At 41.1% G+C, this 288,358-nt stretch overlaps 5 protein-coding genes, 1 non-coding gene and 3 pseudogenes across 13 annotated transcripts; 5 read left to right on the top strand and 4 right to left on the bottom strand.

Moving 5' to 3' along the window:
• The first annotated feature begins 81,769 nt into the window (after positions 1 to 81,769).
• On the top strand, positions 81,770 to 84,298 carry LOC118729722 (annotated as a pseudogene).
• An 8,934-nt stretch (positions 84,299 to 93,232) lies between these two features.
• LOC118729721 lies at positions 93,233 to 108,383 on the bottom strand (annotated as a pseudogene).
• Positions 108,384 to 143,053: 34,670 nt separating this feature from the next.
• FUT10 (fucosyltransferase 10) lies at positions 143,054 to 211,781 on the bottom strand. 2 transcript variants are annotated; one of them, XM_045588887.1, is made up of 5 exons: positions 211,592 to 211,781; positions 203,937 to 204,289; positions 195,607 to 195,901; positions 151,534 to 152,369; positions 143,054 to 143,606 (listed from the first exon to the last, which is right to left on the bottom strand). In XM_045588887.1, exons 2-5 carry the CDS (start codon positions 204,015 to 204,017, stop codon positions 143,382 to 143,384), a joined length of 1,437 nt encoding a protein of 478 aa, XP_045444843.1. In that variant the 5' UTR covers positions 204,018 to 204,289; positions 211,592 to 211,781; the 3' UTR covers positions 143,054 to 143,381. The 2 variants fall into 2 exon arrangements, with proteins under 2 accessions (XP_045444843.1, XP_045444844.1); XM_045588888.1 differs by lacking the exon at positions 211,592 to 211,781 and adding an exon at positions 211,385 to 211,553.
• On the top strand, positions 198,679 to 200,647 carry LOC118728317 (annotated as a pseudogene).
• LOC118729720 (coiled-coil domain-containing protein 83-like) lies at positions 205,148 to 205,687 on the top strand (the record flags this gene model as incomplete). The annotated part of the gene is made up of 1 exon (XM_036457145.2): positions 205,148 to 205,687. A coding segment is annotated over exon 1 (498 nt), but the record flags the coding sequence as incomplete, so codon positions are not given.
• Positions 211,782 to 215,311: 3,530 nt separating the features above from the next.
• Positions 215,312 to 224,968, top strand: MAK16 (MAK16 homolog). 2 transcript variants are annotated; one of them, XM_036454721.2, is made up of 10 exons: positions 215,312 to 215,435; positions 217,902 to 217,951; positions 218,040 to 218,149; positions 218,243 to 218,307; positions 218,697 to 218,848; positions 220,129 to 220,183; positions 222,299 to 222,373; positions 222,957 to 223,070; positions 223,708 to 223,773; positions 223,925 to 224,968. In XM_036454721.2, exons 1-10 carry the CDS (start codon positions 215,421 to 215,423, stop codon positions 224,117 to 224,119), a joined length of 897 nt encoding a protein of 298 aa, XP_036310614.1. In that variant the 5' UTR covers positions 215,312 to 215,420; the 3' UTR covers positions 224,120 to 224,968. The 2 variants fall into 2 exon arrangements, with proteins under 2 accessions (XP_036310614.1, XP_036310613.1); XM_036454720.2 differs by lacking the exon at positions 215,312 to 215,435 and having other exon boundaries at positions 217,878 to 217,951.
• Positions 222,628 to 235,513, bottom strand: TTI2 (TELO2 interacting protein 2). 3 transcript variants are annotated; one of them, XR_006743009.1, is made up of 8 exons: positions 234,500 to 235,510; positions 232,307 to 232,493; positions 231,382 to 231,474; positions 229,312 to 229,499; positions 229,091 to 229,234; positions 226,572 to 226,734; positions 224,514 to 224,680; positions 222,628 to 223,038 (listed from the first exon to the last, which is right to left on the bottom strand). XR_006743009.1 is itself a non-coding variant. In XM_036454715.2 (7 exons), exons 1-7 carry the CDS (start codon positions 235,144 to 235,146, stop codon positions 224,576 to 224,578), a joined length of 1,527 nt encoding a protein of 508 aa, XP_036310608.1. In that variant the 5' UTR covers positions 235,147 to 235,510; the 3' UTR covers positions 224,507 to 224,575. The 3 variants fall into 3 exon arrangements, 2 of the variants coding, with proteins under 2 accessions (XP_036310608.1, XP_036310610.1); XM_036454715.2 differs by lacking the exon at positions 222,628 to 223,038 and having other exon boundaries at positions 224,507 to 224,680; XM_036454717.2 differs by lacking the exons at positions 222,628 to 223,038; positions 224,514 to 224,680 and adding an exon at positions 226,093 to 226,149 and having other exon boundaries at positions 234,500 to 235,513.
• Positions 235,514 to 235,852: 339 nt separating this feature from the next.
• On the top strand, positions 235,853 to 235,955 carry LOC118731109. The gene has a single exon (XR_004991802.1). It is a non-coding gene; the product is annotated as a small nucleolar RNA U13 (small nucleolar RNA).
• Positions 235,956 to 258,842: 22,887 nt separating this feature from the next.
• On the bottom strand, positions 258,843 to 272,021 carry RNF122 (ring finger protein 122). 4 transcript variants are annotated; one of them, XM_036454724.2, is made up of 7 exons: positions 271,622 to 272,021; positions 266,354 to 266,510; positions 261,970 to 262,015; positions 261,594 to 261,635; positions 260,891 to 260,977; positions 260,591 to 260,673; positions 258,843 to 260,086 (listed from the first exon to the last, which is right to left on the bottom strand). In XM_036454724.2, exons 1-7 carry the CDS (start codon positions 271,644 to 271,646, stop codon positions 259,972 to 259,974), a joined length of 555 nt encoding a protein of 184 aa, XP_036310617.1. In that variant the 5' UTR covers positions 271,647 to 272,021; the 3' UTR covers positions 258,843 to 259,971. The 4 variants fall into 4 exon arrangements, with proteins under 4 accessions (XP_036310617.1, XP_036310620.1, XP_036310621.1 ...); XM_036454727.2 differs by lacking the exon at positions 260,891 to 260,977 and having other exon boundaries at positions 258,846 to 260,086; positions 260,591 to 260,670; positions 271,622 to 272,018; XM_036454726.2 differs by lacking the exon at positions 260,891 to 260,977 and having other exon boundaries at positions 258,854 to 260,086; positions 271,622 to 272,014.
• Positions 272,022 to 288,358: the final 16,337 nt, after the last annotated feature.

The following is a 288,358-nucleotide window of genomic DNA, read 5'->3' as shown; positions in this document are numbered from 1 at the left end:
TAAAATTATCTTGTACATTTTAAAACTATATATTGTACTTTGAGTAAATTTTAATACACTGAAAGTACATAAAAGGTATACATGACTATAAAATTGATGTATATGTACATTACCCCTTTTGATCTTTAACTTAACTTAGTGTGAAATTATTGTATCAATATTTATCACAGGCTAGTCAAACTCGAATAATTCAGTCATTAGTGGTAATGTTCTTAAGCATTTAATAATATAGATGTCTATGAATTTCATTAAGAAAATATAATAGAAAAGTATATTTTACTAATTTCCTTAATTTAGGAAGCATTCTTGCAAATAAATTGAGAAAAACATAAAAATAGAGATATCAGAAAAACATGCATTTTATAGAAAAAAATAGTTTAAAATATAGAAAGTTTTTCATCTGTGTTAAAAGTGTGTGGTATATAGAATAAAACATTTTATGTCACCTATGAAATTTAAAAAATCTGTTTGACTGGACACCATGTTGATTAGGAATTCCTCTCTTTCACTTTTAGTAGGGGTATAATTGGTAAAAATTTATATGGATGATAATTTGATGACATCAAAATTAAACATGCTCATATTCTCTGGCCTAGAAATTTAAAAATTTATGCAACAGGTACACTTGGACATTTCAAAAGATATGTATACATGGATATTTACTGCAGCAAAACTATAGCAAAGATCTTAAAGAATTCTGACTGCCATTAAGGGACTGGTTAAATAAGTAACATACACTTGTATAAAAAATAATATTCAGCAGTTAAAAAGAATGTAGAGGCTGGCCTGTGTCAGTGGTTGAGCATCAATCTAGGAACCAGAAGGTCGCATTTCGATTCCCATTCAGTGCACATGCCTGAGTTGCTGGCTCAATCTCCAGTAGGGGACATAGAGGAGGCAGCTGATCAATTCACTCTCATCATTGATGTTTCTATGTCTCCCTCTCCCTTCCTCTCTGAATTAATATATATTAATTAATGAAATATGGTATAAAGATATCACTAATATTCTATTTAGTAATATATATTTTCTATATTATAGGATATACTAGAGGCCCAGTGCATGAATTCATGCATGGGTGGGATCCCTCAGTGTGGCCTGCAGAGATCAGGCCCCAACTCACATCCCAACCTTGCAGCTCCAGCTCAAAGCCTCACAGCCCACCATGCACCCCACCTTGGCCTGGCACCTCCCTCTCACCTGCTCCACCATCCCACCTGGAGGCAATCAATTGGGGCCAGGCCCCCCGCTTGGTTCCCTCAGTGCCTGGGAGCTGCCCCCCACTGCCACTGCTGGTCATCATCTGCAGGGCAATCAGCGAGGCGATTGGACCCCCACTCACACCTTTCTTGACCTGGCACTGCCCGCTCACCTCCTCCACCATTCCACTTGGTCCCATTCTCATTGGGGCCAATCAAGGCCTGACACACTGATGCCTGCCATGTTCTGCCACAAGCCTTATGGTCAGCACATGACATAGCAAGTGGTCAAACTTCTGGTCAAACTCCCAGTTGCACTCTTAGTCAAATGACCGCCCGAGAGGGCAGTTTGCATATTAGGCTTTTATTTTATAGGATATACATAGAATCATTAGAAAAAAAAAAAAAAAAAAAAAGCACTCATTGTGTAAATGTATATGCATGAATGCTTGAAAGATTTTAGGAGAGACACAGAAAAATCTGTTGATGGTGACTACTTTCCTGAGTTTGGGCTTAAAGGGAGAAGATTACTATATACCTCTTAGTTTTATTTGACTTTTCACCATATGCTGTAATATTTTAATAATAATGGCACTAATATGTACCTTCACTAGTAACATTTTTTAAATCCTTTAAATGGCAAAAACAAAAAATAAAGAAAGGGACATCTAAATTTTGAGACACAGGTTTCAAATGAGGGTCCAATTAGAAGGACATTAGTAGGATTCTCCTGTGTTATTTTTTAGTGTTTGGGTTTTGTGTGTGTGTGTGTGTGTGTGTGTGTTTGTGTATGTTTTTTTTTTTTTATCAATGATTACTCCAAAATATTTCTGTTCAATAGTTTCAAAGTGCTAAAGTTCTAACATAATTATTTTTTTCCTTTAATCTTAGAGAAAGTGTAATATGGAATGCTATATGAAATTTATGGGTGGTATAATATGGCAGGGTTTTAAATTTTTTATAGTATTTTATTGGTCAAGTTTCCTCTGTAATTCTTTGGAAAACTGACAGCAATTAATATTAACCCTTTGCCAAAAATGCCAGTGAATGCCAGCCACATCTATGGAGTAATTCAAAAGTTTATCTTCCAGCTTTCCTTATACTCTAAACCAGATCAGATTGTTATCTAATAACTGAAGGCCTGGTGCATGAAATTTGTGCATGGGTCGGAGGGGGGGGGGTCCCTTAGCCTGGCCTGCACCCTCCTACAATCCAGGACCCCTAAAGAAATGTCCGACCACCTGTTTAGGCCCAATCCAAACTGGTAGTCGGACATCCCTCTTGCAATCTGGGACCACTGGCTCCTAACCACTCTCCTGCCTGCCTGATAGCCCCTAACTGTTCACCCCTAACTGCCTCTGCCTTGGCCCCCGCCACCACAGCTTCATCCAGAAGGATGTCCAGAATGACATCTGGAAGGTCATTCAGCTGACCCATCTAATTAGCATATTACATTTTTATTATTATAGATAAGTCCAAACACTGTTTGTTAATCTTATGCCAATATGCTGAATATTCCTGAAACAAATGCTGTTTTCTTCATGAACTTTTCTAATTGAACTTTTTGAAAAATCACCTTTTCAAACCACACTTTATTAATAGATTGCAACCAATTCTCTTTCCTTAATATACAATTCTATCTAAACTGCTTCTACCTGAAAGTAAGAATTGTGTGCCTGTTTCTTTTATTAGAAATATTAATCTTTCTGATAAGAATTGAGTTCTCCTACATAGTGTTAAAAGCCACTTTCAATGAGTTTAATTTAAAATCTATTAGCTAAAACCATGTTTGCTGGCAGCTAACATTTTCTCAAAAAGAAGATAATCTCTTATTTAATTACTTGGAAAAATGGTTCTTCACACACATTCTAATTGGAATTTTAATAACAGTTAACTGACAATTCACCCTAGGAAAACAGATCCAATTTCAGTAATAATTATCAAAGACTAAGAAACATTGAAAACAGGTTTGTAATCCAATATGTGCTCTGAGTTTCATCTTTTCTTTATTAAGGTGGCCCAGTATCTTTGGTGAGAGAAATATCGATCAATGGCAGGCAACCAGAAAAAGAAAAGAAGCATAAATTAATGGTCCAATGAACTTAAACTTGGGTTTGCATATCAGCTCTAATACATACTAACCATTTTACCTGGTGCCATATCTGTAAATTATAATGATAATTTCCTACAGGACTACATGGGCAGATGCTATAATATGCGAGCTTAGTTCACATTATTGGTAAGAGTAAAAAGACCATTTTGGTATGTAAGAAAAAACACAAAAGTATTACATTTGGTGATTGGGATTTATTGTGAGATAAAACAGAAAAATCATCTCAGCAACTATGTAGTAACTCTTTGGAGAATAAGATTGGGCTATATATAAAAACTCATGTACAACCAGCATAACAATCCCAGTCCTTGGCATTCCTTTTTTGTTGTTAGTTATGCTTTCCAAGAGAGAAGATCTGAACTGCTCAATTTGTTACTATCCAATATGGAGCAAGATTTTGGTGCAAAATTCTTGCCAAGCAACACCTTTATTTTCTTTTTAAGTATGAGCACTGATCCCTGGCTCAGTTCAAAACCAGGGAATGAGGGATTCAAAACCAGAGTCACTGATGGGTCCTCACACACACTATCCCATGGCCATCTTAGGCAGAAAGAGAAGACGAGTGTCCCTTTCCCCAAAAGGATGTGGGCATGGCCAGAACATAAACCTTCATGGAAATATCTCTAGTACAAAAGTCCAACTGGCAAAATTACAGATTAATTACAAAGTTTGTAGGAAATTACTATCATAGTTTACTTGAATCCCCACTTGCTGCACAGTGGCCTCAAACTCTCTCTAGAAAGTAAGCTGGGGCAACCATAGGCTCAGCTTGTCTGTTCAACCACTGTTAGGGACCAGTGCCTTGTGCTGCCTGATGTCCAATGTCTGAATAGCATGTTTCAAAAAATTTACCTTCTTTTTTTAGTTGTTTCCGTCAAGTGGATAAATCTGGTCCCTATTAGACTATGTTGCCCAAAAGCAGAAGTCAGCCCAGTATATTTGATGAAAATGTTTTTGAAAATATAAAATCTCAGAAGGATGAGTTGAGGGGCTGATGCCTGAATGGATATAGAAATTCTCAAAGCAGGTTAAATTTTAGATAAATTGGTATGAGACAAATTGGTTTGAGGCAAAATAGTCTGTTTCTAAGACTTTGTTTAAGCTATCATTTTTCTATCTGCAAGTGTTAGTAGCATTCCAGGAAGCAGTCAAGAGCTAACTAGAACTTTAGTCAGACCTTGAAAAATAGCAGCCCACCCCCATAGTTGACTGCGTGTTGCAATTTTCCAGGCTCTCTCACACAAGGTCCAAGAAAGATGAATTGTAGGTGTCAGTTAGATGGCAAGCCTCCTAGAATCTTTCATGTACCAATGAAAAGACAGGACAGAAAGGAGAGTGTAACTAATAATCCTAAGAAATTCAATGAAGTCATAGAATTCCATTCAGGTAAAAGCTTCTATAAACTGGGACTATAATCAACTTCAGAGACACAAACCTAGACTACCTCCATCTCCACAGAAGAGTCTAAGAAAATTCTACTGACATTTGGTTTCTGGAGGCAAAGTGCTCAGAATCGCCTAGCAGAGTTTCTACAAGTACCCCCAGATCACAGAGCCACTGCCTGCCTGGACAAACAGGAGTCACAGCATCCACTCAGCCACTACTATTGCAATACGTACCCAAGAATGTCTCTATCAGACCCTGCTCTACCAGCTGCAGATATGATTACAACCAAGACATTCCTCACATGTTTTTCTCTTCTTCCCAAACCCATGGGGCCAGTGGGCCTGCCAAGCCTGCCTGATAAGACTAATTCTTAGTTTACTGAGGAATAGTCCTATGTATGTTATTTGGGAATTTTTGAGAGTCTTGTTTCAAATAAACTAAAAGCTACCAAGAGTATAGGTATTAAGTAACCCACAACCTCCCACCATTCTCTCCACAACCTGTTTTGAGCAGCCAATGTAGAAACATTTAGTAGCTATCACTAGACAGCTGCCCACCAACTGTAAACATTCCAGGATGACCACTGGTGAGGGTAGTCCTCCAGAGGTGGTTTGCCACCCTCTGTCATCTACTGTGTTCTTCACCCGTCCCACATCTTCCCGCTACTCTCAAGGAAACTATCCACAATGTGTCCCTCTATTTTTTTTTTTTTATCTCTCGCTCTAAATAGAAAACTATCAATTTTTTTTTCATTTTCATTTGATTCAAATTACAACTTTGATGTTTTTAATAACTTAGTAGAGCAAATATAATTTCACTTACCATATTTTCCGGCATATAAGACGACCCCCTAATTTTACAGTTAAAACATAGGTTTAGGCCTATATTCGCTGTATAAGACTACCCCCCACTTCCGAGGCAACACCAGTTCTTTTTTTAATAGACCGCCTCTCTGACTCTGGCCAATCCAAACAGGCTTTTTATGCATGAAAATTATACATGTTCTGTACCCGAAGCTACACTGTGTTCTAGTAAAATGCCTGCTAGGGCGATGGTATAGTGCCATCCTCGATTTCCAAGTGAGGTGCTTTCTATCCGTCCTCTTTTCTCTGTTCCCTCTGCTGAGACCGGAATTCAGACCACTGAAAAAGCCCGGTTGACTTTTTTTCATTTCAAAAGTCGTCTTATATGCTGGAAAATACGGTACATTTTGGGTTAACTTTGAGTTTACTTAGATGGCTCCTGTACCCCGAGTCCATGGGAAACCCTATCTTAAAGGGTTTCAAAGCTGTGATTCACAAATGAGCCTTTGTAAGTCAGCTTCTCGCAAGGTGAGGATGTTCTGTGTCTATACAATCCTCCTGACACATTTCCCATGTGCTTTCCCCTGTGTGTCTCATAAATATGGGGGAAGGGAATGGGGGGACAGATGCAGTGTGCTCAGGTCAAGAAGGGAATAAATGGACATACGTGGAAGAAAGAACACTTGGTCAAGGAGCCTTTCACATTTAAATCTTAAAACGTGGAGCAAAATAATTCAGAGAGCCTATGAATGAATGATCTCCTTTGATGACACAAACTATATACTGTCTAAGGCTTTAGGAGTGAAGAGCTCTAGGAAGATCTCTAGGTGAGAGGAATTGTAATTTAAATAAATTTATTTCATTGTAATTAAATGAATTGTAATTTAAATAAACCCTGAGTTTCTCATATGAGTTTATTTTTCCCTCTTGAGCTCTGCTTTTTCATACTGTAGTCGCGAGATACTTATGGCCATTTAAATGAAATTTAAACGTATTATTTAGTTCCTCAGTCACACTGGTCACATTCCAGATGTTCAGATAGCCTGAGCTGAGTGGCTACCATATTGGAGAGCGCAACTACAGAACATTTCCACCGCTGGCCACAGCTCTGTTGGATAGCACTGCTGGAATTCTTGTTCAATTGCCAACTTTCATGGGTCCACCAATTGCCAAAACATGGACAGAAATACTTTTACTTAACAGAGACAAGAAAATTATGCCAAGTAAAGGTCATTTAATACCAAAACAAAACAAAATGATATTATTCAAGACAGTAACAAAGGAATAAAGATAGTCTCATTCAAGATAGAGATTTCTAATATTTCAATTTAAAAAAAAGAAGAAAGTGGTACCACATCAGAGATCCAGGCTTCCTTTCCCACCCGAAGGGTGAGTCTCATATCTTCCTGAGCCCCTCAGAACTAATTTACACCAGAAATTTTGTTCTGACTCTTACATAAGCACAAAAGGTTAATTTCTTATGACCTCTGCGTTCTTCCTCAAATATCACAGGCAACTGACAAAAAAGCCTTACAAGTCAGTTTCAAGTTTATCTATTGATAGTGCATGACCTCATCCCCAGTTTTATCTGACTCTTATCAACTGACATTGTTAAAGCTTTGGAATAGTGATTCTTAATTCTGTTTCAGCTTCTGTGCAACTAAGGAACAGCACAAGCCTTATGGTTAAAAAAAGAAGAAGAAAAAAAAGAATCTTTACAAAGATGACTTTTCAAACCAGAGGGGTGGGACCACCAAAATCTCTATAAATAAAGCTGTTGAATACTAGTATTTTAAAATTTCATCCAAGTAATCCTGATAGGTCGCTCTAGAAGGAAAACCACCCATCCTCAGTGGTTACTAAGTTTTGCACAATAAAACTTTGGCAAGTTCAACTATTCCTATCATTCCTAGATTGTTAGTTTTTCTCTGGAGCATTTTTTAAGCATACTCATATACAAGTTCTGTATATCCTTGAAAATTTTGTGAGGTAGTTCTAAATTACTTATAGGAATAATAAGCATACCATGTAATTAGTGTAACTAGGATTTTTTACAAATAAAAATTAATCTCAGTATCATATGGAGATTAAATAATAAAACATCTTTCATACCTCACCTTCTGAATTCCCTACCTGCATTGAATTTACAACCTCCAGCACTCAGACACTATACTGAATGCCAGGTATGAGTCAATGGATACCAAAAGGTCAAATGAGATAAAAAGCTAACACAAGGTTTGAAGACACACTAGTGGTAGATGAGTATGACTTGGTCAATCTAAGATGAATTATATTGTTGTATGTGTTGTATGTGTTTTTTACAAAAGAATCAGCTGTGATGAAAACATTATCTTATGAAAGAGGACATGGGTATCAATAAGAGGGGGTATTACAATATGTTATAAACTAATATCATTAATAATGTGCTGCTCTTTATTGTTTTATATATGTAGTTGAAGGAACACACATAGATATATTCACACCCTTTGAGGTTCGCTATAAACAAGAAGGTAATAAATCTTGACACCACCTTTTTTCCACATATTAATTAATGGGAATTAATGAGAAGAATGTCACACTTAAAAATTTAATATGTCTCAAAGCGGGGAAGAAAATCCATTTCAAAGCTGCCTGGGCATTTAGCTACCTCATGGTGACAACTGGAGGACATGGATCTATGTCTTGCAGATCAATGAAACAGCTCTAAAGCCCCTTATCTTGTCATCATCTAGAAATAGGAAACGAGGGCAGAGAATCTTTTGCATGATAATATGAAGCACTGTTTCAAAGTGGAGAAAGTAAATAGGGGTTGTGTATATAGAATATGGTGTGCTCAGAAATTGTCTCTTCCTTATTTTGGAGGAAGGCTGAATTGTTTCTAAAAAGTATTGTTTGTCTTTGGGAAATGTGTATGATTACACACTGCATGATTCCATTCACATAACATTCTCAAAATAAAATTGTGATGGAGATTGGATCAATAGTGGCCAGGATTAGTTCTGAGAAGAGTGTGAGTGCAAAGTGGAAGCCTAAGGCAGTTTCTCTGGGGCAATGGAAGTTTGGTATCCCAATTGTGATGATGGTTGCACAAATCTACACGTGAGATCAAATTTTATATATTTTAAAAAGTGCATATAAGAACTGGTGAAATACAAATAAGGTCTGTAGTTTAACTAATACTTGGCATCAGTGCCCTGGTTTTGGTAATTATACAGTGTTTTGTAAGTTATCATTTGGAAGAAGCTGGATGCAGGGTATACAGGAAATTTATTTTTCACTTTTGTAACTTCTATGTAAGTCTAAAATTATTTCAAAAATAATTTAATTGTTAAAAAAAAAAAACACCTAAACAGAATATATAGAAATTTCTTGCATATCCTTGAAAAATTTTTTAGTTCTAAATTACATAAAATTTTTAAAAATTAACCAAGAGGATGTTGGGTCACTATACACAACACTGCAGCTTCCAACATTCCACAAATACTGATGCCTCCCACTGCCAAAGGCACCACTGCCATGACTGCCTCCACAGACCTTTAACTGCCTCCACAGATTCCCGGAAAAGCCCTAAGTAGTTCCTACATCTTCACAGAAGTATCTTCTATTATTATATCTGATGGACAGTGTCTATGGTGTGTGACACAGCCCTAGCTGCAAAGGATGATGGGAATGTGATTATCTAGCACTTTCAACTTTCATAGTGAAAAGTATGAAAAAAAAGAGGTTCCCAAGAATGACAAATATCTACTGCAGATAATAAGTAGAAGCATGGCCTTTCTCAGACCAGTCTTCTACTAAGGCCAACAGAGCCAAATTCTTAGCCTCCTGAGAAGATGGTCCTGGAGTTCACGGTAGCCACTGATGCCAGTGGTCTTGGATAGAGCAGCAGGCAAGGCTCTTTCAATAGGGGTGGTTCATAAAATAAATATAATTTCTGTCCCAAATATATTTGAGAAGGTAGTTGATTTTTAAGGAGAACAAAGCTAAACACTTAGGTTGTTTGTGTATTGGGAATATGTACCAGATATGCTAAATAGGCAAGTTATTGTCTCACCCTGAATTAAATACAAACAGAATTTTCAGGTCTCTAGCACATAAAATCAGACTTAGTTCAACTATTTTTTTTTCTGCTTGCATAAGTGGTAACAGGTAGTCTCAGAAAACAATAAGAGATGAGATGGCCAGAAATTAAAATGTGAGGGAGAAAGAGAAGAAATAACTTAAGAGTTAATAAATAATAATTTATTACCCCTTAAGAAGAAATAATTTAAGGGGTAATAAATTATATTGGTAAGGGTATAATTGAGGTAAAATCATTAAAGGAATATTGTTTGATTTGCAAATACAAATGACCCATATGAAAATTATTCAAGCTTAATAGCATAGAAATGCAAATACAGAAGTTAAATCCCACTGAGTTTCATTAAAATCATGCACACTTTCAGTCAACTATCAATCCTTAATACAAATATGACCTCAGTGCAAATTCTCCAATGCTCAAGTATTATCATTGATAATGAATATATTGTCACTGGTCTTTCCAAAATAAACAACTTAAAGTGTTACTAATCCTAATTATTTTTTGCCAATAAGTGAACTTCATCAAAATGGAGACAAAATATTGCTGCCAAGTACTGTCAAAGAATTAATAGTATGACAACATTTGTTTCCTCCTTCTGAGACTAAAGATAGTACTTCATTGGGAAACTAAGGGGAATTTTGATATTCAGGGAAAACATGTTTCTATCCTGAGAACATAAACTTTCAAGTCAACATTCAAATTCACTCAATGTTATCATGATATCTAAATATATTTTATCTTTCATTTACAAATTTCCCAAGAATATTTGCCATAGGCATTTACTCTTTTAAATTCTATTAAAATGAAGTTCTGTTTGCCAATGGATCCCAAAGAGAAACCAATCATGCATTAAACTATAGAACAACCAGGCAATTTTAGAAGGACTTGCAAGATACTTTAATGACTTCTTATTTAATGTCCTACATGAGGATATTTCATCACCTCCTAAAAAGTATATCTAAAAATCATACAACCTTGTCATTTCTTAATTGAACTCTTTTGGGGGGAAATGTTTGCCAATTGTCACAAATATCAAGTTTCTGTGCTGCCCAAGTACAAAACTACAATAGGTTTTAATGAGAAGCTTGAAGTCTTACTGAGGGAAAGTTCATGGCTAAATAGAGGACAGGTGGATTAACAGAGGAAGAAGTTGGAATGGGAGTTTGAGATAAACCACACTCCGCAAGGCTTTCTGGCATCTCCCAGTAACCAGAGTATTGGGTGATGGAATTAAACAACTAATTCAATGAATAAGCTGCTTTCACTGGAAGGGAACCAGGTACCTAAAACTCCAAATCTTCAAGCCCAGAAGCAAAAACCTCACTTGGCCCTAATGCAGGAAGTGAAAGAACATGGTAACAAGATGCTCCAAAAATATCTCTAGATCCCAAGCCCAAGAGAGTTTCTCAGGTATTCATACAGATGTAGCTAGAAATATTCAGTCAGCAGTTTGGGCTTCTGGGAGCAAGTTCCATTCTCAAACAGAGGTAAAGAGGAGGGCATGGGGATTCACTAGCCAGTAGAGCTTACTTAGGTTTAAGCTTCAGATCCAGTCCCAGTGATGAACTGTATTGGAAACCAATATAATAATTTGGTCTGAATATGAAAATTCACTAAGGAAAGCAGACTTGAGTGAAGAAAAGAGATGAATTGTGGGGTGGGTACACAGAGGCTTGCCCAAAGTATGTCAGGTATAACAGTCTAGGTTTTAATATGTCATCATGACTGATTTTAGTTGCTAGTAAAAATGGGGAAAAAATGGGATTTGGTAGTATTGTTCTAGTAATTCATAGTAATTATACATGCATTTACAAATACAGGGGTGGGCAAAAGTAGGTTTACAGTTGTTTGTATGGAAAAAGGCATGCAGGTTACATAGATAGATGATAGATCGATAGATCGATAGATCGATAGATAGATAGATAGATAGATAGATAGGTGGCTAATTTGCAAATTGTCCCCACAGGAGTTCGACCGGGAGACCAGGAGTTCAATTGCTCACTATGACATGCACTGACCACCAGGGGGCAGTGAGGTATGAAGGAAGGCCCGGACAGCTGGCAGCCCTGGCCATTGGCTGGCAACCAGAAGGCCCTGATCTGTCCTGACTGCCAGCTAAGTCTGGGGACCCTACCCATGCACAAATATTGTGCACCAGGCCTCTAGTAATTTTTATGATAGCTTTATAAACTAAAAAAGGGTCACTATTCGTCTATAAACCTACTTTCGCCCACTCCTGTATAAAACAACTTAAAAATGGGAATAAATATTCCACAGTTCTACAATACAAAGGTAAGACAAACACCATTAATCTTTGGTATGTATTCTTTTAGTATACTTAATATCTTGTACACAAATATATACATATACCATTATTGAAAAAATAAGGAAATCTAAAATATACTCTTTATCAAAAGAATCACATTATTGTGATTTCTCTTTTAGCTATCTCCCTTGCCAGAAAAGTAGGGAAAATATGCTACTTACCACCATATTCCTACTATCTACTACAATATTGTACATAGGAAGATAGGCCTTAATTGATAATGCATACAACTATGGTTTTTTGTAAATGTTGCCAAATTATTCCAATTTATAAACCCACAAGCAATTATGAGAGGTTCATTTCCCTTCATTCTTCACAAAACTGCATCTTATCACTTCTTAAGAATTTGTGCCATTATGACAGAATTAATTTCTTGCATTTTCTATATTTGCATTTCTAAGCTATTAAGCTTGAATGATTTTCATATGGGTCATTTGTATTTGCTAAACAAACACTACCCCTTCAATGACTTTGCCTCAATTCGGCTTCACTAATATTATTTATTGCCGCTTAGAAAAATTGAGTTAATAGGTGTTTTTTGTCTCTTTGTCAGCATCCCCCAAGAATGATGACACTTTAGATAGTACCACCTCTTTTTTGTTTTTCATTTAGTTCAATGCTCATGCATATTATACATTTAACCTGTGTATTGAGCAGGTAATTCTTTCTTTGAGTAAATAATATCAGAATGAATGATAACAGAGCTTAAAGAAGCATCCTGGGTAGGAAAATAATTGTCCTCATGACAGACAGCAATGGATTCAACTCCTGACTTCTCTATTTATTCACTGAGTGGCTTTAAAAGACAACTCCTGTGAGCTTCAAGTTCTTCATTTACGAGAAATAATGCCAATTTGTCTTGCATGGTTGCTACAAAGCTCAAATGATATAAAACATGTAAAAGCACTATATAAATACAGGTTACCATTACTCTTGCAACTACTGTTTTTGAGGATAAATATTACATCCATCACCTGTTTTGAGGCAAATTGGCAAAGACAGCCTCCTTGTCAAGGTTAAAAATAAAACACGAGAGAGACATGGTGCTGCTCAGGAGCGCTTACATGGCTATGAAGTTTGCACTTTCCAGGGAGCTAATAAAACTAAATAAGAATTTATTCCACTGACACCTTAATGTCATTCTTAGTTGTAATCCAATTTGCTCTACTTGTCTTCCCATAGAAGGAAATTTGTACTGCAAAGAGAAGCACTTGCTCTCAGGGGTTATTTGAGCATGGCTAACATGAAAAGGAAGCTTAGAGCTGAGGAAAGTACTAGAAAGGAATCCTAAATGAGCTAAAACAATTGCAAGCCCAGGTTTCCTGCTTAAAATTTAAGAGAGAGAAAAAAAAAAAAAAACTTAAAAAAAATGTCTCTTGTACCGGGTCTTCCTCTATAGACTTTACACCATTCAGATAAGTGTTGCAAACAATGATTCTTACTGTGGCTTCCTGATCATGCAGGAAAGTCTCTACTATCTCAAACAGGAGTACAGAGCTCCTCAAAATATTTAAAAAAAAAAAAAGCAGATTGTGTTTACTTCATATCCACTTTAAAATAGTTAAGTGTATGTCTTACAATAGTTTTAGAGAGAATAAAAGAGTATTCTGTGGTACACATTCCTCCTTATTCAAGATGGGAAGAGGCACTGCAAAAAAAAAAAAAAAGTCCAGACCATTGTCAGGAGGGAACATCTAGCTCAGACTCTATAAATCAGTCACTTTAAATGTTTCAAAAAGCACGATGGAGATTTTATATTTATACTAGTGGCCCGGTGCACAAAATTCATGCACATTAAAAGGGAATTAATTAGAGGCAATACTTTAATATTGCTATTTGCCCTTTCTCTATAATAGAAGTGTCAGAGATGCAAGAAAGTAGTAAAATGTGTATGAAAACCTCCCTCCTTTCAGAGTCTGGGGTGCACCACGGGACTCAAAGTCAAGTCCCCGACCACCCATGCATGCCTCAAAATCACGTGAGACCCATACCCAGCCAACCCCACCCCCATCAATCCCCATGGGGGTTGGGGGGACCATAGCCTCAGATTTCTCGGCCCCAGTGTGAGGGCCTGAGGACGCAAGGACGAGAGGGAGTGAGGGCATGATGACCATTTGCATATTAGCTCTTTATTATATAGGATATCTTTAGGTTGCCCCCAACAATGTTAGCAGAAACTTATATCAGCTTAGTATTAGTGACCCCACTTTCATCAGAGGCTGTTTGGGAGGCATAGTTACTGTAAAAATGAATAGTCACTGTGTAATAAACAGACATTAAAATGAGTGAATAAATGACTCAAAAATAGTTTTTATTGGCTAAGGAGTTGGGAAAAACAATTGACCATTTACCTAATTTCATAGGTGAAGAAAATCAGGCACGACAGTACACAGTAAGTTAGTAGCCAGCCTGGGATGGAGACTTGGAACACCTGGCTCCTAGTCTCATGTTTTTCCCGCCAACCAAAAATTAGTGTTTGCATGGAATTGTAAAATGACTCTCTAAACAATAATAATAAATAGAAAAAATCCTCAGCCTTTATTTATATTTTCAACAGATAGCTATTGGGCCCCTACTCTGTGTGCTATGGTCAAGCTTGCCTTTGTTGGAGGATACAAAGGTGAGTGAGACAAATTTCCTGACCTCAAAGAATCTAAAACCCAAGGGAGATAATGCATTCCTATAAATAAGAGATGTAAAGAATAAAATGGAAGCTGCTGTCAAAGAGATAAAGATGATGAACTACATGGGGTTAACAAAGTATGAGATGTGCACTGTTTTGGTTTTAGGCCAAAAAGTATCTTAGCGTATTAAAAGGCATGCCCTATAGAAGTGCCCAACTATGCTCAACATTGGTCACTTTCCCCACCTCCGTCCCCCCTCCCCCCATGAATGCAAACTCCTCTCCTTTAGTCCTTTTCCTTCAATTTTTTATATAAAAATCTTGCATATCCTTAAATGAAGACTCAGATCAAATATCAGTTTACCTGTGTGCATGTCCTAATCATCTGTCACAAACCACCTCTAGAAACTGCTAGAAAATTAAGCATCCCCCACTACACTCATAACACTTTATTACATAAAGCCTGTTGCCAGCAGCCAGAAGGCTCCAATCGACCCTGATTGCCAGCCAGGCCTAGGGACCCTACCCATGCACAAATTTGTTCACTGGGCCTCTCGTCCTATCTAATAAAGAGGAAATATGCAAATTGACCATCACACATCACAAAGATGGTTGTGCCCATGGTTACAAGATGGTGGTGCCTGGTCCCTTCAGCCCACCAGAGTCCCCCAATCCTGGGGGGCAGCAGGCCTGAGATGGGTTCGGCCGCACCACTTGCCTGCTGCCAGAGTCCCCCAGTCCTTTCAGCCCCATTTGGGGGGCAACAGGTGCATGGACCCTCAGGTAGATCCAGCCACTCATGCACCTGCTGCCAGAATCTCCCAGTCCTTTTAGCCCCTCCATGAGGCTGGATGCTGTGTCAGTCTGTATGGGTGCAGGCACATGCAAGTGGGCAGGGACTTGACTCTGGGTCTCCTGGTGCAGGCGGTCTTGATGCTGTGTCCCCTTGGGCACCAGCCCAGACTCTGACAGCAGGGATTAGGGAGTCCTATCCCCCACAGAATCAGCCAGAATCAGCTGTTGGTCAGACAGCTGTCAGTGGCCTGACAGCCAGGACTCTCATTCACCTATATCTCAGATCCTGACAGCAGAGAGGTGAGAATGTGTCTAAAGAGCAACTATTGATACAACATAACTGCATCCAAAAGAAGCCAGCGTCATTTACAGAAAATGTCTAAAGACCAAGGTGCCTCTGAAAATGAAAGAAGGTGGTGTTGGTGACAGAATATATCTGAAAAGCTACTATTGGCAAAACGTAGCTCTGAAGTTGAAAGAAGCCAGCATCATCGACAGAAAATGTCTAAAGACCAAAGTGCCTCTGAAGTTGAAAGAAGATGGTGGTGATGACAGAATATGTCTAAACAACAAGTACTACCAATACTGGTAGGAGCTGCCTTCTCAGCAAAAATGGAGTACCTATATGAGGATGCAATTCTCAAACAGTTGTGGTAGATGATGTCACTATTAGATGTCAATTTTGCCTATTACTAAATTTCTCTGATAAAAAAAAAAAACACAGCTGATGGAGAATTTACTCGATGTTGTAGCAAAGGTAAAGTCTGTCCAAATGATATACATTTTCCAGAATCCCTGGCATATTTAAAAAGATTAATGACAAATGAAGATTCTCACAGTAAAAATTTCATGGAAAAATATTCGTTTCATAAATACTTCTTTTGCTTTTGCTTCCATGTGTGCAAATATTGCAGCACCATCAAGATATGGGCCATACTGTTTTAGAATACACCAAGTTTATCACCAAACTGGAACTTTATATCCTTTGGCTGGTGTTTCTCAGAAGTTTGCCCAACTCTATATTTTAGATATGGCCAAAGCAACAAGTAAAAAATTAGTAAAGCCAGAAAACCAGAGCTGCTCAGAAAGACTCATGATCAACATCAACAACCTCATGCATGAAATAAATTAATTAACAAAATCGTACAAGATGCTACATGAGGTAGAAAAGGAAGCCCAATCTGAAGCAGCAGCAAGAAGTATTGCTCCCACGGAAGTAACATTGGTGATTAAATACGATTGTAACAGTGACCCAGGTAGATATAATTCTCCCCATGTAACCAAAATTACTGTCATATTCAGAAATGAAGATGGAGAACCTTCTTTTGAAAGGGACTTGCTCATTCATTGTAAACCAGATACCAATAAGCCGAATGCCACTAAAATGAAACAAATCAGTATCCTGTTTCTTACATTAGATGCAATGACATTTCCTATTCTTTTTCCACATGGTGAAAAAGGCTGCATTAAGACTCAGAGACAACAGTGTAATCGACAATAATACTAGATGAAATATAAAGACATGAGTCACACAAATGCATTATTATGGATTTCATCTCTCTGTGTGGGACATGTTCAATCCTATTTTAAATGCAGAAAAATTAACTCAACAGTTTATTGTGAATTCATATTTTAAAAATGGAGGCCAATCAGATAAATTTCATTAAAGCAAACCAATCTAAATTAAGAGTTGAAAAATATAGTGGTTTGATGGATTACCTCAAATCTAGATCTGAAAATGACAATGTGCTGATTGGTACAATGATAATATTTCCATCATCTTTTGAGGGTAGACCCAGAAATATGCAGCAGCAATATCAGGATGTTATGGCAATTGTAACGAAGTATGGCAAGCCCGATTTATTCATAACCATGACATGCAACCCCAAATGGGTAGATATTACAAACAATTTACAATGCTGGCAAAAAGTTGAAAACAGACCTGACTTGCTAGCCAGAGTTTTTAATATTAAGCTGAATGCTTTTTTAAATGATATATGTAAATTCAATTTATTTGGCAAAATAATAGCTAAAATTCATGTCATTGAATTTTAGAAATGCAGACTGCCTCACGCTCGCATATTTGTTTTATTATTAGATAGTGAATCCAAATTACGAACAGAAGATGACATTGACCATATAGTTAAAGCAGAAATTCCAGACGAAGACCAGTATCCTCGACTTTTTCAAATTGTAAAATCAAATCTGGTACATGGACCATGTGGAGTACAAAATCCAAATAGTCTATGTATGTAAAATGGAAAATATTCAAAGTGATATCCAAAAGAATTTCAAAATTCGACCATTTGGAAATATTGATGGATATCCCAAATACAAATGAAGATCTGGTAGTAGCATTTCTATTGGAAATAAAGTTGTCAATAACACTTGGATTGTCCCTTATAATCCATATTTGTGAAGTTGAAGTCTGCGTATCAATTAAAAGTGTCAAATATTTATTTAAATACAACTATAAAGGAGCGATTGTGCAAATATTCAATTTTCTGGGGGAAAAAATATTATCAATCATGACAAAGTACAGGACTTCATTGATTCCAGTTATGTTTGGAGACTTCGCATTGTGAATGCATAACCAATCTCATGCAATCACAAGATTAGCTATTCATTTGCCAAATGATCAGAATTTGTATTTTCATACCCATGATTTTGCTGAAGTTATAGATAGGGCTAAAAGGCATAACTTGACTTTGATGGCTTGGTTCTTATTGAATAGAGAAGATCCAGACGCACATAATTATTATTATTGGGAGATTCCACAGCATTATGTGTTTAATAATTCTTTGTGGACACAACGCCGAAAGGGTGGAAATAAAGTATGAGGTAGTCTATTCACTATGAACTTTAGAGAACCAGAATGATATTACCTTAGACTTTTGCTTCTGTGTGTAAAAAGTGCGATAAGTTTTGATGATCTGCGAACTGTAGGAGGTATAATTTATGATACATTTCATGAAGCTGCTAAACACTGAGGATTATTACTTGACGACACTATCTGGAAAGATACGATTGATGATACAATCATTCTTAATATGCCCTAATAACTACGGCAACTTTTTGCATACATATGTGTGTTTGGATGTGCTGCTGCTGCAGACAAATTATGGGAAGAGAATAAATCTCATTTTATTGAAGATTTATGTTAGAAATTATGCCTAAAAGAAGGTGACTGTGTAAACTGTGAAATGCATGCCCTTAACAAAATTCAAAAGGACATTGCATGGAATGAAATGTTCACATTTCAAATTTCTCAACTATCCTTTATTAATGCATACAAATACATGTGATAAATCACATGAGCAACAACAGGCAGAGGTTTTAATAAAGTCTCTGAATAATGAACAGTTGGCAGCCTTTCAAACTATAACTTCAGTCATTGATGATCAGACTGTACACCCCAAATGCTTTTTTTTTTGGATGGTCCAGGTGGTAGTGGGAAAACATATCTGTATTAAGTTTTAATACATTATATTAGAGATCCTGGTGGTACAGTTTTACCCACAGCATCTACAGGAATTGCTGCAAACTTACTTAGTGGAAAAACCTTTCATTCCCAATTTAAATTACCAATTCCATTAAATGAAACTTTAATTTCTAGAGTTGATATAAAGAGTAAAGTTGCTAAAACCTTTAAAAAGGCCTAACTTCTTATTATTGGTTAATGTGCCATGGCATCCAGTCATGCTATAAACACCATAGACAGATTACTAAGAGAAATGAATTTGAATGTTGCATTTGGTGGAAAAGTTCTCCTTCTTAGAGGGAGTTTTTGACAATGTCTTAGTATTGTGCCTCATGCTATGCGATCGGCCATAGTACAAACTAGTTTAAAGTACTGTAATGTCTGGAGATTTTTCATAAAGTTGTCTCTCAAAACAAATATGAGATCAGAGGGTTATGCTTATAGTGAATGGTTAGTAAAACTTGGAGATGGCAAACTTGATAGCAGTTTTCATTTAGGAATGGATATTATTGAAATCGCCCATGAAATGATTTGTAACAGACATATCATTGAAGCTAGCTTTGGAAATAGTATATCTATAAATAATATTAAAAATATATCTAAAAGTGTGATTCTTTGTCCAAAAAATGAGCACATTCAAAAATTCCTTCATAATAAAATGAAGAAATTTTGGATATACTCGATGGAGATTTTCACACATATGTAAAATGATTTCATTGACTCAACAGATAATACTGAAAAGAAAAACTTTCCTATCGAATTTCTTAATAGTATTAGTCCTTTGGGAATGCCATGTCATAAATTAAAATTAAAAGTGGGTGCAATCATCATGCTATTGAGAAATCTTAATAGTAAATGTCTCTTTGTAATGGTATTAGATTTATTATCAAAAGATTACAACCTAACATAATCGAAGCTGAAGTATTAACAGGATCTGCAAAGGAGAGGTTGTTCTAATTCCAATAATTGATTTGTTTCCATCTGACACTGACCTCCCATTTAAATTAATTCAATGACAGTTTCCCGTGATGCTACCATTTGCAGTGACTATTAATAAATCACAAGGACAAGATCTAGACAGAATAGGAATATTCCTACCTGAATCCGTTTTTGCATATGGTCAGTTACATTTTGCTTTCTCTCAAGTTCAAAGAGTGTGTGACATTAAAGTTAAAGTTGTAAATACTTCATCACAAAGAAAATTAGTCAAGCATTCAAAGTGTTTTCACTCTTAATGTGATATACGGGAAGATATCAAAATAAGTTTAATCACTTTATCAGTCATTGTTTGCATCAATGTTGTTTTCATATCATGTTTTTGTTGTTTTTATATCATGTCTTTGTTGTTATATCATTTTGTTATTGTTTATTAATAAATTCATATATTATTTTCATATACATTTTACTCATTTCCTTTCATCTCTCACACTTTTATTATAGAGAAAGGGCAAATAGCAATATTAAAATATTTCCTCTAATTAATTCCCTTTTAATGTGCATGAATTCCATGCACTAGGCCACTAGTTATTACATAAAGCCTGATGCTATAGTTATGCATATATAAGTGCTTTGGTCCTGCCTGCCTTTCCGACTTTATATCTTAGATTCCTACCAAATTCTCTTTATGTTCAGCCCCAAATTAATAAATAACTTGAGATACATCCTATTTTCTTGCTTTTGTCCCTACTGTTCTTTCTTTCTGGAAAGCCTTTTGACTCTTTGTTTTCTCAGCATTATTTTCTCCACCAAACCCTTCTTAAGACCTTACTCAATTCCCCAATTCCCTTATCCTGTCAGATGGGGTATGACAGGAGGCAGAGTTGTCTGTAAGGTTACATGAGGGCTAGAGGCCCTGAGACAGATTTTCTCTTACCCTTGTCATCCTGAGTGAAGTACAGACAGGAGGTCATGTCCCACAAGTAAAGTTAGAAGTCAAAAATAAAGTGGAAAGTTGGGTGATCATTGCAAAGGCACATGGAGAGAGCAGAGCTAAGAAACCATGCTGAAGTGAATGATATCATAACCTTGTAAACCCAAGAGAAAGAATAGCACAGTGAGCAAATGACAAGCAGTGTGAGGTAATAGCTTGAAGAGCCTTTGGAAATAGCTCTCTGGTTTTCACTGTAAACAGTGTGTTTGATTGAGTTGGAGAACTAAATAATGTATGTTGTTTTTATGTCCTTCCTCCAGGATCTACATTAGGATAAAAATTGTATAGCAATCTTCAGGATTCTTGAGTTTCCCCAGAGATTCTTGAATTATAACATTCTTCTCAGTATTGGCTAACTTCTGTGGCAGGTATAGGAAAATACCTGAAAAGATGCGATTAATGCTGTGAACAGAAGAGGTGGGGCTTCCCTTGGGGGTGATTATACAGTAAATTGGAATAGGCAAATTTTGTGGCATTAAAGTAGGTGAGAAATGGGGTGTGGGTGACAAACAGAGGTTCTTCACAAAAATGGCTTTAAGCTATTGAATGAGAAATATTAGATGTTGACCTAAAATGTAGAGAGGTTTGGGGGAACCTGTCTCCAAATAAACAACTTGAATCACCTGGCATTGCTCTCGCATGAGTAACTAGGGAGAATTCTGCACTACTAAGTAATATGGGGAAGGTTCAAAATATTGATGACTCTGAGGAACAACCACTGTTTTTCACCAAAAGACATTTTCAGTTCACACCAGAACTCAACTAAAAATAGTGTATCTAAAAAACACAGTCTTCCAGCTCTACCAATGTCTCATGCTAATTGCTCCATCCACTTTCCCAATATCTTGTGATTTCCAAGTTAATCTATTACCAGGCAGATGCTTTGCACTATTTTTATAAACCTGACTGATTGGGTGCAGACATGCAAAACCTCAAATAATTCCCTCTAAAACAAAACTAGGTGCCACTAATGAAGACCAGGGGTTTGTGTTGTCTATGAAGATAAAAGATCACTTGGATGATCAGTCAAAGCTACAGGTTTGAGAGATTTTGACCTGGTACTCATGTCTATTGCCTGTGTCTTGTGTTGACAAATTAAAATGAGGTTTCTATGGAATTGATTCTATACCTACATTGAAAGCCATGAATGGGTGGGAATCTAAGGGACTGTCTACAAAATTTGTCCAGTTTTCCAGAGAAAGGACAGATTTGGGATGGAAGAACAGTGGTTCTCATAAAGGACATGGCCAAACATAGAGACAGGGCATCCCTCATCCAAATGATTTCTATGGTGGCTACATATTAGAATCACCTCGGGAGCTTTAAAGAATTCTAGTTTTTAAACTGCAACTCAGAACAATCAAAATAGAATCTCTTCAGAGACCCAAGCATCAATATATTTTCAAACTCTCTAGGTTAATTCTACCGTGCAACCAAAATTGAAGACCGCTGCTTTATCCATTTAGTGTGCAAAGCTGTGGAGCATGGCACTCTGCCAAGAAGGGGACATGAAGGTCAAAGCTAGAAAGCTAAGCCATGTTTGGTGGCCGATTCAAGGTACTTCTTCCAGAGTGGATGCCAAGTACATCTGGAAAAGAGTAAGCCCGGTATGAAGTATAGTAGAGTGGACAAATTCTCTTGGAGAATTTCCAAAACTGGAGTGTGTTGACATTGTGCCATCCTTGAGCACAACTGTCACAAAAGCATGGGTGGGTATGCCAGCAGAGAAACCACCAATTAGTCCCTCCTTCCTCTGACTTCCCGATACATCTCGTGTTTGCTCATTTATCCCGAGATCCATTACTTTATATTGGAATTGTTTACATGTCTGGCTTTTCCACTAGACCACAAGTTTATTTCTTGAACCAGAGACTTTTGTCTTGTTTATTTTTTTATTATATTTATTTACCTGCAATATTTCCCAGTTTAATAAATGTTTGTTGAATAAATAAACTTTATTTTGTGTATACTATTCACAGAGTTTTTGCATGCAATATTAGGAACTCTCTACTGTACCAATTACAAAATAAGAAGTTTGAAACTTTGATCAGGGGCACAAAGGAAATGACATAGCATTTCTATGGAGAGATCTAGAAAATTAAGTATAATTCTTTCCTTTAAATAGCTCAGCTCATATAAGGCAAACCCATGGCCTATATACTTTGATGCTATGCAAATCCAAAAGTTAAAGACCAGACAGGAAGGTATTTTACGGTAATTCCAATCTATGGCTTACAATTAATTTATATGGAAAAGTTGCATTATTTAAAATGCCTTTTAAAATTATCTGCCTAATGAAGTTAGCTATATAGTGTAAATGAGAATGAACAGAGAAATTATTCTAGTTTCAAATGCCTCAGCTATTTTCAAGTTGTATTGGTTTTCTGTCAAATAAAACTAATGTGTATTCATTTAAAAAAATGACCTGTTACTTGGTTACTGTTGTTAAATTCAACTACTTTAATAAAAGAGTTTGTGTGCGTAGCATAAAACTCTATTTCATCAGCTAAAATTCAGTCTGCTCATTCATTCACTCAGCATTTGTTGAGAATTCACCATAAGCCATGTCCTTACACCACCATACATATATTCAAATGAATAGTTACTACATTTTGCCATTCAGTTTGTTAGATAGGATTCAATAGAAAATTGGAAAACTAGACTTTGGTGGGACCTAATTCAATAATTAGTTCAGCCCTGGCTGGTTTGGCTCAGTGGATAGAGTGTCACCTGCAGACTGAAGGGTCCCAGGTTCGAATCCAATCAAGGGCATGTACCTTGGTTACTGGCGCATTCCCAGGAGTGGGTGTGCAGGAGGCAGCTGATGGATGTTTCTTTCTCGTAGATGTTTCTAACTCTCTGTCCCTCTCCCTTCCGCTCTGTAAAAATCAATAAAAAAAATATATTTTAAAAAATAATAATTAGTTCATTCAATCATTCATTCAACAAATATGTTCTGAGAAACCCCATGTACCATGCATTGTCTTACATAATATGGTTAATGCTATGGATATGATAGGTCTGACTCCTGCTTGAATGGCATTTACAGCTTAGTGAGGGGAGGAGACAGAAATGATGTAAACAACAACAAAAATCAATAAATGTAAACTGTGACAAGTGTAATGAAGGAAACAGACAGGTGTCCATGAAGTAATAAGAGGGACAGCTGAAACCGGTTTAGCTCAATGGATAGAGCATCGGCTTGGGGACTGAAGGGACCCGGGTTCGATTCCGGTCAAGGGCATGTACCTTGGTTGCGGGCATGTCCCCAGTAAGGGGTGTGCAAGAGGCAACTGATCGATGACTCTCTGTCATCGATGTTTCTAACTCTCTATCTCTCTCCCTTCCTCTCTGTACAAAATCAATAAAATATGTGTGTGTGTTTAAAAAAAAAAAAAAAAAAAAAAAAAGAAGGACATATACTTTAGAGTGAGTGGTCAGGAAAAATTGCTCTGCAGAAGTACCACTTACACTGTGACCTGAAAATAAAATGGAGCATGTAGGGGAGATGTAGATAGGGCAAGAATGGTTACTTCTGGGGGTTTAAACATGACCAGTCAATTCATCCCTAAGGATGATCAGAAAAAAAGATCTTGAGACTTATCTTGACTACGAATCAATATAAAAATCAGGAATCCAGGCCAGTTCAGGACTAGTTGTCATACAGAAATCAAGCCATAGATACTCTAAGGCAGGATGGGAAGCCAACTCCAGTTACAGATTCAGTGAGCGTTTACTTGATCAGACACTTAAAGCAATGACAAGTCTTTGGTCTTCCTCCAAAGACACCATCCCAGGATAGTCCCTTTTTTATCTAAAGAGACCAAATCTATTAATGCTTTAATAACCCCTATCCAAAGTCCTGTCCTCATCCACCCAGAGACCCTCAGAACCCAAGTTGGCCAGAAGCGTTACCTCCCCTCTGCAGATATGGAGCTCAGCTGGGGAATTTAAGTTCCCTGCACTCTAGGAAAAGCTGGTCTTTCAGTTTCATGGACTCCCTCATTGATCTTTCCTTGGAGCCCACCATTAATGTCTCCTTTGGCCCTCTAGCATCTTGGACACAGGTTCTGACAATAGGACAGTTGATACAGTCTTGTCAAACCAAAAGAACAAAAGTGAGTGCTGAAATTGCAAACACTAAAGCAACACAAATATGACAAGCCCACAGAATGGCATATCAAATACCTGCATATTTCAATAAAGGTTATTTTAAAGCATTTGGTACTAACAAATGGGTGACATTGGATGTATTTGTGTTAGGAGAAGGAGAAACTTAATGCATTCAAATACACAACTCTTGGCTTAACTAAGCACCAGAGCACATTTTCTCGTGCTATATTTAGGCAGTGGGTTTCCATATTTAAGGAGCTATGAATTATTGAGAAGCACTTTGCAAAAAGTTGGCAGCAATCCCTGAGCCACAGTCTGAATCAGATTTTTAAACTTCTAATATTTCTTCGGGGTAACTCGCTTTGAAAGGAATGCTCAAGAGAGATCAGAACAGTAAGTGGAGTGAGGATTCTGTAATTAAATAACCAAACCAAGTGAAATGGCAAAATTCAGAAGAAGGAATTTCAGACTAGAAGAGAGAAGACCTGCATTATTCTGATTTCAGCTTTACCACTTCAAAGCCATGAATTCTTGGATAGCATTAAGTCCCTGTGAATCTCATTTTTCTTATAAAGTGGGGAAATCAATGTGTGCTATTCTCTATTTGTCAGAATAATTATAAGAAATGAATGTGAGTGTATGTGTCTTCATGTGTACATAGAAACTGTGAAGCATCAAACATGTAAAAAGTAATAATAATGGGGATACTAAGAAAACACTGATGACATACATATTTTCTTCAATTTAACATCATACTTGCTTTCCAGGTGATTTTCAGATGAGTCCTCTGTACATGACATGTGCCTAAAACTAATTATTTCTCTTGTAAACTCTTTGCTGAATTAAAAAAAAAAAGCTTTTCTGGAAATCTTCCTTAATAGTTCATTTCTTAATCTGAATAAATCCATTTTTGTTCTAGATTGTGACTTGAAATGTTTTCTGCTACACCAAAGAACCTCCAACTTTTTGGCCAATCAAATTCTGTTCCTGTAGGTGTCCCTTTAGATTTCTGAACAACTTCTAGGAAGCAGATAGTCCTTCCCAACATAACAACTTCCTCCTGGTTCTACCACCAAGCAAGTCTTCCACTTGTCTCTTGTCCTCTATTTCCTAAGTTGGAAGTTACAGTAGATTTAAGCCACTCTGCCTCTCAGCCATTAGGGTTGGCAGGGAAGGTTCAAAAAAGCTCCCTTTATGGCTGCCTGCAAGTCTCCCTCACCAGATAACAAATGTGCTTTACAGCAAATCATTCTTTGCAAATGTCCTCTTCTTCAAAAACCTTCCTTCACCATTTTGGATTTCCAAACTAAATGAAGGGAATTTGATTGTTGAAGAACTGGTACTCACAACTTCGTTTTTTTTTTGTTTGTTTGTTTTGTTAAATTCTGCACATGTGTAATTGTCTTCCCTTCTCTTTTGTACCCAACTTTATCATGTTGGTGTCTCGTTCCAATATCTTATCATAGGTGGAAAGGACCATCCCAGGTTGACCCTTATTGGAGAAGGGTATAACATGATGAGCACTATGACTTTCACAGGTATACTCTTGCTCCATATTCATCTTTTTTTATCCTAAATGAGCACACAGATTGTGCTACTGAATTCTCAGTGTGAGCCTGGCTTTAAAGATCAGGAACTGTCACTATCCCAAGATCAGTCACATTCTCATATCCATCACAGAAGCAACTGTGTCTTTATGTCTGGCTGTCATGTCCTAAATATAAAACTATCTGACCAATTTGAAAGATGTTAAATAGGACTCAATTTTAAGAGTAGAATTTTAAAGAAAATGGGTATTCTTCCTTTATAAAATTCCCTTTTCCCTCTCCCTTCAAGTCTCTTCACTTATGCATTTCATCAATGCCACTTCTAAAATCAGCAAAATCTGGTCCACAAATAAAGTAATTCATCTAACCAACCCTCCAGATCTTCCTTCAAAATTACAGAAAATACAGGGGACTGAAGAACATGTTAAAGGAACCAATATAGATGCAATCAATAAAATCCAAGTGTGGAAAACTTTACAGGATAAAACACTGGGTTTCTTGAATAACAAAATAGCAAAGATAAAAGGGGAGAGATTCAGGTGAACTATTGGAGCAAAAGAGATTTTAAGAGATATATCAACCCATTGCAAGATATGCCATTTATTTCCCTGATTCAAAGAAAGAAACTGTAAAAACAGGTGAGAAAGTCAGAGAACTGTGAACATTACTTGATATTCGATAATATTAAGAAAATGATAATATTTTAAGGGTAGTAACATTTTCTGTTATTCTGTTTTTTCAAAGCATCATGTTCTTTAAAAATTAATGCTGGCCCTCAATGGTTTGGCTGAGTGGATAGAGCATTGGCCTGTGGACTAAAGGGTCCCCGGTTCAATTTCAATCAAGGGCATGTACCTTGATTGCGGGCACATCCCCAGTGTGCGTGTGTGTGGGGAGAGGAGGGGGGTGCAGGAGGCAGCTGATTGATGTTTCTCTCTCATCCATGTTTCTGACTCTCTATCCTTTTCCCTTCCTTTCTGTAAAAAATCAATAAAATATATATTTTTTTAAAAGATTAATGTTGATGTGCCTGTGGGTGGATGATATTTGACATTTGTTTCATAATAATACAGTGGTAGGTTAGAGAGAAAATAGAATTGTCCAATTTGATAATTTTTGAAGTTTGATCATGAGTCAAAAGAGTTTATTATATTATTCCTCATTTTTATAGACATTTAATTTTTTCCAAAATAAAATGTTTTTGAAAGACAGCTCCATAATTTGCTAACCAGATCATTGAATAACATTCAGCATTTCAACTGGCTGTGTTTATGTAATGTAGACCTGGTCGTAATAAGGTATTTTATTTATTTTTTCCTTTATTTACAAAGAGCATAAAAACAAAAAGTCCCAGATGGGTAATGCTAATGAAAGCTCCATACTATCTACATACCACAGTTACTTGCTTTGTGCTACACTACAAAGTGAGTGGAGAAAATGCATACATTGTCCTTTGATTTGAGCAGGGAAGGTGCCTTTCTTCTCTATAAGAGGGACTAAGAAAAATGCAGCACAATGATCCAACCTTGCTTTGAAGTGTGAAGCTTTGCTCTTGCTATTCAAGTGCCTGTGGGAAAGTGTGGTGAGTCCTACATGCTATGGAGAGACAGACTACAGCTAGAATTTTTTGAATGCCATCTGAGCAGCTAAAATAGAGCAAAGCCTGGGAAGCGATATGAAGAGGCTCCCAACAGTTTCTGTAGCATTTTAGGTCTTTGCAAAAATCTGATAGGTTGAAAATTTAGCATTGTTTGTTATCATTGTCAAGTATATAGGTATTTGTGACATTTTTTCCCATTTTACTTTTATGTTTGAATATCTATACTAATAAAAAGGTAATATGCTAATTAGATCCAGATGTCTGACTTCCTTCAGGACAAAGTCACGGTGGCAGAGGCCAAGGCAGAAGTAGTTAGAGATGATTAGGCTATCAGGGGAGCAGTTAGGGAGTGATCAGGCTGGCAAGCAGAGATGGTTAGGGGCGATCAGGTAGGTAAGCAGATAAGCAGTTAGGAGCCAGGGGTCCTGGATTGCAAGAGGGATGTCCAACTGCTAGTTTAGGCCAGGATCAGGCCTAAACCAGCAGTTGGGCATCCCTCAGGGGGTCCCAGATTTGAGAGGGTGCAGGCTGGGTTGAGGGAGATCCCCTCCCCTCTATGCTTGAATTGTGTGCACCGGGCCTCTAGTTTTAGTATAAAAATATATAAGGTTTTCTGAATTTGCTTTTACATGTAACTTGAGAAAGAGAACAGTAAATAAAATCAGTATAATTTTGTACTTGGGAATACGAGGACGGACTTTTACATGTATTGTGATTGACAATACCACAGAGATGCCTCTTTTTCTCACTCCTTTCATACCACCCACAGTTATCAGCTACTCTGCATGGGAGGGGGAAAAACAAAGGTGTAATCAGATGCATAAGTATCATGTCTTAAAATGCAAACACTGTTAGAGAGTAATGATATAAACTGGCACTCAACTCTTTGTGTAATAAGATGTATTCTTTCTGTGGTCTACTTCATTCATTCCAAACATGGGGACTCTTGACTCTTAAAGGATCACAGAGTCATTTTCCATAAATCTATATGTTCACTAAAAATTGCATATAGACTTCATAGTATGTTTCACTTATATATGTGCTACCATATTTCAACTATAGATAGTGTTGAAATAAGTAAAATATGAACTTGTTTAAAACCTAATGAAACCCAAAATGGTTGGTCATTATATATGTATTTTCTTAATCAATGAATTAATAAAAGTATGATACCCATCGTGAAGATATCAAATCATCTGGGAGGACTGAAGTTCCTTTTGTTGGTCAAATAATATTCCATGATGTGAGGTGCTACAATTTAGTCAACTATCAATATTTCCTTATTAATAAGCTTCTTCTTAGCTTTTGGCTACTACAAACATTCTGTGGCATATAACCTTACAAACAGGCACTTTTGTTTCTATGATGTAGAGTCCCAGAAGAAAATTTTCTAAGTTGAAGTACATTTTAGGTTTTAATAGATGTTGCTATGTTGCCTTCTAGAAAAGCTATAAAGCTTTTCAATTCCACAATGTACATGAGAAACTTTGTCCTTTATCCCCACCAGCAATAGGTCTTATAGCTCTTTTTAATGTTACCAATTCAGTAAATGTAAAATATTTTATTTGAATTTCCCTTACTACTCATGAAAATCAGCATCTTTTCATGTGTTTCTTGACCACTGGGTTTCTTTTTCTGTGAATGTTTTAAATTTTTGATTCAAATCCTTTTAGCTTTTTCTACTGTATTGTTTGTTTGTTTTTCTTGTCATTCTATAAGAAATCTATATATTACAGAAAATTTCCTCATAACTGATATTGTCCACTACCATTTTTCAAGTCCCTTTCCATCATACTCATCTTTTTTATTTTCTCCATAGCAATTACCACTATTATTTTGCTAGCTATTTCTTCACTGCCTCCTTCAATAGAATAAATGTTCCATGAAAACAAACTTTCTTCCTCTTCTCTACCTCCACAACTTATGACAGTGCAGAACACATTATAGGCCTTCGACAATATTTGAATAAATAAATAAATAAATAAATAAATAAATAAATAAATAGTGGACGAGTTATTATTCATATAGCATGTTTGAATCAAGATAATACTGATAAATGTCATAATTCTGGCAACCATATATCCCTCATTTTCTAGAACCATTTTGTTTTTCTGTTCCCTTAATACTTGTACTTGTCAGCCCGTATGTCTAGGGTTTGACTCATACGTATATGTATAAAGTATGTATAAACATATATGAGAAAATAATGAATAATTTTTGAGGGATGATGAGGAGTAAGAAAAAACACCAATAGTGAAAGAGGAGTTTTCCATAAAACAAGGAGAAAGATCCCCTGGCCAGTGTAGCTCAGTTGGTTGGGTGTCATCCTGTGCACTGAAAGGTTGCCAGTTCAATTCCTGGTCAAGGCACATACTTGGGTTGCAGCTCAATCTCTGGTAGGTGGCGTGCAGGAGGCATTGACTGATGTTCTGCTCTCACATCAATATTTCTCTCTCTTTCCTTCTCCCTTCTCTCCCCCCACAAAATAAAATCAATAAAAAAAAATTTTTTTTTAACAAGAAGAAGGCCCAAAGGCAGATAAAACAGCTTGATCCAAGACACAGAAGTAAGAAATCAAGAGGCATTTATGGATAAGCAACGTGGTATAATTTAATAATGTAATGTGAATTTGGAATAGAGAAAAGAATAAAATGAATTTTGAATAGAAAGATAGGTGGTGATTAGGTTGTAGAAAACTTACATGTTAAACTAAAGCATTTATGCATTTTCCTCTAGAAAATGTGGAGTCATCAAAACTTTTTCCGTAGCATAGTGACATAATCAAATTTATGATATAGGAAGAACATTTTGGTGGCAATGCCATGAATTAATTAGAAGGGGAAGTTTTATTAATAATGGTTCTTATAGTTCTAAAATAACTTGTGCCAAACTAGTCCAAGTATATTTTATGGACAGCATTTTTAATAGAAGTAGCAAAGTCAGCACACATTTCCCAAATCAGATGACAGAATACATGCTCTAAATTTTATCTATAAGCTTCTGCTACCCAAAAAGTTTATGCTAAAGAATAAAAATCATGAGTTGAATTAACTTTCTCAATAAAGTGGCTGATTAAATTGACTGAGTTATGTTCATTTTCTGCCAAACTATATCAGCCTCCTCTTTTAATCCAATATTTCTGAAATGCTTCTGAGGAACTTTGTGTGCCAGTGATGTGCTTGACTTATAGCCAAAAACAAATTTAAGATTAATTGGTTAGATTAATATTAGAAATATCATTACCAAGTCTTAGCCTGTCACCTTCCCTAGTTATGGTAAATGTATCTGCAAGTTAAAGTATGACTTTATTGGAACAAGAAAAAGGAGGTATTTTTCTTCTACTTTTGTTAGTTTAATAAATCTCAAAGAATACTATTTGGCATGAATTTTCCAATCTGAACTAGATATTGATCTACTAAAGTGGATAATTGGCACATCTCCCTTTGGACAGGTGTAGTTCTGTCTGCAACTATCATTGCATTCTCCTTGGATGATTAAAGAATGGCTCCTCTGACAAAGTGAGCCATACTTTATTGAGAGAATGTAGTACAGTTAAAAGGACATGACTTTGGAGTCATGGAGTCCTAAATTTAAATCCCTACTTACTAGTTGAACAATATTAATTCAATACATGGTTGAGAACCATTTTATATCAATTATTGGTCTAGAAACCAGAGATTGAAAACTCTACCAGTAAGAAGCCAGTAGTTTAGTAAGAGAGATAGAGAAGGAAATCAACATTGCTAAAATAGAGTTACTAGGAACAAGCAGGGCATGAACAAGAAGGTAATCAGAGAAGGTATCTAAATGAAAAGGTAACCCAAACCAAAGGAACATGAAGGACAAAAGTTTAAAGACATACCTAGGGATGTATATTTGTTCACCCTAAAACAGTAAAGTTTGGCTTATTTACATATAAACTTCTGTGAAAAAAACTTATCAGACTTCGCCACTTAATTCCCATCTCATAAGATAGGACCTGACACATACCTGGAACACCGTATTTGATGAAAAAAGATATGGTAAAAGATATGTTGGAAAGTAATAAGAAATAAAGCTAAAACACGTGCACAAGCGAGCGCGCACACACACACACACACACACACAGAGGATATCTTAAGGTTGGGTACAAACCATTTTCTGACTCCAAGACTAGATTTTCTGAGTTTTATTCTGATCTGATTATTTTCCAACCTTAACTAAGAATCCAATTAATCTGAATTCTGGATCAACTATTAAAAATGTAGACTCCGGTCTTCTTCTCATAACTGAATCCAAATCTCTAGGAAAGAATCCTGGAAATACTTATTTTACTACTATTCATGTGATTCTAGTTATTAAGAGTATGAGGAAATTGGGTGAGGCAAAAAAATATAAGAGCCTGAAACAAGACAATAGGACTAATAGAGAAAACTAGGTAAACACACACACACACACACACACACACACACATATATTAGGCTGACAGATCAGCCTAATTTGCATATAGGCTGATCTGTCAGGAACTAGTGGTCATTGGAGAATAATAACCAGAGAGGCATGTAAGTTTCTGACTTGGGTCCCTGGCTTATATTGTTATCAAGAAATACAGTAAAGAATGTCAGAAGAAAAACTGGAAGAGAAGAAAATGAATTTCAGACAAGTTAAATTTGAAGTGCTCATTGTAAAACCAGGGGTAAGGTCCAGAAAGTAAGGAAGAAATGGAACTGGATCTTAAGAGAAGGGTCTGAGCTTGAGTTATACAGCAGGAGATATCAGCATTTGAAAGATGTAATGTCTTAATCTGTTCAGAGTGTCTCAAAACAATCACGCCATGGAATTCTGTCATATGATGTGGCTCCAATGGTTCACTGGCAAATGTTTATCAACTGGCTCCACGGTGGGTAGGGATGGGAAGAATGTGTAGCAATCATCAAATTTTTATGTTGGCAAAACCCCCACCATGGCAGATTCCAAACTACCACACACATCACTGGACAGGATGTTGGGAAGAGATGTGCCCTTGGCTCTCACCAGCAGGAGAAGCTGTCTCCAGCACACCACTGCACCCTCCCCTTTTGCCCTCCAGACATGACTTACAATTTCCTTTGGGCCACTCTCCCTAATAAGTAATGAGTAAAAAATGTCCCATTGTAGCAATAAACACAATGCAATTTTAAAATATTTTCAGCTCAGTACATTCAAAGAAAGTAATTCCTTCCCAAACTCCCCATCTGTTCTTCACAACCCTCCCTAGGTTGCCACACTCTGCTCCATGCCAGCTGGCATTCCTGAACAGCAAGGTAAAATCATTCCGCACTGTCCAGATGTACCATAATTCAGTCCGACCTGGCTCCTCGTTAACCCTTTGGCCTCTGTACCTTCCAGCAAAGAAATTAGCTTAAATTGTCATTCTAGATCCTCTGCTTTGGGGCCCAAGCTCCAGGGTGGTTGGAGTCTCGAGCTAGACTGACAGTTTCGCACACCTGCCGCATTCACATTTGCATTTTTATTCTATTGAGAAAGTTTCACATTGTTTCTTTCCCTCCTACTATGCTATCTGTTAAAGAAGCCTTTTTAATCATTTCCTGAAGCATTGGGTAGGAGATTGGGATGAGACAAGGCTTGGTAATTGTCTCTGCTTCTAATTAGTTCACGCTTATACAAGGAGTGCAATTGGTGTTACCTGGCAGAACAGTCACAAAGTGATATCTTTCACAATCTCATATCAGACTGTCTTCACACTGTTCATCTTTAGGACACAGCTGACAAATTACCATGTGACCCTACCCTATGGTTTTCCCTTTACTTGGGTGCTTGTTGTATGATAGATTCTAATTTTCTCTCATTTCAAAGATGACATTTCTTCTCTTTAAATCTGACTTGCAGCATTTCTTTTGAGATATCAGCTGACAGACTAATTAATGATTCTTTTAAAGTGTCACTTATTTTCTCTAGCTCCTATAACTTTTTCACTTTGTCACTGTTTCGTTGGCATTATTATGATGCACCTCTGTGTGGTTTTCTTACTCTTAGTCTTGTTTGTGTTTCAAAGTATGTCTTGAACCTGTGGCTTGATTCTTCCATTAGTTTGGGGAAATTCTCAGCCATGATTTCTTCAAATTGCTTCTATCCCATTCTTTTCCTCCTCACATATGACTCTAATTATACTTATGTCAGGCTGTTTTACTGTCCCATGTATGGCTTTTTGAAATTTTCTGTTTCTTTCCTCTACACTTTAGCCTGGATGTTTCTTGTCTGACCTTTCTTCCAGTTTATTAACTCAATATTTAACCATATCTAGTCTGATATTAAACTCATCTATTAAGTCTTTAGCTTCTGTTACAGTAGTATTCCATTTTAAACTACCAGTATATTTTTATTGATTTTATTCTCTGCTGAAATTCTCCATTTCAAATTTGTCATCTATATTCTTGAGTGAATTAATCGGGTTCTTTTAATATCCATATCTTATAACTGTAATAACTGGATCAACTGTGTGTCTGTTTACATTATGTTTTTATTTTAGTCATCTCATGTTTTTCTAAATAATTTTTTATTTATCAAGGTATTACATATGTGTCCTTATTTCCCCCTTCTCCCTCCATCCCCCACTCATGCCTTCACCCCCTGGTGTCTGTGTCCATTGACTATGCTTATATGCATGCATACAAATCCTTTGGTTGATCTCTTCCCCTTACCCCCATTCTCCCCTACCTTCCCTCTGAGGTTTGACAGTATGATTGATGCTTCTCTGTCTCTGGACCTATTTTTGTTCATCAGTTTATTTTGTTCATAAATGAGTGAGATCATATGATATTTATCTTTCTCTGATTGACTTATTTCATTTAGCATAATGCTCTCCAGCTCTATCCATGCTGTTGAAATGGTAGGAGTTCCTTCCTTTTTACAGCAGTGTAGTATTCCATTGTGTAGGTGTACCACACTTTTTTAATCTGCTCATCTGCTGATTGGCAATTAGGCTGTTTCCAAATCTTAGCTATTGTAAATTGTGCTGCTATGAACATAGGGGTGCATATATCCTTTCTGATTGGTATTTCTGGTTTCTTGGGATATGTTCCTAGAAGTGGGATTACTGGTCAAATGGAAGTTCAATTTTTAACTTTTTGAGGAAACTCCATATTGTTCTCCACAGTGGCTGCACTAGTCTGCATTCCCACCAGCAGTGCATGAGGGTTCCTTTTTCTCTGCATCCTTGCCAGCACTTGTCAGTTGTTGATTTGTTGATGATAGCTATTCTGACACGTGTGAGGTGGTATCTCATTATTGTTTTGATTTGCATGTCTCAGATGATTAGTGACTTTGAGCATGTTTTCATGTCTCTTGGCCTTCTTTATGTCCTTTTTCAAAAAGTGTTTATTTAGGTCTGTTCCCCGTTTTTTGATTGGGTTGTTTATCTTCCTTTTGTTAAGTTGTATGAGTTCCCTGTAAATGTTGGAGATTAAACCCTTATCAGAGATAACATTGGCAAATATGCTCTCCCAGGCAGTGGTTTTCTTATTGTTTTGTTGATGGTTTCTTCTGCAGTGCAGAAGCTTTTTATTTTGATGTAGTCCCATTTGTTTATTTTCTCTTTAGTTTCCATTGCCCTAGGAGCTGTATTGGTGAAGATAATTGCTTCTGCATATGTCTGAGGTATCATTGTCTGTGGATTCTTCTAATATTCTTACAGTTTTCTGTCTTATGCTTAAATCCTTTATCTATTTTGAGTTTATTTTTGTGCATGGTGTAAGTTGGTGGTCTAGTTTCTTTCTTTCTTTCTTTCTTTCTTTCTTTCTTTTTTTCTTTCTTTTTTTTTTTTTGCACATATCTGTCCAATTTCCCCACCACCTTTATTGAAGAGACTGTCTTGCATCCATTGTATGTTCTGACTCCTTTGTCAAATATTAATTGAGCATAGTGGTTTGGGTCGATTTCTGGATTCTCTCTATTCTATTCCATTGGTCTATATGTCTGTTCTTGTGCCAGTACCAGGCTGTTTTGAGAACAGTGGCTGTAAAACAGCTTGATATCATATCTGGTATCGAGATCCCTCATATTTTGTTCTTCTTTCTTAGCATTGCTGCAGCTATTCGCGGTCTTTTTTTATTTCAGGTGAATTTTTGAAGGGTTCATTCTAGGTCTGTGATATATGCTATTGGTATTTTAAGGGGAGTGCATTGAATCTATAGATTGCTTTGGATAGTATGAACATTTTATTGAATGGACATTAGTATCTACATTTTGTTGAAAGGCTTTGAGTTATTTTTTTAAAATGTAGAGGTGGTAGAGGGTACTATCTTCTTTCAGAAAGGATTTATGTTAACTTTGAGCAAAAAGTTAAAGCAGGAGTCATTCATCTTAGTCAGATCAGGAACTGAAGCATTCAAGGCTGAATTTCAGTCTTTGAAATGTCTTATCTGCTGTGGGTTCGCTGTTACTCCTAGGTTGCAGACCTTCAGGAGTTTAACTGAAAGTTTGATATGTTTACAAGGGCCCTGAACTCTAAGTAGCATCTCCTTAGCATTATTAGACTGTAAAAAAATATCTGCTTAACTTCATGACCTCTCAATCTTTGACCTCTTATGAACAGACAAATGCTTTAGTGGGAAAAATCAGGGTATAATATTGAACTCAGTCTCCTGTGTTTCTCTTTACTCTATAATCTCAGATCACCAAATCTTCAAATCTTCATTATCTCTCAACTGTAATATGTGTCTCCTTGCTTGTGAGCTTGAGGGAAGCTCTAATCAGCTTCTTTGCCTTTTTGCCTACCACTCCCTACAGAGCTTTTTACCTTTTTACACCATGCAGTTATGAATCAACCAATGTGGGATAATGGCATAAAATTTTGAACTTACCCTCAGTAAATTCTTTCCTTCCTGAGATTTCAGCCACCCAAGTCCTGGATGCATGCAAGCTCTCTGATGCCTTCAAATTGAAGTTCTTCTGTTTTATCTGGGTTTTCTAGTTGTTCTTTGAAGAGGGGTTGTCAAAGAACAACTAGCTATTTTATCATAGCCAGCAGTAGAAGTTCAAGAAAGCACTTGCTCTTTCCTATGAACTGAAGTATAAGAGATGAATCCAAGGCTACATGAAGGCCTGTGGACTGAGCGACTAGTAGGACTGACTGTAATTTATAGATATGGGAAAGGCACATGGAAGGAAGAATTGGCAGGGGAATGTCAGAGGAAAATTTGATATGGCTGCTAAAAAAATAAAGAGAAGGTTCCAGTAAACATTTTCAAATATGAGTCTGGAATTCAGCGCAGAGGTACGGTCAGTCTGGAGATATAAATTTTGAAACCATAAGCATACGGATGGCACTTAAAACCAAAAGAGTAGGTGAGGTCACCAAACACAATATAGATAGAAAAGGAAAAGGGTCTAAAGAGTAAGTGGAAGCACATATAACATTTATGTATAATAGATGTCAGGGAAATGAGGAAAAATTAGCTAAGGAAAGTCAGAACTTGAAAGATTAAAGGAAACCTGGGTGAATGAGATGTCCTAAAATCCAAATGGAGCAGCTCTTCCCAGGAGAAGATAGTAAATTGTGCATTATATGCTACTGAAAGTCCAAATAAGGGGACTGAACGGGAACCACTGGGTTAGCAACAGAGAGTCACTGGTGATATTCTATCAATAAGAGTGATTTCAGTGAAGAAGTAGAAGTAAAATTATGACTCGAATGGGTTCAAAACAAAATGGAATGAGGATTTCTTTTTCGATCCCAAGTCAAGTTACATTAGAAAATTAGTTCCTAGTGCCAATTTTATTGAGGTTTCCAGAAAAATTTTCTATATAAAATTAATCTAATTTCTTGGAACCGATTGATATAAATCATGTATTTTCAAGTCACTAATTCTTTAAGCATAGCTTCTTTAATGTTATTTTCAAGATCAATCCTTGACTAAAGATCTTTTTTGCCCTAAAATAATTAATAATCATATATATGATGTAAAGTTTTTTTATTGCTCCACAATGAAGAAAAGAAGGTACCTACTAACATATATAGTGTAACAAATGCTTGTCCCATGAGGCTCTTCAATGGTTGCCTCTATTTTCTCAATGCTTACTTGCAACATTTCTGGCCTATTTCTGCTAAAATTCAAAAATCTATATATATAAAATCCCAATATGCAAGTAGACCAAACAGTGGAACAACCGAACAAAGTGCGCTGACCACCAGGGTGTGTGTGCAGAACATGGAAGGCATCAGCCACAGTGGGATAGTGGAGCAGGTGAGCAGGGGCGCCAAACCAAGGCAGGGTGCCGGTTGCTGTCATCAGGGCGAGTCTCTGTTGATTACTGAAATTTCTTTTTCCCCCGCATGTTGTGGTCCTGCCTAGAGCTTACACCTGCTGGTCATGCCGGCCCTGCTTGCAACCAGTGCCAGTGCTGGAACCATCACTCACATTCACTGCCTGTGCCCAGCACCAGACCTGATTACTCAGCACTGTCAGCAGTTTTGAGGGCAGCTGCCAGCCCCAATCATTGCCCCTGAGGGCTTCTCCACCTCCCCCTGCTCCTGAGGGGCATTTGGGGCAGCAGCCACTGTTTGCACCCACTGACAGTGCTGCCCCCAATCACTCTGTGCCATCAGCGGGTACAAACAAGGCCAGAGCTTCAGCAAGTTGGAGAGGTGGGAATGGGGCTGCAGGCAGACAGGGGACCGAAGGCCGTGGTAGGAGAAGCCAGATTGGGATGCGGAGGGTGGGCCAAGACCTGCCCCTGTGCCCACAGCAGCCTTGCAGCTCACAGTTCCTTTTAAGGTGAACAAATTCATGCACTAGGTCCCTAGTATCCCTATACTAAGACTAGCACGCCCTGAAAATACACACACACAAATGCACAGACACACATACACAAGCACACATACACCAATGATGAATAGCCACTTCTCAAGCTATTATATTTACTTTAAACCAACTTCAGAGTCCAGGCCCTCACAAAAAGAACTCTTATGAACCTCAAAAAGAGGGGCATTCTTGATACCCCACAATTTTTCCTTCTTCCTCTTCACAATATTTAAAATGCTGCATTAAGAGTGGTCCACTACTAAGATAAAAACTCCCAAATAACCACCAACATCAATCCTCCTTTTATACATGTGACTCAGTATTTTAATCCATTCAGGGTTTGAAGTTATGCTGGAGATTTGAGTGAGAAGCTGTGTTTGTGTCATCTCTAATAATAAAAAATGACATTTAAAGTGGTCACTCTGTATCATCACAGAATATGGTATGGTGAATTATTCAGGATATGCTATCTGTAAGAACAAACACCCCCAAAATCACAGTGACCAAATATTATCACAATGTTTTCTTGCTAATATAAATTTCAAGGTATAATTCATGGTCCTGAGAAGCTTTTCTACAAGAAGCACCTCAGGAATGCAGGATGCTTCCCCTCTTATGGCGTCAAGGTAGCCCTGACACCTTCATCCAGCAGATAAAAGAAAGAGAGATTGGAGTTGTGCACAGAGTTTTGTGGCCAGTACCATAAATAGCATGTATCACTCCTCCAACATATCACTGACCTAATGCCGGTCCCATTATTTTCATGTAACTTCAAGAGAAATGGAGAACTGCATTTGTTCTTGTGTGCTCAGGAAGAGGAAATATGATTCTCGAGAATTCATTCAGCCAGTCTCTCCCTTAGACTTCCTTCTGGCCATCAGATTTTCAGCTCACTCTTCCCCCTATATGCAAACTACACTCACTCCCTTACTAATGAGGACAACCCTAAGTCACAATCAATCATTACATCTAGCTCACATTCAGGATCTCCACACACTGTTCAGCCTTTCCATTAGGAATTGATATAGTTCCTTGTATTCAAATGACCTGTGAATTAAACGGTAAGCTTTCTGCCCCCCATCATCACATGTACAGCAAATACACCATGGTGGAACAGATGTATGATAACAGTAATAAATGCTCCCATTTATAAAAGGAACAAGTGAACAAAAGCATAAAAGGCAGTGGTCTACAGAAATACTGAAGTCCCTTTGGGTAGAAAATGTAAAGGACCCTAAAACAATGGCAGCAAAACATGTTTTGTAAGGTTTTACCAATGTTCTCCAAGAGGAATGACCAGTCCATCCTCCTCTGTGGTCTTGGCTCCACCCTCCATGAGTTCCATTTTGTCCACGTGTGAAGTGGGAGCAACAGAGCATGCCCTTTGGGACCCTTGCAAGTCAGCCTCATGCATAGTGGTCACGTGAAGTTTGAAGTGGTCAAAACTGTTTTTGTTTGTGTGTGTTTGTTTAGTTGTGGTTTATTTGAGAATAAAAATTCCTCCAAAACTTAGTAGGCTTTTGATCAATTTGCTCCTGGCCATTGTAGTGCCAGAAACCACATTGGAAGATCTTTCATAGACATAATTCTCAAATGCTTTTTATCTCTCTGCTTTCTTGCCACCATACTAATCTCTCTCAGTTTAATAATAGCTAACTTGAGGCTCTAATTTTAAATAGGAAATACCCTCTCCTTAAACTGATCTTTTTTGTAAATCATTTTATTCACACTTAAATGATTTGCTGGGCTATTAGTGCTTAACAGGTTTTTCTGTGTATTTTTTTTAATTTCCATTTCTATCTGTTTAGATTCTACAAACAGCTGACTTTTTTTAAAAGCTGACTTTTTCAACTCTGCAAAACTAAATTTTCTGATTCCCTTTATTCCCTCCCAAACAAGCCATTTCTTTCTTGAGCTTTTTCCTGGCCAACACAACCAATAAAAACCACACACCACTAGAGTTATGTTTCTTATTTCTTCCCTGAGAATTCAGTTTCAATAGGCACGTGTTCTACCTTCCAAGTGTTCACAGGAGGAAGTTTACCCAATGTCTTGCCACTGCATAACAAGATTAGCTTTTCTCCAGCTGCCAGTTTTTGTTTCTTTACTGACCATAGCCAATTGCTAAGCTAATAACATATATTTCAAATTTTCATTATGAAAGAACCCCACTTTAAAATATAAACATCTGTATCTGAATAGTCAATTGCTATAATAACCAGCCCCAAATCTTAAAGGCTTTATGCAATAAAAATATTTTTTCAGTCAAATTCAATGCAAATATTCCTAGTTTGGTGATTCTCTTGAGTGGTTCTCTAACAAAGTGTGAGTTAGTAAACTAAGTGATTCTACTTGTTGGTGTTGTCATTTTACAAGGTAATCCTAGAATAATCCAGTCAGCAGATGGGAGAGGTGAAAGGATTGTAACTCACATTATTTACAATCAGGCCCAGAACTGATATACATAAATTCTGTACACATTTATTTTTCTAGAATTCAATCACACAGCCCTAACCTAATGGCAAATTTTGGAATAGAGATTACCATCCAGTCTATAGAGTGACAAGGGAAGAAGACAAATGGCAAATACAAGAAGCACATTTATGTAAAGGGTAGCAGAAAAAAGAGCTGGCAGACACCCAACATTTGCCAGGCCTGGGGCCAAGAGCACAGAAACAAAGGCCCACATTCTACAGGTCTACTACTTAAAAGTTGTAAATTAAGCTAACACAATGTTAAATAAAATACACTTTATCCTCCTATCTTGAAAAATATATTAGCATCACATTCTGGAATGCCAGAATGAATTTAGAATTCTTAAGACTCAAAATTCCATGCCAGAATGCGGTGCCTTTGTGAGGAACCGGACCCTGGTGCCCACTTCCCTCCTTCTCCCACCCTGGATTCATTTTATACCATAAGGGGCCTCTCAAGCATACCGGTAGATATCTCAGTGTGCACATTTGACCTTTTCCACACCACCCAGCAAAGAGCCACTCCTGGGTCCATCAAGAGGATGATCCAGGGCAACAGGTATGTATTAAAAGGCAGCTTGTGCTGTTTGAAAGGAAATTCCTGGGTCCTGAGTATACAGAATATGGTCTAGGGCAATGGTTGGCAAACTTGTTAGTCAACAAAGCCAAATATCAACAGTACAATGATTTAAATTTCTTTTAAGAGCAAAAAACCAACTTCTGAGCGTGGGCCACAAAGTTTCAATCACACTGCATGTGCACGCCTGCACGTGGTATTTTTTGGAAGAGCCACACTCAAGCAGCCAAAGAGCCGCTCTCGAGCCACAATTTGCCAACCACTGATCTAGGGGAAGAGGAACGTGGATTCTGGCTGAGCACATCCGCTAGACCCCATAGGATCTTCACATTGTGGGCAAGGGCATAACCATAGGAAGCCCAGAGCAGGACTCTCTGAAGAATCTGACTGAAATCTATGAGTCTCCATCTAACCATAAAGGAGTAACGGATCAAATTTATTCTGCTGCTTCCACTATAAGACTTGAATTTCAAATAATGCTGAAGGAAGCTCTTCAGTCACAGGAAAATATCAGATGATAATTTAAAACTACACACAAAAAAATAAAGATTGCCAGAATAATAGATATGTGGGCAAATATAAGACAGATCTCATTTTTAATCCCTTTGAAATATAATTAACTATTTAAAGATATATCATAAAAACTCCAAACTACAAAAAGCTAGAGTGGCTACATTAACATCAGACAAAGATTTCAAAACAAAAGGCACTAGTTCACCCAAAGGACATAACAATCCTGAACTTTATGCTCCTAATAACAGAGTTTCAAAATGTGTAACACAAACTGGTAGAACTAAAAGAGGAAAATTAATAATACAACTGAAAAGGGAAATAGACTATCATAATTACAGTAGCAGATTGTGACACTCCTCTACCAGTAATTGATAAACAAAGATAGAAAATCAGCAATACTATAAAACACTTGAATAATTCTCTCAACCATCTTGACCTAGTTGACCTTTCTAAAACACTCCACACAGCAATAGAAAACACAGTCTTTTCCAGTGAACATGGAACATTTGCCAAAAAGGGATAAAAACCCATATGCTGGGTCATAAAACAGGTCTCAAAGGGATTAAAATGCTACAAAGTATGTTCTCCGAACATAACAGAATTAAACTAAAAACCACTGGCAAATAAATTAACTGGAAAATCCTCAAATAACAAAGAAATTAAGACAACATCTCTAAATAATGCATGAATCAAGAAAAAAATCAATGGTGAACATGCAATATAATACACAGATGATGTATTATAGAACTATACACCTGAAACCTATATAATTTTATTAATCAATTTCACTCCAATAAATTCAATAAAGAAGAAAAAAAGATAGGAAAAAGATGGGACGGGGGGAGGTAAACTTGTATTTATTTGCAAATGAAATGATTGTATACCTAAAAGCCCAAGAGAAAAAAAACACTATGCAAATAATAAAAATTCAGTGAAATGGCTGGACACAACACTAATGTATAGTAATTAATATATAAACAACTATTTAGGATATAAATAATGAGAAAACTTACTAAATTCTATTCTAACAACAGAAACAATAAAGATAACAAAAAATTCAAAATCAATGTGAAGGAAATAAACAAAACTTGAAAAAAAATAAAGGTATGCCATGTTTTTTTATTTTAAAAAAAACTTAGCATAATAGGAATGTGAAAATAAAGCCTTATATGTTTAAGACCACTAAAATGGACTTCTGTTACTGACAACCAAATAAAATTGATAAGAGGGGAAAAAAGAAATCACAAGAAAAATTTGAAAATATTTCAAACTGAATAAAAATGCAAATACATAAAAATTTATGAGATACAGCTAACTCAACACAGAGAATTTTTAGCATTAATTGTTGACATTAGAAAGAATGTGTCAGATCAATGATCTAAGATTCCATTTAAAAAACTAGAAAAAGATAGTTTAGTGAAACAAAAGTGAGGCCAGAAATAAGCCCATATATTTTTGGTCATCTGACTTTTGACAAAGTGCCAAGGTTAATTTATTTTGGAAAGGATAGACTTCTCACCAGATGGAGCTGGAACAATTGGATATCCATATATCATTAAAAAGAAGTTAACCATGATCCTGAACTCACACTGAAATGAATCATAGACCTTAATCTGAGACCTAAAATTAGAAAAATTCTAGGGAAAAAATGTGGAAGAAAATCTTTATCTCTAGAATGCTTAAGAAATCCTACAAATCAATAGAATAAAGAAAACCAATTTTTTAAAAGGGCAAAATATTTGAACAGATACATCATCAAAGAATGATGAATATGCACTTAAAGGATGCTCAACTTCACCAGACTAAGCATTACACACCCACCAGAATGTACCAAGTTAAAAAGACTGAGTACTGAATGCTGGCAAGATCTTGGGGAGATGGCAACTATAATCATAGATTTCTTGGAAATGTAAAATGGTACTATCACCTGGGAAATCAGGTTAGCTTTTTCTTTTAAGCTTCCACTCACCTTAAGATCCAAATATCCTACGTATAGATAGTTACTCCAGAAAAATAAAAGCATGTGTCCACACAAGGACTTGTATTCAAATTTTTATAGCAGTGTTATTCATTATAGCTCAAAACTGTATCAACACAAATGTCTGCCTGGTATTTGGATAATAACCATATACTACTCAGCTATAAAAAAGAACAAAATACTGATGTGGAATAGCATAGGTGAATCTCAAAACTGTCATGCTGAGTGATGGAAGGCAGGCACAAAAGACCATTTATACACAATGTTAGAAAAGACAAAACTGTAATATCAGAAGGAAGGTTCATGGTCGCCAAAGCCCAAAAGTAGGGGGACAAGATTGATTGCCAAGTGGCACAAGGACATTTTTAGGGTGATGGAAGTGTCCTCTTTCATGATTATGGTAGTGGTTACATAACTCTATGTCAGCCAAGCATATTATCAAGCTGTACTCTGATAAATAATGAATGCTATTTACATATAGTATATATCAATATACTTATTTTTTTAATGTGAAGTGGAGGATGCACTTGCATGCATCTAAGAGTAGGAGTTACAAAGAAAAACTTAATAAACAAAACTACAAAGTTATTATTTGTAAAGCCATCCAGATTAACAAGGAGCAAGACCCTGGTCAGTGTGTTAACAGAAGTCTAGGAATAACCACCACCATCTCCCACCACCAACATCTAACGTTTAATGAGGGTTTCTGCTCTATTCCTTTATAATACAACAGGTCAGGTACAGCCATGAGAAGAGAGAGGAGAGGCTCAGAAAAACAAAGGTTGATATACCATATTTTCTGGCGTATAAGACAACCCCCTAATTTTACAGTTAAAACATAGGTTTAGGTCTATATTCGCTGTATAAGACTACCCCCCACTTCCGAGGCAACACCAGTTCTTCTTTTAATAGACCACCTCTCTAACTCAGCCAATCCAAGCAGGCTTTTTATGCATGCAAATGATACATGTTCTGTACCCGAAGCTACACTGTGTTCTAGTAAAAAGCCTGCTCAGATTGGCCAGAGTCAGAGAGGCGGTCTATTAAAAAAAGAACTGGTGTTGCCTCGGAAGTGGGGGGGTAGTCTTATACAGCGAATATAGGCCAAACCTATGTTTTAACTGTAAAATTAGGGGGTCGTCTTATACGCCAGAAAATACGGTACTCACAAGTCCAAGAGACAGGAGACACAACACACTACCCGCCCCACGTGGACAAACACCAGGGAAGTCCGGAGGAAGAGTCAGGAGCGGGGAGCACTTGGGCATGGTTTTTATTGGGGTTTGTGCAGGAAGGACAAAGCAGGACAGGTAAACAGCTTCATGGTGGCTAGTTTAAATCATTTCAATGGCCTTTGGGCTAAAGGGGTGGAGTCTAGTTGCCGGGTTTGGGTAGAGGACTAGTGCCTCCTAGGGTGCAAAGTTCAGATAGAGAAGATAGCACTCTGGATTGGTTAGTTGACAGGTCCAGACATGATCCCAGCTGGGTCTTCAGGTCTAAGAACTGGCTACCTCAGGGAGGGGCAGCCTCCCCCCAGCCAGAGGAGTTCTTGTGTGTTTTTTAAGATGCTAAAATAGCATGATACGCAGACAATTTATATGTGCGTATGTATATGTATGTACATTTAAACCTACAATTTCCACTGAAACCAGTTTGGCTCAATGAATAGAGCATCAGCCTGTCAACTCATGGGTCCCAGGTTCGATTCCTGGCAAAGGCATGAACCTTGGTTGCAGGCACATCCCCAGTGGGGGGTGTGCAGGAGGCAGCTGGTCAATGTTCCTCTCTCATTGATGTTTCTAACTTTCTATCCCTTTCCCTTCCTCTCTGTAAAAAATCAAGAAAATATGTTTAAAAAATAATAATTTTTAAAAAATAAACATACAATTTCCTAGGTTCCACAAACACTTTTTTGAACTGACTTTTTTAAATTTATCTTTATTGTTGAAAGTATTACAGATGCCCCCTTTTTTTTCCCCATTGACCCCCTCCACCCTGCACCCTTCATCGCCCTCCCCTCAGGCCTTCGCTGCACTATTGTATGTTATGCGTGGGTTATGTATATTCATATACATTCTTTGTTTAATCTCTTCCCACCCCCCTACCTTCCCTCTGAGATTCCTTTGTCCCTTCTATGTTTCTATGTCTCTGGATCTATTTTGTTCATCAGTTTGTTTTGTTCATTAGATTCCACATATGAGTGAGGTCATGTGATACTTGTCTTTCTTTGGCTGGCTCATTTCACTTAGCATAATACTCTCGGGTCCCTCTGTGCTCTCTCAAAGGTTAGGAGACTTGATTCTGGATGGCAATCCTGGTAGTGAGTTAAGCTATCTAATACTGAATGCCAGAGGAAAACCAGAGTGGCCTATTGTTTTGTGCTAATCAGGTGCTCAGCTATTAGAAAGGTGCAATTGAAGCCAAATTGCTATAGATTGAAAGTGAATTGAAAGTAAAGAAGAAAAAAAAAGAATGTGTGTATAATACTCCTTTAAGATTGCTGTGATGAAAATGCATGATACAGAATTAGACCCAAAGGAAGATTTGATATTTTTAGGTTCTGGGGTTTATATAGTAAGGGAAATGAGCTGTGAAAAATACAGATATTGAAAATATGAGTAGTTTTGGAAATACAGAAAAAAGGAGAATTTAGATGAATTATTTGACCTCTTAGACCCTCACCTATTTCTTGATCTGTAAAAATAGTCATCATTATCCAAACTGCCAAAATTTTGGTGAGAATTTAGTGCAATGAAATGAAATATAGCACATTTATCACATATACTAGCATAAAGTATTGCTCAATAAATTATCGTTTTATTTCTTCTCCTTTCTTTTTCTTCTAATATCACACCATTACTCGTTCTCTGAAGTCCAAACCAGCTGCAAAATATAAACTTGCCATACTTCTTCACCTTTTCAGGTTTTTCTTTGAGTCATTTTCAAAGTAGCAGGGGGAGCTGAAGAACTTCAAGTAAGTTATTGAGAACCTGATAAATGTCAATGGCTACCTCCCAAGGCTGCCTAGGAAATGAAGCGTAGCAATAAATGTCCTGCTTTTTTGAGATGAAGAAGACAGGAAGAAACACTGAAATAAGAGAATGCATTAACCTCAAAGATAAACACTGAGTTTGTTTTTATCTCAGCTGTTTGCAGCATTAAACTACACAGGCCAAAGTATAGTAAGCATCCTTGATTGCCTTCCTTAAGTGACATTAGCCATGTAAATCAACGAGGCAAATTATCTATGTAGAATTTACTGAACTATACAAATAGGGATGAGAGTGAATATTGGATTTTTATTTTTTAAAATATCCTAGGGCAAAAGAAACAAAGGAAAACATAAATTATGGATGAAAAAGGGGCCACATGCTAACCTGACAAGCTCAGGGAAGGCCTGCATGGCAGTCTTGCAAATTCAAAGACCTAATGTAACCACAAAGGATGGTCTGAAATTAAAACTTTAACTAAAAGCAGTTATGGTGGGTAGTCAAGTCCTAGGATGGTATCTTCCCTGACAAAGATCAATCTTTATCTTAATTGAGCCTATTGTCTTTTTGCATCTATAATAACATCGTTGAACTGTCAGGGTAACTTGTAACTTCCCTTTTTCTGAATCCCTCAGGGCACAACCAAATGCCTTGGGCTCCAGAATTCTACCACACATCCCTTCATTGTTATTTTTATCCTGTTAATTGTAGACTGTTAACTATCTTAAAAATGGAACTGCTGTTTGACCACCCCCCCCCCCCCCCCGCCCAGTTCCCACTTTTGAGAATATATCCTAAAAACCCTAAAACACCAATCAGAAAGAATATATGCACCCTACGTTCATGCAGCAAAATTTACAATAGCTAAGATTTGGAAGCAACCCAAGTGCCCATCGATAGATGAATAGATAAAAAGCTGTGGGGCATTTACATAATGGAATACTATGCAGCTGTAAAAAAGAGGGATCTCTTACCCTTTTGGACAACATGAATGAACTTGGAGACTATTGTGCTAAGTGAAATAAGCCAATCAGAGAAAGACAAAATATCGCATGAGTTGCACTTATTTGTGGAATCTAATGAACAAAATGAACTGAGAAAAAAAAAAAAAAAAAAAAAGACCTGAAGCAAGGAGGCATGGAATAGACTAACATACCTCAACGAGGGGGTGAGGGTATGAGGAGAGATAAACCAAAGAATTTATATACTTATATGCATATCCATGGACAAGGACAATAGGATGGTGAAGACCTGGGCGTGAGGCTGGGAGCTGGTTGGAGGATGGTAAAGGGAGGTGGGGGGGGTGGGGGCAGGGGGGAGAATGGGAGATATCTATAATACTGTCAACAATAAATATATATGTAAATATAAAAATAAATTTTAAAAATTTAAACTACAATGACAGTTCTGGGGACATATAAAGGCAGGAAATGTCAAAGATAAAAATGTTAATTAGAACATTTGGTTTCTTATTAAAACAAGCTGCAATGTTGTCCCTTTTTGACATTTGGAAAGCTGAAATTCTTCTCTACAGTTTATCCTTGACTAATATACTCCTTCATTTTAAAAAATCAGTGAGAATAATATTTATTTTTTTAAAGTTCAAAAAGTATGCCCTCACTGGAGGGCAGGTAACATGGAATCAAACTTAGTCATTCCACCAAAGGTAAAAATCTGTAGAAATATTTGCTTAAAATCCTCTGGAGAATACTCTGTATCCCTCCAAGGTAATGAGCAGAGAGTCACTTCCTGGCGCTCTGTAGCACCTGTTAGCATACATGTAAGAAAGGGTACTAGAATTGCTTGAGTAAAAATGGGCTTCAATGCAGCACAGAAAGAATACATTTCAGAGGAATGGGTCTCTGCATGAAGTCATGCATCAGCAACATAGACTTACATGCTCCTCGCACATAGAAAGCACATATAAACCTGTGTATACATGTCTGTGTATATAATGTGTGCATAAGAATCTTTTGAAGATCTAGTTAAAATACAGATTTCTTGTTTCCCCCAACTCAGCCCCCCATTCTCCCAACTTTATTAATAAGTCTCATGTTGACTCCTGCAGGAGTAGCATTTTAAACTATCATCTCAATTGATTTTAAGCAGGAGGCCTGAAGACTATATTTGCAAAAACACTGTTATAGTGTGATTTTTAAGTTATTCACAAAGAGAAAAAAGAATGATGCTGTAATTAGTACCTTTATCTGAGCTGTTCTTACCTTCAGCAGAGTAAAATAACCTAAGTTATCTGATGTCTGGACTTCTGGGTCCATTCTGTAATTAGGTGCTTTCTCTATATAATTCATGCATTAATTTTCATTCACACTAAGAATAAAATTACTCATACAAGCATAGGTAGGCACCTTTGTAGTGTGCAACATATATAAAGATACCATCCATCAAGGCCTTGGATGTTAGGTCTCTTGACATGTTTCATCTCTAGTAGCCTGCATATCAACTCTATTATTCCACTCCCATGACCATACTTTACACAGCTGAGTTTCACCCAGAACTGCTGAATAGTTCATTTCCCTTCGCCTCATTAGAGTCTACCCACCTTTACTTTTCTTGTTCATTTTGTATTTCATCATCTTAACAATTTTCTTGATAGTGCAACTCCTTTCTTCATTATTGTTGTATCTTTCATTCCTAAAAAAAAAAACACAAACCCTAGAGCAATCCCACTGACCATTTTCCTGGAACTAGCAGAGGGATGTTCAGCTGTTAAAGAAACTTGAAAAGCAATCAGATGATTCCTACTCTAAATTCATGATTTACAAACTTCAGCCAGGTTCTCAAACTTCTCCGAAATCCTTGTTTAGTTTTATTAGTACACAGTCTGCCATTCTTACTGTAGCTACTTCCAATCTTTAACACTTTCTTCAAACTCATTGACCACTCATTCTGAAGAGAAAATTAATCTCCTATTTCATAGAGAACATAAAATATACCATTCAAGAACCCCTATACTTTCTGTCTCCAAACAACACAGTGCCTACACATGCTCCTGTTATAGTCAACAAAATATCCCTTTTCCTGTCTCCAGAGAATTCTACCATAGTTCTCTGAATCCCTTTTCCTTCTTGTTTCTCAAAGTATTATCTGTGTATTATCAAAGTATTATCTCAAAGTATTATCCCTCATCATATCACCTAGTTACAGAAAGCTTGACCAGGTACAGAAGCCTCAGTTCACTCCTGCTGGATCAGATTCTCTAGATTTTGGCATCAAATAAGCATCCATTCTGTATGTTTTCAGGTGATGCTTGTTCTCCCTCAGGTATGACAATGACTGACCTGCAGCCTCATCAGAGACCCACATTGTTTACTTCCCCTCATCCCTGGGTCTTAGGCTTCTCCCATCTATATTTAAATTTGCATAATTTTCTCATCAACTTAATTGTCTGGCCCTCACCCAGTTAGACTCTTTTTTCCCTTCTGCTTCATGGGCAAAATTTTTCTACTACACTTACTTTCTATATTTCTACACTGACATTCCCTAATCTTTTGATTTTAGAGAGGGAAAGAAGATAGAAACATCAATGATGAGAATCATTTATCGGCTGCACACCACCTCCTGGGGATCAAGCCCACAACTTGGACAGGTGCTCTTGCCCAGAATCAAGCTGGGACCCTTCAGACCGCAGGCTAAGGCTCTGTCCACTGAGCCAAACCAGCTAGGGCTGACACTCCCTTTTCAATCAACTGTCCTCACCACCACCATTCCCATCTACTTGAATGACTATGAAAATCTCCAATCACCTCATTGCTGAATCTAGGAAACATGTTTTTGGCCTTATTTGATATATTGGCAGCATTTAACTCAGGTGACCTCCTACCTTGACTTCCCTAACATTATCCAAGTTGTTCCTTCTCTGTCATGGTTCACTCCCATTCTCTGCCCAACTCTATTCTTACTCACTCCACTGCAATTTCCATACTTTTGTTCAAACTACCTCCATCTTTTGCCTCTGTACTATTATAACCTACTTCCCCTGTGAGCCATGCTTCAGCAGGAGATTTTTCAAACATAAAAATCATGTTCTCTTTAGTATTAAATACTTCCATTGCTCCCCACTGCCTTTAAAATACCATCCTGAATCTTAACCATGGACCATCAAACCCACATCAACTAGTCTCTGTTTGTTCTTCCCTCTTATCTCTCCCCACAAATCTTGTCCTACTGCCAGATGCCAACTTTGCTGAACTGCTTGCAGTTCCTCACACCCACCTTGTTTTCCTCCACTCTCTCCTCCCTCATCCTTTGCTCAGATGAGACCTACTCCTCCTCCGGTGTCACCTTAAACATCTTTTCTTCAGGGAAGCCATGCCAGTTTGGCTCAAAATAGGCCCAGATGACCTTCTAGCTTAGAAGTAGGATTTTATGGTTTTTCAGTTTATAAATTTGATAATTCACATTATTACATTTTAGCTAGAGCCTAAGGAATGCATTCCAGCCTTGGCTTTGGCTTCAACGTGTGGAACAAAATTTTTCCCATTTCAGGGGGGAAAATACTCAGCCATATGCGTCCAATAGATTGTCTCCATGCAAATGGATCTGGGCTGGATATCAGCCTGGATCCAGATGAGGACTTCTAGGCTCGATCCCATGTCACAACCAAAACAAAGGTAAAGTGACCCCTGGGATACCTAACAGGTCATCACAACTATTCTGGTATGTATGCAGGTAGCATACTCTAGCTGATAGAGACTATTGCCATAGAATAGCTCTGGTGTATTAAATAGGTATTAAAAAATAGTCCAGCTGCACATGAAGAGTCACTCGGGCTTGGGAGGGAGAGGTGAAGGGTCAAAGCCAAGGTTAAGCTCTGAATTAAGAACATGCTTAGCCCTCAAAAAATTTAAGACAAGAGGAGAGACAAATATTTTACCTAACACCAGAACCTAAAGTGAAAAGAACATATATTTTCTTCTTTGTTTTCTAACAAAATTCAGTAAGTGACTGGTCTCCAGTACAAGTGATGGTAACTCCAGTACAAGTGATGGTAACCTAGAAGCACTGGGCCTGCCTTTGTAAACAATATGAAGCTCATATTTTAATTCTGTGAAACTCAACTTCAGAGGCGAAGGTTTAGACAAGGGAAAGAAATGGTAAACTGGAGAATGTCAGTCAGCACAGGCAACAATAGTCCTACCCTGCTATTCTCCCCAAACACCCAGAGCTGGGGGGATCTGAGGGCACTGAGTTGCTGGACTTATTGTACAAGGAATCATACCACCAGTCACTTCTATAGCTGTCTGGACACTCAGCCATCTGCCCTCTGCATTAGACCCTTCAAATACTATTACTGCATCCTCCTTGGAGCATTGGCTCACTCATTCATTTATTCAATCATCAATCATTCAACAAATATTCTTTGAGACCAGGCACTGGAGACACTGTAATTAATAGTTCAGACAACATCCTTGTCCTCACTGAGCTAAGACTCTAGTTGGGGAAATAATACATAAACAAACAAATATAGATGCAAAATAATATAGGGAAGTGATACGGGGTTATAAAGGGGGAAAACCTAGGGGAAAAAATATATTCTGTTTCTGATAGAGTGGCTCAGAAGAGCCTTTTGAGAGTAAATGTGATCATTTTCATATGGTAATGCTATGTTTAAATTTTTGAGGAGCCGCCATAGTATTTTCCATAGCAGCTGCACCATTTTATATTATTGGATTTCTGTTTTTGAAGAATCACTCTGGCTGCTGAGTGGAAAATAGATTGTGGAGGGATAGGAATAGAATCAGGGAACCCAATTAGGGGGCTGTTGCAATGCGGCAGGCAGTCAGTGAAATGTTGATGATTATAGAGCTCTGCTGGCTGGGGGGTTAGAAAACTAGTGAAGGCACCAATCATGGGCTTGATGTAGACCACCAGGCTCTCAACAGGAACAGAGCAAGCCCCGGTGTGACGGGGAAAGAGGAGGTGGGAATAGATGATTCCATTCACACTCTGCTTAGTCAACAGTCTCTGTGGGAACACCGCCAAACGTGGCTGGAGGCTAAGTATGACAGATCCTGCATACAACATCTCACACACTCAAATATTCCACTAACGAGGGTGGGAAGCAAGGCAGGCCCCTCCTTTGGAAACCAACTCTCGGGGGAAGACATGAATCAAGGAGCCCCGAAAGGCACTACCATTCACTGATTTGGCTAGTCCCTTGGTCACTGAGTATGACTTCAGGGCCAGACTAAGGAATGCAGTTGGTTCTTTTTAAGAGAAAACTGCCACTTCTCATTTGTGTTTCGGCGCAGGGACTTGGAAGGATTTGGAGATCCAGGGAGCTGTGATTTCTCAACCTTGCCATTGTTTCTAACCATGTTCAGTTATTTTATTTTTGAGAAAAACCAGCACGCCTTGCACTCAGTAGATCTAAATAGTCATCAACATTCTTTTGTTAATAATGACATTTAATAAATGGCTTCTGTTTCACTCTTTTGGAATAGGATCCACAGATTCTTATGGGAACCTGAAGAGTTCCTGAACTTCTACAATGACAAGCATTTCATTTAAAGTTACTGGGCTGACCCACTTCGAATGAGAAAAGGTATGCATTTGTTTTAATTCAGAGATCTGTTTTAGAATAAGAGTACAATACAGGCAGCTAGAAAAGTTAAGCCTTGAAAAAATTGACTCGTCTAATTCCCTGCTACCCAATTAGCAGTTTTTCATTTGTGGAGTATGCACTTCCCACCGCTCCAGGAGAGCCTTTGAACCCCAAACCATAAAATCTTATTGCTGATTTTCTACTGAAATTCCCTCTCCAGCCGGATTATATACTAAACCAGAGGCTCAGATGAGAGACGGTGGACAGGGACCTCTCATGAAAAAAGTTAACAAAGTGTAGCTAAACAGCTAAAGTGATCATGGGAAAACTGGGAGGACTAGGAGATTTTTGGAAGCATTTCTTCACCAAAGTACTTGATTTTTTTTTTCATCATAAAATATTGCTTAACACATTCATATGTTTCTAGGTTTGTCCACATAGGGATACCAATAATCATTTGCATTTGAGTGTTTAGTTTATGAAATGATTTCCTTATGTAATATTTCATGTAAATGGAAAAGACTTCTATAAAGTACGAAGTTTAGGTTCCTTATTCAAGTCACATCCCCCCCCCTTTTTTTTTAATATATCTTATTGATTTTTACAGAGAGGAAGGGAGAGGAATAGAGAGAAACATCAATCAGCTGCCTCCTGCATACCCCCTTCCTGGGCATGTGCCCGCAACAAAAGTAGGTGCCCTTGACCGGAATCGAACCTGGGACCCTTGAGTCTGCAGGACAGCGCTCTATCCACTGAGCTAAGCTAGTTAGGGCAAGTCACACACCTCTTCATCTTAAATACTTTGGACAGCAAGTACCTCAGAAAACATTAGTGGAAATAATTTCATTACATTTTAGGTACATGGAAAGAAGGCTTTTCAATTAGGATGATACGTTTATTTAAAAAAGAATGAGGGTGTGTCTGTTGTCACTTGAGAATGTGGTGGCTGCTCATGCTCTGTGCCCTAAGGAAAGGCAGAGAACGTCATGGTTTATGCTTAAGCTCTGGGAGTGGTGGCCCTGGCTTCTGAACCCAGATCTGCCCGGACTTACCGTGTGACCACAGGGAAGCTCAATAACCTAAGCCTCAGTTTTACTAATATGGAATGTGGGGAAAGTAATAGTGTCCCCCCTCAGGGAGGCTCTGAGAGCTGAATGTAATGCTGCACATGAAGTCTGCCCAGCGAAACCAGTTTGGCTCAGTGGATAGAGTGTTGGCCTGCAAACTATAAGGTCCCAGGTTTGATTCTAGTCAAGGGCATGTACATTGGTTGTGGGCACATCCCCAGTAGGGGGTGTGCAAGAGGCAGCTGATCAATGATTCTCTCTCATTGATGTTTCTAACTCTCTATCCCTCTCTCTTCCTCTCTGTAAAAAAAATCAATAAAATATATATTAAAAACAAAAGTCTGCCCAGCGCCTGGCACACAGTAGGTACCCAGTGAGAAGTGGCCATTGCAATGGCTCTTGTTCTTACCTTCCCCCCACCCTGTCCCCAAAGAAAACTCGTAAAAGCCTGTAGGGTGGGAAGTCACACAGCCCTGATGGACCTACCAAGTTTGAGCTGAGGGAGTCCTCTCGTTGCTTAATAGGCATGAGCAGCTTAGCATTCGGAATAGGGCCATGGCAAGGAGACCAGCCACAACAAACTGGACAAATACAGAAAGGAGTTTCTTCTCTTCCTGGCCCTGAATGATTGTTGTTGGCAAATGCCCTTGGGGCTCAAAGATGATGGTTTGCCTGACTGTTTCTCTGTGGGTCACCACTAGTGAAGGACTCTTTAAGAAAGGATTTGCTTTTTTAGCCATTTGGTTGCCCAACCTATTTTTAGAACTCGAGCACTCTTTTAGTGCTTTTATTTCAATCACATTGCTATTCTAAAAGTACTGTATAACCCATAGTTTATCTTTAATTCTAATACTTTTAAAATCATTTTATTTTTAAACTTTTATATCCTTAGCTGTTCTGTATCTACTAGAGGTCTGATGCATGAAATTCATGCAAGGGGCTTGGCCCTTGAAGCTCTGGCTGACTGCCTCTTGACCCCAAGGCTCTTTTCCCCGCTGCCCCCACCACAGGTCCTTCTAGAAGGTCATTCCAGAAGGTCATCCTGTGTCCAGTCTAATTAGCATATTAGTTCTTTATTATATAGAATTGGTTGCATTAAAATAGAAGCTGGTCTTGGCCAGTGTGGCTCAGTTGGTTGGAGTGTCATCCCATAAACCAAAAGGTGGTAGGTTAGATTCCCCATCAGGGCACATACCCTGCTTGCAGGTTCAATCCCTAGTCAGGATTCATGTGAGAGGCAACCAATTGGTATTTCTCTCACATCGATGTTTCTTTCTCTCTCTTTTTCTCTCCCACCCCCCCCCATTCTTTCTCTAAGGTTAATTTAAAATAAATAAAATAAAATAAAAACTGTTTTCATGAATGCAGAAAATGTTGACTCAGTGGATAAATGTGAAGAAATTTGTAGTTTAAAATTATTAGCTAAAAAATACATGCTGGCATATGTAATTGAAAAATTTGTCTGGGAGTTGTCAAAAATTATTGAGTTGTACCTTTAAGAACAGTGAATGGGATCCCCTGGTGGGTGTGTCCTTATAACTTTAATATAGGTCCCAGTGCACAAAAATACTTTCTACCTCTTTATTTCTCAAATCTTCCTCAACCTCTTCCTCCACTCCAACAAATAGCTCTGAGAGATATTGACTGTACAGATACTACTAACTGTCCCCAAATCTGTTCTCAGAGCTTGGGATCACATTTCCTAGGCTGCCTTGCAATTTGATCACATTCCCCCATGGGTTGTAAGTGGATGTGATGTCTCCAGACCAGGCCTAAATGTTCCCTCGTTCTCTTTTGCCCTTCTGTGCAGAAATGGAGATATTCAGAGAAATCCTAGAAGTCACATGTTGAAGAGAGCAGAGTAGACCACTACATGGAAGAGTCTCATCCCACTGATCTGAACCTCAGCCTTGTACTGTGGGAGACAAATAAATAAACTAAATGTCTTTTAGTCACTAAGTGTACAGGGCCTTCTATTACTATAACCTAACGTACCTTAACTAATGAAAAAGATGATGTTACAGACTATGTCCTTTATCTATGCATTAGAGGCCCGATGCATGAAAATTCGTGCAAGAGTAGGCCTTCCTTCCCCTGGCTGCTGGTCAGCTTCCCTCTGGCACCTGGGAACCAGGCTGGCTTCCCTCTGGCCCCAGCTTGATCAGGAAGGAAGTCCAGAATGATGTATAATAATGACACTCCAATCGACTGAGCCACACTAGCCAAGATCAGCTTCTATTTTAGTGCAATGTCTAGTCTAATTAGCATATTAACCTTTTATTATTATAGATGGGTACATTCCAGCATCCCTCAGTCTTGTTCACCCATCGCTTCTGGCCAGGGCTTCCCCATGCTCTTCTTCTCACCCTGCACACCTGCAGGATACCAGCAGAAAGCTCGCCCTGTGACCCTCATTGGAACCACAAATAACCTCTGGGTAGCTGCTTCTAAAAAAGCACTTTGCATTGGCTATTTATGGGAAAGTGAGAGGCATCAGATTGGGGAGTGGAGATAAAAGGAATAAACAAGATAGAGGGAGGGGGGCAACAAGCTCCTTCTGTATTAGTCGGAACTAACCCAGATCTGCTCCCAACCCCACTTCTGTTCCATGAACGACATCTTGGCATCTTGTCCACATGCTCCACAGCATCCAATCTTGGCTTGCCCTGGAGTGATCTTTTCTTTTCTATCTCAGCCCACACAGCTGGGAGTGCTGCAGAAACAGAAGTCTGCCAAAAACAATAGCCTTCCTAAATGTTCCACATCAAGGGAATTGGTATATAAATTATCAACCGTCCAGCCAGCGGAGCATTATTCAATCATTAAACAAGAAAAACATGAAGCCTTTGTAACAACATGGAAATTGTCCCTGAAATAATGTTACTGAAGTTTTCCTCTCCTAAAAGCAAGTCATAAAATTACATCTGCAATATGGCAAAAACATTTTGAAAAATGTGCATATGGGAATAAAGCTGTGGATTAAACTTGGAGAGAGAAAAAAAAAGGTTAGAATAGTGGGATTCAATGAATTATTTGTTTAATTAAAGCTATTCTATGTCTAAATGGCAGGGGGAGAAAACAGCCTTTGCCATCCCTGCCTCATGACCTACAAAGTCCTCCCAGCCCTCCCTGCCCTCAGGGGAAATCACTCCAGTGAGAGCAGAGGGAAGCCTGGCAGAGCTCAGAGAAGCACCTGACTTCAGATGCCCGTGGTCTGCACTGATTCAAAGTCTGAGCACAAGTCCTACTGCTGCATCCATATGGCCTCGCTTTATTTTTAAGTCTTTTCAGATTCTAAACATCTTACACTCTGATGGTGATGTTGTCTCCCTTAGTAACTCCAACACCCAAACAGAAACAGCTCTACCTCCCCTCTCTTTTCATGGTCCCAGTTAATGTGACATTATTTTAGAGAGCTAGTGGAAAGGGCTATGTCCTTAGCTAATTGAAACTTGTTACTATAACTCTGTTGATAAAACTGATGAAGCGGGACTTGCATTCCTGTCACTGTGCAAGAAGGCATTTCTACCGGGGTCAGATTTTAGCTATTTCTGTCATCTTTTTGAAATGTGCATGGAGAATGCATATATAGATAGCAAGCACTACAAATAGGAGGCAAATTAATGCATGTTTGCACATATTCCTGACCACAAAATATTTCATATCTCAGAAAGTTTATCACTGCCCTCTCATCTCTATGCCAGCAGTTCTGTCTTCTCTGGTCAAGGAAAAATCAGTGTGCGTGTGTCATTTGTAGATCAGGCCCTTGTCCTGGCTTCTCTAATGCGAAATCTGTGAGGGGAACTCTCCTCCTGCCTCCAAGCTTTGCAGAATGCGAATTCAGACAAGGCCTTAGACAAAGGAGAGAAACCCCCACTGGGAGCATGCTAGGCACAAGACTAAGGAATGACAGCTGGACAAACTGCCGGGATTCTTGCTCTGGGGGATAAGGACTGAAAAAAAATGTGAGCAGCCACTGCATGAGATTAATGACATTTTCACAGGGAGTTCGGCCCTAAAACTCATTTCTCAGTTTAGCGGGGATAGGAACCAATCATGGGCAGCTGAGAGATGCAGGGAGCGTATTGTGAGGCAGTGCCCACAGGAACAAGACCTGTCCAATGCAGTCTTCCCTGTGGCCTGATGCTCAGACCCTGGGCAAGGCAGCCAGAGCTGGTCTCGGCCCTGGAAAACCACTTTCCCCCTTTCCCGATCTCCTTTCCCATTCTCAGCCCTCTCCTGTCATCTTGCTGCAGGTCAAACATGATTGTCCAATTTGCCACTCCCTTCTTTGTCTTCTGCAGCCTCTCTCTTCTTCCCCTACATTCACCACACTTTCCAGTGATTATCTACTAGTATGTGTTATGCTGGCTCTCACATTATGCTTTAAGGATTCCTCAAGACAATACTCTTTTAATAGGTCCTCCAGTAACATCTTTTCATTTGTCATTTTGTTATAATGAGATGCTGTAGGAACTTGATTCTTGTTTTTATCAAGTAGCCTGTGGTGAAACTGGTTTCATTATATATCATTTCACTTAAAGTGGTAGCATCTACCAAAAACCTTAACTGAGAATTTCGTGAACCTAAATCTGTATCAGCGATGGCTAGTAAGGTGCCTAGCAACTAGTAGGTGCTCAACAATATTTTGTTGTATCAGTATTGACTTTCTAACAAGGAAACTTTCTCTAGTGTGGAAAGCCCATGGCAGGAGAAAAGGGCTGTACTGTTCACCATTCTAATCCAGTCCCCTAGGAAAGCAAGTGCCCAATAAGGATGAATTTGGAATTATATGCATCTTTAAATGAGTCTTCCCAGAGATGCCTGACTCCTGCAACTTCTTCCTAGATGTTTCTCCAGCAATACCAGGTGAGAAATAGGAAGAACTATCAAGTTGTTCTCCACAAGAAATCATCTTAAGTCACCCTCTGCTACAGTCTTAACTCTATGTGGCATGCCGTGGAACTTGAGGAGTAAACACCAGACCTCATGGCGCTGTGGAGGTAGAAACACATCTAAGAGGCAATGAGAGAGATGAGTAGTTTCCAATATCTCTCACATCCCTCTGCAGGATGCCTGGCAGGGTGATCAAGGGAGTCCTCTCTGGCACCCACCTTGGCTGGTCTGGGACCTGTGAGCTGGGGGCAGCTCCTATGTTGAGCGTCTACCTCCTGGTGTTCAGTATGCATCATAGAGACTGGTTGTTCCACCATTCAGTCTATTTACATATTAGGCTTTTATTATATAGGATGCCACCCTAATAAATTTAAAAATATAAATAGAACCAGGCAGTTTCCAAAGCCTGTTTTTTAAAGTGTGTTTTTGGTTTTTGGTTTTTTGTTTTTGTTTTTGTTTTTGTTTTTTAGTTAAGAACTAAATTAAAATGCCATTAGTTATTTTTAATCAATGATTGAATTTATGGGAAGACTGTAAAATCCATTTCTACTAATTTTTCACTTATTGTGTGAAATGATATATACTTTTTGATCACTCCCATTATCCATGGATCTGAGAAAAACAGCTGGATGAAGAAGAGATCTCTAATTTCTCCCCTCCACCTTGTCATGACTGACATGATAAACATGAAGATGATTCATGAGTACTGGCAAATCTTTTAAAAAATTGTATCCTGACAATAAAATTATAAATGATCCCAGTAAGAAACAAAGAGAGGGCACAGCTAAAGATACTAATGTCCTTGAATAGTAAAGTCCCTAGAAACTCCAATTTCAGGAAGCATATGCAAAAGAGAAAGACTAGGGGAGGTAACACACAAAAAAAGAGAAAAGAAAGAGAAGAAATTGGGTTAAATATCTAAGAATGATATAAAATATCTAAACTCTCAAGTAAATTAGAAATGTCAAGAATGTTAAGAGAGCAAACACAGATTCTTTGTTCTATTGAAAGTAAACAGAATAATAAGCAATGGAGTTATCAGTTGCCTGGGCTGCTGATACAGTGTTAACAGATGACAGTGAGGCAGAAAGAAACTCAATTTGGATTTTGCATTGGTCTGCCTTGTCAGCAAGCATGATTTTTATTCTGAAAAGGGTAGAAAAAAAATATTGATAGATGAGTAAGGTATAACAAAGCAGCACCTGGCATCTCTGAAGTGGTTAGGTTTCCTGCCTGTAAAAGCATACATCGTGGTGTAGTCTTCTTCAAAAATGTACAGTACTTTGTGGAATTATAAAGACTGCATAAATGTGTTCCCACTTATCTAAAAAATGATACAAATGGAGCTTGTCATTTATGGAGCAGCGAGCTTGACATCAAATCCAGACAAGTTTCTGGGATAGAAGGTGACTAGGTTGAGTGTGAGCACATACAAGGGGACATGGAGAACACTAGGAGATGCCACGGGACCTGTCAAGAATAATCGTGCCAAACTGACTACATATCCTCTCTCTCTCTCTCTCTCTCTCTCTCTCTCTCTCTCTCTCTCTCTCTCTTTCTCTCTCTCTCTCTCGATGAAATAAATGTTTCAGATAAATCTGAATTTCAGGAAACTCACATTTTTATAGAAGGAATAAACTTCTTTAGTGAGACAGAGGGCAAACTCCCACTCAGTGGATGACCTATTCAAAAGAGTATAAATTAATGCATTTTGTCTGCATTGAGGGGATCTTCTCAGCAGTTTAATCAATAACAAAGGACACCACTTTGACCAGATGCATGGACTTTATGAAAAGGGGAAGGATACCTAATAGATTGAATGGCAGATTCGTAAAATTGTTTTAGGGGAAAAGTACCTGGAAGTCATGCTGCTTTTTGGAAACAAAACAAAACAAAAAACTAGTTTAACTATTTTACTTGGTAAGTTGAGCGCTATTAGATAGGTAGCATTGAATGTAAATATATTGGGGGGAGGGGATTAGTTAAGTCTTGAGAAAAGTTTAATTTATTCCGGGAATTGATAAGACAGCACATGGATTAATTTTAGAAGGGCAGTCTGGAGCACAGTCTGAAACGCATTGTATTGCACTGCTGAAAACAGGACAAGAAGCTCAAAATGGAGTAACTTATGCTAATCCCCACATCACTAAACTGAGAATTACAATTTCAGCTCTCCCAGAAGAGGAGTATTAAACCAACCAGGAATTACCTGACTAACACTAGTTAGGCAACCTGCCTGATAGGCTGCTGAAACTCCCTAAAGGAAAGTGATATAAGAACTTTTCTCTTGTTCCCACTCTCATCTATAATAATAAAAGCTTAATATGCTAGTTAGACCAGACAGCCGAACAACCTTCTGGACGTCCTTCCAGATAACCCCTTCCTGACAAAGCAGGACTGCGAGGGCCAAGGCAGCTGTCTGCTGCCAGAACCAAGGCAAGCCATTGTGGCTATGAGGGTTGAGCCCTTGCATGAATTTCTGCATTGGGCCTCTAGCCTGCCTATAAAAAGTCTTCCAACTCCCTAAGATCCATTCCAACCGCCAGATTGAATGCTGCCAGGTTCAAATAGATTTTTGCTCAAATTAACTCTTAAAAATTTTACTATGCCTCTATTTTATCTTTCAACAATATTTAATGTCAAGTTGCTTCAGTTTTGTTTGTTTGTTTGTTTTTTTACAATATCAAGCCATTCATTGCTATATCAAGCAATGCAAAGCAGAAAAGTTACACTGTCTCATTTCATTTATTTTTTACTGAATTTGTTGGACTGACATTTGTTCATAAAACTATACAGGTTTCAAGTGTACAACGTAATAAAACATCATCTGCATTGTGCACCTGCCACCCCAAGCAAAGCATCTTTCTATTCCCATGTCTGTCCCCCTTTGCCCACCTCCAACTACCCTCCCACCCTCTTTCCTCTGGCTATCACCACACTATTGTCTGTGTGTATGTGTTTTATATACCGTTTTTGTATTTTTTGTTTTTTGTTTGTTTGGGTTTTTCTTAATCTTTTCATCTTCTTTCACCCACACTCTCATTTTTGTTGCTTAAATACAAATAGAATGATTGACCTCCTCTCTCTCTCTCTCTCTCTCTCTCTCTCTCTGAGTTCTAGGAAACTGGAAAACCCCAACGACCATACATAATAAAAGGTAGACGTGTCTCCACTAGAGTCTGGGAACTGCCTTAGCGTGAGGTCTCCTGGGAAGACCTGGGTATTCCCAGTCCTCCATACCCAGGGGCTTTCCTCACATCCCTGACCTGTTTATAGAAACTAAACTGCTGTGCCCTTTCAGCTAATATCAATGTATCCCTTTGAAATTTCCACTCAGGGTCTGACATCAATCATTTACCAAGGTCCTAGGCGACTCTGTGATGTCATCATCAGGTATGCTCAAATACTGTCATGGGCATTGTGATTACAGGAACTGATTGATTTTTATTGTGCCTAGCTAGAAACAAACATTCCCCTCTTCTAGTCAATTCTAGAGGTAATGATTTTCTAAAATCTTCACCTGAGGACATGCTTTTCATTAATGAGAAAGGGAGGAGGAGGGAGAGGGAAAGAAACATCAATGTGAGAGAAACTTTGATGAGTTGCCTGCCTCCTATATGTGCCCTGACCAGGGATGGAACCTGCAACCTGGGTATGTGCCTGCCTGGGAATTGAACCTGTGACCCTTTGGTGTATGGGATGATGCTCTAACCAAGGTCAGAGGTAATGACTTTTTTTCCACCTTTGAATTTCACTGAATTCTAGTTGCTCAGTTCCACACTGGATCATTCTGAAAAGCTTTATTCACATAAGCAAAAGTGTGAAATATCTTGTTAGAGCTGTCTATTTATTACATGACCTTCAAATGACTTAGCTCAAAGGACAATAGACTGCCTACTAAAAAGCCACATGGATTACAAATTCTTGGAAAGCTAAGTTGGATGAGAGCAATAGCCTCCTGTCTCCTCCTGAAAAAAAAAAATCTTGGTAAACTGACACCATCTAAATTTTCCCAGCCAGCTATCTGAGTAAGCTTGTATTAATTAATTGGCTAGAATTGAGCCTATTTGAAATAGTATTTGCATTGTCACTTTTATTCATATATTTTCTGTTGACATGAGCATCTTAGGTTTTACCTTTTATTCTGTACTTCATCTACAATTGAAGTGTATAGCTCTGTGGGCATTAGTTATATTTTGGACCGAAATGAATCCTCATTCCTCATTAGATACTTTGCTCATTTTGGTAGTGTAAAGCCGTGCTCCTAAATCATTTCCCTAGCAGGTACCTCATTTCTGAAGGTTACTAGTCACAGACTCATGAGCAATACTGCCACCCTCAGGGCATGCTGGGAAGTGCCTTTCAATGTGAAAAACTTCAGTCGTAGGAGGCTGGGGGACCCATAAGACATTAATGAAACAATATTTGTTTGAGTTGCAAGCTGGGAGAGAAATGACCATGTTGTTGAGATGTCCCAACAATTATGAGAAGGATGTCTCAGTTGTTTTAGCAAAAGCTCAATGAAAGCGGGCATTTGATGAGAGCTCCCGGGGGTTTCCAGGAGAGTGGGATCAATGCATCCTCTCCAAATACTTGAGCAGCGACTCACTGAGGAAATGTCAGCTGATCACAGTTCACTCATTGTCCGGTACCCTCGCCTGGGATACATGCTCCACGGCGGAAGTCCCTTTTGTCCCAAGGTCACTTGGGATCCCTCACTCCCCCGGTATTCTTTTGTGGGTGAATGTCACCAGTGTTCTGATGACCACATGTTGGTTCTGTGATCAAAAGACATTTTTAACCCTCTCATTTGGGTTGCAAATTAATAGCAATTCAGAGAAGCCTAGAAGAAAAACCCTCTTTAGAGAAAAATCTTGATATTTAAAATCTGGAGGAAGGGCTCCTCCCTTTGATCTCTGAGCAGCTCAAGACTCCAACACCCAAAACTCAAAAGGCTCTTGAGCTGTAGAATGTCATCTCATCAGCAGAATGAGATGACATCCTTTTGGCGGATCGGGTCAGTTTCTGTATTGTCAGAGGCCCAGGCAGTGTCCAGGAAAGCAAGTTACCAGCAATGCCCCTATTCCCTCCTCTTATCACTACTATGGGAACTATGAAATGTTTGGGCAAGGCCAGCATTACCCACCAACAGCAGTTGGAACCTATCTACCAGGCTCCCCTAACATCCACCTTCAGTTCTGTGCTGACATTTTTTTAAATGTTTTTATTGATTTCAAAGAAGAAGGGAGAGGGAGAGAGATAAAAACATCAATGCGTAACTATCAACAGTGAATCTAAAAACCAAGGAAATTTTTAAAAAATCTGAGGAACAATATTAACTGTTGAATCAGAGGTATGGAAGGGGAGTGAACTGATGATTCTTGGGGAAAAGGGGAGAGGGGGATATGGGAAGAGACTGAACATAAACTGTGCACCTATGGATGAGGACAATGGAGGGTGGGGAAAGGGCAAAGGGTGGGGTAGGAAGGGGGGGGAAGGAACATCTGTAATAATATGAACAATAAAAATTTATTTAAGAAAAAAATAAAATAAAATAAAAAATTTTTAAAAAGTGATGAGGATAATCCAAGATGGCTGCTCGGGTAGGCAACTAGCCACAGCCGCACACAACAATTTCAACAAAATACAACTAAAATATAAAATGGACATTACCCAGAACTACAGGAAAGTCGACTGACTGGAAATTCTACAACAGGAAGCAAGGAGAAAACCAGAAGGAAGCGCGGAGGAGCTGTAAAAGCCCAAGGTACTGAGACTCGCGGAGCGCGCGGAGAGGACAGAGACGGAGAGAAGGGAGGCCAAGTGCCTGGCTGGCGGTCCCAAGCGGGAAGGAGAGAAAAGCTCCGACTGTGTTGGGCCCAGCTCCAACTGCTCTGAACCCCAATTCTAGGCCAGACCCCGGGGACCCAGGCTCATCCATAGGGAGCCGGGCTGTAAGGCGGGACTCCGGGGAAGCGGCGAAAGGAGGTCCCAGAGGCGCACACACTGCGCGCAGAGAAGGGCCGGCCGGCTGTGCCGCGGGATTGACCTGATGGGAAGGAGACAGGGGCTCCAGTCTGCTCTGAACGCCACCTCCAATCCCACTACCAACTGAACTGAACCCCAATACCAGACTCATTGGGGGAGAGCATAGACAGTTTGGCAGCAGGCGAAAATCGAGGGCACCTTTCTCTCAGAGGCGCTCACAACAAGTACTGAAGGACCCTGAGTCTCAGGAGTTGCATAGGGCGGGGCTGACGGAAGCCAAGGCTGTAGGCTCCACCCTGAAACCCCGCCCCATCAGGAAAGCTGCCTGCGAAAATGCCTAAACCAAATAGATCACAAACGAAAGAAATGGAGGACAAAAAGCGACTGGATATAGAGTTCAAAACCACACTTATAAGGTTGTTCAAGAATCTCCTAGAAAAGGCCGATAAAATAAACAAGACCTATGAGGATATGAAAAGGGATCAACTAGAAATAATAAGGGATCAACAAGAAATAAAGAATACATTGTCTGAAATAAAAAATATTTTATGGAGTCCTAAAAACAGAATGGAAGATCTCAAGAATCAAGTCAAAGATTTGGAACATAAAGAGCCAGAAGACACTCCTCCGCAGACGCAAGAAGGCCAGAGAATCCAGAAAGTTGAAGATAATGTAAGAAACCTCTGGGACAACTTCAAGCGAACCAACATCAGAATTATGGGGGTCCCAGAAGATGAGAGAGAGCAAGATATCGAAAACATACTGAAAGAAATAGTGACAGAAAACTTTCCCCACCTGGTGAAAGAATTAGACTTACAAGTCCAGGAAGCGCACAGAACTCCAAACAAAAGGAATCCAAAGAGGACCACACCAAGACAAATCATAATTAAGATTCCAAGAGCAAAAGACAAAGAGAGAATATTAAAAGAAGCAAGAGCAAAGAAGGTAGTTACCTATAAAGGAGCACCTATATGATTGTCAGCTGATTTCTCAACAGAAACCATGCAGGCCAGACGGGAATGGCAAGAAATATTCAAGGTGATGAATAGCAAGAACCTACAGCCAAAGATAATCTATCCAGCAAAGCTATCACTCAGATTCGAAGGTCAGATAAAGAGCTTCACTAATAAAAAAAAAGCTAAAGGAGTTCATCACCACCAAACCCGAATTATATGAATTGCTGAAGAGGGTTCTTTCAGAAGAGAAAGTAAATAAAGATAAAAATTATGAACAACAAATACGTAACTATCAACAAGTGAATCTAAAAACCAAGGAAAAAAAAAAAAAAAAAAAATCTGAGGAACAATATTAACTGTTGAATATAATAGAATCAGAGGTATGGAAGGGGAGTGAACTGTTTATTCTTGGGGAAAAGGGGAGAGGGGGATGTGGGAAGACACTGAACATAAACTGTGCACCTATGGATGAGGACAATGGGGGGTGGGGAAAGGGCAGAGGGTGGGGTAAGAAGGGGGGGGAAAGGAACATTTGTAATAATATGAACAATAAAAATTTATTTAAAAAAAAAAAGTGATGAGAGAGAACCATTGATCGGCTGCCTCCTGCATGCCCCACACTGAGAATCAAGCCCACCCTGACTGGGAATTTAACTGTGACCTCCGGGTTTATAAGTCAACACTCAACCTCTGAGCCACGCCAGCAGGGCTGTGCTGGAAATTTAACCAATAAACAGCTTTTATTTTTACCACTCAATTGAATGGTTCTCAAAGATTTTGTTTATCAAGCTGTAGTCAAATAATATGTCCTCCTTTTATACATTGAAAACTAATGGAAATTTCAAGCAAGTCTTCTGCTTTGATTGGCTCATTCGGCATTAGTATAGGTAAGTATATATTAATTTTTGGGGTGTGTGTTTTTTGTTTTTTGTCTTTGGTTTGAAAAACTGCTTTTATTGAGCCCAAGAAGTCCAAAATACCCAGACTACTAAAAGCCATCAAGTGTCATTTTTAGCTTGTCATGGAAGCTTATAAGAACCATTCTTGCAAGCAATGTCAGCATAAAAAAAGAAAACAGGAGGAATCCAAAGTCCTAATGTACTGAGAAAGGCATTTCCAAAAGCAGGGAAGGAAGGGAGCTATGGAAAGACTTGAAAAGAGAACAAAGAGAAAGAGAAGTAAAAGCAAACTTCACCTAGTAACACTTTCATTAAAGAACATTTCACACACAAATCCTTGTAATTTTGATATTTAGACATTCATGAACACATAAAACAGTGCCTGACACATAGCAAGTCCTCAATAAATGTTTACTGATGAATGGTGGTAAGTAGAGAGGAGAGTTACTTTTTAAATATAGTTTTACATTCTTTAAATTTGCTAGAAAAATGGTAAACTTCGCATTAAAAAGGGAAAAAAGAAAGAAAATAACATGGTGTTTAGTTATCAGGAGAACCTGGAATCTGATCAGCAGGGCATAGGATGATTTCCCAGGGCAGAGCCTCAGCCCCGTGCAGCAATGAGCCTGGGCATCCCAGCCAGATCATTGTTGTCTTTTATCATTTTTTTTAATCTTTGGAAATCGCTCATGTTCTCATGAAAAAGTATGCTGCAAAGCCATTAGAGAATAGAATATGATCAAATAATGCCAAATAATTAGCTTGAAATATGTCTGATATGACGTGCTAGCTGAGGAATTAAGTGTTATTCTGAAGAATTATAGCACACAGTAACGCTGAGAATTGCAAAACAAGATGACACAGTGGAGGAGAAAAAGTTTCTTTTTTTCTTTTATTACATTTGGCTCAGCATTTATATTAAAAGCCTGATGTGTTCACTTATTATCCTAATGATCACGCTGAATTATTCTGTGAAGCTTTGCATTTCAAATGTAACTGACCAAAACCAAGCCTCCTTCATTCAGTTATCTGTGTTCGGAATGACAAAGCTTCTCCTGCCTGCTGAGTGCAGAGCACAATACCGGACACACGGATGCTCTGCTCACGTGAGGTTGAAAGAAGTGATTACTTGTTAATTGACACCTGATTCAATGTGAGCAAATGAAATGTGCCCAGAAAACTGAGGCTTGATCTTACTTAAAATAAGGTATGTAAAAATGCAGCATAGGTGTTCATTTTTGTGTTTTTATTATTACAAAGCCAGCAGACAAATGATCATGATAGCAGTGGGGAACAGTATCAGAAAGGATAAACAATGAGGGCTAGATGGTAATTTGTTTCTCTTCAAAAGCTCTCATTCAGTCAATCAGCCAGTCAGTACATCATTCATTCACTCATAAAGTCACCAATATTGATGGCACACTACAGTGAGCTGGGTCCTAGGAGCAGAATGATAACCATCTAGTTATAAAGCTTTACCTTCTATGTCAGAGGTAAAGAGTCCAGCAGCCATAAAATAAAATTTAAAAAACGGATTTAGGGTAAGATTCACTTCTATAAATGAACTGGGGCCAGATATTCTTTCATGAACTCTCAATCTAGGACCAATGAGGCTTTCATCTATGAAAAATACTAGTAAGTTTCATTCCCCATAGGATACTAGATTTAAGGCACTGCTTAAACTCCATCTAGGCCTAAAAGACGAAAATAGCTACAAGGCCTGCAAGACTTCCTGAGGAGCTGACACTGACCCCCCACCCCCCACCCTAAACTCTTCTCTAATTGATCTGCACCAATTTCTGTTGATGCTCTATGACCACATGACCCGAGATGAGGCAAGCTGAGGCTGCCTTTGGAGTCAAGTGCCTTGGACTTTCCCAGATTGGCAAACTAGCCTTTCCTGCTATAGATTCACAGTTGCCATTGGCAACTCAAAAGCACTGCTCACCACTCAGTTTGTAGCTCTGGTTAACTCAGCTGCGCTGTGAATTTGCCCATGACTGTATCTGAGTTCTCCAATCCCCACATTTTATCAGATCAAGCTACTTAACAGAACTACAAGTTCAAGGTAATTGGCTTTCTGACTATGTCTTCTGCTGTGTCATGGGCTTTACATAGCTTCTTGTTTTATGCTATTCTGAGCTGTCATTGTTTCTTATTTTTGTCCTTTATCCTGCAAATAGAACACCCTTTCCCTTGCCTTCTCTTTTTGTGTATGGTGGAACTATATTTGACAATTTGGAGTGGTCCACAAACCTAGTATCTATATACCGAGGCACGTTGGAAGCATCTCAGATTTATAGGTGTCAGAGCAATATGAGGACAGAACTTCAGAAACAGCCTCTTCCCATTTATGGGGCTCAGGACGGAATTGGCTTTCATAGCGGAGATAGAGATCGACTTTTATAAGAAGATATCCCTCGATTTATGGTGCTAGGAAAAAAACGTACTGACTGAGGTGAAGACAAGGTCAGCATTCACACCAAAGAAATATGCCTGCGGGTACATATCTCTGTGGTAACTTTTCCATTCACAAATGAGGCTAGAATACCATAATTGTGGGTTTGGTTTCCTCTGGGCTATATTGAGCCCAAGGACTGAAGAACCAGGAGGAAGAGTGAAGGGAGGGGAAGGAAGGATGAGTTTCCACAGGTCCTCTATATTGAGGGTGGTGGTTAATAATATATGCCTATAGCTACCCATTGACTCAACAAAAATTTATAGCATCCACTTTGTGCCAGCGCCTATGTGAGGCTCCACAAAGAAACAGTGAATGAAACAGGCATGACTTCTTTTCTCATGAAGGTCTCAGCATAGTAAGAAAAAAAAAGTTGAACAAATTATAAATGGAATGTTTGTTATGAAAAAGGAAGTGTGGTTGGCTGCTATGGGGACATAGGATAATGGGTCCTGACCTAACTGGAAGGTGGAGATGGGATACAGCCTCACATGGATCTGAAAGTGCAACTAAGGTATGAAAAGTAACAGTTTAGAGAGGAAAAAGTGCGTTGAGTCTGGAAAAGATGGACTAAGACAAGATTATTATCTAATAAGAAATATAATTGAAATACTCTGAATCATTTTTCCACCCTTCCATTGGCTTCTTCATATTTGCTACTATCTTTTCAGGAACACATTGTCCTAGAGAACAATCTCTCTACCCAAAGTAACTATATGTGAACTAAAATAATTGCTTTCCCAAATTCTTCACCCTTCTTGTGTCCCGATAAGATGTCAATTAAAGTCCAGAAAAAAATGTGTATGAATATGTATGTACATGTATACATATATACACACACACACACAAAAAAAAAGAACAGGACAAGGCTGAAGTGACAAGAACCTAGCTCATCATATATGCCTGACACCTTACAACTCTGTCCCCTTCCTATGTTTATTTTTTTATCTGCCTCAGCATCCATCCTGACCTTTGCATCATTGTAAGGGAATGCTCCTGGTCTGAGGTTTCCATACTCAGGAGGAAGAAGGGTTTTCCTAAGTCAGGAAAACAAGTTTTAAAAAAGGAAAGAATAATGTAGAGAAATGGAAAAATTATGAAAAATAAGAGAAATGAAAAGGGATGAGACAAGCAGATATTAAAAGATTTGTTGCAGCTCTAGTCGGTTTGGCTCAGTGGATAGAGTGTTGGCCTGCAGACTCAAAGGTCACGGTTTCGATTCTGGTCAAGAGAATGTACCTTGGTTGTGGGGCACATACCCAATAGGGAGTGTGCAGAAGGCAGCTGATCGATGTTTCTAACTCTCTATTCCTCTTACTTCCTCTCTGTAAAAAATCAATAATATCTACATTTTTTAAAAAGATTTGATGGGTAAAACAGTATGGTATTTTCTCAAAAAAATAAAAATGGAACTGCCATTTGATCCAGGAATACCACTTCTAGGAATATATCCCAAGAAAATAAAACACCAATCAGAAAGGATATATGCACCCCTATGTTCATAGTAGTACAATTCACAATAGCTAATATTGGAAACAGCCTAAATGCCCATCAGCAGATGAAAGGATTAGAAAACTGTGGTACATCTACATAATTGAATACTATGCTGCTATTAAAAAAAGAAAGAATTCTTACCATTTGCAATAGCATGGATGGAATTGAAAAGCATTATGCTAAGTGAAATAAGACAGACAGTCAAAGATAAATACCACATGATCTCACTCATTTGTAGAATATAAAGAACATTATAAACTGTTGAACAAAAATAGATAGAGGCAAAGAAGCATCAAACAGACTATAAAACTACAGCAGGAAGGTAGGGGAGGGTTGAGGGGGCGGGTAAAAGATCAACCGAAGGACTTAAATGCATACATATAAGCACAACCAACAGATGCAAAACACTGCGGGGTTGGGGGAGGACAAGTGCCAGGAGAGGTAGAGGAGGCGGGGTGGGGGGGAGGTCAATGGGGAGGGAAAAAAAGAGACATGTGTACTATTATTTGTAATACCTTAAACAATAAAATTAAATTTAAAAAAAGATTTGATGGAGTTATGGCATGGTTCTGATACAAGAATAGATAGCCATCAATGGAATAAATATTAAAAAATTTAATATTTGCAACATAATTCAGTGAAGTAATGGAGGATAAAATAAAGTATAATGGTATACATATATAATACTACATCTAATACTTTAAACAATAAAGAATTAAAAATTATAATGTTATAAATTATTAGCAACTTGTGGGGAAATGTACAAACATAAAAAGCAGGTGGTACAGTGACTAAGACAGAAACATATATGGCCAGCATGTGTAGGATTAAATCCCAGTTCTACAACTTTATTTAGCTGTGTTATTTAATCTTGCAATTTATACAATCTCTTGGTGTCAAATTTTCCTTGTATATATTGTGGGAGTGATAATAATATTTACCTTAAGGTTTTTTATGAGGATTGAGTGGGTTACAACATGTAAAGCACTTAAACAGTTTCTAATATACAGTAAGCATTCAATATATGTTAGTTAATGTGATGGGGGAAATCATAATAAAAAAATCACTTTCAACATATTCATTCTACATTTGTTTCATTGTGCAACATGAATAGGGTTCTGAGCAATTAAAAAAAATGAATAATACATGTTCTTGTCTTTGGAGAGCAGAGCTTGCAACCTAATATCAGTTAGGAATGTGCCTGCTCATTCTTATCCTTCAAAGGTGAGTTTGGGGGCAGAATTGGAGTTGCCCAACATAATTGAACATATTGCAGACCTAACTTCTTGTTCAGGTGGCTGGAAATGCATCCTGCAATAAATTCATTTACTTCTTTCTATAGATGTTGTCATTTATCATTGCAATACTATTCTTATGGGAAAACAGATTATGAGTAGTATAATAACTATCACTGATAACAAACAAGACTATTTGCTTCTTGCTGTAAAGGAAATAAATCAGCCAAAAGTTGCATTTCCTGCTCTACCTCCAAGCCCCAAAAGAGAGTTATCTACTACTGGGAAGTATCTGCAATTTTTAAAATTTGACTGTCTCTCCCAAAATCAAGACAAATTACATCAACACTACTGAAAAATTTCCAAGTATTTCAGTCTCTGCAGAGAACATAGGATGTGTCCCAATGCCTAGCTTTGGGAAATTCATTACACGTGTGTGTATCAAAAACACTTTGAGAAGTCCTCCTTTAACTTTGAATCCCCTTCACCCTATGTTAGGACCCTTCATACAGTTACTTGACCAGACCAATTGTTCCCTTGGCATTACAGAGATAATTCTTCCCCTGTCCTCTAAATTGTGAAGGGAAATGAGTCTCTGAACTGCATCGTAGCCTGTCTTCTGAACATGCTTTTCCTTCGGGTCCATGCTCCTTCTCTTGAGGACTCAAAATTGTGACTTAGGGTAGCTGAGAGTCACTAGGCTAGTGGGGAAGTTTGCTTCTTGCCTAGTTTGTAATTCTCTGGACCTTGGCATCCTCGTAGTAAAAGGAGAGAGACTATTAGAACGCTTTTGAAAAGTCATTTCTAAATTTGGCACTCTAGGAAATGAACGTTCTGTACATTTTCATCCTTGACTTGCGCCTGAATCAATTATTAGTCCATGCTGGGGTTCTTGCTCCAGCCTTACAAAGGGTTCAGCATTCTGGAGAAAGGGGTGCACGTAGATGATTAAAGAGTCTTGAGACAAAAGATAATTTTGAAAGGTATTGGGGGGTCAGAGGAGCTTCAGCTAAAGGGAGCTAAAGACTCTCCTCCTAAACTCAGGACCCTGCTTTATTCAACATAATTTATCCTAAGGCAAGGTGGAGATAATACACTTTGAAGGGTAAGGGTACGGTATCAAAGAATATTGTCAGTTTGGGGAATAGTAGTCTACAGATGTTCAGGTGTTTGGCCAACAGGATGCAATAAAATGCCCTGAGCTGTCTGGCACTAAGTGATTATCCTATTCAGTACCGTTTAATGGATGTACCGCTTAACCATTTCCAACAGGTGAACTACATGTGGCTCACCCTTGTTGAACCGCCCAAGCTCCACCAACCTTTTGGTAAAACTCTTGTAATTATTACATGCTGGAATTGGTTCCCAGCAAGTCCAGTTACTTATTTTGGAAGCCTTAACCTCACCTGAGTCTGCTTGGTCTACTCTGAATTAATGTCTACCCAAGAATTCATCTCTTTGAGCTTCATCATGGTCCTAACATAATATTCCCTTGAGTCTCCATTCTGCATATTCTAATATCTCTTCACTATGAAATGAACAGCTGTAACCTAGACACTAAGCCATCATTCAGGATAACTGGTACCTTTCAGCTAATCACTTAGCAATAGTTTTAGGATTCTGTTTTCCCATTTGGGAATAAAGATATCAGCATTATTAATTTATAGGATTATTATGACTGGGTGCAGGGGATTGAATGAATTTTAAAAAGTGCTATACCAATGAAAATGAAATGGGGATATTACTGAAATTACTTTTTCCCTGAAAACTTAAAGATAACTATCAGGCATATGAGGATACCTTTAATATAATTATTATCACAGAATTAATAACATTAAATTCTTGTTGAGCTTAGCATTTAAAAACTTATTTTGTGCTTTGAGCATTGGATGTCTATAAACTCTATGGCCCGACATTGACTAAATGTGCCCTACTACTGTCCTACACCAATTTTCTGAGTGTCTGGCCACACTTGAAGAAAATTGCCTTCCACTTTTTAATGTAATTACAGTGCAATTACAAAGTGCATATAATTTTGGCTGACTGTGTAAATTAAATGTATCCATTTAAAAAAAAATTTTATTCATTTCTGATATGATGAGAAAGATTCTTTGATCAGCTCCCTCCTACACACCTCCTACTGGGGATCAAGCCCATGACTGGGGCTTGTGCCCTGACTGGAACTCAAACTGTGACCTCCTGGTTCATAGGTTAAAACTCAACTACTGAGCCACACTGGCTGGGCAACATATCATTTTTCATAACAGCAAACAAACTAAACAAAATGTGCCAAAAACATAGTATAATTTGGATTCAATGAAACATTAACTTTCTTTGGTGAACAGTCTCCTACTTTGTGAGGGGTCAATGAGTACCCCAGTTACAGGGGTAAGCCCAATCTCTACTTTCTATGTTAGTGATCAGTTCAGAAACCCAGGCCTACTTCAACCAGCATATGGAATTCTAATGGCCTGGGGGATTTGTTCAGGAATTTCTATGTCAAGCCAAAGAAATGGAAGAGCAAGATTGATAGGAATTGGGGTAAGATGTTCCTATACAAATAGAACCACTGGGAGAAGGCCTTGCTATACATCAATGAGAAGTCCAGAACTGCTACAGACATTTTCCCCTAGAGATAAACCCAACACCCAGAAGAGGGCCTTTCTGAGAAAATCAGAAAGTAATGAAACTGGACTTGTGACTAAAATACCTGTTGTCTGCTCTGTTTATCTCTTGAAGGTTTTGTTGTTGTTGTTGTTGTTGTTGTTGCTATTGTTACATAAAAAGATAAGTCCACTTTAACATTATAGTCATTTTGAGTTTGACTATTAATTGTAGCTGAAAGCATCAGAATAACATCATGTCCACAACACTGTTCTCTTCTCTTTCACCAAACAAATAATTCTTTCTAACTATGTCTTAGTTTCTCTCTCCCATCCATCCCCTAAATATGCTATGTTCCAGCATTTCGTTCTTGGACTTCTTTCTCTGTTCCTTTTCCTTAGCTTCAACTTTCACCTGTTACTTTCAAGAATCCAAAATCAATAACACCAGCCCAGACTTTTCTTCTGAGCTTAAGACATGGATTTTCAATTATTTCTTGTACATCTTCATGTGAAATGTTCCATCTTGGGTAATCTGAATATCTTTAACACTACATACAAACTGTTCCCCAAACACTTTTCATGTATTTCGTAGCCTAGTAATATGGCATCACCAAGACCTTATATCTGAAACCAGAATCTTTGTTTTCCTCCTTGGCTGCTCCTTATCTCATCCTAAACAGCAATCATAAGGTCCTGCCAGTTCTAATCTTGTAAATATATCCTCCTTTTTTGTAAGGCATAACCTCATTGGTCTAGTTTATGATCTCATCATTTTCATCTAAACCTACCTCCCTCCAGTCCATCTTCCAGTCCATTCTCCACAGTGCTACCAGCTATTCCTCCCAAATATAGACCACATGAAAGTGTAAAATGCAATTTCCTTGCTTAACATTATGAAATGTAAAATAAATTTACCTGTAAAATAAAGCTTATATAACTTAGCTGGCTCTATAAAGTCTTTGCCAACTATATCAGAGCTTACCTATTCAATCTTAACTTCAATTACTCCCTAAAGCCTATCCTTGGTATCCCTCCAAAAAAATTTAAACTTGTATGTTTCTATCCTATGCCTCTCTTTTCCCTATGCCTTGAATATTCTTCCCTTGTTTCTAAAGTTGGTGTATTCCTGCTCAACTTTCAAGGGATACAACAACCACCATTATAGAAAAACTTTTCTAACCATCCAGGCAAATTTTACTATTCCCTCATTTTTTATAACACTAGGAACATAACTACAGTATAATACAATGCAACACATGCTATAGTATATTAATTTTTATTAATAATGCTGCACTTCTCCTAAGGCTATGAATCAAGGCTTTTGGTTTTTAACTATTGAAGAGCTACTCTGCCATTTGACACATAATGGATGATCAAAAATTATTTTCAATTGAAAGAATAAAGGAAAAAAAAAGACAATCACAGGCTAAGTGGTTATGGAGTAACCACCCGGGATTCGGTGTCTTCATTTGTAAAATGAGACAATTTTTATGTTTCTTCCTGCTCTAAAAACATTCCATGGTTTTATGAAAACATTACAAGGAGTAACCCAGTGATTCTATCATAATATTAAATTTCACAAACTGCATTCTGGTCAATCAAATATAAATTCAAATACTGAAAAAATGTCTTTCTTTTTCTTAACTTCTTAACTTTTCTTAAAATGTGTTCTCCAGTTGTAGGATGAAATGTGTTAGTTCTGGAAAGAAGCCAATACTTGGCTCAGAGAAGAGTTAAAAGCCAATAGAGACATTATTTTTAATTCTATTAAAAGCATGTTGTAAATTTCCCATCAGTTATATCATAATTTCTCTCCATTAATCATTGAAGGACAAGTGTTTGCAGTTTGGTCTATTGCAGATAAAATCTGGGTAAAGAATGTGTCTTACTCTCTTCAAGCCTTGTCAATCTAAGACACACAAATACATAAACATGCAGGTGTACACACACATAAATATACACAAAAACATAACCGCCCAAATTATGCAGGGTTTGAAATTTAAAAGTTATTTGATGCCAGGGGAAAATAAAGATGGGTGAATATACATTTGCAGAACATTAGTGGTAAGGGATTCAAGTCATTGATGAGTGATGATCATAGGAACTAAAATGTGGGCGGGGGGGGGGGGGGGAATTTTATTCTTTTTGGCCAGGCAGAGGGATGGGTAGCATTGTCAGGCTGAAAAATCAAGATGTAGGTCTAATTCTATTTCTGCTATTAATATATTCTGTGACCTTGGTTTAGTCAATTATTCTCGAGGATCTATTCTTAGACCAGGTTAGCCATTGAAAATCTACCTATTAATACAGTGTGGTTCCTCCCAGAGTTAACCTTCACTTTTAATATTATTCTGTTGGTTTTCATGAAAGACCATTCAAGAAACAATAATTCTATTATTCTATTTCTAATGTTAGTATAAACCTGTAAATGATACAAGAAGGCACAAGATATTTATTTCCTTATTTTGAAAGTCCAGAATACCCAAAGTCTATTTTTTCTTTCTTTTTCTTCTTTACTTCTAATTATAACAATAACATAGTTTTATTATATGTATAATTCTGCAACTCAATGTTGTTTTAATATATGCCCCTCAAGTTTTCTTCTGGATAATTTTTTTTTATCCAATTGAAATAATATTAGCATTTTCCCCATAATTAGCAAAATTGCTTCATATTTGTCATCATTAATAGAGTCCAAATTAATATATAGTCGAAACAGTCATATCAGCTTCCATGGTGAGCATAATGCCATTTCCTCCTTTCTCCAGCCCTATTGCTACTGTAGACATCTTTTGTTGTGATTTCAACTTACAATTAAAATTAAACTAAATTAAAGCTCCTAATTGCAGCTATTATTCTATTCTTATTTTTTCTACTTTATGCACAGAGGTATCTTGAGAGAAATTATGAAAGGTTTTTATTTCTATTACAATCAACTTAAGTACATTATGTCTTTATACATAGTTTTCTTTTAATTTAAGTAAGTCATAAAGAAACAACCTGATCAATAAGAAATCACTAATAAAAATCATATATAATACTAGCAAAAGGATAATATGCAAATAGACTGAATGATGGTATGGCGGAGCAACTGAACAACAAAACAACTGGTCACCATTATGTGCACTGAACACCAGAGAGGGCATGCTTAGAAAATGGCGGGTGTTGAAGCAGGCCGCAGTTAGGAGCCAGTGGTCCCAAATTGCAAGAGGAATGTCCAGCTGACTGCCTGAGGGGTCCCAGATTGGAGAGGGTGCAAGCCAGGCTGAAGGACACTGCCCCCGCCCTCCTGCACAAATTTTGTGCACCAGGCCATTAGTAGATAATAAACGGAAAAGTGTTTGGGGAAATGAATAATCCCCAAAGGCAGCAATTTTAAGTCATTACCTGTCAGTTTATTTAAGACCAAAATGAGGATGGCTAGTCTTTGTGAAGCTTATAAAACTATCTAGGCATAAAGTAGGAAACTAGTGCTGACAGACTGAGTGGACTCTAGGCAACCAGAAAAGCACACAAATAGTAGGGTAGGCAAGAGGCCAAGAACCCAACACAGAATGCAGCTTTAGGTGGCTTATAATATAGCTGCCATATAGACTTATGTGAGGCCTCCAGAGAAGCCTTCAAGGTCATACCTCTTTTTGTGCCAAAATAATGTCAGAAAATTTACCTAAAGGTTGAAATTAAGGCAAAAAGGTGTGGCATGTCTTTCCAATATTATATGGGGGAAAAGGATACCCAAGAGTTGCCTTGGGGGATATATTTAGTTCATCTCATTTTTTAGTATAGATTAAAATTTCCAGACTATTACTTGATAGCTTTTGATTATTATTGGTTAGAAATGCAAATAATTTCTGTCTGGTAAGAAGAAATAATCTAAAAGGTTTATGGCTTGCTCAACATCAAATAGATTTATATTTAACTCTGCAATCTTACTCTAATATTTTCTTGTTAAGTTATGCATAAGCACCTTAATTATTTTTAAATACTCTTTAAGGTGGTCATAATATCTGACTCCTTCACTGACTCATGAGTTATTTAATAATTTCTTCCTACCCAATTCCATTTGGCTCAGATCTTCTCCCCAAAATATTCCTTGGAGTCCCCATGGATGCTTTTATTGTTTACTAATGGATCCCTTTGTCCCCTACCTTCATTGTCTGCCTGTGGACCTTGTTCTCAGCTATATAACTCTGCAGTTCACCTCTAGCCATCTCAGAACCAGCCTTCCCAAGCGACTGTTTATCTCCATCCCTATTTCTCCAAACATGCACATGGGTCTAACCTCTAACTCCCAAAAGTGAGCTGAGATGAGGTTGTCACATACCCCACAACAGGCTTTGACTGAAAGCTGAAGAAGGCATAAGGAAGAATTAGCTGGCCCACTTGTGCATGAGCACGCACACATGCGTGTACACACACACACACACACACACACACACACACACATCACTTACAGGACCACCTTCCACTTTCTTTTGCCCCCACCTCCCAAATGCCAACACTAGGCAACCAGCACCTCCCCTTAGGAGACCAGGTCCCACTTCCCCTCTTTCCAACTCAGAGACCCCACTATGAGCCAAGCGGTGGCCCTTCCTCAGAGTTCTGAGCTTCACCTCCAGGGGGCTCCTCCTTCAACAATTTAACTATTAACTATTCCAATCTCTTCTCATTATTCCCTGAGCTCTAGAGGGATAGGTATTTCTTTCTGCCGCAACCTCTGTGAACCCATTTTAGTCCACTCATTAGCAACATGTAGCCTAATTCATAATCTCTTAATTGAATTATCTTCTGCTTTGGTTCTGCTTCCTGACTGGACCCTGACTGATCCAGTGGCAGAGCTGAGGTTCCAACAAACACAGGTTGGCATCAGGGGACCTAGTCTCGCCACTAGGGAGAGTAAAGAAAAACACCAGTGAAAGCACAGCAAGTTCCCCCTTCCCTTGTCATCACAAACCAGCCTCCCCTCACACATAATCTCAGAGATGCTATTGTACTCCTGAGGAAGACAACCTTCAGCCTAATCACAGAGAGCCATTCAGCTTCTCCTTGTCTCCTTTCCAACTTAGGATCTGGGCTTTAACTTTGCAAAACCTACAGGGTGTTTTTCCAAAGCAATAGAACTGTTGGCCCCCAAAGGTGCAATCAAGTCTCCAGCTTTAACAACACAAGGAGCATTAACATTTTGAAAAGAAACCTGTTGTTTTTCTTAGGTTTCACATATCTCAGGGCCAAGTCCTTCGAGGAGCTCAAGGTCAAAGCATTTTTTTTTTCAAAAGCCTCTTCAAGGGAAACACACTTTTAAGCACAAGGTGTAAGGTAATAGGGACAACCTGAAATGAGGCTATAGGAACCAAGTCTCCACTTCTCCCCTCCCCAACCTCCCTCCCACCAAAGCAAACACTAGTGGTCATGGCCATTTTACCTGGAATATTTACTCGATTCATCAAAACTGCTTTGCCAGCAAATCACAGAAATGAAATTAATAATTCAAGCCAGTTTAAGAAAAAAAAATAGACTTGGTTATTTGAATTCAGTGGTGTATCACAGAAACCTCAGGTCAGATTTCAGTGGCCTTAGAGAAGAGGGAGAACTTAAAACTAGAAAGCATCCTGACCATTTTCCCCCTCCTGTGCTTTTCATGTCAGTTCTCTCTTCTCGCCTTCATTTGCTTTTCCAGCAACCTATGCTCTTACCTGGGTAAGCCTGCTGATGAGCAAGTCCCTGGAGACACTAACTCCCTCTCTGAGTCCCAGCTCAGAGCCCACGGCTGCTCCAACAAATTTCTTAGGAGTCAGTTCATGTGTTACAAAGTAGGGAACTGAGTCCTTCACCTGGGGAAACAGTGAACAGAGATGGAACAATCATTCGTTCAGTTCGATGGTTCTTCCTCCCCATAAGATTTCTACTCGATTTATTATAAATATCTCATTGCTTATCTATTATTCAACTTTATAGCAGATATTCATTCTCAGGGGAAAAAAATTCTTCATTAAATGCCATCAGCTGTCATTTCTGAATGCTTAAAAAAAATTAAATTTTAACTAATATTGCAGTCCTCAATACAACCACCTTGCTACCAAAATTAGAGGACAAAACAGAAAAGATAATAGAGGTGGAAAAATTTACTAAGGCATTTAGGTACCCTGAGGGCATAATAAACATAGAGATGGATTTATTATTATTATTATATGTACAATTGTATGGTCTGGACAAGTAGAAGACAATATGATTATAGTGTTTATCCCATCCCATAAGGAAAAGAGCTTTGGGTAAGGGGAGAGAGGTAAGGGGAATGATGTCTGTGACCTTCTTGAGAAGACCGCTAGAGGCTCTGAGCAAGAAGAGACCCATCCCCTGTGAGTTGTTCTTTGGGCCTCACCAAGGGCACAGACAGATGCTCCCTCCCCTGAGGGACCTTCGGGAGCAGGGAGCTTCTTTGGCCTCCACTCCTGAGAGTGTGCTCTTCATGCCAACTTCATTCATTCCCAACCTATGACTCTCCAACTTGCCTCTTAGACTCACATACCCCGGCGGGCACAGTCGGGCCCCGAGGGGAAGTGTTTCATCACAGGGGAGACCTGGTCTGCTCTGGTGAATCTATCCTGCTCCCACATCCAAGCCAGCCTCAGCAAGGAGAGCCGGCAGCCCCTCTCTGGGTGCGCATGCACGGTTTGGAACCATCTGCCCCAGCTCTTGTGCTATCCTATCTCAGGTCCTAACTCGGTTTTGTCTCATGACTCACTCACCTGTTTGTCCCTGGGTGAACACCTGAACTGGCTCGCTTCCTCTATGCTTCTCACGCCAAGGGCAGGGTCAGTGAGAAGCAATCGTGTCAGAAATGAAGATACAGAGACGAGGTAGACTGGGAGGGGCCCACATGTGCCTCTACCTGAGTCCTAGCCCAGTGATTCATTTTTGTTCCAAATCAGGGTCTCTCTGAGTTAATAACTAGAGAGCAGGCTCAGATATTTTACTACCAGGAAAAAACATGATAGGTAGAACATTAAGTATATGATATATATGTTATACACATCACAGACATATGTATGTATGTGTGTGTATGTGTGTGCATATGTTGGTATGTCTACTTTTTAAGAGCTCTGTAAAATTCTGGTGGTATGAACTGTTGCACCTCCACCCCCACCACTCCCAAGGGAAGAGCCATTTCTATCTATTTTTAAGTCAACAGTGCAGGATTATATATTAGTGAAAGCCTAGGCCTCACACCAAAAAAAACAAAAAAAGACAGAACGCTCAAATTATATAGTAATAATAACAACTTCCATTTGTGGTTTCTTACTGAACACCAGGCACTCTGCTGAGGGCCTTAATTCCTTCACTTACTCCTCACAACCCTAGGGGCTGGTTCTCTTGGTGTCTGTGTTTTCTAGGTGAGGAAATAAAAGTTTTAAAATCAAATTACTTGCAGGGTCACAGAGCTCGTAGAAGAGGGGTGGGGGGGAGGGGCATCCACTTTCTGTCTGTGCTCTCAGAAAGGATGCCTTTCTCCCTCCTCAGCTGGTCCCAAGTCTTACCCATCAAATGGGGGAGGGTGGCACATAAAATTAGTCCAACCACCAGCAAGCTGCCTATGAATGTCATCTCCCTGGCATCCTGAGGGTGGGCGTCAGCCTGCAGACTGAAGGGTTTCAGGTTCGATTCCAGTCAAGGGTATGTACCTTGGTTGCAGGCACATCCCTAGTAGGAGGTGTGCAGGAGGCAGCTGATCGATGGCTCTGCTGGCTTGTGGGTGGTGGCGTGCCTGTGCATGCTCAGAGAAGCCAGCCGGGTGATCATAGTGGAGTTACACTTGGCAGGGAGGGAGTCACCTGTGAGCCCCTAAGCCAGTCCCCGCCCACCCTCTGCCAGGCTACACTTGGCTGCTGGCCACACACCCTAAGAGGCCTGGGCAGGAGCAGGGGACAGGGCTATTAGCAAAAGATGGTGGGTTACTTGCAAACAGTAAAGCAAATACTAGACATATAAATATAGTAGAAAAGTCTTTTGGAGCAGCTGGTCAACCCCTAACTGTACTGGACAAGTTCTGATTGAAGGAATATTGACTAAGTTGTGCAGAAAAAAAAGCCCAACACGAGGCAGTTTTTCTTATTTAATGATATCCTTATATATGGCAATATTGTCATCCAGAAGAAAAAATATATAATAAACATCATATTAGTCCCCTGGAAATATGTCCCTATTGATTCAGTCAAAGATGAGGGAGACCTGGGGAGTGGATGACTTATCAAATTGTCAACTAAACTATTTGATAGCTGTCACTGCCACTGCCACTGAGAAATCAGGATGGGGGAATCACATAAATAAATGAGCTACTGATTTACTCTCCAAAAGTGGGAATACACCCAATAAGGAGCCTGCTGCTGTCTGGGTTCCTGACTCTGAGGCAACTATAAGTATGTGCTGTCAGAAGGCAAAATTCATACCTGGTCACCTCATCACCATTGCCACAAACGTGGTTTTGTTGTCCTTGGGCCCTTCTCTGAAGAGAGATTTATTTTTCCCAGCCAGGCCTCTAAGCCTGTGTGGATTTGTGACTTCTGCTATGGCCTGAGGACATGGCCACCTGCCAACCTACTAGCTCTGACTCCTGCTGTCAGTCATTGAAGTCTCCCTTAAATGATGTATCAGATGATGATGCCAATGGTGATAGCAGTGACTAAGGACATATGTTGAAATATTTCATTGGGTGTGACTATCTGAGAATTCGGCTTTGGGGGAATGGGAAATTCTGAGCTCTCTCTCATTTTTGCTCTAGTCATGAATTTGTCTGAGAAACTTTTAACCTATGTGCCTCAATATGTACTATAGAGGGGTGTGGGGGGAGAAGGCCTATTGCCTGTTGGGGTAGCTCGGTTGGTTAGAGTGTCATCTCAATATGTCAATGTCTCGAGCTCCATTCCAGGTCAGGGCACATCCATCAATCCATCAACCAATGAATGCATATGTAAATGGAACAACAAATCGATGTTTCGTGCGTGTTCTCTCTCTCTCTCTCTCTCTCTCTCTCTCTCTCTCTCTCTCTCTCTCTCTCTCATAAAAAAACCAATTAGAAAAAAAGAAAAAAGATCCTGCTGTTATTCCCCTCAACCCCACCACTGCCATCCCCCTATCCCAATTCTCTACTCTTCTGCAGGGATAGCCTATTGCAAATATAGCACATAAATTTTTGGTTTCTTAGTTTCGTTTAATTTTAGATTATTTTCTTGGCAGATTGGGAAAAGGTGTTCATTTAATAGGTCATATACTACATTGTTGTTTATTATATGTTCTCTTATATGGAAAAACTAAAAGCAAAGAATGAAGGAAAAAGTATAGTATGGCTAGTTGCTAATATTATTAAGCTTTTTTCTAACCATTCTATCTAATGGTTAAGATACCAATAACAAAAATACATGTACCAAGTGGTACCTTATCATAATTGCAGTGTTACATGAAATAAACACCATTCTCACTTTTTTAGTTTGTTTTAAAAATACACTTGGGTTCTTTAGGGTAATAAAATGGTTATGAATGGGTATAATTAGAAAATACTTATCATCTGATAGCTACAAATAACTAAATTTAGAAGTTATTCATATAAATATTTCTCCATAAAATAGTTATGATTACATTTTTACATTTTATATGTATCAAATTATAATTGTCAAATATAATTAATAGGAGATCATCATTAGAAATTTGGTTTGAAATTTATCCAATATAAAATTGTCATATTGCATTAGTTTCTATTTTTTAGTAAGATATTGGTAGGTAAATTCATCTGCTTTAACATTATTTCTAGAATGGAAAATCTTAGAAAATATTTAAAATACATTAAAATCCTATGGTAGAAAAATAAAATGAAATCCTATGATAGAGCACAGATCTATTTAGGGTAAAATCTGGAAGAAATAATATGCAAGCATACTCAAGACAAACCAATTAAGTATGACTAGACTTCTATGGAAGTATTATCTATTTCAGTGTGATACTCTCTTATAAATATGGTGTTATATTTTATAAAGTTTTGTAAAGTCCCAAACATTATTTCTGTTTCTGTAAAGCAACTGTGTGTTTAATCTGTTTCTGAAATCATTTTGCAATGTATGTAACCAGAGTAGCAATTGATCTTTCTAAATTGTGAACTTTACTGAGTCAGTCTAGATTGCTTTTGAGAAGTGGTCATTTTTCACTCTGCTTTGAGGCAGCCATTAGGTTGAAAGTATATTTATCACATAAAACTTGATGCATTTTGTACTACTCGCTTTATTTTATATGCTGCAAATACCTAGGGTCTTTCAAATAATAAAAAATTAGCCTAAATATTGCTTTAAATTCTAAATTCTTTTGTTCAAATCAGGATATATTGCATATGTTATGAGAGGTCTGACTCAGTAACTTGTGGAGAAAGATTTTTTGGTTTGGTCTGCTTTGGTTTAGTTTGGTATGGCTAACTTGCTGTGAGACTGTGAGAGCATCTGAGATATGTAGATCCTGCAGAAAATGTCAAAGAAAGGCACCATAAGTTTGTTGTTTCTTTGGTGTGTTTTTTTGTTTGTTTGTGGTTTTCTTTTGTTTTTAATATATTTTATTGATTTTTTACAGAGAGGATGGGAGAGGGATAGAGAGTTAGAAACCTCAATGAGAGTAAAACATCGATCCTGCCTTCTACACACTCCCTACTGAGATGTGCCCGCAACCAAGGTACATGCACTTGACCAGAATCGAACCTGGGACCCTTGAGTCCCCAGGCCAATGCTCTATCCACTGAGCCAAACCGGTTAGGGCAAGTTTGTTTGTTTTAATATCAGATGGACTCTTGTTTCCAAGCAATGTACTGTATAATCAACCTATCTGAAAAAGACCATGTAACCCGAGAGGAGACTTCCTGGTTCACAGGAGCCTAGCAGATTCAGGAACCAAGAAGAAATGTTCTGCAATAACATTTGCACTGTCAACCTCTTGACTTTTTTTTTTTTTTTACAATAAAAAAAATATATAAATAAATAAACATTAATCTAGGTAAATATGAACACGTGATAAAAGTGAACCCTCTCAAATGCTTAAGAACCAGATTCCTATCATGCCATCTAAAAGAGATTTATGCCAACACTGACTGTGGCCTGGGAGAAAAGCAGACACCGACTCAGAATTGCCAACTAATAATGAAGCTTCGTTACCTTTGGGGAGTATCCACCGTTACAGTTTTGAGCATATTCCCAGCATTGCTGTTTCCTGCTTGCCTATCTCACTGTGTTTGAATCATTACAGGAGAATAAATTCGTGACCTTCTAGATCTTTTAAAATTTCATTCAGAAACTCCTCAGTTTGGCTTTCTTACTAAATTCAAATATATTTTATCTCATTTATACGGTATTTTATTATTGTTTAATTATTATATCTATATTTGTTCCCATTCAAGTTCTTGGAATACTGTCTAAGAAGTATGCTCATATTTGTTAAGAGGATACAAAATAAAATTATTAAAGTATTCATCATTTTTGAACATTTTACCATAAAGGAATGATAGAGTACCCTCAATTTCCTTGCCTGTGAGAAATGGCCCTTCTGTTCATTTCCTTTGAGACTTAAAATGATGCAATATGTTACTTTTCCCTGGAAAATCATGAATGATAAAGAGCAAAGTGTGCCTGTGAGTGTACCTTCTCAGCCTATATGGTTCTATGAGGTTCTTTTATCAAAAAATTGCACTGATTGGAACACATTCGCCTGTGAAGAACTCATAAACAGAATGATTGCCCAACAATATTGAATCGCCAAAGGGTGAAAACGCGATTATATTCTGATCACAGAAAATAAGTAATGTCTCCTTTTCTATAACTGAATGGACACAAAATGGTTAAAATGTCATCAAACAGCTCTGCTCTTTCTTCTTTTATGAAAGCAAAATGAGAAAGATCAGAGGATAGCTTAGATTATGCCAGGAAGTAAAGATCGGCTGAAGGATTAAAGGAGAAAGAACCTCTGGAGAAAAAAATATTACATTAATGGGGAGGTCAAGAAAACAAGTACATGAACACACACAAAATCAAAATAATGTGTTTAAATCATAGAACAATCAACATGTATGCCCAGAAAAATGAAGGTAGCAAGTAGCTGTAACCTAAACAAATATAGACTATTGCGGCGGGGGGGGGGGGGGGGAGGGGATGACAATGAGCTGCATTTATATAGCATTTACCACTTCTTTCTATCTGCTTCTGAGCTCCAGTGCTGGGGCAGCAGCTCGAAAGGCACAGGGACATACGGGGAGAAACTGAATTGCCTGGCATCGGGGTGAGAGCTGAAGGGGCAGCTTTCTCCCAGACAGAAGTGCTGTCAGAGGCTCTTGTTTCCTTTCAGGTAGGGAGAGGGGTCTCCTCCCACTGAGCCTGCAGGCAGGCATCATATTATCAACCTGGTTAACACTCTCCACCCCACTCTGGTGACTCCCTGAGACCCTGCCCAACCCAACTTGCAGGCCCACCCAAGCCATTTCTGGTGGCTTTTCCATACAAACGGCCTGTCTTGGCTCATGGTTCAGACCGTCCTAAGATCTCTCAAAAGAGCAGCATCTGGCCCTGGTGTGCTGTGCCTCTTGCTAAGTGGCCCCAGGTCCAGGATTAGCGGCAGCCAGCCTCGTTTAGCAGCTCAGCCTCTCCCACCCAAAGCCCAGCACAATCCCAGCACTGGTTTGCACAGCTGAAACTAATGTGATATTGTACATCAACTGTAATTTAAAAATAAAAAGTTATTTTAAAACAAAGAAGTACAGACCTAGCCAGTGTGAAACTTATTTTAAAAACAAATAAATTTAAAAACTTATTTAAAACAAACTTATTCAAAAACTTATTTTAAAACAAAGCATCATTCCGTGCACCAAGAAGTGGCTGATTTAATTCCTGGTCAGGGCAGATACTCAGGGTACTGATTCAATTCCCAGTTGGGGCAGATGTGAGAGGCCACCAACCGATGTCTCTCTGTCACACATCAATATTTTACCCTCTTCTTCCTCTCTCTAAAACCAATTTTTAAAAAAGGAAGTACAAGTTGATTTTCAAAACAGTTATGAAGATGTAAAGTACAGCTCAGGAAGTATAGGCAAGAATATTGTAATAACTATGTATGGTGCCAGGTGGGTACTGGAAATATTGGGGGGGGGGGGGGAAGAGACACACACACAACACTTTGTGAAGTGTATCATTATCTAATCACTCTAACCTGAAATTAATACAAAATAATACTGAATTTAAACTGTAATTAAAGAAAAGAAAAAAAATAAAGAATGAATTCCAGAGGCTTAATAAAGTATAATAAGGTCAATAAGGAAAAAAAAGTGAGAGCCGAAACCGATTTGGCTCTGTGGATAGAGCATCTGCGGACTGAAGGGTCCCAGGTTCGATTCCTGTCAAGGGCATGTACCTTGGTTGCAGGCACATCCCCAGTGGGGGGTGTGCAAGAGACAGCTGATCGATGTTTCTCTCTCATCAATGTTTCTAACTCTCTATCCCTCTCTCTTCCTCTCTATAAAAAATCAATAATATATATATATGTATATATATATATATATATATATATATATATATATATATATATTTTTTTTTTTTTTTTTTTTTAAGTGAGACAAAGGAAGAAATTCCTGCACTTTATATGTATTAGTTTCTCAGGTCGGGGAGAAAGCCTTGAAATACAATTGATGTTGTAAGTGGGCTTTGTGTTACCTTCAAGATGGAAAATGCTTCACTCTGTCAGCACGGACTCTGGCCACTCCCCACATTATATCTAACTGAAGCTGATAAACACTCAAGGTATCTCCATGGTACTCAGTTCATGCGATTGTTTTTGACCCACCACTCTCTCCATACAAGTATTATAGAGAAATGGGCTTTTAACATTCTTGAATGTGTTACCTGAGGATTAACAGAGACAGAATAGAATAGAGAGATGTTCAAGATTGACTTTATCATATATCCTAGTAAGGTATTATTAGACCAAGTACTTTTTAAATCCCTAAAAGATTCCCCCGTGATCATTTTAGTTTTGTTGTCCCAAGGCCAAAGCAAAGTGGTCCATCCTATCACTAAACACTGTGAGCCCTGAGGAGGGTGATTAACAGTGGAGTCAGAGAAGCTATGTGTGCTTCAAAGATTCATCCGCATGCAGCACTAAGGCTGGGAAAGTAGTGACTTACACAATTAAAACTATACCGTCTGTTGGTATATCACATTATGGTTTATGAGAAACTTTCACATATTACATTGTTGTATTTTGTCTTGAAAACAACCCATGAAATGAGTAATAGATACACCATCAGCATTTCTAGAGTTAGTCAGTTGCAATGAGATAGTCATAGTAGCACTGAAGATACATAGCGTAGATAACTTTGAATTTTGCTGAGCTATATGTTTACACCATTTGTGCTATGGCAATATAATGTGGAAAAGAAGCTCTTAAAAATGGAGTGAATCTTACCAGTTGCTCAATACCTATATTCTGATGCAACTTCACTTTGTGGCTACTTGATGCCAAAAGGGGCTAATTCTGATCTGAAGAGTAATTTAAATGTTAATGACATGTAAATAGGGTGAAGGGTGGAAGGCAAGTTTGAGAAAAAGGGATTGCAGAGAGATATAAACAAAAACTTTAGGGGATAATGGATGTGTTCATTATCTTGATTGTGGTGGTGATGATTTCACAGGCAGATACATATCTCAGAACATAAAATTATACTCCATGTCAATTAAATATTAAAATATGCCCATTAAAAATTGTACTGTTCCAACTGATTAAAATTTGAGAAGTAAATAATACAACAGAACAGCATTTCCAAATCTGAGGACTTACGAAGGCTTCACGAAGCCTCCTGATCCTATGTCCAGGATTTGTTGTACTATCCATTTTCACAGATTGGGAAGTGAGGCTGCAAGAGGTTAGTGATCTGCCTAAGGGTGGGCATTAAATAGTGAAGCCAGGGCTTGAACCTAACACCTATTCTTAAGCCCCTATGCCACTGAGCTTACAGCACTAAAATGAACATTGCTCCGACAGTCCAGAAAGTCTGTTAGGAAGGATCAGGCTGATTCAGGGCAAGAAGTAGCCCTCAGTCAAATTGTAGAGTAATCAAAAGTTGATATCTAGGGTATATATAATCAGTCTACCTACACATTGTTCCTTCCTGGATCTAAACAACTTTAGTGCAGCCAGGTGGCTTTCCCAACCCTGTGCTGTGATGCTACACCTTGATCAACCCAGGTGTAACGTTTTATCTCTTCTTGATCTTTCTCTTTGCCTTATGGAACAATAGCTAATTTTATGAGAAACTCGCCTATCACCAAAGTTTAAATGATGAAAACAGACTTGCCTGTTCTTCCAAAGACATTTGTACTTTAGCAGAATGTGTAGACATGTAGTAACTAGCCCAAGTACATGGATTTTTTTTTCTTAATGGTGGAAATTTAAACCACTGGGTAAGTAATTTGGAAAGATTTGGGGTGTTTTGTTTTTTTCTATCATCAAATGAGGACCACTTATTCCATTTATAGGTAAGGGACCCAATGTATGAATGTCAAACTTTAAATCAAGTTACACCTAACTACATCCTCTCACTAGCTCTTATCTGAGAGCCAGTTTAAACTGAAAAAAAATAGCAAGTAATTGGCATGGAGTGGGTATTCAATTAATACCAGTTAAATTAAAATGTGGATTTCGGGGGAGGAGGGCGAATGGTCAGGAAATTATGCCTACCTTTGCATATCCTTCTCTCTAATTTGAATTCTTGATAAATCCCAGAAATGTAATGAATGCTTAAAAAATAGAATGTTCTTCTGATTTACCCCTTGATATATATATTAAGCCTTTGGAAGGCACAGTATAATGGACAGATCAAATCTAAGGTCACTAACTTGTTCCCAACTGGTAGGTACTCAATGCTGCTGATTAGCTAACAGTATTCCTGCTGTTGATTTAAAACAGATAACAAAGACAAAGCTTCAACTCTATAGAGATTAGCTTGTGTTTTTACTCTAGAAGAAGGAAAAGCAGATGTTTTCCTAAGCTGTTTTTTTGCACAGGTTGTGAGCCAGGCTGTCAGGGTGATGGGACTTAAAGTCCAGAAGGTTGTACTCCCAGATTTAGAACACAAGACTATAGGAACAGGTGTGAAAAGTCTAAAGAAATTGTTGCCCAAAGCATCCATTTTATTCATTTTAACAAAAATATTTTAAGAAAATCTTGAATATCAAGGTATGAGACATTTAATAATGCATTCATCTCCATAAATGTGCTAAAGCCTATACATTACAGAAGCCTGCTAATATTATTTCACTAAGTCCAAAAACTAAATGCAACTTGAGAATCACCCCTATTTTCTCTGAAGAGAATGAGCGTGGGTTTATCTGATAACAACCACTCTTCTGATATTATTTTATGTCTTATGCTCATAATCAAGCCCTCTGGAAATCATAATGGAGAAGTTCTGGTTTATCAGGTTTTCTGCCAAGAGAGGTAGACAGCGAGCAAATGCCCCATCCTCATCATTCTGTCATCATCATTTTTCACCCTGGCTCTCTTTTCTTTTTAAATTTTTTTCTCTTTTATTTAGAGACTATAGAGATTCCAAACTTGGAAATAAATTTTAATATGACAAACCTTTAGGCAGAACATTTGGAGAGCTTTTTCATTTCATACTGTGATCAGTTAAGGAGCTATTCATCTATTTCAATAATCCACTGGGCAACGCCAGGACACTAAATTCTGCAGAATGACATATTTTAAAGTCTCCAAATTCTGATATGGTTGTGCACCTCTCTCTCTCTCTCTCTCTCTCTCTCTCTCTCTCTCTCTCTCTCTCTCTCTCTCTCTCTTTCTCTCTCTCTCTCTCCCCTAAGCTACTTAAACATTTACTAGAAGTCTAATAAAAGAGATAAATTACATGCCTATTTTAATCATTGATGCCCAGCTCTAGCTCAGCTTTTGAAAATCTATCTCCTTCCTTCTCCTTTGCCAACTGCTCTACCTGGCCAGCATTTGACTCATTTCAAATAAGTAGAAGATAAATTTAACCCCATTAAACACACACACACACACACACACACACACACACACACACACACGACCAACAATAAATTATTGTCCTCAGAGGCTGCATATGGAATTCCTCACTGTCTAGAATACATTCACTTTCCCATCCTCACAGAAGATTATTCCAAACCTTCTCTTATCTACTGAAACCCACAAATCCACCATTATGCTCACTACCCTCCCTACCAGATGATATTACTCCCTACTTCACACAGAAGTGACCTTCCACAGCATATCTCCCACCTTCCCACCTATTAATAGATTGACTTCTCATGTTCCTATCTAAAAGCCTGTCCTCCACATGGGTACCAGATCCTATCCCTTCTGTCTCCTCCAGAACTTCACTCCTGAATTCTCTTTTCCATACCATCCATTTTCACTCTCTACTAGATCATCTCCATCAGCATGTTAACATGGAAGTCTTTCTCTCATCTCAGAAAAAAAGAAAAACTTTGTCTTCACTTGACTTCCCCCAGCAACTTAAACCTGAATCCTTTGCTCCCCTTTATAGCAAGTACCTTGGAAGAGTTATCTACAGTTTCTGTCATTCCTCTCTTCTCACTATCTGTTAAAACTATTCATCAGCATCCACCACCCCTCCACTCCACTCCACCAAAACTGTTTTTGGTGGGTTTTTTTTGTTTTGTTTTGTTTTTTTTGTTTTTGAGGGAGGAAGGGCTGCAAAAAGCTTTATTGTTCCATTTAGTCCAATGTATTGGAGAGGGCTCCATGGTGGTTAAAAGAATGGCTATTAGTTTCGGGAAAAGGCTCAGGTAAAAGCCAGAGACATCAGGGGGGTGCAGAGGGGCCTCTGCAAGGCCTCTGAGCTCCAAGGGCTCCTAGTCGTGCTTGAAGTGAGCCTTTCAAAGAGATACTCATGCAGCCCAGTCTGGGGGGTGGCCAGCCTGCAGATATTAGTCTGGGGGTTTCCCATCTTCTTGATCAGTTTCACCTCCTCAATCAGGAAGTGGTTCTCCAGGAAGTCACAGAGGTGAGGGTCTGCGGGTAGAAGCAGGGCCTGCAGCTCCAAAAGGGCCTGGTTCAGGTTCTTCTCAAGGCTAGGCGACTTCCATGGCATCTTCAGTTTTGCCACAGTCATCTTGAGAAGGCTTCTGCATATCCTAGAAGAGAATGCTGCCACCATGCTTGCTTTGCAGCTTTAAGAGATGCTCAGTGCCCTCCTGCTTCTTCTCCACCAACTCACAGAAGAAGTGGCCCACAACTTCCAGAGCCACATCATCACGGTCAAAATAGTAGCCCAGAGAGAGGTAGGTGTAGGAGGCCTACAGATACAGGTTGGCCAGGCAATTGACCGCAGGTCTACCTTGGAGAAATAATTCTGCAAATTTGGGAGCTCATGGTTGTTCAGCAATAAGGAGTTAAGGGAGAAAAAAAAACAAAAAACAAAAACAAACAATCAAACAAAAACAGTGTGTTGGCTGGTCCCAGAGGTGGCTCTGAAGGTGGTGACTGGATGAGACCCAGGAAAGTGGTTGGAGGCTGGAAGAAGGGGTGTCCCTGGGTCTGTTCTGTCCAAATACTGTTGAAGCAAGAGACATATCCAAGGCCTCCGAGTGCACTGCTCAAAACTGCTCTTATCTCAGCCACCAATGAGCTCCACATTATTAATCAATGGTCAGTTCTTAGTCCTGTTCTTACTTGACCTATTAGTGAAATTGTATTTAGTTTCTCACTGTTTCCTTCTTAAACTACTCTCTTCACTTGCCTATCAGGACATCACACTCTTTGTATTTTTCTTCTAGATCACCAGTGACTCATCTGTGTTCTTTGCTAGATTTTGCTCTTCTATGCAAGCCTTTAATGTTGGAACACCCCAGGGTTCAGTCCTTGTCCCTCCACTCTTACCTGTCTACCCTTGCTACCTTAATTATATCACTTAATGATATCACTTAATGAGTCTCATAGCTTTAAATACTGTCTATATTCCAATAGCTCTCAAATGTTTATTTTATAATAAATCCAGAACTCCCTTGCAAACACCAAGCTCATATATCCAACTGCCTACTCAGTAGTATGTCCCTTTAAATGTTTATATTCATGTCAAACTCAATTTAGCCGAAACTAAACTTGATATTCCCAGCACCCCTTCCTTGTCATGATCAATGGTAACTCCATCCTACCAATTTCTCAGGCCAGAAACCTTGGAATGATCTTTGACTTTAACCTTTCTCATTCAATACATCCAATATGTGAACAAATCCTTTTTGGTTCTAGATTTAAGATATATTCAAAATTAGCCACTTCTCACCACTTATACTCCTATCACCAAGTCACAAATAACAATCATTTCCTGTTTGGAGCATTGGAATAGCCTGCTAACAGGACCCCCAGTTTCCACACTTGGCTCTTGTCTACTTGCAATTCAGCATCCTGAGCATTCTTAGAAAGTAAGTCAAACCATGTCATTCATTTGCTAAAATCCTGTCATGACTCCTGTTTCTTTGGGGTAAAAGCCATAATCCTTGCAAAGACCTACAAACTACAACCTGATCTGACCCTTCAGCTGCATCCCCTACTTCCCTCCTGCTTCCTCATTCTGCTCTACATTCTAACCTCATTGTTCCTCAATCATTCTAGGCTTATAGCTTTTGCTCTAGCTGCTTCTTATGCCTGAATGCTCTTCTTCCAGCTCCTTCTTAGCTAACTCCCTCTCCTCCTTTATGGCTTTACACAAATCTCACCTTCTTGATGAGGCTCATCACACCATGTAAAATTGTGAGTTGTTTTTCTACCTAACAACACTCTCAATCCTTTACTTTACTTTCTTCTCCATAGCCCTTATCATTTTTAACAACTTTATACTTTACTTATTATGCTTCTTAATTATTGTCTACCTTCCTCAGCTAGAATGTAAATTCCATGACAGCAGAAATCTTTATCTTTTTTTTTTCATGAATGAATTCTAAATGCCAAGAACATTGTCTTGCATATAGCAGAAACTCAATGAATATTTGGTGAATGAATGAGTGTAAATGCACTTAGTGACATAAACAAATCTTGCTATCATATGATTATGTGGGAAATATGATCTTGTAACACAGATGGAGTCTGTTCCAAAACCAGCTAACCATAAGGAAGGCCAGGCAGAAAATTTTGCTACTAGACCCAATCTGTATTGGAGAGTGTCCAATCTAGCCAATCCAGTTGCCTATGGGTTGTAACTCAGCATGCTAATCATACAAACAAAGATGTGTAGAAACCAAATGTTGAAAGAAGACAGGTAGTAGAAGTCTTATGCAGATAGAAGACTGGAGGTAATTAGTAACAGATTTGGTAAGAGGCAGAGAGAAGCCAAGACCCAAGAATGTTAGCCTCAGATTCTGTCTTTCACTGGAATACTATGGTATTCTGAGTAAGTTTCCAGTTCTTCACAAAACTTTCTCGATCCTTATAATAAATCCCCAACAACTCAGGCAACCTGACTGCATCTTTGTTTCTTACAACCTAAAACTGCTAATTAATGGACAATTGTATTAACTTCCTAATACTGGCCTTGCTCTGTGTAAAATGCTGAAGCAACTCTCAACACCAAGAGGCAGGGAATCGAGGTGAGTAACTGTGAGCTCTGGAGCCAACCAGGCTGGGTTTGACTCCCAGCTCTGCCACTATCCAATTGTATGAGCTTCGTTAATTTACTTACTAGTCCCGTATCGGCAAACTGTGGTTTGCGAACCACGTGCAGCTCTTTGGCCCCTTGAGTGTGGCTCTTCCACAAAATACCAGTTTATTTTGAAGAAGTGGCATTAGAAGAAGTTTAAGTTTAAAACATTTGGCTCTCAAAAGAAATTTCAATCATTGTACTGTTGATATTTGGCTCTGTTCACCAATGAGTTTGCCGACCACTGACTTAGCCCTTTATGCCTTGGTTAAAAATGAAACTATATTAGTATATATTTTGAAATTTGTTGTGAGGATTGAAACTAGAAGGTACATGTAACATGCTTAAAACAGTGTTCATAATGCATTGGATGTTCAGTAAGTATTAGTTACTGTTATTATCTATAGAAGTGCTATCCAATGAAAAATTATATATATAATTTTAAAATTTTAGGGGTCATACTTAAAAACGGTACATGGAAATAGGTAAAGTTACTTTTAATAATATATTTTATTTACCCCAATATCGAAAATATTATTTCAACATATAATCAATATAAAAATAATTAATGAGATATTCTATACTTTTGTTTTTGTATGAATTCTCCAATGAGTGTTTTACACTTGCACTACATCTCAATCCAGACTGGACATATTATTAAGTGGTCCAGAGACACATGCAACTAGTAGCTACAACAGAGGAAACTCAGGAGAAGTACCGCTTTCTGTCTTTCTAGAACCTATATTCTAGGTGACACTAGCTGCTCATAATGCATGCCATTTTCTTTAAAGTTGAGGTAGAGGTCCCAATATTCAGCCCACCATGAGTGTCAGAAGGAGAAAATTAATGGGGAGTTTGAGTTGATAAAATCTTATACCTAATCTCTCTGAGGGAACCAGATTAATCCATCCTTCTCCTAAGACATCACCCATTTCTTCTTTCAGTGAGCACATTGATGCTGGCAATCTGCCATCATTCATTCTTCCCAAATGTTTCTTTCCTGCATTTGATTCATGTCTCAATTTATATATTGATTTCTATTTTCAGTCTCTTTCTCTTGCTTTTCTCATTACCATCATTTTCTGGAAATGACATATGGAATCAGATGACAGCTGGGTAAGGGAGAGGTCAGAAAAGAGAGCTAAAGGAACCATTTTGATGGTGGGAGTCTGAGAATTTATGTGTGGAGTGGTAGAAGGAGAGAAGATGAATCCTTCCTTTTTTTCCCCTATATCTTCAGTGCCCCTCCTTTATCCTGTTCTATGGCTTAAGTTGATAAGAATGTCAGAAACCCCGGGGCTAAATGTTTACCTTTTTTGTTTAGCTCATTATCTGCAGTGACTAGAATAATACTGGCACATAGTAAACACTGGTTAAATAGTTAGGGAAGGGAGGGCAAGATGAAAGACAGTTTCCTCTTGGTTTTCCTTTAATTCATTCTTCATTTCCTTTTTGTTAATGCTCAAACTCAATAATATAACCAGAAACACCATGCTTGATCTTGCCCCTGGCTTAAATCTTCTACCTTATTTGACTAATTTCTGCACCACCACCACCCTCCCCCCCAACACACACATACACACATGCACACACACACACTACATTCCAACCAAACTGCCTCTTTTTAATTCCTTGGACTAGCTGAGATCACCCTGCCTTGGAGTGATTGTTTTGCTGTTATCAAGGTCTGGATGCTCTTTAATGAATGTCTCATTATTTTTTAAGTTGAATATTAAACATTACTGATTAAAACAGGCCTTCTCTGATCCCTATTGCCATTCATTGTTCTTTATGAACAGCTATTGTTACCTTGTGTTGGATGCTCTCATTTTATAATTATATATTTATGGGTAACCTACTTATTAGCCTACATCCTCCATTGCCCAAACCCACCCAATAGTGAGCTCCATGAAGGACAGACACAATATCTATTTCATTCACCTCTGCATACCTAATACCTTGTATAGTGCCTGATACATATTAAATTCTCCTTCCATAAGAGCTGAATATATGAAACCATTGCATGACATACAAATGGTTTCTCTGAATTAACGTAATTTACTTTATCATTCCCTTTACCTTTCCATCTAAACCATTTTGAAAATGTGGGACACATTCTAAAGTGATGGCACCACTCTAGCAGGTTTTGCTCAGTGGATAGAGCATCAGCTTGAAAACTGAAAGGTCCCAGGTTTGATTCCGGTCAAGGGCACATGCCTGGGTTGTGGGCTCGATCCCCAGTAGGGGACTTGCAGGAGGCAGCCGATCCATGATTCTCTCTCTTCATGGATGTTTCTATCTCTCTTCCCCTCCCCTCTTCCTTTCTCTCTGAAATCAATAAAAAAATGTATTTTTTAAAATAAAATAAAAATAAAGCAATGGAAACTGGATGTCCTATTTGCCTGGGAAGAGCACCACTGCTGGAATTCCTCCAGCAAGAGTGATGGTTCAGCAAGACATAGTCTGCCTCTAGTATAATGCTTCACCATCTGTGGAGAAAATTTCCAGTGGCATGATTCAATCCCCAAAATGGAGCACCCTAAAGCCAAATAGACATTGTTCTGAGAAATTCATGTCTTTATTGATGAGAAATCTGCTTAAGTGAGAAACCGCTGAATCCTGAAGAAGGCACCACACGGGTATTCTAACAGAGAAGCAATGAAGATCAGGGCTTTACCACCCTTTTCTCCCGTCTTTGAAATGTTTTGTTCCTTAGCAACATAATCACTCATTTTTTCAACATCATTTACAATTTGCCAGTCACTCTGCTAAGTTCTTTACATGCATAACCTCATGTAATGCTCATAACAACCCTATGAAGTTGAGATTATAATTATATTGATTTTACAGACAAAGAAAAATGGTTAACTAGCCCATGAATATTCAGCCATTTAAACTGCAAGGCTAATATCTAAAAACAAGTCTAATAATCCCAGTGTTGATGGCTCTGTGCTTTTTGTCTAGCATTCTGGAATTTGTAATGACAGTTGGACGATGGCAGCTTGAATACAGATGGTGAGAACATCTCCTTCAGCCACAGGACTCACGCTGATCGTGAGAGGGTTGACGTAACTACTTGGGTGGTATTCAATGGATGCTGACAGTATGTTGTTGTCCCTCCCTTGAATGGGGCATATTTTCTGTTAGAGAACAGCAGGATTGAAAGCCACAAGAATCTGAGAGGCTATATAAGCCAAGTGGGTCCTCTGATCAAAATGTCTATGCTATTGTTGCAGGCAGATCTCAGTCTAGCAATTCTGACCCATGCTCCCCTACTGCAGCCCTTTTCAGAATATCCTCTTCCTGTTCAATTGTCCCTCTTTTCCTAGCCCAGTGACACTTCTATAGAAGGCCTAGTGGATAGCTGAAATGTTACCAAAGTAGATCAGAAATCAGTTCTCCTACAATAAAGCATCAGACAGCCCTAAACTTGTCAAAGCATGGAAGGGGTTTTATCCCAAAACTATACTTCTGTGACCACTTGAGAAATATTACTTGCATGTGAATCTAATGACTGGATCCTAGACTTGATCTAATTTCTACCTCTGACAAATAGAATCATAGAATTCTTGAGTTTGGTGGTCCCTAATTGATCCTTGTCATACTGCTGGCATGCAGAGAAGAAATCACAATATTCAGCACTGTTTGGGTCATGTGACTAATTTTAAGATACCTGATATGGGTTGAATTATATCTTCCTTCCCTTCCCCCCACCCCGAAATATGTTGACATCCTGGCCCCTAGTACCTATGAATGTGACCTTAGTTTTGCAGATAATCAAGTTAAGATGAGGTCATTAGGGTGAGCCCAAATCCAATATAATTGATGTTTTTATAACGAGGGGAAATGTGGACCCAGGAGTACCATGTGCAGATGAAGGCAGAGATTGGGGTGATACAGCTGCAAGCCAAACATCAAAGATGACCAGCGAAGTTTGTAGAAGTTTAGACAGAGGAATGGAACATGTTCTTTCTGTTTCATGAAGGAACCAACCCTGCCAACATCTTCACCTTGAACTTCTAGCATCCAGAACTGTGAAAAATACACTTCTATTGCTTAAGCGTCCCAATTTCTGGTACTTTGTGATCACAATAACAGCACACTAAGGCAATTTTAAAATTAATTTAAAATTAATTTGAGAGAGAGAGAGAAGAAGAAAGGAGGAGGAGGAGGAGGAGGAGGAAGAGGAGGAGGAGGAAGAGGAGGAGGAGGAGGAGGATGGGGAGAGAGAACGGGAAAGAGAGAGAGAGAAAGAGAGGGGTAACACTGAAAGTATAATATATGATGATCTAACCACTATGCTGTACATCTAAAACTAACATAAAATAATACTGAGTGTAAACTGTAATTTAAAAATAAGATTAGCTTTGGCTGGGTAATTTGGTTGGTTAGAGCATCGTCCCTATATGCCACAGTTGCACATGCAAGAATCAATCAATAAATACATAAATAAGTGGAACAACAAATCAATGCTTGTCTCTCTTTTCCTCTCTCACTCTCCTTCTCTAAAATCAATCAATCAGTCGAAACCAGTTTGGCTGAGTGGATAGAGCATCAGCCTGCAGACTGAAAGGTCCCAAGTTTGATCCCGGTCAAGGGCATGAACCTTGGTTGCGGGCACATCCCCAGTTGCGGGTACAGGAGGCATCTGATCGATGTTTCTCTCTCATCAATGTTTCTAGCTCTCTATTCTTCTCCCTTCCTCTCCGTAAAAAAATCAATAAAATATATTTAAAAAAATAAAATCAATCAATAATTTTTAAAGAAAATTAAAATACTTTTGGAGAGTGTATGTCCTCTCCTGCAATCTCTAAACATGGAAGGGAATAAGTAAGGGGTCTCCAGTACTGAAACACAATCCCCAAAAGATTGGCGGCACTCTTGGAGCAAGTCTTAAGATGGGAGACAAGGTTTGATTTTCCAGGAAAAATTAGTTCATTCAGACCACAAATGTTCAATCTTATGTTTCTGATATATTTTTGTAGTGTGTAGAATTTTGCCCCCTGCCAAAAAGACATATTTATGTTTTAACTCCCAGAACCTATGAACTTATTTTAAAATACAGTCTTTGTAGATATAATCAATTTAAGATGAAGTCATTCAGGATTAGGTTGTGCCCTTATCCAATGACAGCTGTTCTTCTTAAGAAGTGAGAAATTTGGACACAGAGACAGAAGACACATGACACAGGAGAAGGCAGAGAGAGATTGGAGTGATGTGTTTACAAACCAAGGAATGCCACGGATTGCCAACAACCACCAGAAGCTAGAAAGAAGCGAAGAATGATTCTCCTCAAGAGCATTTGGAGAGAACAGAAATATCCTATTTCACATCACCTGTCTTTATCTATAGCCTTCAGCCATGATGGGTTAGTTCTTACGAACAGTTACATGGGTTTTTATAGTCCAAATAAAGTTTCTCAAAATCTCTCCTGGCACCAAAGACTGCCAAAACTAGGAAAGTTTATAATTGTCTAGAGAGCTCCTTTTCCATTCAGATTGTTAGCTCCTCCATAATTGAAAACTTTCATTTAGAGTTCATTCTGTCCAGAGTCAGACCTTATATCAAATTCTCAGAAAGCTATTTCCATCCTTTTCCCTCCATCTCCCTACAGTTTCATAAAATTACTAGTTCAGAAATGATCATCTAACTCAATCCCTACCTGACAAGAACATTCACAGTCTCCCTTGGCAGGAGTCATCTGTGCTTTTAGGCAGTGAGACATACGTATCTCCCTGTCTCCCTGGGATCTCACTACCTCTGCTGCTGCTATCTCATCCATTCATACACGGAGTTAACTACTCTGTGTTAGGCATAATTCTAAGCCCTGGAAATAGAGTAGGAGGAAAATGTTCATTGAGTACTGCTGTGTGTATAATTTCTAATAAGTGAAGATCATAAGTAAGTAAACAAATAAAGCATGTCAGGTGTTGATAAAGACTACAGAGAAAAAATCAATGAGGAGATGGAGTAAAGCAAAGGTAAGGTGCAATTTTCAAAGGGTAATCAGGAAAAACGAGCATCTAGTTATTATAGTAAAATGCAACGACCAAGATCACTTGGTTGCACAAACTATTTGTTGTTCTGAATGGCAATAGGTTTTTCCTTTTGATTTTCTAGAAGGTATCATTCCCCAGTGCCCAAGATTCATTCCTTATGTCTCCTCTCCTTCAAATAGCTTTTTTTCCAACCTCTCCTCCTTAGTCATAATACTTCATTCTCTTTGGTGCTAATGATTGTGAGCATCCGGTGTCTCTGGTTCAGCTTCACTCTCTCTAAATATGGTTTCCAAGTGGGCTTCAACCAAGACATAATAAAATGGGTCCATCATCTCTGACATTCTCTATTCTGCATACTTTATATCTGATGGTGCAAACACAACTGTGCCCACTTTTTTTATATATAACCATACTGCACTGTTGACTCATACAGAACCTAGAGTCAGTAAAATTGCTAAGAAATGTTTGTCTCCCAACTCTTCAGTCCCATGCTCTTTTCACTTTGTGAAATCTCCTCCCTCTACATTCCAAGCTTTGGGGAAAATTACACTAGCGAGTGCAGCAACTGTGTAATCAGGACACACCACACATACTGACCTCTAGGTATCCTCTTCCGCTCCCTCTAACTCTGCCTACTTTATCCTAGAGATTTGATTAACACCATCCCAATCTGCAAAGCTTGAAAGTGCTGAGTTATCATCTGCCTATTTTTTTCCCATCTAATGTTTAAAAGGAAATCAATTGATGGCAGCTTATGTTTCTGTCCTCTGCTTCGCTTGCCAGAGATGAGCCCTGCAGTTTCTGAGTGAGAGCGGCTGTGTTCCTGCCCTGCAGACTCTCCAGCTGAGGCTGAGAAAATTCCTATTCTCTTCTCACTGCACTGCTCCTCCTCGTGAAAATTCAGCCATGTGGTATGAAGGATAAAATGTTCTTATACCCAATCCCAAGGAGTTTTTCTTTAATTATTATTTACCTTCCAAAATCAACAAGGACAAATAATCCAAAGAGGCCCTAAGAGAGAGTTTATTACTGCTGTCATGAGAGTTTAAGTCCACTAGTCACTGGCTATGGAATCTGGATAAGTTACTCAACTGCTCTGACTCCCTTTCCCCCTCCATGAAACAGATATATTAATAGTAGCTATGTCTAAGGCACATTGTAGTCACCAAATGAGTTCCATGTGGGAGGCACTTAGGGCAGTAACTGGCACGTAGTGAATGCCATGTAAGTATTAGCTTCCATTTGGGGTTAAAATTAAATTCATAGCTCACTCCCAATGACTGGGAGGCAGGTTATCTTCCCTGTGCTTTCCCCAGGAGAAACAGGGTGACATGACAGGCACTAGAGTCAGACAGACAAGGAATAGTATCTGAACTCAATTGTGTGACCTTGGCAATGTTATTTATTCTAGGTAAGCCTCGATGCTCTCATCTGTTAAACAAACACAACACGGTCTTCATGGAGCTGTTGTAGGACCCAGGTGAGTTCAATGTTCATAGTGCATTATAACATGCCTACGAAATTTATAGCTTTGGGTGCACAAAATACAGTGTGCGTACTTGGTTGGAGAAGATTGTGTATGTTTTTAATCTTCACCTGAGGATACTTTTTTATTTATTTATTTATTTATTTATTTATTTATTTATTTAGATAGATAGATAGATAGATATAGATATATAGATATAGATATAGTTAGATAGATATAGATATAGATATAGATATAGATTGATATATATACATATATATATATATATAGAGAGAGAGAGAGAGAGAGAGAGAGAGAGAGAGAGGGGAAAGAAACATTGATTAGTTGCCTCCCATTTATGCCCTGTCAGAGAACAAACCCACAACCTAAATATGTGCCCTGGGAATCAAACCCACAACCTTTTGGTATTCAGAACAGTGTTCTAACCAACTCAGCTACCGGGGTAGGGCCGATTATTTTTGAAGAAGAGAATCTCATCATCCTAATGCTACCAAGAGACCTCAGCTCCTTTTCTAACAAGGGACCGTTTCTCTTGCCCTGGATGTCCAAGTTTTATGAGACAAATGTTCTTTCCCTTCCAGCCTGTAAGCTTCCTGGAGCTCCATACTATGATATCCTTGCCCAAGATGACTCCCTTTACCAATAGCCCATCCATTATTTAAACCTTCTTCCCAATGATGGTGGGCTTAGGGGTTACCCTTTCTGATTTGTTAACTGTAAGTGCTTTTTGTGGAAGAGCATCAAGAGAGTGGGCACATCAGGCACTGAAACAGGATTTGCAAGAGTGGGAAGCATGATTCTTCATAGACAACACAGTCATGAAAATACATTGACTGTCTTAGAAAAAATAGCACTACACAAGTACAGCATCCTGTTTCTGACTGCATCAGTTTTTCTCTTGATGCTTTGATGATAACAGTCTGCAGCTATCCATGTAAAGTGGAAGGGCTAGAATCACTCCTTCTACATACCTCACTTTGTATATGAATCAACTTAGAAGGGCAGTGATTTGTCCATGTCATGAATGTAAGAAATGATGAACTCAGGTATAGAGCCCTGGTCCCAATTTGGGGTCTACTATTCTTCCCACTGCATCATACAACTTCATATTCCTGTTGATCTGTGGGATTTGATATCTTTACAACAGTGATGCAGATATTTTTCTTGTTTTATAAATTCAGGCCCTTATAGTACACTTAAAGAAGTTACATTGGGTGTGTAAAACAAAGGTCAAAATGCTTCTAGTAGTTTCTTGGGAAAGAAACTAGTCTTTCCCAAGAAATGCTTTTACTATCCTGTCTTTCTTGAATCACTCAAAATGAACATATGCCCTTGTTCATCTCATTTTCCAAGTAAACACCATCAGTCACCTTGAAACAGGTTACTTCCTGCTGATAAGAAGCCTTGATGAGGCTGTAAGCAGTCCGTTTTAACCACCTGGTCATTAATCCCTAGAAATGCCCTGCATCCAAATTCTTAATTGCTGAAACAAATGGTTTCCATGGGTGATTAAACATCGGAGCAAATCCGCAGCATTTGCTAATGGTTAGAGTAGTTCTTTCTGCCACTATGCCCTCGCTTCCTCCTTTCAATCCCAGTGGAGGCTGAATGGCAAGTCAAGAGAACAATGATGGTCACAAAGAAGAGTCCTGAGGGTGAGGGGACAGTGCTCTCATCCCCTCCTCAGATGTCATCCTGAAACAGCAGGTGAAGCAATGAAGTATGGACATGTAAGAAAGAAAGATCTTGTGGGGAAACACTTCAGTGAAGTCTCTGTCACGATTAAATGAGGGTCTCTGCTGAGCAGCTTTAACAGAGGGATACTTAAACATGATTTGGGGAACCATAGTTCTTGTAGAAATGGTCTCTTAGCAATCATGGTATACCCTCATCACCATTTAGGTCTGTCTTTCTTTACTGGTTCAATCAACTGTCTAGTTTTTCTGTAGTCTGTACCCTCCAATCTCCTCACTTCTACTCCCACAGTCACCATTCCTATGTTCCCTCAGGAGCAGCCAGTTTACACTGTGTGACTCTAGCCCCAGGTTGACTGGTCCAGCTGTGAACCCTGATCTGACCTAAGCCAATCAGAGCCCCTTCATACAATTTTTGGACTTGAAGCCAAATCTGAAAGCCAGTATCTTTTCATTGCCTAAAATATATGTGCTAAAGCTCAGAGCACTTCAGGACTATGTTTCCTGTCTTGCCTTCTGGGGGAAAAGAGACAGTCAATTTGGAGGGGGAAAAAATGAGAGAGAAACTGGGATTAATAAATGAAAAGGGAAGACAGAGATGGTTATGATGATCTTTATTGCTTGTTCCAGTTGCTTCTGGAGACTGCAACCCTGACCTTAGATGCTTGAGAGCCCCTGGCATCTGAAGAATAAGTTTCCTTTTTCCATTAAGCTAACTAGGAACCTGTCACTACAAAACAAAACAAAAATACAAACAAATATATTTGTTTCTTCCCTTTGATGGTGCCTTTATGATGGATCATTTAAGTCCAGGGCTTCTCCTTTAAAGCAACATATGTGTTACAGTTAGATAGAGAAGAGATTTTTAGTTTTCATGCAATGTTGGTTTTTCCAGATAGTGGAAAGGTGGATTATCTTTGCTGCCAAATGTCAAGAACACTCAGTTCTACGTGAAAGCATAGCCAGTGCTAATGGGCAGGTAATGTTAACAGTGCAGGCTTTTTCATCTTCTAGCTCCTGTCATCAACCTCCTACTTACTGTGTGATCTGGGTCATTATGGGGATCAGAGAGGTTCTCTATGAATGGATAACCTTTGACCTGAGCTTGAAAGGTTGCTTTGCCAACTATGAAGCTTCTGGCAATCATGAGGTCAGGAGAGATTTCTAAGATTCCCTATGCATGACTAGTTTCCGTCTTTTCTACTTTGCCTTGGTAAGCACAGAGCAATTGTGGCTACTACAGGGAAGCATCTCCTCCCTGAGGTGATAGCTATGGTCAGAAAGTGAAAGTAATATGGAACGTTCTAATGGGTCTTGAAAACTGCTTTATTGAAGCACAAATAAGGCATGTTTGTGAATATGAGAAAAGGTGACAAAGATTAAAGTACAATGAATTCCATTTTTTTCCACCATCCTCCACCACACACACTGCCTTATGTTCCTAGCTTGAGGGATTCATTATATTCTGTCCAATTCTCCAGTTGAAGGCAGTTTTTGAGCTAAGGTATGTATAGCTGCTCAGTGTCTTCTTCCTCCTCCCGTCACGCTGCCCTCAGCACCCAGAGCCCCAGACATGAGTTCCTAGTCAGTCCTCATTTCCCCTGGCAGGGCCTCAAGTATCTCCATTCTTTTACATATATATATATCTATTTATATACACAAACACACACACATATTATTAATTTTAGAGAGGAAGGGAGAAAGAGATATAGAAACATTAATGATGTGTCTGAGTTTCTATAAAAGAAATATGTGCGGCATTAAAGTGCTTATGCTTATTTTATTTCATTCTGTTTTGTATTTATTGAGGACCTTTCCTTCTGAAGTTTTAACTACTACACAGCATACTATTTCTCTCGATCCTTTAAAAGGGGGGAATTGAGTCATTCAGAATCTTGGGCACTCAGGCTAGGAAAAGACATGTATAGAAGCCCTACAATATCTAACATATTACCTTCACAAAGTGAAAGAAGAGTGGAGAGATTTTACGCATACATTTATGTATACAACCATATATGTATGTTGTATACAAATAGCAAACATTCTTATTTTTGGCCTCCTTGATCCTGACACTGAATGAAGAACTTTCAGACTTGCAGGCGGCATATATTACTCTTTAACAGCTGCACCTGGACTTGAGCTAGTAACCAGCATCTGGTGCTGAATTCCCACATGATTCATTCAACAGTTACTAAGGAGCCACTGTGTGCCAGACACTGTGATGAACTGTACAGTTTCCTCCTGTTCAGAGATTTGTGTTTTCCCACCCACTGCCTAGAAAGACTGTGTTAGGAAATGCTTAGGGTACTCAAAAACAGGGACTATATGTGTCATATATAAAGGATCATTACATCTTTATTTGTTGTAAGATTGACCAATGCTTTGATTGCTAACACATATCAAAAGGAAGCATCTGATATATTTTTTTGTATCTAGAGGTGGAATTATATCCCTCTTTCCATTAGATTCAACATCTTCACTTCTCAAAATGACAAGGGGAGAGTGTAACTCAAAGAGAAATAGATCAAAATAAGATCATGACCAATGATAATGAGACAACTTGCAAATGATTTCTTACTAGCCTAAAGTCATTTATTTGACTTTTAGTATTTGGCATACTACATTTAAATTTTTCAAATGTTTTTTAGTTGACCCAGTCTAAATTCTTCTAGAACATTAGGTTTTATAATGAACTAGAGGCCCAGTGCATGGCCTCAGCGTGGTTTGTGGGGATCAGGCTTAAACCAGCAGTCCAACATCCACTGAGGGTTGTAGTAGGGCACCAAGCAGCAGGCAGCCAGGGAGGAGCCCAAGCCCAGGCCAGGCACCACACCGCTCCCACTCATCCAGGCCCTGCTGCACCTACCACTGCCAATGCTCATTAGGCTTCCTGCTGCTCCGCTGTGGTCTCCAAGCTCCCATCCTAGGGCTGATACCAGCATACCCATGACCAAGAAGTGGCCGTGGGCTTGCACCCAGTAGTCCGGATGCCAGTCCCAATCTCTGTCCTGGTCCGGATGAGGTAGGGTCATGCAGGGGGAGAGTCTCACACCACCACAGCTGTGCTCACCAGCCACGAGACCAGCATCTAGTACCTGTTGGTCAGCTGAGCGATGTTCCCGCTGTGGGAGCACACTGACCACCCGGGTGTTGAGCATCTGCCTCCTGGCCATCAGTGTGCATCATAGCAAGTAGTCAAATTGTTGAATGGTCAAATGGTCACTTAGGCTTTTATATAGAGAGACTAGAGGCCCAATGCACAAAATTTGTGCAAAGGGCTCAGCCCTTGCAGCTGCAGTGGCTTGTCTCGGCCCTCACAGCCCCAGCTTTGTCCAGAAGGTTGTTCCACTGTCCAGTCTAATTAGCATATTATGCTTTTATAGGGAGAGATTGGTGAGTAGCCATCTGAACCTTTACTAGGCTAAAGAACAAAGTGCTCACTCATGTGGTTGGCAGTTGATGCTGGCTGTAGGCTAAGAACTCACCTGACATTTCAAACTAGTGGCTTCCTATAACATGACAGGTGGCTTTCAAAAGGGAGAATCAAACAAATAAGCATTTAAGAGGTCCAAGCAACAGCAACAAGGCTTCTAGGCTCAGAAATGTTATAGTATTGCTTCTTCTACTTCTTATTGGCCAAGAATGAGTCACAGCACCAGCCTAGATTCAAAACGAGATGCTGTTATATGTTTGGCATCAGCTGGAGTGCCTAGGGCTAGTGGATCATGTCCAAGATGGCTTCTTCACTCACATCTGGGATAATGATACCACCTGGTGTCTCTCTCTCTCTATCTTAGTCTCTTTCCCTCCATGGCATACCTTCACATGACTTTGCTTTTCAGAGCAGAGTAGTCTTACTTGGTCACTGAATTTCCCCAAAGAAGTTCTTTTTTTTCCTTTTTTAAATATTTTATTGATTTTGTTTGTTTGTTTGTTTGTTTGTTTTTACAAAGGGGAAGGGAGAAGAATAGAGAGTTAAAAACACTGATAAGAGAGAAACATCAATCAGCTGCCTCCTGCACACGCCCTACTGGGGAAGTGCCTGCAACCAAGACACATGCACTTGACCAGAATCAAACCTGGGACCCTTCAGGCTACAGTGCCGATGCTCTATCCACTGAGCCAAACCAGTCATGGCTCCCCAAATAAGTTCTTAAAAATTCTAGAATATCACTTCTGCCATGTTACATTATCAAGCCAAGTCACTAATACCAGCCCAAACTCAAAGGAAAGGAAATAGACTCTACTTCTCAATGCCTGTGAATGAGGAAAGGAACTGAAGGTGGCCATCTGGAGACAAGCTGCAAGTGTTCCTTACTACCTTTCAAAAACAAAGAGCTCTTCTGAAATTCTTCCACCACTCTACCACATCTCAGCCAAAAGGTCATTTCCTCAAAGTGGCTTTCCTTGATTGTCCTATGTGACACTGTTATTTATAATCTATACTAATAAGAGAGAAATATGTATATTGACAGTCACTTCATGGTGCCCATAGCCAATCAGGAATGAGTATGCAAATTAACCTGACAAAGATGGTGGCTGTCTTGTCCCCTGGCCGCTCAGAGGCCTCTGTGCAGCATGCCTCCTCAGGGCCTCTCTGCCACACTCCACACCTGTCAACCATCCTTGCAGCCTCCCAGTGGCTTATCCCCTGGCCTCAGAGGCAACCCTCTGGTGCCTGAGGTCATAGCTCCCAATGTCTGGTCTCTCCCTCTACCCCACCCCTGCTTTGCTACTCTGGTAAACAAAACCCTAGCGTTGGAGCAACCCCACAGGCAAGGAAGTGTGCAAAAGCTCACTTGGTGCACATTTAGCAAGCCCTAGGAGCCCCAGGCCAGCCAAGGGGTGATGGTGGTGGCCATGGCGGTAACAGCAGGCAGCTCACCTTTGTTTTGAATAGATAAAAGAGGCCACCTACACAGTAACCCAAATTATCAAATCTCCCTCCTCCTTATCTCACCAAATCAAGAGGAGAGGGGTGATGGGCATGGAGGGAGGGCAGGTGGGCAGGAGGCAGAATGTGGAAGAGGAAGAGGATGAGGAAGGGAGCCAGTTGCAACCCATGGTGAACCCCTGACTTTGACAGGAGGAAGGTTTTCATATACATTTTACTAATTTTCTTTCACCTCTGACTATTATAGAGAAAGGACAAATAGCAATATTAAATTATTTCCTCTAATTAAGCTCCTTTTAATGTGCACAAATTTTGTGCACCAGGTCACTAGTCCTTTTATTATATAATAAACTGATGATCTAGTAAGTAAAATATTCTCTGAGTTCCATGCACAGCTCTACCAAATTAACTGAACCTTAGAACACCTGATCTATAGCTAATCAGTTAGAAGCACAGGTGACAACCTGAACTTGCAATCACTCTGTCATAGGACAGGAAGTGCACCTTGAGGTCCCCTGTCAAGCCAATGGGGGTGGGGTAGGGCGTAGCCTCAGGTTCCTGCTGGTTGCTTGTGTAGGCTCCTTATGGGAACTTGGTCTCAGCTATGGGTGCAGCCATCTTTGTGACGGAGTGATGGGAGGTGGGGGAAGTCTCGGGGAACTGAGCCCTTAACTTTCAGGATCTGTACTGTGTCTGAGTAGATGATAGTGTCAAAATTGAGTTGAATTGTAGGACATCTATCTGGTGTCTGAGAATTGCTAGGCAGTGTGTGAAAACCACCTCCACCTACTCCCCCGACACACACAAATACATACACACACACACACACACACACACACACACACACACACACTGGAATTGAGTCTAGAGGCTCCTTTAGCCTAGAATACATTAGATACATTAGATACTCCTTCTGAATGCTCAAATAAAAAATGCACATACAGTAGCAATTGGCACTACTCTTTATTAAGATTACTCATTTAACTACGTGTCTGGCACCTTCACTAACTGCTGTTGAAAGCACCTGCATTGCTCACAACTGCATCCCCAATACCCAGCCTCAATAAATACTTGCCAACCATGGAGGCTGATTGTGTCTATAGTAAACCTTAATGAAACTATCTTTTGACTTCAAGAGTTAAGACTGAACTCATGGTCTTTGTCTCCCTCTTTGATTTTTTCTCCCTTTGACTTTTCCCCATACATACAGAAGCATGTTTTCAGGTTAATAACACTATCAAGTCCTGAGCCCTTTTTTTTTCAGCAGCAGCAGCAGCTCCTGTGGGCTTGAGTAGTAATTACCATGCACAAGACAGAGACAGGGTGGAGGCATAAGCTGCTCCTGAAAATGAATCTACCATAATGCACCAGCCAGGAGCTTAATGGGGAGCATGATCTTCAATTTGCTGAGTATAGCTCTACACTAGGAGCCCTGAGCTGGGCTTGTGACATGCCATATCTCAGAAGATTTCAGCTGCTGCTGCTACTGCTGCTGTTGCTACAGGGAAGGATTGATGACTCCAATAAGAGATTTGAACACAGTCGTCTTAAAAACCAGAAGGGTCATTGGGCTAATTAGGATGGAAGCCATGCGTATGTGTGTGCCATACATAATAATGTATGTATATTATATACATAGCATAGAAGGATAGAATATTTGAGGATAAAGCAAAAGCCAAAAGGACGAAGGCAACAGGCAATGTAATCCACTTAATGGGTCAAGGAGCTCAGATCTGAGCCGCAAATGCATCATTGGATAACGGTAATGAAAAAGACAGCAATCTATATCTACAAATAGCATTAAGGCAGATTTGGTTTAGAGGCCAAACTAAGTTGATGTGAAATTTATGAGACTGGCTGTCTCTCATAGATGCTTGATGGGGGTGGGGAGAGTGTGCATTGAATCCCTTGGTTTCTCCTTTGGACTTCAGTGAATTAGATTGTGTTTCCAAGGTGGGACTTCCAGAAGTGGGGCTTTGTTTTATTTAAATGACAGTTAATCATTCTGCCACACAAGCTTGACTTAATGCTGAGAATGGAGATTTTATAAGTGGGTGAGGAAGTAGTCCCTTTGGGCATTTCATTTCCCTGTGCAAACTGTGAGTCTCCTGCTCACAGGGTTGTGCATGCACATATACACATAAACACACACACACACACACACACACACACATGCATACTGAGTTAAAAGTTGCAGGTGCTTGAGCTGGAATTTGCAGTAAGGCATATGTCTGAATCATGACTCAGCAGCTAGCCCTAGGAAATATCTGTATCCTAATGTTTTTGAAAGTATGTTTTGTGTCTGTGAATCCCATTACATTATTCCTGTGCAAGCTACTATTGGAAAGGTACTTTATTTTCAACCCAAGTTCTAATACATCCTCTACAGTAATCACAGTACACTGCATTGCAAAATATACAGGATGCATTAAGCTTTTTCCTCCTTAGGATGCCTCTGTCAATATCAGGTAGCACTCACAAAGGGTAATGAAGTCTGTTTTCAACACAGCAGTGTTCCTGCAATTATCTGCTGATTGACCTTCACTTTGTGCTGTGCCTGCAAAGAAAGGGGACCCTGATATATTGTACAGAGCAGAGCTTGTCCCTGCAGCGTGGGATAGGAGTTTCACTCTAGAATTGCTCCTAATTCAAGGTACAGCAGACCAAACCAGAAGTTTAAGAATGGATTTGGCCAGAAAAAGAGAAGCATCAATCAGACCAGCAAACCTCAGAGGGAAGCAGGGGAGGGTGGGAGGAAGAAGGAGAGAACAACCAAAAGACTTGTATGCATGCATATAAGCATAACCAATGGTCACAAATACTAAGGGAGTGAGGGCATGAGCGGGGGGGGGGGGGGGGGGAGGGTATATGGGGCACTGGGGGGATAAGGACACATATGTAATACCTTAATCAATAAAGAAAAAAATTGAATTAAAAAAGAATGGATTTGGGGAAACAGTTTTTAAAAAGTCACCCCAAGATTTATTATAGATCTTCATCCATTTTATAAGAAATTTTATGAAAAGTGAAGTCACTTTATGGACTTATTCCACAAATCTAATCTAAGAATATGTTCCCTCATGAAGGAAATATGAATTCTACATAAGATGCAACTGCGTAGAGGAGTTCTCATCTTTTTTAAGGCTTCTTACTGTGCAGGTCTCTCTGCTTTGGTTAGGGTAGGTAACTGCAGTAACAAGTAGGTTCATGAGTATATGATTCAAGTAAAATTGGCATGTGTTTCTTGCTCACCTAACAGCCTGGGCTATTTCAAGTCATCAGGATTGGTGGTGATGGGAGGCATGCTCTGCCTTACACAGTTAAGCAGAGACCCAGGCTGAGGGAGGCTTTGTCAACAACATATGATAGTCCCCCTGGAGCTCTCTTTCTCAGTAAGCTGAAACATGGAAAACACCAGGTAAAAAGTTATATGGACTCTGTCCACATCACGTCTGCTCACACAAGTGTAGATAGAAATCAGCCAGCCACACCTGGCTGCCAGGGAGCCTGGAAGATGTCATCTAATTAGGTGCCCAGAAATAAGAGAATATGGGCCATGGTCAACAACTAGCCACTTCTGCCATACTTTCCTCCTCCCTGTTCTTCTTCTTTTTTTAAAAAATCTATTTTTATTGATTTCAGAGAGAAAGGGAGAGGCAGAGATAAACATCAATGAGAGAATCATCTATCAGCTGTCTCCTGCATGCCAGCCCCCCTCCCTCACTGGGGATCGAACTGAACCCTGGCATGTGCCCTAACTGGGAATCAAACCATGACCTCCTGGTTCATACGTTGATGCTCAACCACTGAGCCACACTGGCCAGGCTCCTTCCCGTCTTTTAGTGGTGGAGTTCCCAGCTTCACATGGTCTCTCTCAGTGTTATAAGATACTTCCAGGATACAAGGATTACCATTTATGGGATGCTCTCATATACAGCCAAAACTCACCTTCTAAATTCAAGATGGAGATTTTCGAAACTCCACTGATTATCAAGTGAGCACTTCAAATTTGACACACATGAAGCCAAATGTGTTATCTGTGCTCATCTATAAAACAGAGATGCTAATGGTATCTCTTCATAAGGTTGTGCCAAGAATTAAATGGCTTACTATGTGTAAGCCACTCAGAAAAATGCTGGTGCATAGTGGATGCTTAGTAAATGTTGGTTATTTTTATTATTTTTTTCTGCCTTCTTCTTTTCCCACAAATATTTTCCTTCTCATGTTTCATAACAGGATCACCTACTTAATACATCAAGCTGGAAATCATATTTGACTCCTTCTTACTCAGCTCTGACAATTATCCAGTCACTTTCAAATAACTCTCAGAGCTGGGCCTGACCTCCATTCCCTTTGTTATGTTCTGTCTCAGACACTTATTACTTCTCAACTGAACCTTTGCAAAACCCTGCTGAGACTCAGCCTTTCTGTTGTCTCTTCTTCCTCTAACTCTCTCCCCATAATGTTGTGAGAATAATGTATTTATTCTTCAAGGGATTTTTATTGTCTACAAGCATAAAGTCCACAATCCTTAAAGCTGAAAAGGTGGGTCATGCCAACCTGGGAAAGTCTTGCGTTCTAGCCTAGTTCCCACATTCTCCACCTCCCTTTCTCTGTTCCATCCACGCTCTTCACTCTCTGAGTCTTGTTGATTCTGGTCCTTGTATTTAGAAAGACCACCCTTTTTCCCCCTCATATTTCTCATCCCCAATTCAATTATCACCTCATCAAAATAGCAGTCCACATCTAATTTATCAGGCCTTCCTCTACTTTCCCCAGCACTTTATTCACACCTCTATCACTTGCCAATTGTGATTTGTCCTTAAGTAAATGGGGCCTCTTTCCTCTATGGGATTCTGAGTCCTTGAATGTTCCCAAGCAGAGACAGTCTCACCACCATGATACTTTAACTTAATTTTTAAAGTTTCTCAGCTTACTGGGATATAAATGAACCTTTTAATTTTTACTCCATTAACTACCTTCAACTGAGCTATGTTGATTCCCTCTTTCCCTTGGGGCAGTAGCCCCTTAACAACACAGAGCAGATTCAATAATTCCCAGGACCTGTCAGATACCAAAAAGTCTGGTTCTAAGACACTGGCTCCTCCTTCTTTTTCCAGCCTTTTGTTCCTCCAATGTTGTGAGGAGGAGGGAAGGACAAGTCTCCTTGTATAGTAAGGTCTCTCCCTGGACACACATTCAGTTCAGTTCCAGCCAATTCTGGCTTCCAAGTAGGTGGTATGAATGGTGTTCTTAGAGAGAGTTTGGCTTTAGCCCAGCACCCTCTGTAACTAAAGTCCTCTCCCAGAAGGCCACCACCATCTCTGCACACCCCAGCTGCATCTCAGGCTACAGCAGTGTATATGTTTGCTGCAGTGGCTCACTTGGGCAAGCCCACAGCTGCTACTTCTCAATTAAATCTGGTACTTTTTTAAAAAAATTTTATTGATTTTCCAAAGAGAGGAAGGGAGAGGGATAGAGAGCTAGAAATGTCGATGAGAGAGAAACATCGACCAGCTGCCTCCTGCACACTCCCTACCAGGAATGTGCCTGCAACCAACGTACACGCCCTTGACCGGAATCGAACCTGGGACGTTTCAGTCCACAGACTGGCGCTCTATCCACTGAGCCAAACCTGTTTTGGCAAACCTGGTACTCTTCATGTAGAACCACCTGGATTGCTAGAGTCCTCTCCTTCACCAGCTAACGCCTAGGAAGAATTAGGATAAGGGACAACTTGTCCCATCTCTTCCACAAACATTTTATTCAGGGTTCTGCAATCCTTTCATGTTAGCATGGCCTACTCCAGTGGCCTTTCATCCTCAGAAATTTCTATATTTAAACTCTCTTGTTCAAGTACATCCCCAAACCTTTGGAGATTCGGGGGCTGAAAAGGAAATTGTAAGCACTGCCCTGGGATGTTGACACTCCTCCAGGAACCCTGAAAGCATTCACCTTGAACAGGGGCATCAGAGAGCTTCTGGAAGGCTGACAGCTCAACACATGCCAATGGTGGAATGAGATGCCAATCTTCATGTCTTCCAATCTTCAAGTTACTTCCAGTCTTTCAAGAAATTCCCCTAGTGGGCTTAGAGCTGTGAGACAGCAGGCTCTCGCCTGGAACCCTGTGCTGCTCACTTGGTCAAGACTCCTCCACATTCCTGTCCCCCTTTCATAACATGGGGGCAGGGGAGGTAATGCCAGCATGGCTCTATCCCTCCCAGTAAGTCCCATGGATATAGTACTGGCCTCATTTACTCAAGAGGAATGTGCTGTATGTAGGGTCTTTCTCTGCTTTGGGGCCCTGGTTACAATTCTGAGGCAGATGAAAACCCATTTTCACATACATTAAGTGCCCAATATGTAGGTACACCTCTGTTGACCTTATCGCTCTTCCTATAATATATTTTTCTAAATGTACATCTCCCTGCAGACACTGGTAACTCTTTAGAAGATTTCATCTTCCTCGTTTTGTTTTGCCATTTCTCAGCACAGCACCAAGCACCGTGTGGGTACACAGTCAATGTCTGATGCATTATTTCCTAATCCCCATGAGCCCTAAAGTCCCAGGACTATGCCATGCCAACCTCATTTTTCAGAAGACAAAACTTAGGTCCAGAAAGATGAGGTCACTTATCCAAGGGCACACTGCGAGTTCAGATTCCATTTCACATACAAATTCATACACTTAATGGTGCAGCAGAAGCAGAAGCAAGCCAAGTCTATTTGATGACTGGCCTTTGGAGAAAAGAAAGTGGGTAATGGAAAACACTGAACAAATTCCAAAAGTTAATTTCTGCAGATGAAGCACATTTTTCTTTTCCTGGTCTGGTAGGGTTTGCCAGCATGTGCCGTGACTAATTCCTGTTGGCCCAGCCCAGACTTCCTGTTTTCAGGGCAGCGTGACAGATTTGTTGGTATAATTTGGCTTTAATTTGTTTCAGGCTGATGCTGGAAACCAGAGGCTCTGTCATGTCTTCATTGCAACATTAACTCCATTTTTCTTTCTTCACTTCTTCTATTAATAAGCAGAGGCCACTCAATAGGGCAATCTTAACTGCCCGCTCAAGGTGACATCCAGAAGTATAAATAACTCTTCTTAGTTAGCCTTTTATTCTCTTCTGGGAAAAGTCATGGTTTATTCTCTTATCTCTTCAGTGAATCCAAAGCTGATAATCTCATTCAAGACGGTTTAAATATTGTTGGGTTTTTTTTGTTTTGTTTTGTTTTGTTTTTGTGTGTGTGTGTGTGTGTTATGGGTTTTGGTGGTTTTTTGTTTTGTTTTTGTTTTGTTTTTTTAAACAGAATTTGCAGGGCCAGCAGCCAGAAAAGGAGCAATACCCTCACTGCCATCCGATGAACTCACAGAGATTGAGTTGAGAGAAGGTTTCCTCTGAGCCCTGTTGTGTCCACATTTAACTCCATCTATGAAAGACCCTGAGATATTATCCAGGGAAGTTTTTCTTCTGCATTGTCTGTAAGCACAAAAAACTGCTCACTTATTCAGAAATCTCAGAATAGGGGAGAAAAGCAAGAAATGGGAAGAGAAGCCTGCAGCTATGACTGTAGTCTTCCAGATGTGGGTGGGTCCAGAGAGAAACTCTGGACAATCTGTGATGGAGTGTGGTCTCTGGGCACATACTTTTCAGGAGGCAATTCATAAGTCAACAGTCCCTTGGTACAGAGACCTGCCTGTCTTGTGCACCTTCATGCATTGGGTAAAGAATGATCTAAAAATCTACCCCTGACCCAACCTTGGTAGAGAAATAGAAGAATGATCTAAAAATCTACCCCTGACCCAATCTTGGTAGAGAAATAGAAGACCCAACCTTTTGTCCCTGGTGAGTCCTCTACCTAACTATGACCCAATTACCATGGCTGGGAAGACCTAGTGCACCAGTTGGCCTCTCTGTGTCATGTACCCACACCCAGGTCTATGAAATAAAGAAGAACTCCGTGAATGGCAGAGGGATACTCAAGACATGGAGAGCAAGGCAGAGGGTATTTCCCTGATGAAGGTATGCTGGGAAGATATCTATGCATTAATAGAAACCTCTTCACCCTTTTTTATAAAATGTTTTTATTGATTTTCTTAGAGAGAGCAGAAGTGAGAGAAAGAAAGAAGTAGAAACATCAATGAGAGAGAAATATCACATCGATCAGCTGTCTCTTGCACATCCACTGCTGGGCATCAAACCAGCAACCCAGGCGTGTGCCCCAACAGGAAATCAAACTGGGCTTTGTCAGTGTGGCTCAGTGATTGAGCATCATACCTCTCCATGCGTAATCTGACACTCAACCACTGAGCCACACTGTTAGGGCCCTACACACCTCTTTATTCGTAGTCTTAAACTCACTCATGAACATATTACATAAGATAATTTTGATATTCCACCTAACATTTAGGTATCTATGTAATGTCTAGAGAACCTATTGGCTATAATAGTAACTATATTGTCCTTTCCAAAGACTGTGAGGCTGTATGTACAACACCCAGGAACTGCAGTCATTGTCTACCTACTGGGCTTTTCCAGCAATGCACCATATGTTAAATTTCTGTGTCAAATGTCCTGTCTTTTCTTTCCCAATTAATTCCTCTCTTTCCATCTCTAGGAGTCATATGGAAAATCTTTAGAAATAAATATTTCAGAATAAAATAAATGGGGAATATGTATTATAATCAATCCGTCATGGTTATCTATGGGAAAATTTGGAACGTAGCACATTTAGAGGGTTGAAGAATAAACTATTATATTTATATATTTTCAGAATGCAAAACAATGATAGAATTAGACAAAATCTAATCTCATAATGTCTCTTAAAATAGAGGCTGTTATCTTTATGTAGGAGCTGGAAAACTTGGTATTTCCTTCTCCTTAATACTTATTCTCATTCTGCTTCCCGACCAATAACCATTACTTCTATCACATAAATTCTTGATACTGCAAAGGGAACATAAGGCTGATTTTCCCATTCCTCACATGATGTGATTTGGAACCCCCAATACTACAAGCAATGCTACAGAAAAACAAGAGCCGACGCACCCCCCTCATTTTCATTTCAGTCGTAAGTAAATGAGGGCAGCCAAGAATTATGAGTGTTTATAATGAGGTGTTCTTGTAAGATTTAATATGTTTCTAGTCTGCCATCGATATAACACTAGCCTCTTGGTATTTCTTATAAATGGGTCTTTCTTCTTCAAATAACATTTTAGTTGTTTTCTGTCCAAAGATTCACTTAAGCAAAGCAGGAAGGGAGAATAAAAGAATAACAATCCTTTTTACCTTTTAAGTTGCCTCACAGAAAATACTTGACAATAAGGGGAGGGATGAGAAGAAGATACTGGGGTTTAGTGAGTAGAGGGAGCTCTCATCCTTAAATAGAGGGGCACTACTTTGAGGAAGGCAAGGGTGGAAAAGGGGGGAAAGGAACTGCAATTGCTTAAATGGTTGCTTCATTCTAAGCACTCTCTTAGTTATGGGATTGACAAAAGTAAACATTAAAAATATGTTCATCCTTCAAAGAAATCACAAACTAGTAGGGAAGATAGACATGCATATTAACTAGAAGAGTGTCTCATGCAGAGAAGATGTCTATTAAATGCCTGATGGCCTGATGAGTTACACTAAAATTCAAATTCTCATGCCACACCATACCTGTCAAATTCTAGCTCTACCACTAACAAGCTGTGGGTTGTTGCACAGGTTATATAACATATCTATGATACTGTAAACTATTTTGCATGTAGTATTTGCTCAGTGTCTGGCAAATAAATGTAATAGTAGTTTATATTATTTGTATTGTTATTGTTACCTGCCTCTCCCTTCACCTCCCACCATGCTCCTTCTTCCTCCTTTCCTTAAAGTATACACTCCTGTCAGACACAACCAGATGCTGATTCCCAGACTCATCATGCTACTTTAAGTTGCTAAGTGTGTGCTTTTCATTCTATTTTGTCCATCTAGAGTGGATTTCCCAAACCAGTTGTGAAGCCTGTGGAGAAGGCGCTGTGGTTTCTCACATTTCTAATTCAATCACCTAGCATACTGCCTGGAACAGGGAAGACATTTCACATCCATTTGTCCAGTAGAATTAACTATGTGTTAAACTAAATAGTGTGAGTAAAACTATATCCATCAAAGTAGGGAAAGAGTAAAGAATTCTTCATATGGAATAAATCATGGAATGTTTCCCACAGGATCAGACAGTTTAACTTGCAAGCTTTGAAGGATAAATCTTCAGGTGATTGAGGTTTGGTGTGTTTGACTGTTGTAGTTGCCTTAAGAAAACACAAGACATTGCCCTAGCTGGTTTGGTTCAGGCAATAGAGTGTTGGCCTGCAGACTAAAGGGTCCCAGTTTCGATTCTGGTCAAGGGCACATGCCCAGGTTTCGGGCTCAATCCCCAGTGGGGGGGTGCAGGAGGCAGCCAATCAATGATTCCCTCAGAATTGATGCTTCTATCTCTCTCTCTTCCTTTAAAAACTCCTTGGTACTGGCACAAGAACAGACATATAGACCAATGAAATAGAACAGAGAACCCAGAAATTGACATAAGCCATTATGTTCAATTAATATTTGACAAAGGAGGCAAGAGCATACAATGGAGTCAAGACAGTTTCATTAATAAATGGTGCTGGGAAATTTGGTCAGATACATGCAAAAAATTGAAACTAGATCACTAATGTACACCATATACAAAAATAAACTCAAAGTGGCTAAAGGACTTAAATGTATGATGGGAAACCATAAAAACCCTACAAGATTCCATAGGCAGCAAAATAGCAGACATATGTCATAGTAGTATCTTTACTGACACAGCTCCTAGGGCAATGGAAACTAAGGAGAAAAACAAACAGGACTACATCAGAATAAAAAGCTTCTGCACGTGAAAAGAAACCGTCAACAAAACAACAAGGAAGCACATTGCATGGGAGAACATATTTGCCAATGATATTTCAGATAAAAGTTTAATCTCCAAAATTTACAGGGAACTCATACAACTTAACAAAGGGAAAATAAACAATCCAATCAAAAAAACGGGCAAAGGACCTAAATAGACACTTTTCGAAAGTGGCTTTTACAAAAGCCAGAGACATATGAAAACATGCTCTAAGTCACTAATCATACAAAAGATGCAAATCAAAACAACAAGATACCATCTCACACCTGTCAGAATGGCTATCATCAAATCAACAAATGACAGTTGCTGGTGAGGATGTGGAGAAAAAGGAACCCTTATCACTGCTGGTGGGAATACAGACTGGTGAGAACAGTATGGAGTTTCCTCAAAAAGTTAAAAATGGAACTCCCATTTGACCCAGTAATTCCACTTCTAGTACTATATCCCAAGAAACCAGAAACACTAATCAGAAAGGATGTATGCATCCTTATGTTCATAGCAGTACAATAAATAAGATTTGGAAACAACCTTAGTGCCCACCAGCAGATGAATGGATTAAAAAAACTGTGGTACATCTACATAATGGAATGCTATGCCACTATAAAAAAGAAGGAACTTTTACCATATGCAACAGCATGGATGGATCTGGAGAGCATTATGCTAAGCAAAATAAGCCAGTTGGAGAAAGATAAATATCACATGATCTCATTCATATGTGAGATATAATGATCAACATAAACTGATGATAAACTGATGAGCAAAAATAGATCCAGAGACAAATAGTAGGGGAGGTGGGGCAGGGGAGGGGTTAGAGACATGTATGCATGCATATTAGCATAACCAACAGACACAGACACTGGGATGGTGGTGGCTGGGGGAGGGGTGTCAATCGGGGAAAAGGAGACATAAGTAAAACTTTAGACAATTAAAAACAAACAAAACAAAAATGGGGGCTTGTGGTTGAGATGAAGGACTGGTGGAGTCCAGACAGTTCCTCTTTTATTTTTTTATTTTAATATATTTTATTGATTTTTTACAGAGAGGAAAGGAGGGAGATAGAGAGTTAGAAACATCGATGAGAAAAAAACATTGGTCAGCTGCCTCCTGCACACCCCCTAATGGGGATGTGCCCGCAACCAAGGTACATGCCCTTGACCGGAATCGAACCTGGGACCTTTCAGTCTAAAGGCTGATGCTATATCCACTGAGCCAAACCAGTTTTGGCAAGGCGGTTCCTTTTAATGGGCCTATGCACAGACTTATTTTGATTCACTCCCCCTGAGCTCCACTGGTGGGGCAGCAGCTTAAAAGGAACCAGGGACATAGAGAGAGGAACTGAATTATCTGGCACCGGCAGGAGCTTGGGGGCAACTTTCTTCCAGAGAGAAGTGAAGACTGAGACCATTGTTCCTTTTCTGAGCCCTCCCCCCACAGATTTAGCAGATGGAACCATATATGAGTTTCCATCAGCCAAGCTTAGCTCATATTGTTCACTCTGATATCCCACTCCACCCAACTTTCTAGTTCACCCAAGCTGTTTCCATACAAATGGCCTATCTTGGTTCATGCTTCAGACTTTCCTAAAATCTCACAAACAAGCAGCATCTGACCTCAGTGTGTCCAATACCTCTCACTAAGTGGCCCCAGGCCTGGCACTAGTAGCAGCTGGTCTTGGATCACAGCTTGGCTGTGGCTGAACACCTTCAAGCCCAGCACAAGTAACAGCCACCTTCAGAACACTTTGTAGCTCAGGTGGCCTGGGAACAGAGACAATGGGTTGACCCTGTTCCTCCCAGGAGGCCCCAGAACAGTGTACCCAGCTTCAGACTACATCAAATTACTACCCAACCACCTCCATAAGTGACACACTCAAGAAGAAGACTCAACAGGCACCATAACCCCATTAAAGTAAGTCCTGCTCTGTAGGATAGGCCCCTGCAGATCTTCCATGGTGGTTGGTTTGTCTTAGCTAGTCCTTACAGCTGATCAGCCTAGGTGCAAATCTCTACCGTTTATGTGCCAACAGTAATCAAGGCTCAACTACAACCGTAAGGTGTATAGAGCCCACATGGGAGTGGGAGGGACCTGAAATGCCCAGCATTGGTGATCAGGGAGGCTGTGTCACTGGACCCTACAGAACACCTACTACATAAGGCCACTCTGCCAAGCCCAAGAGACATAACAGCTCTACCCAATACATAGAAACAAACACAAGAGCTACCAAATGGGGAGAGAAATAAACATGACTCAAATGAAATAACAAAACAAAACTCCAGCCTTAACTGGTTTGGCTCAGTGGATAGAGCATTGCCCTGCGGCTTGAAGTGTCCCAGGTTCAATTCCAATCAAGGGCATGTACCTTGGTTGCAGGCACATCCCCAGTAGGAGGTGTGTAGGAGGCAGCTGATCGATGTTTCTCTCTCATTGATATTTCTAATTCTCTATCCCTCTCTCTTCCTCTCTGTAAAAAATCAGTAAAATAGATTTTTTTAAAAACTCCAGAAAAAGAGTGAAATAAAATGGAAACCAGCAATCTACTAGATGCAGAGTTCAAAACATTGGTTATAAGAATGCTCAATGAACTCAGTGAGAAATTCAACATAAAAAAAGGACATGAAACCATAAAAAAAGACAGTAAAAAATGAAGGATACATTTACTAAAATAAAGAATCATTTATCAGGAATCAACAGTAGAGTACATGAAGCTGAGAATCAAAGTAGTGATTTGGAATATAAGAAAGCAAAATGTGCCCAATCAGAACAGGAAAAAAATTACCAAAAAAATAAAGATACTGCAAGAAGCCTCTGGGACAACTTCAAGTGTACCAACATTTGTATCATGAGGGTTCTGGAAGGACAAGAGAGAGAGCAAAAAATAATGACAGAGCATTTCCCTAACCTAGTGAATGAAATAGATATACAAATCCAAGAAGTACAATGTCCCAAACAAGAGGAACACAAAGAGCTACAAATCCCTACCATTTATAGGGATTATACCTATAAAGACACATCACAATTAAAATGTCAATGGTTAAATACAAAAAGAAAATCCTAAAAGCAGCAAGAGATAAACAGTTAGTTGCCTACAAGAGAGCCCCATAAGATTGTCAGCTGATTTCTCAACAGAAACTTTGCAGGCCAAAAGGGAACAGCAAGAAATATTCAAAGTGATGAAAAGCAAGGACCCACAACCAAGATTACTCTACCCAACAAAACATCATTTAGAATCTAAGAACAGATAAAGAGTTTCCCAGACACAAAAAAAAAAAAAATGCTAAAGTAATTCACAGCCACAAAACCAGTATTACATATAATGTTAAAGGGTCTTCTTTAAGAATAAGAAGGGGGGGGGATAAAAATTATGAATAATATAATGGTAAACATTACATATCCATCACCATATTGAATCTACACAACAAAATAAACAACAGGACAGGAAAAAAAAAGTATACAAGAAGATAAGCTATTTTCTATTTATCAATGAGCAATATAGTTATCCACTGAAAGGCAAATGGAGTACAAGATCTAAACCAAGACATATCACCAAATTCCCCATTAGGTCTGGCTCTAGAGCGCATGTGTCAAACACAAGGCCCGCGGGCCAAATCCGTCCCGCCAGGCCTTGCAATGTGGCCCGCACCACGCTGTCATCACTGCACTCCGCTGCGTTTCCATCACAATGACAGTTTATAACTGTTCAGTAAACCATTCGGCCCGCGATTTAGGCTGGATTTTAGATTTTGGCCCCTTCTCTGATTGAGTTCGACACCCCTACTCTAGAGTATGGCTAGGGTTGGACCAGAAGAATTAAAGGTCTGAAAAAAGTGAGAAAGGGGACCCTTGCAGAAAGATCAACTAGTCCAAAGATCAGTGTCAATAGGAACTTGGTAATTTGGGGTGACAGCAAGGAGATCAAGGCAGAGGAGGAAGCAAGAGTAGCAAAAAGGTGATGAAAGCAGAGAGATCAAGGTCAGTAGGCGACGGAACCCAACAATCTGGGATGCTAAAGGCCATGGTAGAGTATTTGAATGAACAAGGCAGACATTCTCCCTTCCTTCATAAAGAAATCATCTACCAGGGGAAGGAGAATCTAAAACAGAGGGAAAGTAGGAGAGGGTGGGGGTAAGGGGAAGAGATCAACCAAAGGACTTGTGTGAATGCATATGGGCCTAGCTAGTGGACATGGACAACAGGGGGGTGGGGGCATTTGTAGGGAGGAGTTTGGGATGGGAATGGGGGGATGAGGACAATTATGTGATACCATAATCAATAAAAAAAAGGAAAAAAAAATAAGAGTCATTGCTAACATGATAAGCATGAGAAATAAAAACACAAGTATTGGAGAATCATATAATGAAGGACTTAGAGCATTTAAGGGATTTAGAAAAGGCTTATCAAGCTCTTTAAAGGAAGTGCCTGTCTGGAAATAGAGGAGCTGGGGCAGAGAGAAGAACATTCCATGGAGAGGAAGCAGAACTCAAGGCACAGAATCAAGAGAGAGTGAGTGGATTTGAGACAAAAATCCCAGTGGAGCTGAGCATTGAGTATGAGGAGAAGAGAGGTTCTGAGGAGGGAGACCACAACTCCTAAGAGAGGGCTGGATCCTATGAGCCCTTGTAAAACATTATAGAGATTGTGGTCCATGTCCTAAGAGCAAGAGGAAGCCACTTTAAGCAGGGGAGTGATATGATTAGGAGTTTTTGAGGTCACATTGGCTAATGATTTAGTATGGCTGGATGCAGTGTGGAAGAAAGGGAGGTGGCGAAATAAGTTTGCCAGGGTCTGGTTATGCAAGAAAAGACCTACAAAGCTTCCTCTTTCCAGGAAAAAAGAAAAATGAAAAAGAAAAAAGGATAGGAAATCTAATAGGCATTAAGAAAAATATCAGACTTCTCTCTCAAAAAGTGTCTCTTTCTCTTCCCCACTAACTTCATTCTTTTTGCCCAATGAGGTTGAAAGTTGTTTTTTCATCTTGTTTTCAGCTTCAAGGAAACTACCAACATATGGGGCACTCACACTATTGTTTCTCACACTTGAATGTGCATAAAGATAAGCCGGCAACCTTATTAAAATGCAATTATTATCCAGTGGGTTTTGGGCAGGGCTTGAGATTCTGCATTTCTAATATGCTCCCCGGTAATTACGCCTATGATGCTGGTCCATGAACCACACTTTGAACAGCAAAACTCTAACAGACCTGAGGCTTTCTGAACATGTATATAATGGAGTTAAAAATACAAAACAAGAAAACACACAGAACCAGCAGATTATGCCTTTGTTATCATGCTGCTTGTTTTCCATGAACATGGATGTGACATGTTTTTCCATAAAGATATTACAGGAGATGTTCGGTGTGTAACTTAACAGGAAGCACAATTCCAACAATTCTAGGGGAAGTTCAAATCTGGAGGCCTTGACTGTGGCCCTACACCACAGCGACACCTGCTGGTAAATTGATGGATTATATCTTAAGCACATTTCTATTATATTATAGAAGGAGACACTGAGAAAAATGAAGTGAACTAACTTTTTCAGTTGTAACTTGGCCCAAAGTGCATCTTTGATCTTAATATGATAATATTAAATATTCTTATCTACATTAAACTATTTTTAAAAAGGGGGAGAGGAGGGTGGCGAGGAGAGGCTTCTGGTGCAGGCACTCACTCCAGGAGTAGAACCCCTGATGCTGGCTAGTACTTAGGCCCCTGTTTGACAACAGGGTAACCAAGATTAGAAAAAGCCAGAAAAAAAAATTTTATATATATATATATATATATATATATATATATATATATATATATATCTCCCACTGTTTCTCAGCAGTAAGAAAGAGAAAGAAAAGGGGAGATATTAACCCCTGAACTCCACCTCCAACCATGTAAAGTTTTGGAGAAACGTACGTTTCCTTTAAAGCAGAGGAGGCTGATGAAGATTCTGCCTTTTGTTTGAAGCTTTGCAATGTGTCTTAATGTATGTACTCCCTACCAAAAAGAGAGAGGGGCTATATTTGCTTAATTAGTACTTCGTCATTTTAAAATCAGAAAGTCTGTCCAAAAATCAACTGATCATGGAAGCATTTAGAGATAAACTAGTCCAGTTTCCACATTTCACAAGTAACTATAAAATGAATGGAGACTTCTATGCCCAAGAAGATGGAGTAGAAGTACTTATCCATATTCCTTCTGAAAGGTATAGCTAAAAACGCTTCACACTATATAAAAAACAAACATAAAAAGATGCTGAAAGATGGTGAGAAGGTAGAACTGCTAGGAAACTTGACACCCGAGAAATGACACAATAGAGAGTTCCTGAGGTCCCTGTTTTCCTAATGCACACCAGACTTGGAGCTGAAGAAGCAGGCAACTGGAAAATACCAAGTACAAAAAAAGGGACAGCCCACCAAGGCAGAAAACTGTTAGAAAACAAACCTTCTACTCTGCCAACAAATGCAGAAACTGAAATTAAAAATGAGAGAGGAGATATAACTACCGATTCTATAGAAATAAAAAGTATAAGAGAGCGCTATGGAAATTGTATACCAATAAATCAAATAACTTGACAAAATGAAGTCTCAGAAGTATACAATCTACTGACATTAAATCATAAATAAAGAGAAAATCTGAGTTGACCTACAAATTAGTTTGCTAAGGCTGCCATAACGAAGTACCATAGACTGGGTAACTTAAACAACAGAAATTTATTTTCTTACCATTCTAGAGGCTGTAAGTCCAAGATCAAGGTATTGGCAGGGTGTTTTCTTTCTGAAGTCTTTCTCTATGGCTTACAGATTGTCAATTTCTTGCTGTGTCCTCACATGGTCTTTTCTTTGTGTACCATCTTTTTGTGTGTCCTGATCTCTTCTTATAAAGACAACAGTCATATTGGTCTAGGACCCATCCTAACAACCCCCTTTGAACTTAATTAGTAATTTAAAAGACCCTACCTCCTAATACAGTCACATTCTCATGTATTAGGGGTGATGGCTTCAACATAGGACTTTTGCAGGAATACAATTCAGCCAATATTAACCTATCCTACATAATAAAAGGCTAATATGCAAATTGACCGAATGGCGGAATGTCCAGTCGCTATGACACACATTGAATACCAGAGGGCAGATGCTCAATCCAGGAGCTGCCCCTCAGGGGGAACACTGCTCAGCCACAAGCCAGCCTCACAGCTGGTGAGCACAGTGGTGGTGGTGCAAGCCTCTCCTGCCTCTATGAAAGCACTAAGAATGTTCAACCGCCAGCTTAGGCCCACTCCTCACTTAAGCAATCAGTAGGACATCCCCTAAGGGCTCCCGGACTGCGAGAGGGCACAGGCAGGGCTGAGGGACCTCTTCACCCCCCACCCCACCAGACCTCTGATAACAAATAAAGAGATTGAATCAGTAATTAAAACTTCCCAAGAAGAAAATAAAAGCCCTAGACCAGAAAGAGGGCTCATTGGTGAATTCTACCAAATACATTTTTTAGGTTAACAGGAATATTTCTTTAGCTCATAAACTGAAGAAAAGGTTAAACTTCAAATTCAATCTGTAAGGCTAGCCTTACCCTGATACCAAGCCAGAGAAAGACAAAACAAGAAAATAAACTAAAGGCCAATATACCTGGTAAATACTAAAAAAAAATCCCCAACAATATACTAGTAAACAGAATTCAACAATACATTGGAAGGATTATATACCATGAGCAAGGATAATTTATTTCTGGAATGCAAGGATGGTTCAACATATGAATATAAATCAAGGTAATATAATATATTAACAAAATTAGGGGAGAGAATCCCAAGTGATGCAGAAAAAGCATTTAACAAAATTCAATACCTTTCACAATTTAAAAAACAATCACCCAACAAATTAAGAATAGAAAAAAATCATCACAATATAATAAAAACTATTTATTTAAAAAATAGTTAACATAATCAATGGTGAAAGATTGAAAGCTTTTCCTGTAAGATCAGGAACAAGACAAGAATACCCACTTTTAGCACCTGTATTCAACATAATATTGGAAATTCTGGTCTGTTTTTTGGGGGCAATTAGGCAAGAAAAAGAAATAAACAGTTTAAAAATTAAAAAGGAAGAAGTAAATATCTATGTTCAAAGATGACATAGATCTGCTGAAACCAGTTTGGCTTAGTGGTGGAGCACGGGTCTGCGGATTCCAGTCAGGGGCATGTGCCTTGGTTGCAGGCACATCCCCGGTAGGAGGTGTGCAGGAGGCGGCTGGTCGATGTTTCTCTCTCATCGACGTTCCTAGCTCTCTATCTCTTTCCCTTCCTCTCTGTAAAAAATCAATAAAATATATTTAAAATAAAAAAAAGATGACATAGATCTTATATGTAGAAAATCCTAAATGTTTTATAAATAGAAAAACTGTTAGAATGTAGTAATAAACTACTTCAGTTATGTAACAAGATACAAATTCATCACAAAATTATATACAATAACACTGAACAACCTAGAAGAAAATTAGGAAAATTAATCCACTTAAAATAATATAAAAAATAATGGAATACTTAGTAAAAACTTAACCAAGGATGCAAAAAACATAAACTAAAAACTACAAAACACTAGTGAAAGAATGTAAAACACAAGTAAATAGAAAAACACCAAATGAGATATGATAAAAAATAAGGTCATAAAATGATAAATTCAAAATAAAAAACTTCTGATTTGCTAAAGACCTTCTTAAAATGATGAAAAGGCCAGCTACTGAGTGGGAGAAAATGTTTATAAACTACTTATCCAACAAAGGACTAGTATCTAGAATAAATAAAGAACTCTCAAAACTCAAAGGTAAAAAAGGCAACAATCCAATTAGAAAATGGACTAAAGACATGAAGAGACGTTTTCTAGAAGAAGATATATAAACAATAAAAGGCCCATGAAAAGATGTTCTACAGTAATGACCAATAGGGAAATGCAAATTAAAATCACAATGAGATTTTACTATGCACCTATCAGGATGGTTAAAATACAAAATAGTGAGAACACTCAATGCTGGGAAAGATGCAGAAAAACTGGATCACTCATACATGTTTGGTGGGAATGTTAGAGTCACTCTGAAAAAAATTTGCCAACTTCTTTAAAAACTAAACATAAAACTACCATATAACCCAGCAAATTGCACTTCTGAGCAATTATCCCAGAGAAATGAAAACTTATTGCCACCCAAAACAATATGTCAAATTTAATTTTTAAATATTTCATTGACTTCCCAAGGGTTACACAGAAATGTAAAAGCAGACCTCTGCCCAGTACTCTACCCTGTCTCTGCATCCCTGTCCATTATATGTGAAATGACATTAAGTTTTGTCTTCATCTGATGGGTAGTGGCTGCTTGAAATTCTGTGCTAAGAAAGATTCTAGAGTTTCAAGGTCAGCAGAACATTCCCACAATTAATGAGAGGTGTCTGCCATGAATGAACCAGCAAGAACATACACGCTTACTATTTTCCAGTCCTAAATTGAAATATGCTGCCTCATCAAACGTAAAATGTTAAAATCAAAAGAGGTATTAGCAATTGCTTTACTGATGAGGAAACCAATGGAGTAAAACATGAGAGAGCAGACCCCATGTTTACTGCCTGACCTCCCCATTGTACCAAGTCCATCCTTGCTCTCTCAGAAGTAATTGACGAGCTAGTTCAAGCCCTTCAGCTTTCTCTTAGTGCGGGAGGTATTTTACTTGTGCAGTTATTTCTCACAAACAGCTTCTTGATGCTGGGGTTGTCCGAGAAAATATGGAAGCTCATTCTAGAAGAAAAAAATACCTAACTCCAAAATCTGGAGCAGATTCACTTTCATATCCAGGCTGAAGTTCCCAGAGAATATCTTATTCTAAGACATATATAGTGGGAAGAGGTGGAGCAGAGGGACATAGAAAATGGGGTGGTAGGACCTTCAATCCCTTCTGCCTACACAAATCACCACCCCAGAAATAACAGGCTTTGCCGAAACTGGTTTGACTCAGTGGATAGAGCGTCGGCCTGAGGCCTGAAGGGTCCCAGATTCGATTCGGTCAAGGGCATGTATCTTGGTTGCGGGCACATGCCCAATGGGGGGTGTGCAGGAGGCAGCTGATTGATGTTTTTCTCTCATTGATGTTTCTAACTCTCTATCCCGCTCCTTTCCTTTCTGTGAAAAATCAATAAAATATATTTTTTTTTAAAAAGAAATAACAGGCTTCATTTTTTTCTGTGAGTTACATTTATCCTGTTACTATCAAAGAGATTACTAAACATGAATAAAAGGAGAGTAGAAATAAAATTTCTAGGTTTTGATACTGTCATGTATTAAAAGGGGAAAAGCAGGCAGCTCTTAGGCCCTCTGCTCTGGGAACAAGCTGTGTGGAGAGATTTGAATTCCCTGCTGGCTGCTTTGGTTCCGTGTGCCCTGAGAGAGACCTTGCAGAACCTCTGCCGGAAGCCTCACTGTAACCTCCCTGAGTAACCACATGCCCATGGTCAATGAACACGTAAGATTTTGAGGCTAAGGCTGGGGTGAACAGGCTTGATACTTGATCTTTTGAGTGAAACGCACAACAGCTCACAGTGCCCCTTCTGAAAGCTTTCCATGGCCCTGACCACTGCCAGCCTCCCACCTTATCAGCAGGCACCAAACGCTTCAAATTACTGCAGCTAATTGGATGAAAACGGAAATGCATCCTTCTAATGGAGTGAGAGATGAGTGCCCTGATCTCTTTCCTTCACTCTCCAAAGCAAAACAAAAACACATAGGATCGTTGTGACGTGGAAAAGTAAAGGAGCTCTGCTCCGGAGCCACGAGAGTGAATGAGTGTTTCAGCTAAAGTCTAAGCTGCTTCTGAGGCGATAGACACACATCAAAAGGACAGAAAACAACCCAAGATAGCAGTTGCCAAATGATCCCGGAGGCAATCTGCAAACCCCTTGCTCAGCAAGAGTTAGCAGTACGATTTACCTTCCTAAGTACATGCATAAGTTACTTTGTACCTTAAGATAATTTCATTTAAGGCCTGGTTTTATAACATTTTTATAACTGTGACACCCTATAGGGGCTCCAGGAATAAATAGAGCTGAATAAGAAGAGGCGTCAAAATAAAGATTTAATGTGAAATTGTCTAATGCAGTTGGGACTCATGATTTAGCCAACAGGGCATATTTTTCCTGAGCATTCTGTTGATCCAGTAGATTTCTTAGGGACTAGCATCGTTTTTATTAAAAACACATTTCCCGTTGTTTCAGGAAAGAAGATTCTTTTGACATCCACCTATTTTATCTGAAAGAGATGCAATTAAAATGTATACGAAGTCATTCCATCATTTTATTCAATTACCCTGAAGAAAAGAGCCATGTTATCACAGAGTGATTGAGACACTGAAATTCAAAGAAGTATGAGGGTGAGATAAATTGGATTTGCATCATTTAAAAGTGAGGTCTGAGATCAAGATGCTGGGTGACCTTCTGACAGTTAATCACCGTGTGTGGTGTACTTTAATATGTTTTTATACTCCATTTTTGAGGAGTGACATGTGTGAATGCCTGAGGGAAGTGTCATCACGATGGCAGGGTGAACAGTGGGGAGTGGATAGAGAGACGATGATAATAATGAGGCAATTACAGAACTTGGTATTTATTACATTTTTAAATCACAGCCCACCATTCAGTGCCAAGAAAAGGAAAACCGAAAACTCTGTGAGAGGTACTCAAATACCCTAATTGTGGGCTAAACGTCCTTTCTGGAATATGTACCTTACTGTTTTGGGCAATTAGATCAACAGATGCCCATTGATAAGCTGAAGGCCTGGTTCACACTGTCAGGAAACTAAGCCATCTCTATTGAGCACCAATTAAAAGCAGAAACTTGAAACTGATGGTTGCCAGAAGGGAGGGAGGGGGGAATAAAAAGTTGAAGGGATTGAGCAGTACAAATTAGTAGTCACAAAATAGTCATGGGGATGTGAAGTACAGCACTGGGGATATAGTCCATAATATTGTAATAATGATGTACAGTGCCAGGTGGGTACTTAAAATATCATGGGAGCACTCTGTACAGTAAGTATATGATTGCCTAAGCACTATGCTGTACACCTGAAACTAATACAAAATGGTATCCTATATAATAAAAGGCTAATATGCTAATAGACCAAACAGCAGAACAACCAGACAACTGGTTGCTATGGCATGCACTGCCCACCAGGGGGCACGCACAGAACATGGTGGGCATTGGCAGACGGCAGAATATGAAACATGGTGAGATGGTGGGGCCATGGCAGGATGGTGGAGCAGGTGACTGGGGGCACCAGACCAAGGCAGTACACTGGTCACAGTCATTGGGGTGAGCCTCTGGTAGTTACTGAAAATTCTTTGCTCCCATTCACCACGATCCCACCCAGCACTCATACCTGCTGCTGGTGTCCAGCGCTGGCCAAGACCAAGATCAACTGGCAACCTCAGCTGGTGCAAGAGGCAACTGCCAGCCCTGACTGCCCCTGAGGGCTTCTCCGCTTCCTCCTGCTCCTGAGGGGCGATCGGGGCCGTAACCAGCTGCTCGCACCTGCTGACAGTGCCGGCCCTGCTCACACCTGCTGTTGGCACTGGCCCCAGTTGCTTCACACCGTTAGTGGGTGTGAGCGGGGCCAGCACCATCAGTGGATCGGAGCAGTGGTGGTGGGAGCAGGGCTGCTGGCAGACAGAGGACTGGGGTCATGGTGGGAGGGACCAGGCACAGGCTCAGAGGATGGACCGAGACCTGCCCCTGTGCCCACCACAGCCTCATGGCCCAGAGTTCCTTTCAAGGTGCACAAATTTGTGCAGTGGGCCCCTAGTTGAATATAAACTATAACTGAAAAAAAAAGTATAAAAAACATATTTAAAAAAATTTAAGTGGAACCTTGGATTATACTCTCAATGAATGACCATAAAATAGACACAGTGTTCAGATGATATAAAAAATGTACCAATTCTATGACAACAAAATGCTGTTATTCATTTTTATTTTGTCAGCTAATGAAGCATCAGTACATCCTTTGGGATAAAGTCTGTCTCTTTAAAAAGTATATTGTAGAACAAAATACTATGAACTTTTATCTAAATCTGGATTCTGCCACTTATTTGCTGGGTTCATTCAGTTAAATTACTCGGCACTCTGAATCTGTTTTCCCATTTGCAAAAATCAGAATGAGTATAATATTTTCACTTTACAAAGTTGCTTTGAGACTCAAACCACATCACAGCCATATGCAAAAATGCTTGGAACATGGTCAATACATACTGAGCTATTAGAGAGCATGCAGAGACATAAATTCCAAGACAACATAATCCAGTACGTGAGATGCAATTTGAAAACATCCTAAGGCATCGTATACACATACATTATAGAAACACAGACAGCCAAGATGAATATTATAATTACCCAAAGAAAGCAAAGGGTTAGGGTTAACTACTAAGAGGATTTAGTCCCTGACTAGGGAGTATGATCTTGCCATAATATGTGAAATCACAGTACACTGTTGGTATTTCTAAGGTATATACATCTCCAAAGAACTTCTTGAATGCTTTATCTCACTTTGTGACACAGCAATTCAACCTATTCTTCAAGAAACATGCAGCAAAAGCCAGCTAATTGCCAGCTGTTCCTTCTCCTGGGCCTGTCACCATCTGCACAGAAATATAAGAACCCATCCAGGCTCTTCTACCCCCTGAGGAAAACAACTATCCCCCACCTTGCTCTCTGCAATCAGCACTCTGAACTGACACGTAGCTTACTCTTTCAAATGTGCTTTAAAAAAAAGTGTACATTGTTTGGTTGCATTTCCCCTGGTTGTTTAGTTTTTTCTTGTTTATTTTCTTCTCTGTTAATGTATCCCAGGTATTACAAATAGTGCTCATTCCTGTACATTATATCGACATGTCTACCACCAGCAATAAGACTTGACAGATTAATTATATAAATTAATTTTCCAGCGTTGGCTTTAATTTATGTTTTAAAGAGTGATCCATTGAATGAGAAACATCAACTCAGGAAAATATTGTCTGTGCTGGGAGCTAATAATATTAAATGAAAAATGTTTTAAAATCAAAGAGATCTGTAGATATTCAACCATATTTTTACTTACTCATGAGCAGGTTTTTAATGAAGGCAGAACATGCTACTTAAAATAAATCATTAACTTTGGTAACAAAGTATAGGCATTAACAAATGAGATCCATTTATTGATTTTTCCAGGCACTATGCTAGGCACTAGGGATATACAGGGCCAGGGGAAGAGGAGGAAAGATACCAATTGGTCTTTAAGAAATCTAGTCTGTAGGAGACAAACATGTAAACTGGTCATTAAAATTACAATATAATAAGTCCTTTTATAAACATTTCCATATAGGTTCTCCCCATCCGTCAAGAAGGTGCTAGACTCAGAAAAGGTAACAGGAAATAGGCATCTTATAAAGATAATCTACAGAATAAGCATATAAATTCTACTCAGTCTGGAACACCTGGTGAGCTCTCTCTTACCATTTAGGGTGGTATCCACAGAGGCCTTAACAGAGCTCAAGGACATATTTCTGCAGGGAAGAAGCAGGGCCCTGAGTGAGGAACAAAAGACAATGAACATGCTAACTCCTAGATCCTAATGAAAAGAGGCTAAAGATTCACTCTCAAAGCTTCAACTCCTCATTAAAAGTCTTAACTGAGCTAGAATGTAAAACATAAACCAAAAGTCGAAGACTGTTAAATCGTGTTCCTCCTCCATCCCTGTAAGCATCTGGATGTACACACATGTGAGAATGTTCCCATAAGCTTAACCTATCAGCTCTTAAGAACATTTTGGGAATGGGTTGTTTGTACTGCTCCCTCCCTTTCCACTGGAATGTTATCTGGGTGATTACAAAGAATAAATATACAACGTGTGATGCACAAGAAGAAGAGAGAAATAGTCTTTGAAAGAACTAAGTAGGGAAGGCTTCACTGAGGAAATTACTTGAGCTGAGTCGTGAAGAACAAATAGGGATTCGTCAAACCAATATTCCAGGCAGAGGAAATAAAACAGTGTGTGCAAAGATGTAGAGGTATGAAGAAAGCACGAAGTGTTCAGGAAAAATATAGTTTGGTATAAGCTAAGGGCACGCTAGTGATGGAGAAGAAAGGTGAGCCTGGAAAGTTAGGTAAGGGTTCTGTCAGGATATACTCTCCCTCAAAGGGAATGAGATATTACACTAGGAAGTGTTTAATTTATTAGAGAAAAGTTTTTATTGAGAGAATGGCCATGAAGTGAGCAGAATATGTAGCTCACACAGAATAAACACATTGGGAAAAGTCTATGCAGAAGTCATCTGAGCTGGGAGGTGAAGGATGTGGGGTATGACCTTGGAAGGACTCACAGAACTCCTGAACTTGGTGAGACTAGACTGTAATCTGTGAGGTTCTACACCAACAGTGGCAGAAGAAAGGGACAGATGTGGATACCTTAAGATGTGGATCCCAGTAGACTACTCACTGGGATGGATTAATATGGAAAGAGGAAGCAAGGAAGGAATATAGATGAATCTCAGATGTGCAGTTTTGGTGATTTGGCAGATTTATGGGGAAAGATCTTGATTTTTATTTCATTAAGGTCAAGGGGCCTTGATGCATGTACGTCAAGTTTCCCAATGGGTAGTTTATCATGATTAGAAGCATGGCTTTGGGAGGGGAGAAATATTTGGTGTTAAATAGCAGATTGTCTAGGGTCAGAAATGGTGAGTATTAGATACAACGGGGAACTAGAGAACTTATTGGGGTGATATAAATGTTGTAGCTGTCTACATTAAAAAAAAAAACTCACTGAATGTGAAATGGGTGTATTGTATTTTGTGTAATTACAGTACAATAAAGTTAATTTTAAAAATGGTTTAATTTGTAAGTATATCAATGAGAATTGATAATGTGAAGTAGACAAGGTAGATGAGAAAGGTTACAGAGTGAGGTAAGAAGAGAGTCGAGCCCTGGCCAGTGTGGCTCAGTTGGTTGAGCACAGTTCCATGCACAGGAAGGTTGCCGTTTTGCTTCCCAGTCAGGACACAATCTCGGGTTATGGGTTTGATTTTTCTCTCTCATATTGATGTTCTCTCTCTTCCTCTCCCTTCCTCTCTCCTCTCTCTCTAAAATCAATAAAACCATTTTTTTAAAAGAAGAGAATTGAGGCTAGAACTGTATATAAAGGGTAGAAGAGAAAAACTAGCAAAATCATTAGCCAGTGTTTAGTGCTTGGGCATGAAACAGAATAACATTGCTTAAAGGTCTTTGGGGCTTTATGTCATCCAGCTCTGCTTCATCTTACGAATGAAGGAACTGGGGTTCATGTTGAGCTGAAATGCTTTGCTCAAGGTCACAACGTAGTTAATAGCGAAGGCAAAACTAGCCAGGACTCCTGGGTCAGGATGGTTCTGTGCTAAACTGCTCTATTGTAGGACTCAATGGCAAAAGGACACTCACAAGAGGTGCCAACAGCGTCCCACTGGAGTTGTTCCATATATTTATTTCTCCTAATCACTGATTTCTGTGTGCAGGGGTCACCAAAGAGCCACAGCACCTTACAAGCTAGTAAAAACCCTTGGGAGACAAAACTGCCTGCTGAGGAAGGAGAGGGGTTGCCACTACCTGAGACCTTGAAGTAGAAAGGGATAAGGTTAGATCTAGATATGCACCACCATGCCTGCAAATAGAAGAGGCGTTCTTCATCGGGCGAATGCAGGGTCTCTATACTTTTATTTTGTTTTCCCGGCATGATACACATTGACAGGCACTTACTGATGATCAAATCTATGAACATGTCACACTGACAATTAAGAAGTGTAGAGAAGATATGTAACATTTTATCAAGCCAAGCACCACCTTTCGGTTTTCATTTTCTTCTACTTTAAAAAACACACAAAATGAACCCACACAAGTACACTTGCCCTTACAACAAGAAAAAAAGACAAAAAGTTGACTTCGTTGGCAAATATCGAACAGATGGAACCAGAAGCGTCTAGGGGAGAGGAAATAGAGATAAACATGGTTGTCATGGTTTCTTTGAGATGCAATAAACAAAGGGACCCAAATGGACAATAAAACCCCCCATTGGGAAAAACCACATGTTGTTCCTTTCTGTCTTGGTTTGATAATTGCCAAGCTCACTTTGAATGTCTGGAGTCAGTGGGAGATGAGAGAACAGTCATGCTGTCACTCACCCCTGGCTATTCTCAAATTATATTTACCCTGGGACCATCCTATGCTCCTCTATAACAGACTTCAAACAATTAATGACAAGCTCAGATTAATCAATTGCCCCAGTGGGCAGTGCCCTGAAGAAATATGTGCTACATGTAAACACGAGAGAAGCTGTGCACAGCCTGTGACCAAGTTCTCAGTTTAATTGGGAAGCAGCGAGCACATATGAGGGGAACATAAAAGATTTATACATCCTGGTGGACACATTCAGGTTCCCCGTCTCTGGGGTCCCTTTGCAGTCATGTCGAAATTAATCTAAATCTAACTCCACTTACGTTCTAAGTAATACGTGAACGGTCTGAGAGCTCGCTACATCTGTGCTGTCCAATGTTTCCCCATAATTTGTTTGTGGGGTGTTGAAAAGGAGGCAATGGGGATGGGGAGGAACCCCTTCACAATGGCTTTTTTGAGCGTCACGCTGAAGCCAAGCACAATGAAGACTGTCCCTCTATGATGTTAAACAGGCCAATGTTGGAACGTTCAAATGTTTGGCTGAACTCAAGGTTTGTCTAGAGGTTCCGATCAAGTTGACACAAGGTCTTTTCCAAGGTCATCACAGAGGCTGCCAGCACTGAGATCAGACTGTTGAAACCCTGAGTTCTAACCCTTCCCGCCAAAACGGATTCTTTCTATTCCACACAAGATTAGGGCTTGTTTCTCCTTGTTTTCCTTGCCCTTCCGGAGTGACCCTCCAGATTGCTGAAGGGTTGTGCAACTAGAGCGGAGGTGCTGTGTGGAGGTGAGGAATGTGGCTGTTTCTGAAACCCTGGCTCTGGGATGATGGGCGGGAAGACCGGGCACTTGAGCCAGCTGCAGCGCAGGAACTGACCTTGGCTCAGTTACATGTCCTCAGAAGCCAAGAAGTCACCGAGTGATTTTTAGGTTTTTAAAATTTATCTCTCAGGTCTGCCTCAGAGTCCAAAGCTTGCAACATCTTATTTCCTGTTTGGGGATTTCCTGAAACTAAAACTGTAAAGAAATCCATAGAAATACGTCTCTGGAGCTATGACTGCACATCGGTTTCACCATACAACACACCTTGCCAACTCAACACTCTTTTTTAAAAAATATATATTTTTTTATTTCAGAGAGTTAGGGAGGAGTGAGCGATTGAAGCATGCCCCCTACTGGGGATCTAGCCCACAACCTGGGCATGTGCATTGACCAGGAATCAAACCATGACCTCCTATTTCATAGGTCAACACTCAACCACTGAGTCATACTGGCCAGGTTCATCACTCTTTTTATATCTCCTCACAAAGTGCATTTTTTCATTCTTTTTCTTCATTGCCCACACCCCTCTGTTCCTTGTCATTGTCATTCCCCCTAACTTTCGGAAAATGTAAAAGCCTATTATATAGTTTATCCTGGGGTGCTGCTTTTTCAAAAGATGGGTTATAATATAAGTTTTAGGGAACTATGTTATCCTCTATAATTACAAAACTGAGGGAAAGCATCAAAGCATAAAGAATCACTGACTTGATTAGTGGTGTCTGGGTCTTAGACCTGGGACCTGTATGAGGGGGATAGGCATAATAACGATGGCACAGGCAATGACATCACCATTTTCTTTGAACTTGAAAGCCAGTTTTCCATAATCGTGATCATAGTTTACTATAGTGTCACTTCCAAGATCCCAGCATAGTGTTTTCTGAGGTTTTGTTGTTCACACAAATATACCATCATTACTGCATGGTTCTTCCTATTCCACTCAAATTTCTACTTCTTCCCAGCATAGGTTTTGACTTTTCCATAAATAAGGTGCCTGGTGAAGATGCTACTCTTTCCAAACACAAAAAAATTCCTCCAGAACTGGGGCAACCCACTTGCCTTGCATCGCCATATGTGAAGGGATTGATGGGGAAGTCCCTGCCAGAGCAGGGCATCTCCACCCACGAGAGTGAAGCTCGCCACCATTACAAAAAGCAGCTAGTAGCAAACCTTCTCTCCATCCAGATAAAAAAAAAAGTTTAAAATTTCACTCCACCATGGTTACATGGAGATTATTTTGGTATTATAAAAGAAAAAAGGGGGCGGGGGGAGGGGGAGGGAGACACACTACCTACCTCAAATAGTTATTGTGATAACTGAGTGCTGTTATACAAGACAGCCTCCAGCACAGTGCTCACCAGAGACATAAATCATGTCTTGGGCTTTCTTTTAATAGTAGAGCAAAACACCTCATATAATATAGTTAACAACCTGGCCTTTAACTAACAACCCCTTGGCAGTCCTTTCTCCTTTGATATTACCAGATAAAATGGCAGAGAAATAAATTTCCTTCTATCCCCAATACCACTCAACAGTGTGCTTCCTCCTTCAAAGAGGGTGCTTCCCTTGAAACACAGTGACTTTGAAATGGTTGTGCAACCAAGTTCACGCTGGAACTTGCACATGGCCATGAGAGGACTGTGCCCTCTCATTAGTCTGAGGCTTGAACCTATTACTCTCTTAAAAAAAACCATCTACAAAATCAAATGTCTTAGATTTTTATAAACATAAAGAATAGTACAGAGAAGAACTTCAAAGACCAGTCCAATCACTTCCTGTTAGGTACAAAAGCTAAGGTCTGGGAAGGTTAAGAGATTTGTACAAAATCAGGGTGGGAAGAGATCAACCAAATACATCTACGCACAACCCACAAGTGTCAAACACAAGGCCCTCGGGCCAAATCCGTCCCGCCAGGCCTTGCAATGTGGCCCGCACCGCGCTGTCATCACTGCACTCCGCTGCGTTTCCATCACAATGACAGTTTATAACTGTTCAGTAAACCATTCGGCCCGCGATTTAGGCTGAATTTTAGATTTTGGCCCCTTCTCTGATTGAGTTCGACACCCCTAGCATAACCCATGGACACAGACAATAATGTAATGAGGGCTTGGGGTGGGGGGCAGGCTAGAAGGGGTCAATGGGGAAAAAAGGAGGACATACAATATATAGTACTTTCAACAATAAAGATTTAATAGAAAATAAAAAGTAAATAGAGAGATTTAATCTGAGGCTTGAACCTATCCAAACACTATAGCCACTCTCCACAAAATCATATTTAGTAATGGCAAAGCTAAGATTGAGAAAGAACCCAGTCATAGGGCAGCAGCCATGTGGCCTTCTTGCCTCTGATTTTAGTCCTCATTTCTCTGACCCAGCCAGAAAAAGAGCTACTTAAGAGATTGCCCCGTGGAAGGCACAGAAAGCCACTGGCCTGTGACAAAAGGGGAGTGGTGCCACAGGAACCCTTAAACTGCCCCCTTATGTCACGTCAGAGACATGAGTATCAGCAACTCTTCCTGTCCCCTGGAGCTTACATCTTTCCACAGCAAAAAGTGTTGACCCTGCCATAGTGGCTGGCACCAGGCTCTAGCATCGTCTAAGAAATGTGAATCCGTGCTTTCTCCTCGTCTTTTGTGGAGCTCTAGCGGATGCTAGACAAAGCAGCTGAACTTGGTCCGTGACAGGATCAGAAATGACAGAGAATGCTCACACACCAATGGGCCCACCACGACAGGCCATATATCATCCTGAGAAAAGACAAATCACCTTCAACACAATTGGAGCTCCCAGGGGCATTCACTCCCACTCTCATATTGATCAAAATGTACAGGCTGTCCAGCCCAAATCATACTTAGTATTCTGCTCAGCTGTATAAGGGACGGTTGGGAACATCTCGCTGACCACACACACAAGAAGGAGAATCATCTTCACCAAACCTTCTGCCGCTCTGGGGACTGGAAGGATACAGGGCAAAATGAAAATGAGAAAGCTAACAGAGGTGCTGAGCGTATGGAAAAGCTAGAGAAGTGCCTTGTTCTTTCGACTTGAAGAGTAGATGGATAAACTTCACACAGCTTTTAGTACTCACTTACTAGTACTTCCCTGTAAACCAACAGATGGAATCTCTCACTGCCAAGTTCCCATGCATTTCACGTTCCCGCTCAGCATCAGGGCACGGCGTTTGCCAAACGCTAATAAACTAGTGAGTAACCAGGAATCCAACGCTACGCCTTCTGCCTGCCTTCCAGCGAGGAAAGCATGCACTCTGCATTTACGTGAACTTCCACAAAAGGCAGCAGGTTCTTGGGTGCAAACATGTACAATGAAGGCAATCAGTGTGCATGAAAAATACAGTAATCCCCCCTTATCCTAAAGGCTCCCCAGAGGGTGCCTGAAGCCACAGATAGTCCCAAACCCTATAGAGACTAGGATAGTTTAATTTATAAAGTAGGCATTGTAAGAGGTTAACAACAGTCACTAATGATAGAATAGAGCAATGGTAATAACAAACTGCACTAAACATTATGTGAATGTGGTCTCTCTTTCTCTCTCAGAATACTTTATTGTGCTGTACTCACCCTTCTTCTTTGGACGTGAGACGATAAAAAGTATTAAGTTGAGAACTTCCCTCTTTTCACTGCAAGGCGTGAGCACCTGGAGGGCTTCTCCGTGGCCCATCCCAGTGGGCAGCAACACTCCTCCCGCACTCTGGGGACGTCGGTAACTAAAATAAGGGTGACTTGAACACGAGCACTGTGACACCCCAGCAGTCGACCTGATAACCGAGCCACCACTACCTACCACGCTCTCTGCAGCGTGGAGACGCTGGAAAAGGGATGATTCAGGGCTGCAAGGGATGAAGGCCTCGCGAGATTTCATCAGATACTCAGAACGGCGCGTAATTTAAAACATATGAATTGTTTATTTCTGGATTCTCCATTTAGTATTTTCTGACTGCGGTTCACTGTAGGTAACTTAAACCATGGCAAGCGAAACTACAGATGGGAGGAGGGTACTGTATTTATTTACCTTTTGAGTATAAAAAATATAGAGGTGATCCCTGAGGGTAGTTCATATCTGTTATTTCATTAGGCTCATTGTGAGTACTGCGGCAATTCTCATCTAAAGGGTAGTCAACAGAGTGGCTATGATATTCAAATATTAAGGCAACCTAGAAAGTAAACCTCTGGAACTCTGTAGTCTATATCATTCTGATACTTGTTTACATTAGTCCTGGAATACTAGGCCCCAAAACTCTTGAGCCGAAAAGTTTTGATTCCTATCGACCAGCCACCTTAGGGCCTGGGCTTCCTTGTTGGACTGTTGGAAGCTGGGGATCCACATCTCTCGAGCAGACCTCTGACGGGGAGCCTCAGGTGAGAATGCAAACAACGTGGGCTCCGGGCAGCTCAGGTGCATAACATCTGCCTTCCATCTTTTAGGTGGTAAGCCCTGCATTGAGAGAAGGGGGAAAAGAGAATTAAAAACATATGATAAGGAAGCCAAGTCTCATGTCCCTGCCTTGCAATAACAGAACCCAGCACCACGTACTTTTCCTAAAGCAAGTAACTCCACTCCATGGAGTACCAGTAGTTATACTGCTGAATAGTGGAAGGAGATGGAAAATATCTAACATTTACTGAGAATATTCTGTGCATGAGACATTTTGCTAAGCACTTTATGCAGGTTACCTCATTTAATTCTTATGGCAAACCCTATGTAGAAACCAGTACTCTTCAAAAGTGTCAAAGTTATTAAAAATAAGGAAAGAATGAGCAAACCTCACAGATTGGAGATGAGATGACTAAATCTGGGATCCTGGAATTGGTGCTGGAACATACAAAGGCTATGAAAAATGACTCAAGTAGATCAGTTAGTAGTAGTGCACAAATATTAATTTCTTAGTGTGATAAATATGCTGTGGTTATAAAAATGTTTTCTTAGGGAAAGCCAAGTGAAGGGGAAACCAAGAACTCTGTGCTATATGTGTAACTCTTCTGTCAATTTAAAATCATTTCAAAATTAAATGTTTTTTAAAGACAATAAAAAAATGCCTTTAAAATTCTGAGGAAATTTGGTGTCCATTTTAGTAGTTTACACACAGTGAAACCATTGCTTCAATGTTAGAGTATAATCAAGACATTTCAGAAACCCTCCACATACCCCTTCTCAGTAAGCTTTCTGGGGATATATGATCACCAAAACCAGAGAGCAAACCAAGAAAAGGGGAGAAAAGGGTAAAGGAAACAGAGGTGGCAACACAAAGCAAAAGACAAGAAGGGCAATTCCCAGGATGCTGTGGAAGGGAGATCTCAGGCTGATCCCTACATAAATATGGAAGGCAGTCAGTACATACTAGAGGAATCAGGATGCTCTGTAAGATATTTCTTCAACAAGATGGAATGAACTGGATGGCTGATATATTTGAACATCTTCAAAGGAGATTTAAACAATCAATAAGAATTAAATTAGTGGTAAATACATAGAAAAATAATAAACAAGAAGACAAATAACCCATGGGTCAAAGAAGAAATCATAATAGAAATTAGAAAATATTGAGAATCAGACCAAAATAATTATACTACATATAAAAACTCCTAGGGTTTACTCAAAGATGTATAGAAGGGAATTTTTAATCATAATTTTATATTCCAGAAAACTTTAAGCTAATACATAAAAAAAATATAGATGAATTTCTAGAGAAATATAAATTCCCAAAACCGACAGAAAAAAAAGCCCTTCTACAATAAACACTACAAGTTCAGAAAACTTTTACCATTAGTTTTATAAAGTTTTTAAGAAACAAATATCCAATACTATGCAAGCATAGAGAATAAAAAAAGAGGAATAGTGTCTAGAATAAAAAAACTTAGAATCAACATAAAAAAGAAAATCCATGGAAAATGATGCAAAAGACTTGAACATTTCACAAAAGAGATTTTTTTTTGTATTTTTAAAAATAGCTTTATTGAGGTATAAATGATATACAAAAAACTGGACATATTTAATGTATACAAACACTACATCACTATAAACAAGGTAATAAAATATTCATTTCCTGCAAACATTTCCTCCTGCTTCCTCTTCCCCTACTTTCTTCTGTGGTAAGAACACTGCCAGGGATTTCTCCTCTTCACAGATTTTTAAATTTATAATACCAAATTGTTAAATGTAGACACTATATTGTACAGTAGATCTCATGCAAAGATCCTTATTCTCAAACTCTCTTTTACCCTCACCTCATCCCATTCCCTGTCTCCTCCCTCTCTTGTCCAGGGATTGCAATGGTCCTATTCATTGGCATATTCCACAGCATACAAAATAAAAACAGGATCTGGTTCATAGCGTATTTTTAGTAAATATTTATGTAAACTGTAATAAATGCACATAGTGGAAATAATCCAAATGGAAAATAAAAAGTACAAAGAGAAAGTGAATGGAATAGTAAGAGAAGGAGGCCAAAAGTGAAACTGGAATACCGACATGCAAAGCATGTAAGAGCTCAGGGGAGGCCCAAAGGGTAGTAGGTGGGATGTATTATAGAAGGGTGTCCAGGATTGTATTATAGTATAAAACAAGGTTCATCTCTGAATAATAGTCATAACCTTATAAACACTGAATATTTTTTTAAAACTGTATGAGCCGAAACCAGTTTGGCTCAGTAGATAGAGAGTCGGTCTGTGGACTGAAAGGTCCCAGGTTCAATTCTAATCAAGAGCATGTACATTGGTTTCTGGCACATCCCCAGCAGGGAATGTGCAGGAAGCAGATGGTTGATGTTTCTCTCTCATCAATGTTTCTAGCTCTCTATCCCTCTCACTTCCTCTCTGTAAAAAAAAAAAAAAAAAAAAAAAAAAAAAAAAAAAAATCAATAAAATATATATTAAAAAACTGCATAATCATGTAATTTACTGAGTAAATACTAAAATAATTAGGTAACTAGGGAGGTAAGTGAGTGCTTCTGTGAAAGGAAAAAAAAGTGGAAAGTAAAAGACTACTTTTTTTAAGATTACTCTTCTTAATGCTTTTTTAATTATTGGGTCGGCAACTACGTAATTGCGGGTTTCACACATATGGCTTCAGTTGAATTTTTAGGTTTGCAGACGTAGTACAAATGTAAAACACATTTTGTTATTTGATAGTTGGCTATTCAGCTGTTAATCAGTAAAAAAAAGTTTTTTGATCTGTTTTGTAGTTTTCGTTCGTTGAAAAATGGAAAATGAAAAGGAACATTTTCGTCATATTTTGCTTTTTTATTTCCGCAAAGGGAAAAACGCATCGCAAGCTCATAAAAAGTTATGTGCTGTTTATGGTGACGAAGCCTTAAAAGAATGGCAGTGTCAAAATTGGTTTGCCAAATTTCGTTCTGGTGATTTTTCACTCAAAGATGAAAAACGCTCTGGTCGTCCAGTTGAAGTTGATGACGCCCTAATCAAAGCAATAATCAATTCGGACTGTCACAGTACAACACGTGAGATTGCAGAGAAGCTTCATGTATCACATACATGCATTGAAAATCACTTAAAACAACTTGGCTATGTTCAAAAACTTGATACATGGGTTCCTCACAAACTGAAAGAATCACAGTTAACGCAACGCATTAGCAGCTGCGATTTGCTAAAGAAACGTAATGAAAATGATCCATTTTTAAAACGACTGATAACTGGAGATGAAAAATGGGTTGTTTACAACAATATCAAGCAGAAAAGATCGTGGAGCAGGCCAGGTGAACCAACTCAAACAACATCAAAAGCTGATATTTATCAAAAGAAGGTTTTGTTATCAGTTTGGTGGGATTACAAAGGAATTGTCTACTTTGAACTCTTACCACCCAACCGAACGATCAATTCTGATGTCTACATTGAACAACTAACGAAATTAAACAATGCAGTTGAAGAAAAGTGGCCCGAATTGACAAATCGAAAAGGTGTTGTATTCCATCATGACAATGCAAGGCCACACACATCTTTGGTCACTCGGCAAAAATTAATGGAGCTTGGTTGGGATGTTTTGCCACATCCACCATATAGTCCTGACCTTGCACCATCTGATTACTTTTTGTTTCGATCTTTACAAAACTCCTTGAATGGTAAAAATTTCAATGATGATGATGTCAAATCGTACCTGATTCAGTTTTTTGCTAATAAAAACCAGAAGTTTTTTGAATGTGGGATTATGATGCTGCCTGAAAGATGGCAAAAGGTCATTGATCAAAATGGGCAATACATTACAGAATAAAGTTATTTAGTTCCATGAAAAAAATTGTCTTTGATTTTCTTTTAAAAAATCAGCAATTACTTAGTTGCCGACCCAATATTTAAGTATAATTATATACAATATTATATTAGTTTCAGGTGTATAATAGATGATTCAGTATTTCTCTGAATCATCACTTACAGTGTGGCCACCTCACTTAGTCTAGTATCATCCTGTCCTTTGGAAAAGAACAACACTGGAAGATTGACATTAACTCATCTTCAAGACTTATCATAAAGCTACAGTACCCAAATACTGTAGACGCATTAATCAGTCCAGAAATTGACCCATACATATGCTGAAAAGTTGATGTCTGAAAAAGAAGCCAACGTAATCTAATCAGGAAAGAATAATCTTTCCAACGAAGTGGTATGGATATAATTGGATATCCAAGTAAACAAGCCTCAAATCTTACATCATAATGCATTGTAAAAATTAACTACAAGTGGATTATAGACCTAAATGTAGAAGTTAAGATTACAAAATTTCAGGAAGAAAATCTTAGTGACCTCAGATTAGACACATTTTTTAAAACAGGTTAGAAAATGCATAAACTCTAAAAAGATAAAATTGATGAACTGGACTTCCATCAAAATTTAAAACTTTACACTTCAAAAGACAATGTAAAGAAAATAAAAAGATAATACTGAATGAAAACTGTAATTTTAAAATAAAATTAAGTAAAAGAAAATGAAAAGAAAAGCCACAGTCTGGAAGAAAACTTTTATTACAAAATTAACAAATGAGTTGTATTCAAAATATACACTGAGTGGCTAATTATAATCTTTGAACACATAATAATCTGGCCACTCAGTGTATATCCTCTATAATAAAAGGTTAATATGCAAATTGTCCCCTCAACCAGGAGTTTGACCAGCAGGCAAGCCAGCCAATCACCCATGTCTCCTTCCTCCCCCTTGCCAGGCTGGCTGGACCCCACCCATGCAAGAATTCATGCACTGGGCCATCTTTATATATATATATACATACACACACACACACACACACACACACACACACTGAGTGGCCAGATTATTATGATATCATAATAATCTGGCTGATCAGTGTATAAAGAATTCTTACAGCTGAAGATTAACAAGAAAACTCAATTTTCAGAAAATGAGCAAAAGATTTAAAGAGACATTTCACCAAAGAAGATATTGATGCCAAATAAACCATTAAAAGATACTCAACATCATTAGTTACTAGAGAAATATAAATTAAACCACTGTGAGATACCACTATACACCCATCAGAATGGTAAAAATTTTAAAAACTAACCACACCAACTATTAATGAATGGAACTCATACAATGTAAGATAGAGCAATTTTGTAAAATAGTTTAGTAGTTTCTCAAAATGTTAAACATACATCTTCCGTATGATCTAGGCCTGTGGTCAGCGAACTGCAGCTTGTGAGCCACAAGCGGCTCTTTGGCCCTTTGAGTGTGGCTCTTCCATAAAATACCATGGCCTGGGCGAGTCTATTTTGAAGAAGTGGCATTAAAAGTAGTTTAAGTTTAAAATTTTTACTCTCAAAAGAAATTTCAATCGTTGTACTACTGATATTTGGCTCTGTTGACTAATGAGTTTGCCAACCACTGATCTAGGCATTACACTCCTAGGTATTTATAGAAGAGAAATGAAAGCATACAACCTTACGAGACTTGTACATAAATGTTCATAGCAGCTTTATTTGTAATTGGTAAAAAATTGGAAACAAGTCGAATGTCCATCAACAGGTGAATGGATAAGCAAATTTTGGTATGTCCAAACTTCAGAACAATGAGAAATGTAATACTAATTTGTTATGGATGACTGTCATTATTATCATGCAGAGTGAGAGAAGCCAGACACAAGAGAGTACACATTACATGATTGCATTTATAAAAATTCTAGAAAACTGCCTAAGCTTTTTGGTCAAAAGTGACAAAAAGCAGATAGGTGCCTGAGGCAAGGGGTGGTGAGAGACATGAAGAAACTTTTGAGGGATGACAGAAATGTTTGTCATCTCAATTATGGTGATTTTATAGGTGTATGCATACGTCGTAAGTAATCAAATTGTACCCATTAAATATATGCAGTTTATTGTATGTCAATTACACTACAATAAAGCTGTTTTTTTAAAGTTTATTTCAATTCCATGAAGTTATATTTCTCATGATTACACATTGTCTCTCCTATTTTAGCCTCTTTGAGGACAAGAGCATTTATTGTATCAATACGTGCTTTTTAACTGACTAAAATTAACTCATTGATGACCTCTTCAATAATGGAAGATTTTCTCTGACATAAATAAATCAAACTACACTGAGAATAAACCTATTCAGATTCATCAGAAGGTTAGACTCAAGATGGCCCCTTGATTGCTGCCTCCTGGTAGTCATGCCCAGTGAATTCCTCTCCCCTTGAGTGTAGGTATCACTTGTCACTTGCTTCTAACCAACAGAATATGACAAAGGTGAGAGGATGTCTATAATTATGTGTATATGATTACATTTTTAAGATTGTAGGACTGGTCTTGCAAGAATATCTCAGTCCCTGGTTGGTTTACAGCAGTGTTTTTCAACCTTTTTTGGGCAAAGGCACTTGTTTCATGAAAAAAATCACGAGGCACACCACCATTAGAAAATGTTAAAAAATTTAACTCTGTGCCTATATTGACTATATATAAAGTAATTCTCTTGAATAGGAATCAAATAAACACAAAGAAAGTATTTTATAATTACTTTATTATGAAATATTAAGTAAACAAAATAGTGAAAAATTATAAAATTCTTGTCTTGTCTGCACCTACGGCACACCAGGCAACATCTAGTGTGCCGCGGAACAGCGGTTGAAAAACGCTGGTTTACAGGAATCTCTCAGTACCTGATGGGGAAGTCTGGGTGACAAGTATAGGGGAACTCACTTCAGAGATGCAATATGGCTTCACCAGCAAAGGCATCAGATGTCGAACTCTCTGTGACTGTTGGACTCTCTGCGACTATTTGACTCTGGAACCTCATGCATGGCTGACTACCCTGGAAACCATGGCCCCTGGTCCCCTGTCTGGCAGCAGCCCCGCTCCCGCTGTCACTGCCACTCCCACACTCTGATGGCACCGGTCCTGCTCTCATCCGTTGATGGTGTGGAGCGATTGGGGCATGTGCTGTCAGTGGGTGCAAGAAGGGCTGGCACTGGCAATGGGTGCAAGCAGTGGCTGCTGCCCTGTTCACCCCTCAGGAGCAGGGGAGGTGGAGAAGCTGTCAGGGGCTATCAGGGCTAGCAGCTGCCACTTGCACCCGCTGCTGGTGCAGAGCGATTGGGACTGGCGCCAGGCACCGGCTGCAAGTGTGAGTGGAGCTGGCATTGGCAGCAGGTGCAAGCACCAGGCAGGATCATGTGAGAGCAAAGAATTTTCAGTAACCACCAGAGGCTCGCCCCAGTGACAGCAACCAGCGCCCCACCTTGGTCTGATGCCCCGGCTCACCTGCTCCACCATCCCACTGTGGCCAACGCCCACCATGTTCCATGCCTACCCCCTGTTGGTCAGTGCACATCATAGTGATTGGTTGTTCGGTTGTTCTGCTCTTCAGCCTATTTGCATATTAGTCTTTTATTATATAGGATAATTTAAGAAAAATAATCTTTTAAAGATTATTCTCATAATATCTTGAATATTCTCTATACATGGAAAAACATGAGGAGAAAGAACAGGAATAAAAGAAAGAGAAAGGTTAATTGATTGTCTATGTGAACTGACATGAGTATAAGGGGTCTGGCCAAAACCACAGCATTGACAGAAAGGTGAAAGATTAAAGGACAAGATTCAAAACTTTGAAGTTTTTAAAACTTTCGGCCTCTTTCCTCCTTCTGCAGCCTCCCGTCTCACTGCCCAGCACCTGCAGCATCGTGTTCTCCAGAAGAAACAATAAAGAGACTCTAAGGCCTTCAGGAAGAAAGACATGACAGTGAACTTCATGGAAGTCCTCAAAGGACAGTAATAGTCAAGCTGCCTTCAGAGCCTGGCCTCTCTGACGGGAATGAGGAGCGGTAATGAGGCAGCTGCCACAGAAGGACACCGAATGGCAAACACCAAACCTTGAGAACTTGGCCTTCTGCCAAACTTTGAGTTGCTTACCTTTTCCTGAAGCCTAATATTATCCCACACCTTGCTGCACACCATGCATTCAAATGCATCAATGTAGTTGTCTTGATTGATGTCTTGCACTCCCCATGTCCGTTCCCTGAGAGCTGTGAGGAGCCACTGGTTGGAGATCTCACCCTTCAGCTTCCATTCTATATAAGCCTCGTACAGTCTGTCATCAGAGTCCAGCTGCTCGATGTAAGCTGCCAGTTCTCTAGGGTGAGAAAATTCCGATACGAGAATAGCACTTCTATTACTTGGAAGCCAGTCAGTGACGCTGGGGGATCCATAATACACAGGGACTACCCCCAGCTTCAGAGGTCTCCAGAGCTTCTCAGTGACGTAGTCGTCACAAATCGCATTCTCAAAAGCAAGGATGAACTTGTACTGTGCGATGATCCTATAGAAGCCATCGGCATCCATGGAGGCTGGATTGTTCAGCTGGTGAGGGAGATCTTTGTTGTGTAAACACTCACCATAGGAATCGACCTCAATGTAAGTCATCAGCTCTTGAACGTAGCTGTCCCTGTCCGATGGCGGGTCGCAGTCAGACTGCACGTACACCAGCGGAGCGAGTCTTTTCCGAAGGTTGTTTTTAGACTGCAAAGGGACCAGGTATCGGAGTGACTTCAGGACTCCTATGCCCTCCAGGTACTGGGTGGTGAGTGGCAGGTGGGAATGCCGACTGAATGTTGCAGTGTAGTTGAACAAAGTGATGACTGGCTTATGAAAGAGCTTGTAATTGTTTTTGGGAGACTCTTCATGAAAAAGGGCCCAGTCATGATGGGCTTTCCGGGGCAGAGGTAAGCTATCTATGCTAAAGTCAGTACCTAGGAGAAGAAAAGAAAACATGAGTATGTCCGAAAGAATCTTGGTGCTAAGGTTGAGTCCACCTGGTAAGATTAGAATACAGAAGAGTTTGAAGCAGTAAATAAAAAGCATGTTCCAATGTCTGCAAAGTGCCTGGCAGGCAGTCATACAACTGTCACCTCAGAAACTGCTTCAGGAGAGAATCACTAAAGACAGGACACTCTTTCTCAGGTAATGGAAAGGGAAATGGGAATGCTGTCTAGCCGAGATCTAAAGGGAGAACTCATTCCACTGCCTCCTGCGATTGCCTTTTCTTTCTGACGTTGCTGCCTAAGAGAGGACATAAGAAATAAAGCTATAGACAGTTCTTAAAAAAGAAAAGAGTAAGAGAAAGGAAGCCAACAAGAGAAAAGCAATCAGCTTGGCAGATTGATTAACTGAAAAAAGGTGAAATCATGCAAAAGTAGCCAGAACAAATATACAAGATAGATTTTTTAATCCAAATGATCGATTTCAACAAAGTGCAGTTAATCAATCTTGGTCAAAATGGTAGACAAGAGGCTTTTAAAGACGAAAGAGCTGATAATAGCACTATGTTACAGACCACTGCAGCATGGACATGAATTAACAAGCACATCAAGAAATAAAGAAGGCATAACAGGATTATAATTATGAGTGACTCTAGCTTCCACGGGATTAACTGGGGAACCTCTGAAACATGATCGCGTGCAGACAGAAGTGATGGATGTGGTAAGCAATTGTTTCCTGACTGTATGGGTGGAGGCCCAGTCAGGAAGAATTTCTTTCCCTGACTGAGAAAGAAGAATTAAGACAGCATCACAATATAAAATACAGAATTTCTAAAGTGTTCCTGGCATTGATAATTTTCTGGCCCCTGATTTATGTTTTTTAAGTGCAAGGAAAAGGGAGAAAAATCTATCTTCCAGCACCCACTGGGAAGAAGAGCACCAAATAAATGCTTCTAGTGAAGTAAAACATATTTTCCAGTAGAATTCATAAAAATTAATTATTTAATGCCAGTGCACAATGTCAATTAAATATATACTCCATGGTGCCAACAGTACATAAATAAGAAATCAATTAATCAAAAAAGGCTTTTAAACAATTAAGGATCAAATAAGATTATGTTGGAAGACATACACTGAACACAGAGATATTGCTAAAGAAAGTACTATCTTTTTTTTTCTTTCAATATTTATTGTTGAAAGTATTACATAGGTCCTTCTTTTTCCCCCATTAACTTCTTCCAGCCTGCTCCTGCCTCACCACCCCATTGTCTGTGTCCACTGGTTATGCATATATGCAAACAAGTTCATTGGTTGATCTCTTCCCACCTCCCCTGCCTTCCCTCTCTTCCCTCTGAGGTTCAACAGTCTGTTTATGCTTCTATGACTCTGAGTCTATTTTTGATCATCAATTTATTTGTTTCATTAGATTCCACATATGAGTGAGGTTATATAATACTTATCTTTCTTTAACTGGCTTATTTCACTTAACATAATACTCTAGGTCCATCCAAGCCATTGCAAATGGTAAGAGTTCTTTCTTTTTTTATTGTAGTGTAGTATTTCATTATGTAAATGTACCATAGTTTTTTTATCCACTCGTCTGCTGATGGACACTTAGGCTGTTTCCAAGTCTTAGCTATTGTAAATTGTGCTGCCATGAATGTAGGAGTGCTTAAGTACTACTATCTTGATAACAAGTTTTTATTCTCAATGATCAAGAATTAAAGACTAACATCTAAAAGTGGTTATATATTTATTTACTTGGCATTTGCTATATCTGACCATTAGCATAAAAAAAGAATACTCATCCACACACCTGAGACCTAATGACATACAGAGTTGGGATGGTCAGCAATGGTTAATAGAGAAACAAGAACCGAATCCGGTTTGGCTCAGTGGTTAGAGCGTTGGCCTGCGGACTGAGGGGTCCCAGGTTCAATTCCAATCAAAGGCATGTACTTTGGTTGAGGGCACATCCCTAGTGGGAGGTGTGTAGGAGGCAACTGATCAATGTTTCTCTCTCATCGATGTTTCTGGCTCTTCATCCCTTTCCCTTTCTCTCTATAAAAAAAAAAAAAATCAATAAAATATTTAAAAAAGAGAAAGGAGAAGAGGATTTTAGGCAACTTACTGTGTTGCAGTGGTTGCTGCTCAAAAAGATTCTAGGCTGGTCAAGTAACCAATGAATTGGAATCCATAAAACTAAGTTAGAACATACAGTTTCCACCAATGGCACAACATAGAAGCAAGGTCATGTGCCTAGGAGAGGAAGAACTACAGTCCAATCCATGCAAGTCAGAGTAAGGATCTAACTGTAAGATTAGAGACTGGAGGGGACTGATTAAAAAAAAAAACTGGGTCTGGAATTAATGGGGGAATCAGATACAGATGTCTTGAGGAAGTGACTCAAATACTAGTGGCTGTCTCAAACACTAGTGATGTGGCATGTGGCTGATTCTTCACCTGGCTCACCCTGGATATGCCACAGGAAAGATCCAATATGCAGAGCAGAGAAACAGAAAGATACAAAATCTGCCTCCAATGCTTCGGATAAGGAGAGGGCTTGAGTTTCATCTCTGCTTGTGTAAACCAGTGAAGTACAGGAGAAACCACATGGCTATGCTAGACCTTTTCATGGCCACTATTTGGATCCACTCATACTATGTGTAATAAGAACCAAACGTGAAATAGGCGCCAGTTATAATGAACCTTCCATTAATTTCAACTAGAAGATGAGGGCTTAAAAATTCATATTCCTTTATCCAAGATGCTATTGAAACCTTGATGTTGGAAGGATGGAGAGAAGAGCACTGAGTTGCTCCCATATGCAATCTGCAGTAGCAAAAAAAGCCTGTCAAATCTAAGCAAGAAACATTGACTTATAGTCCTGTACTAAAAACCAATACACTTCTTAAAAATAAAGGCTGAATTTCTCATTCGTCCATCTAAATTTTATTTAATTTGTAGTAGTGGCTTTATATCTTTAATAGTGAAGAAATGCCTGTTTAAGAGGAATCTAGCTTTCTAGAAACATTTCCTTCCCCCCTCCTTTTTTTTTTCTTTCTATCTTAAAAAGTACTTTCTAGCCCAGCCAGTGTTGCTCAGTGCTTGATTGATCATAGACCTGGATGTAGGAGTGCTTAAGTAGGAGGTCACAGTTTGATTCAGGTCAGAACACATGACTGGGTTACAGGCTCAATTCCTGTAAGAGCCATGCAAAAGGCAGCCAATCAATGATTCTCTCTCATCATTGATGTTTCTCTTTTTTTTTTTTAATATATTTTATTGATTTTTTACAGAGAGGAAGGGAGAGAGATAGAGAGCTAGAAATGTTGATGAGAGAGAAACATCAACCAGCTGCCTCTTGCACATCCCTCACTGGGGATGTGCCCACAACCAATGTATTGAAATACATGCCCTTACCGGAATTGAACCTGGGACCTTTCAGTCCGCGGACCGACGCTCTACCACTAAGCCAAACCGGTTTCAGCCATTGATATTTCTCTCTCTCTCCCTCTCCCTTCCTCTCTGAAATCAATAAAAATGTTTTTTTAAGTACTTCCCAGTTACTTCCCTAAGATACACAACACACAACACACATTAAAAATTAGCTCCCTAACAGATCTAGAATAGCTTTCATTTAACAAAATCAGATTCAAACTTTCTTCTCTCTGGGTTATTTTGTTTACTGAATACTGACAAATTTATTCATTCCTTTAAATAACAGCTGACAAATAGATCTTAAGCACTAAAGTGCATCGCAAAGGAAACTGTGACTTGGAATACAAATGGAATAAAATTAATGCTGGCAAATGATGCCAGATTGCTGACTACGGAGATTGAATTTGAAACAGCAGGTAAGCAGCAACCATGCTTTACGGTATATGTTTCTGTGTTCCTTTCCTTCTTTTGTGAGTCCCAGACAAACTGGTGAAAACAAAAAAGCAACGCATGTTACTAACCCCACTGGACTGACAAAGTTTCAGTCATTTATCTGGAGCTAAAAACCCCTGGTGGGACCAGAATTTTCAGACTGGCTAATGGTAAAAGAGCAGAGGTATCCCTGGTCCTGCTACAGCACTGAATCTATTGCATAACTTACCCTTGGCTCCCCAAGGACACCCACAAAAACATCACCCGACTTAAACCCAGTCCCCTTAAGAAAACAGCAAGCCTTAGTGTCCCATACAGCAAGCCAGTCAGAGAAAGACAAGTCCCATGTGACCTCACTCTTATGTGGAATCTAATGAACAAAATAAACTGATCAACAGACTAGACACAGAAACATAGAAGCATGGAACAGACGGATGACTCTCAGAGGGAAGATGGGGGTAGGTGGGAAGGTGGAGAGAGATTAACCATAGAACTTGTATGCATGTATGCACAATCCATGGGCACAGACAATAGTGTGCTGAAGGCCTGGGGCAGAGAGCGGGTGCAGGGCAGGGCGAGGGGTGAAAACAAAGCGGCATCTGTAATACTTTCAACATAAAAGATACAGTTTTTAAAAATTTGGTACCACAAAATATACTCTCCATAGAGAAAACTAAGACTTTTGAGGAAAAACAGCATAAGTCAAGGAGCTGCTTCTTACACTATCATCTAGCATTTGCATAGTTTATTGCTATTTTCAAAGCCATTTCACATGAATTTTCTCAACTTTCCCTCACAATCCCATTAGGCCATTTATGTTCTCTAGAGGGTTAACTAAAAATGTGCAAGACTGGTGGTGGTACCTGGGAAAGGATCCTGTTATCTCAGGCTAAATTTTAACCAAGGGCACTAGAGGCTCCTGCCATGCTTGCCCCGGAGGACATATCCAAGCTGTAATCAGTTCAGAGGCTATGGCAGGCCACGCATAATACTTTCATACTAACTTCTAGACCCGTGTTCTTCTCTCTTTCCCATTATCTCCCTTCAAGAGTCCTTTTACCTGCCCCTTCATCAATTCTATGTCACAGAGCCCTCTCTCAATTACCCATGGTATAGCTCTCTATCAATTATACATGTGCAGTTAGGCACCTGTCCGTTCTACCCCTGGGCCTGGGGATTTCTCAGGCCCCTTCCTGAGCCTGTGCTGCAGGCCAGTCAATAACTTTGCAGCCCCAACCTAACAGTGCAGGGCCTGAGGCAAGAGTATAAAGAAAGTCTCACCTACCATATGTCTGAACATTTAAAAGCTATAAATCAATTTAACAAGTTGTTAGATGCTTTGTCTTTCTACTTTAACATATAAACATTACAATTTTATTTCAGTGTGTAAAGCCATGGTTCATACCATATAGAGACAACATATATTCAAAACTAATATCCTTGCCTGCCACAATCCGTAATTTTCTTTGGGGCTTGGCATGGGGAGAAAAGAGAAGGGAGAGGATTCTCTTTCACTTGCTGACTCATCCTCCCTCAATCCCTCAAACCTCTCCTTCCAATCACGCAGGTCGGCCACAGGTGAAATACCCATTTTCTCTTCCTCTAGGGGTGAGGGGATAAGGGTGGAAGTTGAGCTCAGCTCTACACTGAAGCCTCTCTCCTCTATTACAGTAGTTCAAATAAAATCTGCCTTGCCATTTTTAACAAGTGCAGTCACCCCTGGACAACCTTCAAGCCCCTTTGCTCTTGGGAGGATAAACCAGGAAGTGGCCAGTGCAGGCTCAGCAGTGGGCTCCAATTCGGCCTTTGGGGCAGGGAATGCGGGGATCCTGGTACTTGGATTGTGGTGTTTAAGATGAGGAGGGCCTGTGACCATGGCCCATTGACTCTTAGCAGCTGGAGGAAGGCCAAGGTAGACAGACCCCTCTGGGCCAGGTCTAAGGGTTCCATTGTTCAAATGTTGCCACTCATCCTACTCAAGCGTGGCTACTTGGTCTCTGGAATTCATGTTCTACATTAAACGGGCCTGATATACCTTTTGTGATTCCTTAAACCAAGGACACAAATTCAGATTTTTTTATTTTTTTTTTTGTACGTTGTGTTCTGTATTGCACAAGGTTGAGACCTTGTGAATATCGTTTCTCAAGATCCCTCGCCATTAGGTCCCACCAGCAGGAGCACTGTTGGGAGACTGGAAGGTGGAGAGGAAGAAGGAGCATCATCCTAAAGCCTCTCATGTAGTGGAGAGAGCCCAGCTGGAGGCTGTGAGCACAGCTGGGGTGGAGACCCAGGTCATGTGAACAGTGGTGACAGCCACAGGAGCAATGGCAGTGGCCTGGGAGTGCTGGCTCATGGGTTTCTGTTCACCTCCGTCGGTGGAGCCCTGGAGACCAGCCATTCTGCACTTTGGATAATTTCCCCCTGAAACGTTTCCTTTTTATTCATTTTGCATAACATTCCACCTCCTCCTTCTGCTCCAACTAGCCCTTGAACCCCTTTGGAATCAATCCCCGTAATGAATCCCCACTGTTTGAAATACCTACCATAATGTGTTTTCCTGTGAAACTTGTTAATAGAGAAGTCCATTTTAAAAGCTTAGGACTTACGCCGAAACCGGTTTGGTTCAGTAGATAGAGCGTCAGCATGCGGACTGAAAGGTCCCAGGTTCGATTCCAATGAAGGGCATGTATCTTGGTTGCAGGCACATCTCCAGTAGGGGGTGTGCAAGAGGCAGCTGATCAATGATTCTCTCACATCGATGTTTCTAACTCTCTATCCCTCTCTCTTCCTCTCTGTAAAAAAAATCAATAAAATATATATTTTTTAAAAAAGCTTGGGACTTCCATCTGATTGCAACTTATTATTGCAAATTGTGTTGCAAGTTTTCTCTTGCTTCTTGACTTTTCTAAAAATATTATTTCTTCACAATTCTTCCCCATTGTCACCACCATCCCAGGTTCCTATTTGCACCTCAGAGAATCACCAGAAAGATTTATTTCTCTCTTAGTCCATCTGGTGAGTATGTGGAAGCGGAAAAAAACTCAAGTCTCCCAATTAAGAAGGGAAAATATAAAATCACAAAATGAGACTCCCTGCAAGAAAGGAACCATCAAATTACTGGAAACCAATAGCACATTCCTCATTCAGGTACTATGTTATAAATTCCTTCTCTGAACTGCTAATTAATATATACAGAATACTGATGACCCAGGTAGCTACAAAGAATGATGAGGTGGAGGTGAAATCTTTCTTAAAACTGTATTTGACCTCATTCTAAGTTTTATCACAAATTACAAATCCTCTCCACTGTGCTTGACATTTAATGTAAAAAAGAGATAAAGACTTCCTAAATTCCTGTTGCTAAACTATTTTACTACAGAGCCTTTTACCCATTGGAAATGAAAACCTCAAAGGCTGATGATGTTAAAGCTTATGAAACAATGGGCAAAACACAGTTGTAGGGGAGAGCAATAGTTCATAAATCACATCTATGGTTAATCACCCTGGCCGTTGCTAAACTCATGGTGACCTCAGTGAGTTTGTTTTAATTTCCTGTCTTGGATTAAATCATTTGTTTCATAAAGCTCAAATAACTTCCAGTGTTCAAGATAACCATTACAATGGCTACCTCCCTGCTATAAGCTTAACAACATATAGTATTCTGACAGTGTCTAAATCTCAACACAAAGGGAAATTCAATTGCTTCCACAGTAATAATTGGAAAAAGTGAGAATTCAGTGCTGTGAACTCCAAGAAGAAAGCAGAACAGGAGTGACAGTTTGCAATGCAACCCAACGCACTCACTCCCCCAGAGAGATGGGAGCTGATGTCACTGAGGGCTTGCTAGCAAAGTCGCTTCAGGGTCCTCATGGTTCTGCTGAACTCTGACATTTACAGCAAAGCTCCCAAACCCTGGATTAGGCTTGTGGTCTCTCTCCAGGATGTAAAAAAACTGACTCCTAGATATTAAAAGCCCGGTTAGGGTGTTTCTGCATCTCACATTCTGATTGTCTCTCTTGCAGCCAACACACCTGAAAACAGAAGATGCCGCCACCCACTCCAAGAAGCACAGCCAACAGTGAAAAGCAAGTTGTTTTTTTGTCCTACTACTTTGTAAGTATTAAGCTAGGAGCTCTGGGACTTTGAAGATGAACAAAATGAGCCCCAGGGATTTTATGATTACGAATGTACATGTTAAAGCATTAGCTGAAATTCGAAATAGAAAAACACAAACACAATTAGCCCTGGCAGGAGAAAAAATGGAATCATTATTTCTCACTGGTCTAAGCATTTGGGGCTGAATTTCTGATAAGTACATAAAGAAACCAAGCAGTTAAAGACAATAAATATGACCCAGTTATTAACTCAGAGAAAACAAGAAAAGTAATCAGTGTACTATCTGGTTCACCTATGAATATCATTTGCTTAGTCATAATAATGTAGAGTAAATATTGATCTATCAAATGTGGTAATACAAGTGAAAGGTGAGGAAACAAGAGGGTGCAGGTCAGGGTAAGAGAGTGAATGCTCATCTTCCAAGATTGAGTCAACAGATAATGCCTACCCCTGAAAAGTCACGAAATAGTAATATCTCCATGTTACTTAGAGATCTGGTGCTCACTACCAAAAAGGTCAGATAAAAGTCCTGCTAGTGGTAACCTCAGGAGATCACTATTTGCTATGTAAACTTATAGTACATGTAGCTTTGATAGAAGTGAAAATAAAGTGAGCAAAAATTACATAGGAAAAGTGTCACCATGCACACAGAAACCCAACTCCTTCCACTCTGTTAACAGTTTCTTGTATTTTATGCATTTTTTTTAAAGGAAGGAAGGGAAGAAGGAAGGAAGGAAAAGGAAGGAAATCACACGTAAATTAAATCTAGAAAAAAATAAACTATAAGATGTACTATTTTTGTACCATTATTTTTTATGTCACTAAGAAAAGTATTTCTGACTAAACTATGATATAATGCTTTCTTATACTTAGAATTTTTATGTATACTTATTGAAAATGCTTTTTTAGATTTGCTTATAGATTTTTATCATGTATTACTCTTGTGAATGCTTAGAAAAAATATAACTTAAATTGTTGAAGTACCTAAAATGTATTCACATTGAGAGTCCAAACTCTGAATCACTTTTGAATCTCTGAGATCAGGGCTTTTTAATCAATAGTTTCCCCTGTGTCCTTAAGACAGCATTGCTTAACAGAATGCTCCATCATTGTCTCTGAGATGTTCTTCCTGGCCACTCATACCCATCCTCAAGCTTTGATGCCTGTGCTTTCTTGGCATTACCAAGGGTCAACGTTTCCAGATGCCAACCTGACTCATATTTTTTTTCCTCTGAAGATCCTTGAATGGCTTGCTGATGGCAGCATCAAAGGCTGATGGCATCCCATTGTGCCAGAGGGAAGGACAACCCAGTCCCCACCCACACAGGCAATGGCACCAGCACCACTGCTGCTGCCCGGCTGGCAGCGATTGCAGGGAGGCTGTCCACTGCCAACACTTGCTGATTCCGAGATGTGAGCATTTGAAAAAGAAAAATACTTTTTCGAGTCCAGGAGATTTGCTTCACATAAATGAAAACACACTACACATCTTATTGTCAACCTGGCATTGTCTATGAAAAGGCATGTCCATGGAGAGATGTGCCCTATTCCTTCTTGGGATCACATGCTGTGATCCCATTGAGTGCATGCAGTCACTTCACTATTCTCCTGATTTTTCCACTTCATGGGACAAATCTAAACTCTAAAAGTGGGTCAAGAAACAGCATTAATTCTAAGGCACTTAATACGGCTGTCTTTAGCAACAAACTAAAACTTCAGCGCACACTCTCCAGGCATCTTAGGCTCTTGGCTGAAGGGACATTTTACAGAAGTTAATCCTGAGTCCAGCAGTCAATTTCCAAGCTAATTATATCCTCTGAAGGATAAAGACAACACATGAGTGCTTCTGCCAGAATGAGTGTATCCACCAGGTAGGTATGGAACTGCCAAATCATTACTTACATTCTACTTAGTCTCTGGGCCACATTTGACCTTAGTTGGAAGCTATGACCTGAAAAAATAAACTCTTATTCTCAAAACCTCCTGTGTCCCGCTCCATTTAATCATCTTAGAGTCTCTCTGCCCAAGAGAGAAACAGTGAAGAATCCAGCCCCGACCTCCACAGTCAGCCATGTCTAGGAGACTCCAGTTTAATTTTCTAATGTTCATATGTCTCATCACAGAAACAAAAAAACAACAAATTTGATCAAGGATTTAGGTCCACCTTACAAATCCTTAGTCATACAATATATAAATTGTATTTTACAGGCCTCGGTGTGATGTTATAAAAAAAATATGAGATCCAGCTCTCCTCTGGCAGTCAAAAAGAGTGAGTCAGTAAACACATAAAGCAAAGGACATAAACAATTTCCACTAATTTTATTTTATTTAAATATTTCATCAAATTTCTAGTATAATGCATGTTCAACATCAAAAAATCCTATTGCACTAAAAATATAAAAGAGGGAGGAGAGGGAAGAGGGCAGAAGGAAAGTAAGGATCATCCATGTTCCCAAAGAAATGCTAACATCAGGTGTTCATCAGTGTGTCAGTATGTCAGTATGGGAGGGTGAGTATGTAAGATTCAAATAAGTTACTGTAACCTTTCAGTACAGTCACTACTGATGTCTTTTTTGTTGTTGTTATTATTATTATTATTGGTTTGTAATAGCTTTTTTTCATTTTTTTATTAAGGTATTATATGTGTACATATATTACCAATCCCTCCCCATACATTCCCTCCCTCCCCAGAGTTGTGTGTATATTGATTATGCTTTTATGCATGCATACAAGTCCTTCGGTTGATCTCTTATCACCCCCATATCCTCCTACCCTCCCCACTGTAATTGACAATCTGTTTGTTGCTTTACTCTCTCTGTATCTATCCTTTCGTTCATCAGTTTATAATGTTCCTTATTATCCATAAATGAGTGAGATCATGTGTTTTTCTTTCATTGACTGGCTTATTTCACTCAGCATAATGTTCTCATTACTGATGTCTTAAGAAAGAATTTATAGTGGTATCAGTTTATGTTATATTGTTCATACTCAAAGACAGATGACATTTGTCCCAAAACACCTCAGCCAATAGAAACTATGGGTTAAAGAAAGAACAGAATGAACCCCAAAATTGGAAATGAACATTCCCTCAGACCCTCCTGTCTTGTCTAGGGAGGCCTAGCAGGCAAGGCGCATTTGAGGCTCAGTTTATTCCCATTCCCCAAAGCTGCAGCAGGTGCACAGGGACAAAGCACTAGACAGTGAGAAAGTGAGGGTGCTCAGACAGGGGTATCACCGCCCCAAGTTTGGGGATTGTTGGATATGCTCAGCTAGGGGAGATCACAGAGATTTCAGCTGCCACAGCCCTCAGAGGAGCATGTGGAGAGCTGGCGGCGTAGAAGGATGTCGTCAGTGACTGTTGAGCTGCTGAACAAAACAGGTCTGCCTACCCCAGACTTCTGGCTGATCCAGTAAACAAATGCCTGGGTTGCTAAGCCACTTTGGGTCAGGTTTTTCATACCTGCAGCCTAATGCACTTGAGTGGCGATGGGATTCGTCTGTGGCCTAATGTCTGAGAAGTCGGCGTGTGGCTGCTTTGAAAAGCAGTGCTGTCGATGAGACCTTTCCTGCTCTTTTTTTCTAAAACAGGTTAAATTGCTATTGACTTCGGATCTTCAAGAGGTGAACACTTTTGCAGGAAAAGCTTTAAAAGCTGCCCAGCTTCTCATTTTGGTTGTTCCCTAATCAGTTATAGCTTTTTGTATTAGTCTGAACTACAGCATTTATCATAATTGCAATTATATGCAGACTGGCTCCTGGCCCCATCCCACCCCCAGGCCCCTGCCCAGGCAGGCAACCCTTCCAGGACCCATGACTTGTTCATCTTGGCCTGTAGAGCCTAACACAGAGCCTGGAATGTAGTAAGTACTCAAATACATTGGGAGAATAAACAAATACATTTTTAGATTTTATTTTTCAAAAGTCAAGCCTTAGTTTATTTTGCCAATAAGAGGTAGAGAGCAAGGAGTAAAAGAGCAGAAATGGGATTTTAACACCAACTATCTGTCGAGGGGAAAGAGCTCAAATGTGGAATCACTGGGCATTCTAAAAAAGAGTCTTAAAATTGAGACAACGTACTGAAAGCCATTTACACAAGATCTGCAAATTATATCAGTCCCATCAAAAGCAAACAGGAATTTCAGTTCACATCCCTATCTGTTTGATTTCATAACTCACACCTCCACCCAATGAGGTTAGTAGGTTTCTATAAACATAATATTGCAATTTTCTCATCAATGCAATGTGAAATGCATTGATGAGAAAATTGCTACTTTATCTTAGGAACTTTCTCCAGCCTCATTTACTCCAGCAAGTACAGTAGTTTTATTTTAATTATTTAGGATAACACTTCATGGTAGGCTAGTAAGTAATACTACCACCTTAAGAAAAAATAATGAAATCTTAGCAACACTGTGGCATTTATTAACCCAGTTAATTCTTTGCAGAGAAATTTGTGACAGAGTCAATGATCTGGAAAAGAATTAGTGAGTTATAAAAATAAAAAATGGGATATTAAGAAAATGCTAAAAAATTGGACTCTAAACCTGAGCTTTGGCATGGGAGATTTTTAGGTGTCGGTCATTTCTTGACTATTCCATGCTGATCACATTTTCATTAGTGTTTATTATAGAGAAACATCTTAGCAGTCAGTCATGCTAATTCTGAGCTCCTGTGAAGCCCATGAAATTACAACTAGCAAATAAATCCATAAGCCAAGTGTCTTAAATTTTTCCGAGAAGTTTTATACAAATCAAATATATAAGTAAACATTAAAAAAGATTTACTAAAAGCAGAAAAAATGACGAATTTGCTGTCTGAGCTTGCAAAATTTAATTATCCATTTTTATTGTTTCAAATTTTTTCACATGTTAATAAGAATTCAAACTTTGAGAGGGACTTAGTACAGCCTTTTCTAGGACAATTTGGCAGTATGTACCAAAATTTTACTTTAATATATCCATTGACACAGCAACACCATCCTCAGACATGTAGCAAAATAATAGCTCATCTGAACAGAGACATACAAGTATCTTCATAACAGCAAAAACATACAAGCAAACAAAAGCAGCACTAATCTAAATAATCACTGACAGAGGAGTGATACCTCCAAATTACTGAATCAGCATAGCTTTTAAAATAATGAAATAAATTTATATAGTCTAACCTTTGAAAAAGTCTTTAAATCATATTTTTAAATGAAAAAAATATAACATATCTATTGCATTATTCAATTTAAGAAAAAAAATGTACAAAACTATAGGCTAAATTCAAGTATACATAAAAATTCTAGAATAATAGCCATTCATTTGACTGGGACAGGGACTGAGAAAGAAAAAATAAAAGTTCATTTTTTTATGATTGCTAGACTTCTTTATTGTTTAAATTTTCCTTGGTGGTATAGTCATACATTATTTACATAATTTTAAAAAAGCAAGCCCTAACCAATTTGGCTCAGTGGATAGAGAGCCGACATGTGGACTCAAGGGTACCAGGTTCGATTCCAGTCAAGGGCATGTACCTTGGTTGTGGGCATATCCCCAGTACCAGCTGTGCAGGAGGCAGCTGGTTGATTTTCTCTCTCATTGATGTTTCTATCAACTCTCTATCCCTCTCCCTTCCTCTTTGTAAAAAATCAATAAAATATTTTTTAATTAAAAATTAAGCCCTGCTGACAACCGATGAGCCAGGAGGTCACTGATGGATTTCAGGTGGATCCCCACTAGGGGCATGCAGGAGGCATCCTATCAATGATTCTCTCTCATCATTGATGTTTCTCTTTCTCCTCCCTTCCTCTCTGAAATCAATAAAAATATTTTTTAATTAAAGAAATAAAGAAAACACTTCTCTGAAAAGAAGCATTAAAAATCTCACAAACTTCGTGTAGTATGTAAAGGCTCACAGATATACTCCAAACCGCAGTATCATCCCTACTGCTACTTAGGAAATGCTACCCTTGGAGTCATGCATGTTTACAAATATCATAGTTCAGAATTTATGTGGAAAATTAAATGACACCATTAATTTCTAGGGATTTCATATGCCCCAAAAGAAACCTGGCAGGTTAGAGATTATATGAGCATTAACAGGTGAACGTGTTCTGTGAACACCCAGGTAATGAATTATTTCAGATAAATATGAGAGATCAGCACACATTCCATGAGAAGACATGTTAGAATAAGACCTTGTAATTCCATCAAAAAAACTGGTTGGATTTTTAAAATTAAACACATCAAAGTAATCAAGCTGGAGCCCATCAAACCAAACACCTTGGAATAATAATAATTATTAATTTGTTAATCTTGGTGCTTTCAAATATGTACTTCATGATCTTGATTACATTTCAAAGAACTAAATGTTGCCAATGCCCGAGCTCTTAAAATAGTATTCTGCAAAGCAGAAAAGTAATAAAACATAATATGTCCTTAATAAAATCGGAAACCAAACTATACAAAACGTTAAAAAAAAAAAAAAAAAAAAAACTCAGCTGAAATCAGGTAAGTGGGGCATGCAAGCCCAGTTGGAGACGCTTCCAGAAGGCTTCTCCAGAAGTGGGTCTCTTGTTGCTGAGAGCCTCAAGGTGAGGAAGCATGAGTGCCCATTTTTCTTGCCCACCCTCTATTGTTTAAAGCTCACACCTCTAGTGCCCTAATGTTCTTTATGGTACCTACTAGAGGGGGCTAGGGTGACCAACTGGTCCCAGTTTGCCTGGGACTTGCCCGCTTTAACCCAAATAAAGAACTCGTATGTCCAAAACCGGTTTGGCTCAGTGGATAGAGCATCAGCCTGTGGACTGAAAGGTCCCAGGTTCAATTCTGGTCAAGGGCATGTACCTTAGTTGTGGGCACATCCCCAGTAGGTGCAAGAGGCAGCTGATTGATGATTCTCTCTCATCAAAGTTTCTGACTCTCTATCCCTCTCTCTTCCTCTCTGTAAAAAATCAATAAAATATATTTTTTTAAAAAGAAGAACTCGTATGCATATATGCATAGCCCGTGGACACAGTCAATGGGGTGGCAAAGGCTGGGGCAGGGAGTGGGGGTGGGCTAGAAGGAGTCGATGTGGGGGAAAGGGGATATATGTAATACTTTCAACAATAAAGATTTTTTAAAATAATAAATTTAAAAAATGTAACTCTGTATCTGAGGAGCTCCCTCAGTCCTGGGCAACTCTAACAGTCAGTCCCTTCCCAGACCACATTCCCATCAAAGAAAAATAATGCCCAGGTCCTCAACAGCCTCAGTATGGGCAGAAGAGGCATGAATTATGTGAAGTCTTATTCTTGGTCATATACGTCCACACTATGGACTAAAAATCAGAGTTTTATCCCTTCTTGATCAGAAAATAAAGGAGTCTCAAAAACATACTGTGCAACAGAGCCAGGCACACACACAAAAATGAGTACATAGTATGTAATTCAATTTATATGAAGTCTCTAAACTAGCAAGACTAACCTAAAGGGATAGGAATCAAAGCAGAGGTTTCCTGGGGCAAAGGTGGGAGGGGGTGGGGCAGAGGGTGGAAGTTAGGGGAGACTGACTGGCTTTACAGAGGAGCACAAGGAGTGGGCAAACGCTCTATATCTTGATTGGTAAGTTGTCACCAACTGCTGATGTACAATGTGTGCATTTGGTACATGTAAACTTTACCTTTCAAACGTTTGTTTTTAAAAAAGAGAGAGGGGGGAAAAAAAAAAAAAGAGGTCTTCTACTACCCTAAAAACTCAGGACAAATTTCAACATTGTCTCTTGGGGATGCTGTTGGAGGGATTCGTGAGGCCTGGGGCCGATCAGAGGGTGATGGGCACTTCCAACTCTACACTTACAGGACTCGAAGGGAGCAGCGCGTTACCCCTTCCCTGTATCCAATAAATTCAAGATCCATTCAGAATTTATATAGTCCTTCATCACAGGAAGCTGCACAGATTCTGTCTTTGTAAATACAGAAAGAAAGGCATAGCTAGTGCTCCCCCACTTTACATTATTCTGTTGTTGTTAGAACTATGAATTCTTCAAGACGAGAAGACCAGAGGCACCATAGAAAGGAAGGTGGTATAGGTTTCAGGGTCTCTAAATAATGCATACAGCAGCCCAACATAAGCAGCTCCCAGCACAGAGATAATCCCAGCTGTGGGAACCTAATCTAGCGAAATGTGTGAGGGGGCTTTGGTTCAGGAGGAGGTGCCCCTTCTGACCTTGATGCCTTCGTTACTTACTTCGATATAAGTAACACCTGAGGGTTGGCTACACACCAGGAAATAGAGGCACAGACTTCCAGGATGGGAGATCAGAGGACCCGCACAGATGTCTTTCAATGAATCATTTATGTGACCATTTCATGAGGAAATAGTCCTTGAGTGTTAGATGTTTAGAGTGTTCTCTTGCCCTGGTCCAAGGCGACCATCACTTTTCCGTTCCCTGCTTCTTCTGTGATTCTGACGCTGCCCAGAGGACTGGTACGAACTGCAAACAGTTGGCACCTGAGGCTGGAATGGATGTAATCTGCCTTGTTGTATGAACAGCCCTGAGACAGGAGCGTAGTGCCCCCAGGAGGGAGGTGCCACCTACCAGCAGTAACTATGGGAGAAGAATGCAATCCAACCTTGAAAAGTCCTATAGGGAAGCATCCAGGAACTTGCACTGGAAGTCTCTCAAGTGAAAGCCAGAGTCTCTCATCTGATACGGATCTGGTGAGGGACAGGGCTGGCTAGCCGCTGAGTGTGTTCGTGCGTGTACATTTCCACCTGCCAAACGTCTGCTGATTCCTGTTAGCCAGCAATGTGGCTCTTTGCACTGCACCAGTAGAGCCAAACATCTTCACAGAATTACTTTCCAATTGGGAAATAGAAAGTTATTGGGTTGACTCTCCCTTCTGATGGTCTGTAATGAAGTCTAGCACAGAGCTGAGGTCCTAGCCCAGTGGAACATCAAAGCCAAGTCCATCCTCTGCAACCCGAGAGCTGAGCTGGCATGCAGGGTCCCCAATGCATCACCGTCTCCCCTGGCCGGATCCTCCAGGCAAGCCGCCTGTTCCTCATGACCACTGAACAGCCATTTCACTCAGGTTTCCTACCCTAGCATCAGGTCCCCTTTGTCTAATAATGAGCACTGGATGGCGGTTGGGTGTTATAGTCCAGGCCATTCAGATGCCAAGCCTTGAAAATGAATCCTCCCCCAGTAACTTGGAGCCAGTGCTCAGGAAAAAATAATGGCACCTCCGAGATCTTTGAGCTCGCATGAAAGGAATTAGAGGATTAGAACCGGGGAATGACGTTATGAGAAAAGCAGCACATTCACTGATCCAAGGTACATGAGAAAATTAAGACACAATAACACCGAATCAGGACACAGGAGCAAGACAGGGAAATGCTGAAATGGTTTCAATCGACAGCACAGCTGGATCGAGACCACAACAAATCAGAGTAGTGTTTTTATTTTATTTTCATCCGTTCCCTAGCAGATACACTGAGGCGCTGATGCTGGTTTCAACTTGACTACATGGCTCTACCACATAATAAAAAACTGCATGGTACCTCTAGTTAACAGGAAAAAGAACCTTCAAAATCCTCACTTTGGATTTAAAACAATATGCCAAACTGAGCGAAAGTCATCTGGAACACCATTTTAGAACCAACTCTAAATAAAGTACATGTGGGTATCACTGGGCAGCATCAGAGAGCTCAAAATTCAAACCCTTTGTACTGGCATTCACCATCTGCCATTCAGAGAAGGCCCGGACAATTCCCAGATCCTCATTCACTGTGTGGACACCAACAGTCACATCTCCTCGAGCACATCCCACAGGCAATGGTTAACAAAGGAGCAGCCATTAAAATATACTGATATAACCTGGCCAGCATGGCTCAGTGGTTGAGCGTCGGCCTATGAGCCAGGAGGTCATGGTTTGATTCCCAGTCAGGGCACATCCCCAGTGTGGGGCATGCAGGAAGCAGCTGATTAATGATCCTTTCTCATCATTGATGTTTCTATCTCTTTCTCTTCCTCTCCCTACCTCTCTGAAATCAATAAAATGTATTTGAAAAAGAAGAAAATCTTATCTTTAAAAAAATATAGATAGATAGGTAGGTAGGTAGATAGATAGATAGATAGATAGATAGATAGATAGATAGATATACATACATTTCATCATCTTTAGTCTAAAGATTTAGGGCAGTAAAATCATCAACGGTAAGAAAACGTACAACTTTTGAAATCATTATGGATTTACTTTTTTGAATAAGGCCTCAAAATGCCTTCAAACATATTATGTATAAGGCCAATGAAAACAAAAGTGAAGCTCTGGAAATGCCAAAACCGGTTTGGCTCAGTGGATAGAACGTCGGCCTGCGGACTGAAAGGTCCCAGGTTCGATTCTGGTCAAGGGCATGTACATTGGTTGCGGGCACATCCCCAGTAGGAGGTGTGCAGGAGGCAGCTGGTCGATGTTCCTAGCTCTCTATCCCTCTCCCTTCCTCTCTGTAAAAAATCAATAAAATATTTTTTAAAAAAATGAAGCTCTGGAAATAAATTGCAAGCCAGTGTGAAAACTTAAAAAGGCCTCAAAAACTGAGCTCAGCACTGACTACCCAACTGGACCTGCAGTTGGACCCGGTCAACTCGCTCTTCTAGAGCAGGGCCAGGCGAGGCAGGGCTCTGAAAGCACTGCGTCTGCCGGCATCCACGGGCCTGGCTGCAGCAGCACAGCACGGGAGCTGCCTGGCCATAATGCTGCTCCCATCTGAGTAGATCCACTGGCCTAAAGCCCATCCAGCTAACCTACTCAAATGAACATCTTCTCTCTTATCGCTAGTCAAATCTCCTAGGAGACCTGGGGTACCATGGTACTGGAGCAAAGGGTCTGTGTACAAGGGAATGGAAAAGCTCAAAACAAAACAAAAAAACATTTCGCTTCCTGGAGACATAAGACCATGATGGTTTTGTTTGTTTTATTTACTCACTTGGTTACTCATTTACATGCTTAAGTGCTGACACTCATATCCAGCAATCGCTCAGTCCTTCTCTAGTCACTCTGGAAAATGTACTAATTGCGTCAAGTAAGTCAGGAGAATGTAAGTGAGCACTGTCACAGTGATGCTGTATAAAGGCACTGGCACACTCTGCCAGAGTCCCCATCAAAATAACGCAGGTTTCAATGTTGCCCATGTGGGTTGCACCCTCTAAAATGAGCTACATAGAATAACACGACACATTTGTAAGTATCTTTCCTTAAAGGGCATAACCTCATAGACAGGGTAAATAAAGCTTGGGACTCAGTGCCTGGATCATTATGGTAAACACCAGTTCATCTCTTTCCCATCTTCAAACACCACCAAAGAAAACATAGTTTGATAAATTAAAAATCATAACGAAAAGAAAAAAGAAAAAGATAAAACATACAAGGACAAAGAAGTGGGAAAAGGCTGAGTCACAGGAGGAATGTAAATGCCTTTCTGAAAGATGTGGAGCTGGTGAACACTATGTATGACGGTGTTATGGAAGAGGAGGAAGGAACTGACTGAGCCCAGGAGGCTTGAAGCACGGGACCGGGAAGTGGCAGGGACTGTGGGAGGCAGGGCTGAGCAATAAAAACATTAGGAGTAATGAAAAATCTAATTATGAAGCCATAAAATCCCAGGTCTCCTCCCTCTTACAGGAAACCTGTGACAGATACTCTCCCAGCCAGGAAAGTGGAGGTGTGCTCTCATAGTAATTTCAAAACGAGTGTCCATACTTAGTTGCGTTGAGTACAACAGAGGGTAGGGTGGCATTCACGGCTATAAATAGGAGAATGAGAGGAAGACAGGGGAAGAAAAGCCCAGGACCTATCCCCACCAGCTCCTAGAAGGTGGACAGTCAAGGTTATGCTCTTCAACTCTTCCCTTCAGAAACTGAGCAGCTCCTGAAGAATGACCAACACTTACTATACTAACACCTAGTGATTCCCCCAAAGGGAAGAAGCAAGTCAATCCTCCTACTACAAAACCCTCATTCTATATAATAAAAGCCTAATATGCCAAGTGTCTGACCATTTGTTCAACCAGTCACTATGACAAGCACTGACCACCAGGGGGAAGATGCTCTGACCAGTAGGTTAGTTTGCTGCTGGGGTCCGGCCAATCGGGACTGGGCAAGATGGCTGAACACACCCTGGAGCCCTCCCACAATCCCTCTCCTGCCCAGTCATGCACCAGTGGGGTCCCTCGGCCTGGCCTGCAACCTTTTGCAATCTAGGACCCCTTGGGAGTTATTGGAGAGCTGGTTTTGGTCCGATCCCTGCAGGCCAGGCTGAGGGACCCCACCAGTTCATGAATCTGTGCACTGGGCCTCTAGTTTCTTATAAGCATCTCCCAAACTTTCCAATCAGCTTTTTCATGCTTGACTCTAAAATGAATACCATCAAAGATCATCAGACAACATATAATACACCTCTAACATAAATCAGAGAGAATTAAATAAACAAGTGAAACTTAAAAAATGGGAAATAATCTTAAAGCAGTATTATTTAGTTAATCAAAGAACTGTTACATTAGTCAATCCACAAAAAAAGTAAAAGAAATTAAAAGCAATATAACAAAAATTTTAATGGTAATAGAGGAGTTAGGAAATAAAATAAATCTAATAAAAGCAGAATAAAATGACAAAGTGTTAGAAAAAAGAAAAATATTTAAATTTAGAAAATTAATCTAGGAGGTTCCAGTATACACTTAATAGTAATTTCAAAATAGAGATCAGCCCTGGCTAGTGTGAGTAAGTTGGTTGAGCATCATCCAATGAAATGAAAGGTCGCCAGTTCAATCACCAGTCAGGGCACATGCCCAGGCTGCAGTCCCAGTAGAGGGATGTTTCTTTCTCATTGATGTTTCTCTCTCCCTCTTCTCCCTTTCTCTCCAAAATCAATGAAAGCATTAAAAATAAAAATAGAGATCAGAAGAGATGACATGATTAACACTACCAGATATAAAGAATAATCACCAGGGATAAAGTATGAGATACGTTGTCAGAGTTGAATGACACAATCTCCAAACTGAAAGGTTACTAAGCGTTTGTCCCAATGAAAGAAAAGGATGCACATTGAGCCACATCATGAATCATGAGTGTACAGATGTACATGTGAACAAGACCGACTCCACCTTTTGCCCCTGCTTTCTTTTTGTTAGCTTTTCATGCTGTGAACTCTGACTAACCTAACTCTTCTCAGCCAGCACACACAAGCTTAGAGTTAATGATTATCTGTGTTCTGCAAGCTTACACAATGTAACTGTAAAGATTCTTGTCAGTAGCAGCCAGAAGGGCATTTACTGTTAGCCGAGATAAGCATCAAACTGGGGTTAGTCTCAATTCTAAGCAAATTCCCACCATAAGATCACCAGGATGGAAGGTTCTGGCACATATCCACATGTTCGGTCCCTTCGCCTTGTCAGTCACTAGGGCCTTGGCCATACCATAAAATATGTAGTGAACTGTTTGGTAGCAGAGTTTATCCCCACAGCCGAGAGTTCTGAATGGCCTTCGGCTCTGATTCTATCTCTGAAAGTCACTGGCCCTACAATACATTCTGTTACATTCGATGGAGTTGCCTGCCTTGCTTTTCTGTCTCAAGCCACCTTCTCATTTCAGTGGCCACTATATCTTCGCGCTACCATCAGACAATGCATTTTTAGAGAACAGGCTATTCGTAAAGAAACAGAAAGTAAAACACTACCAGGTTTAAAGAACAGTCACCTGATATAAGATGAACCGAGTTCCAGATACCAGCACTCTTCAGTAAGTATTGATGGTTCAGTTAGTATTTATGGTTCCTTTCCTTTGCAGACAGAGCCGTATAAGCACTCACCAGAATCAGCAATCCAATCTCCCCTAATTAAGTTGGCCTGTGTGACCGGCTGGTCACCAAGTTCACTTACAAAGGAAGAGGAAGAGGAATGACATCAGGCGTCTAGCAGACAATGCAGCCATCCCTTCAGCATCCTGTGGGAAGAGGGTGCACAGCCTCACATCCCAAACCCCCCATGGACTGTCCCTAGGTGACAACTGGAGCATGGGCTGCAGGCACTCAGGGGAGTAAATCGAGACAGCGGAAAACAGGCCTGGTAAATAGGAATCCATCAGAAAGCGGGGAGGGGGACACACACACACACACACACACACACACACACACACACGGACACGGACCTATGATATCTGAAATTCCCGGTGAGAATGTTCAGCGGGATTAGCAAACAAGTCCAGTTTAAGGCTGGAGGGGGCTTCAGAAAAAAATGTTTCCTGAGAAGAAATAAAATAGACAATGTGACCAAATTTTTAAATGTTATTTATGTACCTAAAAGTTATTTACATACAAAGTTATTTACACACATACAAGTATTTGCTATATCTGATGGAATACTGTTAAAATAAAATTAATGATAAGTAAAATTAAGCCAATTTTAAAACAATTATGAGATATATATCAAAAAAGGAAATGTGATCACTGCCTCTATGTTGAGCAATATTTCATAGTCATAAACTATTGTTTAGAATAATTAGTAGGGGGAAGAGGAATGCAGGGATAAACACAGACAAGAAAAGATTGATAGTAGTTGAAGCTGGGTGAAAAGTACCATAATAAAAATATAAAATTATAATAGTCACATAGCAAACATAATTTCTGATGTAATAAAATTTAACTATATTAGGTAGATTTGGTGAGAGAATAATTACATATGTCTAGGAAAATTCATTAACAATAAATCAAATAACCACTTGTCTCAAGAAATATAAGTATGCACCCATTGTTTAGAAATATGAACAAAAATTCCAGAAGACACTTCAGGAAAGATAGAGCAGATGTGAAGAGAACTTCTTTTTTGGTTTTATTTTGTAATGAAAAAAACTGTTTTACACTACATGATTTTTTAAAATTAAATTTATTATTTTGCTAAAAATTAACAATGTTCCTCTTTTTAAGATATTTTTGTTATGGTGGTGTATAATTTTAATGTCTTTCCCTTTTAGTTATTTAATGAAGTGAAAAGAATTAAGAGGTGATATCTGAATATGAATGAAAAGCGTAACTAGAAATAGCAAGAATTCCATAGCCTGTTCTATTATGAGGTTTGGCTGCACATACTGCCCTCTAGTGTCCTTTTATGAGAAAGCATCTTAAATTTTATAAACTAGAAATTTACTTAAATCTCCAAAATTGCATTCTTTCTTTGCCTTGGGTCCCTCTCCAGGTTTAGTCTCCTACTTCTAGGACCCAGAATTCAGGTCTTTTGTTTTATAGCTCAGACTCATTATGGATTCAAAAGGTTTTGACAGGAAGGGCCTTGGAACCTGGTCATGATTAACAGAGAAATACATTCTGAATCCCAAACACCTGTTCTTTCTATTAAGGCAAAGAACCCATTTAATTGCATGTCCTCAATTCCTGAAGATGCATGCCTACGGAATCAAATGCAGTGCTAAACAGAAGACTGACAGGTAGGTGCTCAAAAATCATAATGAGTCTGGCAAGTGATTGACTTCAGAACTCATTTAATTGAGTGAAGAGTCACATAGGAAAGTGATAACTGTTGTCATTAATAACTGATTAAACCAAGTATTTAACAACTACAGACAAGAAAACACATACGATATGATTTAAATCATTCCTGGAAGATTAAATGGCTAAAGGCTATAAGAGATTAAATAATTAAAATTTCACCCTGGTGTTTTCTCTCCTTCTGAGAAGAAAAAAAAAACAAAAACAAAAAAACATAGACAATGTCTACTTTTCACCACACTTCTTTCTTTGCAATGACAAGGATGTGTTTTCTTTCTAAGGCATTATTTCCTATTTGTTAAAATCATACATTTCTCCCTGCCAAAACTTTCATAATGTTCAGATCCAAGGTTTTCCTCTGCTATTAGATAACAGGGAGCGTGCCCTGCGCTTCCCCGGATGTTGCTGCTTCCCATTTCTCCTCCACCAGGAGCCCCATGCCTTCCGTCCCACGCTGGCTTGGCTAATCACACAGCCACTGGCTTGGCCTGGGATGTCTGAGCCAAACTGGAGTCAATACCTCCAGCAGTGTGGACAGTGTTCTCCCGAGGAGTGCTCTCTCAAGGGGTTTCACAAGCACTTGCCTTCTCTGGTGGTTACATTCAAGGTCAGAAATCCTTTAAGTTTAAATTCATTCTAATGTTGGTTCATAATCTGTGAGCAGAAATCCTAGTTCCTGCGTTAGTATTTACTTGTTAACACTAAGAAAACATCACAGTTATTTGCATCCTTCCATATAAAAATCAAGGTAACAATTCTTGCAATTTTTGCCCTCACACACATGCCATATAGAACTTGGACACTTCGAATTCTGAGTCTGTAGGCAATCGGAGATTATAAACTGCCAGTTAAAGTGCAATCTTTTATGTTTATGGCACACTTAATTTCCCAAGAGCCAACAAATCCCTAAATAGGGATACTTGTTGCTAGTATAAATTCTGAATCTAACAGTATGGCACATAATTAAATGGGTATATTTCTCTTTAGGCACAGCAAGTAAAATAGAGTCATTACCAAAACCTTTAAGAAGTTACCAGGTAAAAAGAGAAAGAAAAAAAAAAAAGGAAGGTACCCGAGTAGCCGGGCCGGTGTGGCGTGGTGGTTGAGTGTCAACCTATGAACCAGAAGGTCACAGTTCAATTTCCAGTCAGGACACATGCCTGGGTTGTGAACTCAATCCCCAGTGTGGGGTGTGCAGGAGGCAGCTGATAAATGATTCTCTCTCATCATTGATGTTTCTATCTCTTTCTCCCTCTCTGAAATCAATAAAAATATCTTTAAAAAAAAAAAAAAAAAAGAAAGAAAGAAAAAAAGAAGAAGAAGAAGTTATCAGAGTATCTGAGAAAGAACATGGTTTTTTGAGCCAAGGGAGTTGGGCCTAAAAACTCAACTTGTCCACATGACTTGAAGCAGATTACTGTAAATCTGAGTCACCCTCATCTTTCAAATGAGGAAAATATGGACCTTACAGGACTATTTGTGCCTATAACACAGAGGGTACTTAGGATATGTTAATTTCTTCTTTTCCCCAGTGCCCCAGAAGAAATTAACATATCCTAAGTACCCACAGAGATAGAACTACCACTGCAGGCTATGCTTTGTGCTTTCAAAACAAATCTGTGGCCAGCAAGGAAAAACTGGCTTTTCTCCTTCCTTTACTACCCAGTCCTCATACTAATGGCTTTCTGGTATATAAAAGCAGGATTCCTTTCAACCCTAAAGAGGCCTGATGAGAAGCAATACCAACCCTAAATCACCTTGGAGATCCCTTTCCACTCCCCTCTACCAACTCCAGTTGGTTCCAACTCTCTTCTGGTTCCATTTTCCTTTGGATTATCTGTTCTTTTGCTTCTCTGTTTTCACTCGGAATTTTTTCTCTCCCTTTCTCCACTCATTAAATAGTGCGACAAGGAGGAGATCCAAGATGGCTGCGCCCAGGTGAACACCTAGCCGCAGCCGCACACAACAATTTCAGTAAAATACAACTAAAATATAAAACGGACATTGCCCAGAACTACAGGAAGGTTGACTGACTGGAAATTCTACAGTGAGAAGCAAGGAGAAAACCAGAAGGAGGCGCGGAGGAGCTGGAAAAGCCCAAGGTACGGAGACGCGGCGCGCGGAGAGGACGGAGCCAGAGAGGAGGGAGGCCGAGTGCCTGGCGGGCGTTCCCGAGCGGAAAGGAGAGAAAAGCTCCGACTGTGCTGGGCCCCCGACTGCTCTGATCCCCAGTTTTAAGCCAGACCCCGGGGACTCAGGCTCAGCCATAGGGAGCCGGGCTGTAAGGCGGAACCCCGGGGAAGTGGCGAAAGGAGGTCCCAGCGGTGCGCACACTGCGCACAGAGAAGGGACGATCGGCTGTGCCGCGGGATTGCCCTGACGGGAAGGAGACTGGGACTCCAGACTGCTCTGAACGCCACCTCCAACTCCACTTCCAACTGAACTGAACCCCAATACCGTGCTCATTGGGGGAGAGCATAGACTGTTTGGCAGCAGGCGAAAATCGAGGGCACCTTTCTCTCAGAGGCGCCGGCAGCAAGCTCTGACGGACCCGCATAGGGCGGGGCTGATGGAAGCCAAAGCTGCAGGCTCCACCCTGAAACCCCGTCCCATCTGTACCTGCGAAATGCGACAACAAAATAGATCACAAACGAAAGAAATGGAGGACAAAAAGCGTCTGGATATAGAGTTCAAATCTACGCTTATAAGGTTTTTCAAGAATTTCCTAGAAAAGATGGATAAGGCCTATGAGGATATGAAAAGAGATCAACTAGAATTAATAAGGGATCAACAAGACATAAAGAATACATTGTCTGAAATAAAAAATATTTTACAGAGTCCTAAAAACAGAAGGGAAGATCACAAGAATCAAGTCAAAGATTTGGAACATAAAGAGCCAGAAGACACTCCTCCACAGAAGCTAGAAGGCAAGAGAATCCAGAAAATTGAAGATAATGTAAGAAACCTCTGGGACAACTTCAAGCGAACCAACATCAGAATTATTGGGGTCCCAGAAGATGAGAGAGAGCAAGATATCGAAAACATACTGAAAGAAATAGTGACAGAAAACTTCCCCCACCTGGGGAAAGAATTAGACTTACAAGTCCAGGAAGCGCATAGAACTCCAAACAAAAGGAATCCAAAGAGGACCACACCGAGACACATCATTATTAAAATTCCAAGAGCAAAAGACAAAGAGAGAATATTAAAAGAAGCAAGAGCAAAGAAGGTAGTAATCTATAAAGGAGCACCTATACGATTGTCAGCTGACTTCTCAACAGAAACCATGCAGGCCAGAAGGGAATGGCAAGAAATATTCAAGGTGATGAATAGTAAGAACCTACAGCCAAAAATAATCTACCCAGCAAAGCTATCACTCAGAATCGAAGGCCAGATAAAGAGCTTCACTAATAAAAAAAAGCTAAAGGAGTTCATCACCGCCAAACCAGATTTATATGAATTGCTGAAGGGGGTTCTTTCAGAAGAGAAAGTAAACAAAGATAAAAATTATGAACAACAAATACGTAACTATCAACAAGTGAATCTAAAAACCAAGGAAATTAAAAAAATCTGATGAACAATATTAACTGTTGAATATAATAGAATCAGAGGTATGGAAGGGGAGTGAACTGACAATTCTTGGGGAAAAGGGGAGAGGGGGGCGTGGGAAGAGACTGAACAAACTGTGCACATATGGATGAGGACAATGGGGAGAGGGGAAAGGGCAGAGGGTGGGGTGGGAACCTGGTGGAGGAGAGCAATGGTGGGGGGGGGGGAAAAGGAACATTTGTAATAATATGAACAATAAAAACTTATAAAAAATAAATAAAATAAAATAAAAAAAAAAAATAAATAAATAGTGCGACAAACTGGATTTTCTAATCTAAAAGACAAGAGGCCACTCCTTTGGCAACTCTCTGCTGCCCCCTCTTGTCGTAAAACGGAACAGGCTGCTGCTCTGGCCACAAAAAAATCTCATTTCAGGTTTCAGGAACACTCAGTATTTATTGAAGGCCTACTGTGTACTAGGCACTGTGCTAGGTATTGGAGATACAATAGTGAGAAAACTCAGAAAAGAGTGTTCAGCAAAGTGGGAAACACAGGTGTTAATCAATGAATCATGTAAGTAAGAGTAACACCAGAACTCAAGCATGTGTTATGAAATGCAACGATAGGGGATTTGAGCTTATCAGAGAGGTCAAGGAAGGCTTCCTGGAGGTAGTGACACAAGCTGAGATGGAAGGACAAGTGGGAATGAAGAGGGAAGAGGAACATTCCAGAGGGTCGGTCGTAACATGTGGTACAAAACATGGTAACTACAAAGGACCAGAGGAAAACCACTGCACCCAGAGGAGGAGTCGAGTACGGGCTCAGAGGAGGCTGAGGGGGTGCAGCTGGGTGGGCTGCAGGCCACTGGAGTGGTCCTAGTGAGAGGGAATGGCAGTTTAGAGTAAAAATATTATGGTCGAGGCTGGGAGAGTAAAGAGATATAAAAAATAAAAATAAAAAAAATAAAAAACTTTAGAAAATTTTCAGTATTTAAGAAATATAACCAAAAGTACTGTATGATGCATTGGATATCCACAGAGAGTAAAGGGGCACAGGGCTCCTGGGATTACATCGAGTCTCCTGACCTGCATAAATGGATGGCATTGCAGCCATTAGCTGAGTCTAGAGATGACTTTAGTGGCCCCTAAACTGGATACCAAGCAGACAGTAGGCTATTCAGGTTTGGAGCTCAGAAGAGAGGTCTGGAGTGAAGATGGAAGTGCGTGCGTTTTCTGCAGTCCCCAACGAGGAGGAAACTCCCTAGGGCAGTAGTTCTTAACTACAGAGACAGACCCCACAGGGGGACTTGGGAATTTTGCAGAGGTAGAGAAAGGAGGGCAGGTATCTCATAGTGACTGTGGGATTGCCACTGCCATTCAATGGGAGAGGACCCAGGATGCTACGTACCTTGTAAGGCACGGTACAGTTCACAGAGGAGAAATGGCCCAAGTCCCACCTGTCATGAAAGTTAAGGCTCTGTTTTAAATTATCTGTGCCTAGAAACTAATTTCACCTTCCATTTCGTCTTCAAATTCCAGGCTTGTATTTCTTGTTTAGTTTCAATTGACATTGACTTTTCCAGGAATGTGAATTACAGGAAAAGTGAACCGTTGTTTAGTACTGACCCAGAGTTTCTGACCATTTCAGAAAATTGCCCCACTGCCCATAGAACTAAGTGCCAGCACACCACTGGTCTATCAGTCTACAGTGCAGACTCTCCATACAGGGCAGCCATGGTCACCGTCAAGGACTCTACACAGAGGTACAGCATTTGGCTACTTCATCGTGCTTTCTATATGGCCTACACATATGAAAATACCCATTAAATCTGAGTGATTTTCTTTTATGTTGCAAATAAGGCATTTTATATATATATATATATATATATATATATATATATATATATATATATTACATATTGTTATAAGAAGGAAGCATTTAAGCCCTAGCCGATTTAGCTAGGCAGATAGATTTAGCTTGCAGACTGAGGGGTCCTGGGTTCGATTCTAGTCAAGGGCACCTGGGTTGCAAGCTCAACCCCCTGTGGGGGCATGCAGGAGGCAGCCTATCAATGACTCTCTCTGATCATTAATGTTTCTATCTCTCTCTCCCTCTTCCTTTCTCTCTAAAATCGATAAAAATATATTTTGAAAAAAAGAGGAAGGAAGCATTTAAGCTAATTGAATGGTGACCCGCCAGCTCAGAAAGACAAAGAATTCTGGGTTAGAGAAGCAAAGAAAAGAGGATATTTAGGGAATGAACACACAGTTAACAATGTCAAATGTTACTGAGAAGTCAAATAGAATGAGGACTAGGGAATGCCTCCATCTTATTTAGCAATCTGGAGGGTTTGGCAGTAGAGGTGTCACTGATAGTTTAGCAGAAGCTGCTTAAGTGGAGAGATGGGGCCAGAGCAGAGATTTGAGGAGTAAGGATGCAGTGAGAAGATGGAAGTGACTATGCCATGCTTCTTGGACAGTAGGTTATAATGGGGCAACGGTAGAAGGTGAGGAGAAGGTGAGCAGGGGGTTGTATTGGTGTGTAAGGGAAAGGCTTGTATACATACATTAGCTAAAATGACCGTTGTCTCTCCAGTAGAAACTGCCGGTGCTGGCTCTCTCCACTCAAGGCTCTTCAGTTGGTTGAAGTTGGCAAAACAGAAAGGGGAAGAAGGTAGGATCATAGGCTACACCTGGAGCTGGAGTCAGAGTTCAGAGTGGGCCCCCTCTTGCTGTATGCAACATTTTAGAGAGCCCATCAAATTCACCTCATTGGATTTTATGAAATTACGTTCAACTTTGTGTGTTCTGAATTAATCCCTCACATTCTAGCTCTTGTAAGTAAGTGAACAGGTAAGGAAGTAGGAGAGATTGCCCTAACTCACCCTGTTGTCCCAGACAGAAAGAAGGTCATTACAAAATTTTATAGAAATGCACTAATTCATAAAGCTAATCAATAATCTTAAGCATATGGCTTTATTCATTCCCTCTAGGTAAAAAGATCTGTTAGGTTTCTCAGATTCTGTTCCCTCTGTACTATTCTCCATGACCATGTGGAAAGAGGTCCTGGAACCTGGGTGGTGTCCTCTGATCTCTCTGACCTCAGGTGGATATCCTGCTGCTTTTTCAGCTAAAGTTAGTCCCTGATATAACTTGTGATCTGGTTCAGGGGGACTGCAAGGGCCTGGGGATGCTCCATTAATGACTTGGTCCCCCTCCAGCTCACTGGGAATACACTTCTTGAGGATAACCACATCATTTATGGTACCATTGGAACACTTTTAAGAGTGACAGAGGGCATTGAAAATAGGAAATCAGTAAGATCCTGGAGAGGATGCAGTGACACAGGTGAAAACAGGGTTGTCCTGGACAAACAGAAGTGTACAATCGCCCTGTAGCTAAGTCTCTGCCACATATTCTGCCAGACATTAGCCAGGCCTTACCTCCAGCCTTTGCCGGTGGTCACTTTGCATCTTCACATTAAACAGACACAGCCAAGTTTCTGAGAATACAGAAGCTTGGAGAGCAGACCAGAAGCCCCCTGCCTGGCCATGCCAGTCTGACCAATTTAATTATGCTAGACTGCATACTTTACCTCCAGATCTGCCTGTCTTAATGGTTTCCCTAACTTATTAAGATGTTTCTAACATCTCCTTTTCTTAATTTGGCCCCCAGGCAGAATTAGGGGTTGAGAAGGGAAAACATAAAACACAGTGTCTCTACCTGCCTCCTCTTTTCTCTTAATCCTTTTTGCAGCAACACTTAGGACAAGTGAGCATGAGGCTTTCTCCCCTTCCTTCTCCTAAGGCTTGTGACCAAGCTGTCACAGCCAGCTGGAAGGAGTCTCTTCTCAACAGGAGAAATCCATGAGCTGAATTCCTTAGCTCCCATTATGTTAAAATGGGAGCTAGAAAAATGTACACAATCCCCTCAAGAGAACAGTCTGACTCTAGAAGGTTGTTCTTATCTTATAGGAAGTATTCTATTTTGAATGTCAATGTTGAATATAAATATCAAACTTTTCTCCAGTAACAGTCCTACTGGAGAGATGGATACCCTGGGTCAGGAGGGAGGACTGCAACCCATTCAAATGTAAAGAAATCCTTTTACCCAAAAAAAATCTCTTTCAGTTTAGCCTTTAAATCATTGATAATCCTACTATTATTATTATTGCTTTTTATCTTTGCACTAGCTCATCTGAATATAAACATGATAACAACCCTAACATGTATAAACCTATGAGACAAACCACATGAGGCAAAACTGATAGAATGCAAGGAAAAACAAATTAACCCACTATTTTAGTTGAAGACTTCAACAGCTCTCTATCGGAAATGGACAAATCCATCAAGCAGAAAATCAGTACATAGTTGAACTCAACAACACCATCAATCAACTGGCTGTAATTGACATATACACACTGTTTTATCCAACAACAATACAATACACATTATTCTCAAGCTCACATGAAACATTCATCATGAAAGACCACATTCCGTTCATAAAACACACTAAAACAAATTTAAGAGACTAGAAGTCATACAATGTTTGCTCTTAGACCACAATGGTATTAAACTAGAAATCAAGAACAGAAAAGTAAGTGGAAAATCCCAAATATATGGAGATTAAACATCACACTTCGAAATAATATAAGATGAAGAAGAAACCTCAAGAAAATATTTTGAACTAAATAAAAAATTAAAGCACAATTTATGAAAATTTATGAAATAGAGAGAATGCTGTTCTTAAAGGTTTACACCTTTATAGTATTGAATGCATATATTAGAAAAGAAAAAAATATCTAAAATCAATAACCCAAGTCTTCACCTTAGGAAACTAAAAACGGAGAGCAAATGAACTCCAAAGTAAGCAGAAGAAATGAAATTAAAAGAATTAGAGCAAAAATCAATGGCATTGAAAATAAGAAATCAGTAATAAAAATCAATAAAACCAAAAGTTAGCTCTTGGAAAAGATCAATAAAATCAATAAGCCTCTCACCAAGCTATGAAAAAAAGAGACATGGCACAAATTTTTGATATCTGAAATGAAAGAGGCACTATCACTATAGGCCTCATGGACATAAAAAAGATAACAAAGGAATACTATCAATATAAAAATATTATGTTAACTGTCATTATTTATTGACCATCTACCATGCTTCAGGCAATATATTATGCATTTTACATGAATTCTCTTTAAAAATAAAAAATAAAACCTTAAATAAAATGGAATTATTATCCTCACATTAGAAATGAGAAAAGAAGCTTAAAGGGATTCACTGATGATATCACAGATGTAACAAATGGTGGAGATGAAGTCAGTCTTTCTCTTACTGACTCACAATCTCCAGGTCTTTCCATACCCACAGAGTTTCCCAAGTAAATTAGGGGTATATAGTTTGATGAAGGCATAGCTCACTCCTTCCAACCAAAAATGCCACCATTATCTCTGCAAAGTGTACATATAAATGTATAAAATTCGACCTGCTTTTGTTCATCAAAAGAGAAAATCTTCTGCCAGTCTGAGTATTTAATAATAGTTTGACTAATGTAAAACAACTTTGCCTCTTTCTTCCAAAGAATAATGTGGTATAATTTAGAGCATGATGGGGTGATACAAAGAAGAGATATTCTTTCTATAATATATTGATGACAGAAATGCATGAAACTATTGAAGAGAAGGAGACAATGATAGAAATGCTGACCAGGAAGTAAATTACAAGAGGTATGAGTATAAGCAACAACAAGAAGACACACCTGGTCTTAGTTAAAAAGAAGAAAAAAAAAATCCAGTTTTTACTTAAGCCTAGAAATTTTTTCTCATGTACCAAAACTCACCATCCCCTACACTACCAATACCATTACCAACCACCATCTCATATACTGACTGTGGCTGAGAAAACCAACTACTTGTATGAGCATAATGGTAAGCTAGCACCAAACGCCAATGTTACCCTTAAAGAGAGAGCATTGAATAAGAGGATCAGCGTTATAAGATGAGCAAAAGCAGAAGTGACTTGGTTGGCGTGAAAAGCAAAAATGCTCATTTCTGCCTCTCAGGTGTGCTCAGTGGCTGAGCATCAACCATGAACCAAGAGACCAAGAGGTAACAGTTAGATTCCCAGGTTGTGGACTCATTAGGGAGTGTGCAGGAGGCAGCCAATCAATGTTTCTCTCTTATTAATCTCTCTCTCTCTCTCTCTCTCTCTCTCTCTCTCTCTCTCGGCAATAAAAAGATTTCTTTTTGTTGCCTAAAATTTTACATATCTCCTTTTTTTCCACTGACACTCCCCCCAGGCATTCCCACCCTAGGCAAGCCCCCACCACCCCAATATCTGTGTCCATTGGTTTTGCTAATCTGCATGCATACAAGTCCTTTGGTTGCTCTCTAACCAACTCCCCCTCCCCTGCCATTTGTCTCTGGTCTATTCTTGTTCATCAAATTATGTTGATCATTATATCCCACATATGAGTGAAATCATGTGATATTTATCTTTTTCCAACTGGCTTATTTCACTTAGCATACTGCTTTCCAGTTCCATTCATGCTGTTACAAATGGTAAAAGTTCCTTCTTTTTTATAGCAGAGTGGTATTCCATTGTGTAGATTTACCACAGTTTGTTTGTTTTTCTTTTAATCCACTCATCTGCTGATGGGCAACTAGGCTGTTTCCAAATCTTAGCTATTGTAAATTGTGCTGCTATGAGCATAGGGGCGCATATATCCTTTCTGATTGGTATTTCTGGTTTCTTGGGATATAGTCCTAAAAGTGGGATCACTGAGTCAAATGGGATCCATGCTTCACATTCCACCTTTTGTAAGTAAGTGAACAGGTAAGGGTCTGACACTGCTGGATGGAGATAGCTGAGGCGGATCTCTACCCTTCCGGAATCAGGCTTTAGCTCAGCATCAGCGAACTAACAAGGACTGTATTCCAAGTGAAGCTCTGAGGTTCTGACACTTTCAGAAATCACCAGATGCTGAATCAATCCAATGGCCAAGTGCTCCTGAAAGATTAACTTTCATGTGGCTGAAAAAACTCTCTAACTGCATAATTCCTGTGGACGAATCATCAGAATTCATCCTGCAATTATAAACAGTTTTCCAATTTTAACATAAAACATCCTTGAAAATTTTGTCACAAGGCAAATGTTCTAAAGAGGACTATTTTTCCCCCTAAAGGCATCTATACTAATAAAAGGGTAATATGCTAATTAGAACAGATGTCTTTCAAAAAACCTTCAGGACATCCTTCCTGACAAAGCCGGACCTATGCAAAGCTGCCCGCCTGCGGTCCCAGGCACCAATGGCTGTGGCTATGGCTGCGGCCTGGGAGAAGGAGAAGCCACCTGCCTGTGGTCCCAGGCGCCAGTGGCTATGGCTGTGGCTGCGGCTATGGCTGTGGCTGTGGCTGCAGCCTGGGAGAGGGAGACGCCACCTGCCTGCAGTCCCAGGTGACAGTGGCTACGGCTGTGGGTGTGGCCCAGGAGAGGGAGAAGCCACCTGCCCATGGTCCCAGGTGCCTGTGGCTGCGGCTGTGGCTTCAGCTGCAGCTTTGGGCCAAGGCAAAGCCGGCCACCCATGGTCCCCTGCAGCTACAGTTGGCCCAGGCAAAGCTGGCCCAAATTCCAGGTGCCTGCAGCTGTCCAGAGGAAGGGAAACCCAGGTCCCAGGTTCAGAGCCAAGGCAGAGGCAGTTAGCGGTGATCAGGCCATCAGGGAAGCAGTTAGGGGCAATCAGGCAGGCAGGCAGGCATGGTTAGAGGCAATCAGGCAGGCAGAGGTGGTTAGGGGCCACCAGGCAGGTAGGTGAGCAGTTAGGAGCCAGCAGTCCCAGATTGTGAGAGGCATGTCAGACTGCCAGTTTAAGTCTGATCCCTGTAGGGTCCTGGATTGGAGAGGGTGCAGGCCAAGCTGAAGGACCCCCCCACCTCCATGCACAAATTTCATGCACTGGTCCTCTAGTACGTCATAATTGGTATTCTGTTATCAAAGACTAAGCATCTCATAGCTCACAGGCACACAAGGGAAACAATAGGATATAAAACCAACAATACATCTACAAATTCCCATGACAGCATTTAGAGATTTTTATATTAAGTCATAAAACATTAGTGGTGGAAGCCACCTAAGAGATCATCTAAGAGCTGTCCCATTACTCCCTCTCCCACATTCACACACACACACACACACACACACACACACACACAGACTCACCCACACACACACACATACACACACACACACAGACTCACACACACTCAGATTGACCACATCATTACTTCCTGGAAAGCTTGATGAAGAGCAGAATCTCATTTCCAGAGATGTTCATTTGTCATGGGGTGGGACACAAAATGCTTTTTTTCCCCTTTAATCTTCCAAGCTGATTCAGATGTACATTTAGATTGGAGTACCGCTACCAATAAAAGACAGTTCCAAGCCATGTTTCGACGTGGCCCCTCCAGAAACTTCTCACAGCTATGTTTTCTGATCAACTTGTACCATCTTGTATTTCTTTTCTTCCTCCATGGCATCACTTTCCTTTTCCCCTCACTCCTGCTCTCCCTGGGACTGTATCCCTAATAAAGCTCTAGTTCTAGGGAACCCTAGTTGAGATAAAGAGTGAACTGAATTATCATCAACTATTACCTCACAAAGTAAGGAGATTCTATTAATACAAACAAACAAAAAAAGAGTTGCCTACTCTCAAAAGACTCTTGGGGTGGGTGGGAGGGGTGATCCATATAAATGACACCAGGTATTTTTCTCCTAGATTTACTGATTAAATGCCAATGGCTTCATCGGTAAATGGATGAGTCTGAAGAATCTGTATTTACATCTTTAGCCATTAATGCCTTTGAGGGTGAATTATATGACTACCATTTGCACACTAAGATTTGAATCACTGCTCCTTACAAGCAACTGAAATATAGAGTTGCCAATGATTTGGATACCAAATTTAGATGCCTGTACTCAGGAAAGCAGAATATGCAGATGTCAATAACCTGAAGGATTAAATATTTATACTCCTGTGGAAGCAAAATATCTAGTGATCAATAACTTACTGACATCTTTTCTTCACCCAGCAGGAAGGAAATGAATAGGTGTATTTATGATTTTTATGCATCACAGTTGTGGTAAGTTGATTACATGAGGTTGGACAAAGTGTCAGAAAGGCCAAGGAGTTAAATGAATATTCATGTTAATTCTTCTCTTTGGACAGCTGCATCTATGAAAATAGATACTACCAAGACATCAATTCTATCACCAAATCACATCGCAAATCAACCCATTTCTTTCTTTCTCCTTTGTCTCCCTCCTTTATCCAGGGTACATCGATTCCTCTTATTTAATAGAAACTGTGACTTGTTTTCACTATCATATTCCAATTCATTCTCCGTGGAGAAGCCGGGGGGGGGGGGTGTCTTTTCAAAACTTAAGTCAGAACAGGACATAAATCAGACCACAGCAACCCTGCCTAAACCTTCTATTTTCCCATCGCACTTAGACCATCCAGACCTTTACCTAGTCTTATGGAGCCCTTTATCAGCCAGCCTTTATCTCCCATTCAAATCTCATAGCATACTATCTTCCTTTGCACCCAAGGTTTTCTGCCACAGTGACCTTCTTTCTGACCCTATCAAACTCCATTGCACTCTCATTTGCATCAGCTGTCCCCTCTGCACAAAATTAATTCCCTCTATCTTCACAGGACTCTCCCCCCACCTTTCAAGTCTCAACCTTAATGTTATATTCTAAGGGAGGCCTCCCTGGTCACTCTGTCTAAACCCAAAATGCTTATTCCTATCTATTACCATTCTACGACATATTTCATAGGCTCCATGAGGGCAGAGCCTATTGTGTTTACCACTCTAGCCCCAGCAACTAGCATATGGCTATACATATACCTGCATAAATGAGTGCAGCACAGACCCTGACATCAGCAAGAGACACATCCTGAGACATTCTCAGATTCTCCCAAATCACAAATATTGTAGCATGATTGCCTTTCAAAAATGGAGCTATGTGGAACTTCACACAGATCCAAACCACAAGTTCATCCCATTTCCTACTCTATTTATTTTTTAAAATATATTTTATTGATTTTTTACAGAGAAGAAAGAAGGATAGAGAGCTAGAAATGTCCATCAGCTGCCTTCTGCATACCTGCTCCTGGGGATGTGCCCGCAACCGAGATACATGCCCTTGACCAGAATTCAACTTGGGACTCTTCAGTCTGCAGGCTGATGCTCTATCCACTGGGCCAAATTTACTCTATTTAATTAGCTATCTTCTACCTAATAACCATTGTTTCTGAACAATGGCTTTGTCTTCCTTCCCATTACCATCACTATTAGTTTACTTCCTTTGGAGAGTTTGTTGTTGTTGTTGATTTCACTAATAAACAAAATGTTTAATATTTCAAGAGATTTCCAGCAGATGCAACAAGTTTATAAGACAAAGCCAGTGGAGAGGGGGGCAATGGCTGTTCTTGCCCAGCAGGTACACGACTCTCCCTTGCAGCCCCATCTCTCGAAGGCCAGGAGACTCCAACCTGTGCCCCTGAACTAGCCAGATGAGGTGAATACAAAAGCTGTATAAATAAATAAATATCTGCGATACTTACTCTCTACATTGTTTTCTTTTTTAAAAAACAAATTAAGAACACAGAGAAGCATATCAATTAAAGCTGCATAGTTTTAGAAGATGTGGTTGTCTTTGCTGAAGAGTGGAGCTGCCAGCTTGTGTCAAAGGACTGGCTGGCTGTTGGAGAGCCTGCCGAGAATTGGATCGGTGCCTGCAGGTCCATTGGCCCAGACTGCTGAAACCACAGTAATGAAGCCTGTCACTGCCTCCCAGTGCCAGGCAGAAGGCAAGAGCCTGACTTCTGGCACTGGTCACTCCTGTGCTTCCTCTCAAATTCTTAAATATATTTTTATTGATTTCCGAGAGGAAGGGAGAGGGAGAGAGAGAGACAGAAACGTCAATGATGAGAAACATCAATGATCGATCGGCTGCCTCCTGCAAGTCCCACACTGGGGATCAAGCTGGCAACCTGAGTATGTGCCCTGACCGGGAATCAAACCCATGACCTCCTGGTCCATAGGTTGACGCTCAATCACTGAACCACACCGTCTGGGCTCCTCTCATATTTTTAAGATTCACCTGAGAAATGCTTTCAGATTTTCAGCCACTTTTTGTTCTTCCTTTAATCTTTATATTATCACAGGAAATTGAAAAACAGAAAAAGTAAAAAAGGATGGGAGGTGAGTCAGAAATAAAGCTTATAGGGGAGAAATGGTAATGGAAAAGAAAAGAGAAACAAAACTAAGAGAATTCTCAACCCTGACTGAACAACCCTTAAAACCAAACATGATGAGGCATACTATAAAGCTTCCGTCCTTATATCAAACTAAATCTAGCAAAATTCAGTTGATTTATTTTTTACCTGGAAAGATTTAAAATCCAGTAATATTAACATGTAATTTTTTCATAGGAGGAAATGAGTACCTTGGCTAAAAGAAATATTAATGTCTTTGAATAATTAACACTCTCCCCAAAGGGATCTTGATAAAGCAAAGAGGTCTGGAAGTTGGATAACTTATTAATAACTGTGCTTAATGTCTTTGTTCTTAACTACTTCCTCAAACAAAATGTCTTTGTTAATTAAATTTTACTCATATCACGTTAATACTGCTTGTAGCTTGAACAGTGAAATCATTTTACCTGGCCAATGACACAGGAGAGCAGTGCTCCCCCCACTCACATCCTATCTCCATATGACAGAGTCACTTACTCCCATTCCTTCACGTGTTTCTTCTGTACGTGCACTTCAAATGTCTCTAAATAACATGCTAGCCATGCTATTCCTTGGTTTTTCACTGTTAGATAATAACCATTGTCTTGCTGCTATGGAAGATATAGATTTAACTCTTATCTACCACCCTCTCCCCACACGTAGTTGTCTTCCCTCCTCATCCACTTCTGATTAAGTGAATAACCAGTACTTTCATTATTACAAATATAATTACTTACTGCTAGACCAAACCAGTGCATCAGAGTTACATGTTATTTCACGGAAATTTATTTTGTTTTGTTTTCAAACCTCTCTCTGTGTGTTTATTTCATCCCACCCATCATGCTTATTCATCATATGGGCCATGAATGAATGGATGACTGAATGAAGAAGAAATGAAATGTCTAAAATGAATGAGTAAACAAAAGAGTACTAGTAAATGCCTGTATGAAGCCTGGAAGAGGGAGAAATGAATGATAATAGGAGTCACTGTTTATCTAGCATCTCTAAAAGACGCAGGCTTATAGCTTCTGGTGTAGACAGTGGGGTCAAACATGGATAAACAGACCATGGGTTTTAGAATCAGATTTGGGTGCATGCTCAGGCACTTACTGGCTATGTGACCCTGTTGTACATTATCTGAGCCTGTTCTCTCATCTCTAAAATACCTAGAGTAATACACAGTATTGTGATTATTCAGATAAGAGAATACATGGAGAGTGTCTCTTTGGTGCCTGGTAGAGTAGGTACTGATAACGACAGTGATCATTATTATACTCTGTTGGGGACAGAGGAAGCTAATCAGGCTATCTCCTCCAACCTCAAGACCATCATAATATTTACTGTAGTTAATTCTAATGTTACTAAGCAACCTTATGATTCTCACTCTGTCTTTTAACCAACTTGGTGTTGCGGAAGAGGTACCCTGAATAATGAACAGTAAGACTCCTGCTACTGTGAAGATGCACTAGTAAGTCAGCTTCTTGGTGTAATCATGGATCTCCTATTTAGATTGACGCCATTCAGTTCATTAGTCTGAATAATGCTTGATGACCTGAGACACTGAAGGGTGAGGATTCCATCAGAGGACTGATCCTTGAGAAGCCCTGTCCGAACAGCTGGGCTCCCACTCCTACATCCTTCTCTTTTTAATTATACACGATCGCCCTCAAACACAGAAATCCCCACGTGTCCTCTGAAACAAAGGAAGTGTCCACTGTGTTTGCTATCACTTGTTCTAAATGCATTTTATTACAAGTCCCTGAGAACTGGTAGTCCATAGACAGTGTGCAAAACCAAAGTACCTTGTTTATTAACATGCCAGGCCAGAGTTTGCTGCAATGCTGATTTCGGTTGCTCTGTTCATGACACTTCTGTGTCCACACTCTCCTCTTGTATCCACAACCTCTTTTCTAAAACCTTCCCCATAATTCATGTCCTTCAAGTAGTCCTCCAGAATGATACTACCCAACGCTGATTATTTCTTTACACTAAGTCTTCTCCCAGGTTGGAAATATAATTCGGGCTGTGTTACCTCATACTTTTCCATTAAGAGAAATTTCTGGCTCCTACCACCCAAGTAAGTGACCTAGAACAAGCCCTTTCCTTCTATGCCTTAATTTCTTCTTCATCAAAATAGATGTAATTCATACCTATAAGAGCTATTTTGAAAAGCAAATGAGATTACATTCAAGAAAGTGCTTGGAAACCAAGGGGTATGCGGAACAAGGAGGCTGCTCCTAGGGGTGGAGAGACTAGGACTCCCACCAGTTATGTAGGATCCAGTCATACGGCTCTGTTTTGTAATTGTTACTTGAAAAAGGCCAGCCAATGTCCTTCCTCTTCATGACCTTCAAACTTCATCAAGCTGTGCCAACATCTATTTTCCTAAGGAAGTAACATATTTCAGTAGCTACTTTTCTTCTTTCTCTCTGTGAGTCTATCCTATTATATATATATAATAAAAGCCTAACATGCAAATCGACTGAATGGTAGAATGACCAGCGGAACGACATGTTGCTATGACATGCACTGACCACCAGGGGGCAGATGCTCAATGCAGAAGCTGCCCCCAGCCTGCAGGCCCCAGGCCAGTCAAGGTGGATGTGAGCAGGCCCCACTTCATCCCATCACCCCTCTTGTCACCCTGCAGATCGGCCCTGACCACTGGCCAGGCATAAGGACCCTACCCATGCACGAATTTTGTGCACTGGGCCTCTAGTGTTTACTAAAATTCCTAATTAGAACCTCACCTAAAACATAAGCAGTCCCCTGCCCTAACCACTCATTTTCATTAAGGGTACTCCAACCCCTTTATGGTACACACGTTTTAAGAGAACTTTTTAAAAACAGTTGTGTTTTGAAATCACAACAGTGACAGTGTCTAACACTAAATTTGATAACTCTATGCACTTTTGGTTTAAAAAATAATTTATTCACTTGTGACTGCTTAATTTTTGTTTGAGAGAATTATTAATGTAGGTAAAGCCTTGCATTTCACAAATGCTCAAACCAGACTCAGCATTTATCATATTTCACTGGTGAAAGTCCTTATGACCTCCAGGTGTGTTTCTATTAAGTAAATGAATCATCTCTAGGAAGAAGGATAAGAAAGTAGGCTGCAAAGAAAACAAACAAACTAAAAAAATATTTTGGTTTACGAAAGCTTAGAGGACACATAATCCTTTGGGGTTTTTGTTTCCCTCAACTAGGTCAGCTTTTGACACCTGAATCATTTTCCCTGCCTTTTCTTTTTCAATCCTGCGGCACCAGAGTCCCATTTGCAGTTTTAAGTGACCTACTTTAATTAAAATTTGGAATCCTCAGCCAGAAAAGTGTGTTGTATTCATTCTGTTTTTCTCAGCGGATCTTAGTAATGAACTGAATTTCTAATTCAGTCTTTAAAAAAAAAAAAAAAAAAAAAAAAACCATACAGCTTAAACAATTTCAAAATCCAAATGTCCAGTTTTAATTATATTCATGTGTGTCCGTTCAAATATCTATCAAGTGTCAGGGAACCTTGGTTCTCTGTGCAACCCTGCTGCTAACTCCTATGAAGTCTGGGCACATCCCTAACCTTCCTGAGCCTTGGATTTCTCACCTTTCCATAGAGGAGTTTAGGGTTTAGAGACTCTCAGGCCTTTTATGGCTCTAAGTCTCTATGAATACTTCCTGAGTGCCTGCCATGTACAGGGCACTATGCTAGATATAGGAAGCAGGGAGATACTAAGATGAATTGAGGTTGCCCTACCTTCAAGAACTTTATATGCTACTAGGGAAGAAAAGGTCATACAGGGCAAAACCAAAAGCCATAGTTACCTTATTTGTGATTGACACTGTGCCTGGCATATTGTAGCTGCTCAATTTAATGACATATGAAATATATAAAATACTCTATGGCCATTTAGAGAAGAGAGGCTGCTTTTAATAGAGGAGAATCAGGATGGTTCACAGATGTTACTTTGAATTCGCTTCTAAAAGACCATCCGACTTTCTGATACCATCCCCTAATTTGATACAAAATCTTAAGCCAACATTTGAGGTTTCCCATGCTGTGACCCCAATATATCCTTCAATCTTTATATCTCTCCATTACACAAAACTGCTCTATAGCTTTACTGTACCTTGGGTATCAACCATAAATTTCCACCCTCATGCCCCCATTCATGCTCTTCATACTGAAATGTCCTCCAATCCCAATGTAATCCAATTTCATTATCCCTCTAGGCCCGCTGCAAATTTCCTTTTTTAGGAAGGAGGTCTTAGGAAGCCTTTCCCTACCACTCACTACTGAGAAGCCCTGGGTTCCTAACGGCTGCTGGCATCTTACTAACTCCACCTGGCTGGGTGTGGTTGCCCTTCCATCCCAGCATGACATATAATCAGCCTAAGGAGGGATGAACAGCAACTTTCTCTTGAAATCTGATGCTGAGCGACCTTTTTACTTTTATTTCTGATTAATCTGATCAATGAAATAAAGAACATGGGGCTTAGCTTAGGCCAATTAAACATCTATTAGGCTCGTCAAAATCTCTTGGCAATTCTCATGTGACATTCTGAATTGCTATCAGCAAAACTATCCACCCAATTCCCTGAATAGTAAATTCAGTAAGCATAGGACCCAACTGTGAAAGGTGAGAAAAAACATCTCTTCTCTTCCATAAATATCTGTGGCCCAGCCAACCACCTCCACGTTGGCCATGCTTATTTATTTATCATGTTTGCTAAACGCACAGGCCTTCCACAGAGCAAATGCAAAGGAAATCAGGCATGCTGAAGCGTTTTCTAGGGGATTCCACCATCTCTTCTTTGGTAAGTAAGCAGTAGTGCAGCTTTAGAGACACAAACAAAGGCAGAAAGGCAAAAGCCCCACTTACCATAGAAGAGGAATGCTCTGGTCCTGGGATGATGGAGATAGGACCGGTTGATGGTGAAGAAACAAGCCTCTTCTCCGCACTGGCCCACCCTGCCCGTTTCCCCAGTCAGTGGGGACCACCAGAGCATGATGGGATAGCTATCCGTTTCCATCGGGTCTTTCCTATTCAGTACCAGAGCGTCTTTCTTAGGGGAAGGGTAGAGATGGGTAGGCTCTTCCTCCACTTTTGCATGCCCGTCTCGCAAACTGGAACCTTTGAACTTCTTCCTTTCAAATTTTCCCAGCTCAACTACCACCTACGAGAGAAGACAATTATTACCCGAGTTAGACCATTTCATTTCCTTTGGCACGTCTCCCATCCATCTTGATGATTTTAGGCTCTTTATTGGGGCTCTATGGCTGCTGTAACAAATTGCCACAGACACAGCCATTTAAAACAATGTGCATTAATTATCATATTGTTCTGGAGGTCAGAAGTCTAAAACCAGCCTCACTGGGCTAATCAAGGCATCATCAAGGCTACCATGTTCCATTCTAGGGACTCGAGAGAAGAAGGGATCCATTTTCTGGGTTTTCTATCTTTCAGAGCCACTCACAATTCTGGGCTCACAGCCCCCTTTCTCCACCTTCAATGCCAGCAACGTTGGATCTCTCTGGCACTCCTTCTGTCATCACATCTTTCTCTGAGCACAGCCAAGCAAGGTTCTCATTGGGCCCACACAGATAATTCAGGATAATCTCCTCTTCTCAAGGTGTGTCACCTTAATCGCATTACAGAGTCCACTTTGCCATGAAAGGTAACATAGTCACAGCTTCCAGGGATTAGGGCAAGGACCTAGGCTCCAAGATATCCACCAACAAGGATGCTTACTCCTTCTGACACATAGCAGATAGGTTTCTCCTCTATTTAACAGGCATATGTAGTTACTTTTATCTCCATGAAATCTACGAGTCAGGGCTGTTACCTGGCTATGACTGGAGATGACATTCAAGGGAAAAGAGTTAAATTACCAAAAGGTTTTTCATTATTATAACTAAATGTGTCATAACCTGGGTCTTACATGTCTAATGATATCCACTATGGCATTGGGATGGTGAAGTAGACCGTGAATACGGGCTCCCTCCTATGTAAAAAAAGTTTATATTTGTTTCAGGACAGTCTGGATCACGGGACAGCTAGGCCATCAGTAATGGTAATGTGAAGGGCAGGTGGGCAGAGTGAAACAAGAGGGATAATTGCTCTCTAAAAGTGCTGCCATTTCATCAAACTTTAAGGTGTGATATTAATAGAGCATTATAAAAATACTAGAGGCCCGCTGAAACCAGTTTGGCTCAGTGGATAGAGTGTCAGCCTGAGGACTGAAAAGTCCCAGGTTCGATTCCGGTCAAGGGCATGTATCTTGGTTGCGGACACATCCCTATAGAGGGTGTGCAAGAGGCAGCTGATCAATGATTCTCTCTCATCGATGTTTCTAACTCTCTATCCCTCTCTCTTCCTCTCTGTAAAAAGTCAATAAAAATAAAAATAAAAAATAAAAAAAAAATTTTATATATATATATATATATATATATATATATATATATATATATATATATATATATAATATTTTTTTATTTTTTTTTAATACTAGAGGCCCGGTGCACGAAATTCATGCAGGGCTCAACCCCCACTGCTGCAGCTTCATCAGGAAGGTGATCCAGTGTAATTAGCATATTACGCTTTTATTGCTATAGCTATCAGAGAAGACATAATCTGTGTTGCCCTCCCACACTCAGCAGCAAGGGTGACACCTTCTTTATGCCCACAGATGTGATATAGAGTTTGTCACTCCCTAGTGAGGATCCATAACTTTCACTGGATTCTCTGAGGAATGCAATAACCAAAGAAATGTTAAGAGCCACTGAGTGAACACCAAGTAGTGTTCAGTAGAAGTAGTGTTCCAACAGGAGAAAAAATGATATTGGCTTTAATAAATCATGGGTCACCTGTGACACCAAAGTCAGCATTAGACAGTAAAACCATCACTGAAAACTCAAGTCTAACCAACCCTTGTATTAATATATACCTTTCTCAGCATTTCCAAACAGTGGAACAACCGAACAACCCATCACTATGACTATGACATGCACTGACCACCAGGGAGGCATGTGTGGAACGTGATGGAGCAAGTGAACGAGGGTGCCAGACCAAGGTGAGGCGCTGGTTGCTGTCATCAGGGTGAGCCTCTGGTGATTACTGAAAATTCTTTGCTCCCTCACACCACAGTCCCTCCGGGCCCTTGCACCTGCTGCCGACACCGGCCCCACTCACACCGGAGCCTCCATTTGCACCTGCTGCCTCCACCCTGTACCAGCCCTGATTGCTTGGCACCGTCAACAGGTGTGAGTGGTGGCTGCTGGCCCTGATCACCCCTCAGGGCTTCTCTACCTCTCCAGGCTCCTGAGAGGTGATCGGAGCAGCAGCAGCCACTTGCACCCACTGCTGGTGCTGGCCCCAATTGCTCTGCATCAGCGCATGGGAGCAACTGCAGGAGCAGGGCTGCTGGCAGACAGAGGACCAGGAGCCGTAGCAGGAGGGGCCAGGCGGGAGCATGGAGGATGGGCCAAAATCCACCCCTTTGCCCATTGCAGCATCTCAGTTCCTTTTAAGGTGCATGTATTTGTGCACTGGGCCCCTAGTAACATAATAATGTGCCTCTTCCCCAGGAGCTTGATGGAGCAGAGTTGACTCATAGCCAAAAACTGTATTTTCACCCAACATTCCCTTTAAATGTACAATCAACAACTTAACAACTTATAGAAAGCCATGAATATAGCTCCTAAGACAACTTTTTTTTTTTCTGTTTCTCATCAGTGTCTATGATGTGAAGTATAAGTTTCATTTTCAAATACTAATGATTGCTTTAAGGAGAGATTTTTTTTTTTCTACCAAACAGCTTTTATCACTACCAGGTGGTAGAAAAGATGGGGGATAGAGGAAAACCATGAGAATAAAAATCAGCCAAATCCAAACTCTGGGAAATTCAAAAGGACAAAAGACACGGTTCCTTCAACAAATCCATGACACGGAATCAAAGGTGGAGCAAAAGAAACTTTTATAGGAAACAACAACAACAACAAAATACACACACACATTTCCCTGCCCTCGGCACAGGCCACTTTTCATTAACGAGCTGCTGTCGCTTGATCACTGTGACTCACAGGCAGCTGTGGGGTGCCTCGATCCAGCTTACAGCTGAGGCAGGACCATCTGAAACCACAGCAGGCCCAGCTGGGACGCCGCCACCTTGGGTTCCTGCAGAGGGTGCCACCTGCCCACCCACAGCCATGCACTGCCCAACTGCGCTCCTGCTCCTGCTCCTGCTCCTGCTCCTGGTCCTGGTGGGGGTGGCCCAGGCCTTTCGCATCTGTGCCTTCAATGCCCAGAGGCTGTTGCTTGGCAAGGTGGCCAGGGGGGACATGATGGACCCCTTGGTTCGGATCCTGGCTCACTGTGACATCACAGTGCTGCAGGAGCTGGTGGACTCTTCGGGCAGCGTCATGTACCTCCTGCTCCGGGAACTCAACCGATTTGATACCTCCGGGCCCTACAGCTCCCTGAGCAGCCCCTTCCTGGGGCGCAGCACATACGTGGAGAAGTACGTGTGCCTCTACAGGTCCCACAAGATGCAGCTCCAGGACCCCTACGTGTACGATGACAGTGACGACCTCTTTTTTCGGGAGCCCTTCGTAGCCAGCTTCACTCTGCCCAGCAAGGACCTGCCCAGCCTGGTGTTGGTCCCCCTACACACCACCCCGAGGGCCGTGGTGCAGGAGCTGAACGCCCTGTACGACGTGTTTCTGGATGCCTCCCAGCGCTTGGAGGGCGAGGACATCATCCTGCTGGGGGACTTCAAAGCTGACTGCGGCTCCCTGACCAAGAAGCGCCTGAAGGAGCTGACGCTTCGGACTCAGGCCAGCTTCTACTGGGTGATCGCCGATGATGCGGACACCACGGTGCGCAACAGCACCCACTGTCCTACAACTGCATCGTGCTGCACGGGGAGCGCTGCCGGAGGCTGTAGGGTGCGGCCTCTGCCTTCAACTTCGCCCAGAGCTGCGGGCTCACCGAGGAGGAGGCCCTCAACGTCAGTGTCCACTACCCTGTGGAGGTGGAGCTGAGGCTGAGGCTGAGGCTGAGGCCGAGCCCGAGCCCAGGCCCAAACCAGTGCCTGCTGGGCCACAGAACCTGGCCTCTCGGCCAGGCTGCTCTGTTGCTGTCCCCGCTGCTGCTACTGCTGCTCCTGCCCCCATAGCTGGGCCTGGGGGCCTGAGCCTCACCCACCCTGGTGTCTGCTGCCCAAGATGTGATGACTGACAGTACTGCCCTTAGGACTCAAACCCCAGCCTCTCCAGGCTCTCTTCCCTGGGGCCAAAGAGACTCCTGAAGGGCTTCGACTGCAGCCCAGCCTGGCCCTGCCCGGCCCTGTCCGGTCTTGCTTTGCCCTGCCCCATCCTGCCCTACCCTGTCCTGTCCTGCCCTGTCCCATCCTGCCCTGCCCTGTCCCATCCTGTCCTGCCCAGCTGGGCCCTGCCCAATCCTACCTAACCTAGCCCTGCCCCAACCCAGCCCTGCTCTGGCTTGCCCAACCTGGTCCTACCCAGCCCTGCCCTACTGGACTGCAACAGGCATTATTGATCCAGGCATTGCAAAACAATGTCCCTCCTATCTGCCTTTCCTTTGGTTTAGCTTGTGTTCTTTTGCTGGGCCTGTGCCTGGTGTGAAAATGTGTGAGAGGAAGGCAGGGGCCTGAGGCTGAGGGAGGGGAAAGGGGCTTCAAAAAGGGAATCACAACACATGAAAAATTATGACAAAAAAGAAACAAATAGAAACTGAGAACAAAAAGCTAGCTAGGAGGGACACCACATGCATGGAACAGATATGTCACTGGGGCACCTGTATTGTACATGGTATCCACGTGAATTAGCGTGAAGATCCCAGTAGATACAAAAATGGAGATAAGCAGTTCACACAGACACACACACACAGACACACGAAAACAATGGCAGATGCACTGGAACTGGTGTGAGCTAATGAAAATAGCTGCAAACATACCCAACGCCTGTGGCAAAGCCCATGAGGTGCAGTCAGCCCACACTGGCACATTCATAGGGTGTGGTCCCAAGCAAAGTGGTTACCAAGGCTACAGATGCACAGAACATATATGAACCGGCTGTCATGTAATGACAGAAATTAACTGTAAGAAATTCTGCTTTGTAAGCATGACGTTTGCTTTGTAGACACATCACTGTGTCCCTATGTAACATACTCATAAATGGAACACCCAGGTTTCCTTGGGGTATGTTAGGACAGTCCCTCAGTCAGGTGGCCTGCAGAGGACATGAAGTCAAGAGAGTGAACAGAGCTCAGTAAAAGCAGTTAGTGCCCTGGCTGGGTAGCACAGTTGATTAGAGCATCATCCTGATAGGCTACGGTTGCAGGTTTGATACCCATTCAGGGCACATACAGGAATCAACCAATGAATGCGTAAATAAGTGGAACAGTAAATCAAGGTTTCTTTCTCTCTAAAATCAATTAAAATTAAAAAAAAAAATACACACAAAACTTGTGACACACCAACTAAATGCCATGTGTGGCATTTGTTTACCTTACATTCAAACTAACCCATTACAAAAGCAAAACAAAACACTTTTTTGAGATAATAGGGAAAGATTTAACATGGCATGGAATAAAGTTGGTACTGAGTAATTATTGTCAATTTTTGTTGGGTATGACAACAGTCATATGGTTATTCTGAATTTTTAAAAGTTCCCATCATTAGAGAATCATACTAAAGTAAATCCAGGGGAAATGATATGATGTCCTAGATTCACTTCAAAATGCTCCAAATGTATTCAATATTTTTTTTCTTCAATTAAAAATTATACACACTTTAAATGATTATAAAGTCAACTAGAGGCCCAGTGCATAAAAATTCATGCACTAGAGGGGGTGTCTCTTAGCCCAGCCTGCACCCTCTCACAGTTGGGAAGCCCTCAGGGGCGGGAGTCGACGCAGTGATCAGAGAAGGCAATGCACCCATCATACTTCTGCTGCTGCCACTGCTGGCAGTACAAGCTTAGGCCAGCCCTGGTTACCTGAGCCTCAGCGGCCCTGGAGGGCTGTGGGACTAAAGGGACTTGGAGACTCCAGAGGCAGGCATGCCAAGTGGCCGGACCCACCTGGAGACTGCCATCTTGAGGCTGTGGGTGCCGCCATCTTTGAGGGTGTGATGGTCAATTAGCATATTCCCTCTTTATTAGATAGAATGTTTATTAACATACAGTTCATTTTCAAAATTTAAAAGAATCTTCAGAAATGAGTAACTATTTTTTTCAATGCCTGTTTTCAAACTGGTGATCATTCTGATCCAGGCACTGCTGATAACGTAAAGCCATGAAATCTCAAACATCGAGCATCATTTTGTTCAGTATTTGTGCAACCTCAATTTGTCGACAGTTGCTGTTGAGTACCATAAACTTTATCTTTTGTGTAATCTTCATTTTAAAAAAGTCTAGTGGCACTTTAGGATAAATTTTCTTTGTTCAAAGCTTAGTCTGACTTCACCCATTATTTCAAATCAGCTAAACCTGAAAGAGTGAACACTGAGTTATCAGCTGTTAAAGTGTTATACATTTTGGGGATTTATCTATATGTATATACACACACATATACACACACAAAGAAATCACACGTAGTATATATATAAAATACAGTTAAATGTGAGTGGAAAACAATGTCTCAGATGAATGATCTCCTCCAGAGAACCACAATGGTTTAGCTTAACTATAGGTCAGCACAGCATTTACATGTTTAGATAATTTGTTAATTATGTTATCGAACTGTTATGGGCTGAGCTGTGCCCCTCCCAAAATCCATATGTTGAAGAAATACCCCCTTGCCTAAACCTTAGGAAATAGGTTTGTTAAAGAGGTAAAGGAGTTAAAACAAGGTCATCAGGGTGAGCCTTAATCCAATACAACTGGTGTCCTTATAAAAAGAGGAGATGAGGACACAGACAAGGACGGAGGGAAGGCCATGTGAAGCACAGGTGGAAGATGGCCATCCTCAACCAGAGAGGCCTCGGAAGAAACAACCCTGCTTGCTGACGCCTTCATCTTGGACTGCTACCCTCCACAGTGAGAAAGAAAGTTCTGTTGGTTAAGCCACAGGGTGGTACTTTATGGTGGCAGCCTAGCAAACTAATACAGAATCCACAACACGATTTTTTTTTTTTAATGTATCCTTCCTCTACCCTGCTTACATAGCAAATTATTTTCATCTGCCTAGCCTGCAAACCAGTAACGTCAGAAATGGTCCTAAATACACAGGTATTATATACGTTCATTTTTAATGTTTAAAAAAAAATAGCAAAGCAATCAATGTATCAGGGAGGACTGGGAAACAGCCCAAAGCACACTGTCGGGGGCAAACTGAAACCAAGACCCAGATGAAGGTTTAGCTCCAGTAACCGTACCACCTGTCACATTCCGGAAGCTTGGATCTATGAACCAAGAGGTCATGATTCTCCGTCAGGGCACATGTCCAGGTTGCGTGCCGATCCCAGTAAGGGGAGTGCAGGAAGCAGCCAATCAATGATTCTCTCATCATTGATGTTTCTATGTCTTTCTCCTTCTCCCTTTGATTCTGAAACCAATAAAAGCACTTTTTTTTTCAGTCACTTTAAAGAAAAAAGGGTAGATAATTACTTTTTTGGTAAATCAATCAAATTTATACTTTTTTTTTCAGATAGGCAAAAAATGTACTTTTTTGGTGTGCCATAGAATTTTAGTAACTGGTTTATTGTGCCATGAGATTTTAAAAAGTTGAAAATCTTTGGTCTGGTAAATACGTCAAGAATGAGTTATTGATGCAGATATCTGTGTCCTGCAAAAAAAGCTATCTTGTTCTCAAAATAGTCACTGTTTCCTCAAGAATGCCATCTTTCAGACATGATCACAATAGGGGACTTTGAGGAAGCCATCCAATTTGACCCAATAAAACAGACTGAGCTCTACTTCCCTCTAAAACTGAACCCTACAATAGTCACAAACTGATCCCTAGTCACTGACTTTTTTCCACCTAATACATCCACTCAGTAAATCTCACGTTTTTGTGGGGGTTTTTTTTGTGTGTGTGTGTGTTTTTTGTTAAAAGAGAATTTCCAGTGCCTTAGACAGGAAACCCTGATCCTGAGAGATACAGCAAAAAGTACTTGTAGAGAACAGGGTGGGGCAGGAATGGTGGTGAAAGTCCAGGAATCAACACTGCACAACCCAAATTCTAGGTACCTGGAGTGTGACAAGCAGAAAGATGGTAGCTGTGATGCACAGGCAAGATGCCAAAAGCTTCCTCCTCTGAATCCGCACCATGCTGCCCTGCCCCGGGTGACTGACAGAGGGCAAGCCTGGTCACCAGGTGTTCTCTTGTCGGCCCACAGCCTGAGACCATTTCACGTGGAGGAGCCATCTGGGTGTCAGTTTCCTCCACGGCCATTCCTGCTGGGACCCGGTCTCCATGACGGACTGAGATCAGAGGTTCCGAGTGGGCCTGGCTTGGCATTGAGAGGAAACAGCATGCAGTCTTCTTAAGCTATCATCAGAGCAGCTGGAGATTCTTCAGATCAGAGGGCATCAAAAAAACTCTGTAATAAACAAAGAATCATCTTTTAGCCATAGTGCAGACTTAATAAATGCAGTCTTTCAGGGTTATCATGTAAAAACCCAAAACGTTAAAACTAAAAGGAACCTTTGAAACCATGAAGTCCTCACTCATAGATAAGGAGACCAAAGCAGGGAGGTGAAGTGACTTGGTCAAGATCACACAGCCCATTGGAGCAGTGACAAGCCTACAACCAGGCCTCGAGTCTGAAATTCTGTTTCCACTTAATGTTCTCTGCCTCCTGAAGGTTGAATTCCAGATTTCATTTCCATGTAATCCCTTTCTTCTATCTAGGTTTCAAAGGAGTAGAAAGTAGAGTAGAAGTTATCAATCCTAAGGACCATCCACCCACTCCTGTAAAAATTAGGAAGAAAAAATAAGCAACAGTTCAGGCTTTGATCAAAAATAGATAATGATCCATTGGCCCCCAACTCCTCCCAAGCAAGATAAATTTTCGCATAACACAAAGAATTACGATCATTGATTTATGTGTTTCAACTTTAACGGTACAGATAATAAAGCAGTGGGTTATGTGAGCAATGGGATTCTCTGGACGTTTTGAAATAAGGTTTTCATCTATATGAAGTAAATAATCTTTTCAAACGTTTTAAAACTGAACTTAGTCCCACAAAAGACCTTTTATGCCCAGGGTTCTATAAGTCCAATGCCTTGAGCAAGTAACACTGTGGAGTTCAGAACACAGCAAGGATCCCTCTTCCTCTGATCCAGTAGTCGGCAAACTCATTAGTCAACAGAGCCAAATATCAACAGTATGATTGAAATTTCTCCTTGAGTAAACACCAGCAGAGGAGCAAAGACAAGAGTTTATTTACTTCTCTTACATCTCTTTCCGAAACAGGTATTTCTTACTAGCTAAGCAACAATGGAAATCCCAGCGAAAGCAGGTAAAAAGGATCCCCCAGATGGGCTGTGGAAAGAAGAGAAAATGTCTACCAGTGAAGCACTTCTAGACTATCACTTGCAAATAAAGGAGAATATAATAGAACGATTGATGGCTCAGATGAAGAATCTTGGAGAAAAGAACCAGAAGTCTCAGGATAGAAACGGACGCTTAAAGGATGAACAGATTTGGCACATACGGAACCTACTAAAGGAACTGAGTGAAGAGAAGGCAGAAGGATTAAAAGTAACAAGAGAGGATGTTGAAACAGCAATGAAAGAAAAGTGGAAGTTTGAAAGAGACCAGGAACAAAACTTAAAAGATATGCGCTCACAAATAAGTAATGCTGAGAAACTATTTCTTGAGAAACTCAGTGAGAAGGAATATTGGGAAGAGTACAAGAATGTAGGGAGTGCACAACATGCTAAACTCATTATCTCCTTACAAAATGACATCAATAAAGTGAAAGAGAATGCGGAAAAAAAAAAAAAAAAAAAGAAATTTCTTTGGAGAGCCAAATTTTTTAAACTTAAACTTCTTCTAACGCCACTTCTTCAAAACAGACTTGCCCAGGCCGTGGTATTTTGTGGAAGAACCACACTCCAGGGGCGAAAGAGCCTCATGTGGCTCGCAAGCAACAGTTTGCCCACCACAGTTCTGGACTATAGAGCATTGGTTTTTTGTTGTGTTGTGTGTATTTTTTTTTAAATGGTCTGATTCAAAGGTCTGATTATGTTTCTCAGCTATAGAATAAAGCATACTATTAGGAACCTAACAATGATGTAGAATTCAGGTTAAAAACTTTGGTCTTAAAGGCGTGCTCTCCACTCGTAGATCTACCTTGATTTACTTTTAAGTCCAGTCTTTTTTTCCTCCTAGCAACAACATGACTTAGTCTAAGAAACTGTGAAAAGTACATTTTCCTCCTTTCATCCATGGAATTCCCATGACCCACAGTGACTAAGAAAATGAACTCAAGAATCAGTCTGTGGGGATTCAAATCTCAACTCCCCAGCCAGTATAACCTAGCCTCTCCATGACTGAATTTACAGAATGTAGATGATAATGCTATCTAATCCAAAAATTACTATGCCAGTTTTATATAAGACTGTTTTCCACAGTCTGGTACACCAATGTCCAATAACTCTTTGCTACCTTATTTTTTAATATTGTTAGTTTTTAATATTGCTATTAAAAAATGCTGGCTCTGTCATTTTCCATAATGTAAGTTTGGACAAGTTACTAAATCTTTCCAAGCCTCTGTTTCTTCTGAGCTGTCTGCCATTTTTTTCCTTGCATAGTAGAAATATCAAATGATCATTTTTTATGGAAAAGCAGATAACAGCTAAAATTAATATAACCTAGATTAGGTAATGAAATAATATTATCACGTTAAGTGGGTATAAAACTATATCATTTTTAAAGATTTTTATTTTTATTTTTTTAAATATATTTTATTGATTTTTAACAGAGAGAAAGGGAGAGAGATAGAGAGCCAGAAATGTCGGTGAGAGAGAAACATCGACCAGCTGCCTCTTGCACACCCCATACTGGGGATGTGCCTGCAACCAACATACATGCCCCTGACCAGAATCGAACCTGGGACCTTTCAGTCCACAGACCGACGCTCTACCACTGAGCCAAACTGGCTCATTTTTAATGATTTTTAGATATATCACTCCCTTCAACCTTACTGATCACCATCTTATAAAGGAGACAAAGTGTATATAGTCTCAGTTCCCACAAATAAGGACACCAAGTCTCGGCGAGTTTAAGTGACTTGTCCAAGATCATAGCTTTTAAAGGTTGAAGTGGGTCTAGGAATCAGGCCACCTGACTGTGAAATCAGTGGGGGGGAACAGTGTCAGTCTGTTAAAAGTACACAGAGTCGGGAATACGGGAAAACAAAAGATGGAGAGAAAATGTGAGGATGTAGCTTGGGATCTTTTTATAGCTACCACACAGCTCAGGCCTAGCCTAGGGGCTTTTCAAGTCTTTACATGGCTGTCTGGACTATGACAGAAGAATTTAAGGTTACAAATTCCCTTCCATCCCAAGACCCTCAATTGTTGTTATATACCCAAAGCCACAAATACAGTGGGGTCTCAGGGACCAAGCCGTGGTTAAACACCCACTTCTGAAGAAGAGAGCCAGCTAATGTAGATGGTATTGTGATTGACAGCACGCAGCTATGAACTAGGCCTTGAGGCCTAGCAATCTAATATGTGGTATTAATTACCCAGGAGCTTATCATCAAGTCAGCAATCCCCAAACTGGTGAGACAGATGGGCCTGCAGAGAGCACTGTAAAGGCCAGCAAGCTCCATCGAAATAGGAGTCCGAGAGGAGAGCTCCCTTCTGTCTCCTCACTGCATGCGGAGTGAAAGTGAGTCCTCCAAGAGGGTGCCCCGGAGCACTCCTTTCGGGACGGAGCAGTGTGTGTGTGTGCTCAGACAGCCACCCATGGTAGACAACATGTGAATGGTTCTCTCACCAGCTCCTGACATGCACTATGCAGCCGGTGTGCACTGCCTGGGGCAGACCATCTGCTGCCAAGAGAGGGATCTGGAGCTGAGTGCAACTACACCTACCTTACAAGACCTATTCCATCCAAACCAGCAACACTTTCACCCTAAAATAATTCTCCACTCCTCTGCTTCATTTTGAGTTAAAATGCACAGAAGAGAGAGACTGGATATCTCAAAGTGCATTAGCAACCTGAGGATGCCAGCTTCAAACTTAAGCCATGTGGACTAGTCCAAGGTGTGGATTAAGGGTCTCAAAATGGGACTGAGAGATGATTTCTGTCCTGCACCCCTCAGGTAAGTTGAGAAACCATCCCCAGGTGATGCAAAGGACTCTCCTGCCCTGGCAGTTCCTGTGCCTGGCAGGGGAAGGAGCTGGGGACAGGAGGCAGAACTCTGAGGAGACTCCTTTGATTTTCCTCCTCTACCAACTGCTGAGTCAGTTGGGGTAATAAGACACTGTCTTACCTGAGCATAAGGCTCTACCAGGTAGTCTTTAGCAGGAATGTATGTAACTACCATACTTAAACTATTCACACTGAAGTATAATTCCTTAAGCAGGTTTGACTCTCCCAAAATATGTTTTCATTTACAATGCATAAATCTCTCGGATGGTGGCTGTTGGGGAAAGACAGATGATGAGGTAGGTTTGATGGAAAGGCCTAACGGTCTTTGGACAATGTTCCAGGCACTTTTTCCCTACTGCCCTTCATCTCTGCTTGCCATCCTTAACACTCTTCATGTATTCCTACTTGGGCACTCCAAAGCTTGATAACTTACGGTCCCACCACTGACCCCTCGCTGGGTTGATTCTGGAATGTAGATTGACTGTCTCTCCTCTGATTAAAAGCCTCAATGGCTTCCCAAAGATTTCAAGATACATCTTGAATAAATCTCATTGGTTTAGGAGATAACACAGCAAGCTCCCCACCCAGCAGACCTTTCCCTTTCCCCCCTTCTTCCCCAGGCTCCTTACTCTCTTTCTCTCTCCTAAGACCCAGGGCCCCTGCTTTGGCCTTTGTAAGTTTCTACATAAACTTCCCCTTGTAGTTTGAAACAAAACAAAACAACACTACCTTGACCTCTCTCCCCTTCTCTAACTTCCTTTCCTTTCTCCACCACACATGCCCTTGGTTCCTGCTATTCTTGGGATGTAGCTTCCTGCTGTGTGCTCTGGCCCCTACCTGCCAGTACACCATACCTCTTTCACACCTAGCTGTTCTCCAAGACCTTCAAGGCTGCACTCTTTGGGAAGCCTTACTCCTCCTCAATAGCAAGTCTGGGAGATCTAGACCCATATCCTCATGTGCTTGTTTCCACTATAACAGTAGACAGATGCAGGATGCTGGGGGATTGTAGGAACACTTTCTAAAGCGACTTCATGCCCTAACCCAGCGGTCGGCAAACTCATTAGTCACCAGAGCCAACTATCAACAGTACAATGATTGAAATTTCTTTTGAGAGCCAAATTTTTAAATCTGCCACTTCTTCAAAATAGATTCGCCCAGGCCGCAGTATTTTGTGGAAGAGCTACATTTAAGGGGCCAAAGAGCCGCATGTGACTCTCGAGCCACAGTTTGCCGACCACTGCTCTAACCAGTTTGACTCAGTGAACAGAGCATCTGCCTGCAGATTCAAGGGTCCCAGGTTCGATTCCGGTCAAGGGCATGTATCTTGGTTGCCGGCATATCCCCAGTAGGGGGTGTCCAGGAGGCAACTAGTTGATGTTTCTAACTCTCTCTCCCTTTCCCTTCCTCTCAATAAAAAAAATCAATAAAACATTTTTTTTTTTTTTTAAATAAAGCTGCTTCACCAAAACCGGTTTGGCTCAGTGGGTAGAGCATCAGCTTGCGGACTGAAAGGTCCAGGTTCAATTCCAGTCAAGGGCATGTACCTTGGTTTCGGGCACATCCCCAGTAGGGGGTGTGCAGAAGGCAGCTGATTGATGTTTCTCTCTCATCGATGTTTCTAGCTCTCTATCCGTCTCCCTTCCTCTCTGTAAAAAATTAATAAAACATATTAAAAAAGAAAAAGAAGAAGCTACTTCAGTGGTTGCCTACCAGATAACTGTTGAACATTAAAAAGAGGACTTTGTTTCATTTGCAGACTTCCTTGGTGCTGCCACTGTCCCTTGGGCACCTGACAAATGTGTGATGGTTCCACAGCTTCAACTTTCACCCAATTTTCTTTATTACCATTTATTTGTGTTCATGTGTTCCTCACTCTTTTTTAATGGACTTCATATTTTTCTGAATATTTATTTTTAGATCCTCTTCAGCCAAGTACACATTTCAGGCAAGACAAAACAGAGAACAGAGAACTCATGTTCAGGAATTATAGCAAATGCTTATTGCAGAATGCTGTTAATTGCATTAGGTATTGCCTGTCTTGCTGAAATCAACTCTTTACATTTCAAATTTAGGAAGCATTTAAATATGTGTTAAAATTGCATGCATATCAGTAACATTATATTGTTTCCCCAACTTTGTTTAATTCCCTAAATTTAACCACAGTTTGAATTGTTTTCAAAAATGATTTGTTTGTAAAATAAAACTTGGAACCATACTTTTTAAAATTGAAGAATAAAAGATGAGCCATAATAATATCAACAGTTGAGATTGTGTACTTAATTCACTATTAGACACTGCCATCTAGCAGGAAGCCAGCAAATGAAGAGTTACTACAACAGTTTCAGACGCTGGAGAGACCTGAAAGATGCTCTGATGCTAGCCACTGCCTCTGGCTTGCAGACAGAGGGGAAAGTTGTAAAACTGAGGCAGGGGTGCTGACTAGATGGTGGCTCTGCCACTCTGGTGTGCAAATCCCTGGGTTGCTTATTCAATGCAGATGGCCAGGCCCCATCTGAAGCCCTCCCTCTCCCCTCCCTCCCAGAGCCCACGGAAAGCCCACAAAGCCCACGGAGTAACAACACCCTGCTTGTGGTGTGACGTCACGAGCAAGCCCAAGATGGGCCATCAGCTTCAGGGGTGTCTCAACTTGAAAGAAGGACGCATAAGGGAGTGAGGTCCTGGAGACCAACTTGCCATATACAAAACCGTGCCCAACCCTAGGGTATTGAATACATTCCACACATGAAACTACTCATACATAGAACATGCTTTCCAACTATTTGGGGAGCTGGTTCAGTGAGCAGGGGGCGGCCTGTTGAAGCCATGGTGTTAAGAAAAAGGCCTTTTGCATGGTGTTTGCTAGGTATTAAAGACCCATTGAAAGATCCCCAGAAACTCTTAAAATCGCACCAATGTGATTTCTCTATCTCACACAAAACGAGGTCTGTTCTGAGGACACTAACTGCATACAAAAACACCCCGGAATCGGAATCGGCTCAGGTGGAGGCACCCAGAGCCCGCTGTGCCGGGCCCTCCCTAGGCACGTTCTCCATGTGCACTGTGCTCTGCACCGCCGGGCAGTGGAATGCTGGCCTAGCACACAGTCCCAGCAACAAGTGGTTCTCCGTGAAGACCTTGGGAGCGGGGGAGCCATTCTCCGTGCACACTGGCAGAGTTAGGTTCCAGAGTTGGTGGGACTGGGGAGATCCAGAAAACTTCATTCCCAGGCGTTGGAACCATGGCTTCTTCCCCCACCCCCGCCCCGCCCCGCCCCGGGCTCCAGCTGGGGCTCCGGTGTGTCACCTGCCTCCCTCAGCAGACACAGAAGTTCCCATCTCAGGCGGGGTTTCCAGACCCGGCGCACAGCTCCGTCTTCCCCTTAGACAGAGGTTTTCCTTCGCCGGGAGCCCCGCGGGCGGCGTCCGGCCTCCAGGCACCCGAGGAGCCTCTGTGGCTCCACCAGCACCCTGCCCGCCGGCGATCGCAGCAGCCAGGGCGGGACACACTCACCTCCTGTCCTCTGGGTGCAGGAGGCTCGCGGCCTGCAGCCCGGGTTCCCCCTTCCCGCTGGCATCCTGAGCTGTGCCAAGACTCGGAGAGGAGATCGGGGAGAGGCGGGCGGGAGGCCTCTCGGCGCGACCGGGCCGGCGGTCCTGGGTCCGGGTTTTCGCTGAAGCTTCCTGTTTAAAGGCCAGTGGGACCTAGGCTCCAGGCCGGCCCTTCTGCAAGGCCCTTCCTGGGAGTTTCCGGAGGCCCTGGAGATCCTCTCCTAAAGCAGGTCCGAATTGGTAAGATATGTACATATATAATACCTTAATAAAAAAAATGAAAAAGTAAAATGCTAAAAATAAAATAAAATAAAATAAAATAAAATAAAATAAAATAAAATAAAATAAAATAAATAAAGCAAGTCCGGGGCACTCTGCTCCTCAAACTCAAGGAAGCCTGGAACGTATTCAAAGTCACGTACGGAGTTAATCAATAAAGAAATTTAAATCAGAGAGAAATGTCATGGTATATGTCGTGATGCAACGTGCAGCTTTTCATATGCAACTACCGTAAGTTCAGACTAAACCATTCTGATTTCACTCACCTAATGGTGCACATATAACTGGGCACAAGACACAGTTGCAGGTATATTCAATGCTGCTTGCTCACATATTTCTGAGCATCCAAATATGAGGATACTGAATAACTTAAAAATATTGAAGCATCCATCTTATATAAAAACTGCTGTTTGAAATTTTAACCCTGCTATTTGGCTTCTGTAAATGTTTGCTTGCTTAAATACCCTGTTTCCCCAAAAATAAGACAGTGTCTTATATTAATTTTTTCTCCCAAAGTTGTGCAAGGTCTTATTTTCAGGGGATGTCTTATCTTTCCATGCGCTAGGTCTTATTTTCGGAGGATGTCTTATTTTCAGGGAAACACGGTAAAAAGGAAAATAAGACTACTCCCATTTCTGGCACCAGGCCAGGCCTTTGGTTGAGGTCTCAAGGCCCAGCACATAGGGGCTCTTTAAGAACTTGCAAAGGGGGCCAGAAACACCCTGCCCGTATTTGGGAGACAAAGAAGGTAAAAACATATAAACGGGGAAAGTTCCTCCATGTTGGGGCCCAGAATTTGAGAGACATTTTCCTCTGGACCTGCGCATAATAAATGTAACTCCATCTCTCTAAAAAAAATAATAATAATAAAAAAAAAATACATCACACGATCTCACTCATTTATGGATAATAGAGAACATTATAAACTGATGAGCAAAAAGATATATACAGTGACAGTAAAGCAACAAACAGACTGTCAAATTACAACGGAGAGAGGAGGGAGATATGGGGGAGATAAGAGATCAACCGAAGGACTTGTATGCATGCATGTAAGCAAAACCAATGGATGCAAAACTCGGGGGGGGGGGGGAATGTAAGGGGGGGACCAATGGTAAGATATGTACACATATAATATCTTAATTTAAAAATTGGGGGGGGGGGGGGGACTGAGAATTTTCTAAGCAAAGCAAAGGCCTGAGCACCGTTAGTTGGGACCAGTGTGTGGTAGCTGGAGTGCATGATCATTTGGGTATTTTTTTTTATTTTATTTATTGGGGACGTAAAACTGGCTTCAGGCTACTGAGTTCCAAATCCAGACACCCCAGTGACAGTTCCATGGCCTGGTCTAGAGCGGTGGTGATGAAGGTAGGGAAGCATCTCAAGACCGGGGGAGGGCTGGGCCTCCACTGGAGCGAGGGAGGCTCCCAGGGCTCAAAGCCCAAAAAGGCACTGACCCTGCTGGACACCCGCCTGGCAGGACCCTGAGCGCAGCTGCTGCCTGGGCCTGCCTCCCGGTGGCCCCGGCCCCTCAGTTGTCCTCTCCAGGAAAATGGGTTGGTCGTCATGGTAGCAACTTCCAGAAAGCCCCAAACACAAAGGACAACATTGATAAACTGGATATGTGCAATACTGTACATTTGTCTAACAAGGAATTCGTATCCAGAGTACATCAAGGAGACCTACAATGCAATAAAAGAAGAATCCAATAAGAAGGGAGGAGCCCTAGCCCGTTTGACTTGCAGTGTTTCCCAAACTTTTGACATATGTGTGGCCCTTCTATAATTTTCGTAACGCTGAGTACCCCACCCCCCGTACTCATGAGAACGTAGAATTAGGCGCAGCTAAGCACGGTGCAGTGCATATCCCCACCAAACTCCGGTGCAACGCATAGCCCCACCAAACTCTTCCCCGTACTCCTAGGGGTCCACGTACCACACTTTGGGAAACACTGGGCCTTAGTGGATAGAGCTGGGCCTGGGGACTACCTGGTTCCATTCTGGCCAAGGGCATATGCTCGGTTTCTATCCCCCAGCCTCCAGGAGGGGGCCTGCAGGAGCAACCAATCATGGATTCTCTCTCATCATTGATGTTTCTATTTCTCCCTTCCTCTCTGAAATCAATAAAAAAAAAAAAAAAAAAAAAAAAAAAAAAAAAGTTATTTTAAAAATAAGGGGGAAAAGGCCCTAAGGCCCTAATCAGTTTTATCAGTGGATAGAGCCTCGGCCTGTGGACTGAAGGGTCCTAGATTCGATTTCGGTCAAGGGCACATCCCGGGGGTGGGGGTGGGGGGTATGCAGGAGGCAGCTGATCAATGTTTCTATCGTCCCTTCCTCTCTGTAAAAATCAATAAAATATATATATTTAAAAATAAGAAAAAATATTTTAAAAAAAGGGGAGGGAGTGCGAAAGGGGCCAAAGATATACAGCGCTTTACAAAGAAGGAAAGTGAAGAGCCAATACGTATGTGAAAAGATGCTTAACTTCTTTTTTAAAAACATTATTTTTATTGGTTTCAGAAAGGAAGGGAGGGGAAGAGAGAGAAACATCAATGAGAGAGAACCATTGATTGGCTGCCTCCTAAACGCCCCCTACTGGGTTCGACCCAGCAATCCGGGCATGTGCCCCAACCGGGAATCCAGCTGTGGTCCAAGTTCAACCACTGAGCCACCAGGGCGGGGCACACCTTTTTTTATGAATCAATGTAAACTATAGGTTTAACACATAACCCCATTTTTCCACATGAAAAAAGTTTCATAAAGGTTAAGTGACTTGCCCAAAGATATTTTAGTTAATGCCAGTTGATTTTTAAAACCTCAGTTGGGTCCAAAAATCGGTGTTGAAACGATGCTTTCTAACAGGGTGGTCCTAATTCATAGGTTTCACCTGCCAGCAGCACCGTTACCTATAATAACACATTTAATTATTTTGTGTGATATGCAAAGCAGGGGCCCATTCTTATTCTGAGATTGTGCCTTTCTTACTCCTTTGCTATTAAAATGGCCTTTCTTTTGAAAAAAGTTGTTAGTCCTTCAAAAATATGTTTGCATATTTAACACTTGGACCCCCTGCCGCACCAAACGCGTTATCTGTGGGGTACGAGGGGAGGGGAAGTACGGGCGCGAGGGTCTCCGGTTACAAAGGACCGAGATAGAATGCCGCTCGTTGGGCGAAGGAGTGAAAGCAAAGGAGCCCTGACCCGGCAGCGGGCCCGGCACCCGGGAGGCTGGAGACAAGGACGCGCCGGACGCCCCCGACTCCGCGCTCCAAGACTCGGAACCTTCTCCGCCCGCGGCTCCGCGCCTAGCGCCCGGCAAACCCCGCGCACGCGCAGAGCGAGCGGAGGCCGGGAAGGTGCGCACGCGCACATCCCACCGCCGGGCGGCGCTGTGTGCGAGTCTGACACATCGTAACTCTCGCGGTAGGTGAGGCTAGGCATAACGGAAGTGAGTTTCCGGAAGTAGTATGGTTGCTTCCGGGAACTGGCCAGCTCCGCACGCTGAATTGCCGGCACCATGCAGTCCGACGATGTGAGTCTCCTGTGCTCTGCCAGCCGGGGTTTTCGCAGGGTGTCTCGCCGTCTTTCGGCGACTCAGAGGCGCGTACTCAGCTCGCCCACTGCCTCGCGTGGCTCTGGAAGCGGGGCTTCCGGTTTCCGGGCGTGGGGCTCTCACGTGTCTGCCCTGAACCTCCAGCCCGGGGGCTCCAGCGGGGTTCGGGGGCCAGAACACCAGCTCTCAATGCAAAGGGTGGGCGGGTCCAGCCCCTGTGCCCAGCGACGATGGGCTGTGCGTCTGGGCCTTGGGGACTTGAGGGGCGGGTAGAGGTTGGGGGGAGGAGGAGGGAGCGCGATATGGCGAGTTTTCGGCATCAACTTGAAGGATCTTTTTCATGCATGTGCACCTTACTTTTCAGTCTGCTTTTGCTGGGCTTGGATTTTTCTTTACTTTTGTTCCACTGTCTGCCCAACTTATAATTTTGTCTGATCAAGTTATAACTTGATCCCCAGTAGGAGCCGTGCAGGAGGCAGCCAATCATCCTCGATTCATTCATTGAGTAATTGGCAGGAGAAATACCTGCGTGCTTACGGTGTGCCAGGCATTGTGGTAATTCCTAGAGATGTGGTTGTTCATAAGTCGGGCAAAAGACCTGCTTCCCTGGAGCCCTCTGTCGGGGGACAGGTGAACAAATAAGGGCAATTGCGGTGCACACAGTACTTTGAAACACCAGAGGTGGTGAAGTAGAGAGCCATTGGGAGAGACCACTTCAAATAGGCCTGATCAGGGAAGGTTTCTCTGCATAGAAGACGTTTGAGCTGAGATCTAAAAGATGAGGATGACCCGCCAATGAGGGGCTGAGCTAAAAGCAATCAACCCAGGCAGTAGGAGCGTCAAGTACAAAGATCTGGAGGTGAGAGAGAAGGAATATATTCAAGGATCACCATGAGCGTGTTAAGTCTTGTGAGAAGTGTTTTTAGGGATTTCATGGGAAATGACATCTGGTTTAAAGCTGTGCAAAGTTCTCTAGTGTGAAAGGTTTTTGGAGAGAAAGAATGAAAGGAAGGAGACTAGAATATCGTGAAGGAAGCTTCAATTAAGGTAGTCATGGTGGATATGAAAAGAAATGGATAAATGTGAGATGTGAGTAGAAAAGAGTTGGCGATGGGTTAAATGAAAAAACGAGAGGCCGAGGATATTTTGATTTGAACAAATAGTTGAGTGGTGATTTTATTTCTGGAGAGGGCAAGACTAGGGGAGGAGCACAGTATTTTGAGAGATGGGGAGTCTGAGAGCTCCATTTGGACATGTTAATGTGTATGATGATGCCTTTTAGACAACCAAGCCGAGATGTCAAGTAGCAGCTGGATGTATATACAAGTTTGGTGCTCAGGAGAGAAGTTTGGCCAGGAAATAAAAATTTAGGAGTCATAATTTAGAGATATTTAAAAGCCACCAGCCTGATTGAGCTCCTACTTCTCCAGTTTCATTTCCTCTAACCTGTTTCCTTCCATTCCCTGTTAAACACATCCTACGAAATTACAAAAACGTTTGCTCCCTTCTTTTATATGTGTCTTTCCCGTTAGCTACTTTATAAAAAACCTTTCCCAGTTCATCAAGGCAGCTTGCTCAGAGGCTCACATACAACATACACCTCTTTGGTACTTTGCTGCTTTGTGTATGTGTCTTTCTCCCTAACCAGATAGATAACACTCTTTAAGGACCAAACCTGCCTTCATTCAACAAGTACTTGTGTGCCTCCTGTTTGTGAGGATTTGGGGATGTCAGTGCCTTACATAAATTAAGTACAAAAAATGCTGAATGAATAAAGAGCACATTAGCCCAGGTCAGGTAGCTGGGTTGGTGCAGTGGTCGCCAGCGTTTCAGACCTCGCAGACCACCAGTTGGCAACCACTGGGTTAGAGCATTGGCCTGATATTCTAAAGTTGCCATTTCAATCCCCGGTCAAAGCACATAAAAGAATCAACCAGTGAGCATGGCAGTAAGTGGAACAAGAAGTTGATTTTCTCTAAAAATCAGTAAAAAATATAAATAAATAAAAGTATAAAAACCACACATTGCGAAGGATAGCAGTAGAATTTTTCTTGCCCTCAATGAAAAATTGTATTTCCAAAAGTCTAGTACTGGATAGTGAACATTTAGAAAAGGAAAGTTACAAAATATGTAATATGATCTCATTTTGTTGAAAACATACATATAGGCATACTAGTTCTTAGAATGTATACACATATGGGAAAACTTGAAAATATTTACAAAATAATAATGAAATATATCTGGGTAATAGGTTATGGTTATTATTTGTGTTTATTTTTCTATAAGAATCTGTTATATTACACATATAAAAGAAGACTTTTAAAAAGCACTTTTTCGTCATTCCTCAAAGAGGTCTCTCCTTAATAAAAGCTTAGGGCATTGTTGGATCAGTATGCCACCTGTTGGATCAGAGCAGTTGCAATGGGTTTATACTTTGTCTTGCAGGTTATCTGGGATACACTAGGAAACAAGCAGTTTTGTTCCTTCAAGATAAGGTGAGTCTAGATTTGCAACTTGAACAGATTCCTCTAGTTGCCCTCTTGGTAACTCATCTTGTAATGCTTGCTTTTCCTCCCATTCTAGAACCAAGACACAGGGCTTTTGCAGAAATGAATACAGCCTGACTGGCCTGTGTAACCGGTCATCCTGTCCCCTGGCAAACAGTCAGTATGCCACTATCAAAGAAGAGAAAGGTAAGGCCCAGTTTCAGCTTTCACGAGAACTTCTTTTCAAAAGATGTTCTTTAGTCTCTAAATGATATTAAAGGTATTTACTTTATCCTGCAGGACAGTGCTTCCTGTATATGAAGGTGATAGAACGAGCAGCTTTTCCCAGGCGGCTCTGGGAACGGGTAAGACTTGGAACGTAATTTTACGATGACCATTACTCAAGAGCAAAAATGCCACATTTTCCCTCTTCCGTGATCATATCTAGATTAAACTCTGAAGCCATCCTTATTAGGTCCCATAGTGCCGTTAATAGTGAAGACCTAATCATTTATCCTTGCCCTTCAAGCTTCTTTTTTCTTTTCTTTTTTAAATATATTTTTATTGATTTCAGGAAGAGGAAGAAAGATAGAAACATCAATGATGAGAGAGAATCTTTGATTGGCTGCCTCCTGCACACCCTCTACTGGGGATCCAGCCACAACTAGGAGTCAAACCATGATCTGGTTCATAGGTTGATGCTCAACATTGAGCCACACCAGCTGGGCTCAAGCTTCCTTTATCTGTTTGATAGGTCCGGCTTCATAAAAACTATGAGAAAGCACTGGAGCAAATAGATGAAAATCTAATTTACTGGCCCCGTTTCATTCGACACAAGTGTAAGCAGAGATTCACCAAGATCACCCAGTACCTAATTCGAATTCGAAAACTTACACTAAAGCGACAGTAAGTATTTGGATAATTTATTTTTATATCTATTTTTTAATGGATTGTACAGTAGGTCCTCAGGTTACATTGGAGATCCATTCCTATGGCGCAATATAACATGCTTTTCTTTTTTAATATTATTTTTATTGATTTTAGAGAAGGGAGAGGAAGAGAATGATAGAAACATCAATGACGAGAGAGAATCATTGATCAGCTGCCTCCTGCATATCCCCTCCTGGGGATCAATCCCGAAACCCAGGCATGTGCCCTTGACCAGAATCGAACCTGGGAACCCTCAGTCCGCAGGCTGAGATTCAATCCACTGAGCCAAACCAGCTAGGGCCATAATGCGATTTTCACCATAAGTCGGAACCCACCTACATAAGACCTCACATGGAGCACATACACGGCAGTAATGAAATGAAACAGTAAAAAAAATTTAAAGCAAGATAACAATTCCTGACCTTTTCTATGGTAAGTATTGTAAATAATAAAAAACATAAAGCACATATATACATACAAAAAATGATGGAACTTTTTTTTTAATAAATAATGGGAGGTGGCGACATAACCATGAAATGACATACATCGAGTCCGATGTAACCTAAGGACTGCCTGTATTATGAAACAGTGTTGTGGAACCTCTAGTAATACTCTGTATAAAATTCAACTGGGGGTAGCCTTTTGTGGTATGCTAAGAATAAGCTTCACCTCAGGTTAAAGGCATGCCCTTCGATTTTGCAGGAATTTTAAAATATAGTATAATTTGATTATCCCCTCCCTGTCTAAAAACCAGCTTCAGAACATTGTTTATAACTCCCTGCAGGAACCTTAACATGGGGGGGAGGGGGGGTGTGTTTAAAATGACCTAAAAATGTGAATAAACAGGAATGTAAGAACTTTACTCTGAGTACACTGCAAACTAATTTTTAAAAATGACATGAAATCCAGACTTAATGGACTCGTGACCTGTGGAGAATACTAAAGCTGTCAGTCTTTTTTTTTTTAAGCTATTAGCCTTCTACAACAAAGTCCTTTTAGTTCACTGAAGCATTGTTGGCATAGTGGATGTCCTTAGAAGTCTCAGAATGCCTCAAGAAAACAAAAACAGCCACTTTAAAGTAGATACAAAAATGTTTGATTTTTTTTATAGCATTAGATTTATCTAGAAAATTTTAAGTATATAATCTTGCTGTATTGCTCTGAATCCTTCAAAATGAATTCCAATCCTTCTCATTTTTTAAAGGAACACATAGCACATGTACTTGGATTTTCTGATAACGTGTTATTTCTCGTAGGAGGAAACTTGTTCCTTTGAGTAAGAAGGTGGAGCGGAGAGAAAAAAGAAGAGAGGTAACTTATTGCTCTGATATTCATAATGTCTGTATTTTCATTGCAGGTAGGGCTATGTAGGTAGAAAAAGACTCAGTCACCATTGTCTGTGAGCTTTTCAAGCCTGGGTAACAGCAATAGTTGCATAAGATATCTGATATTCTATATTTTAAGATTGTGACTTTCAGGGCAGGTTAACATGTGGGCACTTGGGGATATATATATGTCATGGGGAAGACATACAGAATCCTTTAGAGAGCCACAGCTCCTTGCCTGAAATTCTGGAGGTCAGATGTTTCAGAATTCAGAATTTTAGTATGTCGCTGATCTTACATATTGCCCTCAGCAGGGTTTGAGCATACTAATCCAGCACACTAGAAGTTTTGCAGTGAAATATAAGAACGCTCTTTCACATTAGATGGAATTTTTTAAATCTCTAATTAGACTCCAGTGATATCAAATCATATTAGGCCACTAAATTGAGGTGTGTCTTTTTCATTATTATTTAGAAATTGTTAGTAAGGAACTGACTGGGATTATTTTTTGAAGAAAGCTGAGCAGCTTTGTTACCAAAGTAATGACTAGCAATGTTAATAGTCTGCTGTCATGGAAAATCTAGTCAGAAATCTCCAGTTTTGTCACAAAGAACAGTTGGCCTGAACTTTTCTTATGCTTTTCAAGACCCAGGAATTAGCTTTTCTCGACAAGTCCAACTAGGTATTTGCTTTGCTTACTTTCTTTATAGCAAAAGATATTTACCTGGTTTTCTCAAATTCTGACAAGAAATAACTTTAATAAATGCTTTTGTTTCCATTAACCCATGGAACTCTGTATCTCAAATCCATTTTATCATTGGTCTTCAAGCTTTTTTGATCACTTACCCCATCAATAAAATTTTTAACATATGCTCCTACTATATATCATTTATAAATGTTCTACATGCATACTTGCGTTCATAGGTATAAGTAATTGTTTGTGATGGCCTGGTTGTTAGCTGAGTAGAAATTTGTCCTATGGGCTCTCATAATTGACAGGTATAGCAGGGATGCTTAGAGAAGTGCATTGTGGATTGTTTGCTCTTTATTTTCATTCTCCACCACCAATTGTTAAAGAGGTGTTCATGCAAATCTTTCAGAAATTAAATTTTTCCATTTATACTGAATAATTTTGAAGCTCTCTGGAAAAATGCAGATTTTTTAATGTTTTGGGAAATTATGTTTCCAGATTTTTAAAGTGTGTGATTGAAATTTTTGTAGGAGACATTTTCAGAAATATCACATAGATGTAATTCTTTTTTTTTTTTTTTTAAGGTGGTCTATGCACAGTGTTTTTTTTTTTCTTTAGACTCACTGGTAAAATATTCCCTTTCTGTTGAAAGAACAGATAAATGTATTTACTTTTTAAAACTCCTGCAACATTACATAATACAGCCAGCCATTTGTCTATTTTCTTCCTACACCTCACTGGATCTGAGGTGTAGGCATCTACTTCAGAGAATAATGTAGAACACAGTACTTTTAACTGACCCCTGTGCCCCAGCCTTGCATTGTGATTTATCTGACACTGCTCATCATGCTAACACAGCTTCAGTGTGGAACACTTTGAAATCCTCTATCATTTCCACTAAATGCACAATCTTAGGCTAGAAAGGCATATTGAGGTTAGACTTGTATGTTTTGGTGGTGAGTGATACAGGTTGATACCATGTGTCATTTCCTGAAAGAGATCACTGAAGGAAGAGATTTTCTTTTTTGTATCACATGTCTGTTGGAAACATAAATGAATGAGGGTTTCTGTTCCCTTTTCTGTGAATCTGCTACAGGATTGCTTATTTTCTAAGACACTTAAATGTATGTAGACCTACCTGCTTTGTATATCTATAAAAGGCTTACTTAGAATTTAATTTAAAATGCTATTTATAAACTAGGTATTTTTTACATTGAAAGGTTACCAAGAAGGGATAAGAGGTAAAGAATTACATCTGGTTGGAGAGGCAGAAGCCCCCATAATAGCAAGAGGGAGAAGTGATTACATCTTCTTCTTTATAAAAACTTGATATATCATTTCTTCTATTTCTTCAGGCTGGAAAATGAATACTAGTGAGGTAAATGGGTTTGCTTTTTTTTTCTTTTGCAGGAAAAGGCATTAATAGCAGCTCAGCTGGATAATGCCATTGAAAAGGAATTGCTGGAGAGACTTAAACAAGATACGGTGAGAAAGCTAGGAGCTTGGGGTATGGATTTTGTCTTAGGTAGTACAATCATATTAGGCAACGTGGGACTAGTGGGAAATGGGTCTTATTTTTAAAGGTGCTAACAGTTCGCCGTGATTTTATTCCTGGAACAAATAACATATGGGTCCTGGCTTCATTTAAGTTCATTGGTGCAAGCGCATCAGATGTTTTGGTGGTTCTTTAAAATGAACTTTTATTCTCTTAAGACTTAATGTCATTTATAGAGACAGTATGAATAAAAAAAATTTTTTCTTTATTCCTCTTTATCAGCAAAATTTTACATTTGTCCTCCCTGTGTTCTATAAACTACTACGGTTTTAAGTGATTTTTCTTTCATCCTTCATAGAAGTTACCAGTTTGGAATTAACCACTGATTATTTAAATGTTAAAATGGGTTTTTTAAAGACACTGCCAACTCTAGACTTGAAAACAAGATAGAAATATTACTCATCAGATTAAATATTCTCATTTCACTGAAGAAAAAATACGCTTGTTGGACGGTGGACTGTAAGTGTGAGATTCACATATATAATAGTTAAAACCAATCTGTGTGTTCTCCAGTACGGCGACATCTACAACTTCCCCATCCATGCCTTCGACAAGGCCCTGGAACAGCAGGAGGCAGGGAGTGACTCTTCAGATGCTGAGGAAAAAGAAGATGAAGATGATGAGGAAGTAAGCCTTGATATATTTTTGTTTTGTCCAGCAGTAATCCACAGGACTAGCTCTATTTTGAGAGAGAGGATGTCATTATCATTCTCTTAACCAAAAGTAATGAAATGGTCTTATTTTTCTATTATGAGGTTAATTCTGATTCAGCAGTGGCTGCTGTGTACTCCATGTTCAGCTAACCAAATATGCACTGACAATTTTAGTCTTACTGATGGGCTTTCTAACATTTTTCCTGCGAAAGACAAAGGAAGAACCTTCATCAGCTGTAAGAATACATTAAGGAACCTACTAAAATTTACAAGGATTTAATCTTATTATTAACGTATTATGTTTAGGAGAAGGGCAGATTTAGCAAGATGTTTAACCACACAGTGTACTCACTCACATAGGTACAGAGACATACTTTGCCTATTACTAGTTTTTTATTATTTGAAACTAATAACTTGGTTGAATGTTTGTAAATCTTAAATACCGATTTCAGAAGTTATTAAACTTGGAAATAAGTAGACTTGGGTTGACTAGCAAGTAAATTCTGATTCTGATTGTTACTTATGCATTTAATTATCAAAGACTATAACACTAGTTGTCTAAATTGAATTTTCATAATGTATTTTGACCTAATAATTGTGTTTTATTTTAGGATGTGGGAAAAAGAGAGTTTGTGGAAGCTGATGAGGTGGATGAGAGTGACATAAGTGACTTTGAGGTGAGATTTGTGGGTGACAGGAAGAAGGGTTTCCAAACACACAAAGGCAGATAAATCCTCTAGTTTCTTCTAAATTGAGAGGAAATGGAGTTTGGGGAATGAGTCTACTAGAGTCTTCCCTCTTCTTAATTTCTTTCCCTCCTCATGTTAGGATATGGACAAACTGGGTGCCAGCAGTGATGAAGACGAGGGAGAGAAATCCTCCAGTGAGGAAGAAGAAAAGGCCCCTAACGCCAGACACAAAGGCAAAACACCCTTGAAAGGACCTCTGCGGAGAAAACGAGCCTATGTGGAGATTGAGTATGAGCAGGAGACAGAGCCTGTGGCCAAGGCCAAAACCACGTGAATTACATTCAGACATTTGTAACAGGACTGAACATTTTGAACTTTATCCTGCCCTCATATACATACCTCCAGTTTTTACTCTTTATTTTGTATGTCACACAATATTTGTGTTTTTTTGTATTTATGCCACTTCTGTAGAGCAAGAAATCTGGGGGATGGAGGAAATCCTTAAAGTTGTAAACAGTATTTTTATAGCTTTGGCATGTGTTGAGGTGATAGCTTGACGGATGAGTTTATTATTGTAAATATTTACAAATGGTAGCCACCTTAGGTGTCCCCCCCTCAACTTTAATCAGACATGTCTAGACTTCAGTTTTATTTTCTTGTTCTTTCTCTATTTCTATTAGAAAAGACGAGGAAAAATATCTAAATTAAATTGTCCAATAATAAAATACCTTTTTCTTTAAATAATTCCATTTATACAACAAGAAAAGCCTCTTCTCTTTAGGAAAAGTTTTTAAGTTCCACTGTAGGGAGCGCCTTCAGAAGCCTGCTGCACCTTTCTGACACACTCCACGACCTTCCTGTCTTCGCAGCTTTGGGGAATTTTAGCCAGGAGACCCTGAAACATGAAACCAAACAAGCTTTTATTTATTTTTTTTGGTGATTTTTGTCCTTTTATCTTGGTTTTTCTTTCTTGGTTTCATACTCAAAGAAGGAAAGAATAGATGACACTAGGGGGACAGTTTACAGAACAAGTGTAAATAAGAATTGTTGGCATGCTTAGAAATGGCTCATGAAGAAGCTGCTTAATACCAGCTGAAATGAATTAGACTGGATCTGGGACTTGAAAACTTCCTGAAATTAAAGAGCAAAGATGAAGTTTAATTTGAATAAACTAATAAGACAACAAACTATGCTATCTCTAAATATGGATTTCTTTTCATGCTGTCTTACACCTTTTCCAATGAAGACTTCTAATGGGATAAGAAATGATGCAATAGTTTATTAAATATATGTATAAACAAACACATAGCTATTATATGCTAGTAGTGACCTGGTACATGGATTTGTGCACACTGAAAGGAAATTAATTAGAAGGTAGCCAGTGGGGCGGGACTGAGAGATGGGCTGGACATGCCCTAGAGCCAACCTCCTGCAGTCCCTCTATGATCAGCCGCACCTGGGGTGGCACCGTGGCTCAAAGGGCATGTGCAGAATGAGTGTGGTCCCTCGGCCTGGCCTGTGGGGATCAGGCTGAAACCGGCTCTCCAACATCCCCTGAGGGGTCTTGGAGTGTGAGAGGCACTCTGCAAAGTTGCCCTCACACAGAGTGTGGAATGCAAGTGTGAGTGTGCAGTAAACCAGATTCGGGGCTGACAGTGACCCAGCAATAACATAACCCAAGGCTGGAGGTGGAATCGCACAGCCCCGTGAGGAATCAGGCTCCCTCTCTGGTTTGGGGTTGCATCTTGCAATCCAGGAACCCTTGTGGGATGTTGGAGAGCCAGTTTCGGTCCGATCCCCTCAGACCAGGTCGAGGGACCCCACTGGTGCATGAATCAGTGTACTGGGCCTCTAGTATGCATATAAGATCTTAGTTAATCTCTTCCCATCCTCTACCACCTTCCCTCTGAGATTCATCAGTCTGTTCCATGTTTCCATGCCTGTGATTTCCACTCCTACTTTGAGTGTCTGCCTCCTGGTGGTCAGTGTGTGTTATAGCTACCAGCCGGTCAGCCAGTCACTTAGGTTCTTATATAGATAGATGGCTTTGAGAAGTTATCTTTTGTAGAATATGAGACCAAGGAAAGAATTCCCATGTGAATAAATAAGAGTATGGAAAAACAGTATGGAAACCTTTCTAAATTACCCACCTATTTTACTCCTTGGTAGCTTATTGCACATTATTTCACCTGTTTTTGTTTGTTTGTTTAGTATATTTTTATTGATTTCAGAGAAGAAGGGGGAGGAAGAGAGAATCATTGATTGGCTGCCTCCTGCTGCCCCCTACTGAGAGGATTGAGCCCACAACCCATGGGTTGATGCTCATCTGCTGAGCCACACCTGGCTGGGCCTGTTTTTTCTTAACTGGAACAGAATTTACAAATACTTGATCATAATCCTTTCGCTCATTTTCTCTCCTAGGCCCAGAGATATTTTCTTTTTTCTGGGTGGGGAGCAAGGGTACTAGGTTCACTAATGCTGGGGACAATGAAACCAAGGAAGAAATTAGGATAGAAGGAACACGGCTTAGGCAGTGCTCAGTTCTGGCTCTCCAGAAATGTTACAGGAAAAAAGACCCCAGAGATATTTCCTAATCCTTCTGCCTTTTGATCTGATTTGTTCTGAATACCTTTGCTCAAAGTCTATAGGAGGTTAGAGAGCTCCAGAAGTGAGCACCTGAACCCTCCACATTCATTTACAGACGTGGTCAGACACATAAATAGCAAACAGGACTTAAGGATAATGAGGCCTAACTGAGACCACGTGGCATAGGTACTGTCCCTTACCTTCACTTGTCCTTGAGAGCAGCAGTCCAGGAGCAGCAGGCAGTCTGTGGCCTCCTCTAACAAAGCACTCTTAACAGGCTCAGGTGTAAGGCTTGAATCCCTTGCTACATCACATATCAGTTTCAAGAGAGCCTTCAATAAGACCACAAGTCTACAGGAAACTCTGGAATCAAGAAAAACTATTCACACTCTAAATCAGGATGTTAAACCGGAGACTTCACAAATGAAGGAACTAAAGTCAAATGACACAAGAGCTGGAAGCATAACCAGAGACCAGGGTTGATTTCTTTAAGCCCATTGCTTTCTGAGCACTGCCCACACTCACTGGCCTGCCTGAGAACACCTTGTTCCCCTGGGGAAACTTGGCTCCACTCAGGCAACAGCCCCTCCTGAGAAGGGAGAACTGGGACTTTCCCTTACCAGGGTCCTACACTTTTGGCCAGAGATCAGGAAACAGCCCATTGTCCTTTAACTTTTATGCAGTCTGGGGCTGGAAAGTTAAAAAGAGGAAATAGCTGGGCTTCTGGGACGTAAGTGTCAATCTGAATTTTCTATCTATCAGTTAAACCCCACCCTATTCAGTTATGCTTATTAGCCTTTCTAAGAAAATGGTGATGGTTGTACAAAATTGTAAATGTGCCTAATGAACTGTACATTTTAAAATAGTAAATGTTGCTGAAACCGGTTTGGCTCAGTGGACAGTGTCAGCCTGCAGACCCTAAGGTCCCAGGTTCGATTCCAGTCAAGGGCATGTACATTGGTTGTGGGCACATCCCCAGTAAGGGGTGTGCAGAGGAGGCAGCTGATTTTCTGTAAAAAATCAATAAAATATATTTTAAAAAATAAGTATAATTTAAAAAAAAAAATGTTTGTGTGTATGTTTTTCACCACAATAAAACTAAAAAGCTTTCATGGCAGCTGGAAAGTAATTTTAATATAGTGTGAAAATATGCATAATAAACTATATTTCTGGACAGAAATATGATGGAGAAGTTTGCATCCTCTGCCTTAGTCTAAAAAATTAAATGTTTTCCTACAATCTGTATATTGCTTAATCTTCTACCTGTCATCATTCCATATATAATCTGCTGTTTCCCAAGCCCCACCCCTCCACAATACATCACATTCACCTTCTAACCCTTACGTTTGTTCGCCAATCTCTCTACTTTGAATCTTGGTCTCTGCTCTTTAAAGGCCTGACAGTATTAATATGATTCAGTTTCATTTTTCCATCTGTTGTATTCTTTAAATATTTGTGCACCTAATACCAGGTATTGAGTAAACTCTGGTACACTCAGTATACCAAGTGGTCTTCATCCTCCTGGAGCTTATAACGAGTAAACAAATGTATCCTGGTTACAAATGTGACTTAGGGAAACACTTGGGTACATTATAAAGAAACCAGAGGCCCGATGCACAAAATTCCTGCAAGAATAGGCCTTCCTTCCTCCGGCTGCCAGCATCAGCTTCCCTCGCAGCCCTGGCTTCATCCAGAAGGACGTCCAGTCTAATTAGCATTATGCTTTTATTATAGATGAGATAATATGGTTTAGAATAGATACATATTTAGTTAAGACACTGGATTCTAGATTAATTAAACTTTATTCCATGTAAGAAAGCCTTTTGTTGCCCTGGCTCAGTTGGAGTGTTGTCCCATGCACCAAAAAAGTTATGGGTTCGCCGAGACCGGTTTGGCTCAGTGGATTGAGCATCGGCCTGCAGACTGAAGGGTCCCGGGTTCGATTCCCGTCAAGGGCATGTGCATTGGTTGCGGGCACATCCCCTGTAGGGGGTGTGCAGGAGGCGGCTGGTTGATGTTTCTCTCTCACCGATGTTTCTAGCTCTCTATCCCTCTCCTTCCTCTCTGTAAAAAAAAACAATAAAATATATTTATGAAAAAAAAAAAAAAAAAAGAGTTATGGATTCGATTTCTAGTCAGGCACACACCTATATTTTGGGTTCAATCCCCAGTCCGGACCCATACCGGAGGCAACTGATCCATGTTTCTTTCTCACATTGATGTTTCTCTTTCTCTCTCTCAAATCAATAAAACCATATCCTTAGGCGAGGAATAAAGAAAAAGAAAGCCTTTTGGTGACTTAACATGTTTGGATGCCAGTTCACTGTTCCCAATACCTACTTCAAGCCAGAGTTGCAATGCTTTCTAAGCAATCGGATTCTAACCTGGTATTCTGGTCACTGTTCAGAATTGTGCTATCAAGTGCTCTGTTCTCAACTGGATGTAAAAAAAACATTAGGATGAACAAAGCTAGGCCTGTCTTTTTGAAGCACTTCTGCATGGCCTTTTAAATTGAACATGCCTTATTAATCTAGAGAGGTACACCTGAAGCAACAATGGGTACAGTTTATCTTTTAAATGACATTTTCTCAGTTACATAAGTATTAGAGGTATAAGTGGCATATCCTTAACACTCGGCACTGCATGTACATCTGGGCAAGTTCTGAAGAGAAAATCTGAGTTTCACCCCCTCACCACACATGTCTGCTGGCTGTTATACCTGGGCCAAGTATACTGCATCAGAAGTTTCAGTGTTTCCAATATCTTCAATCTAGCCTCCTCCTCTGGCCCATCGTAAACCTCCAGATAACCAAGGATGACTCGCTCTAGCCTCTTCAAGTGCCGGACGGTCAGAATCCCCAACCTACAAACAAAGGAGAAAATGTGACAGCAGAGGAATGAAGTCAAGGAGCACGGCCAACCAGCAGCCCGAGCACTCGCCTCTTCACAAAAGCCGGGAGGTTCCTTGCGTAGGTCCTGCGTAAGAGGACGCGGTGCTCTGGCTCCATGTGGGTCAGGACCAGCTGCAGGACCTCATCACAGTGTGTGGTGGGTCGAGCTGCACCTCCCTTCCAGTGCAGGCCCTTCTCCAGGACTGGGAACAGGTCCAGCAGACACAGCAGCACAGCCTAACAGAGTATGGACAGGAGCTGTAGCCATCTATCCGCATTCACAATACTCTCTGGTCTCTAACAACGTTAATAATCTATTAATGTAATGTCATAAAATTCTAAAGCATACTAGTTAGAATACATTAAGTGTATATTACTTTATTTTTTTAAATCTTTTTTTCTTTCTCTCTTTTTTTTTTTTTTTTTACATTATCTCTGACAGTCCCAAATAAGTTAATACTTTCTCCTCAGGACTGTTCTTTGTTAAACTATAAAATGGGAAGGCAGAGCTGAGACTTACTTTAACCCAAATTTTAGGAGTCTGAGTCTATTGTCACTGTATTACTAAGCCTAAGTGATACTTACATGTATACTTACAACAAAACTGCTCCTAAATAGAATCTAAAATGGTCCTCATTTGTATCCAATTGGACCACTCTATCTGAAGTTTCAGTGTTTAGGCAATCCCTTCTAGCTCTCTGGGCTCTCTGGTTTTCTTGAAGTTTTCTGGTAGTGTTTTTTCCCTCTTCAACACCATCTCAAGAGTTCTAATCTTTCTAACTGTTAAGTACCTGGATTTTCAATGCCTACAATAATATTTAAAAAAGAAAGGTGACAATGTGTGGGTAGGCATAAAATAAGAAACATGGTGCTAGTCTGTGTGACTCAGCGTTTCAATGTCGACCCGGGAACCAAGAGGTCACCAGTTCAATTCCCAGTCAAGATACATGCCTGGGTTGCAGACTCAATCCCCAGTAGGGGACATGCAGGAGGCAGTGGATCACTGATATTTCCTGACATTGCTGCTTCTATATCTCTATCTCTCCCCCTTCCTCTCTCTCTAAAAATCAATAAAACAGAGTTTTTTAAAGAAACATGGTTATTTCTAACCCTAATTTTATGTAACTTGTTTATAACTTGTTTCTTCTGTCCTGAGAATATTCTCCTCCTCCTCCCCGTCAAAGCTCCTATTTATCCTTCATAAGCAAATACCACCTTCTCTGGAATCCTCCAAAAACCACCATCAACCCTGGTTAGTTGCCTACTGCTGGACACCCACTGCACTTTATACAAACCTCTTTTAATAGATTTATCACTTTATACTGTAGGCATACGTATAAACATTCATATATTCACCTAAACATTTTCCAAAGGTCTTTGGCTTTAAGAAATCCTGTCTGATTCATTCACTCCTGGAACCTACAAAGGTTACTGGCACACAGAGGTATTCAATGTCTATCGGATGAAAGAATAAATGACACTAACACACCCAACATACAAGAGATTTCAAGTGTGTGTGTGTTAGTAATAAGTCAGCACAAAAGACACTTAAATTACATAATAAAAACAGAACTTTTTCAAACATAAACTTGCCCCCAAGTGATATGTAATTGACCCAGATGAAGACAAAATACTGGCTTTTCTGTGGCTGCTCAAGAATGTGGATGCGCCGAAACCGGTTTGGCTCAATGGATAGGGCGTCGGCTTGGGGACTGAAGGGTCCCGGGTTTGATTCTGGTCAAGGGCATGTACCTTGGTTGCATGCATATCCCTAGTAGGGGGTGTGGAAGAGGCAGCTGATAGATGATTCTCTCTCATCGATGTTTCTAACTCTCTATCTCTCTCCCTTCCTCTCTGTACAAAATCAATAATATATATATATATATTTTTTAAAAAGAATGTGAATGGTGGCTTGGTTTGGAGATATTTTCACCAGTCACTGCTACCTCCATACTTTCAGCTTGGCAATTAGTGCTCACTCTCCAAGAAAATGTCTCTCAATTATTTTTATTCACATAATGCCACTTCCCATTCTCCTCCTCCTCCCTGTCAAAACTCCTCTTTTTTTTTTTTTTCTTTTTTTTTTTTTTTAAGATTTACCAACAAATCTTACAATTACCTGAATGAGGTGGTGCTCCGGGGTGTACAGATGGTTGAAAAGGGCATGGTATAGGACCTGAGCCCTATTATACTGGAGCAAATCAGCAGCTGGCTGCAATCAGACAAATCACCCAATTAAAAGAAAAGTTAGCAAGGCAGGCAAACGTTAATAATTTTAAAAGCTGAATTATGGGTATATGTGATCTATTATACCACTCTCTCTACTTCTGTGTATATTTTAAAAGCTCTATGACACAAAGTTAAGAAAGAAATATACAAACTTCCTCAAGTAATATCTTGCACATTTGGATATAACCTCTGTCAGTTTGATGTTTTTGATCCTTGAAAATCAACTGTTACTCAAATCTTTCAGTTTGAAAGTGGCCTATGTTTTATGTGCACAATGTTTCTTATGTACTGAGTGGCCAGATTATTATGATCTCAGAACGCATAATAATCTGGCCACTCTGTGTGTGTGTGTGTGTGTGTGTGTGTGAGAGAGAGAGAGAGAGAGAGAGAGAGAGAGAGAGAGAGAGAGAGAGAGAGTATTAGAGGCCTGGTCCATGAATTCGTGCATGGGTGGGGTCCGGCCAGCCAGGGGGAGGACAATGGTCAGTTGGACGGCCTGTCTGCTGGCCAAATTCCTGGTTGAGAGGGAAATTTGCATATTAGCCTTTTATTAGGTTGGATATACACTGAGTGCCAGATCATAATAATCTGGCCACTCAGTGTATATATTACCTATGAGAGCCTCTAATAGGTTGGCAGATGGAATTAATATAAAGAGAAAAAATATAAATAAGCGAATTTAGTCACATAACGGCAATAATAGAAGCTAGTTAATAAAAGATGCAAACATACTAGTAGACAAGATAAACTAGTGCCATCATGGATGGGGAACCGCCATATGACTCATCTGTCCCATCAGAGCAGGGGTTGCTTACCACATTAAGCACAATGTGATGGAGGCAATGGACACCAAGGACTTTGTTCTCAGTTTGATAGTCATCTGAGATGAGCAATGATGGGGGAAGTATCCTTTCCAGATGTTGGTTCAGCCAGGGCCTAGTGACCTGTTGCAGAGTCCAGGAGAAAACATGTTTGGTGGCAGGGTTATTCTTCCAGGATTCCCTAAGTGGGAATGTGAAACCAAATAAGTACAGTTGACTAGCAAAGAAAATTAAGCTAAACAGAGTATGTTCTTGTCATTGAAAAAAATACATCCCATATAAGGTAACACCTGATGTTAATAACATACATTTTAAGATTTAAATCAAAATAACTTACAGAACTTACACTACATGCATTTAACATTTACCCAGAGCTCTGAATCTAAAGCTTATCCAATGAGAAGAAGCCAGTCATAAGCACAGCAATGTAAAGGATCTGTGATGATGATAGAAATGGAGACAGTGAGGATATGTTGAGAAGGAAGAGATAAGATGTCTTCAGAGTCGTCGTCTTATTATTATTATTATAAAGTAATCAATATTTGATGAGCAATTTGTAAATCTGAACAGCGACTAATGAGTTTACACACATTACTTAATCTTTAAAATAACGTATCAGGCAATATTACTTTTATGTTATAAATAATGAAACTGAGGATCAAAGAGATTATTTGACCTGGTCCTACAGAAGCAATAAAAGGAAGCACCACCAGCCTCAAAACTAAGCCTTTTAATTCCAAGTTCCGAGTAAAATGACAGCTATGCACACATTGTTTTCTATTAGTACAGTGCTACAGGTACCTTTGCAGCACATTTGGTCCAAACATCCATGAGCACCTTTGGTCCATGCCAAACAGCCCCTGACATTTGGTCCTGTCAACGATGTCCACACTTAGGAAAGTGCCTGCCCCGGCCAGCGTGGCTCGCCGGCGTGGCTCAGTGGCTGAGCATTGACCCATGAACCAGAAGGTCAGGGTTCGATTCCCGGTCAGGGTACATGCCTGAGTTGCGGGATCGATCCCTGGTGTGGGGCATGCAGGAGGCAGCCGATCAATGATTATCTCTCATCATTGATGTTTCTATCTCTCTCCATCTCCCTTCTCCGAAATCAATAAAAAATATATTTTTTTTAAAAAAGGAAGTGTGCCTGGGCCCAAAGAACCCACGTTTATTTATACTCCTGGTTTGCAGGATTAATACATAAAATACTATTACATTTTATTGGTCCAATAATTGTGTTGTGCCTATATTGCCAATAATAACCTTCTCCACTAGATATCCTTGCTGGTCACATTATACCTGGGGTAGGAAGATGGGCTATCATGGACCAAATGTCTTACGGACGTTTTGGACAAGACCACACACCAAGGATTTTTGGCTAAATCAAATATCTCCATGGTCATCGTGGACTGGAACTAATGTCCACTAATCACAAATACTAACACACCAAGTAGCAAGTGGAAGCTCACAACATAATACTTTATCTAGCCCTAACCCATTTGGCTCAATGGACAGAGCATTGGACGTGGACTGAAGGATCCCAGGTTTGATCCCAGTCATGGGCATATACCTTGGTTGCAGGCCCGATTCCCAGTTGGGGGCATGCAGGAGGCAGCTGATGGAGGTTTCTCTCTCATTGTTTACAATTCTCTATCCCTCTCCCTTCCTCTCTATAAAAATCAACTATATATATATGTATGTATGTATATGTGTGTGTATAGAAACAAAAACAAGCTATTTAAAAGACAGAACAGAGACTTAAAAAAAAAAAAAACTTTATCTAATAGCAATCTAAAGCTTATATTTTTCATCCCAAATACTGTTTCCATATCTAATAACCATCCCTCCCTATCTACTAGTGATGACTTTCAAGATCCCTAAGTTCAAACTAAAAGTTTAGATCCTCTCCAAGCTCCCATCTCCATCTCATTTCAGAGAGTTAAATCCAAATAAATGAGAGAGAATTTCCCATTTCCAGGGTAGTCGTCATGAGGACCCGCAATAACATTAGAAAATAGAGTCTGAAGACTTGTAGGCTAATGTCAAATTTACCACTAGCTACTTATGTCATTTTTAGAGTTCCAACCTTTCTGGGCCTTAAGAGATCTGCCCTAACAGCCTTCGAGCTCTATCATTCTACAACAGCCTGAAGTTCAATTCGCTGGCCCTTCCTGCAGGGGTACTTACTTATTCAAATCGGGCTGCAGAAGCCCCATGATCTCAGCAAATCTCCCTTTCTCATCTTCATTTTCTCCGTGGAGGAATCCCGCCACCGAACCACACTCGGCAACGTGAAGCAGTAAGGTGAGCACCTCTCTGGCCACGTCCCGAGATCGTGGCCTGGTCCATGGCTGCTGCACACTGTGTGTGATGGCAAACACGTAGATGGGTGCTGCCAGGGGACGCAGGCCTCTCTTCCAGGCAGGGCAAACCTGGGGCTCCTTGGCAGACTCCACTTTCCTCAGCAGCTTCATGAACAGCAGCCCAACTGCTGTCGCCCTCTCGGCCACGGTAGCGTAACCATCCCCTCTCCCTTCCTCCTCCTTGGGTGGGGCTGCAAACTTCTCCAGGGCAGCTGCCACCTTCCCCAGCACCCCAGGCACTCCGCCCTGCGGGGCGTCACTCCCCTCAAATAGCCGATCACACTCCGTGGCTTCTAGGAGAGCACCGAGGTCTTGCAGAGCTGCGTTTCTGGCTTTGCCCCGTCGGGACTCCTGACCGGTAAGATGGTGCAGAATCTGGGACAAGGCCTGTCCGAGGTCAGAAGAAGGGCACTCGCCGGGCAAGGAAGAGGCCTCCCGCGGTGGAGATTCCGGAGAGCCATCACGCTCCATTCCTGACCCCGGCAAGCGAGGGGCCGAGCTCCCGGGAGGACGAAGATGAAGACGAGAGGGGATCCGCTCAGGAGGCACCGGAAACTGGGATTCTCCCAGAGAACAGAACTAAAACCAAAGCAAACGACGAGACATCTTGGAGGGCGAGTCTAATCAAAGAGTCAAGTGTGCGAAAAGGAAAGGGAAAGCGGCCTCTCCGGGGGCAGAGACAGAATCTCAGCCTCCCAAAGTGAAGTGGAGAAATGACTCTCTCCTTCCTGAAGACTCAAAAACAAACAAACACAAACCCTGAAGCTTAACACGAACGCGTTTGCCGACACCTGCAGCCCTCCCGGCACCTCCTGAGCGGAGATGCGGTCCTACCGGAAGTCGGTGCCGTAAAGCGTAAGGCTAGCTTCCGCCTATGTACGTCAATTCTTCGTTGTTTCACGACATGTTGTCGTAAAGCAACACAGAGCGCGTTTTTCTAAGGGTGGCGCTATTGGGGAAAATTTGCATAGAGAGTGATCCGCCCGCTCATATTATTTCTGCTTTCACTTCTTAAGGTAGAAACAAAAGAAAAAAAAAATCACGGGATATCGGCTATGTTTTAAAAATATACGTGGTCTTTTGTGTCTACACTGAATACATGCGGACTAGGTAGGTCACCCTTTCTGAAAACTCAGTGGGCTGTGTCTGAGAATCCCTAACAAAAAAGCATAGGTCGATCCTTTCGGAGTTCATAAGCGTGATGATTGGGTGTTCACGCGGCTGTGTGAGGTGTGCCGCCCATTAACCTTGTTACGCTTTGGCACATGACCCGTCTGACGTGAACTTGAAGGATCCTTGTAATGCACCGTTGTCTCTAAAACAACAGTTTTTCTCATTGCTCCTTGCTTCGTGTCCGAGTGCCACCCAAAGGAATCCTTAGGTTGGGCCGTAACTTCCTGGTTGCAGTTGCAAGGTCTGGTCCAGGAGGGGGCGCCCTCGCCGCGGATGGGTGCGTGGGGCTATGGAGCTGCGGGGCTGGGTGGGAGATGGCCAGCTGCAGCGCCTATTGCTGCGCTCAAACCGGCTTTGAATGGGAAAGGGAGTCACAACCCCGAGCGCCCCTTTCAGTCCCAGCCGGTCTCACACTGCGTCCGCAGCGCTTCTCTCCCCTGCTCTGGGTTCCCTGAGAGCAGAAAGCCTGTCCAGGACCTGAACAACTTTGCAAGTTCGTACGGGACTTCATGTATTTTTATAGGAGGAGCCCGGGGTACACGGGCTAGAAGCCGCTTGTCATTGGTGCCAAGGCCTGGGCACGAGCGCAGGGAGACGGGCGTCGGACACCCGGAGGGGTCGAAGAGCAGGCTCTTGGGGGTAGAGGGGCAGGCCTGCTCAGCCTCGGCAGTGCACCCAGCAGGTCGCCTCCTGGCTTTGGGATTCCTCCAGCCTCCGAGCCCCCAAAAGTGCATAAAAAGCCCCCAAAGGATTGTCCTGTGGGGAGCGGGGGGGGGGGGGGGGGGGGGAGAAGGAAGAGCGGGGAGGGAGATGTCAAGAGTAAATTCTTCTCCCCAGGGAGAGATCTGCAGGACCCTTGGAGAGGGTCCTGCTTGCAAGTATCCAATGTTTCCTTCCTTGCTCCCTCCCTCTCTCACTGTATGGCCTTGGGCAAAAGTTCGCTAACCTCTCTGCGCCTTAATTTCTTTAACTGTAAAATGCGGGTAAATAACAGTCACTACTTCTTTATTTATTTTATTTATTTATTTATTTTTGGCATTGATTTTTTTTTTTTAGCATTTTTTCTTTATTGTTGAAAGTAACACAAATGTCCCCCTTCTTTTCTTTCTTTTTAAGTTATTATTTAATCCCTACTTAATCTTGTTATGAGAAATAAAGGAGTTAAATAGGCAAGCTGCTTAGAGCCCTCTGTTCATGGTTAAGTTACAGATGTTAGCGCTTGTCGTTAAGCCACAGCTTCTGTATTAAGGTACATCTTTTTTTCGGAGGATTCTTGTGGCTAGGGCCCTTCTCGGCCTCTTTCATTTGGCGGTGCCTCTTCTGACCAATTGGTGGCACTCATGATTTTCGAAGCAATTTCAAACAGAGATAAAAATCGTTTCCTTCCACGGGGGCTCTCCCATACTCAGGACCGTGTGCCAGCAAGATGCCAGTCCACAGACAGTTACTGTCTCCGTCCTGTGTGGGAGCCTGTCTTCGCTGTGCCAGGGATCCCTTGTGCTCAGTGGAGCCAAGATCTCACTCCCTGTGAGGAAAGTACTTGTATTGCAGAGGTCTCCCCCTACACTCACAGTTTCCTGAGGCCAGAGACCCTGCCCTTACCCTCGGTGCCTGGCACAATTTAAGTAATGCAATAAATGCTTGTTAACCCCCACATGTCCATCCACAGAGGACTGGGTGAACCGGACCGCCTACCTCCATACAATGCAGTTCTGTGCAGCTGTACAAAGGAGTGAAGATCGCCTCTGTGGAAAGCCCTGGGACTCTAGTACAAATGAAGTGAAAAAGCAAGGCTGAGACCATGTATAAGTTGCTTTTCTCCTTAGAAAGATGTGTGCATTTGCTTACATTTTAAAGAAGAAGCAAGGAACGTATAAATTACAAACTCGTAAAAATGGTTACACCTAAGAGAACAAGGTGAAAGAAATGGGAGTGGAAGCTAGACTTTATATACTGTGTTTTATAGTTTGACTTTGGAATCATGTGCATGTTTTACATCATTTTTAAAGAGAAACTAACAAAGCATTTTCAAAAAGAAAAGAAAAAAGCCATTAATCCAAGCACAGGGTGGGGCAAACAAAGGTTTACAGTTATTTGTATGGAAAATAATACAATAATAAATAAGAATATAAGAATAAAGTCTGTGTTTTTCAGACTCACAACTGTAAACTTGCCTTTTTCCACCCTGTATTCATGAAGTTACTCCTATAACTGCACAGAACAATAAGAAGCTGACTTTAAAACTCATTGTTTTCCTATATATTCTTATGGTGACAAAATCCAAGAACAAAAAAGGATAGCAAACAGACCAAACTACATGTAGATATAACATTTGTTAGTAATAATGCTAGTATTGTTATTTAGATGGTATTTTATACATTATGTACACTTTACATATATGTATATAAAATAGCAAATAAATATCAATATTGTTGGAAACCAAGGTCTTCAGTAAGAGTTAAAATTATGGGGTAGAATGTTGATGGAAACTTTATGCTGGCTGTATTGAGATAACAAAACCTGAACCCGCTCATTTATCTTAACTTCACAAAAAGTGAGACAACCAGATACCATGGGCCTCCTAATGCAATGCAATAGGAAGTACACACCATCTATGAGATATTCTTGCACAAATTTGAACCTAAATCTAATCAAACATCTAGTTCTAATTACCAAATTGGGAAGAAATATGGAGGACAAAGAAACAAATTAAATGATATCAAGAAAGTATAATCAGCCAAGGTAAGGATGTGGGAAATCCCACAAATTACCCAGTTTCATCAATAAATAACTGGCATGAAAGAAATGAAGGAAGAACTGACTCAGATTAAAAGCTTTTGAAGACATCTCCCTCAATCAAATGCAATGTTGGATCTTGTTTTCAATAAATGAATTGTAAAAAGAATATTTACATCAATTGGGGACATCTGAACATAGATTCATAACTAAGGTATTTATATAATTTGTCATCTAAACAGGGCATGTTGAGAGTTAAAGGAGACACTAGGAATAATTGTGCTGGTACAAAGGTGAAAATTGGATCAGTCCCATGCAAACTTGATTACCCTGGTATTGCACAACGTTATGGGGTTATTGTTGGTTATTATGTTTAATTCTTTTTGCATTATATTAGTTTCAGGTGTACAACATAATGATGCAATACAAGTGTTTATTGCAAAATGTTCACCACAGTATGTCTAGTTAATACCCATCAGCACACAGTTGCAAATTTCTTCTTCTGTGATAAGAACTTTTGATATCTACTTTCAGCAACTTTTAAATATACAACACAATATTATTAACTATAATCACAAGGCTGTACATTATATGCCCAAGACATATTTGTTTTATAATTGGACATTTGCACCTTTTTATTATCTTTACCCATTTTGCCTGTTCAACTCCCCTACCTCTGGCAACCACCAATCTGTCCTCTGTATCTATGAGCTCGTTTTTTTGTGTGTTTTTTTTTTTATGTTTTCTTAAATGTTTTTAAAGCTATTTGTTAGAAAAACAACACTCAAACATTTTAGTCTCAGAATAATACTCTTAAAAATTACTGAATCCTACTCACAAGGATGGCTGGAATCAAGAACACTGAAAATAAATGTTGGCAGGGATGTGGAGAAATCGGAATGCTTGCACATTGGTGGTTCAAATGTAAAATGGAGCAGCTGCTGTGGAAAACACTTTGACAAGTTTCTCAAAAAGTTAAAAATAGAGTAACATAGAGTTAAACATATGACCCAGCAATTCTATTCATAGGGACTTAACCAAGAGAACTAAAAACATATATTCATACAAAAACTTGGGCACAAGTGTTCATAGCAGCATTATTCATAATAACCCACAGTGGATACCACGTAAAAGTCTATCAACTAATGAATGGATAAACAAAATGGGCCATATAGGTACAAAGGACTATTATTCATCCATAAAAACGAATAAGGTCCTAATGTATGTTATAATATGGCTAAACTTTAAAGACATTAGAGTAAATGAAATAAGCCAGACACAAAAGATCCCATTTATATGAAATGTCCAAAATAGACAAATCAGTAGAGTCAGAAGTAGATTAGCGGTTGGCAGGGGATGGGGACAAAGGAGAATTGGCAGTGTCAGCTGGTAGGTATGGACTTTCCATTTAGTGTTCTGAAATTAACTGGTGGTGATGGCTACTTAAGCTTGTAAATATGCTGAACCTGCTGAATTTTGTACTTTAAAATGGTGAGTCCTATGGCATATGAATTAAATATCAATTTAAAAACCATTTTAAGAAAGTATTGAGGACTTCAAAGAACTTTGCTTTGTGTGAGATATTTAGATATTTTCTTGTATTAAAACTGACAAACTTTTAAAATATTGATTTAATTCTTTGAAAAATACCAACAAGGCCTGACGGGTGTGGCTCAGTGGTTGAGTATCGACCCGTGAACCAGGAGGTCACAGTTTGATTGCCAGGTCAGGGCACATGTCCGGGTTGCAGGCTTGATCCCCAGAGTGAGGCGTGCAGGAGGCAGCCGATCAATGATTCTCTCTCACCATTGATGTATCTCTCTCTCTCTTCCTCTCCCTTTCTCTCTGAAATAAATAAAAATATATTTTTAAAGAGAAAGAAAAATATCTATAATAAACCTATCAAAGGTTAAGTACTTTTTTTATGAAAAATAACTATCTCTTCCCAGACTCCATGAAAGTCCCCCTCCACAGAGGCCCAGGAGTGACGTAGGGGAGGCCGCAGTTTGTGGGAGAAGAACTGGTAATAATGTCAGCTCAGCTGTGCGGGGTCCTGATGTGGCAGGGGCCAAACATGGCAGGATCTCCCTTTTCCGCTTCCCACACGGAAAGAGAGATGAATGATCCAGTTCTAAGTGGAGGCAGCCAGGGATTGAGAAATAATAGAAATAAAAGAGAAGACACAGAGATAGATTTAAAGCTGGGAGCTGGGTGGGCTGCCATTCTGTCTGCTGGAGAAACAAGAGGACACGACCTGAGCCACACAGTGTGTTTATTTTTATAGGCCTAGATTTACAGACACCTGGGCTACCATGAGGTCAGAACTGATTAACATGTCCAGCTTTAATGGGGAAGCATGTTCCCAGGGCATGGCTCTGCCCACACCCTGAGTTCAGCTGACGATAATTAAACAAAATTGCCCCTGGCCTTCCCAGGAGGCCCTCTACACACCTGGTCTTTACCCTGCACTGTTCCCTCATTCAATCTACACAATTTAAATCCAAGGAGGAAGCATTTTATCCTTTCTCTCCTTGACTTCCTGTTCCTCTGGGTTTTTGGAAAGCACTAGGACAACATCTCTTAAAAGAATAAATTAATTTAGTGGCAGCTGTACTCCTGAGAATTGATCAAATATGAATAACCATAGTTAAGGATATGGGTTCAAGTCCACAGGGATAAACAAGAAGGTTCACTGTTCATAAGTCAAGAACCTATTCTAAGTGAAGTCTCTTCCTTGGCACATCCACACTGGGAAATTCCCCAGCCATTTATTAAAAGAAGTGAATCTGAAACCGGTTTGGCTCAGTAGACAGAGCATCAGCCTGCAGACTGAAAGGTCCCAGGTTCAATTCCGGTCAAGGGCATGTACCTTGGTTGCAAGCACATCTCCAGTAGCAGGTGTGCAGGAGGCAGATGATTGATGTTTCTCTCTCATTGATGTTTCTAGCTCTCTATCCCTCTTCCTTCCTCTCTGTAAAAAAATCAATAAAATATATTTAAAAAAAAAAAAAAAAAAAAGCCGAAACCAGTTTGGCTCAGTGGATAGATCGTCGGTCTGCGGACTCAAGGGTCCCAGGTTCGATTCTGGTCAAGGGCATGTACATTGGTTGCGGACACATTCCCAATAGGGGTGTGCAGAAGGCAGCTGGTCGATGTTTCTCTCTCTTCGATGTTTCTAACTCTCTGTCCCTCTCCTTTCCTCTCTGTGGAAAATAAATTTAAAAAAATTAATTTGTTATTAAAGAAGAAGAAGAAGAAGAAGAAGAAGAAGAAGAAGAAGAAGAAGAAGAAGAAGAAGAAGAAGAAGAAGAGGAATGGAATGAGAGGACTGGGAGGGGTTTTCACAAGGGCTGATCCCTGATGAACAGCAGGTGCAAGGGAGACTGTGGCCCCCTGTCTATAAGACAAGGCTTTGAAACAATGAATGCCTGCATATGCAGATGCATACACATGTGTAGGTCTGAGAGTGCTTAAGTCGGGAGAAAACACCAGGGGCTACCCCAGATTCTCAGTGTAGATGAGCTTGGGTGATGATGCAGAGAAGAGGAGGAGGAGGAAGATGGAAGGGCCAAGCCAAACAAAAGGAATGGGAAGACAAGAATGGCCACACCCCTTTACAAAGCATATATGCGAGTGTGTATATGTACTTCAGTAAAATTGTGTCTGAGGGCGATTATGTGTAATAAGATTAAATTGTAAAGTATTTCCTTTACAGAGAAATGGAAGAATGCAATAAATTCCAGAGATTTTGTGGCTAAACATTTAGCCATGCCTCTCCAATTTCCCAAAGACCATATGATTAATGATTTAGGCTGAAAACCGTTTCGTAAGGAAAAGCAAAAGTGAGAGGAAGTAAAAAAGAAGTGCTTTGCCCTAGCTGGTTTGGCTCAGTGGTTAGAGTGTCAGCCTGCGGACAGAAGGGTTGATTCTGGTCAAGAGCTGGAACCTCAGTGGCAGGCTCAATCCCTGGCCCAGATTGGAGCAGATGCGGGAGGCTCTCAATCGATGTGTCCCTCTCACATCGATATTTCTCTCTCTGTGTTCTCTCCCACTCCCTTCCACTCTGTCTAAAAATCTATGGAGCCGAAACTGGTTTGGCCCAGTGGATAGAGCATCAGCCTGCGGACTGAAAGGTCCTGGGTTCAATTCCGGTTAAGGGCATGTACCTTGGCTGAGGGTACATCCCCGATAGGGGGTGTGCAAGAGGCAGCTGCTGGATGATTCTCTCTCATCGATGTTTCTAACTCTCTATCCCTCTCTCTTCCTCTCTGCAAAAAATAAATAAAATATATTTTTTTAAAAGATAAAAACAAACAAACAAACAAAAAAGCAAGTTGCATACTGGAGGAAATATTTTTTTAAAATAAATAAAAATCCTTGAAAAAATATCCTTGGGTGAGGACTAACAACAGAAAAGAAAAACTTTAAAAAAGAGAAGTGCTTGCACTCCTTCATCCTAATAAGAATAACATCTGATGTGATTACAGCATGACAGCATGCCAACTAGTCTTTCAAGGTTCAGATGGTCTAAATGTGGTTAATAATAGGATTTTGAAACACTCTGTAAGATAATTACTGCTTGCAGCAGAGCTACTTTTCTGATTACAGGCCAAATGGAAAAATGATAGTACAATATTTACAGCCCTGAAATGCCTGTGGTGAATGAGGCAACCACTATATTCATTTGCATATGAAACAGCAACATTTTAAACATTGATCGTGAAGACTGGTTTCGGCTAAAGAGCACACTAATTTATGTTGAAGGCTCACATGTTTATAAGATGTGTAGAACAGCACCAATGGTTCTTAATGACCCCAAATCATTTGAAACGGTGTGAAGAGAGCTATAAACAAAAGAATCTCACAAACATGCAATTAATTTTCAAAATAAAAAATGTCATAGCAACTGAGAAAGACAAATGTCACATGATCTCACTCATTTGTGGAATTCTAATGAACAAAATGAATTGACCCACAAAGTAAGACCTGAAGCAGAGAGGCAAGGAACAGTCTGACATACCTCGATGTGGGGTTGGGAGTATGAGAAGAGATAAACCAAAGAACTTATATACTTACTGAGGTGAGTTCCCTCAGCCTGGCCTGCTGGGATCAGGCTAAAACTGGCTCTCCAACATCCCCCAAGGGGTCCCAGATTGTGAGAGGGTGCAGGCCAGGCAAAGAGACCAGTGTATGAATTCGTGCACTTGTCCTCTAGTATGCATATAAGATCTTTGGTTTATCTCTTCCAATCCCAACCTTCCCCTCCCTTCCCTCTGAGATACATCAGTCTGTCTCATGTGGTTTCCACTCCTGCGTTGAGCATCTGGTCCCTGGTGCTCAGTGTGCATCATAGCTACCAGTCAGACAGTCGGCCAGTCGTTTAGGCTTTTATATATATAGACTAGAGTGTCCTGTACACAAAATTTGTGCACAGGGCGTGTGTCCTTCAGCCTAACCTGCACCTTCTCCAATCTGGGACCCCTTGGGGGATGTCCAAATACCGGGGCTAAATAGGCAGTCAGACATCCCTCTCACAATCCTGGACTGCTGGCTCCCAACTGCTTGCATGCCTGCCTGATTGCCCCTAACTGCTCTCCTGCCTGCCTGATCATCCCCAACTGCCCTCCCCTGCATATTCCCTCTTTATTAGATAGGGTTTTTTCTTTAACATATTGGACATCCCTAACTGGTTTGGCTCAATGGATGGAGCAACAGCTTGTAGACTCAAGGGTCCCAGGTTCGATAGCAGTCAAGGCCATGTACCTTAGTTGAGGGCACATATCAAATGGGGACTGTGTAGAAGGCAGCTGATCAATATTTCTCTCTCATAGATGTTTCTAGCTCTCTATCTCTTCCTCTCTGTAAAACATAAATAAATTATGTTCCCTTCCTCTCTGTAAAATATCAATAAATTATACATTTAAAAAAAATTAAGATTCCTACATATCTGCCTGGCTGGTGTGACTCAGTGACTGAGAACCCAGGCTGGGCTTTGAGGGGTTGGCTGCATGGGTCCACGCACTGCTGCCAGCCTGAGACCCCAGGCTGGGGGCATGGACCCAAACCACCGCGTGGTGCTGGAGCATTCGAAAGCAGCTGCAGGCCGGTCGGAGATGTTCCCATCCCACCCCCAGCTGCTTCGTGCCTGCACTCATAGGCTCCAAGTGGCCAGGGGGTGTTCTGGGACCCCTGCCACTCAGGGCCTAAACACAGGCCTTACAGGCTAGGAGCAGCCTGGTTCTGGAGGATATTAATTTGCATACAGCAAATTAACCGCCATCTTTGTTGGGTTAATTTGCAAACTCACTCTGATTGGCTGTGGCTATAGCAAAGGTACAGTCAATTAGCATTTTTCTCTTTTATTAGTGTAGATATGCATAGACCATGGACACAGGCAATAGGATAATGAAGACCTGGGGGAGGAGGGAGAGGTTGGGGAGAGAGAGGAAAGGGGAGGGAAATGGGAGATATCTTAATACTACCAACAATAAAATATACATTAAAAAGATTTTTTAAAGTCATAGCAAGTTTGACTGTAATGAGTTGGCTTTCTCTGTGATCTTTAGTCCACCACATTGCCAATATATCTTTCTATCTCCTAAAATTCTAAGCTCGCTTAGTTTTCTTATCATGACTGTTCCATGAACTTAATTCACCACAAGTATTTTGTTTTGTTTTTGTTAAGGTAGTATATATATTAAGTACAACTTCCCCCAAAGCCGTTCCTTCCACAGGGAGTGTGAATCCTGCCCCTGTGTTTTGCCTTGGGGACCTCATTCCAACGGCATTCCCCTTTTATGCTCTCTACTCAATTATTCCCATTAGTGCCCCCAAACCCTCATGTGTTCCCTCATTAAAATGTTCCTTCTGATGCCATATTTCTTCTCAGGAACCACCCTATTTCTCTGCTCACCAAAGTGTTTTCAAATGAAAAACACTAAATGAAAAACAATAAATCCACATATGTTGTCCTCAGTTCCCTACCTGTCACTCACTTAGTTGCTGCTTTTTATTATGGAAAGTTTGCACTTGGTTATATCTTGTAAGTTTTCAAAACTTTATCAGAGCCCCTCCGCCCCTTTTTCTGAAGAAACAAGGCCATTTGTGCTGCAAAGAGACTGAAACTCTGGATTTGGCAGAATGCTTCTTTGTGATGTCACTGAATTTGTTACTCTGTCGGCCCCATTTCCTGTAAATAGCTGCTGAGATCTGGAGACGGCGTTAAATTCAGGACTCATCTTGCAGAGGGGTGGGACTATGTACTTCTGACTGTATCACAGGAGGCACGGAATGTCCCACTTTTATTGATGATAAGAGGGTTATCTGATATAAACTTACCCATAAATTTTCCCCCAGGTGACTTCGCAGCCATAGGTGATCATTGCTTAATCCTTGTAGTTCATGAAGGGTTACGAAATGGCAATTTTGTAATTCTGCTATTTTCCTATGCATGTTTTATCTGGAACTCTGCTTTAAATAGAAACTCCCTCAACAACTAGTTATTTGATCACCCTGAAATACAGTTTTTACAGGAAAAGCAGGATTAGTGCTTGATCCTTCCCCTCACCATATTTTAGTGCCCTAGCAGCTTCAATGAATATCTATTTTTTTCTTGTTGTTCTTAGACCTCAAAAATTTTTATAGTTTCTGAGAAAGACAAATATCACATGATCTCACTTATTTGTGGAATCTAATGAACAAAATGAATTGACCAACAAAATAAGACCCGAAGCACGGAGGCATGGAACAGACTGACATGTGGGGTTGTGGGGGACGAGATAAACCAAAGAATTTATATACATGGCCCATGGACATGGACAAGAGGGTACTGAAGACCTGGGGGATGGGTAGGGGCTGGGAGGAGGGCGAAGTGGGGTGGGGGTGGGGGGAATGGGAGATATCTGTAATACTATCCTATATAATGAAAGGCTAATATGTAAATTGTCCCCTAAACTAGAAATTTGACCAGCAAGCAGGCCAGCCAACTGCCCATGTCCCCTCTCCCTAGCCAGGCTGGCCGAACCCCACCCATGCACGAATTTATACACACACACACACACACACACACACACACACACACACTAAGTGGTCAGATTATTTTTTTAAATATATTTTATTGATTTTTTTACAGAGAGGAAGAGATAAGGATAGAGAGTTAAAAACATCCATGAGAGAATCATCGACCAGCTGCCCCTTGCACACCCCCTACCTGGGATGTGCCCTCAACCAAAGTACATGCCCTAGACCGGAATCGAACCTGGGACCTTTCAGTCCACAGGCCGACGCTCTATCCACTGAGCCAAACCGGTTTTGGCTACTAAGTGGCCAGATTATTATGTGTTCAGAGATCATAATAATCTGGGCACTCAGTATATAAAAGCCCAGCAACCAAAACAGTAGAATGACCAAAATAACCAGTGGCTATGATGCACACTGCGGCAGCCGACCAGCCTGATCTGAGCCCCAATAGCCCCCTGACCCAGCCAGCCTGGGCCCCAATTGGCCCCCAACATCTCAATCAGGGCAGGGCCGGCCAATCACCCACTGGCCCAGCCTGAGGAGTCGAGCAGGCCAGACCCCACCTGTGCATGAATCCGTGCAACCAAACCTGTAGACAACAATAAAAAATAAATTTTAAGATGAAAAAAAGAATTTTATGTTTTTGATGACTTTTATTTCATTGTCATTATTCTTTTCATATTTAAATTATCCTATCTTTTGCCAGAGGGAGTCTAAAAATATATATTTTTTAATTCACTTTATTTTTTTGAAGTATATTTTTATTGATTTCAAAGAAAGGAAGGAAGAGGGAGAGAGAGATAAAAATATCAGTGATGAGAGAGAATCATTGATTGAATGCCTCCTGCACACCCCCTATTTGGGATTGAGCCTGCATGTCCCCTGACTAGGAATCAAACCATGACCTCATAGGTTGATGCTCAACCACTGAGCCACACCGGCTGAGCATACATTTTATTTTTTAGAGTTGTTTTATATATACAGCAAAATTTAGTGGAAGGTACAGAGACTTTTCATATATTCCCTGCCCCCACACATGCACAGCTAAATGGGAGTCTTTTCATTTTGGCTCCTGTATAATTTTAATGCCACATTTTTTATTTTTATTTAGAAATTTTTATCGTCTAAAGTTTTACTTATGTCTCCTTTTTCCTCGATTGACACCCCCCACCGCAGCCATTCCCACCCCAGGCAAACCCCCACTGCCTCAGTGTCTGTGTCCATTGGTTATTGCTAATATGCATGCATATAAGTCCTTGGTTGCTCACTAAGCCTCCCACTTCACCTGCTGTTTGTCTCTGATCTATTTTTGTTCATCAGTTTATGTTGATCATTATATCTCACATATGAGTGAGATCATGTGATATTTATCTTTCTCTGGATGGCTTGTTTTGCTTAGCATAATGCTCTTCAGGTCCATCCATGCTGTTGCAAATGGTAGGAGTTCCTTCCTTTTTACCATAGCATAGTATTCTATTGTGTAGATGCTCCACAGTTTTTTAACCCATTCATCTGCTGATGGGCACTTAGACTGTTTCCAAATTTCAGCTATTGTAAATTGTACTGCTATAAACATAAGGGTGCCTATATATTTTCTGCTTGGTGTTTCTGGTTCCTTGGCATATAGTCCTAGAAGTGGGATTACTGGGTCAAATGGGAGTTCTATTTTTAACTTTTTAAAAAATATATATTTTATTGATTTTTTTACAGGGAGGAGGAGAGAGGGATTGAGAGCTAGAAATGTCGATGAGAGAGAATCATCGACCAGCTGCCTCTTGCACACCCCCTACCTGGGATGTGCCTGCAACCAATGTACATGCCCTTGACCGGAATCGAACCTGGGACCTTTCAGTCTGCAGACCGACGCTCTACCACTGAGCCAAACCGGTTTCGGCCATTTTTAACTTTTTGAGGAAACTCCATACTGTCTTTCACAGTGGCTTCACCAGTCTGCATTCCCACCAGCAGTTCATGAGGTTCCTTTTTCTCCATGTCCTCACCAGCACTTGTTTGTTGATGATAGTTATTCTGACAGGTGAGATGGTATCTTATTGTTGTTTTGATTTGCATCTTTCAGATGATTAGTGACTTGGAGCATGTGTTCATGTCTCTCGGGCTTCTGTATGTTCTCTTTGGAAAAGTGTCTATTTAGGTCCTTTGTCCATTTGTTGATTGAATTGTTTATCTTTTGTTAGGTTTTATGAGTCCTCTGTAAATTTTGGAGATTAAACCCTTATCTGAAATGGCATTGGTAAATATGTTCTGCCATGAAGGGGGCTTTCTTGTTTTGTTGATGGTTTATTTTACTGTGCAGCTTTTTATTTTGATGTAATCCCATTTGTTTATTTTAGCCTTAGTCTCCATTTATCTAGGAGCTGTGTTAGTGAAGATATTGCTACAACATATGTCTGCTATTTTGCTGCTTATGGAGTCTTGTAGGATTTTTATGGTTTCCTGCCTTACATTTAAGTCCTTTAGCCATTTTGAGTTTGTTTTTGTGTATGGTGTAAGTTGGTGATCTAGTTTCATTTGGCTCCTGTACCATTTTGACATGACTCAGTAGTCTGGATTTCTTCCTTGCTTCCTAGAATGACAAAATTGAATCAGCCATTTTTCCAAGGAACCCTAGTTCCTTCTAAGGGAAAATGCTATTTAAAGGCTACAGTCCAAACAGTGGGATTCAATTGCTCCAGAATTTTTATTACTTTTAGGCTTCAGGGCTCAGCAGACACATCTAGGAAATACGTTGTTTAGAAAGAGAAAATAAATGAATTCATATTGATATTTACAACTCACATGGAAGATTTTAGGCTTTTAAATATGAGACGTGTATCTCTTCTTTCTCACTGAAAATGTTATTTCCAAATAACAACATTAATACTATTAGTTATTTGCTTTGTCCTAAATATACACAGAAAGGTATTAAGATAAAAACAACTTAAGATTTCTTGGCTATTTTTTTTAAGGTATTATATGTGTACATATCTTACCACTGCCCCCTCCCCCACAACTTGGCCATTCTTTTTTTGTCTTTAGAATATATCTGGTAAATAATTACAATTAATACTTGAAAAATAATTTTATGGATATGTGGCCAACTTCATACATAGTTGGATTCATTTATTTTTGTTCCTTTTGAGTCTTTTAGGGATGGCTTATTTCTTTTCTCTCATTCCCTTTTCTTTTAAAAAAAATATATTTTTATTATTTCAGAGAGAGGAAGGGAGAGAAACATCAATGAAGAGAGAGAAACATTGATCAGTTGCCTCCTGCATGCCCCCCACTTGGGATTGAGCCCAAAACCCGGGCATGTGCCCTGACCTGGAATTGAATCCTGACCTCCTGGTTCGTGGGTCCACAGCACTAGGTTCTCATTCCGTTTTCAACACACTCAACTCTGCCTCCACCTCACCAAGCAGCAAAACTGCTCTTGTCCAGACCGCCAATAGCTCCGTCATTGCTAAATTCAGTAGACACTTTCATATCCTCTTACTGATCTGTAAGGAACATCTAATCCTTGATCTTTCTCTCCCTGAAACCTTCTCCTTTTGCTTGTGGTGAGCTCGCCCCTCCTGGTCCTCCTTTGACTTCTCTGTCACTCCTTCTCCTCTGCTTTCTCCTGCTCTTGCAAGATTGTAGTCCCTCAGGACTTGCCATTGACCCTTTTCTCAGGGCCAGCCTTGACTCTGGGAGTGCTCTCATGTTCCCTACAGCCTTTAACGTGTTCAAATCCCATTGTGGACCTCCTGCCCAGACCCATGGCTTAGCTTCAGAATCACACATTCCAATTCCTTTCTAGTGTCTTCTTTTGTATGTCTTATGAGTAAATTTTACATTTCTGAACTAAAATTTGAATCTTCTGGAAGCTTCCAAAGCTTTTCTATCTGTATCTTTATTCTGTCTACTCACTCATTTTGCCAGAAATCTGTCATTCTTGCTGTTTCCTCCCTCCCCACCTGGAGGTTATTAACAAGTTCTATTGGTTTTCTTTCTAACATTTTTTCTTTTATTTTTTAATTTTTTTATTAGTTTCTCTCTCTTATACTCTTTTCAAAAGTGTTATTTTACTGTTTAAAGTACTACATATAGTAGTACATATATCTCCTTTTTTCCCTCATAGAACTTCCCCCAGCCTCCCCTATCCCCTGTCACATGCCCTCATCCTACTCCCCACCTCCCAGTGTCTTGTGTCCATTGGTTGTGCTTATATGCATGCATATAAGTCCTTTGGTTGACCTCTTCCCCCTCTCCCCAACACTCCCAGCCTTCTGCTGTAATTTGACAGTCATTTTGGTGCTTTACTCTTTCTGTGTCTACCTTTTTGTTCATCAGGTTATAATGTTCTTTATTTTCCACAAATAAGTGAAATTATGTGATATTTTTCTTCATTGCCTGATATTTATTTATTTATTTATGTTAAGTTATATATATATATATACTTATTTCAGAGAGGAAAGGAAGAAAGAGAGAGAGTAACATCAATGACGAGAGAGAATTATTGATTAGCTGCCTCCTGCACACTCCACACTGGGGATCAAGCTCAACTGCAACCGGGGCATATGCCCTGACTGGGAATCCAATCATAGATCAATGCTCAAACACTGAGCCATGAAGCCAGGCTCTAAAAAATATACCTTGAATTCATCAATTTTTAAAAAATATATTTTATTGATTTTTTACAGAGTGGAAGGGAGAGAGATAAAGAGTCAGAAACATCGATGAGAGAGAAACATCGACCAGCCACCTCCTGCACACCCCCCGCCGGGGATGCACCAGAATCGAACCTGGGACCCCTCAGTCCACAGACCGACGCTCTACCACTGAGCCAAACCGGTTTTGGCGAATTCATCAATTTTATTTACTGCCTCTATTACCAGCTCACTCCAATTCCTCTTCATTTGACCAATCCAAAAGCCTTCCCTTCTTGTCCACCATCCAATCTCTGTTAAAAACTTAACTTGTGCCCTGGCTGGTTTGGCTCAGTTGATAGAACTTTCGCCTGGAAGGATCCCAGGTTCAATTCCAGTCAAGGGCACATACCCATGTTGTGGCTGGATCCCCAGTAGGGGACATGCAGAAGGCAGCCGGTCAATGATTTTTATCATTGATGTTTCTGTCTCTCTCTTCCTCTCTATTTTATTTTTTAAAATAAAAACTTAACTCACATAATGTCATTTCCCTGCTTACATCCCATTATCATAAATTAAAACTCCTTACTGTTGCTACTGGGCTCTGCCTGACCTGACCCTTGGGTCCCAACCCCATCTTGCCCCTGTGTCACTTAGCTCTGGCAGCACTGGAGTTGCTTTCCAACAATCCGAGCTCCATTTTGCTTCAAAGTTCTCACGTATGCTCTTTTTTTCTGGTCTTTCCCCAACTGTTGTCATTCTGGTCTCAGTTTAAATGTCTTGCTCAGAAAGGCCCTTCTTCCCTATCTCTGCCCCTGCGCCCTTCCCCCCTCCCCCAGATTAATTTAAGTGGATACGGCATACTATTTCCTGGTTGACACAAGTATACATTACGCTTGTTTAGTATCTCTCTACCCCGTCAGACCATAACTATCTTGGGACAGGGAACATCTTGGTTTTTGTTCATTGGCACAGTAGCTATTTGACTGTAAGGGCAATTCTCCATATCAGACTTCCATACAAATGGCATATTCAGGGGTTTTCAGGGATGACCAATAAAGCAAAGCAAATCAATTTCTGAGTGCAGCACCTGTGACCATGTATATTTAATAAAGAATGCTGTATTAGGATGATTAGGGATAAATACACAATATTTCTTATCTACTTTTCATTTAGCTCCCTTATTCAGAGAGAGAGGCTAGTCCCGATGACTCTAGAAACAAAAATAGCTTATATTTGCATATCACTTTGAATCTTTTCAAAACATTCTTTGAGCCGAAACCGGTTTGGCTCAGTGGTAGACCATCCGTCTGTGGACTGAAAGGTCCCTGGTTCGATTCTGGTCAAGGGCATGTACCTTGGTTGCGGGCACATCCCAGTAGGGGGTGTGCAGGAGGCAACTGGTCGATGTTTCTCTCTCATCGACGTTTCTAGCTCTCTATCTCTCTCCCTTCCTCTCTGTAAAAATTCAATAAAATATATTTTAAAAAAAACAAACAAACAAAACGCACACACACACACACACAAAAACATTCTTTGATGTACTCTTTTAACCACACTCCAAAGCAGTCATTGTATTTCCATTTTACAGAGGAGAAAAGCGAAGTGTAGAGAGATTAAGGAACAAGGCATGGGTCTCCCAGCTAATTGGAGGCAGAGCTGGACTTAAAACCCATTTTTTGAATTCCAAGCTAGTTTTGTTTATTTATTCCACTAAACAAATTAACCTCCCAACAAGGAGCAGAAGGGAAAGTACTCATGATTTCCTAAAACAGCCGCAGTTCATCACTGACTGGCCAGTCAACTTTTTCTCAATTCTGAGCTTTCCCCCTTTCAAAAACCAGTAACTATGAACAAAATCGCTCAAAACTGCTCTTTCATCTGTGCTAACATCATGCATTTCTCTTTTTAAGCCAGACTTCAAATAAATTATTTCTGTTGTATTCTATAGTTACATCTCACTTTAAGAAACACAATTTTTTTTAAATAAAAAAGTCCTTAGGCCCTAACTGTTTTGGCTCAGTGGGTAGAGCATCAGCCTGTGGGCTGAAAGGTCCCAGGTTTGATTCCTATCAAGGGCAGGTAACTTGGTTGTGGGCACATCCCCAGTAGGAGGTATGCAGGAGGCAGCTGATTAATGTTTCTCTTTCATCGATGTTTCTAACTCTCTATCCCTCTGCCTTCCTCTCTGTAAAAAAATCAATAAAATATATATATATATTTTAAAAGTCCTTAGATCTTATTTAAAGACTCAACATAGAATTCCTTTTTATTTTTTAATATCTTTCATTGATTTCAGAGAGGAACAGAGACAGAAACATCAATGATAGGAGAGAATCATTGGTTGGCTGCCTCCTGCACACCCCACACTGGAGAGCAAGCCCACAACTGGGAATCAATTCATGACCTCCTGGTTCATAGGTCAACACTCAATCACTGAGCCAAGCCGACCAGACAACAAAATTCTTTTAAATAATGAAAGCGTCCTGGCACATTTAAGGCAATTACACAATTCCGGGCTCACAATTGCCAGATCACACACAGCAGGATGCCTGTTTCTCAACCTGAATATATGTGTTTTTGACCTCACACACCTGTAATGAATTTGCTGGATTACTGGCTTTGCTATATCGCCAACATATAATAAAGGAAAAAACTTGCTTCTTTGCAGAATAATTAAGGCGAGGACATTGCATTCTAGCCACAAAGAAATGCAGATTTCCTTGTGTAGGCATTTTTCCCTTTCAAAAAGGTTGATTAAAGTGGTTTTTAAAAGATAATTCCAGCTTGCTAAATTTAGGGTGTGGAAAAACTCCAAAACAGAAATATTCCATGGCTAATTGTGCAAGAAATATTTTATGGTTAATATGTGTAAGGGTAGGTGTCCTACACTGTTGATGATGCACACACACACACCCCCCACCCCCTACACACACACACACAACACATAATTTAGCAAGGTGAAGTTACCATAGGCAGTGAAGAACCCTTTAGCACCATCACACATTCTAAATGTAAGATGATTTCATATCTGAGTTCTTTCTCCCATCCAAATACTAACCAGGCCCAACCCTGCTTGGCTGACAAGATTGATGAGGTAGGATGTGTTCAGGATGCTATGGCCATGGCCCTGAGTTCTTTCTACAATAAAATCACCCCGAAGTCATAGCTACTCTTCAGAATTTATCAGCAAGTTATCGGAAAATGGATATCGCCATATTCAAGGCAGATTTCTCATTGTTCTCAGTTCACTTGCAAAACAAGATGTTAGCTGTAAAACTGAGTACAAGAAGTGTATCGGTATCTGAAGCTTGCTTTGAAATGCATTGAAAAATACATTGATTAGCCCTGGCTGGTGCAGCTCAGTTGGTTGGTGCATCATCCCCTTCACAAAAAGTTGGCAGGTTTGATTCCCAGTCAGGCCATATACCAAGGTTTTGGGTTCAATCCTCACTCGGGGAGGGTACGGGAGGTAACTAATCAATGTTTTTTTCTATCCAGGTCTCTCTAAAATCAATAAAAAACATATCCTCAGGTGAGGATTAAAAAAAAAAAGTTCATTAAGGCTAGATGGATGATATGGAATAAAATATAACAAAATGTCTAATGTAGCATGCAGGTGATTCACACTACAACTCTTCAACCTGAGAAGAATAAAGGTGGCAGGTCCCAAGGTTAGTAGGCACCTGCAACTTAGCTCCCAGGTAGCATTCTGAGATGGTATCAGTAGAGACAACTGTGTTAGACCTGGACAACCTGGGCCCTTGACCTCTATGCCAGCTTCTCACACACCAAACTGGGCAGGATGATAGATGCAGAGTCTTTGGGGGCTCAGAGAACAGGCAGCTCCGTGGTTGAAGTGTATACAGAAGGAAGGGTTGATCTGTGTCACTGAGACTCGTGAATTATTCTGAGAGGAAAGAGCACTGCAGATGGGGAGAAAGTGGCTGGCTCAAAGGTCAGGGGCAATTTAAAGGTTAGAAATCAATACATTTCTGGAAGTCTGAGTTTGTAGTGGAGATTCATGCTTACAACATAATATTGAAGACCACCACCAAGTTCTTGGTCCTTATCACACAGATTTAAAATTCTCCAGGAAGTTTTTGTAGCTTGTCTATTTTTCTGCAAACAAGACCCATCAAAATGTATTCTTGTGGCTCCTGGAGCTGTGCAGTTTCCCTTCATCTCAGAGCACATGCCCTAGTTTGTTGTTGAGACTGTCACATTGAGACAGAATCAGAAGCCATGCCAAGGCCCAAAGGTGACCTTGGCCATGTCCTGTCTATACAGCATGCCAGCTTATTGCAGGAGGAATCAAATGGGCCTTTTTTTTTTTTTTTTTTTTTTTTTTTTTAACAGAGAGGATCCAATGTTATGGTCTGAGGCACGGTAAACAAACTTAACTTGTTTTCATGAGTGACATTTGTAGTATAAGCCTGCACGACTGGTGATCAGTTTGTCCTGGTTTTAATATTCACCTGTGAGTGAGGGACATGACCAAGGTCATCAAAGTTATTATGACACTCAGACAGAAGATGGAGGTAGAATGGAGGGCAGAGGTTGGATTCAGCTTAGGGGGTAAATCATTGCAAAGTTGGAGAGGCCTAAGAGGCCCTATGGAGAATGGAAAAAGCCCAGATGAGAAATGAGGTGACTTTGAATTGAAATGGAAAAACTGATGGAGAGAAGGGGGAACAGAAGGGCCAATTCTTGATGACACCCATTGTCCCAATCTATGGAAGTCAGTGATTTGCAAATTCTGCTTTGAGCTTCTCACCTTCACTCTAATCACCAACTTTGTAAATGGTTGATCCATTTAAGTTTCTTTAAAAGTCACAATCCACTGTGGAGTTTTTTTTTTTGTTTGTTTGTTTGTTTGTTTTTTGTGTGTGTGTGTGTTTAAATACATGGTCCTAGATAAGGGGAAGTGAAAAAAATCATTTGACGATTATCTGGGGTTTGTCCTTTATGACTGCATCAGCCCAGGACTTATAGAACCTGCTCTGTTATCTTCAAGGAACACAACCTGCCTCCAGAGCTATTCTGTATCCATGCCAACACTGAACTTAGATCCGTACAATCTGGGTTTGTGCCTTGGTGCTGATGCTTATCTGTGTAATTATGAGCACACCGTTCATTTGCTTTTGTCTGCACTCTATCTCGAACTCAGAGGGGTGCACACAGAAAGGAAAGCAAATTGTATTTTGTGAAAGAACTTGGTGGCCAGGTGCTCATTATCAGGTGCACATGATTATCAGCTAGCTTCCTTCAGCTCTGTTCCCCTTTGAGACACAGTTATAATGCAAACTCCCTTTCAGTAATGGGAGCAGCACAAGGTATAGTGTAGATGCCCATGAATATTTTGTGCAAAGAAAAATATAGGCTTAGTTCCCAGATCTTTTAGAAGACTGATCTAAAGAAACATTAGGAGTCTCCGTCTATCAAGTCCCAGGTTCCTGGCAGCACACTGTAGAGGGCCGCCTGTGAAGGCACCTGGGCATTTCTTTTGTTGCCAGCTGAGACCAAGACAATTGGCAGAGCAGTGTGTCTAGGATACACATTTCCCCAAGATGGCGGAAAGTGTAATCAGCTTGGCCTTTATATCAAGCCTTGGTGTCGGCAGGGGCAAGAGTAGATATGTAAATCCAGGTATGCTAGGGCCTACTTAAGAATGCAAATAAGTTGGTGATAACTTCCTGATATTGGGGGTATAAAATCAATGTGCTGGGAGGGCTCATCATCTTCCTGCCTCTCCAGCAGACAGAATGACTGCCCACCCAGCTCCCAGCTTTAAATCTATTTCTGTGTCTTCTTTCTTTCTATTATTTTTCAATCCCTGCCGCCTCCACTTAGAACTGGTTTGTTCATCTCTCTGTGTGGGATGCCGAAAAGGGAGATCCCCGCCATGTCTGGCCCCCACTGCACACAGAGCACCCAGCACAACTTCACACTGAATTGTTTGCACTCTCTGGCACACAACAGGCCGGTGAATGCTGGGGTACTTTTGTTCATATCACTCTCAAGACTCAGCTCAGGTATCCTCTTCCTGCAGAAATAAATCCCTACTGTCCTGGATTTCCACACCAGCGGAGCTAAGGGTCTGTCTACCACAACAAGCTTGCTGACCCAAATTATCATGATTGCACCCTTTCCCAAGGTAAGGATTTTTCCCTCACACAGATGGCAGCAGCCCCAGGAATGCTGACCTGAGTAACAAGCCCATACTGACTCTGAATTTGGGATTTGTGACTATTTAACTTGTGATTGGCTTCTAACAATTCATATCTGACCAGGCCAAACATCTCGTTTCCCCCTCTGTGGAGTCCCATCCTGCCTAGATGTATTGAAGCACTGAGGGTAACACAAGGCATTTTTACACTGTCATTTTGATTCCGGGACAATGCTATTTAAATTCGCAAACAGACATCCAGTGCCAACATTTTAATGTCAACATGCCAACCCTGGATTTCCCTTGAGAGGAAGGGGAAATGGGGAGGGAGAAGTGTGTAGATGAAACCAGCCTGCAGACCACTGTTTTCCCCGCCTATAGCTGGAGCTAGAGGGAGAGCTTTGCTTAGAAAATGCTTTTTATTCCTACACTAAGGCAAGGACTAGGGGGAGAAGTGGCCCCTCAATGAAGACCAGGCCTCAGGGTTGGCAGCAGCAGACAGGGGATATAGAGGCATTAAGGAAGATAGAATTACCCCTGAAAGTGTAAAATGACAAAAACAGGCACATCCTCAGGCAAAGGTCCCCACTAAATGCCCCAGCTGCACCTCAGCTCTGTCCAGCATCAGTACCATGTTGAGCGCCTTCACAGTACAATTGCAGGGGTGAGGGTGTCACCCACCCCTGGGCCTGGCTCCTCTGGGTGCATGGGCATCGCTTGCATGCCAGTGACCCATCACTTCAGATGCTTCTCCTGTGCAGTACCCAGGGCTTACCCCCTGGAGTGACCATTGGCACTAATCTTTCACCAAATAGGGTGACCACAGCCCAGTTGTTCCTGCCACGCTCAACCCACCTTGCATATCCATTACTGACACATCATCCCCTTGGGACACAGAGAGCGAAGTTGCAAGATATGGGGTCCAAGATCTGAGTGCACACACGGGCGTCAAATGTTCAGTCCTATTTCCAGTTGGGGCATGGGGTAAGGTAGGTCAGTGATTGTGAGTTAATAAGAAAAAAATATAAGGGAAAAGAGATCAAGCCTCCATGGTAGCAACCTAGACCTTTTTGGTTGTGTTAAGAGCACAACCGCTTTAGATAAGTAGAATTCTATTATGTCTTAGTTGGCAGAATGGTATGGTGAATCAACTTTCTTTAAAAATATTCTAGAAATCCGCCGAAACCGGTTTGGCTCAGTGGATAGAGCATCGGCCTGCGGACTGAAAGGTCCCAGGTTCAATTCCAGTCAAGGGCATGTGCCTTGGTTGCGGGCACAACCCCAGTAGGGAGTGTGCAAGAGGCAGCTGATTGATGATTCTCTCTCATCAATGTTTCTAACTCTCTATCCCTCTCTCTTCCTCTCTGTGAAAAATCAATAAAATATATTTTTTTAAAAATATTCTAGAAATCCAATGAGCCTGGCTTATTCAGGTAATAAAGTACGTTGACATTAGTCCCAACCTGTGCTGTACAGGCGGTACATCTATCACCAATCTTTCTTTTTAAGGGTTAGGAAACTGTGTGTGTGTTTGATTTGAATGTGGGGAAGTGAGAAGCAGCAGTTACAAGGAGTTTTGTTCCTTGGTGGTGGAAAAGAGCCAACAGACACAGGCCACAACCACAGGCAGAAGGCTAGAGAAACTTGTTATTAAATTTAATTTCTTTAAATACACACCTTCTCCCACCCTCACCCACTCTGGGGAGGAACGGAAACCCCCACCCCCTCCATTCCATATATAAACCCTGAGATGGTGAGGATGAAGTACAAAAATACTATTTACAAGGGGGAAGAAGGTGTCGCTATCTTCACCTTCAGACACCCCCTTCCCCAGGCCCCTTTTGCTCTTTTAGAAAAAGCCCCTGGAAATCCATGTGAGTGTAGAGCAAGCCCTTCCTCTGGAGGGGCACTCTGACTCCGACGTGGACTAGGAAGCTCCGAGATCGACAGAGGAAGAGAGCGAATGGATAGCACCTCAGACCCTAGCAGGGGGAGGGAGGGCCCTCCTTACCCTGTAGTCAGGCTGGCCAGCCAGCCTTTGTTTCCATAGGTCCCATGTAAACATTGACTTTGCTTCTTTATGTCCTTGCTCTTCCTAATTTCCTACAGAGCCTCCCTCACTTCCACTGGAGGTACTTGGTTCCTTGGTCTTTTCTTCCTTTCTTCCCTACTAACCTTCTGATGGAAGGAATGGGAGGCAGGGGAAGACAGAGCCCATCTCATCCCTTCTTCTAGGCTTTGTGGTCATATGGTCTCTATCTCTACTGTGTGCTCCAAGGGTGATTCTTCCCCCAGAGCAGGGACAGGCAGGGAAATCATCCAGTACCAGGACACATTGGTCTTGATGGGCAATGCTTTCAGTACTGAGTTAACAGGGAAGAAGACCTCAGGAGGCAGGAAGGAGGGGCAAGTCTGGCCTCTCAGTAATGGTGGGAGACCACTCCTGTACTACCTCCCCTTCAGGTAGGCACGACCATTATCACCCAACAGTCTTGTTCATTGCAGCTTTGCAGAGGGACCAGGCATCCATGAGGCAAGATGTCTTCTCTCAGCCTGATGTAAAGGCAGCCCTCACACCAGCTCATCCAGCAGGATTCCAATGCTCTGAGTGGCCTCGGAGGGGCCGGCGATGGGCTTGTTGCACATGGGGCATACGCAGCGTACTTCTAGCCACTTCACCAGACACCTGTGGGCCACAGAAGATGTGAGAGACCCCAATCTGCTCTGGCTGGCTATCATTTCTCAGACACAGACCATCCTATCCTTACTGCAATAGAACCCTTCCCTTTTGTCTGCTATCCGGACAGGTTGTAGGACATCGCTGACAAGAGATAGGTGGGCCGAAACCGGTTTCGCTCGGTGGATAGAGCGTCAGTCTGAGGACTAAAAGGTCCAGGTTCGATTTCTGTCAAGGGCATGTACATTGGTTGCGGGCACATTCCTGGTGGGGTGTGCAGGAGGCAGCTGGCCGATGTTTCTCTCTCGTCTATGTTTCTAGCTCTCTATCCCTCTCCTTCCTCTCTATGAAAAATCAATAATATATATATGTATGTGTGTGGCGTGTGTGTGTGTGTGTGTGTGTGTGTGTGTGTGTGTGTATATATATATATATATATATATATATATATATATATATATATATATATATAAAAGGCACCCCTGGGCACACATCCCCACTATCGACACTTACTTCCGATGAAAAGCATGTTGGCACGGGAGCACACCGAGCTCATCCTTCCCCTTGAAGTCTTCCAGACAGACTGCACAGGTCTGCTGTGGAGAGCAACGGGGCAGGGGCAGTGTGAGAGGAGATTGGGCAAGAACCCCACTCACCATCCTGAACAGTCATTATTGCCACCCCAGGTTCACAGGTTCCCTTTGCTGTGCTATTCTAGAAGAATGGTTTTTAATGCTTTCTAGCCTAATACATTTGGCAAGGGGAGATGTTTCAATAACGAGAGGTTAAGGATGAGGGCATGTGGTCTGTTACCTTCTTTAAATCCAGCCTTCTGTTCATGTATATGAATCCCCTCAATCTCAACGGAATTACTCTTCTAGAAGAGGGCTTGGGAAACATCTGAATTTGTTGAGATATGAAAAACAGGGGCAGCCCTAGTTGGTTTGGCTCAGTGGATAGAGCATCGGCCTTCGGACTGAAGGGTCCTGGGTTCGATCCCCAGTAGGGGGCGTGTAGGACACAGCTGATCAATAATTCTCATCATTACTTCCCTTTCTCCTTTTCCCTTCCTCTAAAATCAATAAAAAAAAAAAAAATATTTAAAAACAGGGACAAAATGGGCCATTTCTCAGTAGTCCTGTGTCTAGTGATATCTGTGATGTTCAGACAACCACAAACACTGTGTACAGGAGGTCCTGGTTATGGACGGAAGCTTTGGGCAGCGAGTTAGATGACCTCCAGGGACAGATGGGAAAGGAGTAGGAACGGCCTATTCCTAAAGAGTCAGTGTGGGGGAACCAGGATTTGTTGGGTGTGAGCAGAGTGATGGGGGGACAGGGAGGAACCACAGACATGGGCACACTAGTTAGTTCCATAGTCTGCTAGGGCAGAGTGTATATACAGGGTAAAAGGATCTTCTTTACAGAGGTTCCCAAAATGGGTCCAGGATGAAAGCTGAGAGTGCCCTGTGCTCTACCCATGGGGCCCCTCCCACATGCAGTTCCAACACACTCACCCCATATAATTGTGACTTCTTGGCCTCCCCTTTAAGTACCACCTGGGAAGAAAGGAGGCAGCATGGTATCAGCCAAAGAAGCCTGGTGGTATCAGCCAATGAGGGAAGCTCCTAGCTCTGCACAGGATCCCCCTCCCCCTCCCTCCGCCCTCCCCCCTCCCCCCTTTTCTTCTTCCCTCCTTTTCATTAAGGGGGGCTCTGGGCACTGCCTAAGCCAGCCAGACTTGAGGACAGTGAAAGGATTGAACCCCAGAGAAGGCCAGAGGGGAGGCTGAGGGGGGTTCCAGCCAGGACAGCTCAAGCTTCTCCTCCTCTTCCGCCTCTAGAAGGACAAGGAGCAGAGGAGGAAGTCTCAGGGGAAGATGCCGTGCTTTACCTCCTTATATCCGTATCGTTCGCTCTGCGCCTGGTTCCGCAGTTTGCTGGGGAAAAAGAAGGGGAGAGAAGTGGTCACCATGGCACCAGCGGAGCCGTTGTAAGCAGGAGAGGCAGGCGGGCTGTCTGGCTTCTTCTGGGGGTGGGACGGGTGCTCCTCACAGGGGTGGCTCACCCTAGAGAGGCCACGGGGTCAGGTTTGGGCCTCAGTGGGTCACCCAGAGTGAGTTAAGGACCCAGGCTCAACAGCCTCAACATTTTCTGCAGCTCCCACATTCTGGGGGCTTCCCTCTTCCTGCATTTCTCAGGAGGTAAACTCCTGCAGGCTCTCAAACCCTGTGTAGATCAACAACTTCCGAGCATAGAGAAGTTAGATATTCTTACCAGGGCTATTCCCAGTAAGCTAGGGGAGCGGGATAAAGAAGCGTCTGTTGGCCCTGGGGGACATGCTGCCCGGAGAACACGGTATTCTGCAAACAGAGCACTCTCCCCGCACGCACGGTGCCAGGAAAGCACAGGCGAGCCCTTCTTTGTCTGCTCCTTTTTGTTTCCAGCTGGTGGCCTGCACGCTGCCTCACCCGCAAGAGCCAAAACCTGGCACGTGTTTCCACAGGCCACAGCGCACCGTCTGAGGATGTGCTGTGCACCGATCCCCTCACTGACACACTCATGGACCTGCTCACCCGCTCCAAACAGCTTTAGAGGGAGAGGCTTCCCTTCCCACAGCTGAGGGGGAAAGGAAGTGGGAGAAGTAACTTGCTCAAACTTCAGAGCCGGCTGGCAGCATCTGAATGGAAGTCTCTCTGGTCACAGAGCCCGAGTGCTTGAACACAACATGTGGCCTGTTTCGCCAATTAGGGGAACACGCCATCGTCCGGGGGCCTGGCCAGGCCACGTGTGCCTGGATCCTCTAAATAACGAACCCCAGCCAAAACCGGTTTGGCTCAGTGGAAAGAGCATCGGTCAGTCTGCGGACTGAAAGGTCCCAGGTTCGATTCCGGTCAAGGGCATGTACATTGGTTGCAGGCACATCCCCAGTAGGGGATGTGCAAGAGGCAGCTGGTTGATGTTCCTCTCTCATTGATGTTTCTAGCTTTCTATCCCTCTCCCTTCCTCTCTGTAAAAAAATCAATAAAATATATTTAAAAAAAAAAGAACGAACTCCAGTCCAAGTGGCTCCAGCCACACGGGGCTGAGGCCTGAGCGGCACATCCCCGCCCCATTTCTTTTCCCTCTTTGGAGGGTTTCTAAAGTGGGGGGTTGGGTTCAAGGCCTCCTCAGGGCTCCCACTGCCCCATCCTTCACTTTGCACTTTCATATGTTCCCAGGCATCTCTGGCCCCTCGTCCCAGTGAGAAGGGCGGGAAGGATGCACCCAAAGCTTACATAACCGCTAGCCGACAGACACTGGGGAAAGGAGACATGTTCAGTAGGGTGTGTGTGTACAGCTAGCTTCTGAGGGAGATAGCCATGCTTAGCAGGTATGTACAGAGTGACGAAGGAAGCGGTGAGGAGCCTGCTTCTTCACCAGAGTGAGGGGATGCCACACCTAACTGTGAGCCTCCATGCAACATGGCTAGGACGTCGTGTGTGCCACGCAGTATCGGCGCGTGCCTGGGGCACCCTCCTTTTAATGGTCTTATCTGAGAGAACCCCAGAAGCCTGCCTCTCGGAGCCCAGGATGCTCTGAACACGGAGGGGCTTAAAGCTGCACCTGCACCCTGCATGTAGATTCCTGGGTCAGGAAGGTTTAGATTGATATGAAACGGGGCCAAACAGGTTGCAAAAGGAAACAAACACAAAACAAAACAAAGATGCTGGGCCATCCCAGCAGGGGACACGGAGCCAACAACATTGGACAGGTGGCCTTTTCAGCTGTTGGGTGAGCGAAGTCGCTAAAAATACCCTGATCTCAATGACACCATTTCCAGCCACTGCCAGTGAGCTCTCTCTCTCCCTTTGCTTCTTTTCCCTTTTGGAGCAAACAATGCAGCCAGATCCTGCACATAATTGTCCCTTTCCTGCCTATGTGTACTTCACCGGCCCCTCCATCCTGTGCGGGGCAGAGATTAGCCCTTTTGGGGGCTGGGGGAGAAGGAGTGCGGGGGGCGGGGGGGGGGTATGGGGAGCTGGGAGTGGAGGCTGGTTTTGGCCAATGAGCTCACCAGGTCATGAGTGGGGGTCACAGGCCTATTTTGGCTGAGGAGGAAACCAAGAAGCTGGGAGAGGAAGTGGCTTCTGCACTTGTGTGTCTTTCTATATATAGACGCCCACAGGCTGCCACACAGCAGTGAGCTCTGGAACCATGAGGCCGCGGGGTGGGCTGGCTCGGAGCAGGCTGCAGGGCAGAGTGGGGTGGTGCAGGGCGGGCAGAGGACTGCAGAAGGGACAGGCGGTGCCGAGCAGCCCTGCCACGGGAAGGCCTTTGGCATCGTGCAGTCCTGTCGCTCTGTTCCTTCAGGCCAGCCAACCAAAACTGAATCAGCCAGCTCCCAGCCTCCCCTTCTGCAGACACCTAATAGTTAGGGGTCAAGACGTGGCCACGGTCACAGCTCCCCCCTCCACTTCTCAGTCAAGGAGTAAGAATCAGCATTTATAACGTGGACTCATATCTAACCTGCAGGGATGTTCTGAGGATTAAGTGAGCTAAATATCTTACAGAATGCTAACCATGATGTCTGGCATGCAGGTGGCACTTGGTAAAGAATAGTTAAAAATCTAAGGTTACACCCATTAGTGGCAGAATTCGGAAATGAGCCCTGGGGGACATCTATTCACTGGCCTAGAGTGATTTTCTAAGATTTCTTTACTTGATCACCTTTGCAGCTTGGCATGTGTGAGCTCGTGTGTGTGTGTGTGTGTGTGTGTGTGTGTGTGTGTAAACGGACAGAGTGGAGTTGGCTTTACAGACTCCTCCAAGCGTCACACACAAATCTTTGGTTTTAGAAGGTGTCTACCTTCAGTCTCTGGGGAACCACACAAATTGCTTGAAATGAGATGGGAGTGGCTGTTGGTCAGGCAGACAAAAGAGTTTGAGGAACAAAACTCAGGCTTGGGGAAGGATGAGGGAGTGAGGCAATACCAGAAACCTACCCTCACCCCCACTTCAGAGTGAGATGCAAATTCTAGACACCAAGAGGAAAAAAATAAAAGTGTTTACAGAAGATAGTGGCTTCAGTGGAAAATTCTAGTTGTAGGGACTTTTTAAAGTTCTGAGAAAGAACCAAGAGCACTGGGGAGCAGGCCTGCATGCACTTCCTCCTCTTAGAGAGAGATCTTCCAGCCTGAATAGGACAAGCACCTTCTCTAGCCTCCTTCTGGAGGAAGGACTCAAATCCACCAGGACACCTCCGTGGGGAGCCAGATCTCCTGCTTCCTCCATCCTAATTTCATCGCCTTAGGTCAGGGGTCCTCAAACTTTTTAAAGTGGGGGCCAGATCACGCTCCCTCAGAGAGCTGGAGGGCCGGACTATATGAACTACTAATTCCTACTGTAACACCTCGGCTGCGTTCACTGCCCAAAAAACCGGATCAGACTCCTCTGCGGGCCGCATGTGGCCCGCGGGCTGTAGTTTGAAGACGCCTGTTAGGTGATTTGATCAGACACTAGCCTGGACTCCAGCCGACATCTACTCAGGCGTCTGTGGGGGTTAGTGATCACGATGGCTCTAGCCATGTTCTGCTAGTCAGAGGCGTTCAGCACTCCTCAATATCCAGCAAAGAATTATTAACACCAAACACGTGCTCTTGTTAGCAACTACTCTAACTTCCAGTCTAAATTCCAGTTAGGCCCCACATTTTCTGTAGGGAATAGCCACAGTTCCCATGTCTTATAAACAGGAGAAGAAACAGTTCCTAGAGAAACTCCAGTTCTTCCCTGGGTCCCTGTGCGATAAGGAAGGCTTTTCGTTTTCTCACTCTCAAAAAAATAAGAGTTTCCAAGGCAGAATAAACAAGCAGATCTCCAGACACCAGCTTGCTAATATTAGCATCTGCTGGACATAGAAAGATTTCCCAGGAGGGCAGAGGGACGTGCCACTGGTGTAACTCATGCTTACGTATCCCCGGCTACCCGGAGGGTATGAGTGGGAAGAGAGACAATTAAAGGACCATCAATGATGTTACTTTGTCAGACAGTAATTCTAGGCAACCTTAGCATAATTGGCCAAGAGGCAGGATGCAGCCCAACCCATAGTGACCTTAGATGCTCTGGGACAACTTGATAGGCTAATGTAAACAGAAACACCAGGCCTCGAGGGCCCAGTAGAGGACTGGCTAAGTCCTGTCTTTTAGGCAGGACACCCACTGGAGGCTGGTGAGCCTCGCTCAGCTCACCCTACATCCTCCCCGATGCCCCCATTCCAGGCCAGCCAGGGAGTCACTCACCTGATGAAGTAACAGCAGAAGATGAGGCTAAGCATGAAGACAAAGATGCCTGTACCGAAGATGACCATGTAGATGTTCAGAGGAAGGTCCTGGAAACTGATGGGTGGCATTGAGCAGGACTTGTTAGTACTGACCAGTCCCAGGCCACAGAAACACCCTGCAGAGAAAGGGGGAGGAAAAATAATATTATTCTAGTTGGAAATGTACCTCTGGGACTGATGTACTCTGTGTCAACAAGGATGGAGAGAGAACTGGCAGGCTCTGAGCTCCTAAACCTCTGATTCTGGGGCTTAAGTGCATGTCCTAGTTCTAATACTTATTAGCTATGCGATCGTGGGTCAGGTAACCAATCTACAAAACGGACTACTACACGCAGTACTTAAAGCTGCATCCCCATCTTGGCGGAGGGGGGTGGGGGGAAGGGGTTCAAGATTTCAGGTAATGGGCAGAAAAATGGACTGAAGGGTCCTGGGTATGATTTTGGTCAAGGGTGTATGCCTGTATTGCAGGCTCAATCCCCAGTGGGGGGCGTGCAGGAGGCAGCTGATCAATGATTCTCTCTTATCATTGATGTTTCTCTCGCTCTCTCCCTCTCCTCTCCTCTCTGAAATCAATAAAAAAAAAAATATTATTTTAAAAGAAATATGCTTTATAAATTGCAAAGGGCAACCCCAAAGGTCATTTGTCATTATGAAGCCACCTGCTCCAGGAGATAATCTGCAATAGGACCAGAATAGACATTATTCATTCCAAGGCTGAGTTCCAGAAAGTGGGGGTGGGGGTTGCAGTTCACTCTTACTGTCTACTGTCCCGGTTTCTACTCAAAGCCTCACTGTGCAGCCATAACTGGTTTGGTTCAGTAGATAGAGCATCGGCCTACAGACTTAAAGGTCCCAGGTTAGATTCCTGTCAAGGGCATGTACACCAGTAGGAGGTGTGTAGGAGGCAGCTGATCGATGTTTCTCTCTCATTGATGTTTCTCTCTATCCTTCTCCCTTCCTCTCTGTGAAAAATTAATAAAATGTATATATTTTTTTAAAAGCCTCACTGTGCAGTCTCATGATAGCAATGATATCCCCTGATGCTTATCTGAGATGCAGAGTATTGGGCCCAGCCCAGAAGAAACGAATCAGAATCTACACATTAACAAGGTCTGCTCAAAACACCTTCATGGTGGTGGCCAAGTTATAGCTGGAAAGAGAGGAGATCAATATAATATAGAGCCTGTGGCAGGGGAAACAAAGAGGAGGAAAGATTTTATCAGTTGAGTTGCTAGATTAGCCAGTCCTGGAGCCATTCTTTACCTTGGGACTACTGGTTCTGACAGTACATTTTCTGTAATGTTTAACATAAGGAAAAGGGGGTGGGGGGAAAGATAGGATATAAGCAATAAGCTGGTTGAGTGTTTATTCATGCTTGCAGGCAAAAATACCATTGTGATCCAAAAGATAAGCATAACATTCTTATTTCAGAATGTGGTGAGACAAGAAAACTGGAATTTAACATATACCTGCTACATCTTAAGTACATTCTAATATACCAGTTTAATTTTAAAAAAACTCCATCTTTGAACTGTCTGTATTCCAGCAGTTAACAAGGCCTGGCTCTGTACTCGAGCCCTCAACATGGGTTTTAGGAACTTTCCTGACATCTTGGTTAAGAGCCAGAACCCATTAATATATACTTCAGAACTCTGCATTATAATTACCAGAGCTACAATTCAGCAGAAGTCTCGCTTGAAAGATGAAGTCATCTTTGATGTGCTTCTCATACCTCTCTTCATCCCCTAGATCAATCCAGTGACCATATAATGAGCTCCCTCCAAACCCCTTTCATATTTCGTGCCCAAATCTATTGCCAAGTCCCTATTCCAAACAGACGTTAGGCCCAAATCTATTCCAAGTCCCTATCCAGTCACCTAATTGATGTCTAGTCCTTCCTCTAATTTAGCCCACATGTCTTTCATTTCCTCCTACTCTGTTTCTATCATATATTTCCCAAACTCACGACTAGCTTAAAGTTCTCCTAAACATGTGTGCATTGGGTCCCCTCTTAACCTTCCCGCCAATGTCCTCCAGCACCACCCCACGTGGGCCTGTCTCTTCACTACTTCTTGCCTCCATACCTTTGTTCATCAGCTTTCCCCACTGGAAACTCCCTGCTTTCCTAAAGTCCACCAAGCCTGGTCTTTGTGGTATTCCAGTGACCCTCTCTTTCCAGAATTCTGTGTGCTCACAGCTCTATCACATGTTCTGGCTCTTGAATACTTGGTAATTATCTTACATTGCCAAGTTGTTCCTAGCATCAACTTAACACAAACATACATTAAGCATTGATTATATGACAAGTACCATGATAGACACTGAAGATAAAATCAGGGGGGGAAAAATGAGTAGATGGATTTACCTTCTAGGGAAAAGGACACAAAGGTGTTTTTTGTTTTGTTTTTGTTAATCCTCATGCAAGGATATGTTTCCCATTGATTTTTTTTTTTTTTTAAGAGAGATACGGTGGAAGGGAGAGAGACAGAGAGAAACATTGATTGGTTTCCTCCCTGCAACCAAGGTATGTGTCCTTGAATGGGAATCAAACCCAAGATCTTTCAGTGTGAGAGCCAACACTCTAAACACTAAGCCAAACCAGCAAGGGCCAGACACAAAGGTTTTCACCATACAAAGTGAAGCACAGTAGAGGAGCACACTATAATCCTAAGATCAGAGATGAAAGTCCTTGACAACCTGAATGCTCTGAGGTCTGAGGAAAGCAATTTGGATATTTTCCAGTGCCTAGTCTAGTGTTTGGCTTGTTCTCAAAAACTAGTTAACAGATAAATAACTCCTAATTTTCTCAAAACTTGGCACCCGTGGCAGAAACTCACACTCCAAAGAAAGTAGGAAAGTAGACTGATGCTTGGGAAAATTGCCTAGAAACTGCCCTCAGCTGAATGGATGACCAGTCAATGAACAAGTACTGTGGAAGGCCTGATTTATGCAATGACCTACACATTGTGGGTAAACAAAAAGTAAAAGAAGTAATTCTTATCTTGAAAGGTTTTTTTTTTAATTAAGCTGAAAACAATGAAATAATTAGCTACTAAACTTTGCTATACCCAACAATAAGCCCTTGCATCTAGTCTCTAGCAGGATTTAGAAAGTTTTCACCACCCCTCCATTCAAATATTTGCTCGATGGGCCAAAAAAAGTCAAATTTTCTTGAAGACATCATGGTGGACTGAGTCTATTCTGGAAAGGGGTAAGGGAGTCTTAGGACTTCCCTTCAAGAAACTGTGCCCACAATATCAATGAGCAACTCCATACCTCCATGCCCCCAACACCATCTGATGCTGTAAGAGGACCTACCAATCTGCCTTGACTCTCTCTGCATTCTTTTACAGATCGGATCCTGGTATCTTTAGGGTTCCAAAGAACCTCACTTGGTGTCTATTCTGGGAGCTTGCAGAGGGGTGGCAGTAGCTATTGTAGAGGGTTTGTGTATGTACTCTGCAAGCACTTTGGCCTCAGCAGTCCATCTTCACCATCTGCTCTTGTCTGATGACCCAGGATTGAGTCACGGAGTTCAGGACTCTTACGTGATAGGGGTGTGGGTGAGAAGAGCTCCATAGCCAAGAAAGAGATGCTCCAATTGCTTGGATGGTGAAGTTTTCCTCTAAAAGCTGGGCAGAACACCAACCCCAGGGAAGAGGGGGGCCAGAGATTTTTCACAAAATGGTGGGGGGAGAGGGATTGCCTCCTCATTGAAGTCAAAGAACAGGATCTCTCGTCGCTAAGAAGTGAACAGAGAAAGCAGCATGTCCTCGGCTGGCCTGAGAACCTCTCTGAAAGAGGGCTGCCAGAAGAAAGGCCAGTGTGACTAACAGCCCCCAGCTCTTCTCCTGAAGTATTTTCTCCCATTGTCTCAGCTGGACCTCCGCAAGCCCTGACATCAGAATGTTTCATCTCCATGAGTGGGCTGGGAGCAGGAATGACGTCAAGAGAAGGGCTGGCCAAGAAAAGACCAGAGACTCTGGGAAATGCCTCTCCTTCCCAGACAAGGGAATCTTTCCCAGATGCTGGGGTACTCGGTTCTGCCTCCTCCCGTCTTCCGCCCCCTCTCCCGCAACGCCTGCCTATCACACAGCTTGGTTCATTGTCAGGAAATTCGATGCCACCAGCAAGAGGAAGGGGGTTGGGGGGAGGGCATTCTTACACATGCTGCCCAAACCTTGCCTTAAAACAAAAGCCTCTTGAAATAATTAATCCAAGACCTGGCAAGAGAGAGTGAGTCTGCTTGCTTTCAGAATGAATGTTTCCCTCTAACTAGCCAGTTTGCCAACACTCAGAGATAAGACTAGCTGTGACCTGGCCCAGCTCTACCAGCCTTAGAACTAGGCGGTGAAGATCCTAGGGCCATTAGAGAGCATGAGTATTCAAGGTTTTGAACTGATCTCCGAGGAAGGCCCCCCCAGTTCAATTAGCTTGGGTGAGGAATCAGACCCACGCCCAACTTGTTATCACCTGAACCACAAAAGAAGCCTCAGATGAGATAAATTTAGCATCACGGTGGTGGTGGTGGTGGTGTGTATGTGTGTGTGTGGGGGGGGGGGGGAATGGCTAGTGAATGGGTCAGTTGGGTCTGGAGGTGAGGCTCTGGGGAGCAGATTAGCCTGCGCCCAGGGGAGACACGTATCTGCAAAGGGTTATCCGCTCCATAAAGCCAAGCTCTTTCATCCGGCGCCTTCCGCGGGCTCGGAGCCCCGTAGCGGCCAGGCCGAAGCCAACAAAGACACAGAGGAAGCCACCCCCGGCCGGCCCCGCGCGCCGCAGCACAAGCATTGTGTGCACGTTGCAAATAGCCTGCAAAGTTTCAGACCAGGAGGGAACTTGAGCTCCCTCTAGGAGATCCCAGCCCGAGCGCGGATTCCAGGCTTCTCGGACCATCACAACAAAGAGCAGAGTTGGAGCGCACAAAGGCAGGGGCAGGGGCAGGAGAGCGAAGCCGCCCCACAGGGGCCGCGACCCCCACGCCCGCCCCCACACCCCCACCCCGCCGCCCCTTCGGAGCCCCTTCCCCGCCCGCCAGGGAAATCGGGGCTTATGCGTTGGTTTGTTTGTTTGCTTTTCCATTTCCGCGCCGTGCAGCACAGAGTTGGGCTCCGGGACGCCTTCTCGGCCGCCCCATTGCAAGAGAAACTTGGCTCGAGAGGCAGAGCGAGCCTCCGATCTGAAGTCCGGCGCCCCCCCCCCCCCCCCTCCTTGCCCCCGGCCTCACCGTTACACCACTGGAATGGGTGCATCAATGAACGCGTGGCGGCTTCCCCGGCGGACGGACGCGGGCGGCGGGAGAGGCGGGCGGGCGGGCGGGCGAGCGCCCCGGCTGGCGGATCCGCAGGTGGGGCCGGTGCAGCCCGCAGCAGCCGCCCGTCTCCGGGCGTCGAGCTCCCTTCGGAGTGCAGGGGCTTCTGGGGGGAGGCCGGCCGGTGTGTGAGAGCAACAAAGAGGAAAGAGAAGGAAACAAATAGAAAGTCCCCCGAATGCACGCACCACTGAGGAAATGCAGGAAAAGGGCCCCGGGGTAGGGGAGGGAGATGTGGGGTGCCACAGAGGATGGGGGTACCCAGGCTGCGGGAAAAGAAAAGCCTTAAGGGGACGGCTCAGGTCACACCACGAGTAGGAGAGCGGCCAGAGACTCCGAAATTGACACAGGTTGTGCACACCCCCTCCTATTTATATACACCCCCCGGGGAGCCCCGCCCCCTACGTCATCTGTCCTCCGGCCAATGGGAGTCTTCCTCTGGGCCCCGGGGAGTCTTTGCAGGCCCGCCCCCTTTTAGGGCGGAGCGTCTTTGCAAGGTGGGGCGCGCACCCCTCACCTTCCCAACCCGGGGAAACTTAAGCGGATGGAGGAGCGTGAACTGGCCTGGAGCTGGAGGAACCAGCCTCCCCCATCAGGGACCCGGGAGAAGCCGAACAGTTAGTGCCACATGGGTTTCCGTCTCCACATCCAGCACGGAGTCTCTATCGCTCTCGGAGAAACCAGTTCTCGGAGGAGTGGTTACATTTCTGCTCCGAGGGCAAGGATCTGGCGCCTGAGCACGTCCCTTTGTTCATGTAGGAGGAGGAACTGTAAGCCAGCAGATAAAGAAGATGAACGGCCAAAGTGAAATCTGGAATCGTCTCCTTTTTGGCCAAGTCCCTCATTTTACTAAGGCATGAAGGCTTGAAGTTTAAGCTTAATGTGGTCCATGTAAGAAATGGACAAGCCTGGAGGGAATTAACCTAAAGGAACGACAATGGCCAGGAAGCCAGATAGGAACAGTTTTACAGTTTTCTTTTGTGCATTTTAAATTGAGGTGACTTAAGGAAAGATACACGAAAGTGGAAGAAAGCAAGGTGTGGGAGGGGAAGGGAGGATGAAGAAGATAGGGGCGTGGTGGATTAAGATTATGTGCTCTCTCCTGGGAAATTGTATCTTGAAGGAGGGGTCTGAAAATAAGCATTTCTAAATCCACAGACACAATGGGCAGGGGTAAACCCAAATAAACTCTTTACTAAAAAGTTATATGCCTGGGTCTTTTCTTTTCTTTTTTTTTTTTTTAATATATTTTATTGATTTTGTACAGAGAGGAAGGGAGAGAGATACAGAGTTAGAAACATCGATGAGAGAGAGTCATCAATCAGCTGCCTCCTGCACACACACCTCCCCCACTGGGGATGTGCCCACAACCAAGGTACATGCCCTTGACCGGAATCGAACCTGGGACCCCTCAGTCCCCAAGCCGAGGCTCTATCCATTGAGCCAAACCGGTTTCGGCTATGCCTGGGTCTTGACTACCCACCAAGATCCAGCTAAGAACTTATGATCTACCACAGCACCCATTTTTTCATCTACAATGTAAACTTGTCAGGGCTCCATAATTCTGAGTAGCGGGATCAAACCCTGGAATCAACATTGGCAATGCATTTGGGGTAATGTCTTCAGCATCCAGCACCCTGAAGGAGTTGAATGAATAGTTAAGTACCACATGGAAAAGGATGGAATCTCCTAATTCCCTGACCAATGTGCTTTCTTTCACCAGACATTGCAGTGTTTCCTACATCTTCCTTTTTTTTTTTCCCCCCCCCCAGAATGTATTTACTTTTACTTTGGGTCGGCATCTTTGCACCAGAGACCCATTAGTGTCAACAGTTTCTACTCACCTGGGAATTACAGGAGAGTGAGAGGAGACAGTAAATAAACAGGCAAATAAGAATGGCTTAATCTAATCTTCCCGAAACTCCTTAGTTGAAAGTGATAAAAACTTGATCTCTTGGGAATTTGTGACGCTCCAATACGATTTGCCTATCAGTGCTTTGTCATAGAAATGCCTGATGTCAAGGTATCCAATTACTTGGCCAAGATAACATAGCAGTCTGCAACAAATGTTTGGCACTTAATATTATAATTGCCTTAAAAAAATGTATTAGCTACTCTGGAAGGGCATCCTGTACTGATCTCATTTCATCTTTGAATCCGACAATTGGACCTTTCTAAGTGGCCTCTATGACTCTGGCTTAGACTTGTAGGGCCCGTGATATTAGAGATGTTATGTATGCAGGCTTCCAGGCCTGGAGCCCAGAGATTTTGATTCGGTAGTTAAAGGGTGAACCCCAGAAGTATTTATTTAACATCCCTTGACCCCCAAAATTCTGAGAGAAATTAATGTTGCGATCTTTCTCTGAAATCCATCCTCTCTGCTGGCCGCAGAGCTACCTTTCTAAAACATAAATCTAATCATTTATTTCTTGAGCTTAATAACTTTTATTGGTCCCTGGTGTCTACAGGATACAGTCGAACTCCAGAGTATGGCATTCAAATCACTTCAGTCTGGCGTTGCCTGTTTCCTGGCGCTCTCCTTTCCCACACGCTATTCATCAGCCAGGGAGCTTTTGCTGTTATTCCTCAAATATAGTATATTCTTTCTTGACTGATTTTGTACACGGCATGGCTTATGTTTGGAATGTGCTCTTTTTCTTTCTGTGCCTGACATTTTGTAAGTTTCAGCTAAAAATTCATCTCTACGTGGCCCACCAACCCTGTCTCCATCTCTTTCAGCGCTTTTCGTGTACAATGTAGTATATTGTAGGATTTTAAGGATAATGATGTGACTTCCTGAATTTGATCACTTCATGAGCCTTCCTTATAACAGAATTTTCAAGGGCATGAGTCATTTTTGTGGTGGCTCCAGTGTCTGGTTCAATAAATATTTTTGGAATGTATGTATGTATGTGCATGCATGTATATAAACTAACATTTAATTTAAGCCATGTTCTAGGTGCAGTGTAAGTAATTAAAAAACGTCATTGTTACTTATCCAATAGTTCTTTATATTCATTGACTCAGGGGAAAGGTGTTTATAGGTGAGCCTAATTGCTAGGTGCATCTAGGAAGGAAAATTGTCAGGAGTGAGGAATGTCTCGCCCCCACCTAGACTAGGAGCTGATGTGGGAAGATGAAGGTGGGAACCATGGGAGTTCTCATGCAGACTGAGCCAGTCACGCAGAACAGTGAATATTCCAGTGGCACCTGCATGAGTGTGGTCATCAGAATGTTGTATAACAATTCATGTGTGGGTTTTTTTTTTTTTCTAAACTATAAGAGAACATCTAAATATATAAAAGCCTAAGCAACCATCAGACTGTCCAACCAGTAGCTATGATGTACAAGGACCACCAGGGGGCAGAGACTCAACACAGGAGCTGCTGAGGTGCAGTGACTTGGCAGCTGCAGTTCTTGGATGACAACCCCCAAACCAGAGAGGAGGGAGCCCAATTCTGGGGTGCGTCACCCAAGAACTGCCCTCTCCCAATCCGGGACCCCTCGAGGGATGTCGGAGAGCTGGTTTCAGCCTGATCCCCATCGGCCAGCCCGAGAGTCCCCATGGGTGCATGTGCACCAGTCATCTAGTCTACACGAATACGTGAGAGGTGACTTCTAGAGGGGTGGGGGGCGATAGGAGAGGTGACGGTGGTGGGAGGGAAGCCCACCTGAAGCCCTGTTCTTGTAGAAATCTTTCTGCAATGGGCCCTTAGTTTATTTATAAAATCACAGAGTAAGAAGAAGTAATTTGTAGGAGAAATGGCCTTAGGAAACAAGTTAGAGGTAAAGGAAGGGCCTTTAGAGCTTGGGAGTTAGAAAGATAATAGTATCTAGCTTTTTGTTCATCAGTTTATAATGTTCCTTATTATCCATAAATGAGTGAGATCATGTGGTATTTTTCTTTCATTGACTGATCAACCGAAGGACTTATATGCATGCATATAAGCATAACCAATGGATGAAAAACTCTGGGGAGGAAGGGCATGTACGGGAGTGGGGGTGGGGTGGGGATTGGTAAGGTTTGTACACGTATAATACCTTAATAAAAAATAAAAAAAAGAGAGAGAAAAAAAGAAAAAAAGATAATAGTAACATGCCTGGGATAAAGGGAGAAGGGAAAGGCGTGGGCTTGCTTCCGAGTGGGAGACCCCTATAAAATCCATGTCTGAAGCCTGACATTATAAACTTTCAGTAAGGTCTTCTGAGATACTTAAAGACTCTAATTTAGAAAACCTGATGCATGCCTTTCCAATCTCCCACTCTCAATCCTTCTGGTTATTTTATTTTATTTTTAAATATATTTTATTGATTTTTTACAGAGAAAAAGAGAGAGGGATAGAGAGTTAGACGCATCGATGAGAGAGAATCATCAATCAGCTGCCTCTTGCACACCCCCCACTGGGGATGTGCCCACAACTAAGGTACATGCCCTTGACTAGAATCGAACCCGGGACCTTTCAGTCCGCAGGCCAATGCTCTATCCACTGAGCCAAACCAGTTTCGGCGTCCTTCCGGTTATTGTGGCCAGGAGGCAATGCCTCATGACAGCTTAGACTGGAAGATGTAGGTTGAAGGAAGGGCTTTGACCATGGCATTTTTTAAAACGTTGAGTTGGCCCCTGCATTTTCCTATGTTGAAAGCCCCTATCAAAAAACAAGTTGATTTCTCACGTCATGTCAATCCAATTTCGATAACTAACCCCACCCCCACCTCAACCAGGTGATGCTTCATAGGCCAGCTTCTTGTAAATCAGGAAGACACATCTGGTCATCTTATGAGGAAGAAACAGAACCAGTAAAGAAGATGATGAGTTATATTCAAAGCCACTTGGGAAATCTGAAGTAGAACTGTGTTTCTAACTCTTCCATGGAAAACTTCTAAGAAGTCAGGGATTCTCTTCTTTCCCACTGCCCCATCCCAACATTTCTATTCATCCCATGAACCCCCTCATTTAGGGCCCTGTAAGCACTAGAGAAACACTTTGGGGGCGGGGGGAGAATGGCTAATTCTGTGGAGGAGAATAGAAATTGTAATCACACCATTCATTGTACCTTTATAAGAGACTCTCTTCTCTCTATCATGGCCTCCAAATGCAGCCCTAAAATACAGAAGAGCATGCTTAACCACGGTCAGTTGTGAAAAAGTGATAATTAAATGCAGATAAACATGCCACACTTCAAAGTTAGACAAATTGTCACAACATTTTCCAAAACAGTGCTATTTCTTAAGAAACCAGTTTTCAGGAGAGGAACACACAATTCTTTGAAGGAGTTTAGGTTGTTTACTTGTATATTTGAGCAAATGAGGTCCTTCACTCATTTCACTCTTAAAAGATCTGGTCTTCCTCTGTCCAGATACATTAGAGGTCTCAGTGACAGGATGCTTTTAAGGGATTGATGCCACTCTTGGCCAAAAGTATTCATAACCTACCCAGAAATGTCCCCCAGATTCTGGTGTGTGTTTTTCCAAGAAAGTGAAGTAACAATTTCCCCACCCCTCCCCCAGCTCCCACCCACATGGAAGTCCAACAGGAGAAAATGGCCTTGGTGTGACTGAGGAGGCCTGTCCTCCTTTCTCTCTCCAGAGACTGAGTCAGTTTTGGAATGATGCCTGGGCTTTCCCCAAGTCTCTCAAACATCCCCGGAAGCTCCTCCTACAAACCAGGGAGGTTGCGAAACAACAGAAGCCATGGGGTTCAGGCTAACCTGGTTCCGGGAATTCTGCATAGACCTGCTATGTTTTTGCATTGGTGGAATGAAGTCATTACACTAGGTCAGGTCTGAATCATCTCCTGTATGAAAGTGGAGGTTCAAGAAAGCAGAGGAGAGGAGAGAGCCCTCTTTTATTGGACCCTCATTGCATACCAACACCTTTGCTTAGTGCCTCACACATGTTCATTTATTCCTTACTACAACCCTCAGGGTATTACTATTCTCTTAATCCCAAGAAGGTTAAGTCTTACTAAAAATCACGAAATTCAAGTGACAGAATTCCTACCACACTTTGTATATCTCCACAAAGTATGCTCTTTCCCCAACATGATTGCAGTGGTTGAGAGAGAGGCCTCTGGGATCTGGCATAGTCTTACTACATTAACCCTCAGTTTCCTCACCTAGAAATTAGGGCCAGTAGATTCTACCACCGAGGGTCCCACAGTGAACAAAGTGTTTGAAACATATTGAGCATGTGCCTCATACATCAAAAGTCCCCAATAAATGCTCATCATTATTGTTATCGAACTGCAGCACAAAGCATCATGGCTCTGAGGCAGCCATAACCAGAGCCAGTGCATCTAGTGTATTCATTAGGATGCAGGCTAAGATCCTGTGGTGGTTTTGAAAATAAGTCCTCAAATTCTTTGATACTCCCTTCTAGAGGTGGAGCCTGGCTCCCATTCCTTTGAGACGGGGCTGGACTTGGGGACTCTTCATCTAGTAGAATGAAGTAGAAGTGATAGTGCTTGACTTTGGAGATTGAGTCAAAAAAATGCCCTGCACTTTCCTCCTTGGCCACTCTCTCCAATGTTACCAATTGGGGTTACCAGCTGAGACCTCAGTTTTTCTCATCAATGCTGAAAAGATTTTTAAGGTCAACAAAAATAAAAGTAAAGCAACGTGAGATTTATTAAAGATATACTCCAAGTGAGGAGGCCAGTTGAGAGAGACAATGGCCCCAAACTCATCTATAATAATAAATTCGTACTATGCTAATTAGACCAGACAGCCAATCAACCTTCTGGATGACCTTCCAGACAAAGCCATGGCTGCAAGGGCCGAGGCAAGCCACTGAGGCTGTGAGGGTGGAGCCCCTTGCACGAATTTCATGCATCGGGCCTCTTGTGGGTTATATGGTTTAACCAAAAAGATGTTACCAGGGAGAGGAGAAGATGAGGAGACCTCCATTCTTGTCTTCTTGAAGGAAAATTTTCAACCAAGAATAAAAGTGTAGAAAAGCAAGCAAGAATTTATTGACCCCAGCAAAAACATGCTTTAGGCAATGAAACAAGGAAGGGCTTAGAGAAAGCAGCAGGAGAGCCTAGGCTGGGCTGCTTTAACTATGAAAGTCAGAGAAAAGAAAAGTGGGCCTTGTGTAGGGAGTTAGCCCAGGATGAGCTGCTGCTGCCCATTGTTCCCCTGGTTGCAAGCTTTGTGGGGTCCCTTAGAGGTTAGTGGATATGTGGAGCAGGGGTGGAAAGGGAATGGCATAGGCAAGCTCCCTGGAGGGAGAGTGTGCTGGGACATTAATTTTCAGGGGTTTTAAAGGCTGGGTATTTAGGGGAGGTCTTAGGTGAAGATCAATAGAATACTCATCAGTTTTATGCTGATGTTCCAAAGTGAGATTTATTGTTTAATTTGTCTGTCTTTGTGTGTGGTTGGCAAATGGCACTTAATTGGATTTCTGATATCTCTCTCCCTGAGTAGAGTGATTTAAGCTATTTATCCTCTGGTTGGGGAGGAGAAGTGCAAACCATTTATTCTTAAGTGTCCTTGGGGAGATTCCAAAATGGTGGCAGAGTAAGTGGAAGCTACACGGATACTTTCCCAGGACCAAACTAGAAATACAACTAAAATACAGAAAGAAAGAAAAAAAAAAAAAAACCCTGAAAAATCAACTGAAGACTAGCTGGAGATAACCCTGATAACCAAGGAGGGAAATTGGAGACCACATAGAACTGGTAGGAAGGGCAGAGGGGGGAAAGTGCTGGTGGGCTCCCACAGACAGCAACTGAAGTTATGGGGGGTTGTGGGGGGTTGCCACTGGGGGGTTGCCACTGAGAACTCTGGCGTCTAATCTCCAAGCTGGGGCCCCAGCAGAGATCACCAGAAGTGAAAAAAGGTGCCAATAGAATATCTGATTGTGAAAAGCAGCAGGGTCACTCTCTGCCAGCAAGAAATGGCTGGAAATGCAGGCACCGTCTTAAAGGGCCAGCACACAGTTTTGTGTGCAGCCACTCACCTTGGGCTCTGGCAGAGGGAGGGCAGAGTGGACTGGAACTCTGTGAGCAGAAACCAAGTTAAGGGCTCTGGGGTTTTCTGTGCTGAGTCATTACCTCACACTGTAGAGAACATCTTTCTCCAGTAAACCTTTGTTACCCAGTTTTTTCCTGGGAGGAAGGCAGTTGCCCCACCCTGTTGGAAAACCTCTCTCCCCATTCTGTGGTCCATAGGCTGAGGATAATAAAATCTGAGTATCAGTGGGACTGCAGGCAGAGTGGTTTTCTGAAGGCTTGGAGTCTTTGCCTGATCTAATCCAGCTGGGCCTAGGAAAAGCAGACCCTGGTGCACATTTTAGTCCTTTCCAAAGGCACCCAGCCCCAGCAGAGGGAGTCACTATCGATTGCTGAGAGTCCTAAACAGGATACTCAAGCCCAATCACAAGCACACAGTTGAGCTGTTCCTGAATTCCTGATCACAAAACTTCTGAGATAACAAATGTTTGTTGTTTTAAGCTACTGAGTTTTGGGATAATTTACTATTTAGCAATAGAGAAATGATAAAAGCTACTATAACAAAAAGACATAAAAATTCAGAGACTCAGGCAATCTAGTTTGTTTCAATGTCATGAATTTTCCAAAGAAAGGAGGTGGTTCTGCTTGATGAAGCCACCAGAGACCCAGCTTCTTTTTTCTTGGTGCTTGTCCCTGTGCTAAGATGTGTTTCTTGTTTATACAGCAGAAACTGGCTTACCTGGTATATATATCTATGTTCTGACCCAAGGAGTGGGGGTATGAAGAAGTGGAGGACAGCATTTTATTTGTAAGAATTTGAGCATTAAAAAAAATAATAATTTGAGCATTACTTTTGTCCCATTCCATCGATGAGGGCTTAGTTGCATGGCACATCTATCTGTAAATAGGACTGGGGGGCGAGGTCTCCTGCTGGACAGTCGTGAGCCTCACTGAAGCTCAGGGCAGTTTGATGAATAACAGGAAGAAGTGGAGAATAAGATCTGGCGGACTCCGAGCTAGTTCCCCATGACCGAGCCCTGGTGTTGGCACCTTCTCTGTGGCTTCCAGTTATTCACCCCTTTGGGGCTCTGTTTTCTCATTTATAAAGTGAATGACTAAATAAGATTGGTGGTTTTCAAACCTTTTTCTCTTTTGGGGGGGAATAGGGCAGAATCTAATTTATGAAATAATATTAAAGGGCAGAAGCTCCATGTATAAAAGACGTAAACATAAAGCTGCTCTGTTTGAATCCCATGGTGATAGCGTTTCTCTTCCTGCTGCCCTCCACATCAGTAGCCTCAGGGAAAGTTGCTTTGCAATACTGGAGCCCCATGAAGCACGATCAGAAAATCACTGCATGAGAAGCTCTCCTGGATTCCTTCCAGCCCGGGCGTTTTGGAGGCTGTGATCATTCACCTGTGTGCCCTGAGCTGGGCTGGTCACCGTCTCATGTTACTTAGCAGCTGGGAGCTGTGGTTCCTGGCGTGCATTGGCAGAAAAATGGAATGAGCCTGGGTGTCCTGCCTCACCTCATTTCCTTTCACCCCTTTCCTGGTCTTGTGACATACCTCTCCTTTTTTCTAATTCAAGGGAGGGTTCCTGCCCCATCCCTGGACTGGGGCTGAAGTGCCACTGTGGAGACAAAAAGGAGTATTTTTAAAAAACATAGTTATTGATTTTAGAGAGGAAGGGAGAGGAGAGAGAGATAGAAACATCGATGATGAGAAGGAATCATTGATTGGCTGCCTCCTGCACACCCCCTACTAGGGTTCAAGCCCACAACCTGGGCATGTGCCCTTGACTCGAATCAAACCCAGGATCCTTTAGTCCACAGGCAGAGGCTCTATCCACTGACCCAAACCAGCTAGGGCAAGAAGGAGTATTTTTGAGTTGCCAGTACAACTTAGCCTAGTGCTCTGACCCTCGTGTGGGGGGACATGGAGGTTCTTGGATCACAACCTGTCTCCCTCCCCAGGTTTATATTTTTATTATCCCTCTTGCCTCGATCTTTCAAGGCTGCTGTTGTCCTCACCTGGGATCAAGAGCTCAGGCTCAGTCACGGTTCTAGATGGAGAATGTGGACTAGCCCACCCCTGAACTCCAGGGACCTGAAGGGAGAGACCTGTCCCCTCTGATTTTCTCTTCCCCAGGTAATCTCAGAATCCTAAAAAATGCAAACTGCCCCAGGCTAAGCTGCCTAGGGGGAAAGGAGCTCCTTTCTTCCAGTCTGCCGACCATCAGAAGCCAGCTCCTGCAGGATTCCCCCCCCCCCCCCCCCCAGGCTGGGCCTCTTTCTACTCGCCTCCTCTGAGGTTCCTTCCTCAGAGAACAGCTGTGCCAGCTACCTTCACCCTGGCTCCAGATGCTGAAAGGGGATCTGGCAGATGACTTAAGTATCTGCTCAATCAGAAGAACAATCCCAGGCAATTTGTAAGGCCAGTGACCACTGCCCACAAACAGAACATTCCAGAATGTCTAGGAGCAGGTGGGTTATTGGGAGATGAGGGGAGGTGGATTATTCAGGGCTTCTCAGGGGGAGGAGTATCTTACATATCTGGGTAAGGCATTAGAACACAGAGGTAGGGGGTGGCTTTATCCCCAAGGGTGTGGCAAATGATCTTAAGAAGTAAAGCAGGTTCTGTGTAAGAAAACAGGTAGCGATGGGTAGTGATGAGCCAAGAGCAGGCTTCCCCTCCTCCGAATGGGACAGCCCATACTGACACTGCCACATGCAACTGTGGGCTCCCTATACCTTCCAGCTTTGTAAGGGGAGCTGGAAACGTACATTTTGGGTCACATTTCCCAGAAACATTGCACAGAACATGAAACACCTTGCTGCCAGGTGTTAATTTTCACCCTTGTTGAACAACCTTCCTCCCTGTGTGCGCTAGTGATTAGTTCCTGCATTTTTAGCCAGTGACCAGATGTTCAAGGGGAAAAAAATCTTCATGCGAGTCAAGGGGAAGCTATGAGTTTCCTGTTGCAGTGTAACTGGACAACCAATGGGTCCGGGCTGCCTATCACTACTTGAGCCAATTGAGCAGAGACAGGGTTGAATCATATATGAGTGTTTATTCCAATAATACTGGCAGTGTGGGAGAGCAGAACGCCTTCCAGGAAAATCTGCTCTGCAACCCCCATAAGCCAACTGCTTATAGGGGGTAGGACAAAGATTCCCCGGGGAAGTAAGCAAAAGGAATGAGAATGGGTGTACAGTCCTAAGTGTCTGGCTCAGTGGTTGGAGCAGCAAAGGTTCAATTCTGATCCAGGGCAGGCTGGATCCGGGCCCCCCCCCCCCCCCCCCCCCGCCCCATGGGTTGGAACACGTGGAGAAGGCAACCAATCGGTGTGCCTCTCTCACACCCATGTTTCTGTCTCTCCCCATCCCTTGCACTCTGTCTAAAAATCAATGGAAAAAATATCTTTGAATGAGGTTTAACAAAACAAACAAAAAGAATGGGTATGCAACACAAGTAATACAGGCATTGGGAAGTAGGCAAAAGGAATAAAAATGAATGTAATGGTTATGGATCCCAGGCCATGTGGGCGGGGGCGGGACTCCATTGGGCAACAAAGTTGTTAATCTTACCCTGGTCATAGGTAGCTCTTGGATGTGGAGGATGGTCGGCATTTCCAGGATAGCTCCCAGGTCCTGGAGCATGCAACTCCCACCCAGGTTAAAACATGCTTTTTTGGATGAGCACAAAAGAGTCACGGTGAACAGAGCATGGTTAATATTTCTTGTAACTAATAGTCCCTAATATCTTATTTCTGTTCCTAATATTCTATTTCTGCCCCTCAGAGTAACAGATCATCACACACTTAATGGCTTATCTGGTGCAAGGTGATTGTCCTGCAGTTTCACATGGTAGATCAGAGGCCTGGCATGGTTCTCGCTGGGCTGCCGTCAGCCCTGTCAGCAGGGATGCCTTCCTTTCTGGAGGGTCCAGGAAGAGTCCAGTTTCTTGTCTTTCCCAGCTTTGAGAGGCAACCTGCATTCCTCAGTCGGTGGCCCCCTTTCTTCAAAGCTAGCAGTGAGGTCCATCCTCATGTCAGATGTCAGAGCTCTCCCCACAATTTGAAAAGTGTCTCTGCAATAAAGGATTCCCATGATTGCACCCACCTTCTAATCCAGTGTGATCTCTCCATCACAAGGTTGTAATTTACTCACACCCACAAACCCCCTTTTACCACCTGGGGCCATGTCTTGACCAATTCCAGGGATAAAGGTGTGAGCAGGGCTCTTTCCTGAGCCCTTGGCTCTTTTGCTCCTTCTATCAGAGGATAGAAACTTCTGCAAAGGGTTTATCTTTCTTGATCACCTGGCCCACTGCTCCTCCTGTCAGTCTTTCTTTTCTTTCATGGTTGAGGAACCTTTTTCTGCCAAGGGCCATTTGGATATAACATCACTAGAGGCCTGGTGCATGAAAATTCATGCACTGGGAGGGAGTGTCCCTCAGTCCAGCCTGCCCCCTCTCACGGTCCGGGAGTCCTCAAGGGAGGGAGGCAACCTGGTGATCAGGGGACGGTGATGCTGCTACTGCTGGCAGTGTAAGCCTCGGCCGGCCCTGGTTACCTGACGTTGGGTGACCCTGGGCATCTGGGCAGTCACCATTGGAGGCTTACCTGCATCTTGGGCCAGCCCTGGGGGGCTGAGGGGACCTGGGGACTCCAGAGGCAGGTATGCAGGGCTGCAAAACTCGCCTGGGGGCGAGCCTGTCGGTGTCGTATGCCTGCCTCCCCAGCAAGGCTGAGGGGACTGGAGAGCACCATCTTGTGGCTGTGGGTGCCACTATCTTTGAGGGTGTGACAGCAATTAGCATATTCCCTCCTTATTGACTGTGGGCACTGCCGTCTTTGTGAGGGTGTGATTGTAAATTAGCATATTGCCCTCTTTATTAAATAGGATTTGAGGGCCATACAAAATTATCAACTTAAAAATTAGACTGTTGTATTTGGTCAGACATGGCCATAAGCCACTTGTGCACAGGGGAACTCATACCTGCCACAGGAGTGTCAGGAACCCATTCTGCACATGGGGGAAGAGAGGGGGCAGGGAGAGAGAAAGCACATGCTTTTTGTGTAGGGGTGGATGCATAGTTTGCTAGCTCCTAATTGACCCTTTCATAGCATTCTGCCTTAGTAACATCCTTAGGAGTGGTTATAAGCCTCACTGCCTTGTGATTGGTTATCTGTAAGATTCCTATCTTAGTAGCATCTATATATTTTAAAGTTCACGTCTACTACGGGGACCCTTCTTTTCCCACCCAGCTGGGTTGCCTTAGTATTTTCCACCAGCTGTGTTCCCCTGTCTACTTTCTTCCCCTCCGTGCCCCCTCTCCCATGGTCCCATCCCTCGCTACCTGGCTTTCTTCTGTCTCCTCACCTACAGGGCCAGACCAAATGATTTAGTGGGCCTTATCCAGCCCATGGGCTGGACATTCCCTACCCTTGTTTTAAGGGATGGTTTAGGGGTGAGGGGTAGGAAGAAGGGCCCTGGGTGCAACCTTGCCCAGCGCTGTCTCTTGCCAGTGCATTCGTAGCTGCCTCTCTGGTTCCACTGTGATCTCTCCATCACAAGGTTGTTCCCTGTGGAACTTCTCAGCTGTGATTCGTTACAGAGTGGACTGACCTAAGGCAAAGCTTCCTCCCTCTCCCCAGAGGCAGCACAGGCTCCTGAGGGCCTGCCACAAGGGCCTGAGGCTGAGGCTGGAGGCCCCAGAGCAGAGCAGGGCAAGATGACAACCTTGACATGGGCCACAGCTCTTGAAGGGGGAGGCTCAGCTGGCTGGAAACAGCTGAATCCAAGAGCACATTCATTTAAGAGCACGTTCATTTCTGTCCATTGCCAAGTCCTATGCTTGGGTTTAAGCAGTTTACTGCCCTCAAGAACAGAATGAGGAAGATGGGACATTTAACCTTGGTTTTGGCAGGGGGAGTGAGACTCACCTGTGACAGGTGTCACCATCAGCTCCCTTATGACTAATTCTGTGTGATGATTAGGCTGTGTACCCTTCTTTTGTCCCTTGAACTGCATAGGTCACCAACCAACACACATATACTGACACACACCCACACACACACCCACACACCCACTCACACACCCAACCTTAAATGGTGGAGATAGAGGGAGGCAAGGCATTGCAGCGTGACGCGGTCACACACACTGTTCTGGAGCCAGAGCGCCCAGGCTTGCATCCCAGCTCTTCCACTGACCGTCTGTGTGTCCTGGGGGAAATGACATCACCTCAATTTCTCTGTTCCGAAGTAGTGACCATATCACCGGCCTCACATGGTTTTTATAAAGATTCAATGATGTGGGATCTCTTAACACGACCTGCGTGGTTCAGGGCCCACTCAGAGTCCGATTTCTGGAGAAGGCCACACATTAAAATGAAGAAACTAGAAAATAGTGAATTTGGGAAAATGGGGCCAGGCAGGAGTCCACCTCTCAGGGAGGACTACTCCATTGCTCTGGGCTTTTACCATTCCTTTTATTGAAATTCTGAGACAAAGACATCTCTTAAGTGGGAAATTCCAACAACAGAAAATCAACAAGAATTTACATAGGATCAACAAATTAAAGTTGCCTCAACTACCACTATCTCAACTAGATAATGAGTTAATAGCTCTGCCATCAAGGTTAGCCAGCTCTTTCTACATTTTACTACCAGTGACAATGTTTGGTTTCGGGTTAGCCAGCTCTTTTTACATTTTACCACTAGTGACTCAACCTAGAGTCAATGAGTTAATAGCTCCAACCATTCAGAGCCATCAAGGTTGGCCAGCTCCCTTTACATTTTATTACCAGTGACAATGTTCTGTTTCGGTTTCCAGCACAATGAGTTAGTTCCTGTAAAGGCAGAAGAGTACCTTGGCACAGCCACAGGCTGGCCTTGTAAGTAGTAAACACGGATCATCTGCTCTATGAGGAGAATCTGGAAGCTTGTTTTCTAGTCAAATGTACTTTAGTAGCTACACTACTGCTAGAAGTTAGAATTAAGTTCTCAAGTGATTCAACCAGAAGGAAACCGAGGGGGTGAGCTGAGGCACAATCAGACTGCACAAGTAGGGTTGCAATTACTGTAGTTTGCATGAAGAGTAACATACTAAACTAGAACCAAGGAGGCTTGTCATCTATACTAGCCAGATCATGGTAATAGTCCCTCTAAGAGCCTGAGGTCTTCTGGGGTTCTTTTTGGTTATACTCAAGTACTCTAACTCATGGTCTGGACATGGAACCAACGCATTTTAATCAGCATCAACATTCTGGATGAAGGCCTCGCTCTATCCCTTGTTAAGTTTGTCCCTCAAGAGTAACCAGCATTTGAGGCCCAGCTGATAGATCTTGCTGGCCTCCTATAGGTCTAGCTTGAAACATTGCAACCATGTTTCTTTGCCACAATCAGAAAGAACTGCCAATATGAGTTGGCAAGCTGAGGAGGAACCTTGAAACTTGTCAAGACTCTCAGAAACAAACAGAGCCATTAGGTTGGAAGTGGGAGGACACAGGAGAGCTGGTGTCAAACCACGGAAGGGCTGACGGAAGACAGAGCGAGAGGAAGAACACGTATTAAATGCCAACTGTGCATGGGGTGTGCTGTCTCATATCTAATTAAATACCAGTAGCAACCCCATGGAGGTAGACAGAACTACTGCCTGCAACCAGGTGGGGAAGAGGTCGTGACATGCAAAGGCCCCGTTGGCCACATTCTCCGGCCTCGGACTGGGACACAGGTATTGTATTAGCGCTTCCTAATGTTCAGAGTTGGTAAAATGATGTGGAAATTATGTGGCTGTTTCTTACCATCGGAGACATCCAAACAAATGCTGGATGACTATCATCAAAGACATTGAAAAGACGATTTCTGCTGTCTCATTGGAGAGTGGAAATGGAACCTCTATGAAGGCACCACCCCACTTTGTTTCTGAACTTTGGGGTAGGACATACACTTTAGACATATTGTGATATTTAGGTTTTTGCTATATTTTCCTCTTCCTCTCCCATCCCATCCCTTTCTCCCTTTTAGGCAGACATTCTGTGCTGTGAACACGCCTTTTTTAAAAGGAGGGAGATGGTAGCTGGCAGTTTGGCCCTTGGGATAACAGTGACCATCCTTTTCTCCCTGGTTGTCGAGTCGAATTAAGTTTACTAAGGATCCTGCTTCTCTTAGGCAAACCTAGAAAGATTAGAAGAGGAAGCAATTAAGTAACATCTCCTCCCTCCTCCTGTTCCTTGGCAACAGGAAAACAAAAAATCTGAAGGAAGGATTTAGGCTGGGATTTGGTTTAAGATCATATTCTGCTATCCGATCCTAGTGGGGACCTGCTATAGAAACCAGGTTGACTTTTGAGAATGAAGTTCTATTTCCTACACACTCGAGCTTGTGAACAGTATTTTAAACTTAGGAGATGATGTGTGTGTGTGTGTGTGTGTAAAAATGGTTGCAAACCTGAAGTTTTTGGTCCTCTGCTGCCCCTGTGTGGACACAGCTGGAAATAACAATTCAAAATCTCACTAAGCTGAAGTGTGAAACTGGACTTGAGAAAAACCTCTAAGAACTGCGGGGTGGAGGCTCACAGGCTAGGGGGAGTCTTGTGACCAATGTGAGGGAGTCAAGAACTGCTGCTGCCCCAGCAAGGCTGGGTTCTCAGCGGAGAGGCACAGGGCTCAAACAAGCTGTCAATGACTTCAGGAGGCT

This window comes from Pipistrellus kuhlii, unplaced genomic scaffold (genome assembly GCF_014108245.1).
Source record: "Pipistrellus kuhlii isolate mPipKuh1 unplaced genomic scaffold, mPipKuh1.p scaffold_m20_p_3, whole genome shotgun sequence".
In the NCBI taxonomy this organism is placed as follows: Eukaryota; Metazoa; Chordata; class Mammalia; order Chiroptera; family Vespertilionidae; genus Pipistrellus; species Pipistrellus kuhlii.
The sequence above is the reverse complement of the archived record's forward strand: the minus strand, read 5'-3'. Positions and strand labels throughout refer to the sequence as shown.

Excerpts from the sequence above, each read along its gene's own strand:
- TTI2 (XM_036454715.2), bottom strand. The coding sequence starts at position 235,146 with ATGGAGCGTGATGGCTCTCCGGAATCTCCACCGCGGGAGGCCTCTTCC. Across the intron at positions 232,494-234,499 it reads CTGCAGCCCGATTTGAATAA|GGAATCCTGGAAGAATAACC; the intron begins GTAAGTACCCCT and ends ATTCCCACTTAG. Across the intron at positions 229,235-229,311 it reads CTCCCGGCTTTTGTGAAGAG|GTTGGGGATTCTGACCGTCC; the intron begins GCGAGTGCTCGG and ends CTTTGTTTGTAG.
- MAK16 (XM_036454720.2), top strand. The coding sequence starts at position 217,878 with ATGGGTTTATACTTTGTCTTGCAGGTTATCTGGGATACACTAGGAAAC. Across the intron at positions 218,849-220,128 it reads AAACTTACACTAAAGCGACA|GAGGAAACTTGTTCCTTTGA; the intron begins GTAAGTATTTGG and ends TATTTCTCGTAG. Across the intron at positions 223,774-223,924 it reads GTGACATAAGTGACTTTGAG|GATATGGACAAACTGGGTGC; the intron begins GTGAGATTTGTG and ends TCCTCATGTTAG.
- RNF122 (XM_036454724.2), bottom strand. The coding sequence starts at position 271,646 with ATGCACCCATTCCAGTGGTGTAACG. Across the intron at positions 262,016-266,353 it reads TTCTGCTGTTACTTCATCAG|CAAACTGCGGAACCAGGCGC; the intron begins GTGAGTGACTCC and ends CTTTTTCCCCAG. Across the intron at positions 260,674-260,890 it reads GAAGGCTGGATTTAAAGAAG|CAGACCTGTGCAGTCTGTCT; the intron begins GTAACAGACCAC and ends TGCTCTCCACAG.
- FUT10 (XM_045588887.1), bottom strand. The coding sequence starts at position 204,017 with ATGGTGCGGATTCAGAGGAGGAAGCTTTTGGCATCTTGCCTGTGCATC. Across the intron at positions 152,370-195,606 it reads CAGAGCATTCCTCTTCTATG|GTACTGACTTTAGCATAGAT; the intron begins GTAAGTGGGGCT and ends TTCTTCTCCTAG. Across the intron at positions 143,607-151,533 it reads ATATTAGGCTTCAGGAAAAG|GGCTTACCACCTAAAAGATG; the intron begins GTAAGCAACTCA and ends CTCTCAATGCAG.